The sequence below is a fragment of the Scyliorhinus torazame genome, chromosome 21 (assembly GCF_047496885.1).
Source record: "Scyliorhinus torazame isolate Kashiwa2021f chromosome 21, sScyTor2.1, whole genome shotgun sequence".
Taxonomy (NCBI): domain Eukaryota; kingdom Metazoa; phylum Chordata; class Chondrichthyes; order Carcharhiniformes; family Scyliorhinidae; genus Scyliorhinus; species Scyliorhinus torazame.
In genome coordinates, this window is record NC_092727.1 from 108,404,830 (window position 1) to 108,693,187 (window position 288,358).

General features: G+C 48.0%; 3 protein-coding genes and 2 long non-coding RNA genes across 8 annotated transcripts; 4 read left to right on the forward strand and 1 right to left on the reverse strand.

The window, feature by feature from the left end:
• Positions 1 to 6,160: 6,160 nt before the first annotated feature.
• On the forward strand, positions 6,161 to 172,717 carry LOC140398483 (acyl-CoA-binding domain-containing protein 5-like). 4 transcript variants are annotated; one of them, XM_072487220.1, is made up of 14 exons: positions 6,161 to 6,218; positions 48,593 to 48,753; positions 58,413 to 58,533; positions 65,714 to 65,798; positions 71,523 to 71,643; positions 74,718 to 74,843; positions 79,334 to 79,531; positions 84,987 to 85,184; positions 88,359 to 88,471; positions 98,027 to 98,309; positions 112,210 to 112,415; positions 127,302 to 127,352; positions 140,752 to 140,874; positions 172,172 to 172,717. In XM_072487220.1, the coding sequence occupies exons 2-13, from the start codon at positions 48,678 to 48,680 to the stop codon at positions 140,863 to 140,865; spliced, it is 1,692 nt and encodes a 563-aa protein (XP_072343321.1). In that variant the 5' UTR covers positions 6,161 to 6,218; positions 48,593 to 48,677; the 3' UTR covers positions 140,866 to 140,874; positions 172,172 to 172,717. The 4 variants fall into 4 exon arrangements, with proteins under 4 accessions (XP_072343321.1, XP_072343322.1, XP_072343324.1 ...); XM_072487221.1 differs by lacking the exon at positions 127,302 to 127,352; XM_072487223.1 differs by lacking the exon at positions 112,210 to 112,415.
• Positions 172,718 to 175,917: 3,200 nt separating this feature from the next.
• Positions 175,918 to 177,282, forward strand: LOC140398484 (protein HEXIM1-like). The gene has a single exon (XM_072487224.1). It carries the CDS (start codon positions 176,024 to 176,026, stop codon positions 176,786 to 176,788), a length of 765 nt encoding a protein of 254 aa, XP_072343325.1. The 5' UTR covers positions 175,918 to 176,023; the 3' UTR covers positions 176,789 to 177,282.
• Positions 177,283 to 221,093: 43,811 nt separating this feature from the next.
• On the reverse strand, positions 221,094 to 226,031 carry LOC140398485 (uncharacterized). Its single transcript, XR_011937497.1, has 3 exons — positions 224,884 to 226,031; positions 224,220 to 224,303; positions 221,094 to 222,332 (listed from the first exon to the last, which is right to left on the reverse strand). It is a non-coding gene; the product is annotated as an uncharacterized lncRNA (long non-coding RNA).
• A 770-nt stretch (positions 226,032 to 226,801) lies between these two features.
• On the forward strand, positions 226,802 to 228,920 carry LOC140398486 (protein HEXIM1-like). The gene has a single exon (XM_072487226.1). The coding sequence runs from the start codon at positions 226,958 to 226,960 to the stop codon at positions 227,864 to 227,866; it is 909 nt and encodes a 302-aa protein (XP_072343327.1). The 5' UTR covers positions 226,802 to 226,957; the 3' UTR covers positions 227,867 to 228,920.
• A 36,488-nt stretch (positions 228,921 to 265,408) lies between these two features.
• Positions 265,409 to 272,692, forward strand: LOC140398028 (uncharacterized). Its single transcript, XR_011937391.1, has 2 exons — positions 265,409 to 265,533; positions 272,057 to 272,692. It is a non-coding gene; the product is annotated as an uncharacterized lncRNA (long non-coding RNA).
• Positions 272,693 to 288,358: the final 15,666 nt, after the last annotated feature.

Consider the following 288,358-nt stretch of genomic DNA (forward strand, 5'->3'; position numbering starts at 1 on the left):
GAGGACTTTGCAGGAGCTACAGGGCTGATTTTGCCATTGCTGTGTGCCCCGGTCAATGCCAGGTGGACCATCTGATTTCACTCCTTAAAGATTTTCCAGCAATTGTGATACAACTGAGGGGCTTGCTGTGCTATTTTCAAGGGCTTTAAAGAGTCAACCACATTGCTGTGGATCTGGAGAAACATGTAGGTCAGACCAGTTAAGGAGGGCAGATTTCATTCTTTCCTCCCCTGAAGGACATTAGTGAGCCAGATGCGTTTTTACGACAATCAATGATAGTTTTATGGTCATCATTTGACTTTGAATTCCATTTGCTGTGTGGGACTGGAAGCTAGGTCCCCAGAGGAATACTCTGAGTCTCTGGTTCACTGATCCAGTGACAATACCAGCCCATTACCTCCCCTCTCCCACACTCCCAGTGCATTCATGCTGAAAAGAATCAGCATTAAGAAGTACTGAGGAAGATTATTTTCCTGGAACAGTCCAGAGAGCCTCTCTTGAAATAATGATACAGAATGACCAAGTTATTGGTGTGATGATCTTTATATGCACTGTATCTGGGGCAGTCTGAGTTTTATCGATGGAAATTTATAGTTTTATTTAAGAGGCTATGTTAATAATGAATATCAAAACCTTATTTATACGATTATTCCAACCCCAACGAAGCTACACCTTAACAATACTAGTAGTAATTCTTGCATTCATCTCTAAATGTGGATACACTCAAACTGCTTTGCAAGACCTACTGCAAAGAAAAGCTAGCTGCGACTCTGCAATGGCGGACCTTACACATACATGCTCATGGTGTAGGGGTCGACTTGAGTGTTTCTAACCTCACTGATACCAGTCTGTAATTGCTAACCACTAGGCAGGCAGTATTTCCTGTTACATACGCTGCTAACCCCAAGCACCCAAATGAGAGCATCAAACACACCCAGTTCAGATGACCCAATTAGACAATTTGGGCACGATCCAATGGCCATGTTGCGCTCGAAAAGCAGCTCTGCGTGGCACAGCATGGCCAATAAAAGCCGGGAGATCCCACTCCTGGGATCTACCCGGCTCGCAACGCCTCTCGAGATCCAATGTCAGGGTGCCAGGTTGGCACTTCCAAGGTGCCAAGCTGGCATTTTTTGCATGCGTGCAATCGGGCTGGGAGTGCCCTGCGCGGGTTGTGGGGGAAGTGTTGAGCGGGAGGGGGGGGGGGGGGTCTGGGGACACTCCCATACTGTGTTCAGGTTGGAGAGGGTCAGGGGTCGCTTCGGGGGCCTCAGAGATTGGGACACGTCTCGCTACACTGGGGAGTTCCAGTGAACGGAGCTCCCCAGTGTACAAAATGGGGCTATGTGCGGCCTTGGCCGCGCGCATGTGTTTCTCGGTGCCTCGAGTACGGGAAACACACGGTTAAACCCTCTTGCTGTGGGACTTGGTTCCCAATTAGTTGAATTGTGCCCAAAGTAAAGTTTCCCCTGTCCTGCCTCAATAATAGGCATCAGGTCCCAGCATCAGATGGTTGGCCGTTGACCTCTAGCTCCGCCCTGAAGGCGGAGTATAAGAAGCCGGAGTCCTCCCCCGCAGGCCATTCTACTATCGAGCTGCGGGGGAACAGACACGCTTAATAAAGCCTCATCGACTTCACTCTATTCGTCTCACGGAGTCTTTGTGCGCTACAATTTATTAAGCGTGCCTAAAAAAAAAAAAGGACTATGGAGCTCAGGATCATTCCGGAATGCCTGAGGATCAGCCCCCACGCAGTGAACGCGGCAGCAGCCTTCAAGCACTGGCAGACTTGTTTCGAGGCCTACCTCAGAACGGCCACCGGCCGGGTCACAGAAGACCAAAAACTACAGGTCCTGCACTCGAGGGTGAGCACGGAGATCTTCTCCCCCATCGAAGACTCGGAGGATTTCCAGACGGCGTTCGCAGCACTGAAAAGTCTCATGTCCGCCCAGTTAACCAAATCTACGCTCGCTACCAGCTAGCGACGAGACGGCAAGGTCCCGGAGAATCGATGGACGAATTCTACGCCGCGCTGCTTATTTTGGGACGAGCCTGCAGCTGCCCTTCGGTGAACGCAAATGAACACACGGACATGTTAATGCGCGATGCTTTTGTGGCAGGTATGAATTCCTCCCAAATCCGCCAAAGACTTCTAGAAAGAGAGTCGCTAGGACTCTCAGAGGCCCGGGCCCTAGCAGCCTCCCTAGACGTGGCCGCGCGTAATACCCGCGCCTTCGGCCCCGACCGCGCGGCAGCCCATTGGGCTCCGTACGTACCCGTCGCGACAAACCCACCCCCCCCCCGGACACCCCACAGGCTTGCGCGGTCCAAACGCCAAGTCGCATCGGGGGCGCCCGCTGCTATTTCTGCGGCCAGGCGAAACACCCCCGGCAGCGCTGCCCGGCCCGCGCAGCGATCTGCAAGAGCTGCGGAAAAAAGGGCCATTTTGCGGTTGAGTGCCGGTCCCGCGAGGTCACCGCTGTCCCGGGAGAACAGGGAGCCCTGCAAGCCGTTTACGCTCCCCACCCGCTGGCGCAGCCGCTCTGGGTCCCGACCACCGCGGTCCCGGGAGAACAGGGAGCCCTGCACGCCGCTTACGCTCCCCAACCCCCCCCCCCCCCCGCACCCCATGTATGACCCGCCGGCGCTACCACTTTGGGTCCCGACCACCACTCCCCACGGAGAAGAGGGAGTTCTGGCCGTCTCTAACGCCCCCCTAACCCCCCCCCCCGCGCTCCACGTCTGACCCGCCGGCGCTACCAACTTGGGTCTCGACCACCGCTGTCCCCGGAGAGGAGGGAGCCCCGCGCGGTCCTAACGCTCCCAAGCCCCCCAGCGCCCCATGTGCGACCTGCAGACGCCGCCATTTTGGGTCCCGGCTACCACGAGGGGAGGAAGGGCGCCGCCATCTTGGACCACCCCAAACCTCTACGACGCGTGGGGGCGGCCATTTTGTCGACCCCGCCGCCATCTTGTGACCCCCCAGCCACGTGCGATGTATGGGGGTGGCCATTTTGTTCATCCCCGACGCCATCTTGGACGGCAACAACGGACCCCACTCCACTACTACAACCACGTCTCGCTTCAATTACGCTCGATCAAGCTCGGCCCCGGACACTCCAGACGACGACGACAACGGAGCTAATAAACGGCCACGAGACACCATGCCTAGTCGACTCCGGGAGCACGGAGAGCTTTATCCACCCCGACACGGTAAGACGCTGTTCCTTGACCACCTATCCCAGCGCACAAAAGATTTCCTTAGCTGCAGGATCCCACTCCGTACAGATCCAAGGATTCTGCATTGTTACCCTAACGGTGCAGGGGAGGGAGTTCAAAAACTACAAACTAAACGTCCTTCCCCAACTCTGCGCCCCCACCTTACTGGGATTAGATTTCCGATGCAATCTACAGAGCCTTACGTTCAAATTCGGCGGCCCAATACCCCCACTCACTATCTGCGGCCTCGCAACCCTCAAGGTGCAACCCCCGTCCTTGTTTGCGAACCTCACCCCGGATTGCAAACCCGTCGCCACTAGGAGCAGACGGTACAGCGCCCAGGACCGGACCTTCATTCGGTCCGAAGTCCAGCAGCTATTAAAGGAGGGCATAATCCAGGCCAGCAATAGTCCCTGGAGAGCGCAGGTGGTAGTAGTGAAGACAGGGGAGAAACAAAGGATGGTCATAGACTATAGCCAGACCATCAACAGGTACACACAACTAGACGCGTACCCTCTCCCCCGCATATCCGACATGGTCAATCGGATTGCCCAATATAAAGTCTTCTCCACCGTGGACCTCAAGTCCGCCTACCATCAGCTCCCCATCCGCCCAAGTGACCGCAAGTACACAGCCTTCGAGGCAGACGGGCGATTATACCATTTCCTAAGGGTCCCTTTTGGCGTCACAAACGGGGTCTCGGTCTTCCAACGGGAGATGGACCGAATGGTTGATCAACATGGGTTGCGGGCCACGTTCCCGTATCTCGACAATGTAACCATCTGCGGCCACGACCAGCAGGACCACGACGCCAACCTCCAAAAATTCCTCCAGACCGCCAAAGCATTGAACCTCACGTACAACGAGGACAAGTGCGTTTTTAGCACCAATCGGCTAGCCATTCTGGGCTACGTAGTGCGCAATGGGATAATAGGCCCCGACCCCGAACGTATGCGCGCCCTCATGGAATTCCCCCTCCCGCACTGCCCAAAAGCCCTGAAACGCTGCCTGGGGTTCTTTTCATACTACGCCCAGTGGGTCCCCCAGTACGCAGACAAGGCCCACCCCCTAATACAGACCACGACCTTCCCTCTGTCGACAGAGGCTTGCCAGGCCTTCAGCCGCATCAAAGCGGATATCGCAAAGGCCACGATGCGCGCCAACGACGAGTCCCTCCCCTCCACCGACCGCAACACATATTTTCTTAATGTGGTGGACGAATACTCCCGCTTCCCATTCGCCATTCCCTGCTCTGACATGACCGCGGCCACAGTCATTAAAGCCCTGAACACCACCTTCACACTGTTCGGTTGCCCCGCATACGTCCACAGCGACAGGGGGTCCTCTTTCATGAGTGACGAGCTGCGCCAGTTCCTGCTCAGCAAGGGCATAGCCTCAAGCAGGATGACCAGCTACAACCCCCGGGGGAACGGGCAAGTAGAGAGGGAGAACGGCACGGTCTGGAAGACCGTCCTACTGGCCCTACGGTCCAGGGACCTCCCAGTTTCACGGTGGCAGGAGGTCCTCCCGGACGCTCTCCACTCCATCCGGTCGCTATTATGTACGAGCACTAATCAAACGCCTCATGAGCGTCTCCTTGTCTTCCCTAGGAGGTCCTTCTCTGGAACGTCGCTGCCGACCTGGCTGGCGGCCCCAGGACCCATCTTGCTCCGAAAGCATGTGCGGGCACATAAGGCGGACCCGTTGGTCGAAAGGGTTCACCTCCTCCACGCGAACCCGCAGTACGCTTACGTGGAGTACCCCGACGGCCGACAGGACACGGTCTCCCTGCGGGATCTGGCGCCCGCCGGCAACACACACACCCCCTCGACACCATTCACCCAACCCCCCCCTTCCTGCCACCGCCGCACCCCGCTACCGCCCCCTTCCCAGGAGGATCGGTTCCCCTCCCCTCAGGCCCGACCAAGAATAAAGCCCAAGCTGAAACCGTAAGGCTCCCGGAGACGACAACACCGGTACAAGCACCACCACCACCACCGGGGCCGAGGCGATCGACACGGACGACCAGACCGCCCGACCGACTCGTGGCGTCGATGTAAATCAAAATATGGACTTTTCACAAGAACATTTTGCTTTTCTCCCTATACCTTCTGTAAATAGTTGAAACAGGACAAAATTGTACAATACTGTATTGCCATGTGAATGTTTTTTTCCTCCCAGGACCAGCCCTGTAAACCCTTACCACCATACGAAGCATCACCCCGCCGGGTTCATTTTTGACAAGGGGTGAATGTGGTAGTATGTATTGGGGGTCATGTGGGACTGGAAGCCCTAATGTCATTGGCTGACAGATCCCGGGTCCTGGTTGGCCGTTGACCTCTAGCTCCGCCCTGAAGGCGGAGTATAAGAAGCCGGAGTCCTCCCCCGCAGGCCATTCTACTATCGAGCTGCGGGGGAACAGACACGCTTAATACAGCCTCATCGACTTCACTCTATTCGTCTCACGGAGTCTTTGTGCGCTACAACTCCATCGTCCTGACCATGCATGAATGTGATTGTCATCTCGTGCTGATTTAGGGGTAGACCAGTGCTGGTGATAGAACGGCAGGGGCTGTGTGGTTGAGTGGTGGGAGAGGTGTGTGTGCAATGCCCACTCATTACTAGCTTCAGAATGCTCCCAATTTGTTTCACATCGAATCATTTCAGCAGAAAATGGAAGAGACGTTCAACGCAGCAATAGATATTTATGGTACGTGAGCCAGAATTCAACCAATATTCTCCAGACATTTCAATGAGCAGAGTAAATTCACTTAATTCTCTCCTCAGATTATGTTACAGCACTCATAATAGTGTGTCTGTGTTTTGCATATGACTTGACTCAGAGCCAAAGTTACTGCGCTTTAAATGGACAATTTCCCTTTAAAAGATGACTGGAATGAAATGTAGCTCCACCTTCCTGCTTGTACTTCCTGTATATTCATTTCACTGAGGTTGGTGAAAGTGGTTTGCAGGCCTCTTCCTCTGAGCTGTTCATTAGGGTATTTGTCTAAATTATGATTGTTGTTACAAATTCTGGTTAAGTTAAAATATCCAGTACATTTTTGTGGATTTTCTGCTGTTGCTTGCCTTAATTGTTTTCGCTGTAACCCTTTCCTTGGACAGGTTCGAATGGCAGTGCAGTCCTGGTTTTCAGTACAGGCTTAATGCTGAATGTGATAATGTCGAGCCCCTTGTCCATTAAACAGAACTGCACAAATACCATTCCAGAGAATGTGTAGGGTGGCTGGGTTGAATGCTCAGTTGATTCCGAGGTGTTGGGGGAATGTTAGTAGAGTCATCTTCACCGAGCTAAATATGTGAAGCTGTGCCTGATTGTACCAGTGCTGCACATTGCAGTAGGTTTCGTTTTCAAGCCAGACAGAATGGCTCTTGGCAGCTCTGTTTCACTTGTAAAACTCGGAAGGCTTTCGGGCTGTGCTATTGGCTTCTTTTAAAAAGATTTGATGTTCGTTTTTCCAATCTGCACACTGCACCCCCAGGCTGTTGTGGGCTCTTAGTTGTGGGTCCACGTCAAACTAGCCTGTAAATGGAGCCTGAACAGTACCACCGTTTCACTGAACTGTTCATGGAAAAACACACATGACCTCACTCAGGTCACTGGACCCAAATGGTGTGATTCCTTCGAATTCAGTGCAGGCTGTGCGAGCTTTTGAAATTTTTGCTCGAATTGCCTGTGGCAATTTGCCCTCGACACTTTTTTTTCTCCTCCCATTCCAATCCACTTCACTCCCTCCTCCATGGCTGCAAAGATATAGTGACAGGTCAAGTGAGCAGGTAACAACGTGGCAGTGGAATACATGGCGGTGTGGAGTAGGCAATATGAGGTTATTCGCTTTGGTTAAAAAAAAAATGAAATTTTTTTTAAAGTATGAAACTTCTAAAACTTGACGTTCAGAGGAACTGGGTTGTACTCGTATAAGGAACACAGAATAGCATGAAAGTACAGCAAACAAATAGGAAGGTAAATGGCGTGTTGGCCTTTATTACAAGGGGATTGGAATGCTGGAATCATTCCAGCATAGTAGTTTGCACAATTGCTTCACAGCGTCAGGGTTCCAGGTTCGAATCCCGGCTTGGGTCACTGTCTGTGTGGAGTCTGCACATCCTCCCCGTGTGTGCGTGGCTTTCCTCCGGGTGCTCTGGTTTCCTCCCACAGTTCAAAGATGTTCAGGTTGGGTGGATTGGCCATACTAAATTGCTCTTAGTGTCCAAACTTGCCCTTAGTGTTGGGTGGGGTTACTGAGTTATGGGGATAGGGTGGAGGCGTGGGCTTGGGTAGGGTGCTCTTTCCAAGAGCAGGTGCAGACTCGATGGGCCGAATGGCCTCATTCTGCACTGTAAATTCTATGATTCTATGAATGCAAAAATAAGTAGGTTTTGTTACATTTGGAAAGGGCTTTGGTGAGACTTTTATTCACAGAATGGAGAGAATTGTAGCCATCTGGGATGGCCACTTCCCGATTACAAAATGGACACTTTGCAAAGATTGCAGGGAAAATGGACAATACTAAGAAAGCAAGCAGGTGCAGGGTTTGTCTGATGATTGGAGCCACAGCTCCCAGACAAGACCGAAACTGCAAAACCATTACCATACTAATGAGCCATCCCCGGGGACAAAAGAGTAACATTTAAGTAAACAATACCGAGGCAGACACCCCGGCGCCAGCAGTGACCAGAACAAAGCAGGCCAACGGTTACCTAGGACACGCCCAGCCATCAGGGCACCCACCCCTTTGTTGGAGGAAATCGATAGGAACGATAGGGAAATGGCCCACTTAATTGGGGCCAAGTTCAAGGCCCGCCCAAAAGCACGCAAAGCCCCTTTTGGGTATAAGAAGGATACCGCAAGAGAGAATCGCTCTCTTGGCTCCAGCTCTCACTGAGGAGAGACCTGCCAAAGCTGCATCAGAACAAGTAAGTCCAAGGTCAACGCACGCTACCAGACAGACGCTCTTAGCTGTTATTCCATACCAGTTCCACCCCAGCAGCCTCAGAACCGAACAACGGCCATTGTTCCTCTGACCGAGTGGGCGCCTGAAGCTAAGTATATGCTTGAGCAGTAGTGATAGTTTAGTCTGTAGAGTTTGTGCATGAGTGTATTTGACTGTGTGTGTAAATAAATGAGCATTGAGTCTGAACTAACTAACAGCTGTATCGAGTCTTTGATCAGTATTCGGTTTTGAACCTTGCGGCGGTATCGAGAGATACCTGGCGACTCTAGAACAAAACGTAATTAGAATTAAGGAAGGCGACCATATTGGCCACCATCTTCAGAGCCAAATTAAGAGAAACACAATTAGCAACATAGGGTAGGTGGGTTCTCAGTCTTCTTCCCATTAGGAGTTCACACGGTGCCACAACATTTTGGAGTTGCCATCTTTCCTATCTGAATGCTTTCTTAAATTTGGAACGAGGGGGACTAAGGCGGTGCTGTAATTACGGGTACGGCTTTCGCTATTTTCTGAAATACAAACTCCCGACAGTTTTGTCGCAACAAAAAATCTATCAGTATTACCTTATCGCCCTGTTAGTTACGCATGCATTTAACACACTTCCGAATTATGAGGATTGATCAGAACTGCTTGAACACTTGTGGTTTTTCTGTTCCCAATTGGATTTCTAATTCAAATTTTTGGGTTCTCCCGGAGTGGTTAAGCCACTTCTAGATCGGGTCCCGTCAGGATGTCGCCAGCAATATGTTGCTAACTTTTGGTTGGTTCAATTGGCTCTGTTTTATAACCTTTGCTCTAGAGTCGCCAGGTATCTTTATGATACCGCCACGAGGTTCAAGTTTGAGTAATGATCAATAACTCAATACACCAATTAGTAAGATTCAAATCAAAATATATTTATTATGCACAGTAAATCACTACTCATGCGTAAACTCTACTTTCTAAGCTATTTCTATCACTAACAGGCCTATACTTAGCTTCGGACTGGCCCACCAGGTCAGGGGAAGAAATGGCCTTTCGTTCGGGTTCTGAGTCTGTGGAAGTCAAAAGCTGGTATGGACTGGTAGCTAGGAGTGCGTATCTCGTAGCGAGTGTTGACTTGAAACTTACGTTCTTTGGAGGCAGCTGGACAGGTCACTGTCAAGGGTTGGTTTGCGTTGCTGAGTGACCCTGTCAGGAAGGACGATTTGAACTTGGGGCTTTACTTTATAGTCCCCAGGGGCTTCCCACCTTTCGGGGCGGACCCCTTACCTGGTTTCAAGTGATTGGACTTCGTTCCAATTGCTTGGTTCGATTTCTCCAATACTGGAGCGGTTCCCTGATCGTTGGGCGGTTTTAAGTGTCCGTTAACCTCTTTTGTGTTGGCACCTGCTGGCGCCAAGGAGTCTGGCTTGGCTTTGTTTACCTCAAAATGTTTTGATTGTTCCCGGGGATCGCTCATTACTATGTAGATGGCTGCTACATTACTCTGCAGATGGCTGCTTGTATCGATGCTGTCTGGGTTTTTGCAGAGGAGTGTAATACACAGTAAACTTACACCTGCTAATTTTTGCCTGTGTTGGTTGAATTTCCCTTCCGCCTTTGCTGTTCTCCATTTTAAGTCGGGAAGTGGCCAACTCAGGTGGCTACACTGGAATGATATTCATCTGCTTTCTCCCTAACTTTGTCCAGGACATCAGCTTTTACTCACAGAATGAGTGTGTGGGAGAGGGTGTAGGTGGGTTCTCCGTCTTCTTCCCAATAGGGAGTTCACACGGTGCCACAACATTTTGGAGTGGAGTTGAACGATAGTTCAGAAGTGCAAGTTGGATGTAGTTGTTCTTCTTCAGCAATGTTTTCATGGTTTGCACTCGTCTTCCAGCTTCACCATTGACTTTAAGGGTCTCAAGGTGGACTGACAGTATATATAAATCAATATGGCGCATATTCATTAGCAAACTGCAGTCCACTGTCTTGAGCTTACAAGGTCTGAGATTCTATGTCTTGCACATTATCTCCTTCAGCGATATATTCACTGCTCCAGTTCTGTGACCCTGCAGTTACTTGACCTCTATCCATTTTGAATAGTAGTCTACTACGATCAAGGACATTTCACCAAAATGGTCCATCCCAAACACTCCCAGAGCCTTAATGAAAGGAAGATGACATCAACTGTTCCCTTGTCTCCTGGCGATGAATAACACAGATAATACAGTTTGCTATGATCTCTTCCAGTGACTCTGAGAGACCTGACCACCAAACATAGTGTCTAACTCTGGCTCAACATTTTGTGATGTCCAAACATCCTTGGTGCAAACATTGAAATATATTGAGTCTTAAAACTCTTGGAATTACCACTGTCTTGTCATAACATAGAACATACAGTGCAGAAGGAGGCCATTCGACCCATCAAGTCTGCACCGACCCACTTAAGCCCTCACTTCTACCCTATCCCCGTAACCCAATAACCCCTCCTAACCTTTTTGGACACTAAGGGCAATGAACCATGGCCAATCCACCTAATCGGCATCATTGGACTGTGGGAGGAAACCGGAGCACCCGGAGGAAACCCACGCAGACACTGGGAGAACGTGCAGACTCCTCACAGACAGTGACCCAGCGGGGAATCAAACCTGGGACCCTGGCGCTGTGAAGCCACAATGCTAGCCACTGTGCTACCGTGCTGCCATATAACAGCTGATGTTCAGTGACATGAGCTGATATAGGGCAATTTGATTTCTCATTTTTTTCCCCTCCATTCCTCACTTTTAGGAATTGTTTTGAGCACCTCTCAGCAGGCGGATTGCGGATCAGGAACCCCGCGTATGCGCAATCCCAGGAGTGAACCTATATTTGACGCTTCATCAAAGGAGTGCATCAATGTACAATATGTGGCTCTTGCTTTGGTGCTCAGTGTTCCAGGCCCTTGGCACTAATGTGTTCCAGGTTAATTTAAATCTTTAGGAGGCGGGAGCCTATTGACATTGTGTTGGTGATGCACGTTTTTGTGCAACTCAATGGACAACTGGCATGGCTCCCAACAGTTGGTCAATATTTGCAGTGAGAGTTAGACATGGTGAGAGATGTACAGTGATCTTTTCTGTTCCTCTTGTTTTTGTGTAAATGTTTGTGCTCATCCAAGGCAGGCAGCGTCAATGTTGGGGAGGGCTGTGACAGTCGAGGAGTATTCTATCTAAGATCTTCCTGATTAGTCGAGGTTGTAAGCTACTGGGCAAGGTCTTGTGAATATCTAAAGTAAGGCTCGCTATTTGGGAGTTCTAATTATAGTATCCACAATGTGCCTTGCTTTCACTCCGTTCAGTGTACAGGATAGACTGTGACTTAGATTGTTATCTTTTCCTTCACTTCAACTAAATATTTCTAATTCTTGAGAGCCAGGCATGGTTAAGTGACCCTTCAGATAGCCTCAAAGAGTGAGAATATGATGAGTCTTAGTTAAATGTCGCTCTTATTTATTAAAATAGACACGGATCTGTATGGTAAAATATATACACAATTTATTTAAAGAAAAAAGGCAATACAAGTATTTTTGATAAATTATACAGTTTGACAAATACGGGATATCTTATGAGTTAGCCTGTGACTTCCCTACCCTAACTATATAATTGCTTAAGCTATAAGCATCTCATACTTACATCAACTAGTGGCCTCAGAATTCGATACGCAATCAATGAGCAGAACCCTACGAGTCGAGATAGCAGCTTGGTCAAATAAACACCCAGCAATCTCTTAAACAGCTCTCCAAGTGAAACTCTAACTTTCGCAGCCTGTTCTTAAACATTTATATCCTTTTCTTACTTAGGGAATTCTGGAGAGTTTTTTGCAGAGCATTTGCTTCTGAAAAATAGATTGACTCCCCAGTTATTTTGAGATAAAGAACAGTCTCTCTCTTGATCGGCAAGACCTTGGTTTCTAGGGAGGTCCAGCAGGGCACTTGTTTCTAAAGATACGAGGTTGATACCTCCGGTAGCTATCTCCAGAAAAACACCAGCTTCCCCTCTTGGCAAGGCCTCTTGTCAAGCAATATCCTCCCTTAGTTGCAAAGCTTATCTCCAGACAAGGCCACTGCATCTGGACTCTTACAAAGATAATGTCTGTAATACTGGTTGAAAAACATTATTGCAATAAGTAATGGTTTACAAGAGATAATTGACTTCATCAGTCATCAGTTTTTAATATAGGGTTAAATACATGATTTAATATAAAATCAGCTCTGATCAGCTTTTTTTTAAAATGTATTTTATTCAAGTTTTTTGGCCAAACATAACAATACGTAGTGTTTCTTTTACACAACAATAAAGCAATATAAATAACCGTGGCCAGTTTTAAACAGATAAATAAGTAATATATAAACAAAAACAAAAAACAAAACTAAATGGCAACTGCCTTGTCCAAAATAAATACTCCAAAAATATAATCCAATATACAATTACATATACCAAATACCTATACATATACAATAACATCCCTGCGAGTCCGTCCGATTCCTCCCCCCGCCCTTCCCCCCCCCCTCCCCCCTGGGTTGCTGCTGTTGTCTACTTCTTTTCCATTCCCTCTATCTTTCTGTGAGGTAGTCGACGAACGGTTGCCACCGCCTGGTGAACCCTTGGGCCGAACCCTTTAACACGAACTTAATCCGTTCTAACTTTATGAACCCTGCCATATCGGTTATCCAGGTCTCCAGTTTGGCTTCCTTCCACATTAACAATATCCTGCGCCGGGCTACAAGGGACGCAAAGGCCAACACGTCAGCCTCTCTCGCCTCCTGCACTTCCGGCTCTTCTGCAACCCCAAATATAGCCAACCCCCAGCTTGGTTCGACCCGGACCCCCACCACCTTCAAAAGCACCTTTGCCACCCCCACCCAGAACCCCTGTAGTGCCATGCATGACCAGAACATGTGGGTGTGATTCGCTGGGCCTCTCGAGCATCTCGCACACCTATCCTCTACCCCAAAAAATTTACTAAGCCGTGCTCCAGTCATATGCGCCCTGTGTAGCACCTTAAATTGTATCAGGCTTAGCCTGGCACACGAGGACGATGAGTTTACCCTACGTAGGGCATCAGCCCACAGCCCCTCCTCAATCTCCTCCCCCAGTTCTTCTTCCCATTTCCCTTTCAGCTCATCTATCATGATCTCCCCCTCGTCCCTCATCTCCCTGTATATGTCCGCCACCTTACCGTCCCCCACCCATGTCTCTGAGATCACTCTATCCTGCACTTCCTGCGTCGGGAGCTGCGGGAATTCCCTCACCTGTTACCTCACAAAAGCCCTCAATTGCATATACCGAAATGCATTCCCTTGGGGCAACCCATATTTCTCCGTCAGCGCTCCCAGACTAGCAAACGTCCCATCTACAAATAGATCTCTTAATTGTACTACCCCAGCTCTTTGCCATGCTCCAAATCCCCCATCCATTCTCCCCGGAACGAACCTATGATTGTTTCTTATCGGGACCGCACCGAAGCTCCCGTCCCTCCCCTATGCCGTCTCCACTGCCCCCAAATTTTCAATGTAGCCACCACCACCGGGCTTGTGGTGTATTTCTTTGGTGAGAACGGCAACGGCGCCGTCACCATTGCTTGCAGGCTAGTCCCCCTGCAGGACGCCCTCTCCAATCTCTTCCACGCCGCTCCCTCCCCTTCTCCCATCCACTTACACACCATTGAAACATTGGCGGCCCAGTAGTACTCACTTAGGCTCGGTAGTGCCAGCCCCCTCCTGTCCCTACTACGCTGCAAGAATCCCCGCCTCACTCTCGGGGTCTTCCCAGCCCACACAAAACTCATAATGCTCTTCTCAATTCTTTTGAAAAAAGCCTTTGTGACCACCACCGGGAGGCACTGGAACACAAAAAGAAATCTCGGGAGGACCACCATTTTAACCGCCTGCACCCTACCTGCCAATGTCAGGGACACCATGTCCCATCTCTTGAAATCCTTCTCCATCTGTTCCACCAACCGTGTTAAATTAAGCCTATGTAATGTACCCCAATTCTTGGCTATCTGGATCCCCAGGTACCGGAAGTCCCTTGTTACCTTCCTCAACGGTAAATCCTCTATCTCTCTGCTCTGCTCCCCCGGATGCACCACAAATAGCTCACTTTTCCCCATGTTCAGTTCATACCCTGAAAAATCCCCAAACTCCCCAAGTATCCGCATTATCTCTGGCATCCCCTCCGCCGGGTCCGCCACATATAGCAACAAATCATCCGCATACAGAGATACCCGGTGTTCTTCTCCCCCCCTAAGTACTCCCCTTCACTTCCTGGAACCCCACAGTGCCATGGCCAGGGGTTCAATCGCCAATGCAAACAATAACGGGGACAGAGGACATCCCTGCCTCGTCCCTCGATGGAGCTGAAAATAGTCAGACCCCCGTCCATTCGTGACCACGCTCGCCATCGGGGCCCTATACAGCAACTGTACCCACCTGATATACCCGTCCCCAAAGTCAAATCTCCTCAACACCTCCCACAAATAATCCCACTCCACTCTATCAAATGCTTTCTCGGCATCCATCGCCACCACTATCTCCGCTTCCCCCTCTGGTGGGGGCATCATCATTACCCCTAGCAGCCTCCGTATATTTGTATTTAGCTGTCTCCCCTTCACAAACCCAGTTTGGTCCTCATGGACCACCCCCGGGACACAATCCTCTATCCTCATTGCCATTACCTTGGCCAGAATCTTAGCATCCACATTCAGGAGGGAAATGGGCCTGTATGACCCGCATTGCAGCGGGTCTTTTTCCTTCTTTAGGAGGAGCGATATCGTTGCCTCTGACATAGTCGGGGGCAGCTGCCCCCTTTCCCTCGCCTCATTAAAGGTTCTCATCAGTAGCGGGGCCAGCAAGTCCAAATATTTCTTATAGAATTCAACTGGGAATCCATCTGGTCCCGGGGCCTTCCCCGCCTGCATGCTTCCAATCACTTTCACTACTTCCTCCGCCTCAATCTGTGCTCCCAGCCCCACTCTCTCCTGTTCCTCCCACCTTAGGAAATTCCAGCTGATCCAGAAAGCTCATCATTCTCTCCTTCCCGTCCGGGGGCTGCGCTTCATATAATCTTTCATAAAATGCCTTGAACACTCCATTCACTCTCTCCGCTCCCCGCTCCATCTCTCCCTCCTCATCTCTCACCCCCCCTATCTCCCTCGCTGCTCCCCTTTTCCTCAGTTGGTGGGCCAACAACCTACTCGCCTTCTCCCCATATTCGTACTGTACACCCTGTGCCTTCCTCCATTGTGCCTCTGCCTTACCCGTAGTCAACAAGTCAAATTCTACATGTAGCCTTTGCCTTTCCCTGTATAGTCCCTCCTCCGGTGCCTCCGCGTATTGTCTGTCCACCCTCAGCAGTTCTTTCAACAACCGCTCCCTTTCCCTACCCTCCTGCTTTCCTTTATGTGCCCTAATAGATATCAGCTCCCCTCTAACCACTGCCTTCAGTGCCTCCCAGACCACTCCCACCTGTACCTCCCCATTATCATTAATTTCCAAGTACCTTTCAATACACCCCCTCACCCTTAAACACACCCCCTCATCTGCCAATAATCCCATGTCCATTCTCCAGGGTGGAAGCAGTTGTTTTTCTTCCCCTATCTCCAGGTCCACCCAGTGTGGAGCATGATCCGAGATGGCTATAGCCGTGTACTCCGTCCCTGTCACCTTTGGGATCAGTGCCCTTCCCAAAACAAAAAAATCTATTCGTGAAAATACTTTATGTACATAGGAGAAAAACGAAAACTCCTTACTTCTAGGTCTACTAAATCTCCAAGGATCTACTCCTCCCATCTGCACCATAAAATCCTTAAGCACCCTAGCTGCAGCCGGCCTCCTTCCGGTCCTGGACCTCGATCTGTCCAGCCCTGGGTCCAGCACCGTATTAAAGTCTCCACCCATTACCAACTTCCCCACTTCTAGGTCCGGGATTCGTCCTAACATATGCCTCATAAAATTGGCATCATCCCAGTTCGGGGCATACACGTTCACTAATACCACCACCTCCCCTTGCAGTTTGCCACTCACCATCACGTATCTGCCCCCACTATCCGCCACTATAGTCTTTGCCTCAAACATTACCCGCTTCCCCACTAGTATGGCCACCCCCCTGTTTTTTGCATCTAGCCCCGAATGAAACACCTGCCCCACCCATCCTTTGCGAAGTATAACCTGGTCTGTCAGCTTCAGATGCGTTTCCTGAAGCATAACCACATCTGCCTTAAGTTTCTTTAGGTGTGCGAGTACCCGTGCCCTCTTAATCGGCCCGTTCAGCCCTCTCACATTCCACGTGATCAACTGGGTTGGGAGGCTCTTTACCCCCCCCCCCCCTTGACGACTAGCCATTTCCTTTTTCAATCCAGCTCCTCACCCGGTTCCCATATAGCTGTATCCCCCCCCCCCAGGCGGCGCCCCCCCACCCCGACCCCCCCTCCCATACCAGCTCCCGCTTCTCCCCAGCAGCAGCAACCCAGTTAACCCCCCCCCCCCCCCGCTAGATCCCAAGCTAGCGTAATTGCACCCCCCATGTTGCTCCCAGAAGTCAGCAAACTCTGGCCGACCTCGGCTTCCCCCCCGTGACCTCGGCTCACACTGTGCGAGGCCCCCTCCTTCCTGCTTCCCTGTTCCCGCCATGATTACCATAGCGCGGGAACAAAGCCCGCGCTTCCCCTTTTGGCCCTGCCCCCAATGGCCGGCGCCCACAGCTCCTCATCCTCCCTCAGCCCCTCCCCCACAACATGGGGAAGAGAGAGAAGTTACAGGGTCGCAGGTTTAACAATCTGGGAAGTCCTCTCTTCCTCCTTTTCCCCACTTCATCCCGCAAATTCATCCCCCCACTTTTGTCCCAAACGTTCTTTTTCTGGCCCGCTCACTCCAGCTTCTCCTCGACAATAAATGTCCACGCCTCGTCTGCCGTTTCGAAATAGTGGTGTTTCCCTAGATGTGTGACCCACAGTCTTGCCGGTTGCAACATTCCGAATTTGACCTTCCTTTTATGCAACACCGCCTTGGCCCGATTAAAGCTTGCCCTCCTTCTCGCCACCTCCGCACTCCAATCTTGATACACGCGGATCACCGCATTCTCCCACCTACTGTTCCGAGTTTTCTTGGCCCATCTGAGGACCATCTCTCTGTCCTTGTATCGGAGAAATCTCACAACTATTGCTCGAGGAATTTCTCCAGCCCTCGGTCTTCGCGCCATAACCCGATAGGCTCCCTCCACCTCCAGCGGACCCGTCGGGGCCTCCGATCCCATTAACGAATGCAGCATCGTGCTCACATATGCCCCGACGTCCGCCCCTTCTGCACCTTCGGGAAGACCAAGAATCCTTAAGTTCTTCCTCCTCGCATTGTTCTCCAACACCTCCAGCCTTTCCACACATCTTTTGTGTTGTGCCTCGTGGATCTCCGTTTTCACCACCAGGCCCTGTATGTCGTCCTCATTCTCAGCAACCTTTGCCTTCACGACCCGAAGCTCCTGTTCCTGGGTCTTTTGCTCCTCCTTTAGCCCCTCAATCGCTTGTAATATCGGGGCCAACAGCTCCTTCTTCATCTCCTTTTTGAGTTCATCTACGCAACGCTGCAGGAACTCTTGTTGGTCAGGGCCCCATATTAAACTGCCTCCTTCCGACGCCATCTTGCTTTGTGCCTGCCTTCCTGGCCGCTGCTCTTGAGGATCCACCGCAATCCGGCTACTTTCCTCTCTTTTTTCCATCCGTGTCCAGGGGGGATTCCCTTCTGGATTACCGCACAGTGTTATTTGCCGTTAAAATTGCCGATGGGGCTCCTATTAAGAGCCCAAAAGTCCGTTCCACCGGGAGCTGCCGAAACGTGCGACTTAGCTGGTCATCGCCGCACCCGGAAGTCTCCTGATCAGCTTTTAATATAGAGTGAATACATGATTTAATATAAAATCAGCTCTGATCAGCCTTTAATGTAGATGGATACCGCCACATCCTCCTCCTGAGCAAAATAAGTCTGGTGGCCAATATCTTCTTCGGATAGTTTTCTTGATGACTGTCCTTGAGTTTCACTTTTTATGTTCATGGTTGATAATAAATGAATGTCCATCTTTGTTGCATTCCTCTTTTCCTTCTAATTGTTTGGAAAAGGGTTGATTGTGCCACCAGTCCTTCATGGGTGTTTTTCCCATGAGATATGCTTCTGATTTCTGAATAGGCGGTTCAGTCCATCTTTTGAGGGTCCATAATAAGAGGCGACAACAACAGAATCCCAAGAGGAGTTTTGCTTTGTAATGTGTCCTCGTGTTGAGTGTGATTCTGGGATTAGTGTTACGGGCAGTTTTCTTTTAGCAAGATATGGACTGTGGGTATTTTGTTCAGGAAATCGATTTCTGTTTCGAAGGTCCAGTAATCTAAGGTTAATGCATTCAATAATAATGTTACAGTTTCCTGTTATAAGGCAAGCTATTCCTAAGGTTTTCTAATACTAATTAGAATTAAATTCATAGATTATACAAGAGTAATGAGCATGATCTTTCTCCATAGGCTGAGTATCCTCCAAGTACATGGAGACATAGCTGGGTTGGCCAATCTGGAAAGATAAGGCAGGTCTAGTCTGTTAGAGTTAGTGCCTAGGTGGAGTAAGTCCCATCTATCCTATCTCTGGGAGACATCACTACTTGCTTATCTTAGTGCTGCTTTCTGCAGCGTTCTAAATCAATTTGGCCAGTTCCTGGCAGCAGGTTTTCTTTGTTTTTTACCCAATCAGCAAAAGTCTGGTTTGATGACCTGGGGTCGTTCAGGTAGGTTTGGTGGGTACTCACATGGAGTGGAGAATGACCATACATGGTTAATTTGCCTATTTCCATTTGGCGTATTTCTTGAGTATCCAATTGCCATGGACCAAATCCAATTTCATGACTTCTTCGTCACAGACCATTTTCAGCGTAAGGTTGGAATATTTAGCTTCCCTGTGCTCATAGGCCGGGGTTGTGTCCACATCCATGACAGAGGGAGAATTCCTTGAATCCTTTCTTAAATTGATCAATTAATCTGTTCTCATCTCGGGCGTTCTTGGCATAGAGGATATTTTCCCATTCTGAAAGGACTGAAAATATTTCTTGGACGTTTTGGGTATCAGCTTGTATTATTACTTTATGGACGTCTTCTTGTCCTCTAAGGGACACTATCCTTTCCCGGCAGACCATCCATCTACCATCATCTGGGTAGATCATACGGAAGGTGTCTGTCTGTAGGAGCTCTGCTAGTGTCATGGTATTTGGGTATTTATGCTTGGTTTGGAGGCAGTTGGCATATCCTCCTGCCCAGAGTGTACATATTGGATTGAATGGGGTGTGCTGACCTGTTTCTTTTTCCATGAACAGTATTTTGAGGGCTTGTTCAGGGGTACATTCTATTTGAGGTGATATTTTATAAGAAGTTAATTTCAGGATTATCTTTTCTGCCAGCCCAGAATCGGCTTCATAGGTGTCAGGTGCTTGAGGATCTGAAATTATTGGGTCAGAGGACCTTGAGTCATAGTTAAAACAAATTTCTATTTCCATATTAAATTCCCATGCTTGGATCAAACAGTGCAGACAAATGGGAGAGTACTTCCAGTAAATATTCTGGTTGGAACAGGTTACACACTGAAATTGTGTAAGGTGCCTTTGCTTCATGGGATGATTGTGGGCAAAGATAGGTATTCCTGTGGTTAGATTACAATGGCTAGTATGGGCTTTCAGGAAGTCCTTGCTCCTAAGTCCTTGCAAAAGGGTTTCTTTTGGTCGCTCTGGGATATAAGGGCAAGTATAGGAATGTAAAGTTTCTCCTTTAGTTACTCCAACATGGAACTGCACTTTGTTGCAAGTGAAGGTGCCACTGTTAGATCTGCAAAAGGTTAACGTGTCTCTATGTCCAGGGCCTTTATCCACGTTTTCCAGGTGGTATGTATAGAAGTTGAAATTTAGATGATCACCTGTTGGCGTGGTCATCAAGGTGAGGCAAGAGGACCAGTCCTCGGTCCAGCGTGGGTATAGGAATTGGTATATTAATTCTCCGCATAAGGGGGCGCGATGCTCAAGCAATAATTGTTGCAGCTTTTGCAGAGTATAGAGGGTCTCTTGTCTTTGTTGATTGGTTTGGATTGAGTAGTATTGATTTGCTGAGCCCCACTGCTGGAGGACGGTGCAGTAGGGGGAGCAGAAGATTGGATTGTCAGACATAATGGTTTGTAGATTTGTTTTCGGTTGGTCTTCTGCTTTGGTTCAAATTTTGGCTTTGGCAGTTGGAGCTCCAAGGTGATCTGGGCCAATCTAGTATTGATAAAGCACATTATAATCAGGGTAAGAGGTATAAAGGCAAATGTCACAATATATCCTCCTTTAATAATATCAAAGTTCTTTGTTGATAAGGCAATGGAGAATACAAGATTGGAAAAGTGTCAGGTCAATACTATATATTGGGAAATTGGGAAAGTATTACTGAAAGGTGAGGCAGACTAGGGGGACATAATCCGCAAGTCATAATTCACAAGTTGCTGGTCATATCCTCCTCTTGGCCACCTGGGCTGCTGAGCAGACCGGTGGAAATACTAGTGCCCAAGTAACCAAAAAGGGGAAGTGGAAGGGTCATAAAAACTGTTCTTTCGTCTTATAATTTTTAGTCAGAGAGAGACACATCGAAGTTACGGTCGAACATATTAACATCAACGTCTTCTAGTCCTGGAAATACATTCAGTCTAAGCCCAATGCTAGGCTCTTCCCTCAGCGAAGAGTCACGATTATCTGTCAATAAAGCAGAGGTAGAAATTGTGCGAGGCGTGTGGCGTGAAAGACACAGCGCTTGGAGGGGTAAGATAATAGCCAAAAATGCTCATTTGTATTGAAGGTGAGTTCTCTAATGCGAAACGGTCAAGTGGGACTGGAAGGGCGTAGGATGTAGCCTCATAAAACGATTTAAGGGGAATTTTATAAGGATGCCAATCCATAACCGTAGTGTTGTCCAGAAGTTCGCAACGCAGGGCGAAGCACCAGGAATGGACATGGCATGAGTGGCAAGATAAAGGATCAAAAGATGGGCAACAAAAGTCACAAAGCGGGCATGAGGCCATAAGGGCCAAGGGATACACAAGTGTCTCACTGCAAGCAGGTTGCTTGTAGTCTGGATGTGAGAGGCCTAGTTAAAACCACAGTGACGGCCTGATCCGGAAGTAAAGAGCGCCTGGAATGGAACCATTGGCGCTCATATATCGTGGATACATATCTTCTGTGCCGGCGTTAATATTTAGTGAAAGCTTGACAAGAGCTTCTTCATATAATTCCGTTAATGACTGGGAAGAGGGGTAGGATTGGAAAGTGAATTCTTGAATTATGTCCTCGTCTCTCTTTTGGTATTGATCCATAACTGTCAATGATCTATTGGGGCGAAGGAAACGTATCAGTACTATGCCTGCAACCCCAATCAAACCATATTTTAGGTATTTTCTCATTCCTAACATATCGCCATACCAGCTAAGCATTCTGGAGGCCGTGTTGATGGCGAAGTCAATAATAGAGGAGAATGCATGTGGTAGTCTCGGGAAGACGTTTTTCATGGTCTCACCTCATACAGTAAAGAATTCTCTCATAGCTCCCGTATAGGAAGTGTCTATCGACTCCAAGTGGGCCTGGAGGTGTTTTATCTGTTTCTCGATGTCCCAATTAGTATATGTAAGGACTAATGGCTCCTGTATGATGACCATTGCGGCGTCCAGTATTTGTGAGATAAGCAGCCTTAGGAATGGATCTACCACTGGGTGGCAATAGGTAGACTGCTTATGTTGATTGACTGGTGGTAATAAATAGCCACAACACCTGGTATGGTTAACCGTTGGGGTAATCAGCCAGGTGCCGACTGCAAGTGAGCAATCCTCGCAAACGTTTGCTGTGGCTATAATGGTTGAGCTGTTGGCCATGGAGAAGTAGGAGCCTGTGTGATGGGCGTGGCTATTACAGGGCAACCATGTGCGTTGGTATCGCAGAGGTTAACTGGTGTCCAGTCATCAGCGATGTAGAAAGACCTCTGAGGGCGTAATTTAGCCGTGAGCCAGGTAATGTTAGTTGAGGCGTGTAATAAGGCCGTCGGGTTTTTAAGGGGAGGCTCGCTTATACCAACATTATAGTCGGGTTTTATCTGTATCAGGGTACAGTGTTTGGCCCTACAGTGGGGAATGCCGATATTGGCCAAAAAGTAGGTAAATAATGACACTCCATTTTCATGAAACAGAGGTATTGAGAATTCAAGCTGAATCTTATACTGACGTCTTTGGTAATATCTAGTTATCATACCACCTAATATATCCCCAGCAGGATCTTCGGGATTGGACGTAATGACGTTATAAAGTTTTACAGTAGTTCCTCCTCTTTGTATCCCAGCCAGATGTTTGTCTGAAGACATATATTCATCGATTGACTGTTCTAACTCTTCCCAGGGGACATGGCCCATCTGGATAGCGTTAATAATTCTAAGTAGTTGCGTATAAGTTTTAGTGATCGATAATGTGGCCCCTAAATGTAACATAGCTGCTGCTGAGAGGGCGAGTCCCTGGGCCGAGTGTTTTCCGAGGGAAACAATATGGTGAGCAATATTCTGCTGGTTGTTCATCAGTTCCTTATTCCAGGATAAAAACCTGGAGAAAAGGTCTACAGAGATTTGTTGTCCCTTAACTATTTGAGCGGAAATAGATCTGCGTTCGCGGCTGGCCATGGCCTGAGATTGTATGCGATATGTGCGAGGCCTGAGGGAAGTTCAAGTAGATGAACGTCGCGTTTGAAGTTCGAGATGAAAGAGGGAAGTTTATTCCTGAGGTGGCAATCAAGCTGTTGAAGCCAGGCACAGTCAATTGCTGCAGTCGAATTTCCTGCGCTGTCTGCCAGGGTAGTGTTCCAAAAGGGAATAGGAGTTAACGCTTGGTGAAGCGAGTGTAGGAGGGTCTCATTTTCTAATAGGACAAGATAGAGAGATCTGAAGGTGATATTCTGGTTACTGTTATCTATCCAGGTAGAGGCTGTGCGGTTATTAGTACAATGCCAATAGGGTTGAGCAATGGTGCTGTTTTCTAGTGGACAAGCTCCCATACCTTTTCTGTTCAATCTCATGCCAACTGTATGGTTTGATAAGGATTGATTGAGGAGGCAACCCATAGGGGGTGCCTGCAAATGTCACGAAAAGTGATAGGTTGAAAGAAATCTTGGCATGAACCTGAATGGTTGGTGCCTTGGAGAGCACGTATCAGGAAGGTTGTTGTTGGATGAATTTCGTGATAGTGACTTGAGGAAATTTATAGAATCTTTAACGGGGTCTCTGGATCCTTTGTACCAGGGTCCGTAGAAGGAAGTGGAACAAATAATATGTTCACCAGCCATGAGTTGAGGCATTTGGTAGTCAGGGGTCGAGAGATTGATGAAATTTTGAATGTGCCCCTGTTAGAGCCTGGAGAGGAACAGTAGGAATCAATTCCAAAATTGGGTAAATATGCCATTTGGCACCGCACCCTCTGTGTGGAGAGAGAAGAAATTTGTGTGGAGAGAGAAGAAATTTATGACTGCTCGTCGTCCATTGTCCGAAAATGCGTATTCATCTAAGGATAGCAGCGGAGTACATTGGTCTGCTTTTAAAGTGACCGGTGGTCGGGCTTCGGGCAGCGTGACGATATAACAATGAGCATACTGAAGGATGTCTTTTTCTGCCTCAGTGCATTGAGCAAGCTTCAGCTGGGGAGAGGTTAATTTCAGCTGTCTGAAAGCGGATGCCACTGTTTTTTGGAGGTCTAGTTTATGTCTATATCCTGTTGGCATGAGTTGGGCTGAAATGACATCTGTGTCGAGGACTAAAGTGTGTGAAACCATGATAGTTCCTGCCGCCCTTACTGTGGGATGGAGGTCAGTGTAGGCAATAATAGCATCTTTGACCCATGATCGTTGAATCGGCGTCTCCAAAGGTACGGAGACCATGGAGTTCGGTTCTTCCAATGATAAAAGGTGTCGGTTTTGCCTGTTATTATTGTCATTATTATTCAGTTCTGTATAGTTAAGGTCCTGGCCTATATTAGAGTTTAGGTCAAAAGTTTACGTTGCAGTGAGGGAGACAGTAATAGTGCCAAGTATGAGGCTAAAAAGGATAAGTGAAAAGGTACTGCTGAGTGCAGTAAGGCAGCAGCACTGGCATTTCTCCTTTTTGGACCATTTCTTTTGGGAACGTATGATCTTTTGTACTTTGGTCTTAAACTTTAGAAATTGAGGGTGACCTTTGAGACGGTCTTCCCAGGTGTAGTAATAACTTGAGTCAGAGGTATTTCCTCTGGAGGTTCATCTAATTCTGGCTCGTTATGGGATCTAACCTCATATCGCGCATACCAACTTGTCATTTTGTTGTTACCTGTGGTTCAAAGGCTTTGGGAACTGGTCGACAGTTATCAATGGATATTAGTTTGGTACCGTTCGTCCCATGGTCAACTGAAGCGTCCGACCTTGGACCTGTTTGACACAAACGGGTGGTTTCCATTTCGGTCGAAGGAAGGTATTCTTAGGATTTTTCTTTTCTTGTACCCAGTCACCTTCTTGTGGTGACCACTCATGGGTTCTGGCGGTTTAGGAGGCTGCATTTGAGACAATAAGCCAATCATTTCTTGGGCTGATTCTGGGTTGTACTGAGGAATTACTCCTTCAGATGCCTGCTGGGCGGTATTCATTTGTACCTTAAACATTAAAAAGTCAGGTGTGATGTGTTCTTCAGGTCCTACGTGACTCAGGGGTGGATTGTTGACTACCAGCTGTACCTCCGGCACCAATTTGGCCCAACTGCGTCCTCGTGTCATTAGCAGTTTAGTCACGTAAAGCTTCACATCTTGGTTACTCCGCTCCACCGACCCACTTGATTGCCGGTGCAAAGGAGTGCTGTGTTCCAATTTAATACCTTTGTCGGTACACATTTTCTGGAACGCCTTTCCAACAAAGGCAGATCCACGATCTGTGTGGAGACATATGGGGGAACCAATGCTGGGAAAAATGATATTTTCGAATGCATGTACAGTTGTGCTTTCCGTAGAGCGGGTTGTGGGCACCAACCACGTGTAGGAGGTACAGGTGTCAACAACTACTAAGATGTACTGATTTTGTCCTGTATAAGGAGGGTGCCCAGTAGAGGGCGTAAAGGATCCCACATAATCAGCCTGCCACACACGGTGGGGGGTGTCTGGTTGTGCTCTTGAAATGAATTTAGATCTGGTGACTCCTCCTCTTTTTGAGGTCTGGAGGCACTGAGGACAATTTGCCACTAATTCTTTGCAATCAGTTAATATATCAGTTAATATATAAGGCCTAATAATATATATAGGTGAGCAGTAGTTTAGCCATTGTTGCCTTGGCTCCAGGATGGCCGGAACCATGGTAACGTGGGCCTCCTGTAATAAACTTGGGCGTTTCTTTGCCGGTGGGATAACCTTAGCCTCCTTTCCTGGAATAGTAACCAAGACTCTTCCCATTTCATTCCAATGATAGTTATAGTTGGATGGGTACCTGCACGGGGTTTTCCTGGAAATAAGTAGGCGTAACTCATCATCCTGATTGTCACTGTACATTTGTCTTGTAATTACCAGGACCTTTACATGTTCTATCCCTACTTCTTATAGGGTCACTGCTTGTTTTGCAGCATTGTCTGCCATTTGGTTAACGATGCTGTGGGGGCCTCCTTTTGTATGGCCTGGGACATGAATAATAGTAACATGACGCTTGTTGTCTAATTGCTGGGCAATTTTTTGCCATAAAGATATATGAGCTATTGGTTTTCCTTTATCTGTCTTAAAGGTATTCTTTCTCCATACTGGTAAGAAAGTATTAGCAACCTTCTGGCAATAGCCGCTATCAGTGCAGATTAATGTTTTAGTATCATTAGAAGGTATTTCTTGTAAGGCTAATAATAATGCCTGTGTTTCTGCATATTGGGCATTATGGGGACCCAGGGTCCTTGAAATTGATTTGGTGGGGTTAAAGGTTCCATTTGAATGAGAACATAGTATTAACCCACTACCAGCTATCGTACGCATGCTGCCTTGTCGATCAGGGATGGGCATTGCCGATCCGTCACAGTAAATGACAAGGTCAAAGTCCTCTAGGGGAGTTACGGTAAGTTTGAGACTCGGAATATCCGGGTCCTCTTCTTTGTCCAGTTTTTCAAAACCGGGAGAATGGAGTATATCCTGCGAGTATTTTTCATTGTATTCAAAGCCCAGGGAGGTATATAAAAGATGGTGCCACTTAGTGTATCTGGCCTGGGTTGCCTTGCATTCGTTCCCTGGCATTCCTTCCTGTGATCTTAGTTGGGGAAAACCCGTTTTAATTATAATGTGTGCATTGGCCTGAACCTTCCGCAAGGATCTTACGGCATGTAGGATGAGGACCATGCAGCGTTCTAAGGCGGTCAATCTCCGTTCACAGGGGGAGTAGTTAAGGGAGAAGTATTGGAACGGCGTCGTGGCCCCCTCATCGAAGCAGGCTGCTCGGGATGCGATCCACGGGGTAAGACAGATATCCTTGGATGGGTCTCTTGAGCTAAGGTCAGTGGAATTTTTACTGCAAGAATTAGCTGTGAGAGAGCTTCCTTTGCATGCTCCGGGAAGCAGAAAGGTTTATTTGTCGGGGTACAGTACTCGTACAAGGAAGCTGAAAGTGGAGCGAATACTGGTACAAACATCCGTGCAAAATTAAGCAGTCCCAGTATAGATTGTAGTTGTTTAAGGGAAATAGGATTCTTGATAGCCGAGAGTTTCTCGGAAAAGGAGTCAGTAAGGCCTCGGCCAGTGTCTGTGACATTGATACCTAGGTATTCAAATGATTTTTTAAGCAATTGGCATTTCTTAAGACCGACTATGTATCCATGGATTTTTAAGAGGGTAAAGATATCGTCCAGGGCTTCTAAGTGTTGTTCACGCTTGTCGGTTGTCATGTACACGTCGTCTACATAGACGTCGATATCGTACTTATGACGTATGGGCGCGAATGCTGAAATAACGCCTGCCGCAAAGAGCTGAGGCAAACTGCGGAAGCCCTGCGGTAGTCGGGTCCAGACGTAATGGTGGCCGTTAGGACCAGTGAATGCTGTGTAATCATACTCCTTGGGGAGGATCAGGTGTGACCAGAAGCCATTAGATAAGTCTAAAGTGGATTTGTACTTTCTTCGGCTAATCTGTTGTGTAACTTGTTGTATGCTAGCGGATTGGGCTGCGTTTGGAATCGTAACACGGTTTAGTTCTCGGTAGACGACTAAAAGTCCGATTCCGCCTTTAGCTTTGGGAATCCCAAATATCGGGGAATTATACGGAGATGATCTTTTAATCAGAACGCCTTGTTGGCATAGGGTGTCAATTGTCCTTTGGAGCGCGGCTCTGCACTCCAGGTCTCGGATGAACCATTGTTTCTGAACCGGGAAGTCGTTGACTCCGGTTGTGACTGATTGAATTTTTAGCAATCTGCAGTGATTCTTTTAAAATAGAGTATCCAGCCGGGTGCGGCGATGACCAGCTGAGTCGCACGTTTCGGCAGCTCCCGGGGAAACGGACTTTGGGCTCTTGATAGGAGCCCCAACGGCAATTTTGACGGCTAGAAACACTGTGCGGTAAACCAGAAGGGAATCCCCCCTGGATACGGATGAAAAAAGGAGGAGAAAGTGGCCGGATTGCAGTGGATCCTTTAGAACAGCAGCAAGGAAGGCAAGCAAAAACCAAGATGGCGTCGGAAGGTGGCAGTTTAACATGGGGCCCTGAACAACAAGAGTTCTTGAAATGCTGTGTGGAAGAGCTCAAAAAGGAAATGAAGAAAGAGCTGTTGGCCCCGATACTACAGGCGATCGAAGGGCTAAAGGAGGAACAAAAGACCCAGGAGCGGGAGCTTCGGGTCGTGAAGGCAAAGGCAGCCGAGAATGAGGACGACATACAGGGCCTGGTGGTGAAGACGGAGACGCATGAGGCACATCAGAAACGATGTGTGGGAAGGTTGGAGGCACTGGAGAACAACGCAAGGAGGAACAACCTGAGGATTCTTGGTCTTCCTGAAGGTGCGGAGGGAGCGGACGTCGGGGCATATGTGAGCACGATGCTGCACTCGTTAATGGGAGCGGAGGCCTCGGCGGGTCCGTTGGAGGTGGAGGGAGCATACCGAGTGATGGCGTGAGGACCGAGAGCAGGAGACATTCCCAGAGCCATAGTGGTGAATTCCTCTGTTTTAAGGATAGAGAAATGGTCCTTAGATGGGCAAAGAAAACTCGGAGCAGTAAATGGGAGAATGCGGTGATCCGCGTTTATCAAGACTGGAGTGCGGAGGTGGCGAGAAGGAGGGCGAGCTTTAATCGGGCCAAGGCGGTGCTTCATAAAAAGAAGATAAAATTTGGAATGCTGCAACCGGCAAGACTGTGGGTCACATATCGAGGGAGGCACCACTACTTTGAGACGGCGGATGAAGCGTGGACTTTTATTGTGGAAGAAAATCTGGAATGAGCGGGTTATTAAAAAGAACGTTTGAACAAAGTGGTGGGGCGAATGTGGGGGGCGAAGAGGGGGGTTAAAAAGGGGGGAAAGAGGAGTTTTATGTACTAATCCTGCGATGTGGTAACTTTTCTCTCTTCCACAGGTGGTGATGGGGGGAGGAGGGGAGGTGGAGGAGATGGGGCGTTGGCCATTGGGGGCGGGGCCAAGGGAGAAGCGCGGGCTTGGTTCCCGCGCTATGATAATCATGGCGGGAATAGAGAAGCAGGAAGGAGTGGGCGTCGCACGGTGCGAGCCGAGGTCACGGGGGGAAGCCGAGGTCGGCCAGAGTTTGCTGACTTCTGGGAGCAACATGGGGGGAGTAATTACGCTAGCGGGGGATCTAGCGGGGGGGGTGGGAGGGGGGAATTACTGGGTTGCTGCTGCTGGGGAGAGGGGGGAGCTGGTATGGGAGGGGATGGGTGGGGGGGCACCGCCTGGGGGAGATACAGCTGCGTGGGAACCGGGTGAGGAGCTGGAAAAAGGGGATGGCTAATCGACAAGGGGGGGGGGGGGTAGGAAGCCCCCCAACCCGGTGGAACGTGAGAGGGCTGAACGGGCCGATAAAGAGGGCACGGGTACTCGCACACCGTAAGAAACTTAAGGCAGATGTGGTTATGTTACAGGAAACGCACCTGAAACTGATAGACCAGGTTAGGCTACGCAAAGGATGGGTGGGGCAGGTGTTCCATTCGGGGCTAGATGCGAAAAACAGGGGGGTGGCTATATTAGTGGGGAAGCGGGTAATGTTCGAGGCAAAGACTATAGTGGCGGATAACGGGGGCAGATACGTGATGGTGAGTGGCAAACTACAGGGGGAGACGGTTGTTTTGGTAAACGTATATGCCCTGAACTGGGATGATGCCAATTTTATGAGGCGGATGCTAGGACGCATTCCGGACCTAGAGATGGGAAAGCTGATCATGGGGGAGATTTTAATACGGTGTTGGAACCAGGGCTGGATAGGTCGAAGTCCAGGACTGGAAGGAGGCCGGCAGCAGCCAAGGTACTTAAAGATTTTATGGAGCAGATGGGAGGTGTAGACCCGTGGAGATTTAGCAGACCTAGGAGTAAGGAGTTCTCGTTTTTCTCCTATGTCCATAAAGTCTACTCGCGAATAGACTTTTTTGTGCTGGGAAGGGCGTTGATCCCGAAGGTGAGGGGAACGGAGTATACGGCTATCGCCATTTCGGATCACGCTCCACACTGGGTAGACTTGGAGATAGGGGAGGAAACAGGAGGGCGCCCACCCTGGAGAATGGACATGGGACTAATGGCAGATGAGGGGGTGTGTCTAAGGGTGAGGGGATGCATTGAAAAATACTTGGAACTCAATGATAATGGGGAGGTCCAGGTGGGAGTGGTCTGGGAGGCGCTGAAGGCGGTGGTTAGAGGGGAGCTGATATAAATAAGGGCACATAAAGGGAAGCAGGAGAGTAAGGAACGGGAGCGGTTGCTGCAAGAACTTTTGAGGGTGGACAGACAATATGCGGAAGCACCGGAGGAGGGACTGTACAGGGAAAGGCAAAGGCTACATGTAGAATTTGACTTGCTGACTACGGGCACTGCAGAGGCACAATGGAGGAAGGCACAGGGTGTACAGTACGAATATGGGGAGAAGGCGAGCAGGTTGCTGGCACACCAATTGAGGAAAAGGGGAGCAGCGACGGAAATAGGGGGAGTGAGGGATGAGGAAGGAGAGATGGAGCGGGGAGCGGAGAGAGTGAATGGAGTGTTCAAGACATTTTATAAAAAATTATATGAAGCTCAACCCCCGGATGGGAGGGAGAGAATGATGGGCTTTTTGGATCGGCTGGAATTTCCCAAGGTGGAAGAGCAGGAAAGGGTGGGACTGGGAGCACAGATCGAGGTAGAAGAAGTGGTGAAAGGAATTAGGAGCATGCAGGCGGGAAAGGCCCCGGGACCGGATGGATTCCCAGTCGAATTCTATAGAAAATATGTGGACTTGCTCGCCCCGGTATTGACGAGGACCTTTAATGAGGCAAAGGAAAGGGGACAACTGCCCCCGACTATGTCTGAAGCAACGATATCGCTTCTCTTAAAGAAGGAAAAGGACCCGCTACAATGCGGGTCCTATAGACCTATTTCCCTCCTAAATGTAGATGCCAAGATCCTGGCCAAGGTAATGGCAATGAGAATAGAGGAATGTGTCCCGGGGGTGGTCCATGAGGACCAAACTGGGTTTGTGAAGGGGAGACAGCTAAATACAAATATACGGAGGCTGCTAGGGGTAATGATGATGCCCCCACCAGAGGGGGAAGCGGAGATAGTGGTGGCGATGGATGCCGAGAAAGCATTTGATAGAGTGGAGTGGGATTATATTTTTGGAGAGTGTTACTTGTGATAAGGCAGTTGCCAATTAGGGTTAGTTTTCATTTTTGTTATTTATTATTAATTCATTTTTTGTTTATAAAATAGGTCATTGTTATTTGTGTTGTTATAATATTGTGTAAAGGATGCACAATGTACTGTGTTGGTTGACCAAAAATTTTCAATAAAATATTTATTTTAAAAAAAATAGAGTATCCAATTAATTTTTTCCAATTAAGGGGCAATTTAGCGTGGCCAATCCACCTACCCTGCACATCTTTGGGTTGTGGGGGAGAAACCCACGCAAACACAGGGAGAATGTGCAAACTGCACACGGACAGTGACCCAGGGCCGGGACCGAACCTGGGACCTCGGCGCCGTGAGGAACGGGGCTAATCCACTGCGCCATCATGCTGTCCACAATCTGCAGTGATTCTGATGTTTTTGGAATAAGTCCCAGTGTCTGAGAATTAAGTTTTTAATTTGTGCTTTTGTCTGTTTATCTGGGCTAACCCTAAGAATTTCCTCCAACTGTTTTTTCCTATTATCATGAGGGGCTAATTGAAGTAAGTCATACTTTTGAATTATGTCTTGGTATAGGATAATGTTGCAATCATGGGGCGGGATTCTCCGACCCCCCGCCGGGTCGGAGAATCGCCGGGGGCTGGCGTGAATCCCGCCCCTGCCGTGGCCCGAAGTCTCCGCCATCAGAGATTCGGCGGGGGCGGGAATTGCGCCGTGCCGGTCGGTGGGGTCGGGAATCGTGCCGGTCGGCGGGCCCACCCCCGCCGATTCTCCGGCCCGCGATGGGCCGAAGTCCCGCTGCTGGAATGCCTGTCCCGCCAGCGTGGATTAAACCACCTTTTGAACGGCGGGACAAGGCAGCGCGGGCAGGCTCTGGGGTCCTGGAGGGGGGGCGCGGGGCGATCTGGCCCCGGAGGGTGCCCACACGGTGGCCTGGCCCGCGATCGGGGCCCACCAATCCGCGGGCGGGCCTGTGCCGTTGGGGCACTCTTTTTCTTCCGCCTTCGCCGTGGTCTTCACTATGGCAGAGGCGGAAGAGACCCCCTCCCCTGCGCATGCGCGGGGATGACGTCAGCAGCCACTGACACTCCCGCGCATGCGTCGCCCGGCGAAGACCTTTCGGCCCCGGCTGGCGTGGCGCCAAAGGCCTTTCCCGCCAGCCGGCGCAAACCACTCTGGCGCGGGCCTAGCCCCTCAAGGTGAGGGCTTGGCCCCTAAAGGTGCGGAGACTTCCGCACCTCTGGGGCGGCCCGACGCCGGAGTGGTTCACGCCACTCCATTACACCGGAACCCCCCGCCCCGCCGGCTGGGGGAGAATCCCGCCCCTGATCTTTGTCTAAATTTGGCCATAGTACAGCTTGACATCTAATTACTTGATCATTAGCTAGAAGGGTGATCTGTATCAATGGTATATGCCTTTTACACTCATGTCCCTATTATGGGTCTGTTTAAGGAATGGTAGCGGGCAAATCCTTCGTTTATGAGGGGCATTTCTGCCCCTGTATCTAAGAGTATAATTACCCCTATTGTAGTGGTTAGTAATTTTGGATTAAGATACAGGGTGGCATTTATGTATGGGAATTGAGCGGGAGCGATTTGGGAGAATTTGTGAGCGGACCTGCCTGTTAGTCAATAGTGATTCTTAGAGGCGGTGGACACTCAGATGTTGGCTGGAACGCCGCCACATCTAGAATTTCTACTTTGGCCTCTGTTTTGTCCAGTACTGCCATTAGTTCTAGGCTGATCCTGGTATTGTTGCTGTTGCCTCTGTGGATTTCTATCATCCTGGTACCTTCCAGGGGGGCGGATATTATCCTGGTATTTTCCAAGGGGGCAAGCCTGAATAACTGCGTGGTATTTAGCAGCTTAATTTTGTTGACCGTGTGCTGCATCCTGTAGGTGCAGGCGGTGGGCTGAGTCGGTGACTGATTTTAATAGCAATCGGCTGACTTGAGCAAAGTCAAATTGTAATTGTAAGGCAAGCCGGAAAGTTTCTCTAATGCTCCCTACTTTAAGGACGTTTAAAAGAATGTTTCGGAAACCTCCCTGTATTCCATGACCATAAATTTGCGTATGGGCAGCAGCTAAAATTTGAAACAAGCTTCCACATTCCACTTCTGGGAGGTGAAAGCCTGCTGGGGCTGTAACTCGCAGCAGCTGCTGTTTATCTCTTGGAGTTAATGGTCCGAAAAATATTTCTAACATGGACATTTTTTCAAAAAACCATTTAAGTGCTTGTTTATCGTCGGGGGGGGGGGGGGGGGGGGGGGGGGAAATTGGTCCGAAGGTATCTTTAAAAATATTTTAATTCAAATTTTTACGTATTTTCAACCAACCCCCCCCCCCCCCCCCACCACCCTTACAGAAATAAGAAAAAGCAAAGAATACACAAATAAACATCTTATAGCTATGTCACATATTCCCCCGATATACAAACCCCCCATTAAACGATAATAAACACAGTAGTAAACACACAAGTACCCCCCCTCCGGGTTGCTGCTGCTGCTGACCACCTCCTAACGCTCTGCTAGAAAGTCTAGGAACGGTTGCCACCGCCTGAAGAACCCTTGCACAGATCCTCTTAAGGCAAATTTTACCCTCTCCAGTTTAATGAACCCTGCCATGTCGCTGATCCAGGCTTCCACACTTGGGGGCCTCGCCTCCTTCCACTGTAGCAGAATCCTCCGCCGGGCTTCCAGGGACGCAAAGGCCAGAATACCGGCCTCTTTCGCCTCCTGCACTTCCGGCTCGTCCAAAACCCTAAATAGTGCGAGCCCCCAACTTGGTTTAACCTGGGTGTTTACCACCTTAGACACCGTCCTCGCAACGCCCCTCCAGAACCCATCCAGCGCTGGGCACGCCCAGAACATGTGGGCGTGATTTGCTGGGCTCCCCGAACACCTCACACAGCTGTCCTCTACTCCAAAAAACCGACTCAGCCTTGCCCCAGTCATGTGCATCCTGTGCAGAACCTTAAATTGTATCAGGCTAAGCCTGGCGCAAGAGGAGGAAAAATTTACCCTACTCAGGGCGTCCGCCCACGTACCCTCGTCTATCTCCTCCCCCAGCTCCTCCTCCCATTTACCTTTCAGCTCCTCCACCGAGGCCTCCTCCTCCTCCTGCATCTCCTGGTAGATCGCCGAGACCTTGCCTTCTCCAACCCACACCCCGAGAGCACCCTATCCTGGATCCTACGTGCTGGCAGGAGTGGAAATTCCCTTACCTGCCGTCTTACAAACGCCCTTACCTGCATATACCTGAAGGCATTTCCAAGGGGGAGCCCAAATTTTTCCTCCAACGCCCCAAGGCTCGCAAATGTCCCATCTATAAACAGGTCCCCCATTCTTCTAATACCTGCCCTGTGCCAGCTCAGGAACCCCCCATCCATTCTCCCCGGGACAAACCGATGGTTCTCTCGGTTCGGGGACCACACCGAAGCCTCTGCCTCCCCCTGTGGCGTCTCCACTGCCCCCAAATTTTGAGGGTCGCTGCCACAACTGGACTCATGGTGTACCTTGTCGGCGGGAGCGGCAGCGGTGCCGTCACCAGCGCTCCCAGGCTCGTGCCCACACAGGATGCCATCTCCAGCCTCTTCCACGCCACCTCCTCCCCCTCCATTACCCACTTGCGTATCATCGCCACATTTGCAGCCCAGTAGTACCCACGCAGATTAGGTAACGCTACCCCTCCTCTGTCCCAGCTCTGTTCCAGAAACACCCTTCTCACCCTCAGGGTCTTTTTCGCCCATACAAACCCCATGATGCTCCTGCTGACCCGCTTAAAAAAGGCCTCAGGGATCAGGATGGGGAGGCACTGGAATATAAAAAGGAACCTCGGGAGCACCGTCATCTTCACCGACTGTACCCTACCCGCCAGGGAGAGTGGCAGCATATCCCACCTTTTAAATTCCTCCTCCATCTGCTCCACCAGCCTCGTCAAGTTGAGCTTGTGTAGGGCCCCCAGCTCCTGGCCACCTGGATCCCGAGGTACCGAAAACTCCTTTCCCCCCTCTTCAGTGGAAGCTCGTCTAGCCTCCTTCCCTAGTCCCCTGGGTGTATCACGAATAGCTCACTCTTCCCCATGTTGAGCTTATACCCGGAAAAGTCTCCAAACTCCCTGAGGATCCGCATCACCTCCGGCATCCCCCCCACCAGGTCCGCCACAAACAGTAACAGGTCGTCTGCATATAGCGATACCCGGTGATCCCCCCCCCCCCCCCACCAGCCCCCTCCAGTTCTTGGACTCCCTCAGAGCCATCGCCAAAGGCTCAATTGCCAACGCAAACAGCAGGGAGGATAGGGGGCACCCCTGCCTCGTCCCCCTGTACAGCCGAAAGTATTCCGACCTCCTCCGATTTGTGGCCTCACTCGCAACCGGGGCTTCGTACAGTAACCTAACCCAACTAACGAACCCCTCCCAGAACCTCCTCAGCACTTCCCACAGGTACCCCCACTCCACCCTATCGAAGGCCTTCTCCGCAACCATAGCCGCCACTATCTCCGCTTCCCCCTCCACTGCAGTCATCATGATTACATTCAGGAGCCTCCGCACATTGGTGTTTAGCTGCCTTCCCTTCACGAAACCCGTCTGGTCCTCGTGGATCACCCCCGGGACACAGTCCTCAATTCTGGTAGCCAACACCTTCGCTAACAACTTCGCATCCACGTTGAGGAGCGAGATTGGCCTATACGACCCACACTGTAAAGGGCCCTTGTCCCGCTTCAAGATCAGCGAGATCAGCGCCCTGGACATCGTCGGGGGTAGGACCCCCCCCCCCCCCCGCCCCCCCCCCCCCGCTCCCTCGCCTCATTGAAAGTCCTCACTAGTAGTGGGCCCAACAGGTCCATACACTTCCTGTAAAATTCCACCGGGAACCCATCTGGCCCCGGTGCCTTCCCCGCCTGCATACACCCCAGCCCCTTAGTCAGCTCCTCCAGCCCTACCGGTCCAGAAAACAACGCATCCCCCCCTCCTCCGTCGGGGGCTCAGACCTATACAGCCCCTCATTGAAGTCTCTAAATACCCCATTTATTCCCACCGCACTCCGCACCGTGTTTTCCCCTTTATCCCTAACTCCCCCAATCTTCCTCGCTGCCTCTCGCTTCCGCAGCTGGTGTGCCAGCTAGCCTTCTCCCCGTATTCATACACCGCCCCTTGCGCCTTCCTCCACAGCACCTTCACCTTCTTGGTGGTCAACAGGTCGAACTCGGCCTGGAGGCTTCGTCGATCCTTGAGTAGTCCTTCCTCGGGCTCCTCTGCATACCTCCTATCTACCCTTAAAATCTCCCCCACCAAACTCTCCCTCTCTCTCCTCTCCTTCCCCTCCTTGTGGGCCCTAGTGGAGATTAGCTCTCCCCTAATCACCGCCTTCAGCGCCTCCCAGACCACCCCTACCTGCACCTCCCCATTATTGTTCACCTCTAGGTATCTTTCAATGCACCCCCGGATCCGCCCGCTCACCTCCTCATCTGCCAGCAAACCCACCTCCAGGCGCCACAGCGGGCGCTGGTCTCTCTCCTCCCCTAGCTCGAGCTCCATCCAGTGCGGGGCATGGTCTGAGATGGCTATGGCCGAATACTCCATGTCCTCCACCCTCTGGATCAGCGCCCTGCTCAAAATGAAGAAATCAATCCGGGAGTAGGCTTTATGGACGCGGGAAAAGAAAGAGAATTCCCTGGCCTCCGGCCAAGCAAACCTCCATGGGTCCACTCCTCCCACCTGGTCCATAAACCCCCTCAACACCTTGGCCGCCGCCGGCCTCTTACCCGTCCTGGACCTAGAGCGATCCAATCCTGAATCCAATACTGTATTAAAGTTGTTCCCCCCCCCCCTCCCATTATCAAGCTCCCTGCCTCCAGGTCCGGAATCCGGCCCAACATGCGCCACATAAATCCGGGATTGTACCAGTTCGGGGCATACACATTCACCAAGACCACCCGCACCCCCTGCAGCTTACCACTCACCATCACGTACCTACCTCCATCGTCTGCCACGATGCTCAGCGCCTCAAACGACACTCGCTTCCCCACCAAAATCGCCACCCCTCGATTCTTTGCGTCCAACCCCGAATGGAAAACCTGCCCTACCCACCCCTTTCTCAGCCTAACCTGGTCTGCCACCCTCAAATGCGTCTCCTGGAGTATGACCACATCTGCCCTCAGTCTCTTCAGGTGCGTGAACGCACGGGCCCTCTTGACCGGCCCGTTCAGGCCTCTCACATTCCAAGTTATCAGCCGGATCAGGGGGCTGCCCCCCCCCCCCCCTGCCGATTAGCCATCACCCTTTCTAGGCCAGCCACGTGCCCGCGCTTCCCGCACTCTCCGTTCATCCCAGCGGCAGACCCCCGCCCTGACTCTCTTCAGGCTCCAACTCCCCTTTGGCTAATGCAGCAGCAACCCAGTTCCCCCGCCCCCCCCCCCCCCCCCCTCTGTACCTGGCCACCTCCGCGGTCCAGTCCTGGTATATCTGGACCTCTGCATTCTCCCAACTGCTGCTCCGCTCCTTCTTTGCCCACTTTAGGACACACTCCCTGTCCACGAAGCGGTGGAGCCGCACCAGCACCGCCCGCGGCGGCTCGTTGTGTTTGAGCCTCCTCGCCAGGACTCGGTAGGCCCCCTACAGCTCCAAGGGCCTCGGGAAGGCCCCCGCGCCCATCAACGTGTTCAGCATCGTGACCACGTATGCTCCAACATCCGACCCCTCCACTCCCTCCGGGAGACCCAGAATCCGCAGGTTCTTCCTCCTCGACCGGTTCTCCATGTCCTCAAACTTCTCCAGCCATTTCTTATGCATTGCCTCGTGCGCCTCTACCTTCACCGCCAGGCCCAGGATCTTGTCCTCGTTCTCCGAGGCCTTTTGCCGCACCTCCTGGATCGCCGTCCCTTGGGCCTTCTGGGTCTCAAGCAACTTGTCTATCGAAGCCTTCATCGGCTCCAACAGCTCTGCCTTCAATTCTGTAAAGCAGCACTGGAGAAACTCCTGCTGTTCCTGCGACCACTGGGCCCACGCTGGCTGGTCGCCACCTGCCGCCATCTTGGTTTTCCTCCCTCGCACTTTTCGCTGCTCCAAAACTACTTTTTTCACCGCTCCACTCATGGTACAATCCATACAGTGCCGGGGAAATGTTACTGTCACCTTCCCACACTGGGAACCGTCGAACAAATGCCACTGGGGGCCCCAAAAAGAGACCAAAAGTCAATTTCTGGCGGGAGCTGCCGAACGTGCGACTTCATAGCTGCAACCGGCTTAATGTTTATTGTTCTTTTTCTATTTTTGTTATAAAATTTTACAAATACTTCAATAAAAAAATTTTTTTTTTTTAAATTATCCTTGAATTAGTTTCAGTTGGTCTAATTGGTTGATGGACCCTATAATACACCCAGGTGGCCTCCAAGGTTGTTGTTGTCGATCTGACCGAAGGTATCTTTAATGATGGACACAGTGTGTTCCCCGATTACTGATCTCATCCTGACAGGGATCGCTGGTCCACCTGCCGGTTTAGGTGCTGTCAGGAGTGTGTGATTCATCCCTGCAATGGCTCTTCTCGCTATCTCTGTCTGAGCCGGTGTCAGAAGTGCGGGAATATTAAGATCACCAAGAATAATTATAGCGTCTCCCCAGGGATTCCCTGGATCGAAGGCAGGAGTTTGTGGGACCGGAACGGGATAAGCATGTACTGTTAACCCCAAGACCCTGCTAGCATTGAGCGGGTCTATATCTTCTGAGTGACAGACCACAAATGGTACTAAATCATTTGGCTGGACACTACAGCCCGGTCTGATTAGGCGAGTTGCTAATTCAAGTTGACAGTCTTGTCTGTGGTTTTTCCCCGGGATAAATTCTGTTATTTCAAGCGTAAATCTCTGCCCGTCTGCGAAGGGAGGTTGCAATGCAAGTAAATGATCTACCAGTAAAGGTCCTTTTGGAACATTAAATGTTTGATTCGCAAGGGGATCAGGGTTTGCTGGTGGATCACACCAGAGATGTGCTTGAACTGCCATAGCCAAAGTATTAAAAAATATATATACTTGGTCTTTCCTACTAGTAAACACAGTTTAACAATAGTAGTCGAATTCGATTTAATTTTGCTGGTATTAGCGCTTCATTTTATATTGTTCTGACCTTACTTAAGGGTCATGGTGCACTGTTTTAGTTTAGCTTATAAATTAAATATATTCTAGCGACAGAGTTATTGTGTCTATTTGTTCAGACCCAAGAATAAATCTCAGCCCCACGTTGGGCGCCAGATGTGACAGTCGAGGAGTATTCTATCTAAGATCTTCCCGATTAGTCGAGGTTGTAAGCTACCAGACAAGGTCTTGTGAATATCTAAAGTAAGGCTCGCTATTTGGGAGTTCTAATTATAGTATCCACAATGTGCCTTGCTTTCACTACGTTCAGTGTACAGGATAGACGGTGACTTAGATTGTTATCTTTTCCTTCACTTCAACAAAATATTTCTAATTCTTGAGAGCCAGGCATGGTTAAGTGACCCTTCAGATAGCCTCAAAGAATGAGAATATGATGAGTCTTAGTTAAATGTCACTCTTATTTATTAAAATAGACACGGATCTGTAAGGTAAAATATATACACAATTTATTTAAAGAATAAAGGCAATACAAGTATTTTTGATAAATTATACAGTTTGACAAATACGGGATATATTATGAGTTAGCCTGTGACTTCCCTAACTACATAATTGCTTAAGCTAGAAACATCTCATACTTGCATCGACTAGTAGCCTCAGAATTCGATACTCAATCAATGAGCAGAACCCTACGAGTCGAGATAGCAGCTTGGTCAAATAAACACCCAGCAATCTCTTAAACAGCTCTCCAAGTGAAACTCTAACTTTCGCAGCCTGTTCTTAAACATTTATATCCTTTTCTTACTTAGGGAATTCTGGAGAGTTTTTTGCAGAGCATTTGCTTCTGAAAAATAGATTGACTCCCCAGTTATTTCGAGACAAAGAACAGTCTCTCTCTATTGATCGGCAAGACCTTGGTTTCTAGGGAGGTCCAGCAGGGCACTTGTTCCTAAAGATAGGAGGTTGATACCTCTGGTAGTTATCTCCAAAAAAACACCAGCCTCCCCTCTTGGCAAGGCCTCTTGCCAAGCAATATCCTCCCTTAGTTGCAAAGCTTATCTCCAGACAAGGCCACTGCATCTGGACTCTTACAAAGATAATGTCTGTAATACTGGTTGAAAAACATTATTGCGATAAGTAATGGTTTACAAGAGATAATTGACTTCATCAGTCATCAGCTTTTAATATAGGGTTAAATACATGATTTAATATAAAATCAGCTCTGATCAGCTTTTAATATAGAGTGAATATATGATTTAATATAAAATCAGCTCTGATCAGCCTTTAATATAGGTGGATACCGCCACAGTTTTTCTGCTTTAATATCTATCCACATAATATATATTATAAAGGATATTTATCTGCCTTATTGCTAATCTCAGCAACTCTTGTATTCCGATTGTAAAGGTTCAAATCATTATCATTCCCCAAAATTTGTGGGTCTCAATGTGGTTGGCAGATTACTGCTAGGGACTCGTCCATTGAGGACTGATTAAGATTAAAACTGGTGCCTTGCATTTGCGAGGGGAATCACAGAATCGTTGACATTTAGGCAAGGAGGGAGGCTCTTTGGCCCATTCAATCCATGTGAACCGACAAGGGGTGCGATTCAACCAAAACATTTCTAAAATGTAATTTTAGGCGAGTTTGGCAGGGTGTTTCCTATCAGCTTTTAAGGTGAGATCCACAACGCTATTCAACCATACTTGGGGCATGATCTAACGGTCTTGTTGCATCCGACTTGGGACGGGACGAGGCCAGTAAATCTCACGAGAGGCCCCCCACGATGGGTGGGATCCACATTTGCATATTTAAGTATGCAGTTAAGCACACTTAACTATGTTCATGCCGGAGTTACCCAAGACACGGGATCTAACATCGTCACCTTGGAGACTCCAACCGTGCACCATTTAGCACTGGTTTCCACAGATATACTGGTACTTGGGACAGGGGGAGGGTGATTGGGGGCCCCTGGGTGATCGGGCTCTGGGCAGGGTGGTACGCTGGCACCCTAGCAATGCCACCTGGGCACCCTGAAAGTGTCACCTTAGTGCCACCCAGGCAGTGCCCAGTGCCAAGGTGCCCAGATGGCATCTTGCCCATGTCAGGGATGGACCCGGAGTTGCCCTGCCCTTATGAGGTTGGGTGCTGCGACTCGAGGACTCACTAATTAGTAAGTTGGGGGGCGGTCCTGAGGTCACAATGAGGGGTTCAGAGATCTCTTCTTGTACTGGCAAGCTGAGCTCATTAGTGCAGGAAATTAGCCTAAGTTTGGCCTTGGCAGGGCGTTCCTCACAGGGCATAGAAATGAAGCAAAGTCCGGTTTAATAGTGGGGTCGTTCTCGGCGCGTAGAAATGTTTTCAACACTGGGGAGCTCAACTCGCTAGTGAAACTGGCTCCTAAGAGATTGAGGAGGGGGTGCCATTTTGAAATGGTGCCCCAATTACTCAGGGTGCCCCACCCATGCGCAATGTCACCCCCGCACACATGGGCATTACCCCCCAACCCCCTAAGTGAGTACACCCCACTATGGAGTCGCTGAGGATTCTCTCCCTTTTCAGGCCTCTCCACCCCCTCTTTTGGGCCTCCGCCTTTCAGGGCTCCCACCCTTCACGCCCCCCCCCCCCCTCCCACCCTTCATACCTCCTCATCCCATTCTTCATGAGCATCCCCCCCCTAAGCCCTAACCTTTGCCAGTGACAGCCAGGTGATGCCAGGTGGCATTGGGCATGGTCCACGTTTGTGTGGACCAGTATTAAACGGGGCCTGGTCCAGGCCTCTCTAGCAAGACGGTCAGTTCCCAGGTCCCGGGAGAATACGGCGCAAGCATTTTAAAATGAGCTGTATGGCTTATTAAAATATGTTAATTTGGATCTCGCCCCGAGTTGGCGAGATCCATAACATAGCGTCTCACAAGATTCAGATGATTCTCGGGCGAGCGTCAAGAATCTCACGATATTCCTCTCGCGAGATTCATTGCCTCATGGCGTCGGCAGGTCGGGCACAACGAGGCCGTTAAATCACGCACAAGTAAACATTGAGCCTAATCCCAATTTCCAGCTCTTAGTCCATACCTTCTGACACTTCCAGTACATATACTAGTGCTTTATAAATGTTATTGTTTCAAAGTAATGGAAGGTAAATTTAAGATTGGTCACAATATTAACAAATTCTTCGCTACACAAAAAGCGATCACTGGATTTCTCTGGGGGGGATCTCAGGATGCATGAGGTAAGATGGATTGCGTGGACATCCTTGTGACATGGAATAGATACTTTCATTGGATAGTTTGCAGGCACTTTGCTGACACATTATGTGATGTAAGAAAAAGGTTTTTCACAAGAGTGGTTTGGGTCTGGAAAGCACTGCTGGGAAATGTGGTTCAATTGAGGCATTCAAGAGGGCATCAGATGATTACTTGAATAGAAAAAGTATACAGGGGTACGGGGAAAAGGCAGCAGAATAGCACTAAGCCACAATGCTCCTTTGGTGAACCAGTGAGACAAGATTGGCTGAATGGCCTTCTGCTGTTCCATAACAGAGACACTTTACAGTGGTTTGATACATCAAGGGCTGGATTTTACAGAAGGGGGGGGCGTGTACTGATCGGGGTTGGAAACATCTTTGAGCAGGGAGTGCCCTCGATGCACAAAGGGCATTGCCGCAATCTTGTACCACTCCCTTCCTGCCCATCTTTTCACCAAAGTTGTAAAACAGAAAGTGTTTCTGGTCTCATATGTCCAACGTATGACAGGAGTGGGGGTAGACTGAGGGCCTTAAGTGCAAAATAATTGGCCACTTAAGGCCTTCAATAGGCTTAAGAGGGGATGGTTGGGTTAGTGGATGCCTTACCCACCCCCACTCTCCTTGCATTATGGGGACGAGGTCTGGGGTGGATGGGAAGGCAGTGGGTAAGCCACCCGACATATTTGATGTGCCCCCCCCCGCCTCCCACCACCCCAAAAAGCTGAAAACACACCTGGCCAGGAAGGACATAAAATCCAACCCTATGACCTGGGAATTATTCTTGGTGATTATAGTCCCCACCAATTAAAATGTCTATATGTATAATAGGCAGTCGCTTATATTGGTTAAAAAGTGATAACTTTATCCACTTGCACTAATATTACAGTGCTTTAAGTAAGCTCCATTTATTTTGGGCAGAAACACCTGTGTTTACTCGCTAGCTCATACCTTTCTCTTCCATGCAATCCACCTCTACATCCAGTCCTTTCTTCTGGTTTGGAATGTTGCACTCTGCCCTGGTGGCTCTATTCACATTCCTACAGGTTTTAGGCTGCCAGTCATTATTCTCTGCAAGGTTCTTTCCAATTTCTATTCCACCAGCCTCCTTTGGCTGCACCAGCTTTAAAACAAAAAGAATGTGGAAATGTCATCTGTCGCAAAAGGGGAAAGATCAACTGAAGCAAAGCTGACATCTGTTAGCATGATTGCCCTTGCCCAGTTGGCATTTACACAATCTTTAACATGAACGTATCCGGTAGGCATGGCAGTCACCCAAGTCTTCTGCTTTCATTGAAGAGGCTGGAAATCAGGGTAGCTGCGGGCAGCTTATTCTGGAAGGGGACTTGGGGGCGGTGGGAGAGAGATAATAATCAACTTCCTTTCGGCCTTGCCGAAAAAGGACAGATTGTGTTTGCATGAACACCCAGTGTAACACAGGCAGCACAGTAGCACAGTGGTTAGCACTGTTGCTTCACAGTGCCAGGGTCCCAGGTTCGATTCCCGGCTTGGGTCACTGTGCAGAGTCTACACGTTCTCCCCATGTCTTTATGGATTTCCTCCGGGTGCTCTGGTTTCCTCCCACAAGTCCCGAAAGACATGCTTGTTAGGTGATTTGGACATTCTGAATTCTCCCTCTGTGTACCCGAACAGGCGCCGTAGTGTGGCGACTGGGGGATTTTCACAGTAACTTCATTGCAGTGTGAATGTAAGCCAACATGTGACAATAATAAAATTATTATTACTAGCAGTGGGAACTATCAGCAGTGAATGTGTCACTTAGCCTTCTGCTACTTCAGCGGAGATGTTAATCTGTTTGAAAAAAAACCTGCATTAAAGAATTCTAAACATTCATCTCCTGTCTCAATGACAGGAATCTCTAAGATGACCCATTCCTAACTAGACATTTGTATGCAGCAAAGATCTGAATTCTTTAAGTGGCCTTAAACAACAATAGAGGGCAGTGTCGTGTTATTCACCCTGGGGTAACACGGACTGCAACAGGATGCAGATGAACTGTAAAACATACACCAAACGTAGGCGTTGGTTCAATACGATTTATTGAACTTCTGTAACAATGCACACAGCTGGCTGTGGTTGACACTCTACTACTCTAAGTGTACTAACTCTAACTTACTAGACCAGACTAGCTCTGAGCCACGTATAGAAGGTGCTAACTGATATATACACCCTGACTGTCACTACAGTTGTCACCAATGGAAAGAGGTGAAGTGCTGATGCCTTGTGTGTTTTATAGTTGGAAGCCCCCCTCTGGTGTTCTGTCTGGTGATTGGTTGTGTTCTGTCCAGTATGTTGATTGGCTAACCTGGGTGTCTGTCACTGCCTGTTTTTTACCTCATGATGTGCATGGGTGCATATTATGACAGGCAGTTCATATAGGCAACTGCTTTTTGGTGCACTGAGAAATGTGAAATCTGAGTTCCAATGTGTTCACGGACTGGTAAAGCCTAGTTAGGAATTGGGACAAAGGAGTATGAAATTCCTGCCGCACGCTCTCAAAAATGTAATTGGGAAATAAATAACTTGTCATAATCTCCTGCCACAAATTGACATAAACATAATGGCACCATGCCCTCTGATCAGCTCAGTCAGGTATATCTGATTGATTGCAAAATGTGGCCCTGTTTAAAATATCCTTCCCTTCCACCTCCCCATTACTCCCCAAATACAATCAACCATTTTTAGATTGTCAATTTGTTGCTAAGTTGCAAATTTCCTTCCTGCCTGCTGCAGAGTTGTTATGCAACAGGTGACATAAAATTATATAATGTGCCAGGAAAATACTTGCGGCTTCCTTCATCTAAAGAATTTGTTGGCCACAGCGTATTCATTTCCTGTCCACCTCTGCTTCCTTCGTAACTTTGGCTCTTAGCTACCATCTCTCGCTTTCAAAGATGTGCAACCTTCATTCAATGAGGTGCTAGTCCTCCTTCTATAAGAAAACAGGGTTGGCCCACATCCTACAGAGTAAGTGAAAGGAGCCTGCTAAAATAGCTTTTCCTTTTAACCTTTTGCTAGTGTAGTTTTGTCCCCCTCTTTGGCGAACTCCTGGCCTTGTCTTAGGAACTGCATGATTGAAATCAGGAACTCTATCTGTGGGAAATCACAGATAGAGTCTGCATCCCATAACTCATTGCTGTGTTGTGAGAGTGCGGATATCACTTTGCATTGCAGCACTTATCCAGAATGTTAATACATAACATTGCTTCGAAGTAGTCTGTGTTCTTCAACTGCAGGAGAAAACATTGGTATAACTGTGCAACCAAGTTCTCCTGTGATCAAAGTACATCAGTCTGGGGTACGTTAGAGGAACAGTAGGAAACTACACAAGTAAGTTCAGTTAAATAAATCTAAAACTGATTTAGATCCAACCCGGGGTTAATGTATTGCAGTACCATGGTTCAGAGTACTTGATGTTATAACTTGATGACTAATGCTGCACATTCTAGCTCTCTAAATTAAGGTCATTTATTAAGTGACATAATGCTATCCTTTTATTGCTTCTATGCATCGCCAAAAAATCAATGGTGTAATCACTCCTGAGCCACAGCCCAGCATAACTGATGTGATTATGAAGCCCATCCATCAAGTTAGCGTGATTACGAAGCTTGCCATTTCAGAAATACAGGGCAGTATATCTCACTGGCAGTTTGTTTTGTTGTCAGACCTGTCAACTTTTAAGTAATTCTTCTCCTTCTGACAAAATTGGACTTTTTGAAGGTGGCCCTAGCAGCTCATCGCTTACTGACTCTGTGCCCACCAATGTAGGTGGTGGCAGAGGAGAGAAAGGAAATGATGTTCAGGCGACAGAATGTAGAAGAACAAGGAAAGTGAATGATTGCTGATTTAAAATTCTAATTTTCGTAATGCAAGGATATGTACACCTCTAAACCTGGTTACTCAGATCCTATTGTTCTTGCAGAAAACCACAGACATCTGTGTGTGCTTATTGTGAGCAGAATGTACTGAGGTTTTGCACAGTGTGATGTCTGCAAATTAACATGTAAGTCAGCGAGCGTGTTTTTTGAAAGGAAATTGTGGCCTTGTTATAATGGTTTCAAGAATAGAATCCAGTTGTTAACCATCACAGCAGTTTTCAAGATGAGGAATATAACTTGGCGAACTTGTCCATAGCGACCAGAAATTGTCTTACAATTTCAGCTATTAGCCTCCTTCTGAGTAGGTCAGAGGCTGGGGATTCTGTGGTGACTAACTCACCTCCTAACTCCCCAACGTCTGTCCACAATCTACAAGGCACAAGTGAAGAGTCAACTGGAATACTCGCCACTTGCTTGGATGCGTGCAGCTCCAATAAACACCCAAGAAGCTCGACACCATCAAGGACAAAGCAGCCCACTTGATTGGCGCCACCATCAACATTCACTTCCTCTATCACTGACGCACGTGGCAGCGCAGTGTGTACCATCTACAAGATGCACTGCAGCAACTTTGACAGCAGTTTTCACACCGTGATTTCGACCAACTAGAAGAATCAAGGCAGCGGAGACATAGGGGAACACCGCTACCAGCAGCTTCCCCTCCAAGCCACACACCATCCTGGCTTGGAAACATATCACTGTCCCCTCACTGTCGCTGGGTCAAAATCCTGGAACTCCCGTCCTAACAGCACTGTGAGTGTACCTACACCTGATGGGCTGCAGCACTTCAGGAAGGCGGCTCACCAGCACCTTCTCAAGGGAATTTAGCGATGGGCAACAAATGCTGGGCTTGCCAGCAATGCTCAAATTCCACAAAAGAATAATAAATGTCAAGCAGGCAGGTGCATGGTACAATATCTTCTATCATTGATACTTCTGATACTTCAGTGCTGCTGAAGCACAGCATCAGAGTAGATTATGTTCTCCTGCGATGGCAGTGGTGTTGTGAAATTGTCACTGGACTAGTAATTCAGAGACCCAGGGTAATGCTCTGGGGACATGGGTTCAAATCCCACCAGAGCAGATGGTGAAATTTCAATTTGATTAAAAATCTGTAATTTAAAAAGTCTAATATCCACCATGAAACCATTGACAATTGTTGTAAAAGCCCATCTGGTTCACTAATGTCCTTTAGGGAAGGAAATATCATCCTTACCTGGTCTGGCCTACATGTGACTCCAGATCCACAGCAATGGCCTCTGGGATGGGCAACAAATGCTGCTCGGCCAGCGACGCCCACATCCCATGAACTAATAAATAATCCCATTGCAGCGTTTGAATAAGGGGAGGGAGCACTCCTAATTTGGGCAAGATGGCACTGTAGGTTTTATTATCCCATTGACAGTGGGTATCATCTCTGATATCAGTGAACGATTAGCCATTAGAATCACTGAAAGTTTATGAAGAATTAAATATATGTTAGAATTTATCCTCAATATTTGACACTTTTCTCCATCAGTTAAGAACTGGGGCGGGATTCTCCGACCCCCCCCCCCACCGGGTCGGAGAATCGCCGGGGGGCGGCGTGGATACCACCCCCGCCGGCTGCTGAATTCTCCGGCGCCGGGGTTTTGGCGGGGGCGGGAATCGCGCCACACCGGTCGGCGGCCGCTGGCAGCGGCTCCCCCGACGATTCTCCGACCCGCGATGGGCCGAGTGGCCGCCCGCATTTTGCCAGTCCCGCCGGCGTAAATTAGAGTAGGTCCTTACCGGCGGGACCTGGCGGCGCGGGCAGCCCTCCGGGATTCTCAGGGGGCGCGGGGGGAATCTGGCCCCACGGGGTGCCCCCCACGGTGGCCTGGCCCGCGATCGGGATCCACCGATCCGCGGGCGGGCCTGTGCCGTAGGGGCACTCTATTCTTCCGCGCCGGCGGCTGTAGCGGTCCGCCATGGCCGGTGCGGAGACGAAGCCCTCTGTGCATGCGCTGGGATGACGCCAGCACACGCTGGCGCTGCCGCGCATGCGTCAACACGCGCTGGCCGGCGGAGGCCCTTCGGCGCCGGTTGCCGTGGCGCCAAGCCCCTTCCCCGCCGGCCGGCGTGGCACAAACCACTCCGGAGCCGGCCTAGCTCCTGATTCCCGTACCTTTGGGGCGGCCTGACGCCGGAGTGGTTCACGCCACTGACTTCTAGATATTTGCTCTGCGTGACACACAATCTACCTTTAGGCATCACCATTGAGCAACTCACAGCCATGAGGGATCCATTCATCATTCCATGTTCTGTATTTTAACCAACAGCTGCTGAGGACACCAGAAGGCCTGATGTGTTTTCCTGAAGCTGGGTCATTGAATTAAACTTCCCACAGACACATGCGAACACACCATGGTAGAGGTTGAGTCCGACTGCCAGAGACAATTTCAGGCAGCTGTATCGGTCATCCAGGCCCTGCCGAAAAATGGTGAGTGTGTTTTTCTTAAATTAATTCCAACCTGATGCTAGTTAAACAGGAATGGTACAGGATCAAGCCCATTTCATAGTGTTCTTCCCAGTTATGTTCTCCTTTGCCTCACAAACCATTCTTCTCCTGAGAAACCGGCCAGGCAATCTACTGTCAAGCCTTTGCCAATGCTGGTCACACTGTAGCGTGGTACAGTGAAGGCTAATTGCTCACTAATTTTGAAGATTGAACAACCAAACATTTGTCAGCTACTTTCTTTTTTTAAAAAAAAGAACATGCTTATTCCCCTAGTTTGCATTCCCTAATGTGATGAAAGCTGTTTTGCGCAGCCTTATTTAGAAATATCCGATCCGTGTCCTGTTTATGGAATGGACACAATGTGGCAGCCCTTGTATGAAAGACTCTGGGGTGAATCACACTGAGTTTTATCATCCTTCCTGTCTAAAAACAATTAGCTTTTACCCGGTACTGCCCCCTGGTGGCTTGGCAGGAATGCGGTGTTTTACATGAGAAATTGAAGGCACAGGTGTTAGTCCTTTAACTCTGTGGTACAGGCTGTGCATTGTTGTAACCTTCATGCGCCGGCAGAGTAGATACTTTGGAATATTTTGTGAAAGAATTGGGGAGCCAGTAGCATTGTGCTTTTGCCGCTGGGCGAGGAATCCAGAGACGTAGGATAATAATCTGTGGACCCAGGTTCAAATCCCACCATGGCAGGTTTTGGAATTTAAACTCCGTAAAATATATCAAACCATTGGAGATTGTCGTAAAACTCTATCTGGTTCACTAATGTCCTTTAGGGAAGGAAATCTACTACCTTTACCTGGCCTACATGTGCCTCCAGATCCACAGCAATGTGGCAGATTCCTAAATGCCCACTGAAATGGCCTAGCAAGCCACTCAGTTGTATTCAACTGCTAGGAAAACACAAAAGAGGCTGAAACCGGATGGGACACCTGGGGCGGGATTCTCCCCTACCTGGCGGGGCAGAGGGTTCCGGCGTAATGGAGTGGCGGGAACCACTCCGGCGTTGGGCCGCCCCAAAGGTGTGGAAGTCTCCGCACCTTTAGGGGTCAAGCCCTCACCTTGAGGGGCTAGGTCCGCGCTGGAGTGGTTTCCGCTCCACCGGCTGGCAGGAAAGGCCTTTGGCGCCATGCCAGCCGGGGCCGAAAGGTCTTCGCCGGGCGACGCTGGTCGGCGCATGCGCGGGAGCGTCAGCGGCTGCTGACGTCATCCCCGCGCATGTGCAGGGGAGGGGGTCTCTTCCACCTCTGCCATAGTGAAGACCATGGCGAAGGCGGAAGAAAAAGAGTGCCCCCACGGCACAGGCCCGCCCGCGGATCGGTGGGCCCCGATCGCGGGCCAGGCCCCCGTGGGGGCACCCCCTGGGGCCAGATCGCCCCGCGCCCCCCCCCCCCAGGACCCCGGAGCCTGCCTGCGCCGCCTTGTCCCGCCGTTCAAAAGGTGGTTTAATCCACGCTGGCGGGACTGGCATTCCAGCAGCGGAACTGCGACCCATCGTGGGCCGGAGAATCGGCGGGGGTGGGCCCGCCGACCGGCACAGTGCGATTCCCGCCCCCACCGACCGACGCGGCGCGATTCCCGCCTCCGCCGAATCTCTGGTGGCGGAGACTTCGGGACACGGCGGGGGCGGGATTAACGCCAGCTCCCGGCGATTCTCCGACTCGGCGGGTGGTTGGAGAATCCTGCCCCTGGTATGTGTGGTGAATGTATAGTACTAGTAATTCACCGGTGTATTAGAATCATGTTCTGCCATTGTGTTACAGCTATGTTATGATGTTGACCTTGTGGGCTCCACCTATGGGCCATTGTGTTACTTCACCCACAGGGGGATATGTTGGGGCACGTACGGGCTCCGCCCATGGCTCCTCCCCTTGAAAGGAAGTATAAAGAGCAGCTGACCTGCAGGCGGTTCCCAATATTGTTCCAGTCGCAGGCAGGCACTGTTCTAAGCTGATTAAAACCACCGTTTACTTCTACTCGTGTCTTTGAGTGAATTGATGGTCACATCAGTGTGATCCCTGGAATGAAGAACTCGTCGTATGAGGAACGTTTGAGGACTGTTGGAGTTTAGAAGGATGAGAGGGGATCTTATTGAAACTTACAAGATACTGTGAGGCCTGGATAGAGTGGACGTGGAGAGGATGTTTCCACTTGTAGGAAAAACTAGAACCAGAGGACACCATCTCAGACAAAAGGGACGATCCTTTAAAACAGAGATGAGGAGGAATTTCTTCAGCCAGAGAGTGGTGAATCTGTGGAACTCTTTGCTGCAGAAGGCTGTGGAGGCCAATTCACTGAGGTAGATAAGTTCTTGATTAATAAGGGGATCAAGGGTTATGGGGAGAAGGCAGGAGAATGGGGATGAGAAAATATCAGCCATGATTGAATGGCGGAGCAGACTCGATGGGCCAAGTGGCCTAATTCTGCTCCTATGTCTTATGGTCTCATGTGGTATCAACCCAGGCACCAGAAATGATAATTGATGGACCATCAATAATAGACGAAGCGAGTTATAGAACTAAATTGTGGCTTTAATACACTGAGATGTGTGCCTGCCTGCTGCTGATGCCTCACTGGGGGCAGGGCCACAGGTCAGTCAACTATATACAAAGCCCGAGGGGCAGAGCCACAGGCGGAGCCAACAGAGACGCGGCCTCATACGCAGAGGCGATCGCACTGCTAAAAGGACAGTTCGTGAGGGCAGTGAATGAGGTGTTCGCGCGACATCTCCTTGTCACGAGGCGTCAGTGCCCTGGTGTATCACTGGCCGAATTCCTGCGTGACCTGCGAGCACTCGCCCGGAATTGTAACTGCCAGGCAGTTATGGCGGTTCAGCACTCTGAGCTCCTAATCAGGGACGCCTATGTGGCCTGAGTCCTGTCTTATTATATCCGACAACGCTTGCTCGAAGGGGGTACCCTCGACCTCAAGGACACTGTGCAGCTCTCTAGCTCTTTGGAAGTAGCATTCCAGAACATGGATGCCTTCACGTCCGACCACGCAGCACCCTCGTGGACGTCGGGGCGCGGCCATCACCCGGCCCGGGCGCGTCACCAGCCTGTGCCGCGCGGCAGCCCGCCAACTCCGGGGTCCGTACTGCTACTTCTGTGGCCAGGGCCAGCACCCCAGGCAGCGTTGTCCTGCTCGGAACGCGACCTGCAACGAGTGCGGTAAGAAGGGGCATTTTGCCAAAGTCTTAGCAAACCACTATTTAAAGTTTTTATCTCATGTTAATTAAATTTGATTGGGGGGGGGGAAGATTATTATTCCTCACATAGGACTCCTGAGGACTGATTAAAGTTTAATAAGTGCCTGTCACTCCAGTTCTCTGGAGGAAATTGGGCTTTAATGCAGAACAAGAAAATAGACTTGTCTATTCATGGTTAGGAGGATGTTAAAAATGTAGACCATTTGATGGGGATTATAGTGCTGAACATATCTTCAGTGGATATGAAGGGAGGTGGCTGGGAGCTCAGAGCAGTGCCTGGGCTGAATATCTTTACATTATTTTATGGTGTCTGTCAGCCCCTATAAAAGTGGGCTGTGAAGTTTACCGTGTTGTTAATTAACTCCGAGTCCTGAGTCGCTATTCAATGCTGTGCAGTGGATATATATGAGAGAAGGGTACGCAGTTTCTCCAACGCAAAATTAGTGTTTGTACCGTTGAGCCTTGTACAACTCTATTAATTACTGATTTTAATAAAAATCTGAGTAAATAAGTCTGCACCTTGCTTATAAACTTGCTTACAGGGAACTTTTACAAGAGGGAAGTGACCTTTGATGTGATGATCGTTTTGAAAAAATACAATTCTCACTATGGTTATTAAATTGTTGATATTTTTTGACCAGGATGCGTGTGTGATCTTAACGTCACAGATTTGAGTCAACTTGTCAACTGCCGGAGCCAGAGAAGGCAACATTAAAAATCCTAAAATTCTGAGATTGGGATAATTTCCAATTGACTGCATTCTGAATACATATTGCACTTGCACTCCATTCATCTGTAAACGTTTCTCAGACATCAACACATTCGCAACAAATGGGTTAGACATAAGGGCATAACAACTAGAAGCAGGATTCCGCAATTCAGCTCTTCGAACTCGCTCCGCCATTCAATACGATCATGATCTCGGCCTCAACTCCACTTTCAGACCCGCTCCCCATAGCCCTTCAACTAATTAAAAGTCTGTCTATCTCCTCGAATTTACTCAATGTCCCGGAATCCACCGCAATCTGGGTTAGTGAATTCCACAGATTCACGACCCTTTGAGAGAAGCAATTTCTCCTCATCTCTGTTTTAAATCTGCTACCCCTTATCCTAAAACTGTGACCTCTCATTCTAGATTGCCCCGAAAGAGGAAACAACCGCCCTGCGTCTACTTTGTCAATACTTTTTATCATCTTATATACCTCAAATAGATCTGTTCTTTTAAACTTGAGCGAGTACAGGCCTAAACTCCTCAATCTCCCTTCTTAAGCCAAACCCCTCAACTCTGGAATCAATCTAGTGAACCTCCTCTGAACCGCCTCTAATACAACTATATCCCCCCTTGAGTAAAGGCACCAAAACTGGACACTGTATCCAGGTGCAGCGTCTACTTCAGCTTCAAGCATCGATTGGAGAAGCTGGGGCAGTTCTCCTTGGAGAAGAAAAGGTTTAGAGGAAATTTAATAGAGCTGCTGAATATCATGTCGGAATACACAGGGAGAGGTTGTTCCCATTGGCGCAAGAGTCGAGAACCATTGATTTAAGGTGATTGGCAAAGGAAGTTACAATGATATGAGAAAAATCTCTCTCTTGCGGTGAATGGTTGGGTTCTGGAATGCATCGGGCACAATTCAACTAATTAGGAACAAAGTCCCATAGCGAGGCCCTGAAGCAACACCCCCCCAAACAGAATGGGAGGGTCTGAGGCCCCCCACACCCTCCCCATCACCCACAGAGGGCACCACAGCCCCATTGCACATGCGTTAAAAATGCCAGCATGGCACTTTGGCCGTGCCAACCTGGCACACTATCAGTGCCCCTGCCTGCTGGCAGTACCTTGGGCATCTTGGCAGTGCTAGGCTGGCACCCAGGTGGCACTGCCAGGGTGTCTAGATCGCACCAGCCATGCCAGGGTACCGCTCAGCCCAAAGGGCATACAGCTGGGGCCTCCAATCCCCCGGGATCCCCACAAGTGCCATATCATCTGGTCACCATTGCTTTACAAAATTAAATACTTTTAGAGTATGATTCTGTAGAGAGTAGAATTTTGTACAGAGGAAAGTAATTGTTGGGCGGAAATTTCTGTTCCAGAGACTAAGTGCTCCCGCCAGCAGAGAATTGGGACTCTGGCCCGCTGACATTCGGAGCTTCTCAAAGTGGTATTCACAGGCCTTTGCTATGCAGAATAATGCACGGCGGCGATGCATGCATCCCGGGGAAGGGTCTTCAGGTCAATCCCTTACCCACAGCCCGAACCCATGCAACCTTCCTTCTGCATCCTGGCAGCAGCAGAGGGGCATATGGGTAATGGTCTAACATCTGTTGACCCCCCCCTCGGGTGGGTTCAGCATGCCAAGGCTGTGCTTATCCATACTTGCACCGAAGCCCACCCTGGTGAAGTTCCCCCATGCTGGGGGTGGAGGGGGGATGGGGGTGTGGGGAGCACGTCCGGAGGAGAGGGGGTGGTGGGATTGGAGCATAATGTGGGGCGGTTAGAGATTTGGGCTTCCAACCCATTCATCATATTCAAATGAATGCATATCTGCTGTTTGCATGTTCCCGCCGGGGCTGGAAGCCTGCTATGGCCAGCAGGGCAGGGCCAGAGATCGTGGATGGGCCTGCCGTCCCGTGCCAATCCTGTTATTGTGTCAATGCGGGATTCTATGTCCAATTGGGATTCCCAATCTTAGCGGCGGGAAGCAGGGAATCCCGCTTCTTATGTGAGCTGCTCTTCATGGAATGTGTCGGACTCTAAAGTGACACTTAGTGACGGGCAACCAGTAATGATTCAGCGCCATTAAGTTAGATTTCTGACTTTTGAAATGATTCACAACAGGCCAAAATAATTTTTCTATTTAAAAGGTATTTCGTGAAGTCAATTGGAAATTCAAACGGGAATATAATCAAAATATTTTAACGACCATCAGGTATACATGTTTTTTGAAAAATCTATGAGTTCCCTGTGTCTGTTTTCCCGCTATGTTTGAGGGCACATTGTGGAGTTGGTAAGAGGGGATCTGCAGACCTTCGGAAAGGGCATCAAAACTGCCTGGCATAATCTTGTTGCCAGAGTTATGCATTTATAGATCTCATGCAGCCCTCATATCTCTGGAGACAGGTTGGAGACATGGGTCTTGGCTGATATCCTTTTGTTGAAACCCTTTGTGGTATCTCATATCACTGCACAGTACGGGGGGAGGTGGGGGGATGTGGTCTGAGGGAAGAATCAGAATATGCAGGAGCCAGTAATACCCTCTTCGGCATTCACACGGTGACGTGCTGTGTATGATACGGCCGGTGCATGAATCTGTCTTGGCGGTCATGCCTTTTGTGGCAAATGCCAATTGTGCTGTCTACTCCATCCCCACTCATCACACCCCCAAACCCCGCCCCCAAAATGTTCCTCCGTTTTGCTGCTTTGAGCCCAGGTTGGTTTTGAAGTTTGCAGTGGAACCTTGCCAATGCAGAGGGAAATACAGCGAGCAGAGAAACACATAAACTTTTGTCCTGTGGATGCATAAACGATAAGTGGTCAATTGTTGCTGGGGCTTCTAGAACATCCCTGGCTTCCTGGAGAGAATCTGTGACCTGGAGCTAGCTGAATAAAGAAAAAGCTTTTCCTGACTTAACCCCTTATCACATCTCAAAGGCATCATATAGAGTTATTTGTTATTATGAAGTAAGTAAACACAGGGGCACATAAATAGCAACCGTATTAATGAATAGCTAATGTTTTGCTTTAGTGACTGAAGGACAAATCTGGGCCATGGCACAAGACTTGATTGTGTTGTGAGATTCTTGCACCCACTTGGAACAGGAAGATGGGGGCTTATCCCAGCACCCGATCTGAAGGCTTTAGTGCAGAATGGAAACATGAGTCTAGATTCTGTGCTGCAATGGAGTTTAAACCCATAACCATCTCAGTTGAGGTTGAGAGTGCTGTTACACCACCTGAGCCTGAGGTGAGGTTTGCTGTGTGCGCGTCGAGCTTGTGCCTCGCAGTTCTTGGAACTCCTTAGGAAAGGTACAATGTTTTTTAGTGCCCAAAACATCCTGTGCAGCGCATGTGATGCCACGTTACAAAGGTGGGTTCAACAAAATCACATGAGGGAGGAGTGGGAGAGCAAACTGTGATTGTAAATCCTTCCTTCATGAAAGGATAAATACCTTTTCAAGAAAAGAAAATTGGCGGTTCTTTTCTATCTGCTGTCCAAAGCTGTGTGAGGAACGTTTGGGCCAGTGATCACAGATAAAACTACACTTGAATTCCCAATCGAAGCTCGATTTACAAAAGCCCAAAGATCACTATTTGCTAGAGCAGGAAGGTGGGGTGGGTAGTGGGAGTCTGTTACTGAGGCCTGTGACTCCGTGCCTCCAACTGCTAAGTAATTTAGTTTCTCATTTTTGTGATAAAAACTTCTTTTTGTTTGATCGTTTTGTGCCATGGATTCTCATATTTGCACAATTGTGTAATCAAGCATCCCCGTTACTCACCAATTGATTACCATGGCAACCGAAAATAAGAGTATGCAGATTGCTATGCTACTCACTTGAATGTGTGACACTTTTTCTTTCCCTGCCCTGGTTCTATAATGTGTTCCCCAGTGAGTATACCTAAAATGTTCGTCACTACGGTTACAAATCTGGTTCATTCTCCTCCACATTGCCAAGTAGTGTGAATTGAGAGTTTAAGTACCCAATTATTTGATTGCCAGCTTGAGGATATTCCCAGTCCTCTAACGTGTATGTTCTTGCCTTGGTTGGTGGAACTGCTGAGTGGAGCACTTCACAGCCTTGAGGAGTAAGTATATCTAGGCCCAGTTGGCATGGCTCAAATTGGACCACTTATTAAGCAGACACGGATCAGTGTTATTGGCAACTATGGAATCCTTGAGCTTGAATTGTCTTCCCTTCTGTCTGAATGGTGGCAACGAGTGTGCCTGTCAGTGGGAAACAGAATTTTTAAAAATTCACCATTTACCATTCATCATTTTTGGTGTCGTTTATATGGGGTTCAGCGTGCAGTTGATGTAGTTTACTTGGATTTCAGCAAAGCCTTTGACAAGGTCCCACATGGGAGTCTTACAAAAAAGGCAAATGCACATGGGATACAGGGTAACTTGATAAAGAGGATTCAAAATTGACTTAGCTGTAGGCGACAGAGGGTGATGACAGACGGCTGCTTTAGTGAATGGAAGCCAGTGTCCAGTGGCATACCACAGGGATTGGTGCTGGGTCCTATTGCTCATATGAACAACATAAATGACTTTATGGGGGGTAGGATCAGTAAGTTTGCGGATAACACAAAGATTGGCCGGGTGGTTAAAAGTGAGGTTGAGTGCATTGGGTTACAGGAAGATATGGACGTGATAGTCAAATCGGAAGAAAAGTGGCAGATGGAATTTAACCCTGAAAAGTGTGAGGTGATACACTTTGGAAAGAGTATTGTGACAAGAAAGTATTCAATGAAAGGCCTGATACTGGGAAGTTCCGAGGGACTTGGCGTGTTTGTCCATAGTTCTCTGAAGGGAAAAGGGCAGGTTAATAGGGTGGTGTAAAAGGCAAATGGGACACTTGCCTTTATTAACCAAGGCATAGATTACAAAAGCAGGGAGGTCATGTTGGAGTTGTGCAGAACTTTGGTGAGGCCACAGCTGGAGTACTGTGTGCAATTCTGGTCACCACAATATAGGAAGGATGTGATTGCACTGTTGGGGGTGCAGTGGCGATTCACCAGGATGTTGCCTGGGATGGAACATTTGAGTTATGAAGAGAGGTTGGATAGGCTCGGTTTGCTTTCGTTGGAGCAGAAGACTGACGGGCAACCTGATCGAGGTGTACAAGATTATGAGGGGTGTGAACCGGGTGGATAGGGAGCAGCTGTTCCCCTTAGTTGAAGGGTCTATTCTGAGGGGACACAAGTTCAAGGTTAGGAGCAGGAGGTTTAGGAGGGATTTGAAGAAAAACATTTTTGCCCAGAGGGTGGCAGCGGTCTGGAATGCACGGCCTGGGAGGGTGATAGAGGCAGGTTGCCTCACATCCTATAAACACGAAATGAAAATGAAATGAAATGAAAATCGCTTATTGTCACAAGTAGGCTTCAAATGAAGTTACTGTGAAAAGCCCCTAGTCGCCACATTCAGGGCGCCTGTTCAGGGAGGCTGGTACGGGAATTGAACCGTGCTGCTGGCCTGCATTGGTATGCTTTCAAAGCCAGCGATTTAGCCCTGTGCTAAACAGCCTCTTAAAAAGTACCTAGATCAGCACTTGGCACGTCATAACATTCAAGGCTATGGGCCAAGTGCTGGCAAATGACATTAGATAGGCAGGGCAGGTATCTTTCATGCGTCGGTGCAGACTCGATGGGCCGAAGGGCCTCTTCTGCACAGTATTATTCTGTGATTTATGTTTGGCTCTCTGTCACCAGGTTCTTACCGTCCGTCCCATGAGAAGATGTTGAAGTTTTACAGTTACTACAAGCAGGCAACTATAGGCCCTTGTAGCATTAGCAGACCTGGCTTCTGGGATCCCATCGGACGTATAAAATGGTAACCTTTAAATTCTCTTATGTTTGAAGTAAGGGTCAAGGTAATCACCGGAGATGTTAAGTTACTGTCTTTAGTGCGGGGACCCTGAGCTTGTCAGTAAATAGAAATATCTGCATTTTCTTGCACACGTTGAGCGGTTTGGAAGATCAAAGAAACAAAAAAATTAGGCAGGGGGGTTTTACTAAAAAATTGGGAGTCTTTGTATTACAAATTGGCGTATGTGTAAAATATTAAAAGTGATATTTTTAATAAGTTACAAAAAATCGTAATGAATCGTAATCCTCTGTCCACCTCCAATATTTTTAAGGTGCTAAATAATATTCACTGACACTGTTAAGAGCATTACGAGAGGCGATGTGTAATGTTAAGGTCACTGGACTAGTAATCTGGGGACCCAAACTAATGCTTTGTCATCCTGGGTTCAAATCCCACCATGGCAACATTCAATTACTAAACTCTGGAACTAAAAGCTAGTTTCAGTAATGGTGACCATGAAGCAATTGTCCGCGGGTGACCATTAATCTATCAGTGATTGTTGTAAAAACCCATCAGGTCCATTAATATCCTTCAGGGCAGGAAATCTGCCGTCCTTACCTGATCTGGCCCACATATGACTCCAGATCCACAGCCATGTGGTTGACTTTTTACTTACCTCTGAAATGGCTTCTCCCAAGGGCAATTAGGGATGGGCAACAAATCCTGACCTTGCCCGTAATGTCCACATCCCATCAAAGATCTTTTTATAAATGTGGGAATTATCCTTAACCGAGTTTAGATAAATATGTTTTGGAGTTGGCTGGATGTCTGATGTGCATGGAAACCCATCAACATGTTTAAAACTCAATCTTTACCTCTAAAACTTCCCCAATACAAAGTGGTTAATCACTTTCCATATGGACATATCCCAATTACCGAAATCGAGACAGTTTAGGTGCTGGTTGGCAAATTCAAGGCCGTATTAATTGGTTACATTTTGTTATTGTGCATATCACGGATTCCTTCCTCATCATTTTACCAATAACTGTAATGTTATAAAACATTTGGGGCGGCACGGTAGCATAGTGGTTAGCACAATTGCTTCACAGCTCCAGGGTCCCAGGTTCGATTCCCGGCTTGGGTCACTGTCTGTGTGGTCTGCATGTTCTCCCCGTGTCTCCGTGGGTTTCCTCCGGGTGCTCCGGTTTCCTCCCACAGTCCAAAGATGTGCAGGTTAGGTGGTTTGATCATGCTAAATTTCCCTTACTGTCCAAAATTGCCCTTAGTGTCCAAAATTGCCCTTAGTGTCCAAAATTGCCCTTAGTGTTAGGTGGGGTTACTGGGTTATGAGGATAGGGTGGAGGTGTGGGCTTGGGTAGGGTGCTCTTTACAAGAGCTGGTGCAGACTCGATGGGCCTAATGGCCTCATTCTGCACTGTAAATTCTATGATCTATGATAAAGCAGCACTAAATCAAGAAAAGCCAATTAAACCAATTGAGTCTGTTCCTTTGAACCCAATCCATTAAAGTTCCGAATGTTCCTCCTGTCCCAGACCTAAAAGCAAGCCAAACAAAACTCAAGAATATTTGCCTAACCTATGGACAGCAGGGTGGCACAGTGGTTAGCACTGCTGCCTCATGGCGACGAGGACCCGGGTTTGATCCCAGCCCCGGTCACTGCCCCTGTGAAGTTTGCACATTCTCCCCATGCCTGCATGGGTCTCACCTTCACAGCCCAAAAGATGTGCAGGGTAGGTGGATTGGCCATGCTAAATTATTCCTTAAATTGCAAACAAAAAAATTTAAAGAATATTTGTTTAACTTTGCATTGTAAATCACTTATCGTTGACCGGGTCCATTCCTTGCTATGACAACATAAATGCCAGGGTCTGAGATACCAGTTGTCACCTGGCAGTGAAGATTGTTTTGAAATAAATGAATCTTCATGCTTAAATCTTTGTTTTCATCTCCAACGTGAAATAGTTCTCATCTCAGCTGAGAAATATAGAAACATAGAAAATAGGAGCCATTCGGCCCTTCGAATCTACCCTGCCATTCATTATGATCCTGGCTGATCATCCAACTCGGCAACCTGTTACTGCCTTCCATCCCCTCCTCCCCCTATCCTTTGATCCCTTTAGCCCCTAGAGCTAAATCCAACTCAATCCAGTTTTTTGGTCTCAAATCTTTCTGTGGTAGAATTTAAACAATTCCCTGGGTGAAGAAATTTCTCCTCACCTCATTCCGAAATGGTTTACCCTATATTCTTAGAATGTGACCCCTGGTTCTGGACTCCCCCGCCATCAGGAACATCCTTGCTGCATCTATCGTGTCCAGTCCTGTTAGAATTTTATAGGTTTCTATGAAATCCAGCCATCATTCGTCTAAACTCCAGTGAATATAATCCTAACCGATTTAATCCCTTCTCATATGTCAGTATAGCCAAATTTGCAGATGACACTAAAATAGGTGGGAGAGTAAGTTGTATTGAGGAAACAAGAACCTTACAAATGGATATAGATAAGTTAGGTGGGCGGACCAAAATGTGCTAGATGGAGTTTAACGTGGATAAGTGTGAGGTCATCCATTTTGGTCAGAAAAATGGAAAGGCAATTTATTACCTAAATGGGACCCTACGTAACCCCAGAACGCAACCCCAGAACGCAACCCCAGAACGCCCCCCAAGCCCCAGCTCACTATAACAGGGTCCCTGGGCTCCCTTCCCCCGCAGCCTTCTGCACCCGCACAGGGCACCCCCCCCCCCCCCCCCCCGGCCTAATCACCGCCACTCAAAAAAATGGCAGCTTGGCACCTTGCCAATGTCAGCCTAGCACACTAGCAGTGCCACCCGGGCCCCCTCACGGCTGTGCAGGGGGCCTAAGGACCTCCTTATAGTAAATAGGGACTTGAGGGGGGGGCTCAAAATTTAGAAATGGCGTCCCGATCTCTCGCTGCATGAGGAGATCCGGTAAGCGGAGCTTCGCAGTGCAGGAAACAGGCCTGAGTGCGGCCTCGGGCATGCTTTCCCACTGAGGCCCCGTATCTAACTGGATGAACGTTTGATAGCGGGGTGTTTCTCGGCACTGTGAGCACCAGGAAACACACACCTAAACGCGCTCACTGTGGGACTCTGTTTCCATTTGGTTAGATCAGGCCCTGTGTCTCAACACTATCTGAATCTTCACCAAGCCCAGTTGTGCCTCCAGATCCTCCAACAATTCCTCCCCCACCTTGGGAAACTCCAAACCTCCCAGGAACTCTGTCATTCCCCGTTCTTCCTCCGGTGGCTCTGACCTATACAAGTTCTCGTAAAATCCCCAAAACACTCCAATCACCTTATTCAAGGCAGAGACCAGCCTACCCTCCAAATCCTTAACCTGAGCAATCTCCCAGGCAGCCTCCTGCCACCTTAGTTGGTGGGCCAAGGGACGGCTGACCTTCTCCCCACACTCATTCGCAGCCCCTTTCGCTCGCCTCAGTTGCCGCACCGCCTTGTCCATAGACAGCAGATCAAACTGCAGTTGCAGTTTTACCTGCACTCCAAGAGCTCCGGGTTGTGACCCGTGCATCACTACGATCCACCCCTCGAATTGCATCCACCAGTGTCTGTCGCTCCTCCCTCGCTTCCCCATCCACATATGCCTTATACACTATGATCTCAACTCTGATCACTGCCTTTAACACACTCCACAAAGCCGAGGGCGAGACCATCCCGTTATCATTGTATTCTACGTACTCCCGTATGGCCCTCAAAATCCTCACACAAAACCCCAAGTCATTCATCAGCCCTATGTCGAACCGCCACCCCCTTCGATGCTCCCGACCGACCTTCAGCACCAGGTCCACCCAATAAGGAGCATGATCTGAAATAACCACCGCCGAATGCTCCGCCTTCTTCACCCCAGCGAGAAGAGTTCGATTATCACTCTTGAATCATGCAGTCACCTCAGGAGCTCTAAACTCCATGCTGGTACTCGGGGTTTCTCACTGCACTCTCACGCTGTTTTCAAACTCCCAACTATCTTTCCACTTGCACTGTTTTCAATCTCCCGTCTCCGCTCTCCGCCTGGCATTATTTTGCACTCATTTATCCTCCCATCTCCTCTCACTTCCTTTGGGATCTCACATTGCACTCTAACCCGCCATTGGTAGGATGCTCAGTGGCATGATCTGGGATAACTTGGGCGAAATTCTCCGGAGACGGCGCGATGTCCGCCGACTGGCGCCCAAAACGGCGCAAATCAAACGGGCATCACGCCGTCCCAAAGGTGCGGAATGCTCCGCGTCTTTGGGGGCCGAGCCCCAACATTCAGGGGCTAGGTCGGCGCCGGATGAATTTCCGCCCCGCCAGCTGGCGGAAAAGGCCTTTGGTGCCCCGCCAGCTGGCGCGGAAATGACATCTCCGGGCGGCGCATGCGCGGGAGCGTCAGCGGCCGCTGACAGCTTCCCACGCATGCGCAGTGGAGGGAGTCTCTTCTGCCTCCACCATGGTGGAGACCGTGGCGGAGGCGGAAGGGAAAGAGTGCCCCCACGGCACAGGCCCGCCCGCGGATCGGTGGGCCCCGATCGCGGGCCAGGCCACCGTGGGGGCACCCCCAGAGCCAGATCGCCCCGCGCCCCCCCCCCAGGACCCCGGAGCCCGCCTGCGCCGCCTTGTCCCGCCGGTAAGGTAGGTGGTTTAATTTACGCCGGCGGGACAGGCATTTTAGCAGCGGGACTTCGGCCCATCCGGGCCGGAGAATCGCGCGGGGGGGCCCGCCAACCGGCGCGGCGTGATTCCCGCCCCCGCCGAATCTCTGGTGCCGGAGTCAGGTGACGGGATTCACGCCAGCCCCTGCCGATTCTCCGACCTGGCGGGGGGTCGGAGAATCTCGCCCCTTGTATTGAGAACAAAGGGATATCTTTAGCTAGAAGCCCATTCTTGTACTGAGCTGAATGGACAATCAGGACATTTCGCTCATCTGGTTAAAAAAATACAGGGGACGGTTAAAAGCTGGCCTCTTGATCAATGCCCCTTGCTGCAGTGTGAGCACATGTATAGATATTGGACGAGGACAGGACCGGCTCAGATTTCCCTTAGTTTACCGGCAGTCACTGCATTGGATTAATCCATGGGCAATGCATCAGTGCAACAGTATTTCAGCATGAGATAGCATCCTTAGCCTATGAGCGGAGAAAATGTGAATGCAAAATAACATGCTTTTAAAAAATATTTAATTTTAATGAGGGTGTGTCTGAGTGAGTTAGGATGAGGTGGTTAACAGTGAAATGTGCAAAATGATCTGCTGAGAGTGCATTTACGGTACACTGTGGTTAGCACTGTTGCTTCACAGCGCCAGGGACCCGGGTTTGATTCCCGGCTTGGGTCACTGTTTGTGCGGAGTCTGCACATTCTCCCCGGGTCTGCATGGGTTTCCTCCGGGCGCTCCGGTTTCCTCCCACAAGTCCCGAAAGACGTGCTTGTTAGGTAATTTGGGCACACTGAGTTCTCCCCCTGTGTACCCGAACAGGGGCCGGAATGTGGCGACTAGGGGCTTTTCACTGGAACTTCATAGCAGTGTTAATGTAAGCCTACTTGTGACACTGATAAAGGTTATTATTATTGTTATTTTCCTTATCTTCCGAATCTCATGAAACATAACAAAGCACTGGCTTTATATCTTTATGGGGCACGGTTCACTGTTCTCAACCTCTACTTCCAGCAACATTCAGCGGAAGGTTGAGGGAAAAAGTCTAAGTGATGGGGTGTGTCACAAGGTGCCACATTCAGACAAATCTCCGGGCCATTGTGTTTTAGATGTTTTAAATTAGAGGTGTACGAGGTCCCAAACTTGCAGCAACCACACACCTGTATCGCCCCCACGCTCACCCACCTTTTTCTGAGTTGGTCCCAGGAGATAGGGCTGCTTACATTAGCCTGTGTGCCACCTCCCGCCAATATCACTTGTGATTGGGGCACCCTGAGGACTCTTTACAGTCACACGATTATAAACGTGGACTAAAAAAGCCAACTTCAAATAATAATTCCCCCAAACTGTAAATTCTATGATCCTATGAAAACCCCTTGGCTATTTCCAGTGAATTTCAGAAATTGCATTGTTTTTTTATATTTAGGCTTTAGCAAACTGATCACAAATTGTGCACCTCTGCACCTCGGAATTCGATTTGACAGCAATTGTTTCTCCAAGCAACTATCCAAATTCAGATGAATAATACCTCCTAATCAAAATATTTTAATCATTCATTATAATGCACATAGGTGACATGAGAACAGGGGTTCCAAAAACAAATTCTAAAATGGTCTTTCCTTTGTTATCCTCCATGTTGTGACCTGAGTTGAAAAATATAATGAACATTCACGTTTGGAGCAGGAATTCTGGACAGAAGTGTAGGGTTACATCAGAATATACAACCAGACCATGTTGACCTCATTGCAGCTAGAATGTGTTGCAGGAGAAAAATGTATGAAAAGCAACTTCATAACTATTTATATGAAAAAGCAAATATGGGCGCGAATTAATGGCCTCGTCGCACCCGGCCTGATGACGCGATGAGGTCTTTGAATCTCGCAAACTTCACTATGCTCAAAATGCCTTGTGAGATTTAACAAAATCTCGCGAGACTTTGCAATCTGGATCATGCCCTAGCTGGGTGAGATCCAGATTACCCGGCAGTACGGTGGCTTCACAGCGCCAGGGTCCCAGGTTTGATTCCCCGCTGGGTCACTGTCTGTGCGGAGTCTGCACGTTCTCCCTGTGTCTGCGTGGGTTTCCTCCCGGGTGCTCTGGTTTCCTCCCATAGTCCAAAGATGTGCAGGTTAGGTAGATTGGCCGTGATAAATTGCCCTTAATGACCGAAAAGGTTAGGAGGGGTTATTGGGTTACGGGGATAGAGTGGAAGTGAAAGCTTACGTGGGTCGCTGCAGACTTGATGGGCCGAATGGCCTCCTTCTGCACTGTATGTTCCATGTTCTTTAAAAGCTATTTTATACAAAAGTACAATCGGGCTGCTTTGCAATGAGAGTGGCAATTTTATGATGAGCTGCTTTGGCTACATTTGAATGTGTGTTTGAAATGGATGATATCATTGTCAGCTATTTATTCACTCCATCGGTTGGGAATCAATGTTAATGTGATTTGATGTGCGCTGGGTAGAATGAGCGCTCACTGGAAATGAACAGATGTGTGTTTGTTGCCTCCTGCAGGGACGCGTGGAAAGCTCTGGGGAACATGTCAAAAAAAGAAGCCATGATGACTTACGTTGAAGAGATAAAGCAAACAGCACAGGAGGTAGCTTCTTTGTGTGTTTAATATCCACAATTTCAGAGTGCAATAAAGCATGATTGTTTCATTGGCACACCCCCTCATCAGGCTCCACTTCCAAGAAGGAAGGATTAATTCACATTTTATTTGAACTTGATTACTGGCCCTTTTCGCCTTTGAAGAAGGAATTTAAATACTGAACGTCGTTAAACCTGGCTCGGAGGTAGAGGCGAATTGGTGCCCTCAAGTGCTGTGGAAGGATCTGAGTTTGCACTCGCACAGTTTTGCCACTGTGTGCCAATAGGAAAGGGCCCAGATTCTTTAGAGAGAAGCATTTCAGGAAGTTACCCAGATTGCCTTCACACCCCCTGGTGGCTGAATGAAGAGTAATTATACATCTTGTCAATTGAGAATTGCAGAGACTGAACAGTGGAGAAACAAAGAGAATCCTAAAGCAGAACTAATTTTAGTTGTAATGAAAACAAAACTGAGATCCACCCATTTCAGAAGGCTTTACATTAAGAATACTTGTTTCAGCTGAAGGCACTGTGGAGCTAGGAATGACCTAAATCACTTAGAAGAGGGAACATTTGCAACGCCGCTCGACCGTAATGTGAAGTTGAATCACAAACGAATGAGTTAATGTGAAAAAATATTGAATTTGTTTCATGTGTCACTCTTTTGTGGAAGGCACAGGGTCTCAAGTGGTAGGGATGAGGAACCTTTACTCTTGTCTGACCCACATTATTGCAGCCTGACAGTTAGCTGAGTTGGCAGGATCATACAGTATTATAATCATAATCATCACCTTACATAAAATCAGTCATGGTTGGAGTGTGATGTTGTGACTTAGAAGTCATGTTAATGACATAACGCAATGGGGCTAAATTCGATAGGCCGTGAAATGGGGATAGGGACCGCGATGCACAGTTAGCCCATGTACATTAATTGAATTGGAGGCAACATGTCAACTTTATGCTGCCTGCTCATTGGAATGATTTCTGGATGCAACGAGCACGAAGCACGACCTTCATTGGCTGCGCACATCAGCGGGGGGGGGGGGGGGTCAAAAAATTGTAACTTCTTTGTTTTGGCTTTGCAACCGTCGGCCCACAGACCCGCGTAGCCATTTTGAGCGATTGTTCAAAATGCCAGTAACTTGGATCAAGTGAGGTTGAAGATTTCTGCTGGGGACTGCTCTTCTAATCACAGGCCGTTCTTCTCCTGTGTTTGCAGCTGATAGGCTGACGACTGACCAACCAACCGAATCCCACTTTCCAGCATTTAGTCCGTAGCCTGCACTTCAGCTGCACATCCAGGCACCTTTTTTAAATGAGATGAGGTTGTCCGCCTCTGCCACCCTTTCAGGCAGTGAGTTCCACCCTCTGGTTGAAAAATAATTTCCTCATCCACCCCCTCCCCCTCTAATCCTTCTACCAATTACTTTAAATCTATGCCCCCCAATCACTAACCGCTCTAAAGTGAATGGGCCCTCCCCATCCACTCTATCCAGGCCCCTCACAATTTTGTACATCTCAATCAAATCTCCCCTCAGCCTCGTCTGTTCCAAGGAGAACAATCCCAGCCTATACAACCCTTCCTCATAGCTGCAATTTTCCAGTCCTAGTAACATCCTCATCATTCTCCTCAGTATCTCCCGTAACAGCTTTCCCGAACAGGCGCCGGAATGTGGCGACTAGGGGCTTTTCACAGTAACTTCATTTGAAGCCTACTTGTGACAATAAGCGATTTTCATTTCATTTCATTTTCATTTTAATACAATTATATACTTTCTGTAATGAGGTGACCAAAACGGCACTCAGCACTCAAATTGTGGCCTAACTAATATTTTGTATAGTTCCAGCATAACCTCCTCCAACATCCCCTCCAACTTAAAGTGTCTCCGCAGCTGATTCCACACCCTAACTGTTTACTGTACCATCGGGCTCCTCATATACTGAGCTAGTGGCAGTGGAGCAGTCACCAGAGCCTTCAGACTGGATCCCCTACAGGACTCCTCCTCCATCTTGACCCACTACAACCCCCCACCCCCACATGACGGCCCATATTCTCTGCACAGTAGTAGTGCATTCGGGAGTGCCAACCCACTTTTTCCCTCTGCTTCTGACGCAGGGCCCTCTTTACCTTCGGCACCTTCTCATCCATATAAACTCCAAAATTACTGTCTTCAGTTTCCGTAAGAAGGCCTTCAGGAGAAAAATTGGGAGGGAAATTCAGTCTTATTAATAAAGCCTAAAATACGTGTGTAAAACCCCGTGAGTGAAGAAATTGTTGCTGGAGCGTAGTCGAGGGGAGGGAGGATTGGCACTGCCGAACTTTAGCAACTATCACTGGGCGGCAAATATAGCCATGATTAGGAAGTGGGTAGCGGGGGGGGATGATGTGGGAGCGAGTGGAGGCGGCATCATGCAAGGACACAAATCCAGGGGCATTGATAACAGCACCCCTGCCATTCTCGCCAGCCCGGTACTCCACAAGCCCAGTGGTAGTGGCGGCCCTGAGAGTCTGGGGTCAGTGGAGAAAACATATGAGAGTGGAGGGAGCATCGGTCTGATTTGCAATAACCATCAGTTTGTACCGGTGGAAGGCTGGATGGGGGGTTTCGGAAATGGCAGAGAGCAGGGACTGAGAGGTTGGAGGATTTATTCATAGATGGGAGCTTCCCTTGTTTGAAAGATCTAGAGGAGAAGTTTGAACTGCCAGCAGGAAATGGATTCAGGTATCTGCAGGTACGGGATTTTTTACAAAGGCAGGTTGTGACCTTTCCGCTCCTACCACCGTGGGGGATACAGGACAGGGTCGTTTCCAGAACGGGGGTGGGAGAGGGGAAGGTATCGGACATCTACAAAGAACTCATGGAGTCGGAGGTAACTCAGATGGAGGAGCTAGGGGGAGAGGTGGGTCTGTGGGCGGATGCTTTGAGCAGAGTTAATACATCCTCATCCTCATTTCCGTCGGCTAACGCCGGACTCGCGAAATGTGTTTGGGCGGAGAATCGGTTTTAACGCCAAAATCGTGGTGGGCGCCAGTCTCACGCCAAATCGCAATTCTCCGTCGTCTCAACAGCGGCATTGATGCGCTCCACTCCGCACGTACAGTAAACGCTGTTTGCATATCATTAGCAGACCTGACCCGGTACTCTCCTGGGCCTCTGCGATTCTTCGCCTCCACGAGGGTGGAATTCCTGACGGTGAGGTTCACTTGTGCTTTTAAAAATTGCGAAACAGGTGCCGTGGCTGATGAGGGAGAAAGAGGAGGTAGGACACGGAGAGGCGCAACCGTGGGCTGCCGGTCCTGACACTGGCAGAGTTGGCTGCAGGGGAGGGGGTGTCTGGGGGTGGGGGTGGGGGGGGGGGGGGGGGGGGTGGAATGGAGACAGACCGGGAGGCTGGGGTGATCCCCCCCCAATCGAACTGGGACGGAGTTCAGGCACGGAACGCCATTGCCGTGGCCTGCAAGGCAGCCATCTTGCTGCGCACCCCACTGACCACCCACCTTGGCCCTGGTTCTGCACAGTGACACCGGCCGTGTCGGTGCCCCCACACCACCGCATCCCAGTCCACCATACCATGCACCCCAAACCAGCCACCACCTGCCGGCAGGGCATCACACGGTCCACACAAGGGCAACATCCACAGCAACCCTTACAAGGGGCACCAGAAGGCGGTCCTGGAACGTACTGCTGGCATGGGCAGCACCAGCTGACGGTACCTATAGCAGCAGGGATGGGAGCCCGTGCCAGAGGCCCTCGTGGTGCTGGGCACCAATGGGGCCAGGGGTGCGGGGATGGGGGAGGGGCACATGAGGGGGCAGAGTCCGCAGTGCCAACCGGAGCCACCGTGCAGCCTTTTGGAGCTGGTTGGGAGTGGGGCTACGCACCATGCTAACATGTCAGCCTTTCATCCCCTGCAGGTTATGGGTTGCCTTCACCTGGGGGTGGGGGGAACAGGAACTGCAGTGTTAGATAGTCTGATGCAGGCAGCCAGGGTGTGGGTAGCTGATTGCTTCAGTGGCCAGGACAGCCAGTATGGGTGCCGGCATGTAGTGCAGGATGGGGGTTCCTCCGGGTGGTGGGGGGTTAGGGTAATGGGTATTGGGGGGTGGGGGGGGGGGGGTTTGGGATTGGTGCCAGGGGCTGCCTGGATGCCCTGAGGAGGTTGTGCAGTTCCTTACGGCACTGCTGGCCAGTCCCAACAGTGTTACTGATGGCTTTGACAGCCACGGCGAATGGCGGCGACTTGCAGCCTCCTTCCCGGCCCATAAGACCGTAAGACATAGGAGCAGAATTAGGCCACTCGGCTCATCGGGTCTGCTCCGCCATTAAATCATGGCTGATATTGTTCTCATCCCCATTCTCCTGCCTCGTCCCCATAACCCCTGATCCCCTTATTAATCAAGAACCTATCTATCTCTGTCTTAAATGCACTCAAGTGATTTGGCCTCTGCCAAAGAGTTCCACAAATTCACCACCACCACCCTCTGGCTGAAGAAATTCCTCCTCATATCTGTTTTAAAGGATCGTCCCTTCAGGAAGAAGAAGAAGAAGAAATCGCTTATTGTCACAAGTAGGCTTCAAATGAAGTTACTGTGAAAAGCCCCTAGTCGCCACATTCCGGCGCCTGTTCGGGGAGGCTGGTACGGGAATTGAACCGCGCTGCTGGCCTGCCTTGGTCTGTTTTCGAAGCCAGCAATTTAGCCCTGTGCTAATCCAGCCCCAGTCTGTGATTGTGTCCCCTGGTTCTAGTTTTTCCTACTAGTGGAAACATCCTCTCCACAACCACCCTATCCAGGCTTCGCAGTATCCTGTGAGTAAGTACAGGGTCGACCACCTCTCCTCCACAGCATCTAACAGGGTCTCAAGCTCGTCATCCATAACACGGGGTGCCGCTCTTCTCTCTGCCACCTTTATGGCTGGGATGGTGTGTGTGGGGAGTGAAGCGGCTGCAGCTGGTCCACCTCCTGAGTGTCAATCACGAACCCGCGAATCTGGCAGCTTTTCTCATTGGAATCGATTGCATTCCACGTGGCACCGGTGATAGCCCCTTAGCGGTCAATGAATCCGTCCAGGTGCGGCGCCAGTTTTGCTGTCGTAAAAGTCCACGAATCCTGCCCCGGCATCAACACTTTTGTCTCAGGAAGGCAGAATTCCGCCGTTTATGTTTCATTAACTGCTCTGTCAACATGCCCTGCCATCTTTAATGACTTACATACATCTACACCGAGGTCCTTCAGTTCTTGCTTTAGAGTTTACTTGAAATGAAATGAAATGAAATGCAAATTGCTTATTATCACAAGTAGGCTTCAAATGAAGTTACTGTGAAAACCCCTAGTCGCCACATTCCGGCGCCTGTTCATGGAGGCTGGTATGGGAATTGAACCGTGCTGCAGGCCTGCTTTAAAAGTCAGCTCTTTAGCCCTGTGCTAAACCAGCCCCTACTTTACCGGTACTTTATACTGTCTCTCCTTATTCTTCCTGCCAAAATGCACTTCTCTGCATTGAACTTCATCTGCCACTTGTCCACCAACGTGCCCATCTCCTCATCACAGCTGACAACATTTCCTATCTTTGCATCAGCTGCAAATTTTCAAATCATGCCCTGAACACCACAGTCTAGGCCATTAATGTTGTCGTTCTGTTTTTGCAAAGCAGCTGAGGAACTATTGCTGAGCGACTGTTGGATGATACTCTGCTTGTTTTTAAATGGTCTCTTCTCAAATCCGTTCCTCCAGCTTATCGATACGATGCCGGGGTCAGAAGGTGCGGAGCAGCACTTCCATCTGTTTGAGCCACTGTATGAAGTTGTCAACGACATGCCCAGACCTCCAGGCTTCTCCCCAAAGAAGGTGCCAGGTATGAGCAAACAATTGGGGGCCGAGGGTATTTCTTTGCTCGTGGTTAAAAAGCTGGGGTGAAGGAAATCGGTTTGCTTTCATAGTTATTGATTGAAGGCAGTTTCACTCCAATTCACTTGCAGCAGAAGAATAAGATTGACCCTTAACCCCCAGTTTAATAGTTGAAGAAGATTGATCCCTAACCCCTAGGTTTTGGTTCTTATAATTAAGTTGTTAGTTAGCCTTTCACAGGAATAACCCACTATACAATGCGTTCAAATTAGAGACATTACCCAAATCCACAAACTCATTACAGGGTTCCTGTTTCAGCTCTCAATCTTAAGGAGAAACTAAAGTTCCCAAAGATTCTGGTGAGCACAGAAAGACTCAATGTAAAATGTTCTTTTCACAAGCACCCAAACACCTACCCTACTGCCAAACCTTAGCAGCCTTCTTTCAGTAGATGGCGGTTCCTGGACTGATGAGGACAGTGCACTGTACATGATGAGGAACTTTGCTTCTTTATCATATAAATTAATTACACAGAGTCTACAGCACAGAAAGAGGCCATTTGGCCCAACTGGTCTATGCTGGGATTAAAACCACAGAAGCCAATTTCCAACCTTTCTATGTCCGAACATGTGTCTACTATTTTCTTCCTGAATTATTAATCTGGCTTCCCCTTAAAACGCATTTACACTATTTACCTCCAAGTACTCCTTGTGCTAGCAGATTCTTCATTCGAACCAAATTGTGGTAAAAAAGCTTCTCCTGAATTCTTGATGGGATTTATTGTTGACTTTCTTATGCTACATCTGTTCCACATGCATTTAGGTGGAGAGAGAATCGAGAGAGAGATTTTGGGTGAGATCCTCTGTCCCCAGAATGCTCAGAATGCATTCCCGATATGACGGAGAATCGGGCATCGGGGCAAAATTGGGATTGGCACCAGCAGCCAAGCCAAACTACATGTTCCGACACCTCACTGACCCATTTGCATCCATCTAGCGGGCCGCGACCTAGGCTCCTCCCTCCCGTGATTCTCCGGTCGCTGCAGCCGGGAATCAAGTGGATGAGCTTTACTTGTGGTCTCTACAATCATGAACCTGACATAGTCGACCTCTTGGTGGGCCAAGGGGGCAACATTGGCCCATTGGTCCATGGCGAGGTACACCATGCCATGACCATGATGGTTGAGACCATCCGAGGCCATCCCCCGTACCGCAAATCAGCCCTGACCACCCCCCCCCACACCCACCGCATAGCAACCCCCATCCCACTAATTGCCTGGGTGACACTTCCCCCCCCCCCCCCCCAGAGAACCCTGTAATGGGAGGACTCCCCCAGGACACCTGTGATAGAGAGACTCCCCACAGGGACCTGTTTAATAGGGGAATCCCTCCCACAGGAGCCCCCTGTCTAAAGGAATCTACAACACAGACCCCCCCCAGAAAAGAGACCCCTGTTTGGAAGCTAGAGGGAAGTCAAGACAGGGACTGTGGGAAGCATTATAGCTGTAATACTTACCTTGCAGCTCCAATGTCCATTCCTCAAAAGTGAGCAGCTGTGCCTGCATCTGGTTTCCACAGATTCACTGTCTGTAACCCATTCATGGCTTTTGAGTAGTGGTTTGTAATTCACAATTCATAAGAACCATCTGTCGCATTGATCCGTTCATATCCCTTCAGTTTCAGTGGCCTAAGTGGTGAAACCCCAATTGTAAACTTTGCTCACATCAAAGAGATGTACGTTGCACTAAGTGCATTCCAATCACTCAAGCATGTGATATCACTGCACTTACCTCTCTTAGGGAAGGATAAGTGAAACTGCAATGATCTTTCACTATTCAGTCTCTGATGAGGGTTCGCTATGGGGTCTCTGGTGGGCAATTCCCCTCCCGAAAACAAAGCGCCCAGTATTTTTGTTTTAAAAATAATTTTGTCCTCCCCCTTTTTCACATTTTCTCCCAAATTTACACCCAACAATAAACAATAATCAGTAATGAATGCAATGTCAATCCCCATATCAATAACAACGATCCCATCCTCCCACCAAACCCCCAAACTGCAGTCCGCATGTTAACATAAACAAATGACAAAAAGGAATCAGGAATCACCCATAGTCACCATTAACACATACAGTCCCCCTCCCCCCCAACTCTAATAATTTACTGATCATGAAGATACTGTGTGACATTCCTCCGGTACAGTAAACCGTGTGTAATCACTAGCTGGCATCATCAGAAAGAAACATGAAAAATAGGAAACGGAGTAGCCCATTCGGCCCATCGAGCCTGCTCCACCATTCAATGTGATCATTTTTCATCCTCTATCTCAATGCCACACTCTTGCTCTCTCCCCACACCCTCTTGATGCCTTCAGTATCTAGAATTCTATTTCTTTTTTAAATATGTTCAGTGACTTGGCCTCCACAGCCTTATGTGGTCGTGAATTTACCACCCTCTGAATGAAGAAATATCTCAACACCTCAGCCCTAAATGGCCTACCCTTTTCCTGAGACCATGACCCCTTGTTCTAGTTCTCCCCCCCCCCCCCCCCCCCCCCCCCGGCATCCACAGGAAACATCATCCCTGCATCCAGTCTGTCCTGTGCAACTCTGTCAGAATTTTATACGTTTCAATGAGATCCCCTCTCATGCTTCTAAATTCCAGTGAATACAGGTCCAGTCAACCCAGTCTCGCCTCACGTGACAATCCTGCCATCCTAGGACTCAGTCTGGTGAACCTTTGCTGCACTCCCTTTATGGCAAGTATATCCTTTCTTAGATTAGGAGACCAAAATTGCACACACTACTCCAGGTTCACTCGCACCAAGGCCCTAGCTACAGTAAGACATCCTTGCTCCTGTACTCAAGACCTCTTGCAATGAAGGCCAATGTAAGCACAACAGCTTATGTACTGTATTCAAAAGGAAGACAGGTTTTGGGTGTTTTTCATTGCACATTCTCCCAATTGACTCACAGAGTTGGTGAGCCTATGTTACAATAGATGTTCTGTTAAATAATAATCTGCATACACTTGAATTAAATTCCATTGATCTCATTTTGTGACAAAACTTTGGCCTGGGATTGTAGGTGAAAACGTTGAAACTCCCCTGACGTTGACTCCACATATTGCAAGGAATGGAATGCTTAAAAACCACGAGAGCAGCATGCCCTCAGAGGAGCAGAATGATCAGGAACAAGATGTGGTAACAAACAGTAAGTCTGCTCCTATGTCTTTTGGTCTTGTAGTAATAGGATCTGCTTACCCATATGAATTTCAATGAATATCTGCATGGGTCTGAGGATGAGCGAGTGTTAAGGTGGATTGAATCATGGCAGGAGTGTACACAGCTGTCTTAGCTGGATCCCTCCATCTTTCTACCTATCACGGGAGTCCCGAGAAGGATTCAAACAGAAAGGTTTATTCAACAAGCCAAAACAAAGCCGCAAAGCGGTGGGTAGTACATCTAATCCCAGCCAAGACCATCCAATGATGCCGGTTCTCTTCCGGGCCGGCTTTTATCGGTAAGTTTTAGTGAACCCTGCTGTTACACCTCCACCCCTCAGCTCATATGCCACCAACCCCATGGGGAAATCAATAAGGTCGTCCCCATGGGTCTCGTGGGGGTTATTACACCACCCCTCTTCTTGCTTTCCCAAATTCACAGATGTTTACAGCACAAAAAGAGGCCATTCAGCCCATTGTGCCCATGCCAGCCAACAAAGATTTGATGATACCAACCCCATTTTCCAGCACTTGGCCCGTAGCCCCAGAGGTTTTGGTAGCTTGGCTACAATTGGGGTTTCACCACTTAGGCCACTGAAACTGAAGGGATATGAACGGATCAATGCGACAGATGGTTCTTATGAATTGTGAATTACAAACCACTAAATGCTTCTTAAATGTTACTGGAGTTTCCGACTCAACCTCCCTTTCAGGCAGCGAGTTCCAGACTCCCACCACCCTCTGGGTGAAAAAGTTCCTCCTCAACTCCTGTCTTAGCCTTCTATCTCTTACCTTAAATCTTTGGCCACTGGTTATTGACACCCTCGACTAATGGAAAAGGTTCTACCCTATCTATGACCCTCATAATCTTATATACTTCTGTCAGGTCCCCCCCTCAATCTTCACTGCTCCAAGGAAAATAGCCTCAGTCTATCCAATCGTTTCTCATAGCTCAGACCCTCCAACTCAGGCAGCATCCTGCTAAATCTGTTACCTCAGTTGGCTAGACAGCTGGTTCGTGATGCAGAGCAAGGCCAACGGCGCAGGTTCAATTCCTGTACCGGCCTTCTCAGCCTTGCCCCTCGCCTGAGGTGTGGTGATCCTCAGGTAAAACCACCACAAGTCAGCTCTCCCCCTCAAAGGGGAAATCAGCCGATGAAGTCATCCTTCATCCTGAGGGAATGCCCAAGGTGGTATCAAAGAAGCATATTCAGATTAAATGTTCATTTTTAAATTTTAGGTTAAAGAAGCCTCTGCCTTTTTATCTCAACTTGCTTTCATCAATTTGTTTTAATATCAGGACCCAACTTGAGCTTAGATCCTTGGATTCATTAATTTATTGGAAGAACTTGCTCCTACATTTTATATTTTCTTTACAAACATCGGAAATGACGGCAAAGAACCGGTTTAGACAGCAATTTTAGCATCGTTGTAAAAATGTGAATTTGTTTCCCCGCAAATGGATGCATATAAATATGTAAATTATAAAATTGTGTCTCCGGAGCAGATGCACAATAATAAAGTCATTTCTTTATTTTAAAAAGACACATGATTTTGGTGCTGTTCTTAGTATTTTTGTGAATACAGATCTCTACCTTTTTGAAATGTTTCCATTTTTCCTGCTCCCACCAAACCTGTCCCCCTCTATTCATTTAGAATTCCTTGTCAGAGACGTATGACATAGTACAAGAACTGTCATTCAATGTCCTCCTGCCCTGGGAAAATTGGGCTCCTTGCTGTTATGCTTAAATAATATACTTTTCCCGAAAGGTGTTCGTGCAAAGTCAAAAGTGTTGATGTGATTTGAGTTTGAGATAATGGAATTTCGGAGAAGTTAAGCCATAGCCAGTGAACTGCGATTTAGGATGGAAATAAGCTGCTGCAGATTGCTCAGTAATCAAAGTGGTCACGCAGCAAATTTTGGAGGAGAGAAGTGCCAAGCGAAAAGACATCAGATGCGACTCAGGAGATCCCGTTTCGCCCAATGTGGATCTGGGCACAACGGGTGAATTGTGCGCGAGCCACGGAACATGGTCCGCGCCGGGCACAAAGCCTCGCGTGAGTCACCTGACTTGCTCACAGGGTGTGATTCAGATCTCAATATAAATACTCGGATGGCGGATTCGCCCAGCGCCCGGGAGTCACTGGCCCCGCCTGGGAGACCTCGGCAGGGCGATGTTTAGAACTGGTCCACACAAACATGGACCAGGCGTAACGGTACATGGGGTGCACTCCCAGGCCATTGGAGACCCCCGGGGTGTTCGTGAACAGGGCAGGGTTGCACCCTGGCACTCCACCTGGGCATCTTGGCACTGCCAGGGTGCTGGGGGCACTGTTGGGGTGCCAGGCTGGCTGTGTCATGGTGCCCAGGTGCCAAGTTGGCACTGCCAGGGGTCACGCCCGGGTAGGGGGGTACCTGGGGGCCTCCCCAAAGTTGGGAGGGGGGGGGGAGTCAAAAGAGCACGGGTGGGCCTGAAAGTGTGTGGGGGGGGGGGGGGGAGGAATTTGGCAGCCCTCAAAAATGGTGCCCCAACCTGCGAGGAGCCTTTCCTGCTGGCGAGCTTCAGCTCACCAGTCGGATATGCATCTAATTGAAGCCTCTGCATGGAGACACTCCACGAGGCCAAAACAAAATGGCAAAGTGCCGTTGGATAGCGGGGTGTTTCTCCGCCCTGTAGCAAACCTGCTTGTTGACTGTATAGAAGGGATAAATTCTACCTGAATGGAACTGTTGCAGAGGATTGATATAGTCGTGCATATGAGTTCAAACCTGGAGGGGGTGGAGAGAGAAATGCCTTAAGTGCATGGTTGGGCGGGGCAAGGGTGAGCAAGAATTGTGATTTTTAAGTGTAGTGAAAAGACAAAGCTGTCTAAAATAGTAAACACCATTGGTGAGGTATTGAAAGATATAGTGCAGTGCTGTCTAGATTGAGGGACGCCATTACAAATGGATTCCTAATCACAGACCCTCAATCAATATTGCAGTAAATAATCCCATAACATGAAAGTGCTGCGTGTTAGCAATGTTTTAATAATACTCATATGACAATTTCAGTATGAGACAGCCCAGACAAGCCAGAGATGGAAAGGGCAACACCCTGAACATTCTAGTGCGTATCTGGGGGGACGATTCTCCAATATGGAGCCCAAATGTTCGCGCCGCCATGAACGCCGTCGTGGAACGCGACGGCGCGAACCGGGCCCGCTACGACCAATTGGGGCCAGCACGGCGCTGGAGAGGTTCACGCTGCTCCAGCCTCCTTTTGCGGTGCCAAATGGGCACCGCACCAACCCGCGCATGCGCAGTTGGGCCGCGCCAAACTCCGCTTGCGCGGGGGACTTCTTTAGCGCGCCGGCCCCAACTCCAAAAGACCTCGGTGTTCAGGGGCCGACCGCGCCAGAAAGTGGGCCCAGGGGGGGGAGAGGCCGGCCTGCCAATCGGTGGGCCCCAATCGTGGGCCAGACCCCATCAGAGGCCCCCCCCCCCGGTGAAGGAGCCCCCCTACTCCCCCCACAGGCCGCTCCCCCTGACCGTTTGCGCAGAGTTCCCGCCGGCAGTGACCAGGGGTGAACGGTGCCGGCGGGTCTCTGTCGTATCGGCGCGGTAAGCTCGGCCCATCCGGGCCGGAGAATCGGCAGCCCCGCCAAATCCGGCGGCCGCCGATTCTCCGCACCTCGGAGAATTGCGGCCCGGTGTGAGGCTCGGAGAATCGCCCCCCTAACATATCTTCTAATGTGGTTAAAGATTGTGCACAGACAATCAGATCACACCAAATATAAACAGCTCTAGTCCAAATCAATATTAACAGAAGTATCACCCCATTTAAATGTTAACCGTCTCAAAGCAAATTATTATTTTAATTTTGAAAAACTCCCATGATCATACAAAGTTTCTCCTCCTCACTTCTATTATGGAGTCATCACTTCAACGTGACATTCTCGGGAATCTGTTCTAGATCTGTGGAGACACCAGCCCAGTTTCTCAGTTATCTACTCACAAAGGAAATGGATGTCTTTGTAACATGGTGGAAGATCGAGGTAAATCCAACCGACAGCATTTCAACAATTTCAAGAACAAAACCAACAAGAGAATAAGGGTGGCACAGTGATTAGCAGGGAGCGAGTCAGCCAGAGTCTTGGCTGACTGTCTGTGGAGTTTGCACTTTCTCTCCTTGTCTGCATGGTTTCCTCTGGGTGCTCCAGTTTCCTCCCACAGTCCAAAGATGTGCAGGTTAGGTGGATTAGCCATGCTAAATTGCCCCTTAGTGTCCAAAGATGTGCAAGTTAAGGTGGATTGGCCATGAGCAATGTGTGGGTTAAGGGGATAGGGTGGGGGAGTGGCCCTAGGTAAAGTGTTCTTTTGGAGGCTCAGTGCAGACTCAATGGGCCGAATGGCCTCTTTATTTAACGATTTAATTGGTAGCAAATATCCAAAAGATTTAATGTAATAAAATCTTTAAATGTGGATTTATTTTTGTAGGAAAAGCAGTTCGATTTAATGAGAATGAGATCAGCCAAGATGGTGACAGTAACAGTGAGACAGACCAAGCCAATGGCATTTATCCAGAAGATGGCGATTTTGAACCAGAGCTTGGGGTCTCTCGGTTGGACACAACAGAGGAAACCGTGAGGTCAAGGCTACCTCAGGAACACCCCTCACAGCTTCATGACACCACAGGTATGGGGATTTTATGATTATGGGGAAAGTGAAATAGAGGGGAGGTGAGAATTATTATCACAGTGAACTGCAATGACCCAGAACACACTACCTGAGAGAGTGGATGATGCTGATTCAATAATAACTTTCAAAAAGGAATTGAATAGGTATTTGAAAGGCGAAAATAATGTTGGGCAATGAGGGAAGAAACTCAATTGGACAGACAGCTCCTTCAAAGAGTAGGAAAAGGTATTTGCTTTGGACGAGTGGTTGGAATCCCAACGCAACTCAAACCTGCTGCCTCTGCTTTCAGTGTGTGTGGGATGAGGGGCGAGTGACCATCCGCCATCTTTCAGACATTTTAAGGAGGCCGTGGGGGCGATTCTCCAAAATGGAGCCCAAGCGTTCGCGCCGTCGTGAACGCCGTCGCATTTCACGACAGCGCGAAACGGGCACGGGGACGACTGATTCTGGCCCCCACACAGGGCCAGCACGGCACTGGAGAGATTCATGCCGCTACAGCCTCCTTTCCCGGCGCCAAATGGGCGGCGCGCCAACCTGCACATGCGTGGGGGACATCTTCAGCACGCCGGCCCCAACTCAACATGGTGTTCAGGGGCCGGCCGCGCAGGAAAGTAGGCCCGGGGGTGGGGGGGGGGGGGGGGGGGGAGAGGTCGGCCCGCCGATTGGTGGGCTCCGATCGCGGCCCAGATCCCATCGGAGCCCCACCCCGGGGCCGGAGCCGCCCTCTCCCCGCCCTACAGGCCGCAGCCCGACCGTTCGCGCAGAGTTCCCGCCGGCAGTGACCAGGGCTGCACGGCGCCGGCGGGGCTCTGTCGTATCTGCACAGCCGCTCGGCCCGTCCGGGCCGGAGAATCGGCGGCCCCGCCGATTCCTGCAGCCGGCGCCAGGTCAAACGCGCCAGCGCAAATGCCGCCGATTCTCCGCACCTCGGAGGATCGCGCGCTGGCGTCATTGCGCGGTTGCGGCGATTCGCCGGCCCGGCGCGGGGCTCAGAGAATCGACCCCCGCATGTTTTAATTTTAACAGCGATCATATTTTTAACCACACCCTCGCCTTGGGAAACCCGACAGGTAAAAGGAAGTGAAAAGGGCTGCATCCATGCAGTAAGTGCCTTTGCAGCACTGCTTGTGGGTCAGGATGAGCAAGAGTGTTTCATCCAAGCCCAACACGCTGACTTGTCATCCCTTCCCATCACCCTCCTCCCTAACCCCCACTGAGCTAGACCTTCCCCTCTAATGCAACTACTTGATGTCAGCTCAGTTCTGACCTTGTGCTGCAGGATTCCCGGGCAAGAGACAACTAGCCTCTCAATCAGGCAGGAAACCTGCCCAAAGGCACCTATAGTTAAAGCTGTGGGACATTCGGGAAACCGATCTTCCACGCCTCCCCTTACCAACTGCCCTTCCCAACTCTCCTTCCTGCACTGAAGTCACACTGAAGTCATAATTATGGCCTTGATTCCAATACAAAATGTCCTACCAATGCAACACTGTAACCTCTCCAGTCAAAAATGTTTGGGACCAAGACATTTCTGGGTTTAGAAATTTTCTGGATTGTAGAATGATGTTAGGATGCCTCACCACAAGTGAACTGGAAAACACCACAGCTATAAATATTCACCTGAAGCATAGCACAATGATAAAATGTTACAAAGCAGTAACAAAAGTAGTTTTACTTACCCAAATTCAGAATCTTCCATGTTTTTGTTCCCAAAATACTGTTTTAAAAGGATACATGCTTTGCTTGGGTCTGCACAAAGAATTTCCAGACAATTGGGGCGGGATTCTCTGAAAATGGGGCTATGTCCCCACGCCGGTGAGAAAACCGATGTCAAGGACTCCAGTGTCAACGGCCCCCCGAGGTGAGGAATTCTCACCTTTCTAGGGGGTTAGGTTGCCCCCGGAGTCGTCCCCGCTAGCTCCGGCGCCGAAGTGCTGGCGTGATCTCGCGCATGCGCGGACCGGCCGGCGTATTTTTGCGCATGCGCGGGGGTCCTCTTCTCCGCGCTGGCCCCCGGGCAATATGGCGGAGCCCTACAGGGGCCCGTTGCCAGGACCCGCCGTGCGTGAGGTGAGAAATTCCCGCCGGCGGGGCTGGCCAAAACTGGACAGCCGCTTGGCCCATCGGGGCCCGGAGAATCGCCGGGGGGGGGTGTCAATGGCCTGCGGGAAGTGGTGGGGGGTCGGAGAATCCCGGCCTTGGTGTTTCAAAACGATAGATTGCTGGACTATATTTATAGATTGTAGATTATACTTACCAATCCAAAAAGAAACAAAGTCCATAACTTATGTTCACACGCTCTATCCCAGGGGCAATAGCTTGAATGCCTATTTGTTCAAATGTGCACTTTTAGACCATCAACAGTGGTTAGCACTGCTGCCTCACAGCACCATGGACTTCGGTTTAATTCCAACCTTGGGTGACTGTGTGGAGTTTGCCATTATAACCTGGCCCACAGCTCACTTCCAGCATTTTCTGTTCATATTATCCATAGAATCTCTACAGTGCAGAAAGAGACCATTCCCTGTAGCCCTGCAACCTCTTCCCCTACTTTGCCTGTGTTTCCTCCGGGTTCTCCGGTTTATTCCCACAGTCCAAAGATGTGCAGGTAGGTGGATTGGCCAGTCTAAAATTGCCCCTTAGTGCTCAAAGGTTAGATGGGGTCACAGGGTAACAGGGATAGGGTGGGGACTGTGCCTAGGTAGAGTGCTTTTTCAGAGGGTCGATGAAGGCTCGATTGGCCTCCTTCTGCAATGTAAGGATTCTATGCATAATATGAACAGAAAATGCTGAAAATGCTTAGTGGGCCAAGTACCGTTATAATGACACTTGCTCGCTGCATGAGTCCAATTTAAATGCATCCCAACATCACAACAGCAACAGGAAGTGGCAAATGTCGTGCCCCTATTCAAAAAGAGGAATAGGGATAACCCTGGGAATTACAGGTCAGTTAGTCTTACTTCGGTGGTAGGCAAAGTAATGGAAAGGGTACTGAGGGATAGGATTTCTGAGCATCTGGAACAACGCTGCTTGATTAGGGATAATCAGCACGGATTTGTGAGGGGTAGGTCTTGCCTTACAAGTCTTATTGAATTCTTTGAGGAGGTGACCAAGCATGTAGATGAAGGTAAAGCAGTGGATGTAGTGTACGTGGATTTTAGTAAAGCATTTGATAAGGTTCCCCATGGTAGGCTTATACAGAAAGTAAGGAGGCATGGATAGTGGGAAATAGTGGGCCAGTTGGATAACGAACTGGCTAACTGATAAAAGTCAGAGAGTGGTGGTGGATGGCAAATATTCAGCCTGGATCCGTTACCAGTGGCGTACCGCAGGGATCAGTTCTGGGTCCTCTGCTGTTTGTGATTTTCATTAATGAGGGAGTTGAAGGATGGGTCAGTAAATTTGCAGACGATACGAAGATTGGTGGAGTGTGAGGAAGGCTGTTGTCGGCTGCAAAGAGACATAGCTAGGATGCAGAGTTGGGCTGAGAAGTGGCAGATGGAGTTTAACCCTGAAAAGTGTGAGGTTGTCCATTTTGGAAGGACAAATATGAATGCGGAATCCAGGGTTAACGGTAGGGTTCTTGGCAATGTGGAGGAGCAGAGAGATCTTGGGGTCTATGTTCTTTGAAAGTTGCCACTCTAGTGGATAGAGCTGCGAAGAAGGCCTATGGTGTGCTAGCGTTCATTAACAGAGGGATTGAATTTAAGAGCCGTGAGGTGATGATGCAGCTGTACAAAACCTTGTTAAGGCCACATTTGGAGTGCTGTGTACAGTTCTGGTAGCCTCATTTTAGGAAGGATGTGGAAGCTTTGGAAAAGGTGTAAAGGAGATTTACCAGGATGTTGCCTGGAATGGAGAGTAGTTCTTATGAGGAAAGGTTGAGGGTGCTAGGCCTTTTCTCATTAGAACGGAGAAGGATGAGAGGCGACTTGATAGAGGTTTATAAGATGATCAGGGGAATAGATAGAGTAGGCAGTCAGAGACTTTTTCCCCGGGTGGAACAAACCATTACAAGAGGACATAAATTTACGGTGAATGGTGGAAGATATAGGGGGGATGGCAGAGGTAGGTTCTTTACCCAGAGAGTAGTGGGGGCATGGAATGCACTGCCTGTGGAAGTAGTTGAGTTGGAAACATTAGGGACCTTCAAGCAGCTATTGGATAGGTACATGGATCACGGTAGAATGATATAGTGTAGATTAATTTGTTCTTAAGGGCAGCACGGTGGCGTTGTGGATAGCACAATTGCTTCACAGCACCAGGGTCCCAGGTTCGATTCCGGCTTGGGTCACTGTCTGTGCGGAGTCTGCACATCCTCCCCGTGTGTGCGTGGGTTTCCTCCGGGTGCTCCGGTTTCCTCCCACAGTCCAAAGATGTGCAGGTTAGGTGGATTGGCCGTGATAAATTGCCCTGAGTGTCCAAAATTGCCCTTAGTGTTGGGTGGGGTTGCTGGGTTATGGGGATAGGGTGGAGGTGTTGACCTTGGGTAGGGTGCAGACTCGATGGGCCGAACGGCCTCCTTCTGCACTGTAAATTCTATGATAATCTATGATTAATCTAGGACAAAGGTTCGGCACAACATCGTGGGCCGAAGGGCCTGTTCTGTGCTGTATTTTTCTATGTTCTGTGTTCTATGATTCCCACCAGCCTTCACAAACTGCCATTTATATAAAGTGGGTGACTCGCCTTTTATTCTTCCTTCTCTTTCCCTCCTTGACTCTCCCACTCTCTCACATACTCGAGAAATTATATCACTGAGCCTCTGAAAAATCTTTACTGATCTCCAGGCGTCCACGGAATCAGGTTTAAGAATCACTGATACTGAAGGCCAGATCAGACAGATCTGAAAGGGAATGAAAGAAAACTTGAAGAGCAAATAGTAGTATGAATACTGCGTGTTAACATACAATGGGCGGCACAGTGGGTAGCACTGTTGCTTCACAGCTCCAGGGTCCCAGGTTCGATTCCCGGCTTGGGTCACTGTCTGTGCAGTGTCTGCACGTTCTCCCCATGTCTGCGTGGGTTTCCTCCGGGTGCTCCAGTTTCCTCCCACAAGTCCCGAAAGATGTGCTGTATGGTGAATTGGATATTCTAAATTCTCCCTCTGTGCACCCGAACAGGTGCCGAAATGTGGCGACTAGGGGCTTTTCACAGTAACTTCATTGCAGTGTTAATGTAAGCCTACTTGTGACAATAAAGATTATTAATTAAATTAAAAAGCCATTAGAACTGGAGGCAGTAATTAGAACTGAGGGCTGTGATGTTGGAACCCGAACAGAAAGGTAAATTCATCCAGGGCTGGACTCGATGGGCCGAATGGCCTCCCTCTTTGCCCTAAAAGCCTCGGTCACTTTAAATATTCTGGAGAAGGAATATACAATTTATTTGGTAGCAAATATTGAAAACCTTTAATGTAATAAAATCTTTAAATATGGATTTATTTTTGTAGGAAAAGCAGTTCGATTTAATGAGAATGAGATCAGCCAAGATGGTGACAGTAGCGGTGAGACAGACCAAGCCAATGGCATTGACCCAGAAGGTGGCGATTTTGATCCAGAGCTTGGGGTCTCTCGGCTGGACGCGACAGAGGAATCCGTGACGTCAAGGCTACCTCAGGAACACCCCTCACAGCTTCATAACACCACAGGTATGGGGATTTTATGATCAAAGTGAATTAGAGGGGAGGTGAGAATTATTTTCACAGTGAACTGAAAAGACCCGGAACACACGGACTGAGAAGGAGGATGCTTCCGATTCAATAGCAACTCCCAACAAGGAATTGAATGGACAGTTGAAAGGCAAAAATAACGTTGGGCAATGAGGGAAGAAACTCAATTGGGCAGCTCTTTCAAAAAGTGGGAAGAGGTATTTCTTTTGGATGAGTGGTTGAAAAACTAAAATTCCCAATGCAAGTCAAACCTGCTGCCTCTACTTTCAGTGTGTGTGGGATGAGGGGCGAGTGACTAATCCACCATCATTCAAACATTTTAAAGAGGCCGCATGCTTTAATTTTAACAGTGATTATATTTTTAACCACACCCTCGCCTTGGGAAACCCGACAGGTAAAAGGAGGCGAGAAGGGCTGCATCCATGCAGTAAGTGCCTTTGCAGCACTGCTTGTGGGTCAGGATGAGCAGGAGTGTTTCATCCAAGCCCAACATGCTTGCTTGTAAAAGGGACATCTTTCCCCATCCCACCCTCATCAAAGATCTTTCAGCCCCTCTCTCCCCCCCCCCCCTCCACCTCCCCAAGCCCCACTGCAATCAGGCCTACAACTACTTGATGTCAGCTCAGTTCTGAGCTTGTGCTGCAGGATTCCCACCCGAGAGACAACCAGCCTCTCAAACAGGCAGGAAACTTGCCAAAAGGCATCAGTAGTTAAAACTGCAGGACGTTTGGAAAACCGATCTTCCAGGCCTTTCCTTCCCAACTCGCCTTCCTGCAGCAAATGCACACTAAGGTCATAATTAGGGCCTTCGTTTCAATTACAAGAAGTCGTGCAAATGGAACAAAAGTGGGATTTGGGATAGAGTTGTCAGGAAGATCTGATGGAAAAGTTTCGAAGTGTCGTTTGTGGCGGGTTTTGTTGGGAGTTACTCCCCGGCTCTCTCAGCGAGTTCCCCACTGTTATCTAACCACACTTAGGGTGGGATCTACCAGTCACATTGCACCCGAAAAGCAACGCGACCGGTAGATGCCGGGAGATCCCTCTTCCGGGATCAACCTGTTTCGTGGCGCATCGTGAGACCCAACGTGATCTTGTGAGATGTTGCGATGTGAATCCGCCCATTGACGGTGGGATCACTTTCAGGCAAATCTGCATATTAGAATGAGACTAATATGCGTTCCCCAGATCTCTTTTTTAATAAATTTAGAGTACCCAATTATCTTTTTCCAATTAAGGGGCAATTTAGCGTGGCCAATCCATCTAACCTGTACATCTTTGGGTTGTGGGGGCGAGACCCACGCAGACACGGGGAGAATGTGCAAACTCCACATGGACAGTGACCCAGGGACGGGATCGGAACCGGGGCTGAGATCAAACCCGGTCCTCAGCGCCGTAGGCAGCAGTGCTAACCACAGCGCCACCGTGCCGCCCAGCATTCCTGAAATCTATCCAAGGTGTGGGATCTAACTCCCTCGACTTGGAGACCTCGGGCGAACGCCGTTCAGTGCTGATCCCCACAAACTGGGACCAGACGGCGCTCCGGGTGTTGGGAAACACCTGGCTAATCGGCACACTATGGGACTCTGTCCCCATTCGGGTAGATTGGGCCCTGAGGAGTTTCGCACTGGGCTAGCCCACACTTAGAGGGCAGGATTTACCGACCACCCCGCTGCGTTTTTCCGTTGGCGCAGAAAACTGCCGGTACCGTCGTTGTCAACGGGATTTCCCGTGAACTGTCCCAACCCACGTCGCCAGGAACCCCGTGCGCTGTCGTGGGACCCCAATATCCCGCCGGCGTGAACAGCTGGTAAATCCTGCCCTTAGAAGAAGAATTATTTTCACCACTGGGGAGCTGAACTTACTACCAGACTGGCTCCTCAGAGATTGGGACACCAGTTTGCTGGAGTGTGTATGTCATTTAAAGCAGTTCACCATTCTACAACTGAACTCTATTCTGAATGAGGCTCACATGTTCTCCATGACATTTGGTCAGAAAATCTGAGGGAGCCTGTGTGAAGGTTACACTCATTTCTTTTGCTCTCCCTAGTTTTTTTTTTCTTACAAAATGGCTGTCAAGCCTTGCTTCCTAGTTGAGAGGGATAAGATATCAGTTATAAAGACTAAATTTGGGGCATTTAAAAGCATAGCCTGTCCTTTTGAAGCAATCTTTTCTTTACTCACCTGGAAATTGGTCCCAGTCCTGACACCTTAGTCACAGTGATGGGCAACCTAGGCCAGTGAGTGGGCCTCATGACTGTCCCTCCTTCAACTCAATAGGCCGCAAACACTAACCTCATGATAAAATTAAATCCATTTAATACATGCCACATATTTCACAATGAGTAATAGATAATGCTTAATCAGTTATATATTGATAGAACTATCATCAGCTTCAAATGGTAAAAACAAAATAAATATTTACACTTTTGATGCAGAGGGACCACAAGGCTCTCACAGTCTATGTCGTGAGCACGAAGCACACATCTCACTTCACCCGCCCTTGTTTTACTTGTGAATCGCTTCAGTCATACCGGTAGGAAAGAAATGACAAGAACGGAAGTGGAATATGTGTGGTAATACCAGGTATTGCGGTACCTGAGAGGTGGATGACCATTGGCTAGACCTAGGAGTCTAACATTGGCTGATGTACATAGCTCCGCCCTGAGAGGCGGGGTATAAGAACCAATGCCGTCCCAGCAGCCTTCACTTTCTGTATCGAAGCTGCTGGGTACAGTTCTAGCTGATTAAAGCCTATTAGTTATGACTCACCTTGTCTCGAGAGTAATTGATTGTGCATCAATACGCAACCCTGTACGTGGGCTACAGTCAACAAAATGCCTCATGTGCCGCACTCCGAACCAAGATGGGCCGCATGTGATCCCCCCGCCCGAGCCGCTATGGTCCCCATTCGCTCCCCCCCACCCCCCCCCCCCCCCCCCCACCCACACACCCCAGCCGTAGGTTTCCCACCGTTACTATAAAAAGTGTGCTATGTTCAGAAACCGTGGCAAAGAGCCAGTAATGCAGAAGATAAAATGAATCTAGTAAAGGCTTATGTGACACGAAAGCTGAAACTCAAAATGTTGTAGATTTTTGGCTTTCTTTGCTTCATGTCAATTTTAATTTTGACAAATTTCAACTCTTGATCTTCAGACAGTAGCAACAGTTACATCGTGACAGTGGAAGTAGCGGATCATAATCATTTCACCAGTGACTCAGAAAGTGAATTGTTCTGCGATTCTGTGGAAGAACTGGACCAAGACAAGGTAAGCTGTATTAAGGGTTACAAAAGTTTAATTACAATTAGGAGAAAAACACACATTTTGTCCTACATGATCATAACTTCGAATTAAAACTATTTTCAAGGATAAGATGAAGCAAATTAGTGGTTCAACACACTGTCCAAAACCAGGAATTGGTGTCTTCCTTGTACATCCTATAATTCCCGATAAATTGGAATTAGTTCCTTCCTGGGCTATTGTGTTGCATGATCAGAAATGTGTTTATAATAAGGGGGGATAATAATCGGAGATGGGGGTGCACAGCATGATGGGGGGCAGGGAGGGAGTGCACAGCATGATGGAGGCAGGGAGGGAATGCACAGCATGATGGGGGCAGGGAGGGGGTGCACAGCATGATGTGGGGCAGGGAGGGAGTGCACAGCATGATGGGGGGCAGGGAGGGGGTGCACAGCATGATGTGGGGCAGGGAGGGAGTGCACAGCATGATGGGGAGCAGGGAGGGGGTGCACAGCATGATGGGGGGCAGGGAGGGAGTGCACAGCATGATGGGGGGCAGGGAGGGAGTGCACAGCATGATGGGGGCAGGGAGGGGGTGCACAGCATGATGGGGGCAGGGAGGGGGTGCACAGCATGATGGGGGCAGGGAGAGAGTGCACAGCATGATGGGGGGCAGGGAGGGAATGCACAGCATGATGGGGGGCAGGGAGGGGGTGCACAGCATGATGGAGGGCAGGGAGGGGGTGCACAGCATGATGGGGGCAGGGAGGGGGTGCACAGCATGATGGAGGGCAGGGAGGGGGTGCACAGCATGATGGGGGGCAGGGAGGGGGTGCACAGCATGATGGAGGGCAGGGAGGCGGTGCACAGCATGATGGAGGGCAGGGAGGGAGTGCACAGCATGATGGGGGGCAGGGAGGGAGTGCACAGCATGATGGGGGATGGGGAGGGAATGCACAGCATGATGGGGGCAGGGAGGGAGTGCACAGCATGGTGGGGGGCAGGGAGGGGGTGCACAGCATGATGGGGGGCAGGGAGGGAGTGCACAGCATGATGGGGGGCAGGGAGGGGGTGCACAGCATGATGGGGGGCAGGGAGGGAATGCACAGCATGATATGGGGCAGGGAGGGGGTGCACAGCATGATGGAGGGTGGGGAGGGAATGCACAGCATGATGGGGGGGGGCAGGGAGGGAGTGCACAGCATGATGGGGGGCAGGGAGGGGGTGCACAGCATGATGGGGGGCAGGGAGGGGGTGCACAGCATGATGGGGGGCAGGGAGGCTGTGCACAGAATGATGGGGGGCAGGGAGGCGGTGCACAGCATGTTGGGGGCAGGGAGGGAGTGCACAGCATGATGTGGGGGGGGCAGGGAGGTGGTGCACAGCATGATGGGGGGTGAACTTTACAGATACCCTTGTGTAACAGATTTTCCCCTGCAATGATAATAATCGCTTATTGTCACAAGTAGGCTTCAATTAAGTTACTGTGGAAAGCCCCTAATTTGTTTCTTATTTCAACCAGGGCCAGAATTCTCCAGCGGTTCGCTGGCGGGAGGATTCTCTGATCTCGTTAGCATCGCACCCCCGCCCAGGGTTTTCCCAGAGGCGTTGAATGACTTCATTGGGATATCCCACTGACAGCGATGGCAGTGGGTAATCCCGCCGCCAGCAAACGGTCTGCCTCCTCCCGTCGCCGAGAAACACCCGGCTGGGCATCCAGACAATCCCGCCCCAGCTTTGCTTCCTTGAAGAAAGAGGACATCGTAGAGCGAGGCTGGAATATTCTAGACTGCCCCACCCCCACCGTGACGGGTTTTCCTGTGATGGAGGTAGCTCGCCTTTGGTATCTTCTGGTCCCTCCGAAGTCTGAGCCATTTTGCGTGGCTTGTCCCACCCCCTCCTGCCGGGGAGCCTGCTGGGGTGGGGGGGGGGGGGGGGCGTCGACTTCGGCAGGGCCGGAAGATCCCGCTGGCAGGGAGAGCTGGAAAATCCCACCCTGTGTCCCACTCGTGCTGATTTTGGATGCGACCAGGTAGTTTGGAGCCGCATTGTTGGGGAGCTAGACAAAACTTTGTCAAAATTAATTCATTGAATGTAAAGGTCTGTGGCGTGGGCAGCTTTAATTGCTCAGTCCTAATTGCCCCTGCGAACGTGGTGACGAGCCGTCTGGTTAACAGCTGGCCATTTCCGAGGGCCCTTAAACGTAAGCCTCGTTGTTGTGGGTCTGGTGTGACTTAACAGGCCAGACCGGGTAAGGGCGGCCAATAATCTTCCCTCAAGGTCGTTGATGAACCAAGTGGGTTTTTACAACCACCCAGTCTTACAGCTTTTGTTGTAAAAAAACTGAACTTAAGTTTCCCAGCTGCTTGTGTGGTGGAATCTGAACTCATGCCCCCTGATTATGAGTCCAGAACGTAACCACTGTGCCACCACTCCCATATCCCATTTCATGACATGAAGCTCCCATCTCTTCAGCAAGATGTGATTTAACCGGTAATGATTTTTTAAAGTTCTTCCCTGGGATTGTGGGCGTAGCTGGCAAGGCCAGCATGTGTTGCCCATCCCTAATTCCCCTTGAACTGAGTGGTTTGCTAGACCTTTTCAATGGGCAGTTAAGAGTCAACCACCATACGTAGGCCAGACCAGGGATCCTTCCCTAAAGGGAGGAGATCAGCGAACCAGATGGGTTTTTATAACAATCTAAGATAGTTTCCTGGTCACCGTTGCTGAGACTAGCCTTACATCCCGGATTTTATTAATTGAACTTCAATTCCCCCGGCTGCCGTGGTGGGATTTGAACCTGTGTCCCCAGAGCATTAGCCGGGCTCCCTGCATTCCTGGTCCAGCGACGAGACCGGGACACCACCATTGCAATCTAGATAAGGTTGTCGAGGAGAATTGTAACCACCGGCTTCTCTGAAGAGCTCTCTGACAACTACTGAAACAGAAGATTCGATTTCTGTTTGAAAGGCCTCATTCCAACACAGTCACAAGCTGTCATTTTAGTTTCATTTCCAGTACCTTCCTAGTGAATATCCCCCCAGTGGCCACTGGAGGGAGCAATTTGCTGTAGTTGAACACATCTCCCGATTGTTCACCCAACAAGCCCATTTGCTTCTCTATGCTACATAAAGCCTGCCCTATAATAATCGCTGTCTGTCCCACTCACTTTCGGGGGAGGCAACCAATTGCCAATAAATCGCCAGTATAAAACTGTCCCTCCCCCCAAAATTACCAGTATTTGAAACCAACCATACAGTTCTCATTTACACCTCTAAGCCAAGTTTCTTCCATGCAAGCTGGGTTCGCGAACCTTTGATTATACAATTGAGAATTAAGTGAACCTGCTTTGGGAAGTGGGAAGAGAGATCTGTTCGGTGGGAAGACTGATTGGCGGATGGGGGTGGGGGTGTGTGGAATGATTGAGATTGTTGGCGTGGAGAATAATGAAACCAACGGACTGAGTTTTAACTTCCAACCCGGGTAAAATGAGCACTGACCGTTCAAATGCTCCTTTACACTTTTCCATTGTTTTATCTTCTGCCACATGTTTATTCTGAGTGAAGCTGAAGGTTTCAGTCCCTGTAATGCAGTGGCCAGCTTATTCTAGTTTAAGGTGGAAAGGCAGGCTTGGAGATCTGGGCCTAGACACAAGGGTGGACATCTCTGTGACACTGACACACTAAAGCCCAGACAAACCAGACCACAAAACATACCAAACAAATGCTTTCTTATTAATGTGCTCCTCTTAATCGATTCTTTCACTGTTGATGCACGATCAATAACTACTAAAACGAGGTTGCAGCACACCTGAAGACTTTAATAAGCTAGGAGTGTTCCCCAGCAGCTCAGGTACAGAATGAGGGCTGCTGGGACGGCACGGGTTCTTATACCCCACCTATCGGGGCAGAGCTACCATGCTCTACAGCCAATGGTAAACCCCTAGGTTTAACCAATGGTGCTTCAGCCTCTCGGGTACCGTAATACCTGATAACACCACATTCACCCCCTATTTAAAAAAGAGTCTGGCGGGGGTGGTGGTCAGCAACTACAAAATGTAACAACATGGTATAATCAGTTATGGAGGTACTGTGATACCTCCGTACAGTGTTTAGTGATTATTTACAAGCATGCCAGACATGTACATTCAGTGTTTAATATTTACAGATCAGTTAAAATGTTGCAATCAGTCAGTCGGGTGCCCTGGTCGTCCTCTGTGATCGTCTGAGCCTCGGTGGTGACTCCGGTGGGGACTCGGGCGTCTGTGACTCTGGGAGCGTGGCTTTGATCTCCATGGCAGCTTCATCACCCCTAGAAGGCGCTGGTGGGGAAAACGGGAAGGGGGCGCCTGTAGGGGGCGTCGGTGGGTGGGGGGGCCTAGGCAGGGCTGGCGGGAGGACTGATCCTCCTGTAAGGTGCTGCGGTGGAGGGGAGGGTGAGACTGGTGGCTGGGATGTACGTGGGGTTACGTTGGGCACCAGGTCCCGTAGGGAGACCATATCTTGTCGGCCGTCAGGGAACGCCACGTAGGCATATTGGGGGTTAGCGTGTAGCAGATGGACTCTCTCGACCAATGGGTCCGACTTGTGCACCCGCACGTGTTTTCGGAGCAGGATGGGTCCGGGTGTTGCCAGCCAAGTCGGAAATGTTTATGAGGTGTCTGATTGGTGGTCGTACAAAGCAGTGACCGGATGGAGTGGAAGGCCTCCTGGAGGACTTCTTTAAGCGGGAGACTGGGAGGTTCCTGGACCGTAGGGCCAGTAGAACGGTCTTCCAGACCGTTCCGTTCTCCCTCTCTACCTGTCTGTTTCCCCGGGGGTTGTAACTGGTCGTCCTGCTCGAGGCGATGCCTTTGCTGAGCAGGAATTGACGCAGTTCGTCACTCATAAAGGAGGATCCCCTATCACTGTGTATGTAAGCGGGGAACCCGAACAGCGTAAAGATGCTCTGGAGGGCCTTGATGACGGTGGTTGCGGTCATGTCGGGGCAGGGGATGGCGAATGGGAACCGGGAGTACTCGTCAATCACGTTCAGGAAATACGTGTTGCGGTCGGTGGAGGGGAGGGGGCCTTTGAAGTCCATGCTGAGGCATTCAAAGGGACGGGAAGCCTTTATCAGGTGCGCTTTCTCTGGCCGGTAGAAGTGCGGTTTGCACTCTGCGCAGATTTGGCAGTCCCTGGTGGCCGTCCTGACCTCCTCGATGGAGTAGGGTAAGTTGCGGGTCTTAATGAAATGGAAAAAGCGAGTGACCCCCGGGTGGCAGTGGTCCTCGTGGAGGGCTCAGAGGCGGTCCACTTGTGCGGTGGCACATGTACCGCGGGACAAGGCGTCAGGAGGCTCGTTTAGCTTCCCGGGACGGTACAAGATCTCGTAGTTGTAGGTGGAGAGTTCGATCCTCCACCTCAAGATCTTGTCGTTTTTTATCTTGCCCCGCTGTGCATTATCGAACATGAACGCCACCGACCGTTGGTCAGTGAGGAGAGTGAATCTCCTGCCGGCCAGGTAATGCCTCCAATGTCGCACAGCTTCTACTATGGCCTGGGCCTCCTTCTCGACTGAGGAGTGGCGAATTTCGGAAGCATGGAGGGTACGGGAGAAGAAGGCCACTGGTCTGCCCGCTTGGTTGAGGGTGGTCGCCAGAGCTACGTCGGACGCATTGCTCTCGACCTGGAAGGGGAGGGACTCGTCGATGGCATGCACCGTGGCCTTTGCAATGTCTGCTTTGATGCGGCTGAAGGCCTGGCGGGCCTCTATCGACAGGGGGAAAGTTGTGGATTGGATCAGTGCGCATTGGATATGCTTTGTCAGCATAGTTGGGGACCCACTGGGCGTAGTAACTGAAAAACCCTAGGCAGCGCTTCAGGGCCTTGGAGCAGTGAGGGAGGGGGAACTCCATAAGGGGGCGCATGCGTTCAGGGTCGGGGCCTATGACTCCATTTCGCACTACGTAGCCAAGGATGGCTGGGCGGTCGGTGCTAAACACGCATTTATCCTTATTGTATGTTGGGTTAAGGATTTTAGCGGTCTGGAGAAATTTTCGGAGGTTGGTGTCGTGGTCCTGCTGGTCGTGGCCGCAGATGGTGACATTATCGAGTCACGGGAACGTTGCCTGTAGACCGTACCAGTCAACCATTCGGTCCATCTCGCGCTGGAAGACCGAGACCCAGTTAGTGACACCGAAGGGAACCCTTAAGATGTGATAGAGCCGCCCGTCTGCCTCGAAAGCAGTGCATTTGCGGTCACTAGTACGGAGGGGTAGCTGGTGGTAGGCGGACTTCATAGAATTCACAGTGCAGAAGGAGGCCATTCAGCCCATCGAGTCTACACCGGCCCCCGGAAAAGTACCCTACCCAAGGTCAACACTTCCACCCTATCCCCATAACCCAGTAACCCCACCCAACACTAAGGCCAATTTTGGACACTAAGGGCAATTTATCATGGCCAATCCACCTAACCTGCACATCTTTGGACTGTGGGAGGAAACCGGGGAACCCGGAGGAAACCCACGCACACACTGGGAGGATGTACAGACTCCGCACAGACAGTGACCGAAGTCGGAATCGAACCTGGGACCCTGGAGCTGTGAAGCAATTGTGCTATCCACAATGCTACCGTGCTGCCCACCAGCACGGACTTGAGGTCCACCGTGGAGAAGACCTTATAATGCGCGATCCTGTTTACGAGGTCGGATATGCGGGGGAGAGGGTATGCGTCCAGCTGCGTAAACGTGTTGATGGTCTGACTGTAGTCAATGACCATCCTATGCCTCACCCCGGTCTTTACCACCACTACTTGAGCTCTCCAGGGACTGTTGCTGGCTTCAATGACCCCTTCCCTCAGTAACCTTTGGACCTCTGAACTAATAAAGATCCGATCCTGGGCACTGTACCGTCTGCTCCTGGTGGCGACTGGTTTGCAATCCGGGGTGAGGTTCGCAAACAGGGAAGGCAGGTCGCCCTTAAGGGTCGCGAGGCCCCAGACAGTAAGGGGGGGTATAGGGCCGCCGAATTGGAAGGTCAGACTTTGCAGGTTACACTGGAAGTCTAAACCCAGGAGTGTAGCTGTGCAGAGGTGGGGAAGAACATAAAGGCGGAGATTTTTGAATTCCCTTCCCTGGACTGTAAGGTTTGCTAAACATAACCCCTATATGTCTACAGAGTGTGAACCGGAGGCGAGGGAGATTCTTTGATTAATAGGGTGGATAAAGAGGGAACAGCGCCTTACCGTGTCGGGGTGTATAAAGCTCTCCGTGCTCCCAGAGTCGATCAGGCAGGACATCTCGTCGCCGTTGATGAGGACGGTCGTCGTTGCTGTTGAGAGTGTTCGAGGTCGAGTTTGGTCCAGGGTCACCGAGGCCAGACGCAGTAGTCGTGGATTTCATTCAGGCAGTGCGTGGTTGGCCGAGCTGGGGTCCTGGGGCTCCAAGGTGGCATCTCCCATTGGTCGCACATGGTGGTCGGGGGTGGACAAAATGGCGGCGCCCCCTCCGTCCAGCGTGGTGTCCGAGGGACAAGATGGCGGTGTCCGGGGTCCGCACGTGGGCCTGGGATACGGGGGTGGCGGCGACCGCTGGCCGCCCCTGGAGTGGTACGCTGTGGCGGTCCGGAGTCACTGCTGCCTGGCAGACCCCCACGAAATGGCCCTTTTTGCCGCACCCCCTGCAGATGGATGTGCGGGCCGGGAAGCGCTGGCGGGGGTGTTTTTCCTGCCCGCAAAAGAAGCGCGGGGTCCATCGGGGTTGGCGGGCCGCCTTACAGCGCAGGCCTGCGGGGAAGTGGGGAAGGTCTCTGGGGCGGCCGCTGCGGGATTCCACGCTGCCCAGGGGGCCGCCGCACGGTCGGGCACGTAGGATCGGGCGTTCTTGGAGGCAACGTCCATGGACCCTGTAAGGGCCCGTGCCTTCCTAAGTCCCAGGGTGCCTTTCTCGAAAAGAAGCTGGCGGATCTCTGAAGAGCTCATACCTGCTACAAGGGCGTCCCGGACTAGGAGTTCCGTGTGCTCACTCGCCGAAACTTGCGGGCAGCCACAGCTTCTGCCCAGCACCAATAGCGTGCGGTAGAATTCCTCCAACGATTTCCCGGGGTTTTGTCGTCTTGTTGCAAGCAGGTGACGAGCGTAAACCTGATTTACTGGGCGAATATAGTGTCCTTTTAAAAGTTCGATTGCTGCATCAAAATCCTCCGCCTCCTCGATGAGGGTGTAGATCTCTGGGCTTACCCTTGAGTGCAGGATGTGCAGTTTCTGCTCCCCCGAGGGTGTGCCTCCAGCCATCTCAAGGTAGCCTTTAAAACACGTCAGCCAGTGTTTAAAGATCGACGCTGAGTTCGCCGCGTGGGGACTGAGTTGCAGACACTCCGGCTTGATTCAGAGATCCATCCTTTCTACTTAAATCTAGCTTATTAAATTGATGCACGATCAATAACTACTAAAACGAGGTTGTAGCACAACTGAAGGCTTTAATAAGCTAGAAGTGTTCCCCAGCAGCTCCGGTACAGAATGAAGGCTGCTGGGACGGCACGGGTTATTGTACCCCGCCTATCGGGGCAGAGCTACCAAGCTCTACAGCCAATGGTAAAATCCCTAGGTTTAACCAATGGCACTTCAGCCTCTCAGGTACCGTAATACCTGATAATACCACAACTGTCTCTCATCCTCAACTTGTCCTGTCTCATCCTCTCTCTCTCTCTCGCTCTGACTGTAATTCACTCCCAAGTTTAGTAGTTAAGGCAAAATGTCAACATTCAAGATGAGACTAGCTAGTCAGTGGAGGAAAAGAGGTTAATGGAATATGGGAAGTGTAACACAGACAGTGGCATAGTGTAATGTCACTGGACTGGTTATCCAGAGACCCTGGCTCATGTTCTGGGGGCCACGGGTTCAAATCCCACTACGGCAGCTGGTGGAATTTATAATTCAATGAACAAAATCTGGAATGTAAAGCTAGTTTCAGTCATGGTGACTGTGAAACTGTCATCGATTGTTGTAAAAACACATCTGGTTCACTAATGTCCCTCTAGGGAAGCAGGTCTGCCGTCCTTATCCGGCCTGGCCTACGTGCTCTAGACCCACAGCGACGTGGTTGATTCTCTGATATTCTTGTGCCCTCTGACGTACCCGAGGAAGCCACTCAGCACAAGGGCAATTGGGGATGGGCAACAAATACTGGCCTTGCCAGCAGCGCCCCCATGCTATGAAAGAATAAGGAGGGAAAAATGATTGATATAATTTTGTGTTACATTCGGGCGGGTTATCGCACGCCATCCTCATTCAACCATCCAATATTCCTACATTTCTCCCCTCAGGTAGGCCATAGCTCAGGGAATATTATTGAGTGCTGGTAAATGTGAAAGGAAAGGGAGTTATATAAAGGCCATTTGGACTGTCAACCCCAGTAGGCCAAGTATAAAAGTATAATTGTACAATTATGGCATCTCTCCAGTTCATTTAGTCCCCTGACGAAGCTAAATAAACATAGCTGAAACTTCAGAGTGAGAGATTGCTGTAAAGTTCTTCTCAGATCGCCAAACGTTAATCACAAGAAGCATGTCTGGTGATAATCCTCCCTTGCGTTGTGCCTTCCAGATTTCAGCAGTTCAGAGCAGCAGATCTGTTGTGGAGCGTTCCCTGGACCCGTTCAGTTTACAAGACACTGGGCCCACGGCATTGTTCTGCAGCGTCGATGGTTCCACGGGTAGACCGAATGTTTACCGGTCCGCGGGCGGCGACTTACCTCAGAATCAAGTGACACAAGCACGGGCAGCTAATGGCGGTGGAGGGACGGCACTGGATGGGGGATGTTGTGAGAAGAGAAAGACAACATTTACAAGTCCACTATCTGGATCTGAATGCTTAACCGAGGAAAAAGGTACATGCCCTGGCCACCACACAAGGGGGCTGCATGATATGTAGGAGGCGATGAAATGGGGTGTGTTAGCATTTTTGTGCAGTAAGGGGATTTGTAATGATAACTGTTGGGATTGATATGAGTTTGGGTTTGTCATATATGCCTGCTGTGTCCAGCAGAATCAGTCTTTCCTTTTGATTTTCTGCTTACCTGATTCTTTATTCAAGTTCGATCCCACTTTCCTGACCTGTTGGCATGGCATCAGGAACTGGGAACGTTACAGCGAAATGGCCTTGTGGCCTGGACCATAGGTTAACAGCAACTTGTATTTATATCATGCCTTTAGTCTCGTAAATGTGCCAAAGCATTCACGGGGAGCCTTATCAAACAAAATTTGACGCCAGGCCACATGAGCTCGGTCAAAGAAGGCAATTTTAAAACAGCATCTTAAAGAAAGGAAGAGAGAGGCAGAGAGGTTTAGGGAAGGATCTTGGCAGCTGAAGGCTTGCCCATCACATGGTCTAGCTTCAACCGTTCCCTACCCTTCCTCGATTTCCCAATCAGCATTTCTGAGCAATATCCCTCACAGCTATAATAAAAAGCAAAATACTGTGGATTCCAGGAATCTGCAAGAAAATCAGAAAATTCTGGGAAAACTCAGCATGTCCAGCAGCATCTGTGGAGAAAAAAGAGAGTGAACGTTTTGAGCCCATATAACTCTTCTTCAGACTCTCGCAGCTACCTTGACTGCATTTCTTACCATCCCGCTTCCTGAAAGGATTCATTTTCCATTTGTCCCGTTTCTCCTTCCCCGTGATATTTGTTCTGTGCTATGGCTTCCTTCAACTTCGACTGAGGATTCCTCTCCACCTTGCTTATCCGGTTCCTTTTTTGCACTTGTCCTCTCATCCCATCACTTCCCTCCCCTTCCCATCCAAAACCACAGTCAGGCACCTCTCACCCTCTCATTCCACCCCGCCAGCCTCCTGATCTATCCTCTGCCATTTCTAACACCGCAAAACACATCTTTCCCCCTTCCTTTTCGTACTCTGAAAGGATAGCTCCCTCCAAGGTACTCCTCAGTTGTCCCCAATGCTCTCTCCCCTTCCCGCCACACCGTCTCGGGCAAGCACAAGGAGATGCGACACCTGCCCTTTTACCTCCTCGCTTCCCACTGTCCATTGGCCAAAATAGTCCTTTCAGATGAAAGAGCGATGCACTTTTGCATCTTTGAATGTACTTCACTGCATTCACTGCTGACAATGCTTTCTCCTCTACAACGGGGAGGCCAAACTCAGATTGGATTCATTCAGTGAAGAGGGTGCTTCCAGCAACAGCAGGATGGTTCAACTGCCAACAACCAGGGATTGGGGTTGAATTAGGGCTACTCCGGACTGGTGGCTGCAAATCACACTCTGCCAGGTATCTAGCACCATTGCAGCTCGGCAGAACGTTCTTTCCTTTATTCTCTACGCTTATGAATGAGGGATGGACACTTGGATGGAGCATCAGAGGTCATCTAGTGCCCGTGGATCTGTTTCCGTCGGAAATCGCTGGCTACTGAAGAGAGGGAGAAGGAATGGCAGCTGAAAGTCAAGTGCAGTTAGCTGCATGTGGCCCACGTGTCAGGAATCAGGGGCAGTCGGAAGGAATGTAATGATACGTTGCATTGAGAATTGGTTCCATATCGTTCCTTCAGTCTTTAGTGACTTTCTTTGGCATTTGGTGAAACCTGACCTGCCTGTTTGTAATCTACTTTATCTGTGAAACTGTGCTCTGTGGAGAAAAATCCACTCATCAGAACCACAATTACTTGAGTTTTCTGTGACTTGTGGCATCCTGATAGCAGACGGGACAAACACTCTGTCCCCTATTTAGAGGCACAAGCCTCGTACCTTGGGCTCCTGTTTTATTGGTTTTATTTCCTGCTTGTGTTGTGATGGGGAAGGTCACAGAATGATCAAGTAATTGTGAAATGGTTCATTAAACAAGGCTTGGACTATTCTTATTGAAACCTCCATTATGGCAGCAGACAACTGCTTGTTGGTGGGTGAAGGGATTACTCTCATGCATTAAATTGACCTGGGAGAAGAGCACAACAATGCGACGGCGGTGACACGATTTTTTTTTAATGTCATCAATTGTGCCGGTCCCGACAATATTAGGATTGTCCTATTTAACGTTGCACTTGAGGATGAAAAATAAATTGAAAAGCACACAGTCAGCAGAAGCTGCTGCAGCTTGGATTTGCCGGCAGAGTTCAGAGAGTTTGCTCTGCAGCAGGTGAGCCTGAGCTGGCAACGAAACACACTGAGGCAATAACAGTCCCTTTCAGTGCACTTTTATACCATAGTTGAGCTTTCCATGTGTGAATTGCTGCATTCAAAGGGCACTGAAATGAAGGGTAATGTTTACTGATGCGCCAGAGAAATAGCTTCTTCCTTGCAGGCCCCACGCCATCACACTGTGCTTCCCTCATGCTGCTTAGAGGGAAGCTGACAGAAGACAATTTACATAACGCTCCCCTTCAGTGGACATGCTGGAGTCGTGCGCTGGCGGCAAATAAAAGGAAGTGCAGCTCATGTTTACTGATCCCATTCCTTAAGGCAGTAGAGCATGACAGGCGGGGGTGGGGGGGGGGGGGGGGGGGGGGGGGTGGAATCCTTTGATAAGGACACGGGGAGCACACTGGGTAAAGTAAGAAGCAGTTTTATTTACACCAAACTACATGTACATGATGGACATCAATTCAGTCGAGACGCTGAGTAGCAGTGATTCGATACTTTAATAGACTAAAAGTGTGCCAACCTGTAGCTCCTCCCGCACTGCAAGACTGCCCCAGATCGATGGGCTTTATACCTCCACAGCTGGGCGGAGCCACAGGCGGAGCCAACAGCAGCACCAATAACAACATTCCAACAGTACAACAGCAACAACCAATAACAGAACAGCAATAACAGTAACTATATACAACAGTGGAGATAACAATACTAATAGAACAGTAGAACAATAGTGAACATATATACAACAGCCTTACGTAGCCATACGTGGCTCACCACATTCACCCCCCGTTAAAAAAAAGTCCGGCGAGGTGAAGCGGACTCACAAGTTCATTCTCACAGGAGGATGAATTGTTCGCTGCGAACGCCTCAGCTCCGGCTGCGGCGTGGACACTGGCGTCGAAACCTTCGGCCCCGGGAGCACATCATCCGCACAACAGGGTCCCGGATAGGGTGACGACGCAGAGGCAGGGCTAACGGACCCTGTGGGAGATGTTGGTAAAAGGGTGAGTGGGGAGGTGGCTGGGAGGGGCGCGGTGATAATGGGCGCTGGGGTGCGGGGGTACCCGCGGGAGCCAGGTCCCGGAGGGAGACTGTGTCCTGTCATCCATCATGGTGTGCCGTATATGCGTACTGAGGGTTCACGTGGAGAAGCTGAACCCGCTCGACCAGGGGATCAGCCTTATGGCTCCTCGCGTCTTTCCGTTGGAAGGCCGGCCCAGGGTTCGTTAACCAGGCCGGGAGCGAGACCCCGGAGATCGACGTCCTGGGAAAGACAAATGGACGGTTGTGAGGGGTCTCATTTGTGGCAGTACACAGAAGCGACCGGATGGAGTGGGGCACGTCAGGGAGGACCTCATGCCAGCGGGAGACTGGGAGACTTCTAGACCGTAGGGCCAGAAGGACGGCCTTCCAGACTGTAGCATTCTCCCTCTCCACCTGCCCATTCCCCCGGGGGTTATAACTGGTAGTCCTGCTCAAGGCGACGCCCTTACTGAGCAGGTACTGACGCAGCTCATCACTCATAAAAGAAGAGCCCCGATCGCTATGTATATAGGCGGGGAAACCAAACAGGGAGAAAATGCTGCGCAGGGCCTTGATGACAGTGGCAGAGGACATATCAGGACAAGGGATTGCAAACGGGAAGCAGGAGTACTCATCAACAACATTGAGGAAGTACACATTACGGTCAGTGGAGGGGAGTGGCCCTTTGAAGTCCATGCTGAGGCGTTCAAAAGGGCAGGAGGCCTTCACCAGGTGAGCCTTGTGCGTCCGATAGAAGTGCGGCTTGCACTCTGCACAGATTTGGCAATCCCTGGTCACAGCCCTGACATCCTCAGTGGAGTAGGGCAGGTTGCGGGCCTTGACGAAGTGAAGAAGCCGGGTGACCCCCGGGTGACAGAGGTCGTTGTGGATGGCCCGTAACGGGTCTGCTTGCGTGCTGGTGCATATACCGTGGGACAGGGCACCTGGGAGCTCATTGAGCTTCCCAGGGCGATACAAGATGTTGTAGTTATAGGTGGAGAGCTTGATTCTCCACCGCAAAATCTTGTCGTTCTTAATCTTGCCCCGCTGTGTGTTATTAAACATGAAGGCAACTGACCGTTGGTCTGTGAGGAGAGTGAATCTCCTGCCGGCCAGGTAATGCCTCCAGTGTCACGCAGTGATGCGACCATCAATTCACATGAAACCAGGAGTAGAAGTAAACTGTGGCTTTAATCAACTAGAACAGTGCCTGCCCGCGACTGATCTGTTAGTGGGAGCCGCCTACAGGACGACTGCTCTTTATACCTCCCCTCAAGGGGTGGAGCCTGGGGCGGAGCCCACACAGGCCCCAACATGCTACATCATAGGTAATACCTTACAATGGTCCATAGGTGGAGCCCACATGGGCAACGGCGTAATACAGATATGCACATGGTGAATTGTTACAGCAATACATTCACCACACACAGCTTCCACAATGGCTTGTGCCTCCTTCTCGACGGAGGAGTGTCGAATCTCAGAGGAATGGAGGGTACAGGAAAAAAAAGCGACTGGCCTTCCTGCCTGGTTGAGGGTAGCGGCCAGGGCAAAGTCAGACGCATCGCTCTCCACCTGGAACGGAAGGGATTCATCCACCGTGCATCGTGGCCTTGGCAATGTCGGCTCTGATGCGGTTGAAAGCCAAGAGGGCCTCAGCCGTCAGGGGAAAAATGGTGGACTTAATGAATGGACGGGCCTTGTCCACGTAGTTGGGGACCCACTGGGCATAATACGAGAAAAACCCCAGGCATCGTTTCAAGGCCTTGGGGCAGTGGGGAAGGGGCAGCTGGAGCATGCGGTCGGGGTCAGGCCCTAGGACACCGTTTTCCATGACATAGCCGATGATGGCTAGCCGGGTTGTGCGGAAAACGCATTTCTCCTTATTGTAGGGTAAATTAAGGAGTCGGGAGGTGCGGAGGAATTTGTCTAGGTTCGCGTCATGGTCCTGCAGGTCATGGCCGCAGATGGTGACATTATCCAAGTACGGGAACGTGGCCCGCAGCCCGTACTGGTCCACCATTCGGTCCATTGTTCGTTGGAAGACCGAAACCCCGTTGGTGACGCCAAAAGGGACCCGGATGAAATGGAAGAGGCGGCCATCTGCCTCGAAGGCAGTGTATTGGCGGTCTTCCGGCCGGATAGGGAGCTGGTGGACTTCAAGTCTACCGTAGAGAAGACTCGATACCACGCAATCTGATTGACCATGTCAGATATGAGGTAGCCAGCTTCACTGTTGCCTCGAGGACGATAGCCCCTTTCTCGAAGAGGCGCTGCCAGACATAGCTGGACCGGACTCCAGCCACATAAGTGTCCTGAATCATTAGCTCCGAATGCTCCGATGCAGAGACCGCCCGGCAGTTACAACTGCGGGCGAGTACCCTCAACTCACAAAGATATTCCGCGAGCGACTCACCCTGGCACTGACGCCGTGTGGTGAGGAGGTGTCGGGCGAGGACCTCGTTGACCGGCCTCACAAACTGTCCCTTGAGTACGTCTACAGCCTCCGTATACGAGGCCGCGTCCCTGATTAACTGGAAGATCCTGTGGCTCACCCAGACGTTGAGGAGACGCTGTTTGAGTGCCGGGGAAACCGCAGCAGTCGAGGACTCGAGGTTGGCCTCGAAACAACTGAGCTAATGCTCAAAGATAGCCGGTGCTTCAGCGGCCTGCGGGTCCAGTTTGAGACGTTCAGGTTTGAGGGCAGCATCCATTATCCCAAAAAACTTTTAGTCTATTAAATTGATGGACATCAATTCAGTCGAGACGCTGAGCAGTAGTGAACCAATGCTTTAATAGACTAAAAGTGTGCCAATCTGTAGCTCCTCCCGCACTGCAGGGCTGACCCAGGCCAACAGGCTTTATACCTCCTCAGTGGGGCGGAGCCACAGGCGGAGCCAACAGCAGCACCAATAATAACATTCCAACAGTACAACAGCAACAACCAATAACAGAACAGCAATAACAGTATGTATATACAACAGTGGAGATAATGATAGTACTAGAACAGTAGAACAATAGTGAACATGTATACAACAGCCTGAGGTGGGTGCCTTACTGGCCTACCTTATATAGATGGGTTAATTAAGATACCCGGCCCCTAGCGTGGAAGCACGTACTCCACAAAGAGCACCAGGAAGACGAGCTTTCCCACTCTGTAGGTTCCATGCGGGATATTACAGATCCCACAAGATGGCTGCCACTATTCAGGGGTGAGTCAGGAACAAAGCACCCTTAAGTGGCAAAGTATGGGCTGCTTTAGCACAGGGTTAAAGAGCTGGCTTTTAAAGCAGACCAAGGCAGGCCAGCAGCACGGTTCAATTCCCGTACCAGCCTCCCCAACAGGCGCCGGACTGTGGCGACTAGGGGCTTTTCACAGTAACTTCATTTGAAACCTTCTTGTGACAACAAGCGATTTTCATTTCATTTCATTTTTCAGTATGAAATTGCATCTGGGTTTGGACGGGCAGATTCCCGTGGGGAATCCTGTCCATTCAATTCACGCTACCCCCTCTCCCCGGCCTCAGAACCCGCCTTGGGGGAAGAGTAGAGTTCTGCACCAAGGATAATGGAAGTGGAAACGAGAGATGCAGGCCGAGTGTGAGGAAGATCCTTTTTTACACAAGTGACAATGATTTGAAACTCGCTGCCGACCAGGGTGGTGGAAGTAGAAACGGTCAATGATTTCAAAACGAAACAGGCAGGACACTTGAAGGAAATAAACTGACAAGACTACAGCATAGAGCAGGAGAGTGGGACTCTCTGAATTGCTCTACAGGCAGCCAGTATGGACGCGGCGGGCCTCCTTTTGTGCTGTTGATATTCTATGATTGTATCATCTGATTTCTTCTCAGGCACTGCCTGAGGCACGATCAATTTGGCTGGAGACGAAGATGAATTCAAACTGAGGCTTCATTAGTATCTGAAGTGTGGCCTCCTACAGCAGCTGACGAAATGGCTGCTAGCTGAAGGCCACGCATATTTATAACTCGGCTCCTGGGCGGAGCTAGCATGCAGGGGCCCAGGTGAACCTGTAGTGCAGGTCCTACCGTACAACCCTTAATATAGGAATGATGTGGAGATGCCGGCATTGGACTGGGGTGAGCACAGTAAGAAGTCTTACAACACCAGGTTAAAGTCCAACTGGACTTTAACCTGGTGTTGTCAGACTTCTTAATATAGGTACACAGTGGTTTACCACACTGCCTATTAATATTAATTCTCCGCGTGAATTTGTGATGATTTGTAGCACTGAAATCAGACTTGTCATTGGAATCAGAATTTGGGGGGGAATTGCTTCAGCCCCATGGTTCTATTCATTTCACACTTGACTGAGTTTCACTGATGTGGATGAGACATTGATTAGTGGTACAGACCAACTGTTACAGATGGGCAAATTGTTTCGCAATGAGTCCTTGGCTTTTAAAAAAGAAAAATGAAGCCGCTTCATTGGATAACCAATGCAGCAAAATATTTTCAAGAATACAGCATTTTAATTTTGTTGAACAACATTGTGAATGGAGAATTCTCGAAGTTTCTAAAGTTCTCTAATTCTGCTTTATAACATTCGAGATTTTCTGTTCAAAGGACTGGGTGAAGGCCAATATGTTGCAATTGCATTCAGGAATTTTCACTGCGAAGAGGCAGTCATGCACTAAAGGACTTTGGTTATATGTACTGCACCGTACGTTTGAAATGCACATTTAACCTGCAAGGATACACAGCCCGTTAACCCAGGGGATCACTGATTCTTAAGAAATCAAGTAAGTCCCAGGGTCATTCCTTGGTTCGTGAGGTGTTCACTGATTATTCTCGAGGAAAGGGTTAGGGCGGTGCTTCCCAAACACCCTCTCCCCCCTCTTCACCCACCACCCTCCCCACACTGGGACCCCATTTGATGCTTTAAAATTGACATGACTCCAGAACAAGAGCAAACAGGGATAGAGGAGAGAGAAGAAGAGTTGTAAGAACACGGTGGGGTAAGTGGCAGAGTAATAGTTTTGCAGGATCTGATTCAGGCAGTGTTGGGATCTTGGAGTTCATTCAATTAGGCTTCATCTACCAAACTACAGGAAGATTAAAAAAATAGTGCACACACATGTGGGGTCTCTGAGCCAGCAGTGTCAATCCTGAGTGTTCACTCCACATACACCAGTGCTGCCTCAGAGGAGGGGGAGCTCGCAAACCCAACTGCCCTCCTTTGACCCCACTGAAGGTCACAACCTACAATTCTGGGTTCGGAACTCCACAGTTAGGTTTAACACCCTGACATGGGGAAGATAACCAATGATGGTGAACTCATGGCCTTTCCTGAAAACTTTATGTCCATAATGGTAGACAAAGATCAACTTGATTGAGATGTTCCCATGCTCAGCTAGCCTCCTGACACTTAAATCCTCTAAATTTACAGATCTTTGGGGAGAAGGTGATGCCATGTCCCGAAAGACGTCCTTGTTAGGTAAATTGGACATTCTGAATTCTCCTTCAGTGTACCTGAACAGGCGCTGGAGTGTGGTGACTGGAGGATTTTCACAGTAACTTCATTGCAGTGTTAATGTAAGCCACTTGTGACACTGATAAAGATTATTATTGTGAAACGGTGATCAAGTGCCAACTAGGAATTTGGGATGGAACTCTCTCTCGCTATTTTGGTCGGCTTCCATTGAAACTGGAACTTGTCAGAAGAGGAATACTGGCGTTGCCTGCAAACCCTCTGGTTCTGTAACACTAAGACTTGCGCGCTGTGCCAAAATGCAATCTTGAAAGAAATGGTACCCATAAACATTTAAAATGCCGATTACAGAACTGCAACTGTGAATTTACTGAAGCTTGTCTATTCTGATTATCTTTGGCCGGAATAGATGCAGAACATTATCCTAATGTTGTGACAGGGCATTCCTTCTCTACCCCCTCCCCCAACTGAGGTCAGTGAACCAGTTAGCAGCAGAATGGACTCTGAATGGAATTAGAGTCGCTCTAGGTGTAGCTAAAGGTTACACCCCATCAGGATCATTGCAGCTCGGCACGAACTTTTAGTTCTTCTTGTCTATGCCTACACATGGCAGATGGGCACTTGGACAAAGCACCAGAGGGCAACTGTGCCCAAGGAACTGTTTCCGTTATAGATTGATGCCTTCAGAAAAACTGGTAGTGAGAAAAATAATTTTTAAGATGCACATTTTTAAAGCCAAGGCTGGAAAGCTCAACTTGTTAAGTTGAGGAGATTTAATGGTGGGAGATAGAGCACATTTTCACCTTGCATGGGTGTCACATTCTCCCAAGTCAGGTACAGCAGGAGTGAACTGAAGGATAACACTCTTTATCGAATTTACAACTTGAAATATTTTCTTAATGGTGTTGGATCAGGAGCTGAGAGGGTGCAAAAAGATTTGGATGGCCTCAGCACGAAAGGTACAGAAAGTAATCAAGGTGACTCAGGGAATTTCCGGCTTTCCCTGCTGGGGAATGGAAGTCAAAGGTGAGGATGTGACACTTTCATTGTATCGAGCCGAGGCCCGACGCCCCCCCCAATCTGGAGAACAGTGGTATTTTAGTGCTGCTCCTCGCAAAGGATGCATCAGACTTGAGAGGGTGCGCAGCACAGATTCACCAGAATGAACCAAAAGATAACCTGGGGTATTTTCCATTAAGTGAGAAACTAAGTGCTGTAGAGAAGCAAAGAGATTTTAGAGACCAAGTGGATAGATATAAAAAGCAATCTAAGAGGCTGGTCTTCAACTCAAGGGGCCTGACATACAAAGGGGATAAAGTTATGCTGCAGTTGTCGAGAACCCTGGTCAGACTCCATCTGGAGCAGTGTGTTCAGTTTTAGTTACTGTGTCCTTAGAAGTCCAAACAAACCTTGGCACAGTGTGCAGTGCTGTTTCGTGAAAATAATAACGATGCTTAAATGGTTAAATTATGACGACAGGTTGCATAAAATTGACTTTTATCCTCGAGTTCAGATGGTGGAAGGTCTTGGTACAATACTTAATGTTATTAAATGATTCTATAGGGAAGAGGGTGGAATCTTGGTGAATCATGGGGGGGCGGGGGGGGGGGGGGGGGCATCTTGCCTGCTGGCTAAAGAGTCGGCAAAAGACTCAATCGGGCAGTGGCGAGGCCAGCAGTGGGCCGTCCCCTGGAACCAAACCCCGGGCGGAAGTTTTGCCTGCTGAGATCTGCCAGGCAATCAGAGACCAGCAGCTCCTGGGCTCAGCAGCGCCACTGGGAAGGCTGTGGCTATTGCCGATAGAACAGGCACCAGAATCCCAGGATCATGCAGGGACCCAGGCTGCGGGTAGGTAATGTTGGGGGTGGGGGGCTCTCCCTGGGTGGGTGCCATGGGGAGACGACACAGGGCTGTTGGCAGCAAGTGTCGGGGGTGGGGAGGAGGTGACTCTGAGCAGGAGCCCCTTCCCCATATCCTGTCCCAATCAGGCACTTTAGGTTCCTGTCCTATAATTTTACCCTTCCAGGCACAGAAACGTTCAATTAAACCCACTTAAAATTATGCCTTATTTCTAATAGGGCAGCACGGTAGGACAGTGGTTAGCACAGTTGCTTCACGGCTCCAGGGTCCCAGGTTTGATTCCCAGCTTGGATCACTGTCTGTGCGGAGTCTGCAGGTTCTCCCCGTGTCTGCGTGGGTTTCCTCCAGGTGCTCCGATTTCCTCCCACAGTCTAAAGATGTGCATGCGGAATTGCCCTTCGTGTCCAAAAAGCTTAGGTTGGGTTACTAGGTTACTGGCATAGGGTGGAGGCATGGGCTTAGGTAGAGTGCCCTTTCCAAGGGCCGGTGCAGACTCGATGGGCCGAATGGCCTCCTTCTGCACTGTAACTTCTATGATTCTATAATGTTTCCCAATAGAAATATCAATCCCTTAAAACCACCTTTGATTTCCTCAAACCCTTGAGGTCAATTTTTGGCAAGATTCCAGTCAGAGAAACTACTTTATCTGGTGGGGAATCTGCAACAATGGAGCACAATGTGAAAACTAGAGCAGGGCCATTGGGGAGAGAAATTAGGAAGCATTTTTCACAGATAAGCTGTGGGGCTTTTGAAGCTCATTCCCATAAATGGCAGTTTCTATTTTATACACCAACTATTGTTGAGACTTGTTAAAGTTAGACTGTTATTTTAGTGCTGTCTTTGTAAATAAGATCAGTCCCTAAAATGAATTGAATTGACGCTACTCCGATTTGTTCCACTTTGAGCCTAGCAGTTTGTGGTTTCTCCTGTTTCGAGCCTACCAGCCGGACAGTTATTGCAATTGGCTGACTATTGTACTAGCCTAACAAATAGGAAGAGGGGTAGACGATGTGGATCCTTGAACCTTCCCTGCTAAATGAGGGCTAGTCCCAGGATCTCTGGCAAATTTCAACATGAACCCCAAAACCGTAAAAATCAACAAGCCAATTAAAACCATGGTAGGATTTGAATCATGCCTCCAGGTTATTAATCTAGTTTTCTAATCCAATAACATGGCTACTATAATAAATATGGAAAATGCTGGAAATACTCGGCAGCTCAGGCAGCACCTGTATCCGTAACCTCTCTTGTTTCCCCCCGCAGGTGCTGCACGATTTGCTGAGTATTTCCAGCATTTTCTGATTTGTTTTCAGATGTCCAATACCTGCAGGATTTAGCTTTTGTGTTGGGACGTTATCACTTTGCGAGCTATATCTGGCACTCCAACTGACCCATCAGAAGTTGAGACCAGTTGCTGAGAGCAACACTTAAAAATGGCAGGTTCATTGCACACATAAAAATATTCAGAAGTGTAAAATAGAGGGTTTAAGTTTTGAAAAAACCTTCAGGTTGGGAGCAGCACTGTCAATAAATGAAGGATTTCCTGCATGGTGGTTGCAGCGAAATGGTGAACAGTAGCCCGTGGTTGAGCTGATAGTCTGCGTATAAGTGTGAAGAGCCCAGTTTAAGAAGACGAGAAGATGGAATAGAATTATAGAAGGAGTTGTGAATGGCAGGTTAAGGTACAAGTTGACCTAGTCAACTCCGATCTCACTGGAGGTACATTTTTGTTATACCTGCCCTCGTGGGCAGTGTGGTAGCATGGTGGTTAGCACTATGGCTTCACAGCACCAGGGCCCCAGGTTCCGATTCCTGGCATGGGTCACTGTCTGTGCGGAGTCTGCACGTTCCTCCCGTGACTGCGTGGGTTTCCTCCGGGTGCTCCGGTTTCCTCCCACAAGTCCCGAAAGATGTGCTATTAGGTAATTTGGACATTCTGAGTTCTCCCTCTGTGTACCTGAACAGGTGCCGGAATGTGGCGACTAGGGGCTTTCACAGTACCTCCATTGCAGTTTTAAATGTAAGCCTACTTGTGACAATAAAAATTATTAAAATAACAATATGGACAACGGTGGCAAGGTAACACATAATTGGCCAAACCTGTACAATGCACTGAATGGCTTGTTGGCTTACTTCAGAGGGCATTAACAATCAACGATATAGTGTGGAACTGGAGCCATACATACCTCAAGTAGAAATGGCTAGATTGCTTTCTAAAGCGTGCCAGTGAACCAGTTGGGCTTTTATGACCAGATTATGGTGCCAGACCACTTTATAGTTTACTCTCATAGTTTGTCATGATGGAATTTGAACTCTAAACATTGGATTGTGAGTTCAATATCATAACCACTACACTGCTGCAGCCGCCTTACTATAGTTATACGAGCATCAGAATGTGAGACAATTGTTTGGTTGGCCCCCTACTTGCTCCTTCTGCAAATCATTTGCAACCAGTTCTACATATGTCTCCTCCACACAATATGCAAAATTGCCTTTTGACTGCCACAGATAGTGGGGTGGAAAGCACCAGAATATTTCTTTACATCTATACCTTTGTCATTTAACCCTGGCAACTACTTTCACTGATGATTTTTCCATGTTGGCAGCATTCTTTAATGGTTTGCAGGTCACTGGCACGATCAGCATTTATTGCCCATCCCTAATTGCCCATGAACTGAGTGCCTTCCTCAGCCATTTCAAACAGCAACTAAGTGTCAACCCCATTACCTTGGGCCTGGAGTTGCATGTAATCAAAATGGTTTGGGTACCTGCTGGGATGGTTTCCACGTCCCCATGAATTTCCACCTTGACCAAGTATGGATGGCAGATTTCCCTTCCCAAAAGGACATGAACCAGATGGGGTTTTTTCTTTGACAATTGGTGATAAATGGTCATTGAGAGGCGAGCGTTCAAATCCAGATTTTATGAATTGAATTTAAATTGCACCAGCTGCCGTGATGGGATTTTGAACCCTGAATCCAGAGCATGAGCCTGTGCCTCTAGATTCTTAGTCCAGTGACATTAACTATAGACCACCATCTTCCCTTCCTGGGGCCAAGTACGATCTGAACATCTGTATCTCATCCTAATTTTGCACCAGATCTCCTTTTGAAGGAAATTTCTCACGGCTGTTGGACCTATTTTGCGAGAATTTTGTTCTACTGCTGAGTAGGGAAGAAGAATGGAAATTCTCTGATCCAGTTTGTTAATTTTATACTTGCGTCCTATAACTCTGTGTCTCATTTGTCCTTTGTTTTCATCGGTGCCATATACAAGTTTGTTCAAAGGTGTTTCTTCACCACGACAGGCCGACAGCAGGTTCAAGGTGGAAATTCATGGGGACGTGGAAACCATCCCAGCAGCGACACAGAGACCAGTGAGAGAAGGGGCCACCGAGGAAAGAGTGTAATTAACCTCAATGATAAGATTGTGAGAGTTCTTCATCACCTACAGGAGAACATGCAGTCTGTGTTACAGCGAATCAGTAGACTGGAGGACCTAACAACATCTCAGGTACCCAAACCATTTTGATGAGACTTCCTCAATTCAATTTTTATTGCCAGTTTAACCAACTAATCTCAAGGCAACATGTTCCAAGTTTTATTTTTGGTGTAAATGAAAAATGAAGAAAATCAGTGGCGGGGAAAATTGACCTTAAAATTAGGAGCATATTGATGTTTAAAAATAAAAGTCATTTTGAACCTGGTTTTAATGTAAGAGGACAAGAAAGTGATTTTAAAAATGAGAGCCAAGCTAAATAATTCACTGATCTTCTCCCATATAATATTAAATAGCTTAGATTCTTTTTAACCCTTGCCCATTTTCTTTTCAAAAGTGGTAAAAATTAGAAATCTGTGGGCGAGATCTAACAGTCACGTTACGCCTGAAAGGCAGCGCAACACAGCCGGATGTTGCCAGGTGACCCTTCTAAAAATGGCGTCCCAATCTCATCCTGCACTGAGGAGTTCCGGCGAGCAGAAGTCCTCCGAGAAAACGGGACTAAGTGCAGACTTGGCCGTGCGTTCCCCGCTGAGGCCCCCAATATACCTTAATGGCTGTTCGATTGTGTGGTGTTATTCAGCGCTCCGAGCGCTGGGAAACACACGGCTAATTGCGCGCGTCATGGGACTCTGTTCCCAATAGGGGTAGATAGCCCCTATGTTTATCGTTGTCACTTTCCTATCTCTATGGAGGTGGGATGACAAACGTTTTTGGAGATTGTTTGCAGCAGTTAAGACCTGCACTCTCCTGACAGTCGACAGCACCACCACTGAATGGCGGTGCTAAGTGGCAGTTAAGTGACTCATCACCTCCAGAAAGTGTTGACGGCTTCAGGCAGATAAGTGCCAGATGGAGGAGGGGATTGGAATCCTCAACGGAAGAAATGCCATCAAGAGGCAGATGAGCCGATCCTTGAATTAGCAACCGTGTCCACAACCCGCAAGTATCTAAAGTCAATGAGAAGGCAACCGCAGACAGTCCAAAGTGCAACTGCAAGGCCCAGGCCATTGACTTCAGAAATGCCAAACCATCATGACAAAGAAGGATTGGGGACAGTACTATGAGCCTCGACAACTGTCGACTGATGATAATGCATAGGGGAATGGTTGCAATTTTGCAGCTAGTGAAACAATCATTAAGTGCGTGACCTGATTCAACCTTTGATTGATTGCTTAAGTCTTCAGGGAGCTATCAGTACAACAATAATGTCTCTGGACTGCAGTCTTTGCTCCGCAGTTAGCTAGGTATGAAAGACTGACATTTCCTCCTGTATAAATAATATACTCCTCGCAGCAGTATCCAAAGATCATTCTGGGACTCTTAAAATGAAAACTAAATTCAACAGCCTGCATTCCTGTTCCTGATAGGTCTAGATATATCAGTGACCTCAACATGGTGCTGTTGTCCTGGGTACAATATGCAAATCTCCAGATTCGGTTTTTGATGAGAAAACAGTGAAAATATTTTGACTGTTTTCACAAATTCAGGAGGAAATCAAATTTTACTGATTGACTCAAAATATGAAAAATGAAATGAAAATCGCTTATTGTCACAAGTAGGCTTCAAATGAAGTTACTGTGAAAAGCCCCTAGTTGCCACATTCCGGCACCTGTTCGGGGAGGCTGGTACGGGAATTGAACCGTGCTGCTGGCTTGCCTTGGTCTGCTTTCAAAGCCAGCTCTTTAGCCCTGTGCTAAACCAGCCCCAAATATTGCATGTTCAGCAGTGGTAATGAGTAAAATTAAAACTGAGTTAAATGTCTCTATTTATGCAACAGCACGTTATCAGTGAAGTATTAAATCAAATGTATTTTTGTTGAAAATATTTTTATTGAACTTTTAACATTTTATACAAATTGAAACAAAACAGCATGTATCAACACCCAAAATGGCAACCTGCTATCAACACCTATAACTACCCCCTCCAAAGAAAACCTAGAACACCCATCCCCTCTCTCCGCAACTAACAGCTAACAGCAACCAGATCCTAAAAGTGCAATATGAACACCCGCCATCTACAATAGAACCCGTCGATTGACCCCCTCATAGTGAACTTGACCTTCTCAAGGTACAAAAACGTCACCAAATTAGCCAGCACCATGCGGCACGGGGTGGTGACGCTTGCCTCCAACTCAACAGAACCCGCTGCCAAACCAGTAATGAGGCGAAAGCCAAAGCAATTTCCCCCACACCCACCCTCAATTCCAGCTGGTCCGACACCCCAAATATCGATACTTATGGACAGGGCCCCAGATCCACGTTCAGGATTGCCGATATGGTGTCAAACAAAAACCCCGAAAAACGCTCCAACTGGGGCCAGCACCAGAACGCGTTATAATGGTTTGCAGGCCTCCACGAGCATCGCTCACACCTATCCTCAACCCCCGGAAAAAATCGACTCATTCTGGCCTTGGTAAGGTGAGCCCTGAGCTGTGTTAAACTCAACCTCGTGCAGGATTACATCGCGTTCACCCTTCGGAGGGACTCACTCCACTCCTCCTCCTCAAAAATGGGTCCCAGCTCCTCCCCCCACCTGGTCATCTAGCAAAGCGGATAGCGGCGCCTTCGGAAACTTCGAAAAAGCCCGCTGAACCGAATCACGTACCTGAACATATCCACCCCACCCTCCCAAGTCCTGCTTTCTCCTTCAGCTCCTCCCAACTAGCAAACTGATTCTCCAAATATAAGTCCCTCACCCTCTCCAACCCCTTGCCTTTCCACTTCCCTAATGTAGTATCCAATTTTGCTGGTTCGAACAGATGGTTCCTACAGACAGGGGCCTACCTTGATATTACCCACAGCTTAAAATAGTGGCGGAGCCACCATCATATCTTTAACATGGAGATGATCACTGGATTCAAAGAATATTTTGCTGGGGCAAACGGCTGAGATGCCATCACCAATGCCTCCAGCACGACCCCTTGCATGACTCTGACTCCATCCGCACCCAAGTGACTTCCTGGTCCCCACTCTTCTCAACGTTTAGTTTCTACCCCAAAAAGGAGCCGAATCTCTTTAACATCCACCATCCCTGTCCCCACGACCCTTACATACAGCAAAAGATCGTCAGCATTCAAAGACATCCTGTGCTCCACTCCCCCACCCCCACCAAAATCCACCTTCACTTGTCCGAGGTCCTCAAGGCAATTGTCAATGGCTCGATCGGCAACGCGAGCAACAATGGAGACATAGAACAACCCTGTCTCGCCCCCCCTATACAGCCTAAAGGACCCCGAACACATAGCGTTAGTCCGCACACTAGCAGCCGATATCTCATGTAGCAGCCGCACCCACGAAACAAACCCAGGATCGATCCCAAACCTCTCTAGAAACGGTTAGCTCCACTCAACCCCATCAAATGCCTTTTCCGCATCAACGATACAATTATCTCCACTTCCGGTCCCACTGACTGCATGAGAACTACGTTGAATAACCGCCTCACGTTGGACGCTCGATTCCTACCCTTCACAAAGCCTGTCTGATCTTCCCCCACAACCTCCAGAGGACAGGGCTCCAAAACTAACACCAAAGGTTTTGCATCAATATTGAGCAGAGAAATCGGCCGGTATGACACACACTCTGTAGGGTCCTTATCGCTCTTCAGAAGGCGGGAAATGGACGCTTGCCCCAACATCTCCGGGAGGGAATCGCATGCCAATGAATCTTTAAACATCCCCAGTATCAATGAGGCCAATTGATCTGCGAACTTATAGAATTCTACCGATAACCCATCCGTCCCCGGCGCCTTCCCCGTCTGTATCTTCCCTAAGGCTGTATCCTCCTCCAACCCAACTGGTGCTTCCAATTGCCCCCACAGTTCCTCCCCCACCTGGCGGAACTCCAAACTCTCTAAGAGGTCTGCCATCCTCTGCTCATCCTCTGGTGGCTCCGACTTATAACACCGCTCACAGAAGGCGGAAACACTCCACTAACCTTCTCTGGGACGGACTACAACCCATCCCCCGGCTCCCGCGCCTGCACGATCTCTCTGGCCACTTCTTGCCGCCTTAACCGATGAGCAAAAAGACGGCTAGCTTTCTCCCTAATCTCATACACCACCTGCTTTGCACGTCCTAGCTGGCACACCACCCGGCCTGTGGACAGCAGGTCAAACTGCATTTGCAGCTACTTCCTACGTGCCCAAAGCTCTGGCATGGGGTCATTCGCATACTCCCTATCCACATCCAGGATCCCATCCACCAGCCCCTGCAACTCCTGTCCTGCATCCATATCTATATGTGCCTTGTGCAGGGTTATCTCCTCCCTGACCACCGCCTTTAACGCCTCTCACGATGTAGAGGGCAAGACCATCCCATTCACATTCCATTCTACATTGTCCTTTAAAGCCCTAGAAACCCAATGTCTGCCAGCAGTCCCACATACAACCTCCAATCCATGCGCTGTGCCTGACCTGCCTCCAGCTTCAAATCCACCCAATGCGGCTTGTGGTCTGAAAGAGCCACCGCCGAATACTCCGTATTTTGTACACTGGGGAACGGGGTCTTATCCAGAACAAACAAGTCAATCTTTAAATATATCTTGTGCACTGTCGAAAAAAACAAAATCTCCTTACCATCCGGATTTACCACTGCCATGGATCCAGCTCACCTGTCTTCTCCATGAATGCGACCAGCGCCTTCCCCAAAAGGGACGGTGATCTCGGCCCAGAGCAATCCAACTTTGAGTCCAGAACGCAACTAAAATCCCCCTCCAAAATAAAATGGCACCCAACATCTGTTTCATAAACTTAACATCGCCCCAATTCGGGCCATAAACATTCACCAACACCATCATTTCCCCTCCCCGCCTGAAAACGAACCTTCCTGCTGATCAAAATCACCACCCCCCTTGCCCTACTATCGAACCCTGAGTGAAAGACCAGGCTCGCCCCAGCCTTCCGCAACCTGACCTGGTCCCGCACCCACAGGTGAGTTTCCTGCAGGAACCACATCGGCCCCCAAACCTTTCAAATGGGAAAAAAACCCTTGCCCTCTTCACAGGCTCACCCCAGCCCTGCATGTTCCAGGTCATCAACCTTGTTGGAAGTTTATCATCGCCCCTCCCCTTCAAGTCAGCCATTGGTGCCATTGATTCAATGTTCCTACCCAAACTCCTGGATCCTAGGCGCACCTAAGATGGCCACCTTCCTCACCCCTTGAGTGAGACAAAGAAAACCCCTGTACAATCCTGGATATATACTTGTTGCTCTATAAGTCATATGCCATCCTGCAGACAATGTCATATGCTTTTGGACACTAGATTGCACCTATGTTGTCACCTTGAGTATCCGCATTTAGGTGTGAAGGTACAACAGCAAAATAGATTTGGGCATTTTCAAATCATCCCTCTGCAAGTTCAAACCCGCTGGGGCCGGGATTGTAGGCAGGTGGGAACTAAAAATAGCCCAGCATGACAGTTCCCTCGCTCCATCCTGCCTCTCGGTCACTTTTGGGGAGGCGACCTGGGGAAACAATAGGAAATGACCGCTAGCACACAGCAGATAACCAACACAGTTCATTGAGAGTCCACTGAAGCCAATTGAAGGAGGCCAGGTGGGATTCTTTACTTGGCCTCCAGGTTCTTGCAGGTGGCAGGGGCCAGTTAGGTGCCTGGAGACGGATGGGATCACAGCTCCAGGCAGAGCACACAGGCCCTTCGCCTGCTTCAGCCTCAGGCTTGGGGTGCCTAACCCTCCCATTATCCCTCACCCCCATCTGCCCTGAACCTGGCCCCTGTGGTATCCCAGCTGTTAAGGCCTGTAGTAACTCTCACGAGGCCCATAGGAATACCCTAATCGATCTACCCGTGTGACCCGTGGATTATGAGCTTCCCCATTAGTGGTCAGAGGCCCACCCAGCTGCGGCTCGTTACCGGACTATGTACAAGCCGACCTGAACAGGGACCACCATCCTGGTAGTCCCGACAGGGACTGATTGTATGTACACCACCATGCTAACTCTTTAGCACAGGGCTAAAGAGCTGGCTTTTAAAGCAGACCAAGGCAGGCCAGCAGCACGGTTCAATTCCCGTACCAGTCTCCCCGAACAGGCGCAGGAATGTGGCGACAAGGGACTTTTCACAGTAACTTCATTTGAAGCCTACTTGTGACAATAAGCGATTTTCATTTTCACCATTATGACCATTTTCAATGTCTACAATAAACTCACATTTATGCACCCACAAGGGCCTCCTGGGTTTGCACAAGGCCATTCTTTAAAATTTAGATTTGACAAATTTGGTGGGAGGGCACCCCCATTTTGAAACACGCCCTCTCTTATTTACCTTCCTCGCAGCCTCTTGCTCCTTTCAAGCTGGGAGGCCTCCAACACGTCCTCCAGGTGCTAGAGCCTGCTGTCCTTAATTGGAAAGTCTGTCGCCATGCCAATTAAGGGGAGTCTCGCGTGATAATCAGAATGAGTGACTATTCCACTCCCCACCTCTCCCCCAATACCCCTCGGCACCGAGAACCAGCCCAGACCTCGGTTTCGTGCCCCCCAGTTGGGAAATCATACCTAAGAGACCTAAGTTAACAGTATGGTGATATCTTCCCTCTGAAAGGTATGGCGATGGCACCTATTTGAACAATTACAGTGGCACACCAAGGAAGCAGGTTGGGGCCATGGAACATGTTGGACGAGGCAGGGACAGGAATGTACTTGAGGAGATCCAGGGTATCAGGATTAAGGCAAGGGGGAAGGTTCCCTCTGCTATTTCTGACGACCTTGTAAGGCCCACTCTAAAATAAACATAATGATGATCTCACGGGACAGTGATCGGAGATGGATTTTCATTATCTGTGCCATGTTGCTAATGCCCAATGCCCAGCGAAAATATGCACCTCCCCCATCCCCGCACCCTCCAACATGCCCTAAGGGTGAGATTTGTGTTGGCAGATTCACTTACAGTTCTTGACATAACGTAGCAGTCGTATTTAATACCCAGTTTCCAGCCCTTAAACCCAACAGATTATTATCCTGTGCTTGTTCTTTATTTAGGTATCGATTATGTGTGTAAAATGTGAATGGGTTCTGGGGACAAAGCATTTCTTTGACATAATCCTGCACAGCCAGATTCCAATGTTTCAATTTGTACCGTGTGTGGAATTATTGCACACAACAAGATTATACAGTGATTCTTTTTAAAGTTCTGTTTGTATATTTGAATATTGTGTGTGCCTCAGTGTAAGCTCCTTCTTAACTCTGGGAGGGGTGGGGGTGGAAAAATCAGTTATTACAGTAAAAAAAAACTTTTGCTAGGATCCGAGCATTTTAGTGCCTGGTTTAGTAAATATCGCAAGCAATAAGCAGCCAGGAGCTGACAACTTTATAGCCTTCCATTGAATGTGAATTACGTTTAAACATCTAGCATAGAAAACCCAGAGGGAGGGCCCATTCTGAGCTTTTCTGATGCACTTGCTGGTGCCTGAAATTAGCAGAGGCCTGGGAACTAGCCAGGCACCCCATGGCCTTTGATGCCTGGGAGAAAATGGTTAAATAATTGAAGGCGTTTACCCATCATTCATTTTCTTTTGAATTGGTTTCACAAATTCTGATGTAAATACGTAAAAGCAAACATTCTTTTGAGATCACATTTAGAAGGGAAGATTAATATTTGAAGCAGGTTTGAAAATTCACTAACCATGCATTTGCCGAAATGTGCAAAACATCTCGTAAAACATTTCACACGTCATCAAGCAGCTGTCATCATTTCACTGCAAGCAAGTTCTTTCGCCAAACAAGCCAATTATACAGTGCAATTTAATTTTTTCTTTGTATGGACGATGTTTATAACATATTGGGTTGAAATAATCTCTTTGCTGCATTTCTGAAAACTCTGTCCCCCTTCTCCTATTGCCCACCTCTTATCAGCCAGTACAACTCGCCAAAGCCTGTCTGCCATCTACAAGGCATGAGTCAGGACTATGATGGAGTGCTCTCCACTTCCCTGGATGAGTGCAGCTCCGACAACACTTAAGAAACCCAGTGCTTCACAGCGCCAGGGTCCCAGGTTCGATTCCCGGCTTGGGTTACTGTCTGTGCGGAGTCTGCACGTTCTCCCCATGTCTGCGTGGGTTTCCTGCATGTCCCAAAAGACATGCTATTAGGTAATTTGGACATTCTGAATTCTCCCTCTGGGTACCCGAACAGACGCTGGAATGTGGCGACTAGGAGATTTTCACAGTAACTTCATTGCAGGATTAATATAAGCCTACTTGTGACAATAATAAAGATTATTACCATCCAGGACAAAGCAACCCACTTGATTGTCAAACCCAGCTCCCCCACAGCCTTAAATATTCATTCCCTCCACTACCAACGCACAGTGGCAACAATATGTACCATGTACAAAATGCTTGGCAGCAGTTTGCCAAGGATCCTTCGATAGCACCTTCCAAACCTGTGAGCACCACCATCTGGAAGGGCAAGTGCAGGAAATGCATGGGAATACAGCCGCCTGCAAATTCCCCTCCAAGCCACTCACCATCTCCCACTTGGAACCAAATCATTGCTCCTTCACGTCTCTAGGTCAAAATCCTGGGGTGGGATTATCCGCGCGCCCCTGCGGCGTGTTTCGCTATGGCGGAAGCGTCCCACCATTGGTCGGTGACTGGATCTTCTGGCCCTGCCGCTGTCAACAGGCTTTCCGTTATGTGCGCTCCACCTCCGGGAAACCCCATGAGATCATTAAAAATAATTGATCACATCTCCAGCTGAAAACTGGCTGTTCATTCCGATACATTTTACTTAGAGACATATCATTTTTGTTAATTTCCCGAGAGACTGAATTCCCTGTTTCCCCTGTTCTGCTTATCCGTAGCAAGGACACTGATGTCATAATAATAATAAAAGCAAATTACTGCGGAGGCTGGAATCTTAAACAAAAACAGAAAATACTGGACAATCGGAGGTCTGACCGCATCTGTGGAGAGAAAAAGGAGCTAACGTTTCAAGTCTGGATGACTCTTTGTGTCAAAGCTTTGACACTGATGCCATTACCTGAATTCTTTCTCTTGGGAGCACAGTTATAATCAGAGTCGCTGTACATGACAGTCCTGACAGCCTAGGTGCAGTGAGATGGTGCAGATCGTAATATTCCTACCTGTTGTTTGATCAGTCGGACTCTCAAATTGCACTTTTTGAAGAACCCGACTACTTCACTGTCTAGACTATGTTTGTTAACCACTGTGTGATTAAATTATAGTTGTATGCTACAGTCTCAGATTTGTGGCATTTGCCTGCATGTACCACAACACCTTTGGAGGCATAAATATTTTTATCCTTTCCTATTTAACACCTCCCTGGCTGTTTTAACATCATAGGTTGCGATCTTCCAGCCTCGTTGCGCCCTCGCTCAAGTGAAACGATGCCGGTGAATAGCAGGAGAGGCCAAAAACAAGAACCGCACCAGGCGCCAAACAGTTTGCGATACCACTGGCCCACTCCCGTCGCGTGGCAAGAATCCAATTATCACCACTTAAGCCCAATTTCCATACAATTAACCAGAGTCACCCCATATCCAACGGCTTCCTGTCATTCATGGGCCTCCTCGGCAAGTGGTCACGCTGACTCCGATTTGTACTCCTTTTGAAAAATGTGAACCTGGCGGAAGGGCTTCTGTGGGGAGCCGAGGAGGAAAGTAGCCATCTTTGCTCACACAGAAAGAGCCCGGGGGGAGGGGTGTTGGACTTGCAACCCCAGTGTTCGGAGGGGTGTTGGGGACCCTCGGCTGGGGGGTGGGGGATCCTCCACAGGGGTGGACCTCCATAGGAAGGTGGGGGGGGGGCGCTGGTGGGCAACCGGCGGGCAACCGCTCGCGGCACCATCATACCAACCCCTGGATTGTTTACCTGTTCCGGGAGCAGCCTTTGTCCCTGTCCACCTGCCCCACCAACCACCCACAACCCTCACAGAACGCCAAGGCCTCTAGCAATGCGTCTGAAGGCTATTGCTAATAGGGAATTGGCAATCGTGGTTAAGTGAGCACTTACACATCCCAAGTGCATTCACATAGAATTTACAGTGCAGAAGGAGGCCATTCAGCCCATCGAGTCTGCACCGGCTCTTGGAAAGAGCACCCTACCCAAGGTCCACACCTCCACCCTATCCCCATAACCCAGTAACCCCACCCAACACTAAGGGCAATTTGGACACTAAGGGCAATTTAGCATGGCCAATCCACCTAACCTGCACATCTTTGGACTGTGGGAGGAAACCAGAGCACCCGGAGGAAACCCACGCACACACGGGGACAATGTGCAGACTCCGCACAGACAGTGACCCAAGCCGGAATCGAACCTGGGACCCTGGAGCTGTGAAGCAATTGTGCTAACCATAATGCTACCGTGCTGCCCCATGGGTGGGTGGGCCATGTAGCATGTGGGAATTATTGCCAACCATCCCAATCACATCTTGATGTCTAGACACTGTGCTTGAACACTGCTGGAGGCAACACCACACACACAGCAGCCAACATCCGAACACCCAGGTGATGGGACACAGCTCCGGGGGCATGTCCACCGCCAGAGGGTGGGTGGGTGCCAAGGAGAGGGGGGTTTTGCCTGGAGAGATGAACTAAGGATTTGGAGGATTCCGCGTTACGGAAGAAAGTGACAGAGGCATGATAATGGTTGTGCACAAAGGTGTTTAATGTGTTTTACAATTCCCCACTCTGCTGATGGTGCCGCCCCCCTCCACCTTCCCCTGGTGTCCTGAAATCCTCAACGTGCTTGGCCCGCCTAGCTCTACCACTACATCTAGGTGTGTCCCCAGGATGGATATCAGAGGTGGCGGCAGCCAGCTGCTTACCTCATCCCATGCCTTCGATGCCCCTGGCAGGCATTGTCTGGGGGCTCTGAGGGCGGAGGGCCCCGGCGCACCTGCCAGCACATGCACAGCCGTGCCGCCCTGGCCTATGTGCTGACCTTGAGATGCAGTCTCATCAGAGGGGTACAAGGCGGGGAGCTGGTGGCCACCTTCGCCATGCCATGAGATGGGTCCGGGTTGGCACCCAGCACTCCCACCTTCCGATAGGTGCCCATAGGGCCCTGGGTTCACCTTGGGACAGAGGGGCAGCTGGTTCAAGCCCAGCTGCTCCAGCATCATCTGGCTCTGCCAACCGTGGCCATGCATAGTCTGCACCATTGTGTCGACAATGCTCCTCAGTGACTGGGACATGCTCTGCAGCGCCTTGGTAATGCCCACCTGTGACTCGGACAAGCTCTGCAGCGCCTCAGCCATTCTCATCTGAGAGCGGGACACGTCCCGCAGAACATCATCAAGGTCAGCCTGGTACTGGATGACATCCCCCAGCGAGTCGGACATTCTGCCGAGACCCTCACTGGTTTTTGAATCATCTCCCATATTCCCAGTACAAAAATCACACTTTTTGTTTTCATCTCTGCTTTTATTCCCCTTTATTCTTTTCCTGAAGACAATGACTTATGTTGGACTATGGTAACACAGCGGTTAGAGTCTTGCCAGTATCTCACTCATGTGGTTAACAGGTTACCGACCCCCTCCACCCCACCATTCATTCACTCCACTGCCAATGCATAGCGGCAACAGTGTTTATTGGATTCAAGATGCACTGCAGCAATTCGTCAAGGCTTCCTCCACAGTAACTTCCAAGCCTGGAGCCTCATAGAGTCATAGAATTTACAGTGCAAAAGGAGGCCATTCTGCCCATTGAGTCTGCACCAGCTCTTGGAAAGAGCATCCTAACCAGCTCCTGGAAAGAGCATCCTAACCAAGCCTACACCTCCACCCCATCCCCGTAACCCAGTAACCCCACCTAACCTTTTGGACACTAAGGGACAATTTAGCAGGGCCAATCCACCTAACCTGCACATCGTTGGATTGCGGGAGGAAATCGGAGCACCCGGAGGAAACTCACGCAGACTCGGGGAGAACGTGCAAACTCCACACAGATAGTGACCCAAGCCGGGAATCGACCCTTGAGCTGTGAAGCCACTGTGCTAACCACTGTGCTCCCGTGCCGCCCTGTGCTACCGGGCCTCTACCGCCTAGAGGGACAAAGGCAGCAAATGTATGGGTAACCTGCAGTTTCCCCTCCAAGCCAAAAACTATCCTGACTTTGCACAATATCGCTCACAGCCGAGCCAGATCATTTCCTTATTCCCTTGTGGATCTTGAGATTTACACCTGTTGAATTGGTGAAGTTATGACATACGTTGTTTGATGATGTGCATAAGCAATACACATAAGAGGTCAGTAGCACATCGCATGTGCATCCCAGGACTGACCTTTGGCACCAACTTCTGTATCTGTCTTATTGATTAAGCTGGGTGAAGCAACAAAAAGGAAACGCAACAGAAGCTCTCAATATCATCATCAAATATAACCAATGAAAAGATTGATCAATTCATGAGGTGTATGAATTGTCGTGGGACTTACTGAAGAGGAACAAGTACCTACCGAGGAACATAAAAGTGGTTTGACATTTAATTTAATCGTGCATTAAATGGGAGGAGAAGGGGATTAAGACGCTAAAAGATTTGTTTCTTAGGGGTCGGTTTGCAGGATTGAAGGAGCTGGAAGCGAAGTATGGGCTGGAGCAGGGGGAAATGTTTAGGTACATGCAGGTTCGAGATTTTGCCAGAAAGGAGATACAGAGCTTCCCGGAGGAACCGGCCTCCACATTGCTGGAGGAGGTGCAGACGACAGGGGGACGGCAGAAGGGGGTAGTGTCAGCGGTTTATGGAGCTATTTTGGAAGAGGATAAGGCATCACTGGAAGGGATCAAAGCAAAGTGGGGGGAAGAGTTGAGAGAGGTTGTAGAGGAGAAGTTCTGGTGTGAGGTGCTCCGGAGAGTAAATGCCTCCACCTCGTGAGCGAGGTTGGGGCTGATACAGCTGAAGGTGGTATACAGAGCGCACCTCACGAGGGCGAGGATGAGCCGATTCTTTGAAGGAGTAGAAGATGTGTGTAAGCTTTGCGGGGGTGGCCCCGCTAATCACGTTCATATGTTTTGGTCCTGTCCAAAGCTAGAGGATTACTGGAAGAAGGTTTTTAGGGTAATTTCCAAGGTGGTGCATGTGAAACTGGACCCGGGTCCCCGGGAGGCCATGGGCGAAATTCTCCGGTATCGGCGTGATGTCCGGCGACTGGCGCCTAAAATGGCGCAAATCAGTCGGGCATCGTGCCGCTCCAAAAGTGCGGAATGCTCCGCATCTAGGGGGGCCAAGCCCCAACCTTAAGGGGCTAGGCCCGCGCCGGACAAATTTCCGCCCCGCCAGCTGGCGGAAAAGGCCTTTGGTGCCCCGCCAGCTGGCGCGGAAATGACATCTCCAGGCGGCGCATGCGCGGGAGCGTTAGCGGCTGCTGACGGCATTCCCGCGCATGCGCAGTGGAGGGAGTCTCTTCCGCCTCCGCCATGGTGGAGACCGTGGCGAAGGCGGAAGGAAAAGAGTGCCCCCACGGCACAGGCCCGCCCGCGGATTGGTGGGCCCCGATCGCGGGCCAGGCCACTGTGGGGGCACGCCCCGGGGCCAGATCACCCCGTGCCCCCCCAAGACCCCGGAGCCCGCCCGCGCCGCCTTGTCCCGCCGGTAAGGTAGGTTGTTTAATCTACGCCGGTGGGACAGGCATTTTAGCAGCGGAACTTCGGCCCATCCGGGCCGGAGAATCGCGGGGTGGTGGGGCCGCCAACCGGCGCAGCGCGATTCCCGCCCCCACCGAATATCCGGTGCCGGAGAATTCGGCAACCGGCGGGGGCAGGATTCACGGCAGCCCCCGGCTGGGGTCGGAGAATCTCGCCCCATATTCGGGGTGTCGGAGCAGCCAGGGTTGGAAACGGGGGCGGAGGCAGATATCGTAGCCTTCGCCTCGTTGATCGCCCGAAGGCGGATCCTGTTGGGATGGAGAGCAGCCTCTCCACCCTGTGCCCTGGCATGGCGGGGGGACCTGTTGGAATTCTTGACTCTTGAGAAGGTTAAGTTTGAACTGAGCGGAAGAACGGAGGGGTTCTACAATTCATGGGCATTATTCATTATGCACTTTCAAGAACTGGGTAACATCGAACATTAGTTGGAGGGGATGGTGGGAGTGTTGGGTGAGGGGGGCTGTGTGTATTAAGGGTGGCTATGGGTGATCCCTGATTCCTTTTTGTCATTTGTTTATGTGCATGCGGGCTAATGTTTGGGGTTTGGTGGGAGGATGGGATCGTTGTTATGGTTATGGGGATTGACATATTTGTTGCTGATTATTGTTTATTGTTGGTGGGTGTAAAGTTGGGAGAAAATGTGAAAAAGGAGGGTTTTTTAAAAAATTTTTAATTTAACCGTACATTATTAGTCTCTTGCCTATCTCTTGAGGCTTAATGATATTCAGATAAAAAATTGATGTTCACTGATTTCCTTTGAATTTACCCTCACTTTGTACTCACTCCATTTCTTCATCATTCCTGCTCAATTCCTTAAGAAAGTGAGAAAAAAAAACATCTTGTCAGCTGAACTGAACCGATCCAATCCAGATATTCAGTTTAAATTTGTACATCTGAAAGATGAGCCAGAAGGATTGGGAAACAAGTTGAAAAGGTTAGCATTTGCTGACTAGAAAATGTAGCCTGTTTCTCAGGAAGGTTTTAACTACACACAACGTACACTCTTTAAAATAGCAATGAGTTAGGGCCAGAGATGAAACCGTGGAATAAATGTACAGCTGCTCATTGGTGGTCTGATTCCCACAATTACACTCATTCTCAGCATAATCCTCTCATGGGTATGTTATCGAGTTCTGTGTCGACAACCCCAGAAATACAAATCCCTCACAGCTTTATTATGTTCTATTGAGTGCTCCCTCCTGCCTGCGCAGTAATAGGAATTCACTGAGGTATGAGATCGAGGCATATGGTTGATATATATTTTAATATCTCATTACAGGTACAAACAGTCGGCTTACAGCCCCCATGCTTGAAAACGTCTGGACACAAGGTGAAAAATCTCTAGTGTTATGATCGCAATTTTATTTAATAATCTCCGACCACATTGCATATCTTTTTAACCGCTTAGTTTACTTGGCATCACAGTTATAATGAAGTGAAGACACGGCAGGAGACAATATTTAAGTGTTTTCTTCTTCATTAAGTGCACTCCCCTTATGACAGACGTAAGAAAAAGTTACCAAATGTAGTGGATATGTACCCCTGCCAAGGTTCAGGATTTTTCCTATTATTAACTGTGTTCACAACAGTCAATGGCATGATCTAACAGAAATGAAACAGAGTCCCTGGTTAAGTGCGTTTAGCCGGGTTTTTCCCGGCACCAGCAGTGGGTGCCTGGGTGGCATCAGGGATGTCAGGGTAACATCCGCCCTGAGCCCGACCACTCAGGGGCCCCCAAACGCCTGGAAGACCACCCCAAGTGCCGGTTTGCCTTGTCCACATTGGTGGAGACCAGCACTAACAGGCACTCGCTCTGAGTCTCCGAGGCATGGGGGGGTTAAATCCCATGCCTTGGATAACTCCGGCGAGTGCATATTAAAGCGAGCCTAACTGCTCACTTTAATATGCAGATTTGTCCCTTCCCAATGTGGGAGGGATCCAGAGCGGAACATCTTGCGAGATGCCGTTCGAGATTTAGCAGGTGCGTTGCGTCCTGAGTCTGGCGCGGCCATTAGATTTCGCCCTAAGTCATCTATGAACTAAAATCTGTGCCCTTGTGCTATGGGGTTCGATTCAACTAAATGGGAACAAAGACCCATAACGAGCACGTTTAGCCGCATGTTTCCAGGTGCTCGCAGTACCGAGAAACACATGGCTATTCAACGTGATTCATGTTGTACAAAAGGCCTCAGCGGGGAATGCATGGACGAGGCTGCACGTAGCCCCGTTTTGTACACTGGGGAACTCCGCTCACCGGAACTCCACAATGTAGCGATACATCAGGACGCTATTTTGAAATGGCACCCCGATCTCTGAGGCCCCAAAGCAATCCCCAACCCTCCCCCTGCCCAAACGCATTATGGGAGGGTTCTTTCCCAGCCAACACACACAAGGCACCCCCGGCCCTAATGCACACACGCAAAAAATGCCAGTTTGGCATATGCCAGCTGGCAATGCCACCTGGGCAGTGCCAGGCTAGCACCCAGGTGCTACTGCCAGGGTACCCAGGTGGCACCAGTAGTGCCAGGGCAAACCCCTGCCCAAAGGGCATGCAGCTGGGGGCCTCTAATCCCCTGAGAACCCCCCCCCCCCCCCATGAGTGCCATTCGTCTGGTCCCCATTTGTAAGGAAATGTGCTGAACAGCGCTCGCCGAGGTCGCCAAGGTGAATGGGATGAATCCCAAAGCCTCATGTACATTGGGAATATGCACATTAGAGTGAGGCTAGCTGTCTCGCTCTAATATGCAGATTTGCCAAAAAGTGATCCCATCCACAATTGGCGGGATTTACATCGCAACATCTTGTGGCACCGCACTGGATCCTGCAAGGCGTCGCGAGCCGGGTAGATCCTTGGAGCGGAGTCTCCTGGCTTTTATCGACCATGCTGCGCCTCGACGAGCTGTTTTTTGGGCACACCGTGGCCATTAGATCACACCCTTCATATAGTGCAATGGAGATCACTGGGGATTTCCAGCATGCTTTTACATCTTCACCAAAAAAAGTAAATATCGCACTCCGAACAATGTATTCAGGCTAAGCTGATCGTCTCATTTATTTACAAATAAGATAATATGGGGAAAACAGGAAGCCATAGCAAGTAATGAAAATTCACTTCATTTGAGTAAGAAAAAATGAACGAGTCCACAAATAACTAAAAATATTTTTTGCTGGATTATATTTCTCATGCAGTCCATTATGCAGTATAACTTTTGAATGAGCCTGCAATCTCCCATGGGTTTGAGGAATGTGATGCACAAGCAGCGATGCAACGTGTATCCACGAGTCCAGTGAATACTGATATTGCTGTTTGATGCTCAGGGTCCATAGACACAGAGTCAGTACAGGAGGCCATAGGGCACACTGTATTGTCTTGGCTATTTCCTAAAACAATCCATAACTAATCCCATTGATCTGTTCTCTCCCTGTGTCACTGTCTCTTCCCCTGTTGTAAATACTCCTGCTTTTTTTTTTAAAGTGCAATGGTCCCAACTACTTCTTGTAGTAAATCATTCTTTGGTTTAATGCCAAGTAAAGTCATTGCCCAAATTCTCTCCTCGCTCTTGCAGATAGTTTAAAATTGCTGTCTCCTCGTTAAACTCCCCACTAATATTTGAAAAAGCTTTTCCCTTCTTACCCAGCAAAATCGTTCCTAATTTTATAAACCATGAGTAAATCTCCTACACTAAAACAGAAAATACTGGACAATCTCAGCAGGTCTGACAGCATCTGTGGAGAGAGATAGGAGCTACTCTGCTTTGATGGAAATAGTCCCAGCATCTCGACTCCAAAACTAATTTAATAGTTCCCATCTCTGACATTATCTATTCTGTATGCTTTATATGTCATTAATGTCCTTTCTGTAGTGGCAGATTCAAAACTACACACCGTATTCCAGGTCTGTATGTCTGCAATTTTATATATATATATATATACATATATATTATATATACACAATATCTCTGCCTGTGTGTATATATTTATAACATTTAGATGATTACTTCTTTACTTGTGTACTTTCTGTTCCTATTTATGAAACCTAAAATGTTAGTATTTTTAAAAATAACTTTAACCACCTGACCTACTTATTTTCAATAATTTTGAATTTCTGAGGTATTTTGTTTCTCACATTGAATCCATATTCACCATTCTTTTTCTCCGCCAAAATGTATTACTTCAAATTTACCACATTATATTGGATCCGCCACCTGTGTCTATTCTGCTATATGATGCTAAAATATGTTTTAACAGTCTTCCTTTCTGTTTGTGTAACCCCCACTTTTCTGTCAGTTTAGTAAATTTTGATAACATGTTCCTTATTCACAAGTCCAATCATCTATGTCTAGCAAAACTAAAAAACTGAACCCAGCATTGACACCTGGGAAGCACCACTTAAATATATATATACACCCATGTCTACGACATTCTCCTCATCTGTGTATTCAGTTCTTTTTCAACAAAAAGAGTATCGGAATTGTTAAACATGACTTTCCTTTAACATATTCGTGCTACCTGGCCTTGATTAACTGATGCATTTCTAAATTTTCACAGAATTTATGCTTACTGTAAATCACAGTGTACAAGTTGACCCGATGTGTCTAAAGACCACACTTTTCCAGGCCCCCAAAAATTGTGTTTTTGCATATGCCTGTTGTTTAAGTTGCCACTCCTCCCCAGCCCTTTAAAGCCGTGACATTCTATACTTGCAAGTCACCTTCAATATTTCAAGCTGTTGAAGGTGCTTGGAAGTTTAAGATACAGCCACTCTTTGCGTCGGACATTGATGACATTTCAAAATGGTGGCCATCTACAACCTTGCCAGCGATTCAATGTTATATTCAATGTATAAGTTGATCATCCACATTTCGAGGGATTTTCCAAGATTTCCAAAGGTCAATTTATACACCGATAGAAGTATTTTCCCATAACTAATGTTAGACTAACCAGATCTAAAATTGGGTGATGGCCGAAGGTAAGGACTTCATACAACACCAGGTAGGCAGGATTAGGTGTATTTACTTTATTCACAAATACTGCAATTAACACTACTCCTCACCCTGCTGGGTCACTGGAGCAGGTTGGGGTTTATAGCCTGTGAGGTTCCTCCCCCATCACCTGGGGAGTTCGAACTCCAAGGTGTAGGAGGGGAAACAAATGCAATAAAGATTTTGGCCCCTGAGGGGGTTGTAACAAATTACATGGTTTATCCTTCCATCCTTTCTTGAATTGAGGTATCAGATGTGCTACCCTCTGTCCCCTGGAAAAAATTTGCATGTCTAAGGAAGTTTGAAAGCTGGGGCTTTGCTAACTGCCCTCTGGCTTTCCACAAAAACAGAGGCTAAACGGTTGGAGTCATACCTGGCACAAAAAAAGATAGTTATGGTGGTTGGAGGTCAATCATCTCAGCTCCAGGACATCACTGCAGGAGTTCATCAGGGTAGTGTCCTAGGCCCAACAATCTTCAGTTGCTTCATCAATGTCCTCCCTTCCAACGTAAGGTCAAAAGTGGGGATGTTTGCGTCAGCACCATTCATGACTCCTCAAATAATGAAGCAGTCCATAAGCAGCAAGACCTGGACAATATCCAGGCTTGGGCTGACAAGTGGCAAGTTACATTCGCGCCACACTGGTGCCAGGCAATGACCATCTCCTACAAGAGAGGATCTAACCATCGCCCCTTGACATTCAATGGCATTACCATCGCTGAATCCCCCACAATCAACATCCTAGGGGTTACCATTGATCAGAAGCTGAACTGTACTAGCCATATTAATACGGTGGCTACCAGGGCAGGTCAGAGGGTAGGAATCCTACGGCGAGTAACTCACCTCCTGACCCCCATAGCCTGTCCACCATCTACAAGGCACATGTCAGGAGTGTAATGGAATACTCTCCAATGGCCTGGACGAGTGCAGCTCCAACACAATTCAGGACAAAGCATCCCACCTGATTGCTCCTTCTTCCACAAACATTCAAACCCTCCACCAGCAATGAACAGTGACAGCCGTGTGTACCAAGTACAAGATGCACTGCAGGAACTCACCAAAGTTCCTCAGACAGCACCTTCCAAACCCACGACCACTACCATCTAGAACGACAAGAGCAGCAGATACCTGGGAACCCCACCACCTGGAGGTTCCCCTCCAAGTCACTCACCACCCTGACTTGGAAATATATCGGTGTTCCTTCACTGTCGCTGAGGAAACATCCTGGAACTTCCTCTCTAACAGCACAGTGGGTGTACCTACACCTCAAGACATGCAGTGGTTCAAGAAGGCAACTCACCACCACCTTCTGAAGGGCAACTAGGGATGGGCAATAAATGCTGCCCTAACCAACGATGCCCACATCACGGAAATGATTTATTTTTAAGATTTAAAAATATAGTAACCAGTGATCTGTCCATCCTAAGTTCTACTAACTGTTTCATTACCAATCCCTTTTCTGTAGCTATCCTTAACAATCCCTCACTATTCCCTTGTAATTCACATACTGCTCACTTCTGCCAGAACTTTCCCTTCTTCAGTCCAACGTTAGGATTTTTTCAATGTTCATCATCCCTTTTTGTTTTTAACATTGAACCTAACTATATTACAATAATAATAACCTTTTATTGTCACAAGTATGAAGTTACTGTGAAAAGCCCCTAGCCGCCACATTTCGGCGCCTGTTCGGGTAAGCTGGTACGGGAATTGAACCCGCTCTGCTGGCCTTGTTCTGCATCACAAACCAGCTGACTATCCCACTGAGCTAAACCAGCCCTCAGTTGCTATTTTCCGATTGTACCTGCTGTCCTGACAATAACGATTTTATTTCCCAGTACCATGTCAATCAATATTTCTTTCCGCTCTAGGAAGCAGTCTTGGATGCATTCTAAAAAGCATTCCCTAATTTTTTTCTTGTTTTGTTTTATAAATTTAGAGTACCCAATTCATTTTTTCCAATTAAGGGGCAATTTAGCGTGTTCAATCCACCTACTTTGCACATCTTTGGGTTGTGGGGACGAAACCCACGCAAACACAGGGAGAATGTGCAAACTCCACACGGACAGTGACCCAGAGCCGGGATCGAACCTGGGACCTCGGCGCTGTGAGCATTCCCTAATTTAACCATATGTATTATTTTTATTCCAAACCTATCTTGAGAGAGCTAACTCTTCCAGTATTATTAAGAATAGGAACCAGTTGGCATGAGTTTATGTTGAACTGTTATTTGTTTGGGAGCATCAATTTGTGCAGGCTTGTGCAAGCATTTACTCTGAGTTTCAGAGCTTTTCAAAAAGTTAAAGTAAACACATGAAACAGGAATTTAAAGAAAGCCTTCCTGCTCTGGAAGGCATAAAGCCTTTTTGCACTGCAAACCAATCAAATTTGCCCACAAGAGGGATCTGTTCCACCAGCTGAAATGTCAAGTATTTGAGCTGGACCAAGTAGCTTTTAAGGCGTGTTACTTTCCAAGGTGGAAACTAATGGCCTTCCTGAAATTTTATACAAATAAAACTCAGAAAATTAAAGGACTGTGTGGGCAATAATATATTGACATGGATAGAGGATTGTCTAACTAACAGAAATCAAGATAAATGGGTCATTTTCAGGTTGGCAAACTACAGTTAGTGGGGTGCCACAGAGATCAGTTTTGAGGCCTCAACTATTTGTAAATCAATAGCAATGAGTTGGGATGAGGGACAAAGTATATTGCAGTCAAATTTGTTGACAACACAAAGATAGATGGAAAAGCAGTGTGTTACGAGGACACAAGGGACTGTATTTTACAGGGGTATGGGGGACATGCAAACTGTTTGCCCACATGCCAAAGTAGTTGAGAGTGGGATTCTGCCCCTCAGTGGGAGGAGGTTCTACCCTCAAGAGCTGCCAGTCAGTCTGATTGGCTGGCATCTTCAGGAGCCCCTGCAATGCCAGAGCTCAGTAATGGACGCTGCCGGGATTACAGGAAGAAACCCGCAGAAGGTGATGGCTGTCCCAGAAAAGTAATGTGGTGATATGCATCACTGTAAATACACAAGGGGCTAATGTAAATACACTACGACTAAGTAAACACTAGAGGGAACACCAGAGACATCATGACATGCAGACATATAGCTAATGAACACATAGAATAGGACACGACCAATGGGCAGTCAAGACACCCAGAGGTGACACTACCATAAGGGGGCATTACACAACCCATATATAAGGACAGGGCACACATGCTCTGTCTCTTTCCACAGGCAACACTTAGAGAGTAGGACAGGGGCAGATCAGAAGCATCACATCCACCACGTGGCTTAGAGCAGACTGGTTAGTTAGGCTGAGTTACTATCGCAAGATTAGCAGGAGAGTCGAACTCATAGAGAACTGTGCTAATGGTTCAATAAATCACATTGAACTTACTTCAAAGTCTGGAGTATCTTTTGGTCAAAGCTGCATCGAGTTGCAGCCTGTGTTATCCCAGAGTACATAACACAACATGGACCAGTAGTGCCTATTGAATCTATATAGTTCAACTCAGCAAGATCCGTGACTACCAGCAACAGCACCCAGGCAAGATGATTCCGGTTCCTCAGCAGCTCAGGTACCACGGCAATCTCCGTGCCAACTGGCGTGCATTCAAGCAGAGATTTGAGATTTACATGGTAGCATCCGACCTAGATGGCGCGGCCGATGCTGAGAAGATAGATCTTCTACTCACCATTGCGGGTGAAAGTGCAACAGAAATCTTCAACTCCGTCAAGTACTCAAAGGGCAGGACAAGAGAGACTTCCAGACAGTCCTGGACAAGTTTGAAAACTACTGCGAGGTGAACACAACAGAAATCGGTAAAACTGACGCCTATACTCGCCACGAGGCAAAGGTAGGCTTACAACAGAAGTAAACGGCAATTTTGATTGACAGCCATCTTGCGCAAGGAGCCGCACATGCGTAGTTCCCGAGAAGACGCGAACCGGCGAAACAGTGTTTTGCGCATGCGCGAGAAGCCGGGCATGCGCAGTTGTGAAAAAGCGCAGTGATGGAAAAGCGATCTGCGCATGCGCAATCCATTCCTACGCTCTACATCACAAGCGTCATGACGTCAGAGGCCCGGACCACACCCATTTAAAGGGGAAATGTCCGAAAATAGTGAAAAAAAATTTAAAGCCAGAAAAGACAGTTCTTTCACCTGGAATGACAGCACAATGCCTGAACTTCGACCAGTAGCTGAACGTAACCTCCGCAGAACCCTGCAACAAGCAGTTAGCACCGCCCTCAGAGATGATTTAGTCCTTGAAGACTACAACTCAGACGATGATTTCATCATTGGACATGGCGACCTCAGTTCCAAATCCGAACCTCAACGAGATGTTTTGTACATTGAAGCATCCGACACAGTCATGGACGAGTTTTTCGGATTTGAGGATCCTCAGCCCACAGAGAGCGGCCTGACGCCAAGAGAGTGGTCCACGCACCACGAAGAGTCCCTGACTCCACACAGAGAACACAGAAAGACTCCACGACTCCGTTGAGAGCGCACGGATCGACTCCACAGCAAGACCACTGCATGACTCCACACAGGGAACGATGCCAGACTCCACAGAGAGAGCAGTACAAGCCTCCACAGCAAGCTCGTTGACAGACTCCACGATGGAAGCAACGCAAGACTCCAGAGCGCAGTCCTTGCATGAACAAGACCATGAAGGTCTAGCAACCCCATCTGAGCAACCAGCAGCAGACTATGCACGTCTACCACGCTCACGTGAACAACAAAAAGACTATGACAGTCTACCCAGATTATTTGAGCCTCCAGAAGATGACTCTGACAGTCTACCCAGCTCATCTAACCGACAAGAAGACACTGAAGGTCTACCCACTGTATGTGCGACAAGTGACAAAGGCTTCACAATTCCCATACAAGATGTGCGACATCTCAGCGAGACTGACAGATCTCAGCTAGTATGTACAGAGGCACGCGACAATCAAAGTGAGGCTTCTAGTGACTCCAGTGACACCGCATTAATTCAAACCTCATCTACTCTTAGGGGCAGCACGGTAGCATTGTGGATAGCACAATTGCTTCAGAGCTCCAGGGTCCCAGGTTTGATTTTGGCTTGGGTCACTGTCTGTGTGAAGTCTGCACAGTACCTTTGACAGTGTAGCACTTGCTCAGTATTGCACTGGAGTATCAGCCTAGATTTTGTACTCACTTTTCAGCTTTGTACTTGAACACACAATCTTCTGCCTTGGACGCAGAAGTGTTACCAAGTGTGCCATGGTTGACACTCTTACAGACATTAGGTGGAATTTTCCGGCCCCCATCTGCTGGCAGGATTTTCCAGTCCCACTGTAGTCAATGGGCTTTTGGGGGGCTCGCCACATCTCCGGTCCACCCCAACTACAACAGGAATGTGGGCAAGGAGCTGGAGACCAAAGCATGTTTGAGAATGTTGGAACAGAAAAATATAAATATCAGAAGTAACCCCATCGCCAATCTTCCTACCTGGGAAATTTTTGAACGGGCCTCAATTGATCCAGTTTTCCTCCTGAAATTGAAGAAATATCATTAATGCGTACAAATCAGGGTCCCATGGCATAGTTTCGATCTTGATGTCACGTTGGTTGTTACCTTTGTTTGTTAGGATACCGGACCGGACCCCAATTTCTGTTAGGATACCAGATGAGAAACCCCAAACAATTTGCAATTTGTAAAACTGTGAGGAAAGAATACTTTACCCCAGGAGTGATGATTCTGACCAATGTGCTTAATGTTAAAATAAACTTTAATTTAAACATAGAATTAACCACATTAACATCAAAGAAATAGATTTACAATTAACAGTGATGTAGTTCTTCAATAAAAGGAAAAACTTCAATTCTCCATCTACACCTGCCACTATATATATTTCAATAAAGCAACCCAATACTGTTCAAAATCCACTCATAAATAAAGTTAGCAATCAGGGTCACTTGCTGTTCTCTGTGCCGACCTTTGGAGAGAGACCCTTTCAGGAACAATCTGAAAATCCTTCTGCCTTGTCAGACTCAAATTCAATAAATACACTGGCAAAACCACAGACACACCTGATTCCTCCCATTAATTACATCACTTGTATCCCACTAACATGTCCCATGATCTGCTTAGCTAAGGCTAAACATTATCCCTCATTAATTATTTGCACCCCAGGAAACTGCCAAAAACATAAACAATATTCCAATAGCCATCAATATGTAAATAAGTAAATGGTTAGAGTCAATGATTATCTCACTTTTATGACATCATAATTACAGCCTTATCAGACATACTTGCTGTGTGTTTGAATCCACGGCTTTTAATGGTATTACTACAGTCACATAGTTTATTTACCTTTCCACATTTTCTTCTCTACTCTAGAAAATAATAGAGGAATGTTTCGTTCTTTATGATCCCATGGGAATTTGCAACATTCTGATAAGTGCTGAAGTGACTACATCAAGTGTAAGCTTGAAAAATGATCATGAATTGAATATTACATTCTGGAGAGACATCAGCACCCAGTCCTGATGCTCAACGCATACCTTTCCTACCACTGAATGATGATCAGCAGCAAGAACAACAGGCAGTAGTTTTTCACCACCATAGTTGAGATTAGCTACCTCAACACTGCATTGAGTTTATTCCTGAGGCATTCCTCATCTCTATGCTCATTGCCGTGGCATTTAGATCTATCCACTGAGATAGCTGGAAGTCCATCACAATGGCTTTTGTACCCCCAGCCTGACTGTCAAAACTGACTTGCCGTCACGTATTTGTTGATAGACACTGAAAGGTTGTTTTGCCCCCAGCTGGTGAACATAAAACACAGGGGTGCAGCCTCAGTATAAGGGATGGATCATTTAGGACTAAGATGAAGAGATTTCTTGGGCGTCATTCTGCGACCCCCCGCCGGGTTGGAGAATCGCCGGGGGCTGCCGTGAATCCCGCCCCCGCCGGTTGCCGAAGTCTCCGGCACCGGATATTCGGCGGGGGCGGGAATCAGGCCGCGCCAGTTGGCGGGCCCCCCGCTCGATTGTCCGGCCCGGATGGGCCGAAGTCCCGCCGATAAATTGCCTGTCCCGCCGGCATGGATTAAACCACCTTTTGAACGGCAGGACAAGGCGGCGTGGGCGGGCTCCGGGGTCCTTGGGGGCGCGGGTCGATCTGGCCCCGGGGGGTGCCCCCACGGTGGCCTGGCCCGCGATCGGGGCCCACCAATCCGCGGGTGGGCCTGTGCCGTGGGGTCACTCTTTCCCTTCCGCCTCCGCCACGGTCTCCACCATGGCGGAGGCGGAAGAGACTCCCTCCACTGAGCATACGTGGGAAACTGTCAGCGGCCGCTGACGCTCCCGCGCATGCGCCGCCCCGAGATGTCATTTCCGCGCCAGCTGGCGGGGCAACAAAGGCCGTATCCACCAGCTGGCGGGGCGGAAATTCCTCCGGCGCCGGCCTAGCCCCTCAATGTTGGGGCTCAGCCCCCAAAGATGCGGAGCATTCCGCACCTTTGGGGCGGCGCGATGCCCGTCTGATTGGCGCCGTTTTGGGTGCCAGTCGGCGGACATTGCGCCGTTTCGGGAGAATTTTGCCCCTTGTCTCAGAAAGTTGTGAATCTTTGGAATGTCTACCCCAGAAGGTTACGGTTGTCCCATTGTCGAATATATTCAAGATTGATAGATTCCTGATCGTGTTATGGACACCTGGTCACCTCTCAGCAGCGGCTACGATTCTGGCCCAGAACCGCAACTTATTACGTTTTTAAGGTGGTGCGAAAAGATCAGTTAATTCCAGGAGTGATGATATCAGAAATAAGACTTGGTTATTTTATAAACAAACTTTATTAAAACAAAAGAAAAGAAAACAATATTAAAACTTCTAAACTTCGACCCTAACAATAACAGATTACATGTAGTTTCCTCACCTTAACACACTCGTTCCCATTAAACAGCACTTTAAATGAATATGCAACCCTCACTTACACAAACAGCAATTGTTCTTCGGTTAGGTAAATTATTTCAGAACCCTTTTCCAAAACCTGCCTCAGTGACAACTTTCATGGCCTCACTTGGTTGCTTTCCAAAGCCTTCTCCCTGTGCCTCTCTCTCTCTCTATGTTCCCAGCCCCTCAAACAGAAGAACAGAGCCATGCTATTGATATGCAAATAACCTCCCATTGATGGACAAAGAGACCGCCAGACTCTGTAATGGGCTAATAGCTGGTCAGACAGGAGTGTCCCCAAGGAAATGAATCTCGAGTGACTCAACCTTGCTGAATAATAATAATCTTTATTGTCACAAGTAGGCTTACATTAACACCGCAATGAAGTTACTGTAAAAAGCCCCTGGACGCCACATTCCGGCGCCTGTTCGGGTACACAGAGGGATAATTCGGAATTCTCAGCTGGTTCGGGAATTGAACCCGCGCTACTGGCCTTGTTCTGCATCACAAACCAGCTGTCTAGCCCACGGAGTTAAACCAGCCCATGGGAGAGAGAATTCAGAATGTCCAAATTACCTAACTGCATGTCTTTTGGGACTTGTGGGAGGAAACCAGTGCACCTGAAGGAAACTCACGCAGACACAGGGAAAACGTGCAGACTCCTCACAGGCAGTGACCCCAAACCGGGAATCGAACCTGGGACCCTGGTGCTGTGAAGCAACAGTGCTAACCATTGTGCTACCGTGCCGCTCATAGGCCATCCTGCGTATTCCCACTAATGAGTTTTAAGTCTGAATGGGACAGCGAAAGGCATGGCAGATGTGGGTGTATCCCTCTGACTCTGTGCTAGAACTTTTTTCTCTCCGTCTGTTTAACCCCTAAATTGCCTGCTACATCTTTGATCTCATTTCTGGACCCAATTTCCTAATATCCCTCTCGCATAACAATCTCTCTGGGAATCAAGGGTTGCAGGGAGCAGGCAGGAAATGAAGTGAAGGCAGAAGATCAGCCACGAATGTACTGAATGGTAGAGAAGTCTCGATGGGCCAAATGGGCTACTCCTCCTATTTCCTATGTTCAATCGTCACACAATGGCAAGTGGGTTTGATGTTAGTCACCCTTGATGACAAACCTTTGGTCTAAATATCTCCCAGCGAAGCTTCCATTCTTCCTTGTTCCTCGTCAAATGTACTTTTTAATCCCTGCCCTTTGATCAGTGGCTTTGTTTCCATTTTACACTGAATTATCACGGTTAAATTGCAGTTGGTCTACTTCAATTAACTGCAAGCCATCTAATCCATGATCCTAGTTCAATTGATGGTGCATGTTGGGGACTGTTTGCTATTCTGCTACTTTTTATTGTACTTTGTGCTGCTTACCTTAGGGGCAGCACGGTAGCACAGTGGTTAGCACAGTTGTTTCACAGCTCCAGGGTCTCAGGTTCGATTCCCGGCTTGGGTCACTGTCTGTGCGGAGTTTGCACGTTCTCCCCATGTCTGCGTGGGTTTCCTCCGGGTGCTCCAGTTTCCTCCCACAGTCCAAAGATGTGTGGGTTAGGTGGATTGGCCATGCTAAAATTGCCCTTGGTATCCAAAAAGGTTAAGTGGGGTTACGGGGATAGTGTGGGGGCGTGGGCTTCAATGGGGTGCTCTTTCCAAGGGCCGGTGCAAAACCGATTGGCCGAATAGCCTCCTTCTATGATTCTTACTTCTAAATTAATTTGCATGCAATTTGGTGATCGTTATGTTCTTATGATAAATCATCTGTCAGAGCTGACCCATTCCTGGAATGAGAATGAACTCTTTGTCCCGTAGAGAACTTCCAGGTGGCGGCTTGGTCCATCAGGGCGGACGTTGCTGTTTCTAGTAATGTGGCCTTTCATTGCTCAGTGGATAGTGCACGTTGTTCTGCGCAGAAGAAGGAGCTGAAAAACTGTGGTGAGTGTTTATCCCCTTCTGGTATCAGCTTCAGTGCAGTTCATTTGATCCATGTGGGTTGTTTTATGTCTGCTCATTGTATTGCATTACAGCATTATGTTTTTAGGAAGTGTAAGTTCACACAAAGTGTTGGTCCCACACAGAATTGGTCCCACCCAGAAATGTCTGAAGTCTCCATTATTTGGTACAGGAATTCAGAGCCTCGGTGGTGGTGGTGGTGGGGGGTGGGGGGTGGTGCCTGAGGAAGTATTAGTGCTGCACAACTGTTTTATTTTAATCGAAGACATCTTTCCCAAAATAACCCTAATGCGCCGGGGGGGAAAAAAATTGCCCACCAGTTACCTTTAAGAGTGGAGGTACTATTTGTTTATAGTCGTCGGTCTCCCTTGTCCATGTTATGAGGACCTCAGGCTGTTGTTGCCAAATTCCAGCCGCAGTCTTAGCCACACCCACATGCTTCTGACAGCTCCAAATGGAAATAAATGCAATAAAGCTTGAATTACTCAGCAACTAAAGAGACTGTTTGTGAAGTGAATATTACTTTGCGGTGGGCAGCTCGTTGCTGTGTTTTTGAAAAACTTCCAAAGAGCTATTTGGCCCAGTGAGTTTGACTCAGCCTAAACAGCTGAGTAAACCCCACCCCACACTCCCTGACCCCTACCCCCAGCCCACCAAACCTCATTCCATCATGTGTTTTGGAAAGCTCTTATTACAAATGCAGAAAAAAGAATGGCTCCTCTAAAGTTACAAACGGAGGTCACTTTGTTACTTTTTGTGGAACTACATCTATTTTGAGCTCATTTCTGACTAATATTTAGTTCAGAGCCAGTTGTGAGTGCAGTGGCTTCCTTTTGATGCTTTAACAATTGTGAAGGTAGATGGAGCGTGAGAAATATGAGTAAATATGGGCGGCATTGTGGTATATCTGATCAAAAAAGACATGACTAAGCGTTTTGTCTTGCAGCCGCCAGGACATTTGGCAAGAATAGCAGTGTTCTTCGAAGTGTCCTGATGAGTGTAAGATGAAAAACTTTGATGTCTCTTTTTTTTCCAGCAAAATTCTTCTTCTACCAAACAACTATTGTGCTCTTTGCAAGAATTTTAAATTCTGACTCAGCCACCTATGGAAATGGCAGTGAAATAAGGAGCTTCTTGTTTTTGACCTTACAATAAACAACCGCAGCGCACCTGCTCCCCTGACACTGACCCCACCTCACATCCCGCCTGCCCCATTTTAACCCCCTTACCCCCACCCTCAAACCCCCTTAAAGAAATCAATGAATGGTTTCTATTTCTGGGTGAACCCCTCTGCCGGCCCCCTCAAAGCAAACTTGACCTGCTCCAGGCTCAGGAATTCTGCCAGGTCGCTCACCCACATTCCCGCTTTCAGCAGCTCCGAGTCCCGCCACCGGAGCAAAATCCGTCTCCGGGCTTTCAGGGAGGCAAAGACCAAAACATCGGCCTCTCTCACACCCTGGACTCTTGGGTTTTCTGACACCCCGAATATCGCCACCTCTGGACTCCGAACCACCTCCACACCCAGAACCTCGGACATCACGTCCGAGAACCCCTGCCAGAACCCCCTCAATCTCGGCACACCCAGAACATGTGGACGTGATTCCCGGGCCTCCGTGCGCACTGCCCACACCTATCCTGTACCCCCCAAAGAGCCTACTCATCCTCGCCACCGTCATATGAGCCCTATGCACCACCTTAAACTGGAAAAGCCTTAACCTCGCACATGACAAGGACGCGTTTAACCTCTGCAAGGCCTCCACCCACGTCTCGGCCCCCACCTCCCCTCCCCTAGGGGCTGGTTTAGCACACTGAGCTAAATCGCTGGCTCTTAAAGCAGACCAAGCAGGCCAGCAGCACGGTTCGATTCCCGTACCAGCCTCCCCGAACAGACGTCAGAATGTGGCGACTAGGGGCTTTTCACAGTAACTTCATTTTTTGCGTGTTGGTTTAGCGCACTGGGCTAAATCTTTGGATTTTAAAGCAGACCAAGGCAAGCCAGCAGCACGGTTCAATTCCCGTACCAGCCTCCACGAACAGGCGCCGGAATGTGGCGACTAGGGGCTTTTCACAGTAACTTCATTGAAGCCTACTTGTGACAATAAGCGATTTTCATTTTTCATTTCATTTCCTAGCTCATCCTCCCATTTACGCTTAATATCCCCCACCAGAGCTCTCTCGCACTCCATCAACTCCTTATCGACATCTGACACCTTCCCCTCCCCTATTTCGTCCTTCGACAGAACTTTGTCCTGCAACCCCGGGGTCAGCAGCCTAGGCAAGGACGGCACCTCTCTCCTTACAAAGTCCCGCACCTGCAGGTACCTAAATCCATTCCCCATGGGCAACCTATACACTTCCTCCAGGTCCTCCAAACCTGCAAATTAGCAGCACGGCAGCATAGTGGGTAGCACTATGGCTTCACAGCGCCAGGGTCCCAGGTTCGATTCCCGTCTTGGGTCACTGTCTGTGCGGAGTCTGCACGTTCTCCCCGTGTGTGCGTGGGTTTCCTCCGGGTGCTCCGGTTTCCTCCCACAGTCCAAAGATGTGCAGGGTTAGGTGGATTGGCTATGCTAAATTGCCCTTAGTGTTAAAAACAGGTTAGGTGGGGTTACGGGGATGGTGTGGGGATAGGGTGGCGGTGTGGGCTTGGGTGGGGTGCTTTTTCCAAGGGCCGATGCAGACTCGATGGGCCAAATGGCCTCCTTCTGCTCTGTAAATTCTATGAAATTTGCCCCCTATATAACCAAAGCGCTCAATCCCTACCTGCCGCCACCCCCTATACCTCGTATCCAACCCCTCCGGTGCAAACCTATGGTTATTACGGATCAGCATGCACACTAAGGCACCCTCCAGCCACAGATGCTGCCTCCACTGCCCCCACACTCTTAGGGCCGACACCACCACTGGGATCACAGAGTATCTGTCCGATGAGAACAAACTGCCCACACAAACCCAGAGATAAGCCCATTGACTTTCGTAAAAAATGACTTGGGGACAAAGTTCTGAAATACAAAGAAAAACCTTGGCACAGTGAAAAACATTTTCACTGTCTCCACCCACCCTGCCAGCGACAGCAGCAGCACATACCACCTCTTAAAGTCCCCCTTCATCTGCTCCACCAACTCAGCCAGGTTCAGTTTGTGCAACTGTGCCCAGCTCTGCGCCACCTGTATACCCAAATACCTGAAACTCGCCCGCACCACCCAGAACGGCAACTCCCCTTCCCTCTTTTCCTACCCTCCGGCCTCTATCGGGAACACCTCGCTATTTCCCGAATAGCCCCAGCAGCTTCAGCAGATACGGCCACTCAAACGCCTACTCCACGTCCGTCGCCACCACTACCTCCACCTCCTGCCCCACCAAAGGCATCATAATCGCATTGAGGAGCCTCCTCACATTCGCCGACAACTGCCTCCCCGTCAGAAAACCCATGTGATCCTCGCCTATCACCCCCGGGACACAGTCCTCAATTCGCAATGTCAACACCTTCGGCAATAACTTGCCGTCCACGTTCAGTAGTTATATCGGGCGGTACGACCCACACTGCTCCGGATCCTTATCCTTCTTTAATATCAGGGAGTTGGAAGCCTGCAACAGTGTTGGGGGGTGTTTCCCCCTCTCCCTTGCTTCATTATATACCCTCACTATCAGTGGCCCCAGGACCATCCCAAACGTTTTATAAAACTCTACTGGGAACCTGTCTGGCCCAGGAGCCTTCCCTACCTGCATCGTCCTCATATTATCCATCAATCCATCACCTCTCTCAGCCCAATTGGGGCCTCCAGACCCTGAATCAGCCCCTCCTCCTCCACTTTGGGGTAACACTAATCCATCCAGGAATCGCCACATCCCCTCCACCCCAGCTGGGGGCTCCGACTCCTGCAGCCTCCTATAAAACGCCTCGAACACCTCATTCACTCCCTTTGGGTCCACCACCACCTTGCCCATTTCATCCCTATGTCTGCCGATCACCCTCGCTGCCTCTTGCTTTCTCAGCTGATCACCTTCCTCCCGTACTCATACACTGCCCCTCTGGCCCTCCGCAGCTGCCCCACCGCCTTCCCTGTAGAAATTAGCCCAAACCCCCATCTGGAGCCTCTGCCTCTCCTTCAACAGCCCTGCCTCCGGCGCCTCCGAGCACCTGCTGTCCACCCTCAAAATCTCATCCACCAATATTGCCCTCTCCTCCTGCTCCGTTTTCTGCCTGTGTGCCCGAATTGATGTAAACTCCCCCCGACTACGGCCTTGTGTGGCTCCCACAGCATGGCGGCTGTGACCTCCCCGTCTTGTTCAGCTCCACGTAGCCCTGAATGGCAGCCCTCACCCGCTCATCCTCATCCACCAGCAACCCCACTTCCAGCCTCCACTGCAGCACTGGGCCCCCCTTCAGGCCAGCAGTAAATCCACCCAGTGCGGCGTGTGGTCGGAAACCACAATCACCGAGTACTCTGTGTCGGCTACCCCCGCCAGCAACGTCTTGTTCAACAACAAAAAACAATCCGGGAGTACACCCGATGCATATGGGAGAAGTATGAAAACTCTTTTGCCTTCGGCCTCCCAAACCTCCACGGGTCCACCCCTCCCACCCCCCATGCCATGCACTCCATAAACCCCCTCAGCTCCTTTGCCACCCTTGACAACTTGAGACTCGACCGGCCCAAGCTCGGATCTATCCCGTTAACTAGCATGGTGGTCCCACCCAACCACCAGTCCTCCCTCCGGTTTCCCTCCCCCTCACTCCCCAAACCGACCCAGCAGTCAATCTCTAAAGAATAACAAAAGGCATATTCACCATCACTGCTCCCCTGCCAAGAATTGCCCCTGAATACCCCCCACACCCACCACCACCACCAAACACTTTAGAAAACTGCTCCAAAGTTCATTGTCCCTCATAACATCCATCACCCCCTCTGGCGTGTCAAAATAGAGCTCTCGCTTCTGGAAAGTCATCCACAGGCGGGCCGGTTACAATACCCAAAAGTTCATCCCCTTTTGAAGAGGGCAGCCTTAATCTGATTGAACCCAGCCCTCCTCTTCGCCAGCTCCGCACCCAGGTCATGGTGCACGCCGTTCATTCCCTTCCCCGGTACATTTCCAGGTCTGCCTCGCCCAATGAAGGATCTTCACCTTGTCCAGAAAAAGGTGCAACCGCACCACCATCGGCCTGCAGCTCCCTCAGCGCCCTGTGTGCTCGGTCGGCCACAGGGGCTGATCAAAAGCTCCTCCCCCACCGGTTTCTCCAGCAACCCTGCCACATACATAGCAGCCTCCGCACCTTCAATGCCTTCAGGCATCCCGACAGTCCTTACATTTTGCATCCTGGAGCGTTTCTCCAGAACCTCCACCTTCTCCCTCAGCCTCTTCTAGTTCTCTCGCATCACTCCCTCCTCCACCACAAACGAGGCCAAACGAGGTGCTTCCCCACTGCCACCTCCACTTTCTGGATCGCCTGGCCCTGGGGCTCCAGCCTCTGCTCAACTCGCTCGATCCCAGCGTGCGTTCCACCACCTTGGCTAGGTCTTCCAGGGCCTCTTTTCTATGTTGTCAAAACTTATAATTCAGGAACTCTACCAACTGCTCCGTCGACCACTGGGTTGGCAGCGCAGACCTTTGTCTTCCGCCATCTTTTCCTGTGGCGCACCATGAAGACTCTCCTGCTCCAGCTGTCCTTTGTGCCTTGCACCACTCCTTGTCCGCAGGTCCATCCACCAACCGCACCGGAGGAGCTTTACCTTACCCAGGCACTCCTGTACCATTTGCTCTCAAACACAAGCACCCTTTAGGCAGGGAAAAGACAAAAGAAATCTGCCTTGAGCGGGAGCCACTAAATGTGCGGCCACTCACTCCATGGCTGCCATCAGAAGTAGGTGAATGTACGTATTGCCGTGCACGCGGTATTGCCATGCACATGGTATTGCCGTGCACACGGTATTTCAATGGACTATGTCCAATTGTTTGTATGTGCGTAAATTTGTCCCAATTCGTAGCAACAGAATTACCCTCGCAAAATTATTCTGATCTTGCCGAAGAATGTAACAGTGTGAGGTCCTATCAGAGAAGCTGTCTGGTGCCTTTTTAACTTGATTAATGGAAATAATGATAGTATTGGGCTAAAAGTTATTAATTTTGATAGACAGGTTGCAGAGACGAGACTTGTATTCCATTGAACATAATAAGATTAAGGGATGATCCAATTGGGGAAAAAAAGAAATTGCTGGAACTACGCCAGAGGGCAGGAAGGATCTGTAGAGAGTCAAGTAGAATTTACGAGCAGGATTCCGAACGTTTAAATACCTTTGCATCAGCCTTGGTATGCCTTTGAAGCAATTTTTATGTTTTATCCACTGAAAGTAAACCGCTATAAAGATTGGGTTATGGAGAATCTGTCACTTTAATAGTCAGGCATGGTTTAGGGTGAATCTGGGCTTGTTTAGCCACTTTAAGCAATGTGAGCGGGATTCTCCGGCCTCCCAGTAGTCCAGTGCCAATCCCACTATGCCACCGCCTCCCCCACCCCCGTACAGACCATTGTCGCTAAACAGTCCGTCTTGCAGCCGTCCCACCTGAAGCTTGAATATCTGATCCCTGCGATAGGTTGCAGCGCCGGGAACAACTACTTGCTGCTGCGCAGTGAAGATCCACCTGATTGATGCTCCCACCACCCACTGCTGCACATGGTGTTCCAGGGTCCGGTCACTGGAAGCCTCCATCTTCTCCTCAAATCTCCGCGATCTGCCAAAGGCCTTCTTCAGATAAATGCTAACATGTACATGCCACATTGGTCCAGACATGTTCTGGATTGATGTGATTTCCTGCTCGCAGCATGGAAGATGGGGCGGGGTGGGAGGTAGATTCCGGCTGGGCCTTCATCTGCATCCCACTAATGGGATGCAAATTGGCTTCACGCTGGCCTGTGGCATAAATGGCGACCTGCCATGGCGGGGAGGAGCACAAGTTCCCGCTGTCATTTTACACCGGCAGGAAACCAATTTTTCAGCTCCTGCCACTTTGTCCCCCCGACCCGCTATTAAACCTTTGTGAGCAGGAGGAGGGGAGAAAGTCTGGAACATTCCGCCCGTGGACACTGATTATGACCAATCAGTCGATAACTACACAGCACAGTACACAGGGAGGCACAGAAGCACAGTGCTTAGTACTGTTGCTTCACAGCGCCATGGTCCCAGGTTTGATTCCCGGCTTGGGTCACTGTCTGTGTGGAGTCCGCACGTTCTCCCCGTGTCTGCGTGGGTTTCCTCCGGGCGCTCCGATTTCCTCCCATAGGTCCCGAAAGATGTGCTGTTAAGTGAATTGAACTTTCTGAGTTCTCCCTCAGTGTACCCGAACTGGCGCCGGAGTCTGGCGACGAGGGGATTTTCACAGTAACTTCATTTCAATGTTAATGTAAGCCTACTTGTGACACTAATAAAGATTATTACTATTTTATATAGAAATGGTACTCAGGAAGGAACTACGCTTTGTGCTAAATAGAAAATAAGACACTATTTTTAAATAATAACTTTCTAGTCTAATCAGTTTCATGAACCTGAATTTGTATGTTAACTGCGAGAAGATTGGTTTGGATAGAAAGTGTTCGGCAAATCTAAACAAAGGAATTCATTACTGTCTTTGGAACTAGCTGTCTCTTCATATGATTCTATGTCCCCTGAAAGCCCCCTCTTGCAGAGGCGTATCCCCATGACTATATGGATAGCCACTGTATCTGCACGCACGTGTCCACTGTCCAGATGAGTGCAGGCAATGAGTGACAAAGGAATTTGACTATGATAGCTCAATCCTATTAGCACCAACCTCCACATGCTTGCCAGGATGATGCACGATCAATTATACAAAGACGAGAGTAGGATGTAATCGAGGCTTTATTACACTGAGATGTGTGGCTTCCTACAGCAGCTGACGAAATGGCTGCTGTACTGGGAGCACACATATTTATACTCCGTCTACTGGGCGGAACCAGCAGGCAGGGATCTACCCCCGTACCATCAGTGGTGACTACCACACAGGAGACACTGGTTAGCAACAGAAGAGATCATTCAGGCTGATTTTAGCCTGCTTTCCTTGCACAGAGTTTCATCCCAGGGTTGGGAGTGCAGAGTCGGGTGACCTTTCCGGCTTAGCGATCCTGAACTCATTTGGTTGGATGGAGGATGCAGGCTGTGACAGGAGTTGGAATGGGCAACCTTGAAACAAATCCACAGACTGCTGGGCGCAGGGGCGGGTTGGGCACAAGGCCTACCTCTTGTGCCCCTGCACTGTATCACTGTCTCTGAGTCAGAAGGTTGTGAGGTCAGTCTCCACTTAAGGACCTGGGCATATACTCTAGAGTGTCACTTTACTGCAATCCTTCAGGAGTGCCACATTGTCATGGTGTCACCTTTTGGATGAGACATTAAAAAATAAAGTCTTGCACTTATATAGTGTATTTAATGACCATTGGACATACAAAAGCTCTTTACAGCCAATAATGTAATTTTGAAGTATGGTCACTGTTATAACGCAGGAAACATGGCAGTCAGCATTTGCACTGTAAGCTCCTACAAACAGCAATGTGCCGATGACCAGAGTTTTTGTTAGTGATATTGGTTGAGGAATAAAAATTGTCCGGGATATTGGCGAGTACTCCCCTGCACTTAGTGGCCTAGGATGCTTTGTAGCCACTTGATTAGGCAGAGGAAGTATTTATTTAACAGTTCATCCAAAAGTACTTCCTCTGATGATGCAGCACTCCCTCAGTCTTGCAGTAGGGTGTCAGTCTAGATTATGTACTCATGTCTCTTAAACTAAGATGCCCATATAACAGTGACTGTACTTGAAAACACTTCGCTGTATGTGCTAGTTCATTTGGACATTTCTGGAGGACAAGATATGTAAATTCTTTTTGTGGTGATGTGCATCACTGTGGGTACACGGGGGTTAATGTAAATACATGTAGACTAGCTAGACACGAGAGCGAGCACCAGAGACATCACACACACACACTCAACCAATAGATCAGTTAGATAGGACACGACCAATGGACATTCACGATACACACAGAGGTGACACGACCACAGGTGGGCATTACACCAACCCATATATAAAGGACACCACACACATAATCTGCCTCTTTCCAGTGGAGACAGTCAGTGAGTACAGACACAGGGTTGATTCAATATCACTCCCACCACGTGGATTGCAGCAACTGGCTAGTCAGTTTGGGTAGCTGTAGTAGAATTAGCAGTAGTGTCGAACCCGAGTAATAGAAGTGTAAATAGTTTAATAAACGTGTTGAAGTTATCTCCACGTCTGAACCTTCCTTTGTCAAGTGCACCACAAGGAAGCCACTTATGCTACAACTAGAGCATAACAAATCATGGTACCAGCAGTGAACTGTTTCAATCCATATAGCCATACGTCAGCGTACAGTGACAACCAGCAACAATACCCAGGCAAGATGTTCGAGATCGGGGTCCCGCAGAAGCTCCAGTGCCACGGCGATCTCCGCGAAAACTGGTGAGCATTCCGGCAATAGTTTGAAACCTTCCTGGTAGCAGCCGACCTACAAGACGTGGCCGATGCTGAAAAGACAGAGCTTCTGCTCACCATTGCCAGTGCCAGAGCAGAAGAAATCTTTTAAAAATTCAAGTTCTCCAAAGGGCAAAACAGGAGCGACTTCCAGGCAGTCCTGGACAAATTCGGCAAATACTGTGAGGAAAACACACTCCAACCAGCAAGAAAAGGTAAGAGAAGCACCAGTACTCACCACGAGGCCGAGATCCCGGAGCAGAGAACAATTTTGATCGGCGGCCATCTTTCTAAAGGGACTGCACTTGCGCAGTTGCGCGAGAAGCGCACAGAACGGGAAGGTCCGTTTGCGCATGCGCGAGGCGCCGAGCACGCGTAATCACGAAAACGACCCCCAGTAGAGGAACATGTCACACGCGTCATGATGTCAGAGAGCCCTGACCACCCCCATTTAAAAGGGAAACGTCCCAAATTAAAGAAAAAATCTTTTAAAGCCAGAAAACAACCTTCTTTCACCTGGAATGACAGCACAATGCCTCAAATTGAACCAGGAAATGAAATTAACCTCCAAAGAACCCTGCAACAAGCAGTTACCTACGCCCAAACTGATGATTCCGACCTTGAATACTTCAAAACCGACCTTTACCTTTTCTCTGGACCTCGCGAGCCCAATGCCAGCTCCGACGCAAACAGTGATAATATGGTCCTAGAAGACAACGACGCAGACGAACCTTTCACCTTGGGAGGCTACCCCAGTACCAAATCCGAACGGCAACTAGACGTGTTGCACATTGATGACCCCGACGACGAATTCTTCGGATTTGAGGATCTTCAGCCCAGCAGATATGACATCCCAACTCGTGAGTGCAGGATGATGCTGCAGCCTGAAACCAAGAGACAGAGAGTGGTACAAGCCCACAGAGAGCGGCCTGCTGCCACACAGAGCGTGGTCCACGCACCGCTCAGGGTTCCCAACTCTACGAAAGAAGACACGCAAGACTTCACACCGCAGTCCTTGCATGAACAAGAAGTGACTCCAGTGTCACAAGCCTCCACAGCGAGCTCGTGGACAGACTCCACAATTGCAGAAACGCAAGACTCCAGAGCGCAGTCCTTGCACGAACAAAAAGTGACTCCAGTATCACAAGCCTCCGCAGCGAGCTCGTGGACAGCCTCCACGATAGAAGCAACGCAAGACTCCGATGCGCAGTCCTTGCAGGAACAAGACCATGAGGGTCTAGCAACCTCCTCTGACCAACTAGCGGCAGACGATGCAAGTCTGCCATGCTCAAGTAAACAGCAAGAAGACTATGACAGTCTACCACGCTCCAGTGCACAGCAGGACGACCATGACGGTCTATCATGCTACAGTGAAGAACAAAGCGACGATGACAGTCCAAGCCCAAATGCAGGACAACAGCAAGACAATGACAGTCCACCCACATTGTTTGCGCCACCAGGTGAAGACTCTGACAATTTACCCAACCCAACCAGCTACTGAGGCTCTACCCACGGTATGTGAGACGAATGTCGACAGCATCCCATTTCCCATGCAAGTTGTGCAAAGTGACAGACCTCAGCTAGTGTGTACCGAGGCACTCGACGATCACAGTGAGACTACTGGTGACTCCGGTGACACAATGATACTTCCACCCTCATTCGCTCGAACCTCTCCACAAGTCATTGCATTCCTGCATGTTCCGACTCCAGACGTCCAGCTTCAAGAAATCTCAGCTGACTCCAGTGAACCTGCTAAGACTCCGGACGGGGAGCATCAGGACGGGGAGCATCAACAAACCAACACTGACTCAGTTAAAACAGACCAGACTCCAGATGGGGAGCAACCAAACGCTGACTCTGATTCACGTAAGCAGGACTTTACTCCAGACGGGGAGTGCCGCAACCTCAGTGATGGCATGCTCAGGGTGACAGCAGATGCCACAACGACAGGAGATGGAGCACTTAACAATTACACAGGGTCAGTAATAACAAGCAGCGGCTACAGTCCAAGAGGAATACACCAATATTCACCACAGCTATATCCACACATTTTTTTCACACCAGCAGTGCAGCCAATGACAGCTCATGCTGGACAAACCCAGTATTCGGGCATGCAGCAGTCAGCAGTCTATGCAGCATATTCTCAACAGGCCAGCACTACGGATTGCCCACTAAAGGAATCAAGACCGAAGGAGGACTACCGCAAGCGCAATCTGCACTACAGACTGGATGCCTTGGTTACAGCCCAGGATTTGCTGCACCCCAGCCTAGCCAGACGGCATATTCCTATCAGATGCAAGGTTCTAGTTTCTCACCATCCCCAGGTATTTATGCAAGCAGCAATTCTGTTTCCAAGTTGACAAGCTTCAACGGTTCTCAGCAGGATCACCCTTCCTGCACAGCATGTGGCCAGAACCAGTATGTCCAGTCTTATCCAACTTCAACATATCGCACATCCATGACCTCGAATGATACTGTTGATGGTGCCTCTTCAACGTCAACACCTTATCAGCTACAAGATGCCATCCGACAGCACCATCACAAGCATCGAAAAAGAAAGGGACTCCAAATCAGACAGCAAAGTGATTTGACCACTTCTTGGTTCCTGTAGCACAGGGACGTTGATGGCGTTCATAACCAAGAGAGACATTTGACATGATGATTGATGGTTTTTGGACTCACACGAATGATTTGGACTTATTGTTTAATCACTGTTCCCATGACTTGTGTATACCTTAACTTATCTACCTGTTTTTTGTTCAATTTTCTTAAAGTGTACAAAAAATATGTAACATATAAAAAAGGGGGGATGTGGTGATGTGCATCACTGTGGGTACACGGGGGGTTAATGTAAATACATGTAGACTAGCTAGACACTAGAGGGAGCACCAGAGACATCACACACACACACTCAACCAATAGATCAGTTAGATAGGACACGACCAATGGACATTCACGATACACACAGAGGTGACACGACCACAAGAGGGCATTACACCAACCCATATATAAAGGACACCACACACATGATCTGCCTCTTTCCAGTGGAGACAGTTGATTCAATATCACTCCCACCACGTGGATTGCAGCAACTGGTTAGTCAGTCTGGGTAGCTATAGTAGGATTAGCAGTAGTGTCGAACCCGAGTAATAGAAGTGTAAATAGTTTAATAAACGTGTTGAAGTTATCTCCACGTCTGAACCTTCCTTTGTCAAATGCACCACAAGGAAGCCGCTTATGCTACACCTAGAGCATAACAAATCACTATCTAATATTCTTTCTTGTGGCTAGATGGATAATATATTAACCGATTCAATAGTATTGCTTTGTGATGTCTTAGAGTTTTGGTTGTGTACCTACCACTGCCAAATCACTGATAACCAATGAATAAAATTGTGTGGTTAATGGTTAATAATTTAGCACAAGCAGCAGAACTACTGGAGAATTTATTTGTCAGTCTCGGCTTCACTGACCAGAAAGCAAAAATCCTCCATCACTGGTATATGTAGTCTGTCCTTGAACCCAGTCTTGTGTATACTGCTCGCTATCGCAGGGCTCATGCAGAAATTTTACTCTGCTGGATGTTATGAGGATGAGTTCCATTGTGTTTATTTATTATTAATAATATTTTTGCGCAACTGCTTCAATGCTGTGCCATCTCCAGACTGATGTGCACACATACAATGCTTAATGTGCTTGATGCTTTTAGCTGTATTGATAGCCCCACTAATAAATATGAGTGAAATCACTATTGATTTTTTTTTAGTACTAGCTATAAAGATATGTCGTTCTCTAGTGGTCAACGGCCCATTAGTTCTGACCTAAAGTTATAATCGTCTTCACTCATTGTGAATTTTATCACTCATCAAGACAGTACACTAGGGCCTGTGAGGGGATCTAAAATAGGAAAACAAAACCCCTGGTGAAGTTCACTGTGTATTTAGAGACAATAAGCAAGATTTCAACACCGCCCACCCCCCCCACCCCGCCCCCCCCCCCCCCTCTCCCCGACACATACATAAAAACGTGGGGAGAGGGTTGGGGGTTAAATTAGTAGATGTGATAAACTCTTACCCCAAACCACTACGAATGTGCCTACTTCCAGTTTGACCGCTGCGGATTGGGGGCGTGGTGAATCATGCATGTACTGGTGCCTGTTACACATGGCAAGAATTTTAGTTTCAAGAAAAAAAAAAGACTTTTGGTCCGAGAAGCTCAGCCCTTTGTTTCACACGTCAACCCACTTACACATATCCTTAATCCCATCTCTTTCCAAACCTATTGAATCCATTTGTACTGTCTGTTTCAGTGGTCATTCCAATCATTTATTCTGTGGCACTGTTCGGCTTTTGCATTATATTGTAAACTTGTATTCTCTCCTTACTCCTAAGGTAGAATTAATATTCAGACGCATCACCATCGTAAGCAATTTGCCTGGATTGGTTTTGTCAATTTTGTAATGAGGAAAATGACAACATAATCACAATTTTCCAAAGGAAACATGCTTTACTTTCCTCGTCTTCCCTCCTAACTTAAAATCCCCATATTCTGAATTATATTTGTTTCTCATCCTTCTGCTCTCTAAACCATAAAACCATAAAATTCCTACAGAACAGAAGGAAGCCCTTTGGATATTGTGTCTGCACCGACCCTCCGAAAGAGCATCCTACCCAGGCCCACTGCCCCGCCCTATACCTGTAATCCCGCCTAACCTGCACAACTTTGGACACTAAGGGGAAATTTATCATGGCCAATCCACCCAACTTGCACATCTTTGGACTGTGGGAGGAAACCAGAGCATCCAGAGGAAACCCACGCAGACACTGGGAGAACGTGTGAACTCCACACAGATAGTCACCCAAGGCCGGAATTGAACCCGGGTCCCTGGCACTGTGAGGTAGTAGTGTTATCGCCAGCACGGCAGAACAATAATATTCTTCCAATTATTAGGTGACCAGACTTGCACATAGTAAAACAGATAGTGTGACACAATAAGTTGAGTGCTGCACAGGGAGGTGCCGTAAGACAAGAAATGCACACTGGGCTTACCACTGCTACGTTTTGGTGACTTGATGATCTTCCATTGCATCATTCATTATATCAGCACATACGATCTTTCTGTTAGCTGTCATCTTTTGTTGCTCGCACATTATCTTTTCTCAGCTGCATCTCTGTTCACTTTCAGCTTTGTTCTACTTACTGCCTTGCCCCCTCTTTTAGGTTTGTTTCAGACAGGAGGTGGTGGGTGCTATGATGCAACCGGGAGGCAGCTACCATTGGCCCTAGGTCACGTTTTCTGCTGGCGGAGATGGGGGGAAATACACCTTGGAAAGCTCACTGGCCCCTTTTCCATAACCATTAACGTCCTTACTCTTGATCCTGCCCACCCTCTTGCTCCCATCACATTTCCCAATCCTTCCTATTACTTAATTGTCCCTACTCTCTCATATCCATCACCCGCACACAACCCTTGCTCACATCATTACCTCTACATTTTTATATTGTGCAATGTATTCAAGATGCATTCGGCAATTTAATTTTCTGTGTTTCGATTTATTGTCTCCAAATTTTAAACAAGTCATGGATGTTTGAAGTGAGTTTCTGAATTAAGGTCTGGATAAACACACAGACAGAGCTTTTTGGAAATGCTAAATACTGTTGCAGAGATATTTGGTAAAGTAAAAAAAGCAAATTGATTTAACTGTTTCTAGCATTTTATGCAATTTCTGCTGTAAAGATCTACGCAACAACGATGAAGTTAAAGAGCTTATTCCTACGTTGCATGCAGAAATGTATTTATCTGTGATGTATTTCACTACCTACAATGATGAGGAATATACTCCAGACAGTATGTGGAAAATACTGGACATAGCATTTTCCAGGAAGCAATTTTTAAAAATCACCTCTTCAGTATCGCTTTGTTACAAATTTATTTTCGAGGAGAGATCTAACATTCTACTTTGTCATGACAGCACACCCACTTGTAGCAGCATGGTGTCTTATTCACTCTGAACAACATCACAAGAGATCTGTGTATATAAAACTGTTTTGACACATGTCCGTCACTATTTGTCACACTTAAATTTTCTCTGCCACATTTAACATTTTTGGCGAGAGAAAATGAAGCCAACTACTTTCATCCTACCAAAAAAAACATCTATAGCAACAGAACATACCTTCCAATCAGTTATAGGACTCAGGATTTCCCCATATCCTGTAATTCATCTAAGGACATGGGCGGGATTCCCCGACCCCCCGCCAGGTCGGAGAATCGCTGGGGGGGGGGGGGGGGGGGGGGCGGCGTGAATCCCGCCCCCGCGAGCCGCCGAATTCTCCGGCGCCAGAGATTCAGCGGGGGCGGGAATCGCGACGCGCCGGCCGCCCCCCCCCCCCCTCCCCCTCCCCCCCCCCCCCCCCCCCGCGATTCTCAGGCCCGCAATGGGCCGAAGTCCCGCTGCTGTCATGCCAGTCCTGCCGGCGGGAATTAAACCACCTCTCTTACTGGCGGGACTGGCGGCGCGGGCCGGGTCCTGGGGGGGGCGCAGGGCGATCTGGCCCCGGGGGTTGCCCCCACGGTGGCCTGGCCCACGATCGGGGCCCACCGATCTGCGGGCGAGCCTATGCCGTGGGGGCACTCTTTTCCCTCCGCCTCGGCCATAGCCTCGGCCATGGCCGACGTGGAAGTGACCCCCTCCTGCGCATGCGCGGGGATGACATCACCAGCCGCTGACCCTCCCGCGCATGCGCGGACTTCCGCCGGCCGGCAGAATCCCTTCGGCCCTGGCTGGCGTGGTGCCAAAGGCCTTTCCCGCCGGCCGGCGGCGCGCCAACCACTCCGGCGCGGGCCTAGCCCCTCAAGGTGAGGGCTTGGCCCCTAAAGGTGTGGAGAAATCCGCACCTTTGGGGCGGCCCGACGCCGGAGTGGTTCCCGCCACTCCATCCCGCCGGGACCCCCCGCCCCGCCGGGTAGGGGAGAATGCCGGCCAATACCACAATCAAATCTGTGTCCTTGAAGATAAGGTATGGGTATGGACAGCTGTTTTTTTAACACAATATTGTATTGTGTGATTCAAGGCTTTGTGCTTCTGCTTATAAAATGTCTTTTCATCCATCTTACTGGAACAATGTCACTGTACAAATCTCAAGAGTAACCCATTTCCCATAGTAAACTGGTTTTAAGACAAATATTTTATCTGGTGTCACAGTTGAACTCTTAACTAGGCGTTATCTTAGCATTTATTTGCAAATGCAAACCTTTTATCGAAAGCTCTTTGAAAATCCCAAGTCAAAATCAAGTGCATGTTCATCACGGAAATTGTTTCTTCAGAAATACTCTCCAGCAGGTTGGTTCCACATTTCCTGAACCTGTGCTGACTGACCTTTGCTTTTCAGCCACCTTTTACAGCTCTAAGGATTCATTTCAGAGATTTTCCGTGCAATGGATACAACATTTTGGTGGTGTACAGTTTTCTGATGTGCCTTTTGATTCTCTTTCCAACAGTAGTGGAACCTCCAGAATCTAACAAACTTCGAAAAATGTCAGGGAGTGTCTCACTAATTTCAGTATCTCATTTCTTAGTGTATATTGTCTACCTTAGGTAGCTTGTCTCTTTTAAGAACATCCTGAGGTATTTTTAAAATAACAAATGTGCAATTGTCACTATTCAAAATACTGTAGTAGCTTGCCTGGGGGTCATGTAAGTGAAATAATTGTCCAGTGTAGTATTAGGCCAGGTTTTGTATGCTCGTCCATTTTGTAGTTTAGTTTGCTCCTCAATTCAAAGTATTTACTTCATATTCATCTAATAATTTAAGTTGGCACTGAATTCCCACATTGCTCAACTCAAATGATTCGGTACTTCAAATGTTTTAGTACAAAATGACTGAATTATCAGAAGTTATCTGGGTTTATGTTGCATATAAAATGGTCAAAGCACAAATTTTTTTAGTGATCTATTTTTAATTATATGTTGAGATTTTTTACACAGAGGGTGGTGGGTGCCTGGAACTCGCTGCCGGAGGGGGTGGTGGAAGCAGGGACGATAGTGACATTTAAGGGGCATCTTGACAAATACATGAATAGGATGGGAATAGAGGGATACGGACCCAGGAAGTGTAAAAGATTGTAGTTTAGCCGGGCAGCATGGTCGGCACGGGCTTGGAGGGCCGAAGGGCCTGTTCCTGTGCTGTACTTTTCTTTGTTCTTTGTTCTTTGTTCTTTGATTTATAAAATCACCAGGAGTTGTTTTTGCTGTCACAGTGATATGTCTGAAAATTATGACTGACCTAAAGCATTGTTGTGTTTTATCTGATTAATCACCTTTTGAATCATTGAGTAACACGAGTACCGGGCATTAAAGCTGATTGTGACAGATTTTGATGTAATAAAGCACATATATAAATGCAGGTACTATTTATATATGTCCATTGAATATAAAAGTCAATTAGCACTTCTTTCCTGACAAGCTGCATTGCCTGCATGTGCATTCTAATGAAGGCGGACATTGAATAGCCATTTAACAATAGTTTAAGAATTGGAATAGCGTCTTAATTAAATGAATATCAATTTGCGTAATCACTAAAATTTGTGGGTGCAGGCAATATTTCCTCTCATTTTCCATCACTGCGCACAGTCTGTTTGATACACTGCATGGTCCCTTTAAGAGGCCACACATGTACACCTGTTAAAGGAGTCGCTTCTTGTGTGCAGCCTGTTTGTTAACTGGACTGCTGCACAGCTATGCACTCACGGTTCACAGCAAACATTGGACACAAGTGGAGGGCATGTTAGTCTATAAAGGGAAAGGGGGGTGGAGCAGCTGTCAGTGCCTGTGAAGGTTAATAGATCAAAAAATGCTAGCATTTGGGGCATGACTGAGTGCACATGGAACAGGTGGACCAGTAATTTAAATATCAAAAAATCCAATTGACTGTGAATTGAACCATGGATTCTGAATTCAGCTGTGAGCACATGGACTGTCTAAAACTCCCCAGGATGAACAAAGTGAGAGCAAAGCAGGAATTGACAGGACTCTAAGAATGGTAGGGTGGAAAGCTTTTAAATGCTCAATTTTGGCTGTTGCCTCTTCAGCTCACGGGATTTGTCTGGGAGTGTGCATTCACTGCTTTGGGGATGACTTCCAAGACTCTGGAGATCATTCCTGTTACCTTGGACTTTTTTGACTTGGATCTGCACTTCCCAGTTGCCAGCCTTCAGAGCAACATGGAAGCAGATTTTGTAGCTGTACCTTGGACCTGTGATGAAGAATAAGGGTTTCAATACCTAAAACACAATTAACCGCAAGGCCAGTATTTTACGGACGCTCCCACCTGGCGGGAGATTATAGACCCGCCGAAGTAAACGACAATTTAAATTGCCCGCCGCATCCGCCTGTGGGCGACACGCCATGGCAGAACTGTAACATCTTGCTGTTTCAAAGGACCGAGTTCCAACCCTCAGAAAAATATACCCCCAACGCTATCAACAGAGGATCAGTTTCCTGGAAATGGCTGAGCACCAGTGCTTCAGGTAGCTGAAAGTTTTCATCAGGTATTTGCTGACATCAGGAACCTCCTGCAACAAGACCTCCTTTCAAGTGGACCAGCTAAACCTACATTGCCAGTGATGGTCCTAATCTCCACAACCCTACAGTTCCTTCCAGAGCTCGTCTGGTGACATATGCGGAATCTCACAATCTGCTGTGCAGAAGTGCATTTCTATCATGGGCCCCTCTCAGTGAGTGGCCGCAGGAGCCCTGATCGCATGAGACACCTGCTCCTCCTCTGGTGATGCAGAGCAGTCTTCACCTTCCTCCTCCCCACAGAGCAATGTTGGGCAAGGCACAGCAGGCCACCACCATTCTGATTACCCTTACTGGTGCACACCAAATCTGTCCAGGCACCTGAATCACATCTTCGGCATCCAGTGGCTTTCTCGGCACTGTGGCATCTGTGATATCTTTCCTGTCCATCAGTTGTAGGACCCCTCACAGGTGTCTGCAGCCACCTCCTGTGAAGGTAATCCTTGTCTTTTTTTACTCATTAGAAGGTGCTGGTGCGCTGCCTTCTTGAATATCTGCAGTCTCTGAGGTGTAGGTACACCCACAGTGCTGTTGGGGAAGGAGTGCCATGATTTTGAGCCTGCGACAGTGAAGGAACAGCAATATATTTCCAAGTCAGGATGATGAGAGACTTGGAGGGGAACCTCCAAGTGATGGTGTTCCCAGGTATCTTCTGCTCTTGACCTTCTAGATGGTAGTAGTCATGGGTTTGCAAGGTGCTGCTGAAGGAGCTTTGATCAGTATCTTGTCGGTGGTATGTACGGCTGCCACTGTTCATCCGTGGTGGAGGGTGTGAACGTTGGTGAAAGGGGTATCAATCAAGCGGGCTGTTTTGTTCTGGGTGATGTTGAGCTTCTTCAGTGTTGTTGGAGCTGCACTCATCCAGGCTCGTAAAGGATATTCCATCACACACCTGACTTGCACCTTATAGGTACGAATGGTCGAGACGAGGCTTCCTATGATAACTGGCAGGCTGTGTTCAGGTAATTGGTGAGGGGCCAGCATGCAATAATTTGCCTGATGTGTCTAATGCTCCTTGCAGGTGGAGGTTAGTGTAAAGGCCTGAGTTAATCATAGAATCATAGAATTTACAGTGCAGAAGGAGGCCGTTCGGCCCATCGAATCTGCACCGGCTCTTGAAAAGAGCACCCTACCAAGCCCACACCTCCGCCCTATCCCCTACCCAACACTAAAGGCAATTTTGGCAACTAAGGGCAATTTGTCATGGCCAATCCACCTAACCTGCACATCTTTGGACTGTGGGAGGAAACCGGAGCACCCGGAGGAAACCCACGCACACACGAGGAGAACGTGCAGACTCCGCACAGACAGTGACCCAAGCCGGGAATCAAACATGGGACCCTGGAGCTGTGAAGCAATTGTGCTTACCACTATGCTACCGTGCTACCCCGGAGCACGGCACTCAGGCAGAGACGGACTCTGCAATCTCCCTCCGGTATTGCCTAGTGCCTCTGGAAATGGGTATGGAACATCTCACATTTTCTGCTGCACGGGAATAGCATGTGCATCCATCTGAACAGAGCCTCAAGGTTCTTCACTGCTGTCCCCCGTCTCCAGCAACTGCTCATTTGTGATGTGTGGCTCACCCTGTGACAGCGTGCTATGGTGGCCCCACCAAAGCATGTGTGTAGCTGAGCGGATGGAGGGTGTACGTGAATCGTGTGACTTTGCTTCCTCAGAGTGCACGGCGTCCTCCTGCACCAGCTCCTGATGGGCCTGTGGCAGATGAAAGGGGATGAATTAAAGCTTACAAAATGGAAAGAATTCAAAGTCATCATTGTGCGGATGGCCATATTTCAGTAACTGCTGACACCAAGTCAACATGAATGATTGTTAGTGCCATGAGACCTGTGACATCCACTTCTGTCACCGGGTATCTGGTGGGCCCTCATCTCTCCATCTCCAGTGGCTTTGCATCCCACAAATCTGCAAATCTCCATTGCTGCTTCTTTCACTGCAATCAAGGTGGGAATGAGGGTCATCCCCAATTTTTTGCCTCTTCCTGTGCTCTCTTTTACAAGCAGCAAGTTATGAAGGTGAAAATAGATTAGTTTCAGAGGGTGGGATGACAACATTAGTGAGGGTGGCTGTGAGGGATGGTATAAATGACAATGACGTGAGTGCCAGTGCTGGTTGTTCAGATTAGGATGTGAGGATGCGGCTTGAAAGAGAGGAAAGTGAGTGAAACAATTGGATGTGTTTTCTGAGTATTGTTGCTGGGAGAAGGCTGAAAGTGAGGAGGTTGGCATTTGAATGTGGTGCGCACCTTTCCTGATACGTTGAGGACATTAAATGTCTTTCAGCATCTTATCGACAAGTGAGGGACTACACCCCTACTGGTCACCCCCTCAACCATTTCCAGCCATACCTGCTTGATCTCCAATTCAGGCCTCTTCCATTCCTCGGAGAAGAATATTTCTTTCCTAGCCCTACCAGCTGTGTGAATGACCATGCGAGCTGAGAGGCAGCCTTCCCACATAAAAATTCCATCTCTCCAATTGTTGCCTCTGACCTGAGAATTGCAATCCATGGAAAAACTGGGTTTTGATACAATACTCCTTTACTACCCCTTTAGTTTAACAATTACACACAGATTTTAAGATTAACGTGGATTAAAAAGCATATCTTAAACTACCACAGTTTCAGTGACACCCCTTTGAGAATGCAGATGGCTGTGGTCATTACATACATTGCTCTGAACCCAAGTTAGTGTCTGGAAATCTCCAGTCATTGCAATTCACTTTTCCCGCTGGCGGCGCATCCCCGCCAGTGGGTTTCGTGGTGGCATGGGGTGGTTACAATGGGAAATCCCATTGACTAGTGGTGGGAAGATAGAACCCCGCTGCCGATGAACGATGTGCTGCTGAGAAACATGTGGTGGGGGGAGGGGGGCAGAGAATCTCCACCAGTTCTGCAGTTTTCTCCTCAAAATCCCCCAGATGATTGGCACATGAGAGTTTCCAAACTCCACTCCCAAAAGTATGGTTTAAAATCTTCTCCCGTAATAATCCTTTCCCTTAGCAGTTTGCATTCTAAATTCCAGTCCAGGTTTTCCAAATGACACTTTTAAACACAGCTTCTGCTCCACTTTTAACAGTGAGTCCAGTCCAGGATAGACAACATCCCCTTTAGGATTTCTTTATCTCAGGCAGCACGGTCATGCAGTGGTTAGCACTGCTGCCTGACAACGCCAAGGACCCTGGTTCGATCCAGGCCCCGGGTCACTGTTCGTGTGGAGTTTGCACATTCTCCCCAGGTCTGCGTAGGTCTCATTGTCACATGCAAAGATGTGCAGGGTAGGTGGATAGGACACGCTAAAATTGCCCCTCAATTGGAAAAAGTTTTTAAAAGGATTTCTTTATCTTGACTGCTGTACAAATCGTTCACAATTGCTTTGATTCTAGATTCCCAGACTGTATTAAAATGGCATCAAATGTTTGATTTATTTCTGAATCTTCCTTTTCCACTTTAAAATCGGTTTACTGCTATTATCTCTTTACCTCAGAACGCTTTGTGTACTCCTTATTGAATTCTTCTGAACAATACCTTGGTCTCTGTTCTCTTAACTTCAGTTGTCTTAAGAAATTCTTTCTGTCCCAGTTCCCTAGTTATCTGGACAGTAACTGGTACTGTGGGGAGCCTGTCTATTTGCAGCACCCGTCTTGCCCAGTCTTTCTTCTGGCAGTGTCGAGAGATGTTCATTCTTGGTGTGCTGTCTCCAACTGCAATATATCCAGCTAAAACTAAAACTTTAAAGTTTTCTACCTTACAAGGGCCTCCAGTGGCTAAGCAATGACTGCTACTTCTATAACGCCGTAGCCCTCTCAAAGCAATATAGAATCACAGTTGAAACATAACCAATCCCCACACATACAAACACCTTTGTCCAACATGGATCTAACTATAGGTTTTACCCTTCCAAGCACAGAAACATTAAATTAAACTAAATTTAAAACTATACCTTATTTCTAATGTTTAGCAATAATGTTTTCCTAACATAATTAGCAAATGTTTGGAAACCTGCTACTCCTTTTCATGTATGGATTTCTTGGTTTAAAATGACAATGTAATTTAGGTAAATGAATATGTATTTAATTTGGTAATGTTTGCTAGAATCGGGTATATAGAAAGATCAAGATTTCTACAACTGTGTTCGGCCACAATGCAGCAGTATTGACTATAGTGCAAACAATCTAAATGTGTTTTTTGAACTTTAGCATTTTATTAAAAGTATGATTAAATTTGTCGTTCCAGACACTATGAATAGCATGATCATATCATTACATCATTGTCTAATTTAGTGTATAATCATGATAAATGTGGCACTTTACCATAGCAACAAAACATTTTGAACAAACACAAATTATCGTCAGATATGATTAAACTTCAGCAATGGGCGTATGTCTCCAGGTGAAACTTGGATGCAGTTACTGTGCTGAACACGAAACATTGTAAAATTATGTCACATTTTATCTTTGTAGTTTAATGCTAGACTTGCATCAAGAATGTTGTCTAGTAATAAGTGGTTCAGAATGCTAGACTGCTACCTATAAATCTGAAATGGTTTTGCAGCAAAGTATCCTTTTCTCATAAACCACTGCCGCCAAAGCAATTCTACCCCAGCTTATACAAAAAGTAATGGGTTTGCATCTAACATGGAAACCTTGACTGCATTTCAGCAACTGTTTCATTACCAAGAGAGGTGCCAATATTGTATTTCCAGGATTTAGAATTTCATGGCTTTGGCCGGGGAAAGTGGAAACGAATACTCCCCTCTGAAAGTGTCTTGCATCAGTAGCTGGAAGCATTTGGAATCATCAATCCAGCATTGTATTAAATCGTATAAATTAAGATTGATTGCATCTGTGGAGTTTTTAGAAATTCATTGAAGGGTAATGGTGGAAGGCAGCACAACAAGTGGGACAATATTCAGTAATAGTTCACGTAAAGGGCAGCACGGTGGCACAGTGGTTAGCACTGCAGTCTCGCGGTGCCGAGGTCCCTGGTTTGATCCCGTCTCTGGGTCACTGTCCGTGTGGAGTTTGCAGTCTCCCCATGTTTGCGTGGGTTTCGCCCCCACAACCCAAAAAAGATGTGCAGGTTAGGTCAATTGGCCACGCTAAATTCCCCTTAATTGGAAAAAATGAATTGGGTCCTCTAAATTAAAAAAAAAAGAATAGTTAACATAAAAAGATGTAATACGTTGATGCACTGAACATCACATGAAGAGATAAAGTACCAAAAGTAGGGTCCAACAATTTTTCTTCAGCAGAAATCCGAAAGCTCCTCTTGACCTTTGAACAACCTGGACTCTGGCTACACTGAATGTAATACTTCAATCTAGTTGTTCAACTCAGTCAGTCTAATTGCCAGGGGATAGGTTTCATACTTATAAGTTTGGTATTCCTTAAAATAATAGGGTTTAAAGCATTTATTATTGAGTTTGAAAGAGTATTAAGAATACAGTGATGAGTATCATTGAAATTAAGAGTACAAGTGCCTCCACCCATCTCACCATACTTCATGATCCCCCATCCAACCAGTTGACTCCCACTTTGAAGGTTCAATGTAATAGCTGCAATGCAAATAAGCAACAGTTGTAACCAATGGTGTCTTTTATATGCATTTGCATATTGGAGGCTAATACCACCAGAAGTCATGTAATTAGTAAAAGGAATAAAAGGAAAGAGGTGTCTCAGAATTCAGTGAAGTTTTATCATGTGTGAACTCATCGAACTCCAGAACAGTCATGTGCAAACTCTCCAGTGCATTTGCAAAGCATTGCAGTAAGTATACTCTTACTGTGCAATTATTGTCAAGAATGCTGTAGTCTTCGTGCTTTGCAAATGTCAATTATAAATACTTTTGAGCCCACAATATTTTGAGGAGTAACATGAACTTACTTCTCGGCCTTTTGGCTAAGATCAAGTGTAGTATCGCACTTGATCAAGTGAAGCTGAGGATTTCAATGTCGATCGTGGATTGGAGAACACTGAGGGATTGAAGACATCGAAGAGGAAACGTTTAGAGCTCTGCTGCTATTGGTGGATCTTCATGCTGGTCTGAGCCTCTGGTTTAGGCCTAACGCCAATACAGTTTAGACTCAACGTGTGAGCTATGGCTGCATCACGACCACCAGGCTGGGGAGTGCAAAACACTGTCCGAGTTACAGTGAAGAAGTCATAGAATCATGGAATTTACAGTGCAGAAGGAGACCATTCGGCCCATCGAGTCTGCACCGGCTCTTGGAAAGACCACCGTACCCAAGGTCAACACCTCCACCCTATCCCCATAACCCAGCAACCCCACCCAACACTAAGGGCAATTTTGGACACTAATGGCAATTTATCATGGCCAATCCACCAAACCTGCACATCTTTGGACTGTGGGAGGAAACCGGAGCACCCGGAGGAAACCCACGCACACACGGGGAAGATGTGCAGACTCCGCACAGACAGTGACCCAAGCCGGAATCGAACCTGGGACCCTGGAGCTGTGAAGCAATTGTGCTATCCACAATGTTACCGTGCTGTGCAAGGGGAGGGGGGAGTCACCTGTGGATCGGAATTTCTTCGTGAAGCGGATGCTGCTCGAGTGCTGTGGGTTTCAAGCAGCAGATATCTTCTGCTTGCAATCTCTTCCTCAACAATGGATATTTTGACGTCACCTTCAAGAGTGTTGCAGCTTGCATCAAATTCTTGAACGTGTTTAAAGAAAAAGGCAACCCGAGCCCCCTGTCTATCCTGACTGCGGAGCCTCTGTTCACGCTACCATCGCAGCAAAACCGGGTTGTTACACTGCACACGTACAACCCCCACGTCCCCGTGTCTGATGTGCTTACGTTCCTCGCCAGGTACGTCGAGCTGAAAAGTAACAGCATGCAGCTGAAGGACACCTTTGGCATCTGGACAAGTGAGCACCAGGTCAAGGTGACCCTGAGAACAGACGGCGACGGAACCATCCTGCATCCCCCGTCCAGTTTCGCCATTGGAGGAAATCGCGGCTATCTCTACTACGTGGGGCAGCCACGAGTATGTCGCACCTGTGGCAAAACGGGGCATGTTGCCGCCAACTGCAATGTCACCTTCTGCAAAAACTGCAGGCAGGTGGGACACATGACAAAGGACTGCAAGGAAGACAAGTGCTGCAACCTGTGTGGGGAGGCCGGCCATCTTTACAGGGTGTGGCGCACAAAGACACCGTGAGACAAACAGAGTGAAGTCGATGAGGCTTTATTAAGCGTGTCTGTTCCCCAGCAGCCCGATAGTAAACTGGCATGCGGGGGAAGGCACCGGCTTCTTATACTTCGCCTTCAGGGCGGAGTATGAGGTCAACGGCCAACCAGGACCCGGGATCTGTCAGCCAATGACATTAGGGCTTCCAGTCCCACATGACCCCCAATACATACTACCACACAGGGCCTGCCCAAAACACGGGGCAACGTACGCACAAATCATCAGCGGTGGAGTCACAAAGATGACCACAGAGGAGGTTCATGCACCCTCCATCGACAAAGACACCACAGCACAGAATGCTTAAAATCAACAGAAGGGCCCTGAACAAAAAGTAGAGGCCCCAACACTCCCTGACAACACAACCCCAACTTCATCTGAGGAGGAAGACTCAATGGAAGAGGATGGAACGAAGAATGAAAGGCACTGGGAAATGGCGAACAGGGACAAACAAAAGAGGAAACAGAAAAATAAACCGAAGAAATCCCTGATGGTGAATGGCAAAAAGCGGCAACTTCCAGCTAGCGGCCTTAACGCCGACACCTCCTCCGATGAGGATAAACAAGCTAAGAATCAACCTCAAATAAAGAGGCAAAGTACCAATGTGGAACGGGGTGCACAGACCCCCCCCAGACCACAGACAGGAAAGAAAATAAAACACGGCGAGATCACCAACCTCTGTATTGAAAGGAAGGTCACAGACCAGCTCCAGAAATTAAGAAGCAGCAACAACCCAGGCGAAGACTGGCCTGCAACCCCAACACCCACTGACTGCCACGACGGACGCCAGGGCTACACCCCCACCCCCCCCTCTCCCCCATCTCTTTCAAGCTCACGGGCCCAGTGTGGACCAGGACAGCTGTCTCAGCCCTGCAACTGTGCCACAGTTTGCAAGCACCACCGGCATGCAGGGGAACATTCAACAGCTCGAACAACCAACTGTATAGACACTGGACTCTGAGACTGGTAAATCTACCTTTTTAAAAATGGGGTTTAAAATTGCCTCTATTAATGTGCGAAGCATTAAAGACACTTCACGGTGTGTAGCCGCACTCGGCTACTTAGCAAACGTGAAATCCGATCTACTATTCCTGCAGGAGTGCGGAATTCCTCACCTCAGCAACTACAGGCGCTGGTCGAGCTGGTGGTCCCACGGGCCATCCATCTGGTCAGGAGGAAACTTCTGTCATTCCTCCGGCCTGGGTATTCTGCTGCGGGGAGGCAACTTCACCATCTCCGACGTTAAGGAGGGAGTAGGTGGACGCCTCCTCATAGCAGACGTCAAATACAAAAACGTCCCTCTCAGACTCATTAACGTGTACGCCCCGGCGGTAAAGAGTGAGCGGCTGCCAGTCCTTCAGCAACTCCCACTGCTGTTGGCCACCTCCAAGCCTGTCATTCTGGGCGGTGACTTCAACTGCATCATCGATGCGGCTGGACGATCCGGCAGAGCCGACAGCAAACTAGACGCTACGTCCAGACTCCTGATGGAAACGGTAAAAGACGCCAAGCTGCTCGACGTCTTCAGCAACCCTGCAGACGGAGCGCAGCGTAGATACACATGGTCACGGCCAGACGGGTCCGTCCGCTCCAGGATAAACTTCTTCTTTGTGTCCCGTGCTTTCACAGTCAGGTCCACCGACGTTAAGCCGGTGTTCTTCTCTGACCACTGCCTCCTACTGGCCGACTGCCACCTGCAGGAAAACCGGGGGGGCAGGCAGGGGGACATGGAAGCTGAATGTAAAATTGTTGACTCCTGAGAACCTCGAGGAACTTAAAAGGGATTACAAAGGTTGGAGAACCGTGAAACCCCTCTTTGAGTCTCCACAACTCTGGTGGGAAGCAATCAAGGGGAACATCAAAAGGTTTTTCATCCTCACTCTACACCTCGGAGGCCTCCAAGGTTATCTTCCGTTCCAGAGTCCACTCCGTGGAGCAGGATGAAAAGTGCTCACGCTTCTTCTTCCAAAAGGTGCACAGAGAGACCTCTGTGATCAGCAGCCTGAAGGAAGAAGATGGCTCGGTAAAGTCATCGCAGTCTGACATCCTGAGGATCAGTAAATCCTTTTATGCCGGACTGTATGATCTGAAGCCAACAGATAGCACTGTTCCCAAACCTTCCTGTCGTCTATCACAGACGTCTTAGGCGACAGCGAGCGGGAAAACCTGGACAACCCGCTAACTCTGGAAGAGCTGACAAAAGCCGTCAAGTCCTTTGAGACGAGTAAAACTCACGGAAGCGACGGCTTACCGGCTGAGTTGTATTCGACTCTGTGGGACTGGATGGGCCCAGACCTGCTGGAAGCGTACGAGAGTATGCTCCTGGAAGGCAGCATGTCAGAATCCATGAGGAAAGGCATCAACACCCTCATCTACATGCAGAAGGGGGAAAGGGAAGAAATTCGAAATTGGCGATCCACTTCACTGTTGAATGTGGATTATAAAATTCTAGCCAAGGTCATCGCCAATCGGGTCAAGTCTGCTCTGGAGTCAGTGATCCACCCTGACCAGACCTGTGCTGTACCCGGCAGGAAGATCTCTGATAGTCTCGCGCTACTCAGGGATACGATCGCCTATGTGCAGGATGTCATGATATTCAAACACACACATCATGATGGACACACCAACAGACAAATCAGAACACACAACACCACAACCAATCACACACAAAGACAGGAACCATATAAAAGCACGAACACAACACCTGGTGGACAGTAGGTCTGGGGACAAGGACACGGACACGATCTGTTTTAACATCACAAACAGGGAATCCCCACGTGCAGAGTATCAAGACAAAACTGTACATAGAAGGTTTAAATAAAATAGCGTTGTACCATATACAACTGTGTTGGCTCATCTGTGTGTCAGAACGCCCAACACCACACAGGACAGGAGGGTGGACACCTGCCTTATCAGCCTTGACCAGGAGAAGGCTTTTGACACCTACATGATGAATGTGCTCTCCAAAATGGGGTTTGGGGAGGGAATCTTTTCCTCCAGCACCCTCATACTCAGAAAGCTCCCCTCTATGAACACATCCCCCATCCTCTCAATCCTCACTCTCCGCCATACCCGGAACCCCCCCATCCGTACTCCCTGGGGCAAACCGGTGACTATCACAAATTGGGGCCCAGACCGATGCTCCCACTGCTCCCACATGCCGCCTCCACTGGCCCCAACCTCTCAGGGCCATAACCACCACGGGGCTGGTGGAGTACCGCGCCGGCGGGAGCTGCAGAGGCGCAGTTACCAACGTCCCCAGACTGGTGCCCTTACAAGAAGCCCCCTCCATACGCACCCACGCCGACCCCCATCCCACCCCCCCCCCCCCCCCGAACCCCACCACCCTCCTCCTGATCATGGCTATGTTAGCCGTCCAGTAATAATTACTAAAATTTGGCAGCGCCATCCCGCCCTCTCCCCGATTCCGCTCAAGCATTACCTTCCTTACCCGCGGGGTCTTGCCCGCCCAGATGAAGCCCATGATCACCCTGTTGACCTGCTTAAAAAAGGACCGCGGAATAAAAATGGTGAGACATTGAAATATAAATAGGAACCTCTGGAGGACCGTCATTTTCACCGTTGTACCCTCCCGGCCAGCGACAACGGGAGCGCGTAGCATCTCCGGAAATCGTCCTTCGTTTGGTCCACTAGCTGGGCCAGATTCAATTTATGCAGCCAATCCCATTCCCGCGCCACTTGAATGCCCAGGTACCTAAAACTACCCCCTACTGACCTAAACGGCAGCTCCCCCAGTCGCCCCTCCTGTCCCCTCGCCTGAACCACAAACATCTCACTCTGATCCATGTTTAGCTTATACCCCGAAAAAGGCCGAATTCCCCTAAAATCTTCATGATTTCCTCCATCCCCTCTACTGGGTCCGAAACGTAATGGATGAAAGCAGGAAGTTTTAAGTTTAAAACTGGCAACTTTGAATATTTTAGAATCCCGAAAGTGCAGAAGGGGGCCATTCAGCCCATCGGGTCTGCACCAACCCTCTAAAAGACCACACTAGCCCACTTCCCTGTCCTATCCCCAAAACCCCTAAACCTAACCAAAGCATCTTTGGACATTAAGGGGCAATTTAGCGTGGCCAATCCACCTAACTTGCACATCTTTGGACTGGGTAGGAGGGAACACACGCATACAAGGGGAGAATGTATAAACTCCACACAGAGAGTTACCCAAGACCGGAATGGAACCCGGATCCCTGGCCCTGTGAGGCAGAGGTGCTAAACACTGTGCCACCTTGCAGCCCACCTTTGGTGCCAATCTGAATTTCCTGATCCTCCCACATGTGGAGCGAATGCCTGGTAAGTGCTATTTGATGCACACCTTTTATGATAATGGTCCTGTCATAAGGATATGGCTGACAAAGAGTCATCTGGATTCGAAACGTTACCTCTTTTCTCTCCCTACAGATGCTGCCAGACCTGCTGAGATTTTCCAGCATTTTCTCTTTGGTGGGATAAGGATATTGCTGTTCTGGCAACTGGAAATCCCACCCCATTTCACTTCCAACACTGGAGATGGGCTCAGAAAATGTCATCCCCAAAATTTCACCAACTAATACCAGCAAGGCCCATTTTGGGACTTGACCACACCTGTTCAGAGATGCCATCTTGCAGATGTGACGTCAGCCAAGGGCCCGTTTACCCCCTCAGCTGGTTAGAAAATAACCATGGCACTATTCGAAGAAGGGCAAATGATGTATCCCCAAAAAGGACAGATTGCCTGGTCATTGTCACATCGCTGTTGTGGGAGCTTGCTGTGTGCAAATTGGCTGCCACATTTCCTACCCTGTGGATAAAGTTCAAAAAGAATTTTGTTGGCTACAAAGTGCTTTGGGATAGCCGGTGGTGGTGAAAAGCGCTATATAAAGGCATGTTTCTCTTTCTTTAACTATTTCAATGCAAAGGATTAATCTGTGTCTTTTTATTTCAGAATTGGTATGTTTCTGCCGTGGAATTACATCGTCGCACAACTAAAGACTGCCACAATTTGTATATGTTATTATCCATGAGTGAACACAGTCAACGTGTTACACAAACAACGATTGTGCATCAGAAGAACAATATTGCAAAGATTCAAAATGAACAAAATCTACTTACAAATCTGTGCTGAAGTGAATACGTTATGGCAATGAAACCAAATAGATTAAGAAGCAAATCTGTGCAGATATGAAACATTAGGAATTCTGTGTTTGCATCTATTGCATTAACATAAATACTAAACTGTGTATGAGTAATGGCCGTTTTATAGAATTGGTATTTTGTAAATGCTAATACAAAGATATTCAATACTATGAATGAAAGTACCTTCTTTCAGATAAATGATCTAAATGTGTATATCTTTCATTAGTCCAGAAGTAACATAGCACTTGCAAGATAAGTTGTTTTTAAAAGCAATCAAATTAATTTATTTTAAAATGTGTAAATAACAAAATAGAATTCTAAAAATTAGAATCCTTCTATTAAACAATTAACTGGTCACTTTTTTTTTTTTACAAACGTCTGATTTCTTGGTTCATATTTGAAGAGGCAGAACTATATTTGACCCGTGTTGAGAAAACATAGCGCTCACAATTGAATGGCATATTGGGTGAACATCCTAATCTTTCAGCCCTCCTCTTGAGTTTGAATCCAGACCCGTTGATGGGGTAAAACGAGCCCCAATCTGCTAGCCGTGGGGGTTCCTGTGTGAAGTGAGTTTAGGAAGTCTTGGACATGTTGGCGAGGAGAATGCATCCACAGCACATAAGATGGTAAATTTGACGTCAAATTAAGAGAGGCCAGTACATTGGCCCCTTGATTCAGTAGGGGTGGGTTTTTTACACTTTGCATTTGGCAAATGCTTAGGAATGGCTGATGCTGAGAAAGACTGCCCATTCTTTTTTTTAACTCCAGATTAAAAACTGGATCTCACTTTGGGACAAATGAATTTGTTCTTTGCCTTGCTCATCAATTATTCTATATATGAGAATTGGCTCATAGTCACACGGCACTGTTTTGATACTTCACTTCATGTCATAATGACACCGTATCCTTATTGATGCCATATATAAAAAGGAAAGAAACGAAAAAAACTATATTAAAGTGGGCGATGTCAGAATGCACCATTCAGCAAAATTAAACCCTCTGCACAATTAACAAGCTTATTTAGTCATGTAATAATAATAATCTTTATTGCCACAAGTAGGCTTACATTAACGCCGCAATGAAGTTACTGTGAAAATCCCCTAGTCGCCACATTCCGGCGCCTGTTCGGGTACACAGTGGGAGAATTTGGAATGTCCAATTCACCTAACAGCATGTCTTTCGGGACTTGTGGGAGGAAACCGGTGAACCCGGAGGAAACCCACGCAGACACAAGGAGAATGTGTGCACTCCACACAGATAGTGACCCAAGCCGGGAATCGAAACTGGCACCCTGGCACTGTGAAGCGACAATGCTAACTATGTTATTCTCCAAGTCTGAATAAAGATTGTAGACTTCCAGTTAACACAAATACTTTATTCAGTAGGTTTGTTCTGTTTCCAGAGCTTAACTAGATATAATAGTCAAGAGGTCTGACCAGTGAAACACCATCTTCAAATCTGTGGCAGAGTCTGCGGATTCAGGATTGGACTATGTCATGATATCCACATTAACATATCATGGCGCAATCACACACACACACACTGATGGGCAGGTAGATGGACCAACCAACACACACACATCACAGCCAATCACCAGTGAGAGCACACGCACTATAAAACAGGGAACACCACAGTTCCCGCTCATTCTACCAGGAGATAGCTCAGAGCACAGAGTGCCACTCAGACATACACCATGTGCTGAGTGCCTCACTAAGATAGTGCTAGGGCTGGGTCCACAGGTTAGCTGGTGAAGTACGAACCACAGCCAGAAGTTAATAGTTATTATTGTACAGAATAATAAAACAGAGTTGTACCATCTACAACCGTGTTGGTTTGTTTGTGTATCGGAACACCCAACACGACACACTATTCAGCCACCACAGAATCCACCTCCCTGGAGTGGAAGCGAGTCATCCTCGACCCTGAGGGACTGCGCAGGATACAGGCTCAGCAGTACATCCCCTTTTCTTAACCTACTGAGTTTATGTGGTGGCACTGATTCCATTCATCACAACGCTCTTTCAAACGTCCATATCAGAACCAGTGTTTAAACATTGCAAAATACATTTGTTGGGAGGATATTTTAAAATAGTGACAGAGACACGCGTGTGTGATTTGGGCGTACCGAAATTCATTGATGCTCGTTGGATCGTATGTAGCCACCCTTGCCAGAATGTCCAAACCCTATGGAGAATGGACGTGAAAAAACCCCAAAAGTCATCTCGTGAAGCAATTTAGTTGCAAATGGGCCTGAATAGTTTTGTTTACGCTGCCTACTGCAGTTCACTGGCCTTGGGGGTGCGAGTGCCCCCTGTAGGTTGTCATGATGTGGAGATGCCGGCGTTGGACTGGGGTGGTCACAGTAAGAAGTCTTCCAACACCAGGTTAAAGTCCAACAGGTTTGTTTCAAACACTAGCTTTTGGAGCACTGTCGGAGTTTCGCCTGAGGAAGGAGCAGCGCTCCGAAAGCTAGTGTTTGAAACAAACATGTTGGACTTTAACCTGGTGTTGGAAGACTTCTTACTGTAGGTTGTGTGATGGGAGCGCAGCCTGGCGCTGTCTCCGCCCCATCCCCCACCCGGCGATGGGGGAGGGGCTCCTTTCCGGCCGGCGATGGGGGAGGGGCTCCTTTCCCTCCGCCTCCTTCCCTTTGTGTTCACTGCGCCAGCCGGCCGCTTCACACCTCGCGGCACCGCTGTCAAATAGTATCCTTCCGCCGCCCGCCATTTACATTTGTAAATTACTTTTAGTTGAAACGGGGGGGGGGGGGGAAGAGGAGGGCAAGTGAACCCCGAAATAATTCCGAATGGCAGGATTTCAGCGGTTCAGGTCACACGCTGCACCGCCTGAGAACCAGGGACTACGTTTTCCCTATTGGGACTTGACTTTCTCTCCGGGGTAAATCGTTTGTTTGGATTTCTATCCGTTCGCGTTCAACCTTTGCAATTAAAGGATAAAAATGTAGAAGCAGTCGCACGTTACATTTTTCTGCCCTGAGGCAATGTCCCCCCCGCCCGACGCTACGCGAGCCAAAGCAATCATTTACCTGACTCGCCCCTCCCCCCCCCCCCCAATTAATGGCACAGTCAGCGAAAACGGTTTGCCGGCGCACGCCCCCGCAGACCGCCGGCGGTCCAGGTGATTGGCGGGGAGCGGCGGGATTGACAGCGGCGCCGGCCAATGGCGCAGAGGAGTATGCGCTTAGCAACAAGCTGAGAAAGGTTCGGAAAGAAGGAGCCCCGGCCAATCGGAGGAGGGCGGGGTGGGGAGAGAGGCGGCGCGCGCGCTCGCGCTGGGATCGAGCGGTGGCGCGCACGTGGAGGGGGCGGGGTTTGCCAGTCCCCCCCCTGACAGCGCGGCCGCGGGTTAAAAGAACTACCAGTCCCAGAGGACAGGGACGAGGCGGTGGGCGGGGCGGTGCTGGCGCATGCGGCCTAACGGATTGAGGGCGGTCCAACCCCGCCCCTTTTCCCCAGAGCCTATAAAAGGCGGTGCCGCGCCGACCAGAGCGGCACTCGGAGGTGGGGGTGCGAGGGGGGAGGCTGGCAGGGGGGAAATAAACACTGAGCAGAAAGTTCCAAAAGCAGGTGGGCGTCACACTGGGCAGGGGGCACTGACAGAAAGTCAGCTTCACCGAGGAGGCGATGCTGTGAGGAGGATGGGGGAGCAGGTGGTGGCGGAGGGTTCGGCCGGCGAGCAGGACGTGAAGCGGAGCTGCTCCCCCGGGGGCGGGGGGACGGGAAGGGCGAGCCGGGCTCCCCCCGCGCGGCGGCGCCGGCAGCAGCCCAGGAAGCGGCACCGGTGGCGGCGGCCGTCCAAGAAGAAGCGGCGCTGGAAGCCCTACTTCAAGCTGTCGTGGGAGGAGAAGAAGAAGCTGGACGAGCGGGAGAGCGTGCGGGCGGCCAAGACCCGCGCCGAGATGTTCGCCAAGGGCTTCACGGTGGCTCCTTACAACACCACCCAGTTCCTGATGGAGGAGCACAACCAGGAGGAGCCCGACCTCAACACCGGGGGGCCGGCCGCCTGCCCCCGGCGCGCCGCCCAGGCGGACCGGCCGAGCGAGGAGGAGCCGCAGGACAGCGACGGCATGGGCGGCGGCGGCGAGTTCCTGCGGCGCGACTTCTCCGAGACCTACGAGCGGTACCACGCCGAGAGCCTGCAGAACATGACCAAGCAGGAGCTGGTCCGCGAGTACCTGGAGCTGGAGAAGTGCCTGTCGCGGCTGGAGGACGAGAACAACCGCCTGCGGGGCCGGCCGGACGGCGTGAGGGCGGCGGCCAGAGGCGCCGAGCCCGCCGCCAGCGAGGGCCGGCTGAGGGAGCTGGAGCGGGAGATGGAGAGGTTAAAAACTGAAAACCAGAGACTGGAGTTGGAGAACGAGTTGTACAAGCGAGACGGGAGATGTTTAGAGAACGGGATATGAAAATAAAACGGACATTAATAAAATGTAAATTATAATCTAAACGTTTTATGAAGAATGCATCGGAGGAACATCACCCCCTCCAACGCCAATTTGTGTACACTTTTATGTTGAACTTTTTTTATTGTGTGCAACTTTTTTTAAAAACCTTGTTTCCTTCCCTGGGCAACTTTTTGACGCGTTGCCCAGAGTCCTGTACATGGTCAAAAAGAAAATGACATCCATCAAAGTATTAGTCTGAGAATAAATACAACATGAGCGAAGTCATAACGATGGTTATTGGCGTGATGTTTTGTGTTTTAAAGTAATTGCACTTTTTAGCAACGTAAAAGGGATCTTTTGGAAGATCTCTTCCCTCCCCCCCCCCCCCCAGTGGGATATGGGCTGTCATTTTGAACGTTCGCCCTCGGATCCATTTGGGCCAGGCTGGCTGTCCTGCTGCCGAATGTTACTGATTTAATAAACTACTTTGCTGGTCTCAAAGTATTTGCTGAAAATGTTTGTACGAGTTTCAGTTTATTGAAGGTCCAAGGATTAATAGGGAGGAGGTTAATCAGACTTGTGCAGGATCACAATTATTCTCACCGTCAGACCTCAAATTGTGTGTGCGGTGATCAAGATTACATGTATGATTACAGAATGTCAGTGGGGGCAAACATATGGCAGACCTGTACTTTTCGCTACAATAATAGAAGGTGGAACGGTGAAGTGTAAAGAATATCCAGGCCACCACAGCAGCCGAGCACGGTGCGTTATGGACCAGTGTTGGAGGCTAACAACTCGGTCCCTGTCCAACCAAAAACTCTGTCTAAGGTGGAGGCAGGAAGCAGTCAGGAAAGGGGGGCCTTGGGCTATTATATAAAATAATCACCTGCTAATGCTCGCATTCCAAGCATTGTCTGGCATCTTTGAATCTGCCTATATATATGTTTCTGGAACATACCTCTTCATTCACCTGAGGAAGGAGCAGCGCTCCGAAAGCTAGTGACATCGAAACAAATCTGTTGGACTTTAACCTGGTGTTGTAAGACTTCTTACTGTCCTCACCCCAGTCCAACGCCGGCATCTCCACATCATATAAAATAATGGGCTGGATTCTCTGATTCAGTGGCTAAGTGCCTACGCCAGCAGAGCGGAGTGTGGTCTTTTACGACCAAAAATTGGCGTGAAACCCTCACCGATTCCAGTACCAGTGATGGGCTAGCACCGGTGCCAACTGAAATTCCCGAGCTGAAAATGGCCCGGTCCCAGTCCTCGCGTGCGCACAGCTGATGGCATGCAGCAGCCGCGCTGTACAACATGGCAGCGCGACCCCACTGGCCACCTTGCACCCCATCCGCCGAGCCCTTGCAGAAGCCTCCACCCTGGCCAGCGGCATGGATCCCGGCCGAGTGTGGCGGCGCTGGACACAGACCGCAACCAGCACGCCAGGTTCCCACACATTGCCCGTGTCATCGCAGGAGAGCCAGTCAATAACCATTCAAGTGTGTCACGATGATGCCAGTTTGGAGGCGGTGAACCGACGTCAATTTCTGGCACGAAAATCCATTCTCCGCCCGATCGCTGAACATGATTTTGGCTTCGGGCTACGGAGAATCCAACCTAATATGTCTTGTTATATTTTCAGAAAGTGAGGAAAGTTGAACGTTGTGCGTAAATTGCTGACTCCCAAGTTGTGTACATCTTGGACAATAGGTAGCATAGTGGTCAGCACAACTGCATCACAGCTCCATGGTCCCAGGTTCGATTCCCGGCTTGGGTCACTGTCTGTGGAGTCTGCGCATTCTCCCCGTGTGTGCGTGGGTTTTCTCCGGGTGCTCCGGTTTCCTCCCACAGTCCAAAGATGTGCAGGTTTGGTGGATTGGCTGTTAAATTGCCCTTAATGTCCAAAATTGCCCTTTGTGTTGGGTGGGGTTACGGGGATAGGATGGAGGTGTGGGCTTGGGCTGGGTGCTCTTTCCAAGAGCCGCTGCAGACTCCATGGGCCGAATGGCCTCCTTCTGCTTTGTAAATTCTGTGAAAAAGATCTATGAAAAGATAAAGATTCCAAGAATTTGCTTTTTAGCATAGCGTGAAGTTGGTTCATTGCGACAGCCCATCAGGTTTCCAGTCCCATATCCCTTTTCTTTCATCCTTCTACAATTCCCCCGCATTCTCCCATGTTAATTTCAGATAAAATCGATATCCAATTTCCCAGTGAAGGCTGCTGCTGAATCTCTATCCACCACCACCCTACCAGACTGTATTGTAAATCCTAACCACTTTGTTGTGTCGAAAGGTTTTTCCTCACGTGGCCCCCGGTTCCTTTGGTAAGTACCTTTAAATCCACACAATCCCGACAGAAGGAGGCTATTCAACCAGTCTGCACCGATCCTCCAAAAGGGCACACTCCACCACCTTATCTCTAACCCCAGCTAACCTGCATGTCTTTGGGCGGTGGGAGGAAACCCACCCAGACACTGGGAGAACGTGAAAACCCTGGTGTTGTAAGGCAGCAGTGCTAACCACTGCCCGTGCTATCGTAAACAGTCCATCGATCTAAACCTTTCATGGTTTCAAACTGCCCTCTGATATGTTGTTTTAGCCTCTGTTCGAAGGAGAATAACTCCAGCTTTCCAACAGCATTCCCTCATCCCGGGTTTTTTTTTCTGTCTCGTTGCTTTTATAGACTAGTTCGAAGGACGTGTTGGGTTTATTTGTTGGCCGGTGCCTAGTGCAGGCAGAGGCAGGTAAGGGTATGCAGAAGACCGGAGCACCTGTAGCTGCCAAAGGTTGGCGGTGGAGAGCAAAAACAGCAGAAGGGAAGGGAAGCCCCACTTTTTCCAGAGTGAGAGATTAGAGATTCTGCTAAAGTATTTGGTGAAAGAATAACTAGAAGTCCTGTTGCAAGAAAGTTACCCTGGCTGGTGAGAATGTTTCCGTGAGAGATGCGAGGAGATTGATAGAAGGGTTGGAATTGGCAAGAGGAGGTTGCGGAGGGGAGGGAGGGAAGGAGTGGCATGGAAGAGATGGCATAGGAGGAATGGATGAGATGATGGAATTGGTTAATTGTGGTAAAATAGCACAGGCAATCAATTTTATAATTGGGAAACAATTTATACTAAAACTTGCCAGAATTAAATGAAAGAGTTTTCGAAAAGCTGGCAGGTGAATTGAAATACGTCAGTGTTGAATTTCTCGGCAAGTAAAGTTCCAATGGACATGCTGCACACAAACTTAATACCCAAAGAAAGCAGTTATAATGTTACTACACAACGTTTAGGATTTATCATGGAACAAGATTAGGAGGTAGGAAGTTGTCTTCTCCAATGTTAGATGCTGAAATTATAATAGTCAGATTTCAAAGAAATAGAGTTTATTTCCCAAATAATATTGAGCCTATCAGATGTAAACCTGCCCTTTCAATTCGGGAGAAATGTTTCCAATTAGACTTTCACACCAGAAGACTATAAACCAGACCCTAAAAAACATGTATTTATAGTCCCAGGCCGTTTTTACACACAGACAGTCGTTATGTGACCTTTTTCCAGAGTGAGAGATTAGAGATTCTGCTAAAGTATTTGGTGAAAGAATAATTAGAAGCCCTGTTGCAAGAAAGTTACCCTGGCTGGCGAGAATGTTTCCGTGAGAGATGCGAGGAGATTGATAGAAGGGTTGGAATTGGCAAGAAGAGGTTGGAGGAGGGGAGGGAGGGAAGGAGGGGTGGGCATGGAAGAGATGCCATAGGAGGAACGGATGAGATGATGGAATTGGTTAATTGTGGTAAAATAGCACAGGCAATCAATTTTATAATTAGGGTTAACCATACGGTTATGAAGCATATCGGATCACCGGATTTCTAACCTGAGTGCAAAAGTCAGGATGTTATGCTAAATGTCTATAAAAGATTAGTACAGCTCAGGTGGAATTTTGTTTCTAATTCTGGGCATTGAAATGTGTACAAAAGTGATCTACTAAAACAAGTGGGGTCCAGCAAAACATTCACAGTCAGATTAGTAACATTATTGTCCCTCTGGCTTGGGCATCCAGCCAAAGAAAATTAAATCTTGTTGACTTTTGCAGCTGTAGAAAATCACAAACTTTAAGAAGGCGAATGCGTACCAACTCCCATTCTGTGCTTGCATTGTCTCCATGTCCACCAATGCCCCGATATTAAGATGTTCATATTCGTAGTCCAAATCCCTCCCAATAACCCTCTGGGATTCCCCACCGAACAAGTTTATCCCTCCACCTCTTGTCCTCTTTTAAATTGATCCTTAAATGCTTGGTCAAAGAGATATTCCTTATTCCAATTGGAACAGGAGTAGACCATTTAGTCCTTTGAACATGTTCCACTGTTGAATGAGACAAGGGGTGACCCGTGACCCAACTCCGTTTGCCGGCCTTTGTCCTTTGTTCCTTGATAGCTTTTGGTTAAAACATTCTTTCAATCTCAGTTTTAAAATTAACAATTGATTCTAGCGCCAATTAAAGTTTGTGGAATAGAGTCCCAAGCCTCTACCACTCTTTGTAATTTCACTCCTGAAAGGTCAAATTTTTTAGACTCTGTCCCCCTAGTCCGAGATTCCCCAAATCAGCTTGAGATGGGAGAGAAATAACAGTGATGTGGAGAATAACACCAATTTTCTGGTGCAATAAGGAATGCCCTCCTATATAGAGTTCAGTTGCATGAATAAGGGAGGAAGGGATTCCCAGTATCGTTCACCGTCTTTGGAATTTTTTTTTGGCACCTTTTGCTAAGTTGTGAAATAATGATCCCCAAAAAGCGCTGATCTGCACCATCGTCCTCAGTCAGGTGGAGCTGGTCAAGCAGGTACTAGAACTATACCTAAACTGTACTGCAAGCTGAAAGAGCTCTTCTCTTTCCTCTGACCCTACATTTTAGATATATACACTAATAAAGGATGTATTTTATATATTACTATTACAGGATACCTTTTTATATATTACAGTTACAGAGAAATCTATGTTTAATAACACCTTGTTACATTCTTTCATCCTACAACTTTTAGTCTTTTCAAGACCAAACTTTGCCACCACCCAATTTTAACTTATTGATCTTTTGCCGTTTCCATGGTAAGTTTTCATTTTCAGCACTCCCAATGCATTTCCTTGAGTGTGCCGTTGCCCGAATTCCTGAGAAGTGCTTTTTAAAAAAAGATTTTTTATTCTTCTCCTTTTTCACATTTTCTCCCACATTTACACCCATTAACAATAAACATTAATCAGCAAGATATGTCAATCCCCATAGTAACAACAACGATCCCATCTACCCACCAACCCCCAAACCTCAGCCCACATGTTTACATAAACAAATGACAAAAAGGAATCAGGGATTACCCATAGTCACCCTTAATCTACACAGCCCCCCTCCCCCCCACCCCACCCACCCCCCCAACTAATGTTCGATGTTATCCAGTTCTTGAAAGTGCATAATAAATAGTGCCCATGACTTGTAGAACCCCTCCGAGCTTCCCCTCAGTTCGAACGTAACCTTCTCAAGGGTCAAGTATTCCAACAGGTCCCCCCGCCACGCCAGGGCACTGGGTGGAGAGGCTGCTCTCCATCCCAGCAGGATCCGCCTTCGGGCGATCAACGAGGCGAAGGCTATGATATCTGCCTCCGCTCCCGTTTCCAACCCTGGCTGGTCCGACTCCCCGAATATGGCCTCCTGGGGACCCAGTTTCACACGCACCACCTTGGAAATTACCCTAAACACCTCCTTCCAGTACTCCCCTAGCTTTGGACAGGACCAAAACATATGAACGTGATTCGCGCCCCCCCCTCCCCCCCAACGCTCACCCACATCCTCTACTCCTTCAAAAAATCGGCTCATCCTCGCCCTCGTGAGGTGCACTCTATATACCACCTTCAGCTGTATCAGCCCCAACCTCGCACATGAGGTGGAGGCATTCACTCTCCGGAGCACCTCACAGCAGACCCCCTCCTCTATAACCTCTCCCAGCTCTTCCTCCCACTTTGCTTTGATCCCTTCCAGTGGTGCCTTATCCTCTTCCAGAATAGCTCCGTACACCGCTGACACTGCCCCCTTCTCCAGTCCCCTTGTCGTCAACACCTCCAGCAATGTGGAGGCCGGTTCCTCTGGGAAGCTCTGTATCTCCTTCCTGGCAAAATCCCGAACCTGCATGTACCTAAACATTTCCCCTGCTCTAGCCCATACTTCGCTTCCAGCTCCCTCAATCCTGCAAACCGACCCCGAAGAAACAAATCTTTTAGCATCTTAATCCCCTTCTCTTCCCATTTCCGAAAACTTCCATCCCACCTCCCTGGCTCAAATCTGTGGTTCCCCCGAATCGGCATTTCCCTTGACCCTAAACCCAACCCGAAGTGTTGGCGAAACTGCCTCCAGATTTTCAATGAAGCTATTATTACCGGACTCCCTGAATATTTCCCCGGAGCTATCGGGAGCGGCGCTGTTGCAAGTGCCTTCAGCCCCGACCCCCTGCACAAACTCTCCTCCATTCTGACCCACTGGGAATCAACCCCTCTGACTCAGCTCCGCACTTTCTCCACATTCGCCGCCCAGTAGTAGTACAACAAGTTCGGGAGACCCAAACCCCCTGCCTGCCTTCCCCTCTGTAGCAGCACCTTTCTGAGAAGTGCCTTTGGCAGGTGGAGCTCTGGTATTGGTTGTCCTGAAGGGCAAAGTTTACCCTCTCCTGTCACCAACATTCATGGCAACGCACACTGAAGGTCTTGACTCCGATTATTAGCCAAAAAAGGTCAGTTTCTGGTTGTCTGATCTTGGTCCATTTGTTTCTCACCATTTCAAAGTTTTCTTGGTTAAATGTGAGCCTTAGTTTGTGGCCTTTTCTCTACTGTTCAAACTTAATATCATAGATTTTATGGTCTCTATTCAGAAGTTGCTTCCTCCACCATCAGGGTGCGAACTAATTCTGATTTGTTACTCATCATTGAATTTATTGTGCCCTGTTCACTTGTCCAGGAAACTGTCCTGCACATATTTTATATATTCATTGCCCTTATTGTTTGTTTCTATTTGAAAATCAAGATTGTTCTTTAAAAGCATATTGTTCATTCCAGCCAGCATTTGTTGCCCATCCCAAATTGCCCTTGAACTGAGTGATTTGCTAGGCCATTTCAGATGGCTATTAAGAACATAGAACAGTACAGCACAGAACAGGCCCTTCGGCCCTCGATGTTGTGCCGAGCTTTGCCTGAAACCAAGATCAAGAGTCAAGCACACTGCTGGCGGTCTGGAGTGATATGTAGGCCAGACCAGGTAAGGATGACATGAGTGAACCAGATGAGTTTTTACAACAATCAATTATAGTTTCATGGTCACCATTGCTGAGATTAGATTTTGATTCCAGGTTTATTAATTTGATTTGTACCAGAGCATTAGCCTGGGCCTCTGGATTACTTCTCTCTCTCTCTCACACACTCCCACACTCTCTCTCTCTGTCTCTCTCTCTCACACTCTCCTATTTATCCCCCCCACTGATCTTAATCATACCCCGCTTCAGGTGCAGCAAAATCCAGTTGTAGGACTCTTTCCTGTCCCATAGTGCCAGAGGACCACAAAAAAATTGATACAAAGGGAAAGAATAGAATATGAAAATAAACTAGCCATGAATATAAAAACAGATTGCAAGAGCATTTCTAAGTATATAAAGAGGAAGAGGGAACTAGAGTAAACAATGACCTTTTAGCAGCAGACAAGATTGAGGGAATAGCAGAGGCATTGACAATTTCATCTGTCTTCACAGTTTGATACCAGAAATAGACAGTAACCTCAGCTTAAAACAACAGGAAATTAATATCAGCAGAGAAAAAGTATTGGTGAAACTTGAGGGACTAAAAGACTACAAATCCCTATGACCTGATAGTCTACCACCCCAGGGGTAGCTAAAAGAGATAGCTGCAGAGAAAGTAGATGTGCGAGCTATGATTTTCAAACATTTTTTAGATTGAGGATGCTTCCATCAGATTGGAAGTTGGAAAATGCTACACCACTTATCAAGAAAGGAGGGAGAGAGAAAGCAGTGAACTACAGGTCAGTTAGCCGAATATCAGTTGTTGGCAAAATGCTGGAATCTATTATTAAGGGAGTCTTAACAATACACTTAGAAAAGCATAGTATGATGAGAACAAGTTAACATGGTTTTACTCCGGGGAAATCCTGTTTGACAAATTTATTCACGGTTTTTGAGGGTGTAACTAATAAGATAGATAAAGATGATAGAGTTGAGGGAATATATTTGGATTTTCAAACAAATATTCAGTAACGTGCCACAAAAGGCTTAATAGGCAAGGTAAGGGCTCATGGAGTTTGGGGTAGTGTTTTAACATGGGTAAAGGATTTGTTAACAGATAGACAGCAGACAGTGGACATAAATGTTTTTTTTTCAAGTTGTCAGGGAGTGAATAGTGAAGTGGCGCAAGGATCAGTTCTGGGGCATCAATTATTTACATTCTATATTCATGATTTCGATGAAGAGATAGAGAACAATGTTTTCTGATGATACCAAGCTAGATGGGAAGGTAGGGGAGGCAGTGGCGTAGTGGTATTATCACTAGGCGAGTAATCCAGAGACTCTGAGTCAAGGTTTGTGCCCAGGTTCGAATCCTGCCATGGCAGATGGTGAAATTTGAATTCAATAAAAATCTGGAATTAAAAGGTGAGCATGAAACCAGTGTCAATTGCCGATTTAGCTCAGTTGACTAGATAGCTGGTTTGTGATGCAGAGCAAGGCCAGGGGTGCGGGTTCAATTCCCGTGCCAGCTGAGGTTATTCATGAAGGCCCTGCCTTCTTAACCTTGAATGAGGTGTGGTGATCCTCAGGTTAAACCACCACCAGTCAGCTCTCTCTCTCAAAGGGGAAAGCAGCCTATGAGGGCGGCACGTTAGCACAGTGGTTAGCACTGTTGCTACACAGCACCAGGGATCCTGGTTCAATTCCCGGCTTGAGTTACTGTTTGTGCGGAGTTTGCACGTTCTCCCCGTGTCTGCGTTGGTTTCCTCCCGGTGCTCCGGTTTCCTCCCACAAGTCCCGAAAGACGTGCTTCTTAGGTGAATTGGACATTTGGAATTCTCCCAAACAGGCGTCGGAGTGTGGCATTGAGGGGATTTTCACAGTAATTTCATTGCAGTGTTAATGTAAGCCTACTTGTGATATTATTATTGTGATGATTATTATACAACCGAAAGTACCCCAAACTCAGTCCATTGGTATGGACGCTCACAGTGGAGGCCCTGTACAAAAGACTAATCCATAAAATGAATTTAGGTCCAAAGCCAAATTGCCCCAATCACTAAAAAAGGCACCCGCACTCCACCCGGTCGAACGTTTTTCCACGTCAATGGAGAGGATTACCTCTGGATCGACCCCGAAGAGGGAGACAGCACCACATTCAGCAGTATCCTAATGTTGGTCGACAACTGCCAGCCCTTAACAAAACCCATCTGATCCTCAGAAATTACCCCCGGCAGGCACTCCTCCAAATGGGTTGCCAGCATCTTAGCCAGCAACTTTGCATCAGCATTCAAAAGATGGGCCTATATGACCCACACTCCTTGGGATCTTTATCCTTTTTTAAGATCAGGGTGATCGATGCCTGCGCCAGTGTGACTGGTAACATGCCCCAGGACAGAGGATCATTAAATATGTCCATCAGATGTGGTCCCAACACAGTCACGAGCCGTTTATAAAATTCCCGGGCCTGCTGCCTTTCCCTATTGCATTGAGCAAATACATTTCATAATTTCCTCCAACCCAAGCGGTCCCTCCAGTGAAAATACTTTTCACTGTACCTCGGTACACGTGACAATAAACAAACAAATCCAATCCAATCCAGTTCCTGCCTTCTTTCCCTTTCCACTTCAAGGAAAACCAATCCATCCAGAAACTGTACCATAGTCGAGTCTTCCTCCAGGGGCTCAGACTTGTATAGGCCCCGGTAAAAAATCTCAAACACCTTGCTGACTTTCTCCGGCGCAGAAACAAACCTTCCTCCCGAGTCCTTAACTTGAACTATCTCCTGCAAGACCGCTTGGTGCCTCAACTGGTGAGCTAATAAACGGCTAGCCTTCTCCCCATACTCATAAAATGTCCCTCTTCAATGACAAAGCTGGCTCACCACCTTCCCTGTCAAGGCACTAAATCATACTTCATCTGTAGCTTCTTCCTCTCCACTAAGGGGTAGCAGAGCGGATTGATGGTCCAGCTCGAGGAATCCACCAACCCCTGCCACTCCACCTTACCAGACGTATCTCAATGGGGAATTAAATGATCTCCCCCCTTATGTGCCTTCAGTGCTTTCCAAAACGTGGAAGATGAAACCTCCTCATTCTTATTAAAATTCACATAATTTCTAATTGCAGAAACTATCCTCTCTCAAAACCCCTCGTACGCAAACTGCCCCGTGTCCAACCTCCATGGGATCTCTGAAAACAACCAGTCTCCAACTGCATATCCACATAGTGTGGGACGTAATCTGATATTATTATCGCTGAGTACCCCACCCCTACAACCCCGGAGAGTAACAACTTCTCCACTACAAATAAATCAATATTGGAGTAGACCGATGCACAAGCAAAAAGAAGAAAAACTCCTCCCTCTAGTATCTAAATAGCCACAGGTCCATCCCCCCATCTGTTCCATGACCACTCACAACTCCATAGCTATTCCCGATCCTGGAAAGGATTTGGTGCTTGACCTATCTAGCCTGGGGTCTAACGTATAATTAAACCGCACCCCCTCAACCCCGCCCATGATGAACTGATGAGAGTCAAGCTCAGGGATGGCCACCAGCACCGTTTTGATGAAGTCCGTGTTGTCCCAGTTTGCCGCGTATACTTTCACCAAGATCACTGGAGCGCCCGACAACACCCCACTCACTGTCATATATCTTATAGAATTTACAGTGCAAAAGGAGGCCATTCAGCCCATCAAGTCTGCACCGGCCCTTGGAAGGAGCACTCTACCCAAGCCCACCCCATCACTCTATCCCCTTAACCCAGTAACCCCACCCAACCTTTTTGGACACTAATGGGCAATTTAGCATGGCCAATCCACCTAACCTGCACATCTTTGGACTGTGGGAGGAAACCGGAGCACCCGGAGGAAACCCACGCTGAGTCCACCAAAATATTAGCCACCAAAAAGGTCACCCTCCTATTGATCAGCATTGCGGTTATCCAACTCCTCGCGTCAAAACTTGAGTGGAACACTTGCCTCACCCACCCTTGCTGCAGTCTTATCTCCAACGTTCAGATGTGTCTCCTGCAAGAAGACTACGTCCGCCTTTACATGGGAAAACACTCGGGACCTCTTAAGTGGCCCATTTAAACCCCTCACCTTCCATGTAACATCCTGATTGTGGGCCTCTGCACCCCCCAACCCTACCATGATCAACCATATCCCAGCCGTAAGGAGTCCCGACAGGGCCGCACCTTGCATCGGCTCCTTGCCCACCCAAGGTGGATGTCACCACCCCCTTCAAACCAGTGCATCAACATCGAAACCTTGTTTGTCAGCAATCTAACCCTTCCCCAACCCACCTGACTTCTTTCCTCCCTTCCCCACCCTCTCTGAGCACCAAACAAACATCCCTCCCAATAACCCCCCCCCCAACTCAAACAAAGAAAACCCAACCCCTCTAGTCTGGTTGTCTTAATAAACAGAAAGACAAGGAACACCACCCCTCCAGATAACCAGCGCAGCTCTCTCACTCACTTCGCTCCCGTTAACTAGCATAACTGCTAGCAGGGTGACCCCCACCTGGGGAAAAAAAATCAAAGTTATACACCCGATGAATCAACAAACAGCCCTGATCTCAATTTTAACAACAAACGATCTAGGAAGAAAAAACCTATGCCCCCCACCCCCCTCCCCCCCCCCCTCCCCACCCTCCCCAACACAACCAACAATTTCCAACAATATAATAATAAACATAACACTAATAATCCAGCAACAATACATCAAAATAGCAGAATCATTTTTTTAAAAACCAACACTCAGGTATAGCCAACAACTTCATTCAGTCCTACCCCAGACCATGCTTCTTTACCAGGTAATTTGTCTCCTCCAGCATATCAAAATAGTGATCCCTGTCTCTGAATGTGACCCGAGGTACACCACTCCAAACCGCACTTTGCTCTTGTATAGAGCCGCCTTGGCATTATTAATCCCAACACGCCTTTTAGCCAGTTCTGCCCAGCATCCTGATAGATCCTGATAGGATGGCCTTCCCATCTACATTCTCAAGTGTCCTTTGCCCACCTTAGGATCCTTTCCTTATTCAAATACCTGTGGAGCCAGACTATGATCACCCGTGGCAGCTCCCCGGATCTGGGCTTCTATCTAACGACCAGTGGACTCGGTGAACTCCCACCAGCTTCCCAAACATCTTTGCCATGTAATCCGTGGCACTCACACCTTCTATGCCCTCCGGAAATCCAACAATCCTCAAATTTTGGCGCCTGTAGTGAATCTCCAGGTCATCGGCCTTGGCCTTCAATATCTTTTGCCCCTCTGCAAACATTGCCACCTCTGCCTCCAAGGAGGCGATCCGATCATTATGGTCCGTGATAGTCTCCTCCACCTTCTGAAGAGTCGAGCCCTTTCACTCCAGCCGTTGTTCCACCCAGTCCAAAGTTACACGAATGGGTGCCACCGCTACCACAGACATCTTCACCAGGTCATTGATGCACAATCAATTACTCTCGAGACAAGGTGAGTCATAACTCATAGGCTTTAATCAGCTAGAACTGTTCCCAGCAGCTTCGATACAGAAAGTGAAGGCTGCTGGGATGGCATCGGTTCTTATACCCCGCCTCTCAGGGCGGAGCTATGTACGTTAGCCAATGGTAGACTCCTGGGTCTAGCCAATGGTCATCCACCTCTCAGGTAATGCAATACCTGGTATTACCACATTCACCCCCTGTTAAAAAAGAATCTGGCGGGGTGATGGCCAGCATAAATGTCCCCTTTCGCATGGTAGGACCAGGTATTGAGGTACCGTGATGTCGCGGGTAATAGAAAAGTGTTCATGGTGCAGCAATCAGTCGATCGGGTGGCCTGGTCGTCCTTCTGGAGCGTCTGAGCTTCGGCGGTGATCCTGATGGGGGCCCCGGCGGTTGCGACTCCGGGAACGTGGTGTCGTCCTCCCAGGCAGCTTCGTCACCCCTAGGCGGCGCTATTGGGGCAAAAAGTGGGCAGGGGGGAGGGGCGCCTGCAGGGGGCGTCGGTGCTTGTCCGGGCCTGGGTAGGGGCGGCGGCAGTACTGACCCTCCGGCCAGGTGCTGCGGGGAGAGTGGGAGTGGGGGGCGGTGGTGCGGGTGCACGTAGGGCTCTGGCGGGCGCCAGGTCCCTAAGGGAGACTGTGTCTTGGCGGGCGTCAGGGAACGCTACATAGGCGTACTGGGGGTTGGCGTGCAGCAGGTGGACCCTCTCGACCAACGGGTCCGACTTGTGCGCCCTCACATGTCTCCGAAGCAGGATGGGTCCGGGTGTCGCTAGCCAGGTTGGGAGCGAGGTCCCGGAGGAGGACTTCCTGGGGAAAACAAGGAGACGTTCATGAGGTGTCTGGTTTGTGGTAGTACAGAGCAGCGACCGAATGGAGTGGAGGGCGACCGGGAGGACTTCCTGCCAGCGGGAGACTGGGAGATTCCTGGACCATAGGGCCAGCAGGACAGTCTTCCAGACCATTCCGTTCTCCCTCTCAACCTGCCCGTTTCCCCAGGGATTGTAACTGGTCGTCCTGCTGGAGGCGATGCCTTTGCTGAGCAGGAATTGACGCAGTTCGTCCCTCATAAAGGAGGACCCCCTATCACTGTGGATGTATGCGGGGAAACCGAACAGTGTAAAGATCCCCTGGAGGGCCTTGATGACGGTGGTTGTGGTCATGTCTGGGCAGGGGATGGCGAATGGGAACCGGGAGTACTCGTCAACCACGTTCAGGAAGTACGTGTTGCGGTCGGTGGAGGGGAGGGGGCCCTTGAAATCCATGCTGAGGCGTTCAAAGGGACCGGAAGCCTTTATCAGGTGCGCCCTCTCTGGCCGGTAGAAGTGCGGTTTGCACTCCGCGCAGATTTGGCAGTCCCTGGTGACTGTTTTGACCCAGTTGATGGAGTAGGGCATGTTGCGGGTCTTGATAAAATGATAGAAACGAGTGACCCCCGGGTGGCAGAGGTCCTCGTGGAGGGCTCGGAGGCGGTCCACTTGTGCGGTGGCACAAGTGCCGCGGGACAGGGCATCAGGAGGCTCGTTCAGCTTCCTGGGACGGTACAAGATCTCGTAATTGTAGGTGGAGAGTTCTATCCTCCACCGCAAGATCTTGTCGTTCTTAATCTTGCCCCGCTGTGCATTATCGAACATGAAAGCAACCGACCGTTGGTCCGTGAGGAGAGTGAACCTCCTGCCGGCCAGGTGATGCCTCCAGTGTCGCACAGCTTCTACTATGGCCTGGGCCTCCTTTTCGACCGAGGAGTGGCGGATTTCAGAAGCATGGAGGGTGCTGGAGAAGAAAGCCACGGGCCGGCCCTCTTGGTTGAGGGTGGCCGCCAGAGCTACGTCGGACGCATCGCTCTCGACCTGGAAGGGGAGGGACTCGTCGATGGCACGCATCGTGGCTCTTGCAATGTCTGCTTTGATGCGGCAGAAGGCCTGGCGGGCCTCCGTCGACAGGGGGAAGGTTGTGGACTGGATTGGTGGTCGAGCCTTGTCTGCGTAATTGGGGACCCATTGTGCATAATAGCTGACGAAGCCGAGGCAGCGCTTTAGGGCCTTGGGACAGTGAGGGAGGGGGAACTCCATGAGGGGGTGCATGCGTTCGGGGTTGGGGCCTATGACTCCACTTCGCACTACGTAGCCTAGGATGGCTAGACGGTCGGTGCTAAACACGCATTTATCCTTATTGTAGGTCAGATTAAGGATATTTGCGGTCTGGAGAAATTTTCGGAGGTTGGTGTCGTGGTCCTGCTGGTCATGGCCGCAGATGGGGACGTTATCGAGATACGGAAACGTTGCGCGTAAGCCGTACCGGTCAACCATTCGGTCCATCTCACGCTGGAAGACCGAGACCCCATTCGTGACACCGAAGGGAACCCTTAAAAAGTGACAGAGCCACCCATCTGCTTCGAAGGCAGTGTACTGGCGGTCACCATTACAGAGGGGTAGCTGGTGGTAGGCAGACTTGAGATCCACCGTGGAGAAAACCTTGTATTGCGCAAACCTGTTCACCAGGTCGGCTATATGGGGGAGAGGGTACGCATCCAGCTGCGTAAACCTGTTGATGGTCTGGCTGTAGTCGATGACCATCCTATGTTTCTCCCCGGTCTTTACCACCACTACTTGAGCTCTCCAGGGGCTGTTGCTTGTTTCGATGACCCCTTCCCTCAGCAGCCTTTGGACCTCCGACCTGATGAAGGTCCGGTCCTGGGCACTGTACCGTCTGCTCCTGGTGGCGATGGGTTTGCAATCCGGAGTGAGGTTCGCAAACAGGGAAGGCGGGTCAACCTTAAGGGTCGCGAAGCCGCAGACAGTAAGGGGGGGGGGGGGGGGAAGGGGCCGCCAAATTTAAAGGTCAGGCTTTGCAGATGGCACTGGAAATCCAGCCCAAGGAGGGTGGCTGCGCAGAAGTGCAGCAGAACGTACAGGCGGAAATTGCGGAATTCCCTGCCTTGGACAGTGAGGTTCGCTGGGCAGAACCCCTTTATCTCCACCGAAAGTGACCCGGAGGCCAGAGAGATCCTTTGGTTTACGGGATTGGTGACAAGAGAGCAGCGCCTTACCGTGTCGGGGTGAACAAAGTTTTCCGTGCTCCCAGAGTCGATCAAGCACGACGTCGCGTGGCCGTTGATGGCGATCGTCGTAGTAGCTTTCTCTAGCGTCAGGGGCCGACTCTGGTCCAGAGGCACCGAGGCAAGCTGCAGTAAAGGAGAGTCCTGGTCGGGCAGCGTGTAGTCGGCTGTGCTGGGGGCCTGAGGCCCCATCCAAGATGGCGTCAGCCATGGGTCTGACATGGAGTCCGGGGATGAAGAAGATGGCGGCGGCGAGGGACAAAATGGCGGTGCCCACCCGTCCAACGTGGTGGCCGGGGGGCAGAATGGCCGTGCCCGTGGGTCACACTCGGCCTGGGGATAGGAGGGCAGCGGTGTGCTTTGGACAGCCGGGACCTGAACGAAAGGCTGCCGATAGTCGCTGAAGACTGCGGCCACGGCGCGTGCCTGGCAGACCCCGACATAGTGGCCCTTCTTGCCGCACCCTTTGCAGGTGGCGGTGCGGGCCGGGCAGCGCGGGCGGGGATGATTCGCCTGCCCGCAGAAAAAGCAGCGTTGGCCGGCAGCGATAGTGGGCCGTCTCGTCGCGCAGGTTTGCGGGGTTAGGTCTGGGGGGCTGCCGCTATGGGGTGCCACACAGCCCAGGGGGCGCCGCGCGTCCGGGGGCAAAAGCCAGCGCGTTTTCTTGCCGCACCCTTTGCAGGTGGCGGTGCGGGCCGGGCAGTGCGGGCCGGGATGATTCGCCTGCCCGCAGAAAAAGCAGCGCTGGGCGGCGGCGATAGTGGGCTGTCTCGTTGTGCAGGTTTGCGGGGTTAGGGGATAGGTCTGGGGGGCTGCCGCTATGGGGTGCCACACAGCCCAGGGAAACGCCGCGTGTCCGGGGGCAAAAGCCAGCGCGTTTTTATACGCAATGTCCATAGACCCCGCCAGAGCCTGTGCCTCAGTAAGTCCCAGTGTGTCCATTTCTAGGATCCTTCGGCAGATATCAGGAGAAGTCATACCTGCCACGAAAGCATCCCTAATCAAAAGGTCTGTGTGCTCGTTCCCCGAAACTGGCGGGCATCCACAGTTCCGGCCCAGCATTAGCAGTGCCCGATAGAAGTCTTCCAGTGTTTCTTCAGGGCTTTGCCTTCTAGTTGCCAGCAGGTGATGGGCGTAGACCTGGTTCACAGGTCGGATATAGTGTCCTTCTAGCAGCTCAATAGCTGCAGCATAATTCTCCGCCTCCTCGATCAGAGGGTAGATCGCAGGGCTGACCCGGGAGTGTAGAAGGTGCATTTTCTGCCTTTCCGTGGGGGTGTCGGCGGCCGTGTCAACGAATCTCTTAAAACACGCCAGCCAATGCTTGAAGATAGCAGCGGAGTTGTCCGCGTGGGGGCTGAGCTGAAAGCACTCCGGTTTGATACGGAGATCCATCCTTCACTGAAGTAATAGCTGATTAAATTGATGCACAATCAATTACTCTCGAGACAAGGTGAGTCATAACTAATAGGCTTTAATCAGCTAGAACTGTTCCCAGCAGCTTCAATACAGAAAGTGAAGGCTGCTGGGACGGCATTGGTTCTTATACTCCGCCTCTCAGAGCGGAGCTATGTACATTAGCCAATGGTAGACTCCTGGGTCTAGCCAATGGTCATTCATCTCTCAGGTACCGCAATACCTGGTATTACCACAGTCATCAGACCGCTTTCTTAAACTCCGTCGTTAGGAATTCGACCAATCTCTCAGTCGTCCACTGAGAGGACAATGACGACACAAGGCCTCCACTATTTTCTTCCCTCCTGCAACACGAGGGCTTTTCAAGTCAGACAAGGACTCCTTATTCAACTTTTTCCTTATATTGCAACATCCACACCGGAGTAGGAACCAAAACTCTCAAACCACACCACTTTTCTTCCTAAACAGCGCCAGTTAACATGGAGCATAAAACATAGAACATACAGTGCAAAAGGAGGCCATTTGGCCCATCGAGTCTGCACTGACCCACTTAAGTCCTCACTTCCACCCTATCCCCGTAACGCAATAAACCCTTCTAACCTTTTTTTTAGTCACTAAGGGCAATTTAGGATGGCCAATCCACCTAATCCGCACGTCTTTGGACTGTGGGAGGAAACCGGATCACCCGGAGGAAACCCACGCAGACACGGGGAGAACGTGCAGACTCTGCACAGACAGTGACCCAGCGGGGAATCGAACCTGGGACCCTGGCGCTGTGAAGCCACAGTGCTATCCACGTGTGCTACCGCGATGACCTTAACAGGGAAGAAGGGCCAAAAACTGAATCCCCAAGCAGGAGCCACCCGCCAGAAGTCCCATGAAACCATTTTCAATCATTGTGAAAACCCATCTGGTTCATTAATGTCCTTTAGGGAGGGGGCTCTGCTGGCCTGGCCTACATGTGACTCCAGATCCACACCATTGTGGTTGACTCTTAAATACCCTCAGCTGAAGGGCAATTAGGGATGGGCAATAAATGCTGGCCCAGCCAGCAACGCCCAAATCCCATGAATGGAACAAAAGCTGTCAATCAAAACTACTAACCCAAGATAACAATCATCTATAAATGGAATTGAATGCCATGTCTTAATTCAACTTATTTGAAACAGAACAATGAATTATCTGCTGGAGTGATTCCTAGTATAATGCAGTGTTAGTTTTTATGTGAAGGGATGGGAGTACAAAGGAATGGAAGCACTTTTCACCTTAACTTCTGTTTCCTGCGTGTGACTGGCTTGTTGCAATTTGAGAAGCCCTTAATGCACATGTGCATACCTTAAAGGGAACATTGCTGATGCAGAGCATGTTTGTTCCCATCATGCTACATTCCCGACTGCTGCCGGGCACGCACCTACACAGCTTAGGGAGAACATTGTATGGAAGTTAAGGTATCGGTGTATAAAGCTCTGGTTGGGCTGGATCTAGAGCACTGCATTCTATTCTTTGCACTGCTGCTCAGGAGGGGATGAAGTACAGATTTACTAGAATGATGCTGGGTCACAAAATTATGAGGACAGGTTAAATAGACTAGGCCTGTTTCCCTTTACTATAGAAGATTTGAGGGGTGATCTAATTGAGGTATTTAATATGACTGAAGCGTTTGACCAGGTAAGCGGAGGTAAACTGTTTCCTTGGATGGGAGATCCCAGAACAAGAGATCAAGAGCTTAGCTGTTCAAGTGATGTCAGAAAGCACTTCTTCACACAAAAGGTAGTGGAACCTCAGACTTTGTCCCTCTGAAATCCTTCAGGGCATGGCACAGCAGAGCCCATTGGAAATGTCAAAACTGAGATAGGTAGATTTTTGTTCGGATAGGGCATCAACGGATATGGATCAAAGCCAAGTAAATGAGGGCAGTACGGTGGTGCAGTGGTTAGCACTGCTGCCTCACGGCGCCGAGGTCCCTAATTCGATCCTGGCCCCGGGTCACTGTCCGTGTGGAGTTTGCACATTCTCCCCGTGTCTGCGTGGGTCTTACCCCCACAACCCAAAAAGACGTGCAGGGTAGGTGAATTGCCCCGCTAAATTGCCCCTTAATTAAAAAAAAAAGAATTGCATACTCTGAAATTTATTAATTTTTTTAAACAAAACAAAGGCAAGTAAATAGAGTTGAGGTCTAGATCGGCCATGATCTAATCGAATGGCAATAGACGCTTGAGGAGCTGAATGTCCTATTCATGTTCCTACTTATAATCAAACCAGGTATACCAAAGGTTTCCTGCACAATGCACATTGCTGCCTTATCCTGTGGTGAGTAGTAATCAAAATGTACTTAAATTATTTACCCTTTGCAGCTGTAGCTGGCAATAATTAGACTTAACTATGAGATTGTGTGTGCGTCTACATAGTCTAACAATAAGGAATCCAGTAAAAAGCCCAGCAAAGACAAACATGCTTCATTTTTGTCGCATCCTCAACTAATTCTTTAATGAAGAAGACGAACGTGTATTTTTCTCCATTTTTTCAGCAAATCCATTTTATTCCTATTTCATCCAGATTGGTTCTTGGGAAAAGGGAGGAGAAAACCAAGGGCAATCAGAACTGAGGCAACAAGTATTCTTGTACAGCATGGATGTTAAATCTAAGGTCCTGCATTATAGAGGTATGACTGTATCTGACCAGTGTCTGCTGTCAGCCTCTCTGGCTTTCAGGAACAATCTGGAGTCCCCTAATCATGTGATCAATCAGTGGTTGACACCGTTGCTGTGGGGTGTGGTGCACCTTTAAATCTCTCCCCACAGTTCCTGGAGAAATGGTGATTTATGAGTGTTTACAGTCCTGATGCCAGTATGAAATGAATGAAAATGAAAATGAAATGAAAATCGCTTATTGTCACAAGTAGACTTCAATGAAGTTACTGTGAAAAGCCCCTAGTCGCCACATTCCGGCGCCTGTTCGGGGAGGCTGTTACGGGAATTGAACCGTGCTGCTGGCCTGCCTTGGTCTGCTTTCGAAGCCAGCGATTTAGCCCTGTGCTAAACAGCCCCTATTCTTCCTCTGTTTAAATTAAAGGTTTTGGGAACCCAGCCCAGCACACTGATTTAAAGACTCTTTTGAAAATCATTCACAAGGCCAGTTGAAATGCTTTAAGTTACTGTCCGACTTGATTGTATCACTCTTTCACAACAACCTTGTGGTGTTCTTTGTGATTCTGTTCTCAGGATGGATGTTGTAGTGTTCACAAAGACCACAGAAGCTAAGTTCATTAATGAAGCCAACACTTATTTACACTTCTTATTAAAGCTCGACCATCTATTCCTGTAGTATCAATAATCTAGTAATTTACAATCTACACTCTACTAACACTGGTCTCTACACTCTATCTATAACCGTACTCTACACTCTCTCACTGCTCCTTTCCAGCCTTCTCCACCGCTCTCCCAGAAGCCTGTGGGTTGGTGCTTTATATAGTTCTGCATCTAGCACCATCTAGTGGTTACTTATGATATGACATTAACCCTTTGTATTCTGAACATTTCATATAATGTCACAAACCTGATGCTATATGCCATGCAGTAGTGCCCTGTAGCAATGGCTCTCCATATTATCTATATTGAAGTTCCTTACAACCAAGAAGTCTAAAAGTGAAAGCTTGTTCCTTAACATCACAAATGTTAACGGTCATGAATCTCTCTTGCACACACATCGGAGGGGACAAGCCCCAAGTTCATCTAACCTTGTGAAACAGCTTTGACAAAGAGGCATCCAGACTCGAAACGTTAGCTTTCTTCCCTCTCCACAGATGCTGTCAGACTTGCTGAGATTGTCCAGTATTTTCTGTTTTTGCTTGTGAAACATTGTCTGGGCTCGACAGCATTCACACATACCTTTCCCAGAGGTTTTCTTTTGATTCTGATGTACAATTTCATCTGAGCTTCCAATCTTATCATTTAGACAGCAATATCAATACTGCAGTTGCTTGTCAGCATGGTGTTGATAGACATTGGATTTACTTGGTCATGCATTCGATGTTTGGTGTTTTTTTTCCAGATGGATCCAGAACTGGACTGGCACCTTGCTTCCTCTACTGCTGATAGTGTTATTTACTGGGGAATACATTGGATGAGGACTGGAAGCTATCACATTCAGCGACTCCCCGCGAGACGATGCAGACGCTGCGACAACGGATGAACGGACATCACGCAACAATCGCCAGACAGGAATGTTCCCTTCCAGTCGGGGAACACTTCAGCAGTCAAGGGCATTCAGCCTCTGATCTCTGGGTAAGCGTTCTCCAAGGTGGCCTTCAGGACGCGCGGCAATGCAAAATCGCCGAGCAGAAACTTATAGCCAAGTTTCACACACGGGTACCTCAACCGGGACCTGGGATTTATGTCGCACTACATTCACCCCCCACCATCTTGCCTGGGCTTGCAAAATCCTACCAGCTGTCCTGGCCTGAGACAGTTCACACCCCTTTAACCTGGGGTTACCCCTCTCTCTGGATCTATAAAGACTTAATTGCCTACAAATGCTCACATTCAAAGTATCGTCTTGCCTCTTTGACTTTGTCTATATATATATTTCTGGAACATACCTCTTCATTCACCTGAGAAAGGAGCAGTGCTCCGAAAGCTAGTGATTTGAAATACATCTGTTGGACTTTAACCTGGCGTTGTAAGACTTCTTTTAGTTTCATGCCATCTCACTTCTTTCAGCATCAAATGTAGAGAGAGTATAGCTGAAACTGACACGCTATTGAGTTGTATTAATATAAGCATTCAGTATAAACCAAAGGATATTTTGTCATGATATAATTCACTGGTCAGACTGCATCGAGAATACTGAGCCCAATTTTGATTATCCCCCCCCACCCCACACCTCCATCCCACACCAGTCGGTGAACCTGGGACAGGTCTGTAGGAGAGCTGAAGGAATGATTTCTAGTTACACAGCCTCAGCTAGTCAAGCTCAAGGAGCTTGGTCCTTTAACTTTTGAGCAGCGCAAACTTAGAGGTGGCCTAGTAGAGGTCTATAAAATAATTAATGGGCTGGATAATGTGCCTATTGATGGGTTATTCCAGTTTAACAGCTTGGAAAGAACCAGAGTCACGGGTTTGAACAATGTAAATATAGGAATAGACAGATCATTAGGTGGATCAAAGGTTGGTGGAAGTTAGAACCTATAGTGCAGATGGAGGCCATTTGGCCCATTGAGTCTGCAACGACCCTTCAAATGAGCACTCTACCCATGTCTACTCCCCCGACCACCCCGCCCTATCCCTGTAACCCCATAACCTAACCTGCTCATCCCTGGACACCAGGGGGCAATTTAGCACGGCCAATTCACCTAACCTACTCAACTTTGGACTGCGGGAGGAAATCGGAGCAGCCGGAGGAAACCCATGCAGATACAGGAAGAACATGCAAACTCCACACAGTTAGTAACCCAAGACCGGAATTGAACCTGAGTCCCTGGCGCTGTGAGGCAGCAGTGCTAAACACTGTGCCACCGTGCCGCCCGCTATTGGTATCTGTGGATGAATCAGTGGATGGTCTGGAGTAAAGGTTTCTTAGGGCTGAGGAGTCCTGTGGTAGAATGCTGCAGTCCCCGCTGTAGCGTATTTCCCATGGTCATGTTGTCTATTGTTGAAGTTCTTCACAACTTTATTTCATGCCTCCTGGCTATGGATAGACTGAACCTTTCCTTGAAACAGGCGCAGCTTCTAATGCTGGAATTGTTGTGTCTGTGGATAGAAGAGCATCACTATTAGTTAGTGGCACATGAATATGTTGATGGACAATTGGGGAAGGGCTTTAAGTGAGCATACAATCTTGTTTAACATCAGGATCGACAGATCAGATGATTTCTCCCGGCATTGATCTTATTGGTATTTGCTTTAATATTTTAGAACTTGAAGTTCAGTACTATGGAAATCAAATAATCCAGTAATTCTTATGTCTGCTTTTATATTTGGAAACTCAGAGTTAGTGCTTGGAAAAGAAGTTAACAATTCTTACACTTCATTAGATGAAAGGGGAAGTGGCTGCGTAGTTATATAGTTGGCTAAGGGACAAAAAGCAGATAGTAGCAATGAGCCATTATTTTCCAGACTGGAAGGAAGTGTTCAGTGGTTCCCCCAGGGATCATTGTTGGCACCACTGCTCTTTCTCATATCTATTAATGACCTGGACTTGAATACATAGGGCATCATTTCAAAAAGTGCAGATGACAGGAAACTCAGAAATGTAGCAAACAGTGAGAATAATAACAGACTCCAGAAAACATTGACCACCTGCTGAAATGGCTAGACACATTGAGAATGAAATTTGGCGAAGCGTTGTAACCCACACGAGACCTACGGGGATGGGCCAATTAGCCGTGAGCCTCATTGAATGCGAGCTTCCCTGCTAAGTGGTCCCTGGTCCCATCGGTGGAGTTAATGGACTCTAGCATCAAAACGGGCCTGGATGAGAGAAGAGTATGTGTAGTCCCGCCTGGGATCTGAAGTGTACTTGTTTACATTTATATAGTGGGTTTTCATATATTCAGAAACAAACATTTTCTGCTTAATGAACTGGACGTGAGTGAGAGTTTGGTTTGTTTCCTCTACGTATACATGTTCTATGATAACATATTTCCATTTAACAGAACCATGAAATGCCCTGCGCAGAAATCATTCCCATTGGGCTCGAGCTGGATTTCTGAAAATTAATACGAGTTCTGTTGGTTGATCATAAGAAAATTAACATTTGGACCTAGAATTTAACAGCAAGTGAGCTAAATCATATTTTAGACATATAGATTAATGGCAGTACTTCGCATAATGTTTTTTCTTTGAATTTGTTCAAATATTAATACGAAACATTCTTTATGATTCATTAAAATAATTTGGGAAAATTGTGAACAAAGTGTTCGTCAAAGACATTTAAGATTTTGATGAAATCATGGTTAATTTATTAATCAGTTAATCTTGTCCTTTCTAGTTGAAATACAAGATAATCAAACTTTACACAGAGACTCATGAGCCCAAAGCTGACTGAGGAGACACAAAATTGCACTTATTTAACATTTAAACAGTGTCCGCCATCAACAATGTGATTGATATAACCATAGCGTGTCATAGAGTGCAGCAACAGGCCCTTCGACTCATCATGTCTATGCTTACCATCAAATACCAATTTTTACTAATCCCATTTACCAGTACTTGGTCCATAGCCTACTTACCTTGGCAATTTAAGCGTTCGTCCAAATATTACAAGTTTCTGAAATATTATTAGGCAATGCAAGATATTTTCTAATTATTTTATAAGCCAGCTCAATATTCTAAGATAAAAGGGAATTTTATTCCAGCAATGGCATTAATATTATTCTTCCAATAGGAAGCAACAGAGCCTTTGACAAAGCAAATTATCCCAAGACACTTCACAGTTTGAGGTTAGATCCAGTAGGAATAGGAGCAAGGTTACGATAAGTAGTCAAAGATTCTCCTGAAGAGGAAGGTTTAGCCCACTTTATTAAACTGGCAGACATATAGAAAAGTGCAAAGATTTAGGAATGGACTTCTAGAATGCGAAGATAGATGACTGGGGGTTCTCTGATGGTAGGAATGCATAGTAAACCAATGTTTGATGAGCAGAGAGTGCAGACAGGAACAAGAAGTGATGGTGTGGTTGAATGTAATGAAAGCTGCAGGGAAGTTGAAGAAGGTTAATGCACCATGATAGCAGGCACACAAAATGTTGGTGACTTTGACCAGAGGTGGTTTTGAGGCTTTGGGTGGGATAGAACTGGACTGAAGAAAGTTTTACAAGGAACATGGAAGAGGCAGATACAAATTTGAGTGGCAACAATGGTTTCCAATATTGGAGTAAAAAATAGTCTGATAGTTTGCAAGGACAAAGATGGGCTTTTTAAAAAGAAAAACGGAGAGCACCATTTAGAATGCCCATTAGCCGCGGGAACAAATCCCGCAATGGCCGCTAAATATCACGAGAGGCAAAAATCAGATTTTGGAATGTAATTTCCCAGGCTCTCCTCAGTAACACAATCAGGTTCACGCCCAGGAAGGGCGCGAGCCTAGTTTATTTATTTATTTTTAAATTTAGAGTGCCCAATTTCTTTTTCCAATTAAGGGGCAATTTAGCGTGGCCAATCCACCTAACCTGCACATCTTTTTGGGTTGTGGGGGCGAAACCCACGCAAACACGGGGCGAATGTGCAAACTCCACACGGACAGTGACCCGGGGCCGGGATTGAACCCGGGTCCTCAGCGCTATGAGGCAGCAGGGCTAACTACTGCACCACCGTGCTGCCCTTGGGCGCAGAACTGGTTAAATGAATTTGAATCCATCAGCATCTACTTAACGGGGTTAACTTTGCAGCTTTGGCCCTCCTCAAATCCCGTCCACCCGGCATGACGTCACGCCGGCGCGAATTACTACGGGTTTTTAAAAATGGGAACCAGGCACCATGACCTCCGAGAGGGAGGAAGGAGGTGAGCATCACTCTCTCCACTAAGCAGCAGGGAGTTCAAGGAGACAGAGGCCATTAGGCAGCTCCAGAGGGAGGGGGAGGTATTGTGGGTTTTTGGGGGTGGTGAGAGAAAGAGGAGGGCAGCTGTTAGTGGCTTAAGGCTATACACGTGGGATGGGATAGGGATTGCGATTGGTGTCGGTGGTCCTGAAGTCTGCTCTCACGCTGTGAGAGTACGCAGCCTGTGGCATAGGGGTCTGGGGCGGGGCAGCTACGGAGCACATGGGATGGGGGGTGGAGTTTGATGAAAGTCAACGAGCCAAGCCTAATGGGCTTAGTGGATGAGACCCCCAAAAGAGGAAGCAACACGGTGCCCACGCTGAGGCATGACTGCAATGAGATCTCCGAATGATGCAGCCTGAATAAAAAGGGTTATTATTAAGGGTTATATAGCTATTAGCTATGCCCCTCCCTGAAGCAGGAAGCAATTGTTTGATTTGATTTATTATTGTTGCATATATTAGTATACAGTGAAAAGTATTGTTTCTTGCAAGCTATACAGACAACGCATACTGTATATGGGAAGGAAGGAGAGACTGCAGAATGTAATGTTACAGTCATAGCTAGGGTGTAGAGAAAAGATCAACTTAATACGAGGTAGGTCCATTCAAAAGTCTGATGGCAGCAGGGAAGAAGCTGTTCTTAAATCGATTGGGATGTGACCTCAAACTTTTGTATCTTTTTCCTGATGGAAGAAGGTGGAAGAGAGTATGTCTGGGGTGCACGGGGTCCTTAATTATGCTCAGTACGAAGTCTTACAACACCAGGTTAAAGTCCAACAGGTTTGTTTCGATGTCACTAGTGACATCGAAACAAACCTGTTGGACTTTAACCTGGTGTTGTAAGACTTCGTACTGTGCTCACCCCAGTCCAACACCGGCATCTCCACATCTTAATTGTGCTGGCTGCCTTTCCGAGGCAGCGCGAATTATAGATAGAGTCAATGGATGGGAGGCTGGTTTGCCTGATGGATTGGGCGACATTCACGACCTTTTGTAGTTTCTTGCGGTCTTGGGCAGAGCAGGCTCCATACCTTGCTGTGACACAATCAGAAAGAATGCTTTCTATGATGCATCTGTAAAAGTTGGTGAGAGTCGTAGCTGACATGCCAAATTTCTGTAGTCTTCTGAGAAGGTAGAGTCATTAGTGGGCTTTCTTAACTATAGTGTCGGCATGAGGGGACCAGGACAGGTTGTTGGTGATCAGGACACCTAAAAACTTGAAGTTCCTGACCCTTTCTACTTCGTTCCCATTGATGTAGACAGGGGCATGTTCTCCACTACGCTTCCTGAAGACGATGACAATCTCCTTTGTTTTGTTGATATTGAGGGAGAGATTATTATCATCACACCAGTTCACCAGATTCTCTATCTCATTCCTGTACCCTCTAACATTCCTGAGACTATGCTTATGACACTAATTGACCATCAAATGTTAACCCTTAGCAATGTCTGCTCCTCACTTTTCTCCAACGAAGCTCTGGACATGATAACACATTCTCAGGCTTGCCCTCCCCTTCTGTTGAAGAACCTGCAAGGGGTGATACCGTTGGTTTGGTTTTTCTTTGTGAAAATGAGCTGATATAGCTTTGTATTGGTACCAATATGGAACAGCAATATTTCCTTGTTGTTTCATGGAGGACTACTGTGACCTTGACGGCCACAGGGAGCGGTTGTCCTCTGCCGCCACGTGGCTCCACACTGAGGCAGACTCTTTGATGGCAGATGGTGTTTACCAGGGAGCATGTATGACAGCCCCATCCTCGGCCAGTTGCAGATCCCTGTAATTTTGGAAGGACACCCTGAGCTACAGGGCTCCTTGGCGGCAAGGGGTTTCCCCTCAGGTGGTGGCTGATGATGCCTGTGGGGAGGCCACAGACCAATGCTGAGACCACAGTGAGACGGCAATGGGAGCCTAACTGCCGTTGAGCGCAGCATCGGCCTGTTGAAGATGAGGTTCCGTTGCCTTGACAGGTCCGGTCAAGCCCTACAATACAGTCCCCAAAGGGTCTCTCACATTGTTGTGGTCTGCTGTGCCCTCCACAAATGAGAATGAGGGTGGTACAAGCCCTCTGATGAGGAGGATGTGCCTGAGGGTGCAGAGGAGGAGCCCATTGACGATAGTGGCCAGGCAGGGGCAAGGATGAGCATGGGTAGAAGGGTTAGAAATGCCCTCATCACCTCCTGCTTCATGGAGGAAGACTACGTCGCGATGGGAGAAGAACCGTGCCAATGGGAGGTGGGTTAACGATTCTGAGGCATTAAAGTGGTGAGCAACAATAATATTTAATGTCGTGACATATAAAAATGTGACAATGGGCCCCAACTACAAGTGTCCAACTTCATCTGTTCGGATTCATATTGGCTGGGCACTCCCAGGGTCTCCTGGAAGGAAGGCCCCAGGCTTGCACCAGAGGATCACCCTGCCTTCGGCTGCTCGTGAGCCCTTGGTTACTCCATGGGATAGAGGGGCAGTTGGAGTGAGCTCCAGAAGCCTCACTGTCATCTGGTGATGTCCTGGAGGCCCAACATTATCTGCCATGCAGTTAAATCCTTCAGCCTTGGACCTCAGGGACTGGGCTATGCCTCGGAGTTCTCCCATCATGGGTCTGACCTCAAGACCTAGGCTTTCCACTGCTGACACCACCCTTGTAGTGTTGGCCTGGGTGCCTCGCATCTCCTGCATTCGCTGTGACAGAAAGCTTTGGGACTTCACTATTTGGCCTTGCAATCGCAGAAGTGTTGCTGGCATCCCCTCCTGGTATTCCCAGCTCTGCTTTTGCATCTCAAACAGCTGAAGGATGAACATACCCAGAAGCCCAGCACCTGGCTGCGGCACAGCTGAGCCCTGGGATCTAGCAGACCACCGACTGTCTGATCCAAAGGACGTTCCTGTCTCCACCTGATGTGCATCAGAAGCAGTCACCAGATAGTTACACAGAGACCTGCCTGCTAGGCTCACCCACCAAGGTGCGTGTCTCTGAGGAGGTGGACAGTGCGGGTGATAGCCAAGACGTTTCTTCGGTAACCTCCTTCGACATCTCCGCCGAGGTCATGTCGAGGGTGGGTGGTCCACTGCAGGTGGACAGGCCAGGCTGGTTGGGTGATATGCATGCAAGGAAAGGGACATGCTATTAGTACATGGCCAAGTCAATAGTCTGGGATACACAAGATTCACTTGAGGTTGGTTATCTGGGTGAACGTGTGGTGGTTCGTCACTTTTCTCAGGCAGGCCCACCTCGCTCTCAGCACAGTCCCGCTCATGTTCCTTCCCTTCGAGCTCCAGGGCTCTCTCCTCCAAAGGAGTCAGGATCTTCAGCTCAGGCATCCCACCACCCATCTTCTCTCTCTCTCTCGCGGCAGTTGTGTGGGCAATCTTATCGAGCAGGAAAACAAACGGGGATGATGTGAGCTGGCTGGCTGGCGGGTCAGATATCGATGATACTGGGCATGTGTGGCACTGTGAATCAAGGAGCAGGTTTCCTCGCTGCTCTCCACCTGCCCTGAATGAGAGCAAGTGCAGTGGAGCCGTTCGCACTCCCGACCCATGGAGAGGCCCGGGTGCCATCGGGCACCCCAAGGGAGGAGGAGGTGCTGGGGCCGTTCCGGGTCCCCCTGTAGGGGAGGTCCCGGAACACCGTGACACCTCGGACTCCCCCTTCCGTCCCAGGGGCTGGTTTAGCACAGGGCTAAATCGCTGGCTTTGAAAGCAGACCAAGGCAGGCCAGCAGCACGGTTCAATTCCCGTATCAGCCTCCCGGAACAGGTGGCAACTAGGGGCTTTTCACAGTAACTTCATTTGAAGCCTACTTGTGATGATAAGCGATTTTCATTTCAAATGTATCGCTTGATTCAAGTGCTCAGATGACCTCCAGGGCGGGAAAATCCGATGCTTCGCACCTGACATTGGGAAAAACATTTTCTCAAAAAGTGCCTAAAAAGTGTGGTCCGGATCGTGCCACCGAGGCTGGCTGTAATCACATTGGTTTTCCCATCGAGGTTGCCAATTTTTGGGAAAGTATTGCTTGGAGACCTTTTCAAATGGAGGGTGGTTACGGCAATTTAAAAAGTGGAAGGAAAAAAGCCTGAGGAAAAGGAACAGTTGATGAATCATAGAATTTACAGTGCCGAAGGAGGCCATTCGGCCCATCAAGTCTGCACCGGCCCTTGAAAGATCATCCTAACCAAGCCCACGCCTCCACCCAATCCTCATAACAATGTAACCTGACCTAACCTTTTGGACATGATGGGGCAATTTATCAAGGCCAATCCACCGAACCTGCACATCTTTGGACTGTGGGAGAAAACCGGAGCAGCCGGAGGAAACCCACGCAGACACGGGGAGAAAGTGCAAACTCCACACAAACAGTCACCCGAGGCCGGAATTGAACCCGGGACTCTTGAGCTGTGAGGCAGCAGTGCTAACCACTGTGCTGCCATGACGCCCAAAATACGTCAAGGTCCCACCGAGATTTGAATTCGGATCAGTGGATTCAAAGTCCAGAGTGCTAACCATTACACCATAGGACAACTGATGAGGTCAGGGTGCAATGAGTTGAAAAGAAGCAGTTGATTAGTCAGAAGCTGAGAGAGGAGAGGCCAAGAGGCAGGACATGAGCTTCAGGGAGAGATGTGTCTGGTGAGAGATAATAAGGACAAGGAACATAATGATCATCTCAACGAAAAGACCCTGGGTGCAATTGTCTCCCTAAATCGACTAGTGGATTCCGACTTGGAATAAACAAAAGGGGTTAAAAAGCTAGCTGAGAGAGCTCCCCTCGACTTGCCTGCCTGCCTGTGCTTCCCCTGCCTGCATGCCTGTGTCTCCCCTGCCTGCCTGTGACTCTCCTGCCTCCTGCCTGTGACTCCCCTGCCTGCCTGCCTGTGTCTCCCCTGCCTGCTGCGTCTCCCCTGCCTGCCTGAGTCTCCCCTGCCTGCCGGTGTCTCCCCTGCCTGCTGCGTCTCCCCTGCCTGCCTGCCTATGTCTCCCCTGCCTGCTGCGTCGCCCCTGCCTGCCTGTGTGTTGAGAACAAAAGCAGCTGGAAGTTTTCCACACTGAAGGTGTATGATAACAGTACCAGAAGCAATGTCCCCGGAGAAATGAATTAACCATCCTTTGAGGAATATCTACAACTCTCAGTCAGCAAAAGGATTGCAGCTGGAAAAAAAACGGAAATATCTTTGCTGGACCACAGAACCTGAACCAAAGAATCAACCATTCGCCAGCAGAAATCAACGATACTGAAATCACTTAGCGACGGCTACGACGAGTCATCATCTCCTCGCAACTCCAGGATTGTTCCGTGTAACTTTTTATTTATATTTACTTGCCTCAATTCTTATTTCTAATCCGAACAAATGTTGATGCATGTGTTTTACCATCTCTTCTTACCTTTTTAGTTTTTAGTAGTTAATAAACTTACTCTTTTTTTATCTCAAAGCCTACCTGGTTAAATTGGTTGCTTTTTAAATGTAACTATTGGTCTGGAAAAGTTAACCAATTAAAGGGGAACCCTGTTCGATTAAACCTTGTAGCTCCCAGCAGAAGGTGGGTTGAATGAAGACACAGAGCCAGACATCCTTCCTCACCTGTTATATAAATTTTGGGGAGGTTATCCCAGCCGGCCGGGAGCAACCTTTGGAGAACCTCACATGTGGCTCATCGTGACAGATTGGGACGCTCGTACAGGAATTTGGAACCAAACAATAGTAATAATAATCGCTTATTGTCACAAGTAGGCTTCAATGAAGTTACTGTGAAAAGCCCCTAGTCGCCACATTCCGGCGCCTGTTCAGGGAGGCCGGTACGGGAGCTCATTGGGGGCTCATCGTGCTGATATTGTTCTGTCAGAAGTCTTACAACACCTGGGTGAGTCACCTGAGGAAGGAGCAGTGCTCCGAAAGCTAGTGATTCGAAACATACCTGTTGGACTTTAACCTGGTGTTGTGAGACTTCCTATGTGCTCACCCACCCCAGTCCAACGCCAGCATCTTCACATCATGATATTGTTCTGACAGAGGGATGACAAATTGGGGGTTCATGGCCTGGAATTTGGTCCCAGTGCAAAACAAATTAGAGCGGGAAAAGTAAATTGTTCCTTGAAACTACTTTTGAGAAACTTCAAAAAGGCTTTCTTGAGTCTGCAATGTACACTTTTAAAATATCCACATTTGATGGCAGTACTTTTCTCGCGGAACCAGAGTGTTACGTTTGAGGATTTACCATTTCTGTTCCTGAAACAGATAAAACTGTTAGCGAGGTACTTAGAATTAGAATTTTGGCCGAAAGACAGAAACCTCGAAATGTTAAAAGCAATGGCCAATCATCAGCAAGTGGAACTTGAGGAGGATGAAACAGATAGCATGACAGTAGAGAGATTAATATTGGAGCAGTGGAATTAAGAACTTCAGGAGAGAGAGGACACGGGGATAGAGAAAAGAAAATTTCGGGAAAGAACACAAAGGGAAGAGAATTTCAGGAGAGAGGAAATGAAAGGGAGTTTCAACTAAAGCAGTGCAGGAATGAGAGTAAACTAATGAGCAGGAATCCCACTGTGTCCCTTGAAGATCCACCTAGCTCAGACTTACGGGTTGAGCCAATCCAGTTCACTCATTTAATGATAAAGCCTTCTTTTATCTCTTTTGAATGGTTAGCACAGCAATTAAACTGGCCAGCCTAACAGTGGTCCTTATTACTGCAGAATAAGCTATCAGGGGAAGCTCACAAGGTTTATACCCTCTTACCTGAGGGAAGTGTAAGTATGAGGCAGTGAAAAGGGCTATTTTAAGTGTGTACCAGTTAGCGCCAGAGGCATATCGTCAGAAATTCTGTACCCCCAGGAAACGGCCTGGCCAGGCGTATTTGGAATTTGAAAGGCCTCAGCAACTTGCTTTTGACCTTTTCAGGGCACTGAAGATAGAAGCCACTTACGAAAACCTCCACGAAATAATTCTCCTTCAGGAATTTAAAACTCCTGACTTCTTCCAATAACATACCCAGAGGGTCACTGGGGCTAGGCAGGCAACTGAACTGGCCGACAATTAGGAGCTGATCCACAGACCACCATACCAGAAGAGACCCTTCCTGAGTCAATCCCAACCAGCGTGAATGTTTCGAGGCAGGGAGAGCGATAGGAAACCGAGCACCCATGGGTGAGAGGGAAATTCTGGGGCCCTCCTCAGGACAGATGGGGTAGTGCTGAAATGAAGAGTGAGGCCAAGAAGCCGGGATGTTTTAACTGCTAAAAGGTACGGCACGCCCAAGATAATTGGGGTTTATCGGGGCCTGTACAGCCTGTGCAGAGAATAGAAGTCAGAGAGCGTAGTAGACCAGGCTAAGGCTCTGACAGCAGATGGGAATCCCTCTAGGAGCACTCCTGAGCGTGCAGAGGAAGTTAAACGAATCCCTAAGTTACTGGGATTTTGTATCCCAAGGAAGGGTGGCCTCATTTTCCCAGGGTGAGGTAAGATTGTAGTGATTCTACGAGATACAGGAGGCAGCCAGACTCTACTACTGGGAAAAGGCATAGCCTTTCCACCAGAGTGCAATAAATGCCAATGTGTTGGTAAAGGGTTGATTGAAGGGTGCATCTGGAGTGCAACTTTGTATCCAGCCCGTGACCGTGAGTCATCCCCAGTTTGCCTTTAGATAGGATCGACCTGCTCCTCATCAATGACCTGATGGGATCAAGGGTAAAAGCATCCCTAGTTATCTCAGGAAAGCCCATCGAGGTCAAGGAGACTAAACAGCTGCAGGAGACGTTATCTGGTATTTTCCCTGACTGTGTGGTAACCCAGTCTATGGATGGGATTCTCCGGTCCCCGACGGCGAAATTGCGTTCGGCGATAGGCCGGAAAATCCACGTTGGCACCAAAATCGGAGGCGTCGCCGTTTTCGCGCACGATGCTCCACCCCCTCCAAAATGCCGTACTCTAGGAGTACACCGCACGCCATATGGACGGCCTCAGCACTTTACCTGAGGCCCTCCCTTGATGCTCCGCCCCTGACCGCCTGAGTTCCTGACGGCGTGGGTCTCTCATCCTACTTTTTGTCAGGAACTCAGTGTGGCGGCTGCGGACTGAGTCCAGCGCCACCAGTCGGGAGAGAGCCGATCCGTGGGCGGGGGTGGGGGTGCTTTAGCAGGGGCTGGGGGCAGAGGTGGGGGGTGGTCTAGGGGTGGCAAGCCTGGCTAAACTGACAAAACAGTTTACATATTCATCTTGGGCTGTCCTATAGTGCTGCCTGGATCGGGCTGAATACTGTGAAGAGTTTCTAAGAGGCAGCCCATTTTTTGCAATACCCAAGACATATTTTTAACCCAGTGTATTTATGACAAATGTTATAGCAAAGGATATTTTGTTGTGAAATAGTTTTTTTTAAGTAACCTCTGACACCTATTGATGGTTATATTAGTCTTGCTTTGTTTTAGTACAATTCAACCACACATGCTACATTCATAGCAGATTGAGACCATTAATGATGCTATCTGCTCAGGTCCCTTAGCCTTCTTCAGCACTTTTACCCTCCTTGACCACCCAAGACCAATATTGTTTTTCACAGAGCAGGTTCCAGGAGTTGACAGCTGTGATCTGGCACATCATCATTAAAAACTGAATAAAACATTATTTTCAATCACGAGTCTTTCAATTGACCAGAGAGAAACAATCTGTTGTTCAGTCAATGTAAACATTTTTAAAAGTTATCTCCACCTAAAAATGGGCAGTGAGAGTCAACAAGAAGAAGATGCCGAGTAAGAGAAAGTTACGTTTTTCTGGGGAAGTTTAGGAAAGATAAATTAGATAGAATAAAGAGAAAACTGAGAGGGCAAGACATAAAGGCTTGGAAACTCCTTGGACCCAACCACACTAGTGAGAGTGGAAAGGAGTGATCCCAGCCTTTCCCGTGGCCAGAGACCCCAAAACAAATCCAAAGAACAACAAAGTTTACACAGCCACTGCTGAAAAGGACACATCAATGACTGCCCCTATCTGAACTGATCCACTTCTCAAGAACAAGGTGGAGTCTCCCAACACCTAATAGGGCTGAAGAAAGACATTTTTATAGTTACAATCTGACCCACCCTCGAGCCAGGAAGCAACTGATCTCTTCTGAGGTTAAACACCTTACTTGAGTAAAGGTTTGGGGCCTTCAGAAAGTGGCAAAGGCCTCAAGTATGCCAAGACAGAACTGGCATAAGTTCCGTTAAAAGTTTCAAGGACATAAATTTCCTTGGAAAGTCTCTGAACACATCCTTGGTATAACAGGCAGTATCTCTGGCAAATCACAGCCCGGTATGGCAACTGCTCTGCCCAAGAGCACAAGAAACTTCAAGAGTCGTGAACACCGCCCAGTCCATCGGACAAACCCGCCTCCCATCCATTGACTCTATCTACACCTCCCGCTGCCTTGGGAAAGTGGGCAGCATAATCAAAGACCCCTTCCACCCGGTTTACTCACTCTTCCAATTTCTTCCATCGCATGAACAGATTCAAAAACAGCTTCTTCCCTGCTGTTACCAGACTCCTAAACGACCCGCTTATGGACTGACCTGATTAATACTACACTCCTGCATGCTTCACCCAATATATTTACATTGTGTACCTTGTATTGCCCTATTATGTATTTTCTTTTCTTTCCATGTACTAAATATGTTTGAGCTGCACGCAGAAAAATACATTTCACAGTACCTTGGTACACGTGACAATAAACACAAATCCAAATCAGAGAGGTCTGCTGATTTCCACCAGAGGTCAGAATTTAAAGGTTAAATCTAAATGGAAACTCATGTCCTGCCCTGGGCAACAAATCTAAATTATACCCATTTCAGGGCTTAAACATTTTGTGTTTATGAGGTAAAATTGTGTTTAGAATGGGTAAAATATTGTGACCCCAGATACAGAAGTAAGTTTTATTACTATAGTATTTGTGTTTACATCAGTGTCACTGTATAAGAGCAAAAGCTTAAAAATATCAACTAGCCAGAGAAACAATCATTGACTTTTCCTGTTCTCACATTTGTACATCTAATTTTGAAAAGTATGTTGGAAATGTCTACATCGACCTAGTTGCTACAGTCAGCTACATTCCCACTGGGTTCAGATAGATTCCACACTCTTAACATGTTTGGTCTGTACCTGGAGTTTCTCCAAGCCTTTCCAGATATCTAAGTTCTAGTACTGTTCATGATCACCTGACACAATGGGCGGGATTCTCCGAAATGGAGGCAGAGTGTTCGCGCCGTCGTGAACGCCATCGGGTTTCACGACAGCGCGAAACGGCCCCTATCCTGACCGATTCAGGGCCCGATAATGGGCTAGGAGCCGCGCCGCGTCATTTACGTGCGCCAGGCCTTGGCGGCGCGTAAAGGCGGCGCCGCATACATGACGCGGCCGGCGCCACATAACTGGCGTCACCCACGCATGCGCGGGTTGGCCGCCGCCAAACCGCGCATACATGGTTGCCGTCCTCTCCGAGTCCGCCCCGCAAGAAGATATCTGATGGATCTTGCGGGGCTGCGGAAGAAAGGAGGTCCTCCTTCAGAGGCCGGCCCGACGATCGGTGGGCACCAATTGCCGGCCAGACCCCATTTGAGCCCCCCCCGCCGGTGCAGGATCCCCCCTCGCCCCCCCCCCCGCAGGCTGCCCCCCCAGCGTTCCTGCGCTGTTCACACCGGCAGCGATCAGGTGTGGACGGCGCTGGGGGGGTACCCGCCGTTTTGGACAGGCTGCTCGGCCCATCCGGGCCGGAGAATCGCGGGGGTACCGGTGAATCGCCATTTTGGCTGTCTCGGGCGATTCACTGTACCGCGCAAAACACGATTGTGCCGATCTGGCCGCTTCCGTGAATCGTGGGAGGGCGTCGGACCGGCGTCGCGGGAAAATTTGGCGACCCAGGCGATTCTCCCAACCCGCGCGGGAGCGGAGAATCACGCCCAATATTCCCATGCATGCCAAAGACATTCCGTAATCCCATCAGAGTTGCTATAGGTATGAACAGATTTTTCCATTCTCTCAGTATTATAAGATTGTGCCCTCTGTGGACCAAACACACAATATTTTGTTACCTATACAAAAAACTGTAATCCTAATTGAGGATTGTAATTATTTTTTGTGTCAGTTTCATAGTGCTTGAAGTAAAAAGTCCCTGCAATTTAAAAAGAAAGATTCAGACAGCCATTGGGTGTTGTGTTGAAATGCTGGTGTTTTATTGTTCAGGATCCTGTACATGAGCTATTCCACTGGATGGTAATTAAATAGATGATTGTGATGAAAAAGGTTAAATTGCAACATATAAAAGTAGTCCCTAAGGTATTGCTCCCAAAATAATTAATTTTGGTAGCATGTGCTGCCAGTGAGTTAAGTGACCAAACAATTGGAGTCCAATAACATGCTCAACTAGACACGCAAATATTGGCATACTCACTTCAGTGACACACTTGGGAACCATAGAAAAGTTACGGTACAGGACGAGGCCATTTAGCACCTTGTGTCTGCCCTGCTGAAAAAAAAACTAACCGCCAATTTTTTGAGCTTTGATTGTTTGAAAACTTGGGACTTGATAACATAATATGTAAATAAAGCTATGCTCCTTTTCAGAAAAACCATTGTAAAATCAAGCTCAACACTAAAATGTCACAAATCTGACTGCATTTTTGAACCAGACTTTCTAATACCCGAGTAATTATTCCATCAATCGGCTGAATGACCAGAAAATATATCCGTAGGTGAGAACAAGATCACGCTGATGTTGCCTAGCCAATTAAGTGGCTAGCTTGCATTGTCAAAACTCATACATTGATGAATAATCACATAAGTGAAGTACCAGAGGTAGGACAGCACCAACAAAACTGTCTCACAGAATGAATCATATCCTTTAGGTTAGAACATAGAACATTACAGCGCAGTACAGGCCCTTCGGCCCTCGATGTTGCGCCGACCTGTGAAAACACTCTGAAGCCCATCTACACTATTCCCTTATTGTCCATATGTCTATCCAATGACCATTTGAATGTCCTTAGTGTTGGCATAGATACAGAGTAAAGCTCCCTCTACACTGTCCCCATAACACACTCCCAGGACAGGTACAGCACGGGGTTAGATACAGAGTAAAGCTCCCTCTACACTGTCCCCATAACACACCCCCAGGAAAGGTACAGCACGGGGTTAGATACAGAGTAAAGCTCCCTCTACACTGTCCCCATAACACACCCCCAGGAAAGGTACAGCACGGGGTTAGATACAGAGTAAAGCTCCCTCTGCACTGTCCCCATCAAACACTCCCAGGACAGGTACAGCACGGGGTTAGATACAGAGTAAAGCTCCCTCTTCACTGTCCCCATCAAACACTCCCAGGACAGGTACAGCACGGGGTTAGATACAGAGTAAAGGGGAAAACACAGGACTTGAATGTAAAGTAATCCTTACATGGTGATAGTATAGAATGAAATGTACCATGGGAATTCCCTAAAAGATTAGCTGGCATGAAGGGAATCCCCTTTGCCTGAGATCTACCATCATCCATCTGATACCAACTCAATTCTAAATAAAGATTAGAAAACTAAAACAGTAGAAACACAAATTAAAAAAGACAATTAACGCATCTGTCCCAGAGATCAAAGAAAGAAAAATGAGAGGTCAGATGAGAAATCAAATGAAAGTAAACTGATTATTAAGAGGATGAACACAATTAAACAAGTGAAAGAGGATATCGGAGTTTATATGAACTGTGAATCACGACTTTTAGATTTACTTCCCTTTGCGAAGGAAGGCAGATGAGGAGTTACCAGTGAACCCTGGTAAGATTACTTTCTACTCATGAGTCTGGCTTCAAAGAACTCAGAAATGACAAAGTTGAGAATGAGTCAAGAACACAGGTAAAACTAATCATATTTCACAGTAAGGGACTAAATATTCTGATTATTACACAGATGTTTTTATTATTGTTGAGAAAGGCAAAGGAAACTTTCATGAACAGTTGGTGTGACGTCATAAGCCAGATATGCAACCAGCCCACACAAGCATTGCAATTGAGCTTAACTGACATTATGTGAAATGGGTTTTATTAGTTCACATTAAACCTGCTGGGAAAAAAACAGAGCTACACCATCATGATTCTGAAGCCAGTTTAAAAGTTTGGGTTCTGCAGCATCTGCTGTGAAATCTACAGGCACTGAAAACCAGATCATTATATTGAGTCGGTAATAAAATTAATGATTCTAAGGATTAATCATTTGAAGTGTATGTTATTTCTCCTAAATTATTTTTCAGTTTAAAAATCTTTCATTACTATGATGTCTTCCTTAGCTTAATTGTACTCTGAGGTTTTCCTCTGAACTAAAGAAAAAGGTCTTGTCATATTCTTCAACAGTGTGAGTTGTACTCTAATAATTGGCAATTATTCAGGTTGTGTAGATTGTTTCAACTGGTGGTTTAGGTCATTGCACACAACTGCTGTGACAATAAATCTTTGCTGAAGTCACAACATAACTTCACTTGGGATTTTTCCTTTTATCAACCATCACACCTTGTTGGAAGTCAACCATTTAACTTGTTGAACTTATCGTGTTTAATTTTCAATCTGTGAATTATCACATCTCAAAATAGTTTAATACAAACATGAAAAAAATTGCAGATTACAAGCTGAGTGAAAGTCAAAACACAATAAGGAACTGGAACTACCTAAGGCATGTAATCTTTGAAGAAAGTGTATGGGTTGAAGGGTCGAAATAGCCATAATACAAGAAGTGAAGATCCTCTTGTTTCAAACATAAAAGTTGCACACGTCTTTCCATTTAATGATTTGGTTAGCATCATTGCGAATTCATGAGGTGGGAATTCATTAGCACCCAGTTTCACAAACAAAGGTAATGCAGAGTGCTGGGTCGGCACAAGTCCCTGCACATTTCTGGGTCAGAGAGGGAGGATTGGCTATCTGGCCCATGGAGGAGGACAACTGCCATCTCAGTGGAGCAGCCTCCCTATGGCAGATCAGGGGCCCACTGGAGCTAGAGGCTCCATGCCTCGAAGAGCGGGCTGCAGGAAGGAAAGGCCACAACAGCAGCCCAATGTACCCCCCGCTCTGATAATAGCTTCATTCCTCGTGATTTTAAATACAGGCAAATACCTCTGAGGGTGCCTCCAAGTTGAGACACTCTTGCAGTCACCAATCTTTCTGAACAGTCTCCACTGTCTGTGCGGGGTCTGCACATCCTCCCCGTGTGTGCGTGGGTTTCCTCCGGGTGCTCCGGTTTCCTCCCACAGTCCAATTATGTGGTTAGGTGGATTGGCCATGATAAATTGCCCTTAGTGTCCACAATTGCCCTTAAGTGTTGGGTGGGGTTACTGGGTTATGGGGATAGGGTGGAGGTGTTGACCTTGGGTAGGGTGCTCTTTTCAAGAGCCGGTGCAGACTCGATGGGCCGAATGGCATCCTTCTGCGCTGTAAATTCTATGATAATTTCCACCTCTCCCGGTAGGGTTCTGCCAAGGCTCTAGAGCAGCTAGCCCGCTGGGCAATGAGGAGGCAAGCACTGGGAAAATTGTACCCGACAGCATGCTGCCGCCAAATGTGGGCTTAGGTTCTACTTGGTTCTGACATTGGAGTCCCGAAACCCACAATTAAATCCAGCTCAATATATGCCCAAACTGGGAAACCTGGGGAGTGAATGGCCTCTCCTTTCTGCTGCTTTGAATTTAAGGTTACCTTATTTGTCAGTAACAGTTCTCAAATAAGAGTTGAATTTTTTAAAAATTGGCATGGGTTTGGATAATTGTTGTGGAGCCAGGAATAGCACTTCTACTCTTCCTGGTCCCACAAGAATACTATTGTAAGTTTAAAATCTCTTTTTTACATGAAAAATCAAAGTCTCAGATTAATTTCAGCAAAAGGGCCTAAAAGAGGCTCCTCATTTACATTTTTAAGGGGCATGAAGGAAGGCAGTGATGCCTATGAGAGGTAATTGCAGGCAGTGGGCAACTGAGGGAAAGAGACTGACAGCCAGTGTGTGGGTTGAAATAGAAACTGTAGCCAACTGGAGGAGAGGGAATAGGACTAAAATCTTAAATAGAGGAGATGAGGCCAAAATCTTGCCTGAAAAAAGTGGCCCGAAACCCTCTACTTTCAGGCTAGTCTTTAAAACATGCTGCGGCGGTGGTGGTGGCTGCTTGAAGACAGTTTTTTTTTTTTTAAACAGGGTACGGATAATGGGGTTTGGAAGGACATTTTAAACTAAGAGATTTATGGTTGTAATTTCTGGGGGTGCTCTCAAGTGGTGTTAGTTCCAAAAGAAACAACATTCAATTGGTTAAGTTTCAACGTGATAGTATTTTCCCAAAACAGTTGGAAGAAAATTCTGATTAGCTTCTGAGCATGTGCAGTTGTATAATTTCCAAGCAGCCATCCCAATAAGACCATAAGGCATAGGAGCAAAATTAGGCCATTCGGCCCATCGAGTCTGCTCCACCATTCAATCATGGCTGCTATGTTTCTCATCCCCATTCTCCTGTCTTCTGGCCATACCTACTGATCCCCTTATTAATCACGAACCTGCCAATCTCTGTCATAAAGACACTCAGTGATTTGGCCTCCACAGCAACGGGTTCCACAGATTCATCACTCTCTGGCTGAAGAAATTCTTCCTCATCTCTGTTTTAAAGGATCACCCCTTCAGTCTGAGGCAAATTTTCTCGAGTTGAAATAGAATGTTTCCTCTCCTTGTGTTGTTTTTTTCCCCAATTTCTTGGCTTTTCCCAAAATAGACCGGAGATTAATTTTTCAGAGCCTTACTTTAGACAAGTTTAATATTGAAAATGTTCCTCCTCTATAATTAATTGATTAGGTTTTACTGCAGGTGAATGTCTGTAACTCTCTTGTTTAAAAGGAAAAGAAAAGCTTCTCTGCGAATGGATTTAGTTTTCTTTGTTTGCTTTTCAGTAATGGGTGGTGAAGGAGAAAGGAGCAAAAGGATGATATGAAGATAAGGCTGGAGGGAGAACAAAATATCATTCAGCTTCATAGATCTCATTTAAGTACCTTTCAGGCAAGTTGAATCAATCCAAAGTTTTGAAAAGCTCTTGAAGCATATGTACATTATTTGTAATTTTAAAAAAAATAATAATTTAATAGGATGTGGGCATTGCCAGCATTTGTTCCCCATCCCTGATTGACCTTGAACTGAGTGGTTTGTTGGGCCATTTCAGAGGGCAGTTAAGCGTCAAAAACATTGCTGTGGGTCTGGAGTCACATGTAGGCCAGATTTCCTTTCTTAAATAAAGAGCATTAGTGCATCAGATAGGTTTTTATGACAATCGACAAGTTTCATAAAAGCAAAATACTGCAGATGCTGGAAATTTAAAATTATAACAGAAAATGCTGGGAATAACATTTCAAGTTAGTATGACTTTTCTTCAGAGCTCCGTTTCTCTCTCCACATATGCTGCCAGTCCTGCAGAGTTTTTTCAGCATTTTCTAACAGTTTGATGGTCACTGTTACTGAACCCAGCTTTTTATTCCAGATTTATTAATTTAGTTTAAATTTCACCCACTGGTGGGATTGAAACCGAAATCCCAGAGCATATTAACTTGTGTCTCTGGGTTACTAGTCTAGTGACATTAACACTATTTCACCATCTTCTCATATCCAGGGAGTGTGAAAGAAAATATCTGCAGAGTTTAGTGCCATGACACAGAGTGGACATTTGTGAACCGAGGAGAGAGGGGGAAACTAAAAGGGAATGTGGAGAGAGGGGTGGAGAATTAGGGAAGATAAAATTGAGCTTCAGGTTATGAATAGAGTAGAGGTAAGTGGGGGAAAGGATAAGGGAGAGAAGTCAGTGAGGATGGATAGTGGAGATAGAAGTTAAGAGGTCAACGTTAAAGATAGAAAGTAGGAGAGGTGTGACTGATTGGTGGGTGTGTTCGGGGAGGGAATAATGAATGTATTTATGATTCATTAACACTCAGGCCTCGACCTCCTCTCCCTTCCAAATCCAAATATCACACCCTCGTGCTAAACATCGCAACTCAATACCACTCTATAAGAACTCAAGACTTCTTTCCTATTTCTAATAGGTCGTGGTGCCCCTTACTAATACCCTCAGCACCATCATGCCCTTTACAGTGCTCCCAGATCCTACAACTACTAAAGGACAGCTGCTTAAGGAAACTAGAGAAATGAAGAGGAGTTTCTTGGGAGCCTGATGTTAAAGAAACAAAGAGAGGCAGGACAGGGCACTGTTCATTTCAAGTCACAGATTGTAAAGGAGCTGGCTAGTAAGATGTCAGAAAGATATCTGGAGTGGTTCTAAGGTTTGTGATATCTTACTACTGTTTGTGAAACGTTAAGAAAACATTGTGGAGCAATCGATAGCTGGATATAGGAATTTGTGTGTGTAAAAGCAGTCAAGGCAAAGAAATCTGAAACGGGGTTGGTGTAAAACCTGGAGTGAATTCACTGGTAGAAGCAGTGTGGAAGCACTGTTCAAGAAAAATTTGCAAACATAGAGTGGATTTTGGAATGCAAACTCCTAGTGGAAAGCATGATTAGGGGCGCGAGAGGGCAGCACGGTGGCGCAGTGGGTTAGCCCTGCTGCCTCACGGCACTGAAGTCCCAGGTTCGATCCCGGCTCTGGGTCACTGTCCGTGTGGCGTTTGCACATTCTCCCCGTGTTTGCGCGGGTTTCGCCCCCACAACCCAGAGATGTGCAGGCTAGGTCGATTGGCAATGCGAAATTGCCCCTTAATTGGAAAAAAAATGAATTGGGTACTCTAAATTTAAAAAATAAAAATGATTAGGGCCGCGATTCAACTAAAAGGGAACAAAGTCCCATAGTGAGCGCATTTAGCCGCATGTTTCCCGGCGCTCGTAGCGCCGAGAAACACATGGCTATGCAATGCCACTCAAGTTAAATAAGGAGCCTCAGCGGGGAACGTGCTGCCAAGGCTGCATATAGCCCCATTTGTTAACCTTTTTTAAAAATAAATTTAGAGCACCCAATTAATTTTTTCCAATTAAGGGGCAATTTAGCATAGCCAATCCACCTACCTTGCACATCTTTGGGTTGTAGGGCTGAGACCCATGCAGACACGGGGAGAATGTGCAAACTCCACACGGACAGTGACCCAGAGCCGGGATCGAACCTGGGACCTCGGCGCCGTGAGGCAGCAGAGCAACCACTGCGCCAACGTGCTGCCCTCCCATTTGCTAAACTGAGGAGCTGTACTCGTTGGACCCCCTCAGCATAGGGAGATTGGGACGCCATTTAAAAATGGCGCCCCAATCTCTGAGGCCACCGACGCCCCCCAACACCTAAGCAGGGCACCCCCGGCCCAATCACCAGCACACAAACAAATTCCAGTACCACTGCCAGCTGGGGGGTTTCTGAGGAAGAAATCCAGACACTAACTTGGTTTCAGAGCGGAGTGTGTATTTGACCATAGCCAATCGGAGTACCTTAAGAAAGAGGACTTTGTGTGTCAATGAGGCCTTATAGTTTCAAATGTACTTTTCCATCCACATTAATCTTAGTCTGTGTATAATTGTTAACCTAAGGGGGAGTAAAGGAGTATTGTATTATAATTCATTTTTTCATGTTTAATAAAAACATTTTCTTGTTGTTAAAATGAATTAGCAGTTCTGTGAGTCTGTTCCTCCATGTTTGATAAAAAAACGTAAGCATTACAGTATTTTGTGCCAGGGTTCCATTCTGGGATTTTCCCATCCAGTTATAACATCAACTGGGATCGTAAATCACTGCCAAGTATCAAACCCCAGGGTCACAATAGATCTACTCCTGAATGCAGGACCCTCTCCCCAATCATTAAACCCTTGCACCATCCTTTACACCACATGAGCCACACCACCCATTGATTGTCTTAAAGCACACTTCTCAGTCATCTGAAAACTTGTGTGCCCTTCTCCAAATCTAGCAGAGCCCAACCTTCACCATACACATCTAATAACTTCCAGGCTCTCAATAAACCATTATCTGTACTCCAAGATTCCACAATACTGACTGTTTCCATCTTTGTTCCCCGAGTTCTGTCCCAGTATTACTATACATCTACCCCTATTGTTAATATTTCCACCATTCATATGCTTTGATAACTCAAGATATCCTCACAACTCCCAGCATTTTCAACCAGCACTTCCATGTTCTCAACTCACCATTCCCAGTATTCCCACATCCAGAATTACAACCCCACTGGTATGAGATCTAACATCCGCCCTAGTAGGCACGGATCTGTCCGTCACTTTGTTCCCCCTTCCTCTCACTAGACCCCCAGTACCCATGGTTTACACATGCCAGGACTATTATCTCAGTACTATCAACTATATCACCTCTCCCACCTCAATATTGTCACATGTCTCCAACAAGCACCTTCCCCACCGCCTTCCTATACATCCTGCATTCAAAAAAGGTGAAACATCAAATTGAATGCGGCACACCGGTTCATAAACCGGGCAGCACAGTAGCATTGTGGATAGCACAATTGCTTCACAGCTCCAGGGTCCCAGGTTCAATTCCGGCTTGGGTCACTGTCTGTGCGGAGTCTGCACGTCCTCCCCATGTGTGCGTGGGTTTCCTCCGGGTGCTCCGGTTTCCTCCCACAGTCCAAAGATGTGCAGATTAGGTGGATTGGCCGTGATAAATTGCCCTTAGTGTCCAAAATTGCCCTTAGTGTTGGGTGGGGTTGCTGGGTCGTGGGGATAAGGTGGAGGTGTTGACCTTGGGTAGGGTGCTCTTTCCAGGAGCCGGTGCAGACTCGATGGGCTGGGTGGCCTCCTTCTGCACTGTAAATTCTGTGATAATCTGTGATAAACAAATAAATCAAAACCACTGATTTACAATTTTCAAGAAAATAAGTACATGATTGCAAAGTAGTAAAATGCTTTTCACACTCATACTTATACTCAATAAAAACTCAATTTCACTTATTCAACCAATACCGATAATCAATTGCTCTGGTAATGTTATCCATTACGCAACATAAAACGTCTTCCAACTTAATTTGTACAACGTAATCATAGAATTTACAGTGCAGGAGGCCATTCGGTCTATCAAGTCTGCACTGGCTTTTGGAAAGAGCACCCTAGTCAAGCCCACGCATCCACCCTATCCCCATAACCCAGTAACCCCACCCAATATTAAGGGCTATTTTGGACATTAGAGGCAATTTAGCATAGCCAATCCACCTAACCTGCACATCTTTGGACTGTGGGAGGAAACTGGAGCACCCGGAGGAAACCCACTCACACACAGGGGAACGTGCAGACTCCGCACAGACAGTGACCCAAGCCGGGAATCGAACCTGGGACCCTGGAGCTGTGAAGCAATTGTGCTAACCACTATGCTACCATGCTGCCCTAATCGGAATACTCTATTAATTTAAAAAAATTAAATTTATTGCATATAACCTGCAAGTTATCTTAATGGTTACTATAAAATTGTCACAATAGTGAAACACAGAAAAGCTGTCCAAGAGCTTATCAGGGCCAAAGTAAAGAAACTTCATTATCAATGCTTGACCGTGGACTGGAACAATTTAAGAATTGCTCCTCCTTTTAATTTCTCGAACCATGTTCAATGGGTTAAAAATGTTATTCGCCTGTAATTACCACTTTTTCAATCATTTTGAATACTTCAAAAGGTTATTGCATAGCCTCCCAAGTGCGAGGTATCATCTGGAGCTTCCAGTTAAGGTGATTTTTCTCAGTCTGCTCCCTGCACTGAAAATATGTTAGGCCTACAGATGACCAGCTTTGCCACAGCTTCCTGTCGCTAATTTTCAGACTCATTAACTGCTGTGCCTAACAGCTGAAGAAGTGTGATTAGGCTTGTAGGTATCACAGTTACTGTTTGCTCAATGAAGAAAATGTTTAACACTCCAACGTGTGGGCTTGCACGGAGCTTGGTGTCAAGAAAATTGAGCTTGAATTTTGTTCCTTTGTATCACCATCAGATGTTCTGGGGCGGTGGTGGCACAGTGGTAATGTTGCTAGACTAGCAATCTAGAAACTGAGGTTAATGTTCCGGGGACATGGGTTCAAATACCACCATGACAGCTGTGGGAATTTCAATTCATGAATAAAATTTGGGAATATAAAGCTAGTCTCATTAATGGTGACCATTACAACTACTATATTACAGAATCTGATTCACTCATGGGATTCAGGGGATCTGCCATCCTTACCTAGTCTGGCCTACATGTAACTCCAGATCCAAACAGTATGGCCTTCTGAGATGGGCTACTCAGTTCAAGGGCAGTTAGGGATGAGTAACAAATGTTGGCCTTGCCAGCAACGCCCACATCCCATGAAAACATCAAGTTTTAAAACATTTACATTCTCGTGATGAGACATCTAAATCCTTCTTATTGTGACATGGATTGGTCCCCCTTGATGGTTCCCAAGGTTAGCTGGACTTCAAATTAACACCTTCTATGTTCTTTTGTGCAAGCTCCCAAAATCTGACCATCTCTTCCTAAAGGGCACATAGCAGTTTTACAAGACTGTCCCTTATCACATTCCTCGCCACAAATGTAAATACACAGGTGGATTGAGGTTGTCATCTGTGATATTCATGACCGTAATCAAAATTCTGAGAATGCTGTTTTTTCCTGCTCTTCTCATTGGCACTCTCTGTTCAGCAATGTTTCTTTTTCAGACAGCTTACCACTTGGACTGCTTTAAGACTTACTTGTAGAACACATAAGGATTTAGTTCTTCTGGTCCTGTATAAAGGACTTGTTCATATTTAAAGTACTTGCTTCTTCTCAGCGTTCTTTAAAAAAAGGGGGGGGGGAGGAGGAGGAGGAGGAGAAAGTAGAGTGAATTACATGGTCATTCACCTGTGGAGTTTGTGTTAAAATCCAGTCTAGTCTAATGAGTGTTTTCTATCCTCCAGCTTTGAGGGCTATTTGTACCTGCAGCTCAAAACTGTCTAATTTTGCATGAGTTATCATTCTTACTTCGAGTCATTCCAATAGATACCAGGGAAGGAATTCACATTATGTGGGAAACATTAAACTCTGCCTTTATTTTAAAAATGTTCATACACTGGGATGGGCAATAAGCATAATAAAAAAAACGTGAATGCAATAATTGTTATGTGAAGTAGTATTTGTGATCATTTGAAAATATATGTCATTTACTGTTGAGAAAATAAATGATGTTGCTGTTACAGCATAAACCTACAAGGTAAATGTGTTAATCTATACCATGTCAAATGAAATGTTAACTATAATGGATGATGAATTTGAATGCCCCACTCACACACACAAAAATTATATACTAAAAGGAAAACATCCCTTCAACTGTGTTGATGTTTTTATTACATATTCCCAGGGTTCGGTCATACTCACAAATTGGGAGAGTAGTGTCATCGAACTCCTTTTGCCCTCATCCCATAATAGTTTTGCAGTCTTGAGAAATATATTCAACTGCTTGCTACTCTCCATGGACAATGTACAACATGGTGTCATATCATCCTTCTCTTCCTGTCATGTCCTGCAAGCTTTAGTTTATTCATTTACAAACATGTTAAGTCAACCTTGGTAATTGTTTTTGTTGCAGAACTATGCAATTCCTCTACATAGCTTAAAAAAGAAAATGTATTTAAACTGATTCTGATAGAAGGCACCTCTAGTTTGCAATACTCGAGTACAGCAGGTAAAGGTGAATTTAAGGCATAAAAAGGTGATCAATGAACTTATGCTTGCAGTTAATTTCAACCAAAGCCCCTCAATTTGATAATTGCATGCCTCTACTCTAAATGCATGGCGTGTTGATAGATTGCATCTTGCTGTGAATGCCATTTGTATCACAGCAGTGTCCCAAAAATGGCAATGAGACCTTTCGAAGGCGGTGAAAGCAAACTTGACAGACACAAACATAAAGCCGAAAATGAAACTTTCCCCACAGGCCAATGCAGTACAGTACGTGATCTTATTTCTGGATTTAGGGAAGTATTTGGATATCCAGATTAAATTATCAGAAACCCCCCACCCCCAGTCGTCCGATTTGGAACATCGCCAGTAAAGAAACTAGGTTGGAAATGTAAAGAAAATTGAACGTAGTAGTGGCATGGATTACAATTTTAAAAATCACTCATTTGGGAAGAGGGCTCGAATTAATAAGTGTAGTTTGTGCTCCCCGAGGTGTCGCTCGGCCTGTGCGAGGCCCTCCGCTTGCGACGTCCACCCGCCCGCTCAAGGCGCTCCGACTCGGAAACCAACACAAGGACACGACGCGGTCTGGGTGGAACTGCCGGGCCAAGCGAGGGGTTTTTGACGCTATAGATCCTCCATTTTGTTTTGTGGCCAGCTCCGTGCAGCATTTGTACACGGCGGGGATTTGTGTTTTTTTTAGAGAGAATTCTGATGGTTTAAGACCGATCGATGGCTTCGCCCCTCACACCGCCCCCCCCCCCAAAAAAAAACATGTGTCCTTCCGCCAGCAACAGAGTGCCGCGCAGTGCGGCGACGGCTGTACGGCAAGTCCCACTTTGCAGCCTTGCTGACTGGGGGGGGGGGGGGGGTTAATAATCAAAAAAACATCTTTGCGGCCGGAGATTAACCGCCATGAATCTGCCCCCCGCCAAACAAACGCTTCACTCTGTTCACACCTGCTACGTGACTCTTTCGATCAATTTACTCTTCAGATAGGGGTATACTCATCATACCTTTAGTAACATAATCGGTAATCGAAGCAAAATGGGCAGTGACAATGATGATACATTATTTTATTACTAGTCTGAACGAATTCCACAAAGGGGATACATCAGTAACGCACTCAAACACATTTTTGACTTTTGACACTTCCAAATGCCTCCCTCGGCAACAAGAGTGGCACAGTCGCCTTAGTACCCGGCGCAGGGATACCTTACCTCGATTCAAACTCGAGGGCGTTGAAGAAACGGTTCCCGGGCACGTGCCGGCGAGTGACAGCAGGGTCAGCCAATCAGAGGTCGGGACCCGCAGGCAACATTCCGACGCTGGGTCGGAGGACCAATCGGCGTGGAGCGGAGGCGGGCCTTCCGTCGTTGTGGTGCGGGAGGGTGGGGGGAGGAGAAGAGGGTCGGCGCAATTGGGCGGTCGGCTGTATTCCCGCAGTGGTTTGTGGGGCTCTGTAGTCCGTCGCCCGGCGGTTGGCGCGGCGGGTGCGGAGGCGGCGGACTACAGGTCCCGTGAGGGCTAGCGCGGCGGGTGGACATGCGCAGTGGCGGCTGGCGATTTTTATATAAAGGCCGCCCCGGGTGCGAGCAGCAGCAGTTGAGGACTGAGAGGAGGTTGTGGTGGTGTTAGTACACCGGGGGGAGGGGAAGGAAGAGCCCAAGAGAGGCGGGGAGAGGAACGGGCTGGTTCCCCCTGTCGAGCGAGGCAGGCAAAAAAGACAAACAACTCGCGCTTGACCCGCCTGGGGGGGAGGAGGGTCAGGATGAGCGGGCCCCTCTTGTCAGCGCCCTCGGCGAACTTCATCGGGCGGATGGCGGAGCGAAGCCTGGAGCCGGGGGCGGTCGGGACCCCGGTGCCCGCGAGCGCCGCACCTCAGCCCGGGGAGGAAGAGCGGCAGCGACCGGCTGCGGACGGCAGAGGGCGAGCGGCGCCCGGCGACGCCGAGGCGGGGGGCGGGGCCGGCGGAGGGGGCGGGGGTAAGAAGCGGCACCGGCGGCGGCCGTCCAAGAAGAAGCGGCGCTGGAAGCCCTACTTCAAGCTGTCGTGGGAGGAGAAGAAGAAGCTGGACGAGCGGGAGAGCGTGCGGGCGGCCAAGACCCGCGCCGAGATGTTCGCCAAGGGCTTCACGGTGGCTCCTTACAACACCACCCAGTTCCTGATGGAGGAGCACAACCAGGAGGAGCCCGACCTCAACACCGGGGCCGGACCGGGAGGGGCGGGCGGCGGCGGGCCGGCCGCCTGCCCCCGGCGCGCCGCCAAGGCGGACGAGACGAGCGAGGAGGAGGAGGAGGCGGACGAGGAGGAGCAGCAGGACAGCGGCAGCGACGGCATGGGCGGCGACGGCGGCGGCGAGTTCCTGCGGCGCGACTTCTCCGAGACCTACGAGCGGTACCACGCCGAGAGCCTGCAGAACATGACCAAGCAGGAGCTGATCCGCGAGTACCTGGAGCTGGAGAAGTGCCTGTCGCGGCTGGAGGACGAGAACAACCGCCTGCGGGGCCGGCCGGACGGCGTGAGGGCGGCGGCCAGAGGCGCCGAGCCCGCCGCCAGCGAGGGCCGGCTGAGGGAGCTGGAGCGGGAGATGGAGAGACTCCGAGCCCAAAACCTCCAGCTCCTCCAAGAGAATGAACTGTACAAACCGGGGCAGAGACTGTCAGAAAGTGCTGATTGAACTGTGGACTATATACATATGTGGATATTATTATATAGATATATTAACGTGTGTACATACCTGTAAATATTTTTAGTCTGTACAGATCCTAGCTTTTTGTTTCTGTGTACATTTGAAATCTGGTTTATTTTGGGGTTGGGATGCACGGTCCCCTTCGCCCCCCCAACCCCACTCACATTTTTAAACCTCTGCCTTTGCAGGGATGTCGAAGTAACTTTGACTTGTGTTTTATACAAGTGATTCCCCCCCCCCCCCCCCCCCCCGCCATCCTGATCTTCCTGCGCGTTTTGTTTACAACCTTGAACCGAAACTATGGGCAGGAGGGTTCTGTACAGTATTTTTAATTGACTAAAAAATTGGGTCTGACCCTCTTTTTTTTTTTTGGCGAGGGGTGCCATTGCCTTACTTTTAAACGAGTTGGCCCTCGGGATCTCCTGAACCTTTTTGCCAAATGTCTACGGTGCAAAATCCGGCACAACCCTCCACTCTGGAGGAAGCCTGGTCCTGGCCATTAAATGATGGCTAATTTTTTTAAACGCATGGTTTGCTTCTCGCTCGTCTCTTTCTCTCTTTCTCCCCCCCCCCCCCCCCCCCAAAGCCACACGCAAGGCTGTTGATCATCCTTCCAGGTCCAGTGATATTTTGCCCCTTAACAACAATTCTGCTGTGCCATTTGGTCAGCAGTGCATCAACTCGAGCAGTTAGCAAAACCAAATTCAGATGTGTGCTTACCCCCCCAAATGAGTTTAAACCAAATTTTGCTTTTAATGGGATCTTCGGTGCAGCTGCCTCCTGTGTAATTTCCCAAGTTCTATTCTGTATCTATTCAATACATTTTCTATAAAAGAAACTGGCAAGTGGAATCTACTGTCTTTGTTTAAAATGCTTGTTAATTAAAAACTATGGCAATACTTTAAAAAAACTGAATTCCCTAAGAATAAACTTGGAGGCCAGATTTATGGGGGTAAATTTGTAAAATGTACCTTTTCAATGGAGCTATATATATACAAATTTAAAAAAATAAATAAATAAAATTAGTATGTCTAAAGAAAAACAGTATCTTGTGTACCCTTTCTATGGAAGTCGAGAATAAATTTGGTGTGTTCCTGGTGAAGTGATGATGATTTGCATCATAAATTTGAATTTGGGATCAGCTGAGACTTTCAAAATACACCTCATGGAGACTAATTTTTAATTTGATCCCACTTCAGAATTGGTAGGAGGAAGTCCAAGCTTATTTTAATTGTCAGTTTAAAAATAACTCTTTTAGCAAATGTCAGGCACATGATGCCACAATTGACGTGAACCCTGAATATGTCCACATGTATTTCCTGAGTTGTGAAAAGGTGGCTTTTCCCAAATTTGACTGGTTTTGTTGCTAGCAAGTGAGTTACTCCGGTCTGAACCACTAAACCAGTTATCCTGCGGTTGGGGCTGAAATTAAACTTCATTTATTGCATTACTGAGGTTTTCCTTCAGTGCATTGTGTAGGATTTTACCTTGTCTCTTCAGTATGTTTTGGATTTTTGTTTGATATACTCAAAATGGGCATGGGAAAGACTATGGTGGGCTCTGATAACTGGGAGATGAAGTTTACATTTAATAAAGAAATTGAAGAATATTGGGCTGCTAACTCAGACTTATTAGAGAAGAGGGTAGTTGTGGAAATTTATAAAGAAAAAAATGCATTTTATACTAAAAATATACATTTTTGTAAAATTAAATCTACCTTCATTTTGTGCAGTGTAGTTCTGAATGTGTTCCTGATAGTGAAGATACACTAACTTAAATCTTCAACCCTGCCGTCAGAAATAAAAGCATTGAACTCGAGCAGGATGGGGAGTATAACAGGCCTTCCAACAGCCCATGGGAAGCTGAAGAACAGATATTTAAAGGAGGGAAATTTGTGTAGAACCAAAGGAAGTAGATGAGAACCTTAATGAGTATTTTGCATCGGTATTCACAAAGGAGAGGGACATGTTGATTGGTGTCCAGAGGGGTGTGTAAAAGAACAGGTCGTTATTACGAGGGAGCAAGTGTTAGGTGTGTTAAAAGCATTATGGTAGACAAATCCCCAGGGCCAGGTGGCATCTATCCTAGATTATTGAGGGAGACCGATGAAATCGCTGGGCATCTAATATAAATCGATGGCCACAGGTCAGATCCCAGATGATTGGCGACAGCCAGTGTTGTGCTGTTATTTAAGAAGGGTTGCAAGGATAACCCAGGTAATTATAGGCCAGTGAGCTAAAGGTCATTGATAGTGAAATTGTTGGAAAAGATTCTCAGATAGGGGGTGGGATTCTCTGACCTTGAGGCTAACTTGACGCCGTCGTATACGCCATCGCCTTTCACGGCAGTGTCAACATGCCCCCAGGAGCAGCGATTCTGACCCCTATAGGGGCCAGCACAGCACTGGAGCGACCCACGCCGCTCCAGCTGCTGATACCGGCGTCTGAAGGGGCAGGTCTGCGCATGCACAGTGGCTCCCTTCTCCGCGCCGGCCCTGACGCATCATGGTGTAGGGCTACAGGGGCCGTCGCGGAGCAAAGGAGGCTCCCAGCCTGAGAGGCCGACCCGCCGATCGGTAGGGCCCGATCGCGGGCCTGGCCACAACAGAGGCATCCCAACCCACCAGGCCGCCCCCCCCGGATGGATGCACGCCAAGGTCCCACCGGGTAAGACCACACGTGGACGGTGCCGGCGGGATTCAAATTTTTTTTACGGCTGCTCTGCCCATCCAGAGAATTGGGGTGGCGTCGCGCGATTCGTGCGCGGCCCCGCGATTCTCCGCGGAGCCCGGCCTGAGCTGAGAGAATCCCGCCCAGAATCTATACACATTTGGGGAAGTGTATGATCTTATTAGCGACCGCATGGTTTTGTATGAGGGAGGTCATGTCTCACTAACTTAATTGAGTTTTTGGAGGTGACACAAATGATTGATGAGGGAAGGGCTGTGTACGTTGTCGACGTGGACTTTAGTTAAGCATTTGATACGGTCACTCGTAGCAGGCTGGTGCAAAAGATTGAATTACATAGTGTCAGGGACTAGTTGGATGGATTCAGAACTGGCTTGGCCACAGAAGACAGGGTAGCAGTGGAAGGGTGTTTTTACGAATGCAGGTCTGTAACTAATGTTCTGCAGAGATCAGTACTGGGACCTCTGCTCGTAATGACTTGGAAGAAAACACCAAGACGGATTAGCAAGTTTGCAGATAGTGATGCTACAAAATTGGGCAGAGAAATAGCAGATGGAATTTAACCCGGACAAATGTGAGGTGATGCATTTTGGTAGATCCAATTCAGGTCGGAGCTATAAAATAAATGGCAGAGCCATCGGGAGCATAGAGGTCTGAGATCTAGGGGTGCGGGTTCAGATCCTTAAAAGTGGCAGCACGGGTGGAAATGGTGGCAAAGCATATGGACGGGGTATCGAGTATAAAAGCTCAAATTATATTAGTGATATAGAACATTGGTTCGGCCACATTTGGAATGCTGTGTCCAATTCTGGTCACCACACTAGTAGAAGGACGTGGAGGCTTTGGAGAGACTACAGAAAAGGTTTACGTTATGGAGGGTGTTAGCTATGCGGAGAGATTGAATAAGCTGGGATTGTTCTCCCTAGAGAGACGGAGGCTGAGGGGGTGACGTGATAGAAGTTTATAAAATTATTAGGGGTATAAATGGGGCAAAGGTTGGAGGCTTTTCTCCAGGGCAGAATTGAAAATTGCAAGGGAGTGCAAGTTAAAGGTGAGGGGGGGATAGGTTCAGTGGAGATGTGCGGGGAAAGTTCTTTACACGAGGGTGGTGGTGGCCTGGAATGCACTGCCAAGTGAGGTGGTTGAGGCAGATACTTCAGCAACCTTTAAGACTTATCTTGATAGGCACATGAACAGATGGGGTACAGAAGGATACAGGCGGTTGGTTTAGTTAGGACACGTGATCGGTGCAGGCTTAGAAATCGAATCATAGAATTTACAGTGCAGAAGGAGGTCATTCGGCCCTTCTAGTCTGCACCGGCTCTTGGAAAGAGCACCTTACCCAAGGTCCACACCACCACCCTATCCCCATAACCCAGTAACCCCACCCAACACTGCAATTTTGGACACTAAGGGCAATTTAGCATGGCCAATCCATCTAACCTGCACATCTTTGCACTGTGGGAGGAAACTCACGCGCACACTAGGAGAATGTGCAGACTCCGCACAGTGACCCAAGCCGGGTATCGAACCTGGGACACAAGCTGTGAAGTAATTGTGCTATCCACAATGCTACTGGAGGGCCTAAGGGCCTGCTCCTGTGCTGTATTCTTTGTTCTTAACCAGACTACAGATTAACTAGTACAAGACAGTACTGATAGTTTTCGCTAGCATCGAAATATGGTTTGTTTGTTCTAGCAGTATGATTCTCGCTTTGGGTGGTATAATGGACAGCTTGCGAGAGGTCCTGGGTTCAAATCCCGGACTGATCCTCGGCTGTTTTCCCATGTTGTCCAAGATGCAGGTTAAATTCATTTTGTCTCGCATGTAAAAAGCAAGAGGGTGGCCAGGGAAAGGATTGGACCACTTAAGGTGTCCTTACGTGTTGAGGAAATGGGTGAGGTACTAAATTAGTACTTTGCATCAGTGTTCACCAAAGAAAAGGACTTTGTGGAAGATCATTCTTGGGTAGGGTGTGTGGACAGCCTGGGTCGTGTTGACATCTAAAAGGAGGAGGTATTGGGTCTTTTAAAAGACATTAAGGCAGATAAGTCTCCTGGGCCGGTTGGGATTTACCCTGGAATACTGAGGGAAGCAAGGGAGGAAACTGGGGCCTTAACTGACATCTTTGTATCCTCATTGGCTACAGGTGAGATCCGCTAATATGGTTCTGCTATTTACAAAAGTTATCAGGTGTAATGCAGGAAATTTTAGGCTGGTGAGCCTCATGTCGGTAGGTAAATTATTAGAGATAATTCTCAGGGACAGGGTTTATACCTATTTGGAAACAAATGGACTCATTAGTGATACAGAGCATGGTTTTGTGAAGTGGGAGGTCGTGCCTCACTAACTTGAGTTTTTTGAGAATGTGACAGATGATTGATGAGGGGAGAGCAGTGGATGTTTGCATGGACTTCAGTAAAGCCTTTGACCAGGTGAGTCATAGAACATAGAACAATACAGCGCAGTACAGGCCCTTCGGCCCACGATGTTGCACCAAAACAAAAGCCATCTAACCTACACTATACCATTATCATCCATATGTTTATCCAATAAACTTTTAAATGCCCTCAATGTTGGCGAGTTCACTACTGTAGCAGGTAGGGCATTCCACGGCCTCACTACTCTTTGCGTAAAGAACCTACCTCTGACCTCTGTCCTATATCTATTACCCCTCAATTTAAAGTTATGTCCCCTCGTGCCAGCCACTTCCATCCGCGGGAGAAGGCTCTCACTGTCCACCCTATCCAACCCCCTAATCATTTTGTATGCCTCTATTAAGTCTCCTCTTAACCTTCTTCTCTCCAACGAAAACAACCTCAAGTCCATCAGCCTTTCCTCATAAGATTTTCCCTCCATACCAGGCAACATCCTGGTAAATCTCTGCACCCGCTCCAAAGCCTCCACGTCCTTCCTATAATGCGGTGACCAGAACTGTACACAATACTCCAAATGCGGCCGTACCAGAGTTCTGTACAGCTGCAACATGACCTCCTGACTCCGGAACTCAATCCCTCTACCAATAAAGGCCAACACTCCATAGGCCTTCTTCACAACCCTATCAACCTGGGTGGCAACTTTCAGGGATGTTTGGACATGGACACCTAGATCCCTCTGCTCATCCACACTTTCAAGAACTTTTCCATTAGCCAAATATTCCACATTCCTGTTATTCCTTCCAAAGTGAATCACCTCACACTTCTCTACATTAAACTCCATTTGCCACCTCTCAGACCAGCTCTGCAGCTTATCTATATCCCTCTGTAACCTGCTACTTCCTTCCACACTATCGACAACACCACCGACTTTAGTATCGTCTGCAAATTTACTCACCCACCCTTCTGCGCCTTCCTCTAGGTCATTGATAAAAATGACAAACAGCAACGGCCCCAGAACAGATCCTTGTGGTACTCCACTTGTGACTGAACTCCATTCTGAACATTTCCCATCAACCACCACCCTCTGTCTTCTTTCAGCTAGCCAATTTCTGATCCACATCTCTAAATCACCCTCAATCCCCAGCCTCCGTATTTTCTGCAATAGCCTACCGTGAGGAACCTTATCAAACGCTTTGCTGAAATCCATATACACCACATCAACTGCTCTACCCTCATCTACCTGTTCAGTCACCTTCTCAAAGAACTCGATAAGGTTTGTGAGGCATGACCTACCCTTCACAAAGCCATGCTGACTATCCCTGATCATATTATTCCTATCTAGATGATTATAAATCTTGTCTCTTATAATCCCCTCCAAGACTTTACCCGCTACAGACGTGAGGCTCACCGGTCTATAGTTGCCGGGGTTGTCTCTGCTCCCCTTTTTGAACAAAGGGACCACATTTGCTATCCTCCAGTCCTCTGGCACTATTCCTGTAGCCAATGATGACATAAAAATCAAAGCCAATGGTCCAGCAATCTCTTCCCTGGCCTCCCAGAGAATCCTAGGATAAATCCCATCAGGTCCCGGGGACTTATCTATTTTCAGCCTGTCCAGAATTGCCAACACCTCTTCCCTACGTACCTCAATGCCATCTAATCTATTTACCTGGAGCTCAGCATTCTCCTCCACAACATTATCTTTTTCCTGAGTGAATACTGACGAAAAATATTAATTTAGTATCTCGCCTATCTCTTCAGACTCCACACACAACTTCCCATCCCTGTCCTTCACTGGTCCTACTCTTTCCCTAGTCATTCGCTTATTCCTGACATTCCTATAGAAAGCTTTTGGGTTTTCCTTGATCCTTCCTGCCAAATACTTCTCATGTCCCCTCCTTGCTCGTCTTAGCTCTCTCTTTAGATCCTTCCTCGTTACCTTGTAACTATCCATCGCCCCAACTGAAACTTCACACCTCATCTTCACATAGGCCTCCTTCTTCCTCTTAACAAGAGATTCCACTTCTTTGGTAAACCACGGTTCCCTCGCTCGGCACCTTCCTCCCTGCCTGACCGGTACATACTTATCAAGAACACGCAGTAGCTGATCCTTGAACAAGCTCCACTTATCCAGTGTGTCCAACACTTGCAGCCTACTTCTCCACCTTATCCCCCCCCCCCCCCCCCCCCCCCCCCAAGTCACGTCTAATGGCATCATAATTTCCCTTCCCCCAGCTATAACTCTTGCCCTGCGGTGTATACTTATCCCTTTCCATCCTTAACGTAAACGTCACCGAATTGTGGTCACTGTCCCCAAAGTGCTTACCTACCTCCAAATCCAACACCTGGCCTGGTTCATTACCCAAAACCAAATCCAATGTGGCCTCGACTCTTGTTGGCCTGTCAACAAACTGTGTCAGGAAACCCTCCTGTACACACTGTACAAAAAACGACCCATCTAATGTACTCGAACTATATCTTTTCCAGTCAATATTTGGAAAGTTAAAGTCTCCCATAATAACTACCCTGTTACTTTCGCTCTTATCCAGGATCATCCTCGCCATCCTTTCCTCTACATCCCTAGAACTATTTGGAGGCCTATAGAAGACTCCCAACAGTGTGACCTCTCCTTTCATGTTTCTAACCTCAGCCCATACTACCTCGGAAGATGAGTCCCCAAAATGGCAGACATGGCAGACAGGTACAAAAGGTGAAGTCACATGGGATCATAGGTGAGGTGGCAAGATGGATACAGAACTGGCTCGGTCACAGAAGGCCAAGGGTAGCAGCCGAAGAGTGTTTTCTGAATGGAAGGTTGTGACTAGTGGTGTTCTACAGGGATCTGCTGGGGCCTCTTGGAAAGATTTGGAGGAAAATGTAGCCAATCTGATTAGTAAGTTAACGGATGACATCAAGTTTGATGGAGTGATGGTGTTGTTAATTGTCAGGATACAGTAGGACATAGGTTGGAAACTTGGGCCGAGAAATGGCAAATGGAGTTTAATCTGGACAAATGTGAGGTAATGCACAGTGACTCAGAGCCGGGATCGGACCTGGGGCCTCAGCGCCGTGAGGCAGAAGTGCTAACTACTGCTCCACCGTGCTGCCCATTTATCACCATTTTATATCTGACAATCTATGTTCGTGGGGAAAACTAATTGATACAATGGAGCAGATAATTCATGTATTACGGGAACTTCTATGGAGACTTATGAAGGAGTAAGTCGCACATTGGTGGCTCCCGCTCTGGTCGGACTTTTGGACCTTTCCCCTGTTTTTCTGCCGGACTTAAATTGTAAAACTGATGTTAGTGGCAATTGTTTACTGAATTTCCACTTGGGTGCATGGAGAGAAGGATTAGAAGTGTTTGTAGGGGCAGAAACAAAAAGATAGAGAAGGTTTGGGCTGTAGCTGCAACAGAAGACAGCATGGCAGAGGATCGGACTCTGGCTTGTTGACCCAGCAGTCTATGGAGCAGCTGATGCAAGTCATTCAGGAAGGCTTTGCTATGCAGAAACTGGACTGCTTGAACCCGATTAAAGAGTCGATTGAGCAGTTAGAGCATAGATTGGATGCCCAGGATCGAGCGATCCAGAAGGTGGAGAAGGCGGTGGCTGAGCAGGAGGAAGATCAGACTGCGGTGGAGCTGGAGGTGGGGATGCTGAGGGACCAGCAGAAGAAGCACCTGGAGAAGGTGGAGGACCTAGAAAGTAGGTGCCGCCGGCAGAACCTAAGCAACATCGGGCTCCCCGAGGGCAATGGTGGTGAGATGCCACAGGTTCTCTGATAAGGAGCGCATTCTACAGTGGGCCAAGCAGACACTGAGCTGTAAATGGGACAATAGCATCCTGCGGGTTTGCCAGGACCTGTGTAGAGGTGGCCAGGAGGAGAGCAGGCTGCAACCAGATCGGGTCGATCTGTTATACCCAGCCCATCTCTGGGTCACGCATGAGGATCAGCACTTTTACTTCGAGTCACCTGAGGACGCGTTGGACTTGGCGAAAAAGAAAGGGCTGGTGTTGGATGGCGAACTTTTGAACTTGGCTCCAACGTTCATGGTTTTGTTTTTTCTTTTTGTTTCATTGTTTTTGTAGAAAGTTTCCCGTTTTGCGTTTCATGAAGATGTTCGTGATGCCGCTTGCATTGATTTGGAACCAGCGGTAGAGCTGAGTGAGTTGAGGTTTTCATTTGCACTGTTGGGGGATGGAGGTGTACTTGTTTTGACCTTGGTGTTTTTCTGTTGGGCAATTGTGGGGATTGTTTGATGTTGGAGTTTGTTTGTTGTTGAAATTTGGTTTGTATGAGTGGGTGGGGAGGGAACAATAGTGGGGGGGGGAGAAGAGTGGGGATGGAACAATAGGTGGGAGACTCTGGCGTCGGGGATGGGTGCCACCAAGCTAGCTGGGCGAGCTAGCTCTTGGAAGCGCAGTGGGGGGGTGTGCATACGTTTGGTTTAGTAAAGGGGTTGGGTTACGGTGTTGTTGGGGAGGGAGGAGAAGGGGGGTGAATGTTCTGCTGACAAGGGAGGGACTTGGGCTGAGGGACAGAGGAGGTTGGGGGCTACCTGGGGATGGACCTGTGGAGCACTGGCTGGAGGCGGGCCTAAAGGGGATGGTTGATCGGCGGAGGTGGGGGGGGGGGGGGGGGGGGGTGGGGGGGGGGCAGGGCAGGGCAATGAGCCCCCACCCCCGCAACTAGGCTGATCACCTGGAATGTTCGAGGGTTAAATGGGCCGGTCAAAAGGGCACTTGTGTTCGTGCATCTTAGGGGATTGACGGTGGACAGGGGACATGGTAATGTTGCAGGAGACGCACTTTAGAGTAATGGACCAGGTTAGACTGAGAAAAGGCTGGGTCAGTCAGGTCTTTCACTCTGGACTAGATTCAAAGACTAGAGGGATCGTGATCAATAAGCGGGTGGTGTTTGAGGCGGGTAGAATAGTCTTGGACGTGGGAGGTCGGTACGTTATGGTCAGTGGGAAGCTAGAGTGAGTGCAGGTGGTATTAGTAAATGTGTATGCGCCAAATTGGGATGATGTGGAGTTTATGAAGAGGATGCTGGGGAAGATACCGGACCTGGACTCTCGCAGGCTGGTCATGGGTGGGGACTTCAACACAGTTATGGACCCTGGCTTGGACTGGATAAGCTCTAAACCCTGCCAGCAATGGCAAACAAACTAAGAGGGTTCATGGAGCTGATTGGGGAGGTGGATCCATGGAGATTTGGGCAGCCGAGTGTGAAGGAGTTCTACTCACGTGCATAAAGTGTATTCCCGGATTGATTTCTTTATTTTGAGCAGGGCCTTGCTGGCTGGGGTGGTGGACACTGGGTACTCGGCGATTACAATCTCGGACCATGCTCCGCACTGGGTTGACCTGCAGGTTAGTAAAGACAGTAACCAGCGCCCGCACTGGAGGTTGGATTTTTGGCGGATGAAGGGGTGTGCGAGCGGCTGAGGAAATGTATTCAGAGCAACCTGCAGGTCAATGACTCTGGGGGAAATTTCAGCAGCGGTGGTGTGGGAAGCACTGCAGGCGGTGGTCAGGGGGGAGCTGATCTCGATCTGGGCCCGTAGGGCGAAGGTGGACAGGGCAGAGAGACTGACTGGTAAAGGAGTTACTACAGATCGATAGGAGGTATGCGGAGACCCCACAGGCGGGGTTTTTAAGGGAACGGCGGAGGTTACAGGCGGGGTTTAGCTTGCTGACCATGGAGGGCGGTGGAGCAGCTGAGAAAAGCGAGGGGGGGGGGGCGATCTATGAACACGGGGAGAAGGCCAGCAGAATGCTTGCACAGCAGCTTAGGAAGAGGGAGGCAGCTAGGGAGATGGGGAAAGTAAAGGACGGAGATGGGAACCTGGTTGGTGACTTAGGAGGGGTGAATAAGGGGTTTAGGGATTTCTATAGCATGCTGTACTTGCCAGAACCCCCTACGGGGCCGGAGGGGATGAGGCGCGGAGAGGCTGAATTTCCCAAAGGTGGACCGAGAGTGGGTTGAAGGGCTGGGGGCCCCAATCGAGCTGGAGGAAATAGTGGAGGGCTTGAAGGCGATGCAGGCGGGTAAGGCCCCGGGTCCGGACGGGTACCCAGTGGAGTTTTATAAAGCGTTCTCTGGGATATTGGGGCCGTATTGTTGAGGATGTTCAATGAGGCAAGGGAAAGAGGGGTGTTGCCCCCGACGATGTCACAGGCAACTATTTCGCTGATTCTAAAGCGGGACAAGAACCCGGAGCTGTGTGGGTCCTACAGGCGGATCTCCCTGTTGAATGTAGATGCCAAGTTGCTGGTCAAAATCTTGTCCTCCAGGTTTGAGGATTGTATTCCTGATGTTATTGGGGAGGACCAGACGGGCGGGGCTTTATTGACTGGGTCAGGTTACTGTATCGGGCTCCTGTGGCAAGTGTATGGATGAATAGGACAACATCGGACTATTTTAGACTGCGCCGGGGGACGAGACAGGGATGCCCCCTCTCCCCACTGTTGTTTGTGCTAGCTATAGAGCCGCTAGCAATTGCTCAGAGCCTCGAGGGGCTGGGGACGACTGGTCCGGGGGGGGGGGTGTGAAGCACAGGGTTTCGCTCTATGTGGATGACCTGCTTCTGTATGTTTCGGACCCAATAGAGGGGATGGAAGAAATCATGAGGACTCTGGGGGAATTTGGCTGGTTTCCGGTGTATAAGCTTAATGTGGAAAAGAGAGATGTTTGTGGTCCAGGCGAGGGGACAGGGGAGGCGACTGGGAGAGCTGCCGTTTAGGTTAGTAAAGGGAAGCTTTATGTACCGAGGCATCCAAGTGGCGCGGGGATGGGACCGGCTGCATAAATTGAATCTGGCCCGGTTGGTGGGCCAAATGATGGACGGTTTTCGGAGATGGGATGTGCTTGCGTTGTCTCTGGCTGGGAGGGTGCAAACGGTGAAGATGACGGTCTTCCCGAGGTTCCTATTTGTATTTCAGTGTCTCCCCATCTTTATTCCGCGGTCCTTTTTTAAGCGGGTCAACAGTGATCACGGGCTTCATCTGGGCAGGCAAGACCCCGCGAGTAAGGAAGGTAATGCTTGAGCGGAGTCGGGGAGAGGGTGGGCTGGCGCTGCCAAATTTTAGCATCTGTCATTGGGCGGCTAATATAGCCGTGATCAGGAAGTGGGTGGTGGGGGAGGGGTCGGCATGGGTACGTATGGAGGCGGCTTCATGTAAGGGCACCAGTTTGGGGGCATTGGTAACTGCGCCTCTGCCGTTCCCGCCGGCACAGTACTCCACCAGTCCAGTGGTGGAGCGGCCCTGAGTTTGGGGTAAGTGGAGGCGGCATGTGGGAGCAGTGGGAGCTTTGGTCTGGGCCCCAATCTGCGATGATCACCGGTTTGCCCAGGGGGGGGGGGGGTCCGGTTATGGTGGAGAGAGGGGTTTGAGAGGATGGGGGATATGTTCAGAAGAGGGGAGCTTTCAGAGTATGAGGGCATTGGAGGAAAAGTTTGGGTTGGCAAGGGGAAACTAATTTGGGTATCTGCAGGTGCGGGACTTCCTTCGTAAACAGGTGTCAACCTTCCTGCTCCTACCACTGAGGGGGTTTCAGGACAGGGTAGTTTCCAGAGGGTGGGCAGGAGAAGGGAGCGTCTCAGACATTTATAAGGAGCTTATGGGGTCGGAGGAGACTCGGACCGAGGAGCTGAAGCGCAAGTGGGAGGAGGGGCTGGGAGATGAGCTAGAGGATGGTCTATGGGCAGATGTGTTGAGTAGAGTCAACACATCTGCAGCATGTGCCAGGCTCAGCCTGATACAATTTAAGGTTGTTCACCGGGCTCTCAGTGGCCCGGATGAGCAGATTCTTTGGGGTGGAGGACAGGTGCGAACGATGTCCATATGTTCTGGGCATGTCCGAAGCTTAGGGGATTTTGGCAGGGGTTTGCAAACGTCATGTCCACGGTGTTAAAAACAAGGGTGGCACCGAATCCAGAGGTGGCGATTTTCGGGGTGTCAGAAGACCCGGGAATCCAGGAGGAGAAAGAGGCAGACGTTCTGGCCTTTGCTTCCCTGGTAGCCCAGAGACGGATACGATTAGCATGGAGGGACTCAAAGCCCCCAAAGTCGGAGACCTGGCTATCAGACTTTCTCTGTTTGGAGAAAATCAAGTTCGCCTTGAGAGGGTCACTGTTAGGGTTCACCCAGAGATGGCAACTGTTCGTCAACTTCTTTGCGGAAAATTAATTGTCAGCAGAAAGGGGGGGGAGGAGTAGTTTAGATTAGAGTAGGGGGTCAATAAGGGTGGGACCTGTATGAGAGGTAAATGGCTTTTGCACTGTTTATGGTTTCATGTATATTGTTTATTTTGTTGTCACTATACCAAAAATACCTCAATAAAATGTTTATTAAAAAGAAATTCATGTATATTACAAACCATCAATATGGTTTTTATATGCCGTGTTAATTTAATTGTTCAAAGTGAATGGTGGAAATCTTCATTCGTGGTTGCAGTGTTAGGCCAGGGGTTTTGCAATGTTCAAACATGTATATTACTAAACCATCAATGGAATGTAAAATCTTCCTGGGGTGTGTTTCTTTTATGTAAGCCAACAAAGGGCGGAAAACTGGATAGAAACTTTTGATAGTTTAAGATATGCAACCATCAGAAAACTTTGGTTGTGAAATTAAACGTCCGTTTAAACACTTCTGGTCCCTCTTGTAAACTTAAGGGATTTGGGGAAGGAGTTCCAGAGATTAGAACCTCCAACAAAAATGTTGATTCCTCAAACACTGGACAATAATGAGGTTCTTCCCTTTTCTGCCGATACCTCGTTTGGACCGACTAATTTTAAAATTATAGGGAGTACAATGCCGCTGTTTAGCACTGCTGCCTCGCAGCGCTAGAGACCCAGGTTCACTTCTAGCCTTGGGTGACTGTGTGCAGTTGTACGTTCTCCCTGTGCCTGCGTGGTTTTCCTCCGGCTGCTCCGCTTTCCCCGATTTTATTTTTAAAATATATATATTTTATGGGATGTGGGTGTCGCTGGTTAGTCTAGCATTTATTGCCCATCCCTCAGTTTCCTTGAACCGCCACAGTCCTTGAGGTGTAACAAAATGAAACTCGCTTATTGTCACAAGTAGGCTTCAAATGAAGTTACTGTGAAAAGCCCCTAGTCGCCACATTCCAACGCCTGTTCGGGAAGGCTGGTACGGGAATTGAACCGTGCTGCTGGCCTGCCTTGGTCTGCTTTCAAAGCCAGCAATTTAGCTCCGTGTGCTAAGGTGGTGTACTAGGTTTATATAGTGGTGTACTAGGTACAACCACTGTGCTGTTGGGGAGGGAGTTAGAGGATGTTGCCCCAGTGACAATGAAGGAACGGTGATATATTTCCAAGACAGGGTGGTGAGTGACTTGGAGAGCTGCTTTGCCCTTGATGGTATTGAGCTTCTTGGGTGTTGTTGGAGCTGCACTCATTCAGGCAAGTGAAGAGTATTCCATTACACTCCTGACTTGTGCCATATAGATGCTGGATGGGCTTTGGTGGGTCAGGAAGTGAGTTACTCACAGTAGGATTCCTAGCCTTTGACCTGCCAAGGTAGCCACAGTATTAATATGACTAGTTCAGTTTCTGATAAATGGTAATCCCCAGAATGTTGATTGTGGCAGATTCAGTGATGGTAATGCCATTGAATGTCAAGGGGCAATGGATAGATTCTCTCTTGTAGGAGATGGTCATTGTCTGGAACTTGTGGTGCAAATGTAACTTGCCACTTGTCAGCCCAAGCCTGGATATTGTCCAGGTCTTGCTGCATTTGGACATGGGCTGCTTCATTATCTGAGGAGTCGCGAATGGTGCTGAACATTGTGCAGTCATCCACAAGCATCCCCACTTCTGACCTTCTGATGGAAGGGAGGTCGTTGTTGAAGTAGCTGGGCTGAGGACACGACCCTTAGAAACTCATGCAGTGATGTCCTGGAGCTGAGATGATTGACCTCTAACCACTGCAGCCATCTTCCTTTGTGCCAAGTATGACTCCAATCAGCGGAGAGTTTTCCCACTGATTCCCATTGACTCCAGTTTAGCTAGGGCTCCTTGATGCCATACTCGATCAAATGCTGCCTTGATGTAAAGGGCAGTCACTCTCACCTCACCTCTGGCATTCAGCTCTTTTGTCCATGTTTGAACCAAGGCTGTAATGAGGTCAGGAGCTGAGTGACGCTGATGGAACCCAAACTGAGCGTCCATGAGCAGCTTATTGTTGATTAAATGCCGCTTGATAGCACTGTTGATGGCTCCTTCCATCACTTTGCTGATGATGGAGAGTAAACTGTGTGGTAATTGGCTGGGTTGGAGTTGTCCTGTTTCTTGTGTGCAGGACATACCCGGGCAATTTTCCACATTGCCGGGTAGATGCCAGTGTTGTAGCTGTACTGGAACAGCTTGGCTAGGGGTGCGGCAAGTTCTGGAACACAAGTCTTCAGTACTATTGCCTGGATGTTATCATGGTCCATAGCCTTTGCAGTATCCAGTGCCTTCAGTTGGTTCTTGATATCTTGTGAAATTAATCGTATTGGCTGAATACTGACATCTGTGATGCTGGGTCCTCCGGAGGAGACCGAAATGGATCATTCACTCGGCACTTCTGGCTGAAGATTGTTGCGAATGCCTCAGCCTTGTCTTCGCCACATGTGCTGGACTCCTCCATCATTGAGGATGGGGATATTTCTGGAGCCTCCTCCAGTGAGTCGATTAATTGTCCACCATCATTCAAGGCTGGATGTGGCTGGACTGCAAAGTTTGGATCTGATGCATTTGTTGTTGAATCGCTTAGCTCTGTTTATTACCTGCTGCTTGGCACACAACTAATCCTCAGTTGTAGCTTCACCAGGTTGACCCCTCATTTTTCAGTATGCCTGATGTTGCTCCTGACATGACCTCCTGCACTCCTCATTGAACCAGGGTTGATCCCTGGCTTGGTGGTAATGGTAGAGTGGGAGCTGTGCTGGACCATGAGGTTGCAAATTGTGGTTGAATATAATTTTGCTGCTGCTGATGGCCCACAGCGCCTCATAGATGCCCAGTAGAGTTGCTAGATCTATTCAAAATCTTTCCAATTTAGCACGGTGGTAGTGCCACACAAGATGTTCAGGTTAGGTGGATTGGCCATGCTAAATTGTTCCTTGGTGTCCAATGAGTAAGTTAGGTGGGGTTATAGGGTTGGGGAGTGGGTCTCGGCAGGTGTTCTTTCAGAGGGTAGGTGCGGACCAGATGGGCTGAATGGTGTCCTGCACCGTAGGAATTCTGTAGAACACTATTCTGATGTGTCATAAGTGACAAACATAAATTTGGGACTCATTGTTATGGACTTTTTTGTCAGGAAGAGGGAGATTGTAATGTTCACCTATTTTCAAAAGTAGGAACACAGTCTCAAAGACATGCTCCCAACTGAAGCTGTTGAGATCTGTTGAATTTCTTTTGTATGCACTGTTAAATATTTTCTCTATAAATAGACACCTTGGTTCTTGCAGTACTCTGGATCTAGTGATCTGTTAAAACTCCTGACCGCCAGCTAGGTAAGCTACATGTTTGTCTCTGTTTCTCATTGCAGACACTGCTCAGCTCTGTTAGTGCCAGTCATGGCTAGCATGCAATCCTGAGCAACTGTGTCACGTGATCCATAAGAGAATGTTTTGCAACAACTTGGATTTTTATACAGCTTAAAGATGCTTTGCAGCTGAGAAGACAAGTGCCAAGCTGATGGGAAGAATCAAAAGATTGCAGGGCCAGCTTAAACTGATGTATTTTGTGATTTTAAACACAGATGGAGAAAAAGTACGGTAAAGGAATTTAGGAAGGGGGGGTGGAGAGAAGAGTGCCTGAGATTAGGCCAGAGACAGTGAAAGGCTGCTCTCGCGATGGAGGAGTTGTAGAGGAGAAGTACGGGGTGCTAGTTGGTCCAAATTGTACAAGTTATGATGTAGAGCGGGAGAGAATGCAGTGAAGGCGATGAAAGGGCACGTTGTGCGGTGGCACAGTGGTTAGCACTGCTTCCTCACATTGCCAGGGATCTGGGTTCGATACCGACCTAGGGTGACACTGGAATTTGCACGTTCTCTCCGTGTCAGCATGGGTTTTCTCCAGGTGCTCCGGTTTCCTGCCACAGTCCAAAGATGTGCAGGTTAGGTGGATTGGCCATGTTAAATTATCCAAAGGTTAGGTGGATTTACAGGGATAGGGTGAGGTATTGGGTTTACAGGGATTAGGCAGGATATTGGGCCTAGGTCGGGTGGTCTTTCAAAGGGCTGGTGCCACCTCCATGAGCTGAATGGCCTCCTCCTGCACTGTAGGGATTCTATAAATTCTAAGGACACGACTTTTGACTTTTAATGCTATGGGGTAGGAAAGGGGAAATTCTGCACAACCTAGAAGTTACTGTGTGGGTTTGGGAACAATGAGCTGTTTCCTTAAACTGTGTTTTTGTTACTCGAGACTTGTCATAAAGGGATGGGAGCTAGCGCAAAAGAGTTGGTGTGGCGGGAACTACAGAAAGTAGGTTTTTCAGAGACAATCCTTCAGGCTGGGTTGAGAAGAGTAGGGATTGAAGTTGCAAATTGTCTGGGTGGGGGACAGAATGGAATGAGGGGAATGGGGAGGTGAGAGTAGGTGGCTGATACACCTGTGCAGATTGTTCTTGGTTGAGGTCATGTAGGGTGTTAGGGGAAAGAGTGCACATAGACTAGGGTCATAGTGAAGCCAGTTGACCGTTGTGTTGTAAATTAAGAATGAATGGTATAACTGATGTGTCTATCTATTGGATTAAAACCGATCCCACAAGCGATTGCCAGCTAAATTGGGCAGCACGGTAGTGGCTGCACAGCGCCAGGGTCCCAGGTTCAATTCCCCTTTGGGTCATTGTCTGTGCAGAGTCTGCATGTTCTCCCCGTGTCTGCGTGGGTTTCCTCCGGGTGCTCCGGTTTCCTCCCACAGTCCAAAGACATGCAGATTAGGTGATTGGCCATTGTAGCCACCTGGGTTGGCCACTTCCCGACTTTAAAATGGAGATCCGCTAAGAATGCAGGGAAATTCAGCCATCGCAGGAAAAACAAGCAGGTGCAAAGTTTCCTGTGTATCAGAACTTGCAGGAACCCAGACAGTACTGAAACGAACAACCATCTACATATTGATGGGCGATCCCCGGGAACAATTGGAAACAGTTAAGGTAAACGAGGCTAAGCCAGACTTCTCGGCGCCATCAGGAGCCAAGACAAAGGAAGGCCAAGGGACATTAAGAACCGCCCAGCGATCAGGGAACAGCTCCAGTATTGGAGAAATCGATCCAAGTGATCAGAACTCGATCCAAGTGATCAGAACTTAGTCCAATCACTTGGAACCAGGTACGGGGTCTGCCCAAAAGGACTCTATTTTAGAGTCCCCAAGTTCAATTCGTCCTTGGCAGGGTCTTTCAGCAGCTCGAAACAACCCTTGACCGTGACCTGCCTAGTAGCTGCACCAACCAAGTACGCCTCCAGTCAACGCACGCTATGAGATAGGCGCTCCTAGCTACCAGTCTATACCAGCTTTGAAGCCTGCAGACTCAGAATCAAACGAAAAGCCATTTGTTCCCCTGACCTGGTGGGCCAGTTCCAAAGCTAAGTATAGGCCTTTTAGTGTTAGAGATAGTCTAGTAAGTAGAGTTTTATACATGAGTAGTGATTGACTCTGTATAATAAATCTGTTTTAATTTGAATCGTACTAACTGGTGTATTGAGTTTTTGATCAGCACCTGAACTTGAACCTCTTGGTGGTATCATAAAGATACCTGGCGACTCTAGAGCAAAGGTTATAAAACAGAGCAAATTAAATAAAGACACAACGAGCAACATTTACTAAGAGCCAACCAAAAGTTAGCAACACCATGATAAATTGCCCTTTGTGTCCAAAAAGCGCGAGGAAAGGTTATTGGGTTATGGGGATAGGGTGGAAGTGAGGGCTTGAGTGGGTCGGTACAGACTCGATGGGCCGAATGGCCTCCTTCTGCACACTATGTTCTATGTTAAATCCGAGGAAACGTTGTTTTCTAAAAATTCAACATAGTGCACGATAATGTGCAGCCATGCAGCTACATGTCCCTTTTAAGATCACAATCTCATTGCTCAAGCTTCCTGAAATCATTTAGATTTAATTTTCCTTCCAGACATCGAGGTCAGTTAGTTACTGGTTAAGTTTTTCTGTTAGAAATGATTGGCTTTCTTTATTTTTAACATCTTACATTGTGACACAAATTTGCACGCATGAGTCTTTATAAATGCTCGTTGGCTGAGAGTTCACAGGCACTGGTGTAGAATTCAATCTATAAAGGCAGTTTAAAACTCCAGTGACGAGGAAGCAATTGTTTTTTTGGGGGGAGCTGCATTTGTAGCTCAGGATGTATCAGTGGGGTATTTGACTCGTAAGATAAAATAGTGACATGATGGGAAGAAAGCGGCTGGAGTCTATAGAAAATCTCCATTGGATGTAAAAGGATTTCAGGTAATCTCCTCTGGTTGTATTATTTTACAAAAAAACTTCAGCCCATGATCTGTTCTTTATAGACCGGTGGAGCTCATGGGGGTATTTGTTTTTTTTGTTATACCTTCAAAGTGCCCAATTCTCTTTTTTTTCCAATTAAGGGGCAATTTAGCATGGCTAATCCACATACCCTGCACATCTTTGGGTTGCGGGGTTGACCCAGGGGCAGGATCGAACCCGGGTCCTCGGTGCCGTGAGGCAGCAGTGCTAACCACTGCACCACCGTACCGCCCTCGTATGGGTAATTTTATCCTGTTTTCAATGAGTTTTTATCCAGTACATATTCACATGTTTTATGTTAAATGATGGAATGTATCTCTTGACAGAAGAAGTGCTAAGCCATTTGGTGCTACAATGGGGAGCTCTGGAAATTGAAATCCGAATGATTGAGCAGATGTCTCCAATCTAGGTCAATGACCTTTCGTCTTCCTGTTTCTTTTCTTACCTGTGAACGAATGTTAATCGTTCACATATAAGACATTTTATCCATATCCATAATTATACTGGTCAGTGAGTCACTCAATCAGAATGGGTATTTTTTTTTTAATGCGGTCCGACACAACTGGTTGCAGTCTAATCAATTTAACACACACATAAAATAATGAGATAAATCAGGAACCAAATTAAATTGCATACCAGAAACATGGGAGGAAAATTGTCCCAAACTCCTCTGATTGGAAATGGCTGTTGCCTCAAAATCCCCCCCCCCCCCCCCAAAAAAAAAAGACGGTCGGACTGACTAAAGTGATGCCGCTCACCTGCTTTCCAAACCCTGATTACTAGCCCTCTAGTTTATCCCCATTTTTCTGTTACTACATGTTCTACCCCTCCATCTTGTGTGCTGTTCTTCGAATGGCCACATGTAAGATAAAGGCACGCATGCACTATTTCTCCCGACCAGCAAATAACATGATTGGAAGTTCTTCGAGGGCTGATTTGTAATGTTCTTTGAATGGATCTAATGCACTGTGAAACTTGGAAGGATTAAGCAAGCATGTATGTTGTCATCTTTCAGAATGCACATAGATTTAACAGATTGGCCATGCTAAATTGCCCCCAAATGCCCAAATGTTAGGTGGGGTTTACACAGGGCCTAGCTAGGGTGCTCTTTCCGAGGGTCAGTGTGGAATTGATGGGCCGAATGGCCTTCTGCACTGTCAGGATTCTATGATTTGTAACTTGTGGTGGAGAAAGCCTGGCACATTCTATTCAATTCTTAATGTATCCCTAGTTTGCAGTCAATAACTTGAGGAATTCCCTCCAGCTGCTGGATATCCAGTTTTTGCTTTTCCATTTAAAAAGAGGAAACTGAATTATTGCATATTTGAGTTGTCAACCCTCAATCCATCAGTGCAATGGACACACTCCCAAATTCACAAACTTGTTGGGCACAGCTCTCTGGTGGAGAACACAATGTTATATATTTTGTGATAGTGACTTGTAAAATAAAACTGCTTAAACTAACCAACGTCAACTGTATTTCAGTACCTCTCACTTTCCCCATGTTACTTCCACTATATTTTCTGCAGATGGCTCTTGCTTGAATTGGGCCTGCCTAAATGTGAAATCAGAATTCCAAGAGCTGTTAATGCTTGAATGGTTATCTCAATATCCTTCAGAATTAATATAATACTTTACCAACTCTGGAAGAGGCATTTGTCTCCAAGTATAAATCATCCTTCATTATAGGAAGTAACTTCAAAAGGCTCACTAAACAAAACTGACAAGATGTAGATTCCTATTTTGTTAGAATAGGATCTGTCTCCAAACCCATTGGAATAGCTGATGGGTGAGTATTCTTTCTGGGGATGTACAATCAACATAATGCTCTCTGTATCCTGAAAATATTTGCCACTAACAAATAGGCTGTTAAACTTTATTTTAAAAAAAAGGGCTGGTAGCCTGACAGTGGAATATTGTCCTCTCTTACACCTAAAACCACTTACTGTCTCTCAAAGTCTGACATAAGCAGAGCTTGCAGTGATATAGCCCAAAGATCGAATTTAAAGTTCAGAAGGAGGTTACGGCTCCCGTTTCTTAACAAATTTTTGATACAAGGCTTCCTACTGAAGGGCAAAATTATATGAGGAATTCGGGATCTGGAATAGATGCAGCAATGCATTTAATTGAATTATTTTTCTGCCTAAAAATGAAATCTGCAATGACAACCTTGTAACGTTTTATGTAACAAACAAATCACTAATCTGGCCTGAACATTCAATAGCTGTTTGCCTCCCATAAAGCTCCAGGGAGAATAAAATGAATGCAAATCCTGCATCCTTCAATATTCCACCCAATCAATGCTGTTCTCGTTACAATAGTAATTCAGTTCTTGACTCCTGATACTTCTGCATACTTCCTGAGGAAAGGGTTGCACAGTACAAAAGGATGCTTTACTCGGGCAACATATTTGCATCTAGAATGATCTGATTTTCTGCATACAGTAGCTTGTCGTAAACCACCATGTCTTGGCTGTAACAAACTTGCACTACCTGCGATTCCATGGGGCGTAAGGAGGTGAATGTACCTCTTGCCACCATGCGTTAAAAGGGGAAACCGTCCATTCCAATTCATAAACAGCCACTGAATTCCTTATGGTGGTCAATTTTGAGGACCATTTGTATGTTCCAAAAATCTCCTCTGGCCATAGAAAAGTCAAGACCTGACCCGAATTAGAACTAAACTAAAATAATGCAGCCCACAAGGAGTAATGTGTTTTATGGAAGATGAAGCTTTTAACTTATTCTTTAAATTGATTGTCAGCAGCTGTTTTGATCCTGAAATGGGTGAAAATGTACATTCTCTTTGCTCTGATGCAACTTTCAGTGATCGTTCTTAATAAAAATAAATGCAGATTTATGTCGTCCTGAGGAGATGAACTCCTGTCGTTATCATAAAAGTAATGCTACTTAACAAAATGTTCTGATTTTTCAGGCTAAGAATAGCCGGGATGTACATTTGTGTAAAATGCTCCAATTTGAGTCAATAAAAATATTTATTTTTAAAAAAATACTCCAATTTGAAAGTGATGTAAATGGAATCCTGATTCTTGGTTGGGTCGAATGCCCTGGGTCTGTGCCTGATATCCTATATTTTTCTCACAAAATGTGAAGTAATTATTTATTTCATCTGGAAAAATGTTGTTACTGGCGCCATTCAGAGAAACTTCAATTGGCAGTTTTTATTGAAATAAATACCCACCACCACCACCCCCACACTGAGCCATTCCATGGACGTGCAAATTATGGGACTGTAGGAAGGAATCGCCCTAGTCAATGAATTTCCAGGTTACCATTAATTTGATGCTAAATAGAAACCATGCACTTCTCTTTGGAAAGGAAGGGAGGAAAAATTCATCTGATGAGTCACTGGATAACCCTGGCATGTCTCGTGGAGATATTGGTCTACACCCAATAGTTGGGATTGGAGCATGGAGTCAGCAGACCTGAACAAGAGGAAAAGGCTAAAGTATGCAACATGAGTTTGATTTCTGTTTCCACCTACCCCATTGATTGTTATGTGCATCTTAATTTGCTGAAAGGAGTACAGAATGAGCAACTGAAGAGGGCATTTGGTGGAGCACGTATATCTGCCATGTCATGTTAACCCAACGTTATTGCAACTGCACAGATCTTATTCGAAGCTGTCCTCTGCCTAGTTAATACTCTAACTACAAAGCTGAAAAATATATTTTTATTAAGAATAGAGTAAAAGATTAACACCAGGAGCATCTGATGTGTAACTATGAGGCAATGTCACATGGTCTGGTGGAAGGCAGAAGTACAACGTCGTGTAGAGATGATGTGTACAGATCTGTAAATAAACAAGATTGTTTTTTATGAATAACGGTCTGTGGTAGAATTTTTAGGGTAACTAGCAAACCCAAAAGAAACCTCAACCAGACCCCGAATCCGATGAAACGAGAGCTTCCATCTCACTGAGATGACTTTAGACCAATCTGTATTGTTGCCCTCTTTGATTGTTTCTAAATATGGCGGCCAATATGGTTGCCTTCCTTAATTCTAATTACATTTGCTTTAGAGTCGCCAGGTATCTTTCGATACCGCCACAAGGTTCAAACCTGAATACTGATCAAAGAGTCGCTACACCAGTTAGTTAGTTCAAAGTCAAGACTATATATTTACATACACAGCAATATCTGCTCATGCACGAAATAATACAGACTAAACTTTCACTACTGCTAAAGCCTATACTTAGCTTCGGGCGCCCACTCGGTCAGAGGAACAATGGCTGTTGTTCGGTTCTGAGGCTGCTGGGGTCGAAGTGGTAGAGGGGAACAGCTAAGGTTGTCTGTTTGGTAGCGAGCGCTGACCTTGGACTTACTTGCTTCTGGTGTATCTGGTGGAAGGGTCCCTCCGCTGTGAGAGCCGATTCCAAGAAAGTGATTCTCTCTTGGGGCCGCCTTATACCCGAAGGGGGCTTTGCGCGCTTTTGGGCGGGCCTTGAACTTGCCCCAATCAATTGGGCCATTCCTTGATCATTCGCATTGATCCTGACCAATAAAGGGGTGGGTGCCCTGATGGCTGGGCATGTCCTAGGTGACCGTTGGCCTGCTTTGTTTTCTGCTTTTGGTTTGGGGAACTGGCGCTGCGAGGTCTGGGGCCAAATCGGTTACTTAAGTATCTTCCTTTGTTCCCGGAGATGGGCCATCCATATACTAATTGGCCTACATTTTCAGTCTCGTCTGGGAGCTGTTGCTCCAATATGCAGACAGGCTCTGTGCCTGCTTTCTTTCTTAACATTTTCCATTTTCCCCTGCAATCTTTGCAAATGTCCATTTTGTATTCTGGAAGTGGCCATCCCAGATGGCTACAGTATCCAACAACCTGCTCTGAAAATCTGCACACGGTTTGACAGGTGTGACTAATTTCACCACAGGAGCTAAGACAATCCACAGCATTCTAAACCAATCAACACTTTTCTAAATAAAGCAAGCAACGATACTTTTTTTTAAAAAAAGTCAATTCACCCTTTCTCCCAAGATTACATGACCCTTCTTAAAAATAAAATCCAGGATCCGTATCCACAACTTGGCCAAAACATAATCAGTTCTTCTTTGGGCCATACCGTTTCTATGTACTAAGTTTTGTTGATTATCCATTAGTTTCTCAGGTATATTGTTTACGGACTAACGGGTGAAAACCTTAATTTCACCTAAATGGAGGGGGAGGGAATAGTATTTTGTATCTAAAAGAGTGACTTTGCATTGATACAAAGCACCTCTCATGACCTCGACATCTCTTGAGCACTTTACAGTCAATTAAGTACTTCTGAAGGGTAGTCATGCACGCTTCTATTATTATGTTATTAGCTATGCTTCTGTACCTCCATCAATGTGAAATATGCAATTGAGTGAAGGGCTTACCTGATGGTGTGAGAATTGGTGTGTGAATGTGTTGTGCATCAGAGCGGGAGGGAGGTTATGGGTCACCAGTGAGATCCTCTGAAGTGGTGATTTCTCAAACTTGGCTACATCACAATGTCAACAACACCAGAGGGAAGTTGAGGATTTTTTTCCCCCACTGGAGGAACATTAATTTGGAGGGCGAGGTAACTGCAGCATCTCCTGAACCTTCTATCCAAAGTTGCAAAAGCAACACAAGCGAAACCTACTGGACTGGTAATTCTTAAGAAATACTACTAGAGTATCCAAAAAGGGGGTTAAAAGTAAACTAATTTTTAAAATGAGTTCTTCAAAAAAATACATCTGAAACAAATAAAGGTACTGCCTGCAACCAAAAAGGTAAGATTACAATCTATTATTCATTGGCACCTCCGGCTTTTATCACGATTAAAATCCATTGCATCTTGATTGCTGTAAAGAACCTCTAGCCCAGGAGCTATGAATTCCAACCCAGGATTTTAATGCGTTGTAGTTCAGTGTCTTTGGTGTGTCAATTTTGCTAATTCTTAGTTGGTTTATTAAACAGCACACCGCTCAATGCAACAAAAAAATGGAAATACCAACTGTTGGAAGGAAGTGTTTTCAAAGAAGGGAAGAACTAAAGGGCAACTGTTTATGAAGTGCATGTTGGTATTCATCTTGGATGCATAGATTATACTTGGTCACATGCTGCACAGCTGTACATAGCAATTTTCAAGTTCAGGGTTTTATAGTTTTTTGAATGGGGCACCATTGTCAACTGCTGTGTGCTGTAATTACAGGAAGTTATTTAGTAGCATTTTGTCAGTAAAGTGTGGGTGTGCAGCTTCTTACAGCAATATATCTTGCAAACATTGTTCAATTTTCCAGATTGTCATATGTTAGCTGATAACTCCAGTTTACTTTAGCATCGCTGGAGTTGGTAGTCCCTGGTCACGATACAATGGCCCTTTCTGGAACACCCATCTCTGGCTAACGAATGTGGATAGGATCATGCCCAGCTCTGAATACACCAAACAGTGAATAGCTTATCAGTGCTTATATCCAGGAGCTCGCTTGAAAAACTGCTGGAATATATGCATCTGTATGTGAACAAATGTCCATGCCTTCAGGAAATAAACGTAGCAATCTGTGAGGAGAAAAATGCACTGCTAAATTATACTTATGTAATGAACTTGGTTCCAAAATTTACCGATTGGAAAAAGTCATTGCACAGATTAATGTGAATGAGTGTGCTCTCTCAGAATTACTCTCAAGAGTCAAGGTTTCAATTTTCAATTTTAATGGTGCAGTTCACAGGAAGCCTACCAACAGATTCTGGGCATTAAAAGCATTTTTCCACCAACCAGGAACAAATCCGAATAGCTGGAAACCCAAATTCACTTTCAGATTATTCGAAATTATTTATCGGCCAAACTCTAAGAGGGGAGAGCTCAAAACCTCGTTGTACCAGTGTCTATTGATAAAAGGCACACTTTGCAGTTGCGGTACAGTACGAAGTGGACATAAAATATATCTTTTTTTTTAAAGGCAAGAAAATCACCAGGACTGCCATGATGAAAGAATGTCAAATTTGAGCAGTTTTACGGTGATCAACTTGCCTCAATGGGGAAAGAGATGCGGAAGGTGATGGATACTAACAAGGATCTGCGAGGAAAAATGGAAGACCTGGAAAATAGATCCAGGCGACAGAACTTGAGGATTGTGGGGCTGCCCGAAGGAGTTGAAGGACCGAAGCCGACTGATTATTTTGCCGCGATGTTGGCAAAACTACTGGGGGAGGTGGAGGACCCTTCCCGATATGAACTGGATCGGGCTCATCGGTCATGGAGGCCTGTACCAAAGGCGAGTGAGCCGCCAAGGGCAGTGACTCTGTGCTTCCGTAGGTACAGGGTGAAGGAGAAGGTCCTGAGCTGGGCCAAGCAGAAGCGGGTGGTGCAGTGGGCTGGAGCTGGTATACGTGTATACCAGGGCTTTACGGTAGAGCTGGCAAGGAGGCGGGCTGCCTTCAACCGGGTGAAGAGGGCACTGTACATTAGCAAGGTGCGGTGCGGCATTGTATATCCAGCGAAGCTGAGGGTGACTTACAAGCTCAGGGACTTTTATTTTGGAACGGCGGAAGCAGCGGAGGAGTTTGCGAAAGCAGAAGGACTGTGGCAGAACTGACAAATTGAGGAATGGCCATGTGCCGATGTAACCTCATGACTGTATTTTCTTCTTTTTTGTATCACTGCGCGCGGGTGTAGAGATTAAAGGAGCCAAGGTGGTATATATTTGGACAAGGGAAGGGATGGGACTTTCACTCAAAATGAGAGTTCTTTGGGGTGTAGGTGGATAGGCGGGGTTTGTGTGCTAAAAGGGGATCTTTGGGCTTTCCTGGGGCCGGGCAAGTGGGAAAGGGACCCGGGCGGGGGCCTCCACGCTGGCCGGTTCAAGCCGGCCAGTGAACTGGAGTGAGGTGGGGGAGGGGCTGCGGCCATCGGAGCCTGGCAGAACAGGGTCCGAGTGGTCTAGCCGGGGTGGAAAGTTGGGGGGGTAGGAACCGAGGGTAGGGGGAGGAGTTTTACAAGAGGCAGTGGACGGGAGGAGCTGGAGGCCTGGGGTGGGGGGGTGGGAGCTGTGTAAGATTAAGGGTGACTACGGGTAACCCCTGATTTATTTTTGTCATTTGTTTATGTAAACATGCGGGTTGAGGTTTGGGGGTTGGTGGGTAGATGGGATCGTTGTTGTTATTATGGGGACTGACATATCTTGCTGATTATTGTTTATTGTTGATGGATGTAAATGTGGGAGAAAATGTGAAAATGGAGGAGAATAAAAATTTTTTTTTTTTTTTTAAATAAATATTTGAGCAGTTTTAAAGTTTTTTTACAAATTATTTGCTTCCAATTCTCTTAGACATAAGCAACTCTACAGGCCTATGGTGCCCGTCTGTTGCAAGCATTTTCTGTCTTTCTTGTGGTCAGTGGTTGAGATTAGGAACTTGCTGCCCATTTTGCCATCCTGATTGCCCAGAATGATTATTTGTTAAATAATGGGTCACAATCTCTGAATCCCAATTCGAGTGCCTGAGGTAAGGATGAAATATGGAGATTAGGATTTGCATTGTCCTCTTCCACATTATAACTCTTTACCATCCCTTCCCCTGTACTGATGATCACCAACAACAGGCATTTGCTTGAGTACTTGAAGCAGATTTAAGGGGCTTGTATGGTGTTGGACCAATCCTGACAGTTTTCACAACTTCCAATAGATTTTCTTTTCTTTGTGCAATCTCGAGGGACTGGGTGTTGAGAAAGTGGAAGCTGCTATTCTATCATTGTGGGAAACAGAGGGGTGTTCGATATATTAGATATATTTCAGAAGATTCCTTGGGGGGGGGGGGAAAGAAAAAGTTGCAGTTTTAACATGTTTCATTGTTGTAGATTCTTATTAAATGTGCTATTCTACATAAGCAATTATGTTTTGAAGCTTTGGAAGAAACTTACCCATGCACTTGTGTGGAGCCTCCTGCCATGTTATTCAGGTTCAGCAAGCAGCTACGCCATATACTTTAGGTTTCTCAATCCTGGTTGGATGTTTTGCCAGAGATTTTATCTCATAATGCCTATAAACTCACCCTTTTGAAAATATCACTGTGACCTCTCTCATTGGGCATTAACCTTTTACTGCCGACTCCAGGGCAATCCTGGAACATCGATGACCTTAATATAGTGTCAAAAACCATATGATGCCTTCCTTATATAAGAAATACAGTGAGGGAAAAAATAGACTTGCATTTATAAAGCACCTTTCATGACCATCAGAAGTTTCAAAGCCCTTTCCAGCCACTTTTGAAATATATTCGCGGCAGCTAATTTGCACAGAAAGTTAAAACACCATGATGTTTTTTGTGAGGAATTGATTAAAGTCAAACCTTTTGGGGTTTGGGTTTATTGTCACGTGTAACGAGGTACAGTGTAAAGTATTGCTCTGCATACAGTCCAGCCAGATCGTTCCATACATGAAAAAAAGTTTGACAAAGGGTCACCTGGACTCGAAACGTTAGCTCTTTGGAGGCCATTCAGCCCATCAAGTCTGCACAGGCCCTTGGAAAGAGCACCCCATTTAAGCCCACACTCTCCTTACAGATGCTACCAGACCTGCTGAGGTTTTCCAACATTTTCTCTGATTACTTGCACTGTTGCAGAGATAATGCTTGTGTTAGTACCTATCCAAAGGGATTATTGGCCATTAACCTTACAGCTAAACCTACAAACTTGTGGAGAGTACAATGGATACCAACTATTGCTACTCTTCCAAATGGCAAAGTGGATTACACGTACTACAGTTGAATATGTGGGCAGTTTCAATCATAGTGTTTTCAGTATCGAAATATGGTGTAAAGAATTACTTACCATTGGAATGGGGGAGAAAATTCAGACGAGTACTGATTAGGCAAGCATTGATAACATAGATGCATGAAAGGAAAGATGCTGGAAGGAAACATGTTGGATATTGGAGGTGGGAACACAATTGTTTATTGGATATTGGGGATTCAGATGCCAGAATATTGTAATTTTCCAAATATGGTACAGTCAAATGTCTCCAGATTTTCATGAATGAAAAGTCAAATTCGCCTTAGCCAGACGGATCATTTACACTGGTTGACTTGGGACAGACGTATGCGAGGAATTTCTAGACTCCCCATCTGGATAGACATAGGAATTGGAACCAGTCAGTTTTGTTTCGCTGCAGGCTTATAAACCAAACAAACCTTGGCTTTTTAAAGAAATCTAAGTTCATAAATACTGAAAATTAATGAGAACTTAGGCATTAGAAATCTGGCCCCAGGGGGTGCCCCCACGGTGGCCTGGCCCGTGATCGGGGCCCACTGATCGGCGGCCGGGCCTGTGCCGTGGGGTCACTCTTTTTCTTCCGCCTTCGCCATGGTCTCCACTATGGCGGAGGCGGAAGAGACCCCCTCCACTGCGCATGCGCGGGGATGCCGTGAGCGTCCGCTGATGCTCCCGCGCATGCGTCGCCCGGCGAAGTCCTTTCAGCGCCAGCTGGCGTGGCGCCAAAGGCCTTTCCCGCCAGCCGGCGGGGCGGAAATCACTCCGGCGCGGGCCTAGCCCCTCAAGGTGACGCCGGAGTGGTTCCCGCCACTACCCGCCGGGTTGGGGAGAATCCCGGCTATGAATCTCAAAAGAAGTGTTTAGAAATGAGAGGAAAAAAGGAAAGCTTACAAGCTTGATTTAAACCAGAAAATTATTGAAGGCTGAAATAATCTTGGATTCGGGTCATGTCCTGGACTGTTTGAGCTTTCATCTACCTGTTCATACCAACAGAATCACGAGTGTATTTCGTCCTCGCAACACATCTTTTGGTAATGACTTGCCAATACGTCGAAGGGGGCTTTTCCATTTGACACCCAGACACCAAGTTACAGCATCTCCGTGGAAACAGTCCTATGTGCTGTTTAAGGGAGCTGAAGGCGGAAACTTTCCAACTCAGTGTTGAGTTTCATTGCAGAAAATGCTGCCAGCACGTTGGGAACCTATATAATATTCTTTAAAAATAAACTTATAATAATGAAAATTCTCCGAACTGAAAATTAATTACACTTCCTACTGTGCAATATAAATTCAAAAGCATTTTAAGCTATTGTAGATTTATTGATACAATTATAAGCTTTAATATATTAAAAACTGCCTAAATGCATGGTTGCAACACATAATGCTCTAAAATTGTCCTTTTGAGGAAGTTTAAAAATCAACTGCCATTATTTCAACTTATCTGCAACTATGCAAATACGCAGGAGTCTTTGAAACTCACCCAATCTAATTGACCAAAATAAACACTCCCAATTATTTTTAGTCACCCCTTTTCTTTTCTCAGTTACTCATCATTAAATTCCAAACTAAGGTTCGGCACAGGGAATTTCAAAGTTGCATGTTTCAACTTCACATGATTAAAGTTAACTCACATTTCCTTTTGTCTTTGGCAATCTTCATCTAATGTTCTGACTTGAAGATCTTGGATTCTAAAAAACCCAAGTAGAACATGCGATGACCAACCAGTCTGCTGTAAACATTTTCTTCCTGCTCATTCCAGTAGTATTTCTATTCAATGCATCTTTGGCATACTTTGCCAGGCTTTAGGCCTAAATTCTCCGTGCTGACGTCCAGGCCACATGTTCTTTTGTTGTGTTTTTGGATTGTGTCCCATTGCTTTCTAGTTTCACTTCAAATTCCAGTCCTTGAGGCAGTCCCATTGCACCTAGGATCATGATTCTATCCATTACATCGCTACGTATGTGTTTTATAATTTTTGGATTTACTCGTGCATTATTTCTCTTATGTAATGAAGGCCATTTTCACAAGGATGAATAATAGTAATCTTTATTATTGTCACAGGTAGGCTTACATTAACACTGCAATGAAGTTACTGTGAAAATGTGTATGACTGAGGATGTTGACCATTGAAGAACAGAACCTACAGTAGCCTTCACTGTGTCCAATAGACCGTTAAATAATTCTGGATATTTTCCCTTCACCTCTGTTGTATATTTTACATCTAAGGTCTTTGCAGAGAAGGCGCACCAGCTCTATGTCTATAATAACTTCTATTCACTGGTGTAAAACATCTATTCCATGATTGAGCTTGCAGCTCTTTCCCACAGCTTTGTTTACCTTGGGCCCACACCTTGGCTTCACCAATCAAACGCAGTGAGCACTAATAGTTAACAGGTTCACATAATCAAACCGAGAACAATTTGACCTTCCAACCTCTCTTCCTGGAGGTTTGTTCCAAATATTAAATGTTCTTCTTCCTGGGCAGTCCCTCAGGGTCGCGGATGACTCGCTTCCACTCCGGCGAGGTGGGTTACGCAGTGGCTGAGTAGTCCAATCCTGGATTGACAGATTCTGCAACAGGTTTGGCAGGTGGTGTTTGTTGAGGTGGGTGGGGGGGGAAAGTTCTGGAAATATATATGAAATATAAAATATTACTTGCGAGTGCAGACATTACACACCAGGTTTCGGACTTTGCGACAGATGCAGAATAATATGCTGAGTACGTCTGAGCTGTATCCTGAACTAAAAAGTGCATTCCAATTTGCAAAGCCCCATGACTAAACAACAGTCATGTTGGCCTTCCTGATTCAGTGTTAACAATTAAACCTTTTGGCCTTGATTGCATTACACAATTGCGTTACATGGTAAAACTAACCAAAAGCAATGCCATGGATAATACACTCATCTGTGACATATTAAAACTTCTATACATGTTTTGCAACACTTTCTGAAAATATCTCTTTTATTGTTTGCCTCAAAGCTAAACAGTAGCAAGTCGTAACATGAGAGAGTATGACAAACCCCGAAGAAAAAAGTACTTGCCTCTAAATTGGAGGTTGGTAACTATTGGTTCCAGCAGGTCTCTGGGGTTTCTGCGCATCCGCTGGACAATGGCTGCCCATGTGCAGTTGCTGCATGTTTCTGATTTGGGGCTGGTAAAGAGCCCTGCTTGCTTACTCCGTTTTTTTGTTCATATTGTGAGCCTGCGCAATGGAAAAACAAGAGGAAGGAAGTGAAATGGCGCAAAAAGATCAGGTGTCCCAGGAGAGGAGTGCCATTCCACAAAAGGTTAACGAGTGAGCAAGACATGAGAGGGTATCAGGGAGGAGGTCCTAAAACTAAAATCCCAAACCAGGGAGTAGAACAGAAAATGGTCCCAAGAAGGCAATCAAGTCAAGGGACATGAATCTGAAATGGGACCTGTGGAGTGAAGTTAAAAGTAAGGAGATTCCAAATTAGAGCTGTGGGGAGCAGACTTGGAGAAAGGTGGGCTTAAGAGAAGCCAGAAGATCCAAGGAGACCACAAAACGTTGGTGCCTTCTTGCTACGCGCCTTTGGAACAATCGTGGGCTCCTTTGCACAGTCAACTTTTTGCAAGTGTTCATGGAAGGTGACGCTGAAGCGTACCTGAAGATCTGGAGGAATGGAATATTGAAAGGTGAGTTTGAAACCTGAGAAGTGGATCCTTGGGGCCGAGTGGAAGAGAATTGTCATTTGGGAGAGAATCCCAAGACGAGTTCTTTGAAAGTGGATATCAGAAACACTCTGAGAAAGGCAGAGCTTCAGCGAGACTGATTGGCTCGTAGTATAACAAGCAGCTGGGAGATTAATGAGAAATCCATAGTCTCTGCTTTGGTGGCATCTGTCACTTGACTTTGGAGTGCAGTGTGTCCAATAACAGTTCACCTATTGGTTTACATGTACCACATACTGACTGTGGAATGTTAGAGCATAAGATAGTTATTGTAAAATGATGCTCACTGATCGGTTCTGCTTATCTGTTCGACAACGACCGACTGGAGCTGAAACACTTTCATCGTCCGGCTGCTGCAAGTGCTACCCCATTTTCTTCCTCTTCGTCTTTCTCGGGTTTTTTTCTTCCTCTGTGTCAGCTTCGCCTCTTCATCATTGTTTGAGATGGTCTTCGACTTTGGCAGGGAGGAATGTAATAACCAGCACAGGACAAATGGTCTGAAGATGATTGTTTCCCCGTGCTCCTCAGTGAGTATGAGCTCCCCCTCTCGGGGTGAGGTAGCTTATCCACCCGTACCTGTATAAAAGGATGGCCAGTGTGGAACCGACCAACAAGTGAGAGAGTACACGGTGAGGTTGACCAGACCTCACGTATGTAGTTGTTGTACAATACATTTCTTTACTTTCAAACTCACTGTGGACGCCCTGCACCTTACTAAAAACACCGACCAATAAAAGTGAAGAAGGTGAACCAATTCGATCAGAAAGAACTGCCACATATTTAAGAGGTACTGGGCGGGATTCTCTGATCCTGAGGCTAAGTGTTGATGCCGTCGTAAACGCCGCCGCGTTTCACGATGGCGTCAACAGGCCCTCAGGAACAGCGATTCCGAGCCCCTCAGTAGGCCTGCACGGCACTGGAGCGACCGCTCGGCCCATCCCTGACTGGCGCCATGCCAACCACGCCGGTGCCAATGGCGCCGATTCTCCGCTCTCCGGAGAATCGGCGGACCGGCGTCGGGGCGGCGTCGCGCGATTCGCGCCCGGCCCGGCGATTCTCCGACCCAGCGTGGGCTGAGAGAATCCCGCCCACTGTCTTCACAAAAAATATATTTAATTTGAGGTGGTATCACGGTGTCACTTGCAAGGACATTTCAATAAGGTTTACCTTGTATTGTTTTTGTCTTCTTGTTATTCTTACGCAGTTCCTCGAAGTTGAGGATGACTTGCTTCCACACTCAAATGAGTTCTCGGGTGACTGAGGAGTCTAATTCATGACCTCCAGTCTCTGTCACATGTAAGGCGGATGGCAGTTGGATGGGGCACTGCTTTTGCTGTCGAAACTTGGCTTCAGCTTGTTCTTGGTGATTAAACGTGGTGCTCAGCTCATGCCCAGAACCCTTTCCTCCAGTGGTCTTGGGCCAGGGATTCCCAGGTGTCGGTGGGGATGTTGCAATTTTTCAAGGTGGCTTTGAGGGTGTCCTTGAAGTGTTTCATCTGCCCTCCTATGGTTTGCTTGCCATGTCGAAGCTCTGAGTAGAGCATGGCTTCATTAGAGATGGTCTCTTTCCTTTCATCCAAACTCCAAACCTTTTTAGTTTATTAGGATGGTCTACCTTGGACACTTTGTCTATTTACTGTTGGGTACAGAATATGTGTTATTTGCTCTACTTTAGGTTTTCTGTCATAATAGATTTTGAAGACAACTAAAAGATTGCAAATGTGGTGATTGGTGACACCGGTTGTATGTACCTTGAATGACTTTCCACACTGTTTAGCTTAATTTTGGACCTTCAGAGAAAGCCCTGGCAATACTGTGGGGCACAAGCTCTAAAGTGCTTCCCACCACTGCCTTGCACTGCATTGAGAAACAAGCTGTTGGCTAAGCAGCAAGAATACCCGCTGCTTCTTAAAATGTGCATATTGCATTCAATGCACAGTGAAAGAGATTAATTTTCTGAAGTCATAATTAATGCCTTAGAGATGGTTAGGGGTGATTAAGCATTAACATCACACTAACAAACCTGCTTGAAAATTGCGGCACATGTGCTGCTGTGACATTTGTGTTTGTTAGGGAAGAGTAGAACTCACTAAAGTGAGCCAAAAACTCAAGCCTTTGCCAGAATCATACTATTGAATATTTTGGTGCCCAATTATAATTGATGTGAAAGAAGATGAGCAGTGTTATTTAAAGTGAGTGCCTTGGGGATTGAGTTCAAAATACAAAGGCTGATGGAATAGAAGTCCGCCTTTGCTGGCATGACGGCCCTGAATGAGGTGGATTTGGGAAACCTTGATCCACAATTCCTTCCCAACTCAATGTCACCTGCAGTTAAGTAATCGGATCTGTAGGGAATACAATTGTTCAGCATATCACCCACTTTCACGTCTAGCTGCAAATAATGAAGTTCTGGGAGATCGAGAAGAACAATTGCAAAGATAATGAAGTTAAACTGCAGCTACTTACTTTGGTGAGAACGATACTTGTGTACCGTTGATGGGGAGGGATTGTACTACATTTGAATGCTGTAAGAGAATGCATATTATGTGATTAGATTTTCTCAGTAATTAAAATGCTTTCCACAGATCATAATTATGTTTTGTTCCCAGTTCCACTGCACTGATTTCAATTAAACAGAATACAATTGTATAGATTTTAAAATTCAGCTTTGCTTTTCCCATTTCAGTCACTTGAAATCCATCTAACAGCCAATCTGAATCACATTGTTGAGTATCACTATTTCCCCTGTTGAAGCACTTATGTGTTGAGTATGTTATATTTGTGATCAAAGTCTTCAAACACGACTGAATAATTGACTGGAACGTTAACTTGACTGTAATATCTCTTAGAATATTGAAAATATATTTGATCAGTAGCCAACTTTTCAAAATTCAATTTTTACGGGATATGGGTGGGCCAGCATTTGTTGCCCACCCTTAATTGCCCTGGAGAAGGTGATGATGAACTGCCTCCTTGAATCTCTGCAGTCCATGTGGTGTAGGCAAACCTACTGTGCTATTAGGGAGGAAGTTCCAGGATTTTGACCCAGTGACAGTGAAGGAACGGCGATATATTTCCAAGTCAGGACGGTGAGTGGCTTGGAGGGGAACCTCCAGGGGGTGATGTTCCTGTGTATCTGCCGCCCTTTTCCCTCTAGGTGATAATGGTTGTATAAGGAGCCTTGGTGAATTCCTGCAGTGCATCTTGTAGATGGTACTCACTGCTGCTCCTATCCATTGGTGGTGGAGAGTGTGAATGTTTGTGGAAAGGGTGTCAATCCAGCGGACTGCTTTGTCCTGGAGCTGCACTCATTCAGGTCAGTGGGGAGTATTCCATCACACTCCTGATTTGTGTCTTGCAGGTGGCGGACAGGGATTGGGGAGTCAGGAGGTGAGTTGCTTGCTGCAGGATTCCTAGCCTCCCACCTGTTCTTGCAGCCACAGTATTTATATGGCCAGTCTATGGCCAATGGTAACCACCAGGATGTTGATAGTGGGGGATTCAGTGATGGTAATGCCATTGAATGTCATCTATTTGAGCAGCCATGAATGTTGGGATAATTGGAGCTTTTGCAGTAGTGCTTGATATTTTAGGTTCTGTTGAGTAAGAGGATGAAAACCGGGTACACGGGGAGTTGAAGTACAGATCAGCTGTGATCTCACTGAATGGTGGAGCCGTTTCGAGGGCTGAGGAATCTACTCCTGTTCCTATTGACAGGAATGAAACTTGACACCATTTTCTATCCCCTTCAATGAACAAAGGAGACAAGTACATTCAAAGAGAAAGGTATAGTTAATCTTTAGTGAATTGGAATTGGTGCAAATTTAGATAATTGATAAATTTACCAAAGGTCTATCATGTTCCCTTTAAAAAAACAAGGGGAAACTCTCTCATTATTTGTAAAGTTAATGAAATTACTGGCAACTGACGACTTCTGCTTTAAAAAAAAAGTGACATCTTTCCAAGTGTCTATTACAATCATGATGGCAGCGTTTGTAAACAAATTTGAATGTATTGTTTATACTGCATCACTGAACAAAATGGCCCCTAAAATTGTACTGTTTTGACAGTGTGGTGAACGGAACTGGCAATCCACCAAGATGTTAGTGGGTTTTTTTAATCATTGACACCTTCCGACTTGCGGCTGATCATAGTCTGTGTATTAAACATAGACATTTTGCACAGATTAAAGTATAACAAACAATATTCCTCTCCGTGGTGTATGAGATGAGTGGAGGCCTTATGTTAAGGTAAATTAATTATTGGTGGCACTGTCCTCCAGCTTACGCAAAGGACTGAGGCAACAATTCTTTGAAACAAGTGGAACAAGGCAATGCTTTCAGAAGGAGGGCCTCATGTTGATGTGGTCAGCAGGGAACATGAGAGCCCAGTGCATACCCGCTGGAACACTGTGTCCTGACAGCAAGCTTCTAAGCTAAGCTGTGATGTCACAAAGGTGCTGAGCAAAGCCAAGGCCACTTCCCTAGGGGAGGGGCAAGAAGGAGCAGTGACCACCCTACCCACTCCCAGACGGTGCTTGTTCACCTTGAAGCAGGGCTACCAACTGTGACAACCCCACCTAGAAGCTGCTTATAGGGTAGTCTCAGGGAGTGTGGCTTAATGAGAAGGTAAAAAAATCTCCATACATCTTTTCTGCTTTTCCCTAGTAATCAGACAGATGAACAGCAGGCTCGAATTTTATACCTCATCATCATTTTCACAATCACATGGCAATGATGCAGTCAGCAGCATTATAACGTTGGATCTAGAATTCCGCAAACACAGGAAACAGAATCCCCCAGCAATAGTGTTGCACACGGTTTTATGAAACATCCAGAGTTTGGGATTGGCACTTAATTAACATTGGAATGATTAGTCATGTTACTGAAAAAAGGATTCTATCGTATGTTGAAGAGAATTCCGAGTAATTTAAAGCAGCAAGGGCCATAAAGTATGTTGTCTTTCTTAGTAGCTTACAAGATGGCATTACATTTTATCAGGCCAATAGATTTGTTTTAAAATTGAATGTGGGTTTTCACAAAAATGAAAAAGCTGCTACTCTACTGAGTTTATCAAATATATTTTAAGTTTTGATTACTGAAATGTTATATTGTAACAGATAAAGGGTGGGTTTCTCCGTTGGCTGATGCTGAAATCGGGAAAGGCGATTGGGCGGAGAATAAGTTCCGATGCCAAAATCGCAGCGTGTGCCGATTTCACGCCAAATCACAATTCTCCATCACCTCAACAACGGCGTCCATGCATTTCGGAACGCACGTACAGTAAACACCATTTGTATATCATTAGGGGGCTCAACCCGGTATTCTCCCGGGCCTCCGCAATTTTCCGCCTCCGATGGACCGAGTTCCCAACAACTTGTGCCTTTAAAAATTGTGAAACCGGTGTTGTGGCTCCTGAGGGAGAGAGAGGGGGTACGGAAAGTGACCAACATTGCCATAGTTTGTTGACAGTTTGCCACTGGCTGGGGGGCTTCTGCCAGGGCCGGAGGGATTAGCAGGGGGTGGCCATGAGGTAAACTGTGGGTGGGAGTGGACGGGCACGGATCACCATTGCCGCAGCCGACCAGGCAGCCATGCAGCTGCACACATTACAGACTACCCACTGTGAACCTAATGCCTCGGGTTGTACAGGTGTCCCTCCAGGCCACCCCCCACCCCCCCCCCCCACTGCGTGCCCTCTGGCCCCAGCCGACCAATCAGCTGTATGGGCACGCTCCAGCGCAACCAGTGCCAGCTTGTTGGCTGGGATGATGTGTCTGGGGAGTGTAATGTGTTTGTGCCGCTGCAGCTTGTCAGCCCCCCGAGTGTCAATCATGGGCCCGGCGAATCACGCACAGTTTTTCATTGGAATTGATTGTGTTCCACGCGGCACCGGTGCTAGGCCCTCCACTGTCACTGAATCAGTCCAGGTTCGGCGCCAGTTTTGCTGTCGTGAAAGTCCACGAATACTGCGTTGGCGTCAACACTTAATCTCAGGAACAGAGAATTCCGCCCAAAGAAAATTCATGGAAATCCTCCGTTCAATACTTTAGCCAGTTGTGTCTCCTTCAGATAATACCAGTGCGGCATTGAGGTGTTCTTGCATTAATGGTTCAGGTGTCATGCCAACTTCATTCTGAAAAAAGCAACATGAGTGGTTGTTCCTTTTTAATGATTACAAGTTCGTTCCTGCCTGAAATTTACGTGATTTACTCATTCCCTTATTTCAAACTTATCAACTCTTCTCATCTCAATCGTGACGGTCGCATTGTGGATAGCACAATTGCTTCACAGCTCCAGGGTCCCAGGTTCGATTCCGGCTTGGGTCATTGTCTGTGCGGAGTCTGCACATCCTCCCCGTGTGTGCGTGGGTTTCCTCCGGGTGCTCCAGTTTCCTCCCACAGTCCAAAGATGTGCAGGTTAGGTGGATTGGGCGTGATAAATTGCCCTTAGTGTTCAAAATTGCCCTTAGTGTTGGGTGGGGTTACTGGATTATGGGGATAGGGTGGAGATGTTGACCTTGGGTCGGGTGCTCTTTCCAAGAGCCGGTGCAGACTCGATGGGCTGAATGGCCTCCTTCTGCACTGTTAATTCTATGACTCTATGGGTCTTGGCTCTCTACCTGGGTTTGTCAGTAATATTAAATAGCATCACAACTAGCTTTCTATCACTAAATTGTAACTTTCTACCACTAAAGTTATCACTAAATTTTCATTTTCTTCCTTCAGAGTACTTGTAAATTGCACTCATTTCAAGCCCTTGAGCGGACAATCAGAACTTTGTGATATTTGACGACCAACTAAGATCTGATTGTACGCTCAAGGGCTTGAAATGCCGACACCTCTTCCTACGTTCCTCTATTTTTAGGCGGCTTGGTGTAAAACGGTACTAATGCTGTTGCATCTTAACCTGGGGGAAAAATAATCTCAGTTCTCTGTGTTTAAATGGGTTAGCAATCAATCCCACACCCTGATCATTAATCTCACTCTAACTGCTCTCTGATTTTAAGAGCTATGTTCTTTATTGATTTGATTTGTTTCACTGTGGTTTCTCTGTAAACCCCTTTCAGCTGATCCACTCTTTTGTGCCACAGTGAGGTGCTGCAGGCGGACTGAACGCTGCAACGTCCAGCGTTGAATATCTCATGGTACTCTGGCAAAAATAGGGTTAATTCCTCTGTTTAGCCCCTGTCGCGACTGCTGCTTTCTAACTGGGGCTTGCAACACGTCAGTATATTGTGGGATTCGATTGGCTATTTATGTTGCGGCAAAGCCAATAGCAAAGTTCAGTGTATGACTTCCTCTTTCAGTTACCCATTGCACAATTTTATTTTTAACCCTCCTTCTGCTGAATGCTTCCCCTCATTCCCTTAAAATCTCCCAATTTCACATTAATAAATAGCGCAGACAAGAACAGAAGTAGAATATACAGCACTTAAAGAAAATGAAATGACAGCTCAAGCACAGTTAGCAGTTAGTAGGTAACTCACGTGCAAGAGAGTCACTGAACAGATGATTAGACAATAAGAAGAAACATGTACTTTTACTAAGTGAAAGCAATAATCCGTGTATATTAACTTTTAAAAAGATTTTTCCAATTAAGGGGAAATTTAACGTGGCCAATCCACCGACTCTGCACATCTTTGGATTGTGGGGGTGAGACCCACGCAGACAAGGGTAGAATGTGCAAACTCAACACGGACAGTGACCCAGGGCTGGGATCGAACCCGGGTCCTCGGCGCCGTGAGTCAGCAATGCTAACCACTGCGCCACCCTGCCACCCATAATCTGTGTATGTTAAACGAGCAGTTTAAGCCTCAGGTAGTCTGAATCCATTGCTTGAGTATCCCATTCAGTTGTTGCCTGTCTGTTTCAAAGCCCTAGCCATGGCCTACAAAATCTTTTGATGATCCAATGTAATGTCCCCAACACTAAACATAATATCAGAGAGGGGGGCAATTGCATGTGCTTTAGATTTGACGGGAAGAACCTATGCTTGACCAGAATAATCGCTGCTTTGTACGTTATTATAAAAACAAACAACCTTAGTCTTTGCCCAGAGTTTCTTTGGTCTTCATACTGTTCTAAATTTGAACTATCTGTCGTTGTTTTGTTTTGTTTGGCATTTGGTGGCACAGCCAGTGAGTCCCGGGAGTAAGGCTGACTCTCCGGTGATACTGTCAATTCATTGAAATGCTGATTCGTCACCTATTGAAAAGGCAAAACTGGATGCTGATAGGACCAAAACTAGTCACACCTTAATTCTGGTGGTTTGCTGCTTACCAGCCAGCCAGAACCTTCAATACTAAGCTTTCTGCTCATAAAAGACAGAAGAAAGTGCGGAAAATTGATTTCTAATTTAAAATGCTTTTACTGTCGGACTTACACTTGGAGATTTCTTGGCAGTCTAGTCGATAAAGGGACTGTCTGTTACAAAAGCTTATTTCACCTTCCTTGATCTGAGTTTCCCAACTTTTGATTTTTTAAAAATAACACAAAATCAATAATGCAATAAAAACAGGAATGTATATGCTACTATCATGCAAAATGGATTGTGGGGAGGTGTGGGTGCAGGGCAGGGTGGTTGTATCTTGAGCGATTTATGCCCGAAAATACTTGCGTTCATGTTTTCTGAATCCTTTATCCTAGTTCAAGATTCACTTCACCCAAATTGGGCTCTGCTCATAAAACTGACCCCGCACAACCTCCATTCCCCCTCCCCAGGTCAAAATTAAGATTTTTCACCAATTACACTGGTTTGTGACGGATCTTCAAATTGTACTCGGGTTCTTAGGCACTAGTTATTTTTAAATGTAAAAAATACTTAATTTGCTAAGAAACAGGGGTGGCACAAGGCAGTGGTTAGCACTGCTGCCTAGGCGCTGAGGACCCGGGTTCGAATCCCGGCCCTGGGTCACTGCCTTGTGGAATTTGCACATTCCCCCCCGTGACTGCGTGCGTTTCACCGCCACGACCCAAAGATGTGCAGGTTAGGTGGATTGGCCATGCTAAATTGCCCCTTAATTGGAAAAAAATAATTTGGTACTCGAAATTTTTTTTTAAAATTTGCTAAGAAATAAGCTGTTGTACACCAATGAAACAATTAAGTGATTTAGCATAATTTCTCAAGTTATTTTCCTAGATTTTAAATCATGCTATGCCTCAGAATGTTATCAACTTTCGGTCAATACTTTAAAAAAAAATTAGACAAGTATAAAATGGGCACTGCAAATCATGTGACCATTGGCATTTTAACTTCAGACAGTTCTAAGCCTCAAGGGAACATCTAATCAAATATGGATATTCACAGCCATCCGGGGAGTTAACACATCCGTTTGTTTAAGGGTGGACCAAGAGCCATGGAGGAGGCAGAGAATGAGGTAACTCATGGCAACTTAACATGGACTAATCAGGCAGTCCTAGTTTGGGGGTGTCATAGGCGGGAAATAAGTAGAGACGGCCATTTGCATTGGGAGGGTGGCCTCCATTGGGCGCAGATTGCACAAACAGGAGCTATCACCTGAGCCCACAGCCAGGTTACCAAGGTTTAGCTGTTGGCCTCACTACATGGCGCAGGCAACCCCACAGCAACAGAAGACCCTTAAGTGATTAAGTGACCATTAATTGGTTACTTACAGGCCTCAATATTCTAAAAGGTTGACAGATGGACACTTCTCCCACCACTGGTAAAATTCAAGCAGATGTGGATTAACAACAGACATGGCAGAAGTGACAGGCATAGTGTGCCACCCCCCATCCACAGACACACACACACAAATACCTCCCCACCTTTAATGGAGGAAATTGGAGTGAAACAATCATATTCTATTCCACTCATTTGTGCTGGTTCATGGAAGATTTTGTTTGTGATCAAAGCAAATTAATTTGTAACTAACCAGGGTTAGGGTTAACTTCAAGCACAGTTTGAACACACTTTACTGATTGTGCCCACAGAGGGAATTCTGTTCATGTCAGATGGCCTGATTTATATTACAAGAACACTTGTAGCTAAAGGTATAAATGATTTATTAACATTAACTGTGGGTCAAATACATACAAAACAACAGATGAATAACAGTATTAACATGCACAAGCAACCTCTCTCCCAGCTCCCGAGTCTGTCTGAAGTCACCTGACTCTAACATTCACTGATATACCAATGAGACTCCTAGTGGTCAGTGGGTGAATTACAGCACAGCCACACTAACACTACCTTTTAAATAATGCTTTTTGAAAGTATTATTTATGTTCAAATGTGTCACTCAAATTGTTTATTTTTAAATTTAAAAAAATTCTAATTAAGGGACAATTTAGCGTGGACAATCCACCTACCCTGCGCATCTTTGGGTTGTGGGAATGAGACCCACGCAGGCACGGGGAGAATGTGCAAACTCCACACGGACAATGACCCGGGTTGGGATCGAACCTGGGTCTTTGGCGCGGTGAGGCAGCAATGCATCACCGTGCTGCCCTGTCACTCAGATTCTTAAGCAACGCTCTAACGCTCTGCTTGCCAACTCTTTTGGTGCTGGTGTCTGTTCATTTGCCAATATTTTACAGCAATGATGAGCAGAAGTCTGAGTTATTCACTGCAGGAGCTTTATGCTCAGTTCCATTTTCACATTCCTCAATTTCAGGAGAGGCTCTTAAAGGGAGGAAGAATGGTGGACACCCGGTGTCATTGCACTTCCACTCAAGACAGGTAGCCGTGCTGTCGCCCTCTATCTAAGAAATGAGAGTGACTGGTGAACATGGACTCGCTTCCTCATGTGGCCTGTTGCAGCTCATTACTGTGCTAATGTGCTGAATAATCCAGCTGTACTGAAAACAAATAAAGTGCAACACTTTGTAATAAAAAGAGCCCTGCTGTTGAATTAGGTCATTTGTCTGTAGAAGTCTACCTGTGCCTATGCATTATCCTTTATTTAAAAAGCTTTAGTGAATATTTCCTGTCTTGTCTGCAGTCACAAACATTGCAACATAGGACTGTCGGCGAACTAGCTGCCACGGAGGACAAAGTGACAATTGTTGTCATTCAGTCTGCACAAATTTGCAGGTTTAAAATGGTGGTCTTTGAATTGGCTCTCACGTTGTTTATCCGCCCTATTGATTCTGATGGTAGCTTCCTCTCTCTTTTTACTGTTGAAATTCAGCCTCAAGATCTTACTGCTGCTTCCTCCCAGTTCCTGCTGGCAACAGAGTTAAACCAATCACTACAGTCTGAGTGAGAGAATTTAGTCCGGGCCCAGCTGCTTGTGTTCATGGGAATTGTAGTTCCCTGCCCAATTTTTGACGAGAATGTGAAGAACCACAACTCCCACAGTTCAATTTGAATATGACTGCTGAAGAAGCACCAACGTGTACCGCCAGCTACAGCATTCGGAGTTAGAGATTGTGAGAAATGGAGAACAAAAGCATTTCACGGAAGGTTCAGCTGACAAGATGTAGAAAGCAGACGTGTAACTGGTTTAAAAATGTACAATTAGCCCTTCAATTGAGAGGTCCCGAGTATAGGGGTTTAAATTCACTGCTAGCCATTTGCTATATTCCATTATTATATATTTTAAAAGTAAGTTTCATTATTGCACCTCAGTAGCTTTGCACAGCAGCAATCACATTACAAAGGCAATCTGAATAAAGGCTACAATAACAGCAAGTGTGATGTTATGTGATGCTGCGTTAATTCAAATCCTGATGTGCCATTGTCAACAGTGGGCAAATCCGAGGTGTGAAGTTTTACATCTTGAACTAGATTGCAAAAACAGAAATAAAGTTAAAATTAGCAAGTCTATTGGGGTGCAGTTTTAATACATCATTTCTGCAAACAAGCAGGAGGAATGACAGGAGTTTCTGGCATCGTGCATAGTAGTGGATCAGAATCTCCCCAGTGAAATTGTTTGCAAGAAAATTGGGAGTTCTGCCATGTACCTCAAAGTATTAAAAGGGCATTTCAGCTCGAGCTGCTGTTCAAAGCCTTCATTACTACATGTGGACCAATCATTTAGGACCTGAACTTTGGGAAAGCCTGCCATATGATGGGAGCGTTGTGTCATTGTGTGTTACTTTTTTAGGAGACAGTTTCCAGTTGAACAGAAAGAGCACCCTACCAAAGCCCACACCTCCACCCTATCCCCGTAACTCAGTAACACCACCCAACTTTTTTGGACACTTAGGGCAATTTAGCATGGCCAGTCCACGTAACCTGCACATCTTTGGACTGTGGGAGGAAACCGGAGCACCCGGAGGAAACCCACGCAGACACAGGGAGAAAGTGCAAACTCCGCAGACAGTGACCCAAGCCGGGAATTGAACCTGGGACCCTGGAGCTGGGAAGCAACTGTGCTAACCACTGTGCTACTGTGCCCCACAAATAAAATGCAAATCTTGTCGGCGTGATTTGAGTTTCCGAGTTTCCATGGTGGCACAATCAAGTTCAGGCCCAGAAAGGATGTGAACCTGAAATACATACTTTTAAATTAATTATAACATCATTAATTATAACATCAGTGACACTGTAGCATCTGCCCATGATGCATCTCCACCCCCCCCCCCCCCCCCCCCCGGCCGCGAATCACTCGTGGTTTTCAAAATCAAATGGCTACGCCAGGGGTGCAGAGGTGCCTGTAGCCCCTGGGGTTGAGGGGCATGCCTGAGCATTGCCGACTGACAGCCGAGCAGTGCCTCCTGGGTTGGGGCCCTCTTTTGCATGTGGGGGTTGGGGGGTGTTCCCATTATCTGCCGGGGGAGTTCTCAATGTCGGTTAGTGAGAGGGGCCTTAAACTTAACTTTTGAGATTCAGGCGCCCTTTAGAAATAGCGCCCGATCTCAGATTCCCGGTGTTGCTGGTGGTTTTAGGCCCCGCCCCTCCAGCTGGCTGTGTGATCTTTGCCAGCACTCTGTGCAATTACAGAGTGCCATTAAATCAGGTGAGAAACGGCGGCTGTGAAGCCAGCGAGTTTCACATAGCTTTTCAAAGGATTAAGTTCAACAGGGTTTTGATGCTGTCGATCTCACAGTAGTCATCTGGAGGTCCTTTTAGATGGATCTTCGGTGAAACACAATCACTGACTCTTGCATGTCAGAGCTTCACCAGCTTTCAAATACAGTTGAGTTATACTGAGGTGAGAATTTTCTGGCTGAAGGTGAACACTCACTCTCGATTGCAAGCAATACATGGAGAGACAGAAGCAATCATTCTTCAAGGCACACACATAGCTCAAAAATAAATATTGAGAGAGAACATCTTTCAGCCAAACAGTAGATACCCACAGCCTGGCAATGCAGTTTTTCTTTAGTTTAATTCAAGTAAACAAAGTAACTGTTATCACACTTATCTTGCTGGTTATCTTGCTGAAGTCACATAATTTCTTGAAAAAAAGCAGCTTACTCATAGACCAAAATGAACTTGCAGCCTTTTTAAAAAAAAATCTCTGAAGAGTGTCCAAATAATTTAATGTCCTTTTATTTAAATAAAAAATAATTCTGGGAGATATGGATTCCTAACTCTGACTGACTATTATCACAAATCTCACCATTGGTAACTTGGAGATTTTTGGTCGAGCTATCCCTGTGTCAGCCTGGAATGAACAGTATTCTTCAGTTATAGTCCCCACTCCTCAAGACATGTAGACAATTAAGATTGTGCTTAGATAACCTCAAATCAATTTTGGGTGCTGTAGAAAATTGTGTACCAGATACCTAGAAGTAGGTCATCCTCTGTATCTGCTCAATCGTAGAAACAACTGCAAATTGGCTCTGGAAAAACCCCACTTGAAGGCCAACACCACCTCAGTTTGCTTTCTTATACTCTGGGCGGGATTCTCCCAGCCCTGCGCCGGAGAATCCCCGCAACTGCGCCACGCCGCCCCGACGCCGGCGGCGATTCTCCGCGCAGCAGAGAATTGGCGCCAGCGCGTTTGGCGCGGCGCCGGTCGCGGGCCGCTCTACCCGGCCGGGCTGCCAATTCTCCGGCCCGGATGGGCCGAGCGGCTGCTCTAAAAAGGCAGAGTCCCGCCGGCGCCGTCCACACCTGGTCGCAGCTGGCGGGAACTCTGCGCGCAGGGTCGGGGGTTGGCCTGTGGGGGGGAGGGGGCTCCGACCGGGGGGGGGCCTCCGATGGGGCCTGGCCCACGATCGGGGCCCACCGATCGGCGGGGGGCCTCTCGCTCCCCGGGCCTATTTTCTTTCGTGCCGCCCCCTGAGCTCCCGCGCCATGTTGCGTCGGGGCCGGCACATTGAGAGAGGCCACCGCGCATGCGCGGGTTGGCTCATCGCACATTTCGCACCGGGATGGGAGGCTGGAGTGGCGTGAACCGCTCCAGCGCCATGCTGGCCCCCTGTAGGGGCCATAATTGGTACTCCCAGCGGCCCGTTCACACCGTCGTGAAATGCGACGGCGTTTCCAACGGCATGGACATTCTGCCGCCGAATGGGAGAATTCCGCCCTCTGTTTGGGACCTTGGCCAATTTCTGCACACTCTCTCACTCTCTCTCACTCACTCAATGTCTCCCTCTCAATGCCCCTCTCCGGAGGCCACTGCTGCTGCAGTTACCAAACTCATCACAAAGATGAATGTCAAAGTCTGGAAATATTCTGTCCACACAGGCCACGAACACACCGAATGCTGCATGGACCTTTACCGCAGAGAAACGGAAGAAGCAAAATTTGATCCAAGAAAGGGAAAGAGCTGGAAAAAAAATTGAAGTTTGCCACACAATAAAGGTCTAAGAAATGACCTAATCAAATGGAAGCTTTTTTCCACAACTTTGTGCGACAGTCATGTTGGGAAATTACTATTCATATTTCACATTTTAAAGGGTGGGGGAGGAGGATCCATTCTACCTATTTTAGGATATTTATACCTTGGTTATATACAATGTAAATGTCTTAATTTGTCTGGAGGGTGAGAGGGTGGGAGTGGGGATGAAGGGAGGGGAAAGAAAAATAGCACAAGGCCAATCTGGGTATAATGTGTGGCTACTAACAATGTAATCTGAAGCGTATCAGGGCTGGTAGGGTGCTCCAAGGAAATCAGCAAGGGTGGTCGGGAGGATTTCCTCAGTCAGTATGAGTGATATAGTGATTACATTAGTCGTGCCAGTAGTAGGTGAAATCCGTTAAGCTTGGTAGTGTGGAGGGTTTGTTTTGGCCAGTAATATGATGTAAAGTAAGTCAGCAGCAGCATTGTGACCCAAGGCATATGTAATTGCTGGATTTGAGGTATCATAAAATTGCAGAAATGCGAGTGTCATTTTAGTCCAATGGGCCTGAACTGCAGATAGCTTCAAATTGAAGTTATTACTCTCGTCTCAGTCTCTTGCTCTTTGAGCAGGAGGATGGGACCACAAGCTTCAGTGTGAAAGCTAGCTGTGACTCAGCCTCTTTGCATTTCCTCAGCTTCTCTTTTTGTTGAGTTGGTCTAAATAGTTACTTGCTATGGGATTGGAGTTTTGTTCTTGAATAACCCTGTTGTGTAAAAAAAAAATCCAAATTCTCTTTTTATGTTTCAGAAAATAATCTGGGCCTGTGTGATATAAATGGCAGTGTGGTATACGAAGGATATGTTATCCTATCTGCTAACCTCTATAAATCAGAAAAGCTGACCAACTATTTCAAAAAGCTATAACTGAAAAATAGCTAACAGCAAAGTACCTTTAATACCAGACACAAATAAATTTGTCAACCTCTACAACTTGGCATCTCGATGGCTAAAGGCAAAGTTGTCAATAGTGGGCAAAGACATGTTGGGGCAGAGTAGAGGGAGAGGGCAATGGGATGTGAACAAGACATCTGATTCAGAGGAATGGACAATTTGGGATGGGGGGTGGTGGGTGAGGGTAGTAGAATTAGAGGAAGTAACAAGGGTGGGAGGCGGGTAGCTGTGAAGGGATTTAAATTTGAAGCATTGAAGGACCTGAGCCGCAGCCTAGCCCAGAGAGGGCACAAGCATTGAACAAGGTGGCTGGAAGGGAAGAGTGTGGCAGGAATGGGGTGTGATCGATGGCACAGGGTTGGGATGTGTGAACAGGACACTATGGAACGGAGCAGGGTGACGGGGGGGGGGAGGGGAGCTGCGGGTTTTCTTCTGATGTGAGACAGGCCAAACAGTAATATCTTTCATCATGACAGGCAGTGTATTCAAATAGTGCTTCATCAACAAAGTTGGGCTGGCAATGTGATAGAAAGGATGTGTTTTAGCTGGAGTGGTAAGCATTGTGATTTAGAAGGTCCATCAAGGCCATCTTTGTGACACAGAGGAAATGTAGGGGCCAATATGTGATATAAAGTATGTTTAGGTTGGTAATGCAATGTAAGAGATATGCCACAGCTGACAGCATAAAACAAAGATTGAAGCGGTTTGGCAATTTAACATAAAGATGCATCAAGTCGGTGCGTTTTTGGATTCTAAGGTGAACAGAATGTTAGAGCTAACAGTGCGGCGTTGACAGAAGTGTGATGATATAGGTTTATGATTTAAATGGCAATCAGTATCTGTAACTTAATCTAACTGGAAAGGCGGGCTGATTATGCCAGAGCCAGAATAGTGATACACGGGATATGTATTTCTGAAGATGGGATGCAAAGAAAATGTCAGGGACAAAAATATTTTGTAAATCAATTATCAGGATTAGTTGTGGAATCTAACCAGTACGTCACCGAGGCCAATGTGATGCAAAGGACACACTGGAATTTGTAATATAATATAAAGCATCTGTCAGTGTGACAAAATGAATATGCCATAGCTCGATCACTGATGTCCAGGATGCATTAGATCCTTCGAATGAAATATAGATGGATTGTCAGAGTATTTGTGTGGTTATTGATGGTTTGTCACAATATTTGTGTGATTATAGATGGTTTGTCACAGTATTTATGATTATAGATAGTTTGTCACAGAATTTGTGTGATTATAGATGGTTTGTCACAATATTTGTGTGATTATTTGTTAGAGTATCTGGGCTTATAGTTGGTTTGACAGGTTGTCTGTTATTATTGGTGGTTTTTCGGGTGTATCTGTGTTATTATTGGTGGTTTGTCAGGGGTATCTGTGTTCTGATTGGTGGTTTGTCAGGGGTTTCCATGTTATGATTGGTGGTTTGTCAGGGGTATCCGTGTTATGATTGGTGGTTTGTCAGGGGTATCCGTGTTATGATTGATGGTTTGTCAGGGGTTTCCGTGTTATGATTGGTGGTTTGTCAGGGGTTTCCGTGTTATGATTGGTGGTTTGTCAGGGGTATCAATGTGATTAATGACTCTGTGTCATCAGTCTGATGTAGATATAGCTTAAGACCTCAAAGGTGCTGTAGATGAAATCATTCCAGCAAAGCATTGTAGGATAGTCGGACAGTAGTGTGAAATTGAGAAGCGCACCGGTGTTGCCTAATGAAGGACAGGATATGTCAGAATCAGCAGTGTGATTTCAAGTGTGAGAGTCAGCTGTAAGATATAAAGTCTGCCTGACTGAGCAGTGTGATAATATGTTAGAGCCTGTAAAATAATCTAAAGTGTTTCAGGACTGGAAAGGTTATGACAATGCTAGCTGTGAGATAAAGAATGTATATTTGTTGCAGATGCATAAGGTCTATCTTGCATGGTTCGGGCTTGGGGAGCAGGTGGATGTATTCCAAATTGGGAGTAGAATTCTTGACAGATCATTTCCTCCTCCCTAGCTCAGGGGAATTGATACCGACTGTAGCACATTTACCAGGTCCTGACTTGGCACTGGGCCTGAGATCTTTTTAGCATGCATGTCACCATTCCACAATATCCAATGTGCTTATCCGAGCCATCAAGGAAGCTCTCAGAGTCTTTTAGAAGGGGAACCTTGATATTATCAAGAAATTACAACATATCTTTCACTGTTGTACAACACATTCCCAAACAGATTCACAGAGTCCCACTGCCTTGCTAGAAACTTAACAGAAGCAACATTGTATATTGGACATAAAGCCAGACTGACGTTAAGTGTGAAATATTGACCCAACTCTGGTAATATGTTGGGAGCAACGCAACCAAAATGCGAGAAAGAAGATAGACTGATGAGAGTTTAAATTCATCACAGTGGAAGTAAAATATGAGTAGCACTAATGAGCCTCCCCTATTCATAACTTAAAACCAGCGATTGATTGTTATGGGTGCAACATATAAACTGACAAATCAGAGCATTGATCACAGTAAATCATAGGATTTATAGGAAGAGGGCAATATGCCATATACTATTACCAGCAACACTGCATTCTCAGCATTGGGATGAACCTAGGAGCACTAGGGAGAGATCTGGGGGCGCGAACATTTTGAGAGGGTTTGGGAGCAGTAAGAGAGGGGTACCACAGTCACTAGAACAAATCCTCGGAGACCTCCGGTGGCGGCCATGGAGGAGTAGGTCGCACATTCGATAGCTCCCGTCTGTAACTGACTTTCGGACCTTTTTCCCCCGACTTTTCTCGGATTTTATGGGATAAATCGGTGAACTGTGCTACAGTAAGGAGGATTCCCTCTCTGGTGTATGGAGAATTGGGCCAGAAGTGGCCGTGTCAAACTACTCAGTCCTGGTAGTGATAAGCAAGGGGAGCTGGTACCGCGGGACAGCATGGTGAAGGGCAAGGGCCGAGGAGAGACAGCACGGTGGTCGACGGAGCAGCTGGTGAAGTTTTTTGAGGATTGCTTCGCCAAGCTGAAAAAAGATACGCTGGACCCGATCAAGGCTTCGATTGATCAAGTAGTCTTGAATCAGGAGACCCAGGGGAAAGCGATACAGGAGATCGAACAAACGTTATCCGACCAGGGGGAATATATAACCATGCTGGAGAACAAGGTGGAGGTGTTGGACGACCGCCAGAAGAGGATGCAGGAGAAGCTGGAGGACCTGGAGAATAGGTCCAGGATTCAGAACCTCAGAATTGTTGGCCTCCCTGAAGGCAGTGAGGGATTGGATGCAAGGGCATATGTGTCGGACATGCTGGAGAAGTTGATGGGGGCTGCGGCGTTCCCTCAGCCCCTGGAGCTGGATAGAGCGCACAGAGCCCTCGCGAGGAAGCCCAGGGCGAATCACCCGCCGAGGGCCATGGTGGTACGTTTTCACCGTTTTACAGATAAGGAACACGTCTTGCGGTGGGCCAAGAAAGAACAGAGCAGCAAGTGGGAGAACTGAGTTGCGTATTTATCAGGACCTGGAGTGGAGCTGGCCAAGAGACGGGCTGGGTTCAATCGGGCAAAGGCGACCCTCTTCAAGAAGGGGGTGAAGTTCGGGATGCTGTACCCAGCGTTGCTGTGGGTTACACACGAGGAACGGGACTTTTATTTTGAGACGCCGGATGATGTATGGGCATCCATGAAAGAAAAGAAGCTGGAGACGATTTAAAGGACATTTAAGCTGCGGAGACGTTTTGTAGCGGTGGTTCGTAATACTGTACTGTTTTTTTTTAAAGAAAAAGAGATTTTATGTCGTTCTGGGTGAAATAAGGGGCTGTGGTGATGGTTGGAGGGTGCTTTGTCTTGCAAGGATTTGATGCGGGGGGGAGGGGGTCTTGCAGTTAGAGCTATTCTTCAGGAGACTGGGTTTTGTTTTAAGTGATTGTCTCTTCACTGGTTTATGTTAATTTCTATCTTTTTTTTTGCTGCTGTTTACTTACTGGGGAATGTGATGTTGTTGAAAGGTTTATTCATGTGGGGGGAGAGGTTCAAACAAGAGGGAGACAGACTGTTTGGCACCAGGGGCGGGGGTTATCGGGGTCAGCATGGTTCAGCTGACTCTCGGAAGCGCAGTGGGGGGTGAGCTAGTGTTAAACTGGTACTTGACCTGGGGGGGATGAGGTTTCTGGTGCTGTTGGGGGGGGGGGGGGGGGGGAAGGGGGGGCTGCTTTGCTGACAGGGGAGGAACTATTAGCGGGGAATAAATGGGAGGTCGGGAACGGCTGTTGCTCATGGGGGTACTCGGGGAAGCGGGGGGGGCGCAGGCTCGGGGCTGGCCTAAAAAGAATGATGGCTAGTCGGCAGGGGGGTGGGGTGGGGTTGAAAAATAAACAGGAATCGCGGCAACACATTCATTTTAACTGCCTGTACCCGACCCGCCAGTGACAGAGGAAGGCCATCCCACCTTGCCAGATCGGCTTTCACTCTCCCCACCAAACTAGTGATGTTGTACCTGCGAAGCCTCCCCCACTCCCGGGCAACCTGCACCCCCAGATACCTAAAATGAGTCCCTGCTCTACGGAATGGAAGCCCCCCCCCCACCCCTGGCCGAGACACTACAAAGTACTCACTCTTGTCCAGGTTCAACTTGTACCCCGAGAAAGACCCAAATACCCGCAGTAGCTCCAATATTCCTCCTATCGACGCACTCAGCTCCGACACATACAGCAGCAAGTCGTCGGCATATAAGGACACCCTATGCTCTATTCCCCCCCCGCACTATTCCTTTCCATGCTCCCGAACTTCTCAATGCGATGGCCAACGGCTCAATCGCAAGTGCAAACAGCAGGCGGGACATAGGACACCCCTGTCTCGTCCCACGGTGGAGAAGTATCTCAAACTGATATTATTTGTGCGGACACTCGCCTTCGGTTCCTTATATAATAGCTTTACCCAGTTCACAAACCTTGGTCCAATCCCAAACGGCTCCAGCACTGCCATCAGGTACCCCCATTCTACCCGATCAAACGCCTTCTCGGCGTCCAATGCCACAACTACCTCTGTTTCCTTTCTTTGCGCCGGTGCCATAACAATGTTCAAAGCCCTCCTAATGTTCGAAAACAGCTGCCTCCCTTTCACGAACTCCGTCTGATCCTCCCCTATCACCTTCGGAAGGCACTCCTCCAGGGTGTGTGACTTGGAAGGCAATTTACCTCTCCACTTGCGATGGTGTTCCCGCGCGTCTGCTGCGCTTGCCCACCTTGGTGGCTGCAGTGCATCCTGTAGATGGCACACGCTGCTGCCACTGTGTACTGGTGATGGAGGGATATGGGCTGCTCAGTGTCCTCAGACTCATCACATCACTTTCTCATCATCAGCTCAATTCTGTCTTCATGTTTCTGTCTTAAAGCATTCAAGTGTAAATTTTCTGCAGCTTAAAATTAATGGATGAAAAATCACAGGCTGGGTGCACAATTTTCTGATATGTATTTCCAGTTTATATATGCTAATAACTAGGTTAATGCCAGGATTACAATAACAGACAAAGAAATGGCATATTAAAATGTGAAATGTTCATTTAATATCATAAACAGTAATTTCTAGTCTTTCTATCTTTGACAGTTCCCTTTATTGGATACAGTGACTGGAGCAGACATATTACAGATGTGGTCTGTAAAACCTCAAACACTCCGGCCAGTTTATTATTCAAATGTTTTACCCAGATGTCTTATTTTTGCACGATGAACAAAGGACAAATACAAGTGTATATAGAATCATAGAATCAGTGCAGAAGGAGGCCATTCGGCCCATCGAGTCTGCACCGGCCCTTGGAAAGAGCACCCTACTTAAGCCCATGCCTCCACCCTGTATCCCTGTAACCCCACCTAACCTTTTGGGCACTAAGGGGCCATTTAGCATAGCCAATCTACCTAACCTGCACATCTTTGGATTCAACCAAATTTATTTATCGAACAGTAAAGCCAGTTAGCCTTCTTAAATTATCCCAAAACATACCAAATAATCCCAAGACTCTTAACTAACCAAGCCGATGGACTCAGTTGAGCTTGGGGTCCGATTCTCTGAGTCTCCATTCCTCAGGGCCTTCGTCCGTGAAGGTAGGTCTCGCACATTGCTTCCTTCCATCTCTGGTTGGTCATCCAACCTTCTCTGCTACCTCTGTGAGTCTTCGCTGGGGAGGGTCTTGGGTGGTCGATCTTTATACTCCTCTTCGTGCCTTTCCAGAAAGTTCTATGGCCCTCAGCCAATGAGGTCTCGGGGCGGGGGAGGCAACACCTAAAGGAGTTGCCGATTGCAACTCTGCAGGACACCAAGAACCCACCCCGAGGTATCCATCCATAGGTGTATTGTTTGCAAGTAACCGTTCTCCATATATAGTAATGGCGGGAAAGCTGGGTGCCAGAAAGTCTAGTTTAATCTGGGCAACCCAAAACAATTGATCCACATGAACAAGACTGATTATCTCCTGATGGGTGATTGGCAGGACAAGTCCAGACATGCCTTGGCATTTTAGGCCTGATAAAATCGGGCACTTTAAATTAAGAATTGGACATTTTAAATCAAACCGCAGTCAGCTCCAGGACTGGCCTGGAGCTGATGTGGTTTGATTTAAAATGTCCAATTCATAATTTAAAGTGTCCGATTTTATCAGGCCTAAAATCCAGGCCGCTGTCCATCTTACCCCACAGATTATACATGATACATTTCATTGTAATCAATTTCAGTCACTGTGTTAAGTTTTTATGAATAATATAGGAGGAGGATCATTCTCCTTTATTTATTTATTTCCTTTATGCTCCTGATTTATTCCCATATGAGCTTATATTGCACAATCTTTGTTTAAGGTAACAGTATGGGTTTTAACATAACTGTTAGAATATGTGATTTTCCTGAAACTGTCAACAAAAAGGGTGTTCTCACTTTTAAGGCACAATAACATATGCAGAGTATTGACTATATTTCCATCTCACCGTTTTTCTGTGTCACACATTTAACAGCTTTTTGTTTGTATATGGGTCCTGTTTCATTTTTTGTAAAATTTCCTGTATGTATCAAAGTATGAATTTATTGCCGAGATAGTGTCCCAGACCTTTTGTGGCATTTCAATTGTGTGTATAAGAAATGTTTCTATCTGCCTTGTCCAACTTCAGCTCTGTTTCTAACTTCAGCGTGCTCTAGGATCCTTGGATGAATAATCAGTATCATTGCCAGTCTTTGTCGCAATTTCCTGCTCTAATCCCTTCAGCCTAGTCCCTACGTTGCCTAGCACACTGTAAATGTTGTGGTTAAAGTCCTGAGTGATTGCAACTATGATCCTGCACCGATTCGACTCTTTAATACCTTTGATACAGTTGACCATCTCTATTACCGTTTCTTTATATGCAGCTCCGTAGCAGTACCCTGCCCCCCCTAACCGCTCTTAGCTAGCACATCTTCTGTATAGCTTCAGTTCCCACATTCAGAAGACCACTTCAAGTGTTTGTCAGTTTCAGTCATTAGCCGTCTCCTTTTCCTCTTGTAAACCCTGCCTCTTGATGTAAGCAGTGCCAACACCTAGATTAATTTCTTCTGAAAGTGCAGCTCTATGAATACTGCTGTGTTATTTGGCCGCCAGTAAACATCAAGGGTCATGGATGACCTAGAACACTTTTGGCTCAACTCGTTGCTATCCTGTTTGGTTCTCGATGAAAATTCCCCACCCTCACTTCTAATTCCATCTCAACATCTCAGTTGCTCAATCAGTTTGAATTCAATGTTACAAAGACTCCATCCTGAGCTGATTTTCAAAGCTGCCTCTTTTTGGGAAGTGCCCATCAGGCATTTAGCAGCGGCAGGTCTTTCCTGAGATCAGGAACCCTGGGAGTAGAAGTCCCGCCTGCTGCCAGCTAATCAAACATGGCTCCTCGGGGAATCAAGGTGCAAATCTGGGGCAGAAGATCAGCCATGATCGGGGCAGAGCACGCTCAAGGACCTTATGGTCTACTCCTGATCCTAGTTATGTTCTTATAACAGATTTAATCATTATTCATTCATTTATGAAAATTTAATGGACTCATGCAACGCCTAGAAATCGTTATTGTCGTACTGTAACAAGAGGATTTCAGCTCAGAATAATTAGGTGGCCTCAAAGATTGCCTGAAACACGTATCAAGATCAATGGACAGAGCAAAAAAGATGACTTTCATTTTATCACTGTCAAAATGTGATTACCATAAAGTTCATAACAACTTGTATTCCCTACTTCCATTTTTGATACTACCAAGCAAGTTTCTTACAAAGTAGAATGACATGCAAACATGGCATACTAACTGAATGCATTGACATTGGTTGCATGTGAAGCACGATCAATTTGACTTAAAGACGAAAGTTGAGCCCAAATTGATGCTTTATTGGTATCAGATGTGTGGCCTCCCACAGCAGCTGGCGAAATGGCTGCAAGCTGGAGGACACGCATATTTATACCCCGCCTCCTGGACGGAGCCAGCAGGTAGGGGCCACAGGCGAACCTGTAGTACAGGTTCTCCTGTACAACCTCTAATATAAGTACAACAGTGGTTTACCACATTCACCCCCTGTTAAAATTGAGTCCGGCGGGGGTGGTGGATAACTATATACAATCATGATTTTAATATTTACAGAGCAAAACAAATGTCTCTTGGCGTCGGGTGGAATGGTCAGGGGTTCAGCCGGTCCGGGGCCTTGATGGTTCTTGAGAGCGACGAAGTCGTGTCGGCGATGTTGGTGTTAACCTGGTCGAGGGTGGCTCCGGGAGCGTGCCAAAATCCTCTTCATCGACGGGCGTGGGCAGGGGGGGTTGGACGGTCCTGCGGGGGGTGGTGTTGCGAGCAACGGGGGAGGGGAGGGTGGCACCAGGGGCGACGGGGGTGGTGTGGGGGTGGAACCTGCTGGTGCCAGTTCCCTGAGGGAGACAGTATCCTGGCGGCCATCGGGGAACGCCACGTAGGCGTACTGGGGGTTTGCGTGGAGCAAGTGTACCCTCTCCACCAATGGGTCCGCCTTGTGAAGTCGCACATGTTTACGGAGAAGCATGGTTCCCGGAGCTGTGAGCCAAGTCGGGAGCGACACCCCGGATGTGGACTTCCTGGGGAAGGCAAAAAGACGTTCATGCGGTGTATTGTTAGTGGCAGTGCAGAGTAACGAGCGAATGGAATGTAGTGCATCAGGGAGGACCTCTTGCAAGCAGGCAGCCGGGAGATTTCTGGACCATAGGGCCAGCTGGACGGCCCTCCATACCGTCCCATTCTCCCTTTCTACCTGTCCATTTCCCCGGGGGTTGTAGCTTGTCGTTCTGCTGGAGGCAATACGCCTGCTGAGCAGAAACTGACGTAGCTCATCACTCATGAATGAGGATCCCCTGTCACTGTGGATGTAGGTGGGGAAACCGAACAGAGTGAAGATCGAATTGAGGGCTTTAATGACGGTGGCAGACGTCATGTCGGGGCAACGGATGGCGAAGGGGAACCAGGAGTATTCATCGATTACACTGAGGAAATATGTGTGACGATCGGTGGAGGGGAGGGGGCCTTTGAAGTCCATGCTGAGGCATTCAAAGGGGCGGGAGGCCTTCACCAGGCGCGCGCGGTCCGGCCGGTAGAAGTGTGGCTTGCACTCCGCACAGACCTGGCAGTCCCTGGTGATTGTCCTTACTTCCTCGACGGAGTAGGGCAAATTCCGTGCCTGAATGAAGTGGTACAGCCATGTGACCCCTGGGTGACAAAGGCTGTCGTGCAGGGTCCGGTGTCAGTCTACCTGTGCGCTGGCACATGTACCTCGGGATAGGGTGTCTGTGGGCTCGTTGAGTTTGCCAGGGCGATACCTAATCTCGTAATTACAGGTGAAGAGCTCGATTCTCCACCGCAAGATTTTATCATTTTTGATCTTGCCCCGCTGTGTGTTGTTGAACATAAAGGCTACCGACCGTTGGTCGAGAGTGAATCTCCTGCCGGCCAGGTAATGCCCCCAATGCCGCACAGCTTCAACGATAGCTTGGGCCTCTTTTTCGACAGATGAGTGCCGAATTTCAGAGGCATGAGGGTGCGGGAAAAGAATGCCATGGGCCTGCCTGCCTGATCGAGGGTGGTGGCAAGGGCGACGTCTGATATGTCGCTTTCTACTTTGAAGGGCAGTGTTTCATCTACAACGTGCATTGTGGCCTTGGCAATATCAGCTCTGATCCGGGCGAAGGCCTGTTGGGCCTCAGCCGTCAGGGGGAACGCGGTGGACTGTATGAATGGGCGGGGATTGTCCGCATAGTTTGGGACCCACTGCGTGTAATATGAAAAGAACCCCAGGCAGCGTTTGAGGGCCTTGGGGCAGTGGGGGAGGGGGAGCTCCATGAGGGGGCACATGCGGTCGGGATTGGGCCCCAGAACTCCGTTCTGGACCACATAGCCGGGGATGGCTAAGCGGTTCATGCGGAACACACACTTCTCCTTGTTGTAAGTGAGGTTTAGGAGAGTAGCGGTGCGGAGAAATTTAGCAAGGTTTGCGTCGTGGTCCTGCTGATAATGGCCGCAGATGGTTACATTGCCTCGGTACGGAAACGTGGCCCGCAAACCGTACCAGAAGACCATTCGGTCCATCTCCCTTTGGAAGACCAAGACCCCGTTAGTGACACCGAAGGGGACCCTAAGGACGTGATATAGACAGCAATCTGCCTCGAAGGCGGTGTATGGACCGATTTACGGATGGGGAGCTGGTGGTAGGCGGATTTCAGGTTGAGAAGACCCGGTACTGTGCAATCTGGTTAACCATATCAGGTATGCGTGGGAGGGGGTACGCGTCGAGCTGCATGTACCTGTTGATGGTCTGGCTGTAGTCCACGACCATTCGGTGTTTCTCCCCAGATTTAACCACTACCACTTGAGCTCTCCAGGGGCTGTTGCTGGCCTCGATGATGCCTTCCCTAAGCAACCCCTGGACTTTGGACCTGATGAAGGTCTTATCCTGGGTGCTATACCGTCAGCTCCTGGTGGCGACGGGTTTGCAATCTGGAGTTAGACAGCAAAGAGGGAACGCAGGTCAACCTTTAGGGTCGCGAGACTACACACAGTAAGGGGTGGTAAGGGTCGGCCGAATTTAAGGGTTAGGCTCTGGAGGTTGACCTGGAAATCCAGGCCGAGGATAAGTGCAACGCAGAGGTTAGGGAGAATGTAGAGGCGGAAACCATGTAATTCTACGCCCTGGACCGTGAGCATGACCGTCCAGTACCCCCGGATCGCTACGAAAAGGGATCCGGAGGCCAGGGAGATTTTTTGATTGGCGGGGTGTATCGCGAGGGAGCAGCGCCTTACCATATCCGGGTGTATAAAGCTCTCGGTGCTCCCGGAGACCAGCAGGCAAGAGGTCACATGGCCGTCGACCTTCACGCTGGTGGATGCGTTGGTCAGGTTATGTGGGCGAGACTGGTTGAGTGACATGGAGGCGAGCCTTGGTTGGTCGTCGGGTAATGGGGCGGCCGTTGAGTTCAGATCTTGGAATGCTGGTGGTGTCCATGTGCTGAGGGGTAGACAAGGTGGCGGCGCCCGGAGATCTTGGGGGTTACAAAATGGCGGCGCCCATGGAACACACGTTGCGGGGGTGGAGCAAGATGGCGGCGCCCATGAAACGCACGAGTTGCGTGGAGGGGAAGATGGTGGCGCCCACTGTTCGCACATGGTCTGGGGGGCGAGGATGGCGGCGCCCATTGTCCGTGACTGGGTGGGTGGGGGCGATCGCGGCCACTGAGCGGGCCTGGCACACCGCGGCGAAGTGGCCCTTCTTCCCGCATGGTTTACAAAGGGCA

Bases quoted from the DNA above. Each gene is read 5' to 3' on its own strand.
- LOC140398483 (XM_072487220.1), top strand. From the start codon at position 48,678: ATGGTAGAGGTTGAGTCCGACTGCCAGAGACAATTTCAGGCAGCTGTA. The intron at 48,754-58,412 runs GTGAGTGTGTTT...CTCTGTCACCAG, and splicing joins CCAGGCCCTGCCGAAAAATG to GTTCTTACCGTCCGTCCCAT. The intron at 58,534-65,713 runs GTAACCTTTAAA...TGCCTCCTGCAG, and splicing joins CCCATCGGACGTATAAAATG to GGACGCGTGGAAAGCTCTGG.
- LOC140398484 (XM_072487224.1), top strand. From the start codon at position 176,024: ATGGGGGAGCAGGTGGTGGCGGAGGGTTCGGCCGGCGAGCAGGACGTG.
- LOC140398486 (XM_072487226.1), top strand. From the start codon at position 226,958: ATGAGCGGGCCCCTCTTGTCAGCGCCCTCGGCGAACTTCATCGGGCGG.